The sequence below is a fragment of the Miniopterus natalensis genome, chromosome 2 (genome assembly GCF_054644295.1).
Source record: "Miniopterus natalensis isolate mMinNat1 chromosome 2, mMinNat1.hap1, whole genome shotgun sequence".
Classification (NCBI taxonomy): Eukaryota; Metazoa; Chordata; class Mammalia; order Chiroptera; family Miniopteridae; genus Miniopterus; species Miniopterus natalensis.
In genome coordinates, this window is record NC_142082.1 from 152,162,483 (window position 1) to 152,416,893 (window position 254,411).

The window sequence follows — 254,411 nt, forward strand, 5'->3', positions numbered from 1 at the left end:
TGATTTTTATAGCTACTTTTTCTGAAAAAGAGTTCCCAGACCCAGTTCCAACATGGGGTGGGGTGGGAGTAGGGGCATAGAATCAGATTCTCTTCTATTCTGGAGATAGAAACAGATTCCACAGTTTAAGGTTCGGTCCTTCAAGACCGCTTCCCGCACCCCCACCACTCGCACACACTTCAGATGCCAGTTGTAAGTCCAGGTTGTTACCTGTGCTTCTGACCAACTGGTTACAAATTGGAGATTCCAAGGACCCCTTCCTTAATTTCCTAGAAGGACTCACAGAACTCAGGAAAACCTGTTTACTAAATTACCAACTTGTTACAAAGAATATTAAAGGATAAGAATCAACAGCCTGATGAAGAGATACATAGAGAGAGGTCACAAAGGAGCTTCTGTCCTCACCCAGCTGGGGGCCCCGAGCTGTGTTAGGTGGAAGCTTCCTGAAAGCTCTCCAGACCCCCTTGTGGGTTTTTATAGAGGCCTCAATATGTAGCAAAGCTCTCATTTAGAATCGAAGGACAGATAAAGGTCTTCCCAGGCAAGAAACAGGTAAAGGAGTTCATCTCCACCAAACCAGTATGACATGAAATGTTAATGTGTCTAGAAGAAGAAGAGGAAGGAGAGGAGGAGGAAGAGGAAGGAGGGGGAGGAGGAGGGAGGAGGAGGAGGAGGAAGAAGAAGGAGGAGGAGGAGGAAGAAGGAGGAGGAGGAGGAGGAAGAGGAAAAAGAAACCTATGGACAAGCCCTGGCTGCTGTGGCTCAGGTGGCTGGGTGCCGTCCCATGCACTGAAAGGTTGCCTCTTTGATTCCCAATCAGGGCACATGCCTGGGTTTCCGGCCTCATCCCCAGCAGGGGGCGTGCAGGAGGCAGCCAGCTGATGTTTTGCTCTCACATCAATGTTTCTCTCTCCCTCTTCCTTCCTCTCTCTCTCAAATCAATAAAAAGAAAACATTTTAAAAATTAAAAAGTATAGCCCAGCCGGGCGTGGCTCAGCAGTTGAGCATCGACCTAGCATCCAGGAGATTGGGGTTCAATTCCCGGTCAGGGCACATGCCTGGGTTGCGGGCTGCAGCCAATCAATGACTCTCTCATCATTGATGTTTCTAGCTCTCTCTCCCTCTCCCTTCCTCTCTCTGAAATCAATATATATTTTTTAAAAAATTAAAAAGTATATATGAACAACAATATGGCAATAAATACGTATCTATCAACAACTGAATCTAAAAAACAAAGTGAACAAGGAGAACTGAAACAGACTCATAGATACAGAGAACATTTTGATGGTTGTCAGATGGGAGGGGAATTGGGGGGACTGGGTGGAAAAGGTGAAGGGATTAAGAAGTACAAATTGGTAGTTACAGAACAGTCATGAGGATGTAAAGTACAGCTTGGGAATATAGTGAATAATATTCTGATAACTATGTATGGTGTTAGATGGGTGCAAGATTTATCCGGATAATCACTTGGTAAGTTATGTAACGTCTAATCACTGGGGGATACACCTGAAACTAATACAATAATGTATGTCAACTGTAATTGAAAAAAAATTTTTTTTAAAGAAAACCATCCAGATTTCCAACTTAGTAAGATAAAAAAAGAGCAAATATCTCAATAATTTTTTAGTATTGATGACTTGTTTAAATGATATCTTCGGTACCTGGGTTAAGTAAATTATATTAAAATTGTTTTTTAATATATCTTTATTGATTTCAGGGAGAGGAAAGGAGAGGGAGAGAGAGAGATAGAAACATCAATGATGAGAGAGTCATTGATTGAGCCCGCAACTCGGGCATGTGCCCTGACTGGGAATCGAACCCCAATCGCCTGGATCCCAGGTCGATGCTCAACCTCTGAGCCACGCCCAGCTGGGCAAAAATTTTTTAAAACAAGGAAGGTATGGTATATTAAATTTCTTATATGTGTTTAGAGGGTGGGTTTACATATTCAACTCTATTTTTTGTCCTTACAATTAATTACTTTATAAATGTGGTTTGTTTATAGTGTGGACATATATATTTTATATACATATACATATACATATACATATACATATACATATACATATACATATACATATTGCCACTACCAGGCTATATTTTATACTTAACTTGTAACACATACAATGGTGGAGTTTACAGCAGTTTTAAATTAGAGGATATGGAATACAGAACATATAATTAGTACAAAATTAGAAGACCCAAAGGTAAAAACTAGGTCTTCCTCCTACCCCAGCCCACCAGCTACCAGTTACCCTGTCAGAAGGCAGCCACTGTTACCAGTTTCTTATTTATCTTTCCAGAGATATTCTATGTATACTTCAAGCAAATATGTATTTTATACACATACATACATGTATGTATTGTGAAATGAACTCAAAAGGAGTCTGGAGGCTTTGATAGAAAAAAATAACAAATATTTATTCAAGGGTCTTAGAGTTTGCACACTGGAAACACAGCTAGGCAACAACCCAGAAGTATTCTGAAGAAGAAAAGTTAAGAGTTCTTACAGTAAAAGCCATGTCCTTGAGAATAATCAGTCCTGCATTCTTAGCCCTAGGATTGGTCCAGGACCGTTAACAGCCAGAAGTCAGAGGTCTGGATGCTGGATGCCAGGGAGTCTGGAGGATGGGCACCAGGAGGTCTGGGTACATTCTGAGTCCTTTAGGAGGTAGAGGGTTATCTGAAGGTAAATAAACATCTGGGCATTGACATAGGACTGGAAAGTTCAAAAGTTGAAGTTCCCAGGCTAGTTAAAACAAGAAAAGTAATCGTTTCCTTGTGCCTCAACCTTCATTATGTTAATAATTTAGCAGCTTGGTTAAAGTGACTCCATTTTGTACTTTCCCTATCTTCATTCTTGCCCTTAATATACATGTACATCTTTTTACATAGTGGTATATCATACATCTCTTCTTCACATTGTTTCCTGTTTATATCATAGTGAGTTTTTTATATATAGGATCCTGAAAACCTGGGATATGTAGTGGTGGCATAACCAATTCCTACTAACCTTAGTGAGCCACGAAGAGGCATCAGGTGTCAGTACAAAGTATGTAGGAAATTCCAAAATCTTTATTTTTATCCATGGTTGTCAATTAAGACCCTATTATGTACTAAGTACTGTATTCTATATTTTGTACTTTGATTGTTTAATTCAATAGTACATCATATAGTTGTCCTCAACTATAGAAACAGACTCAGCTACCATATCTAATTCTCTCCACAACTTATATTACATATTGCTACCACTGGGTATTGCCTTCTACAATTATATTCCTATAGCAGTAAAACTAGAAAAAAATTACAGGTAGAGATTTGTATATTTGGCATAATGGAGAACTAGTTACATGACAAAAGCTGACAAAACTTTAAACCTTCATATTTGGGAAACAAGATTTGCCATTTAACAGGAGTTGCATTCTTCAAACTAGTCTTTTAGGGTTAAACCCAAACATAGCTAGATCCATACTTGGAAGCATTTTGACAGCTCAAGGCTGGAAATCCCACACTGTGCTTGTTGTCAGTCCATTGTTTTCCTGCCTAGTAGGTTCTGGAAGAGAATATTCTACCACTTTGTGCAGTTGATGCTGAATGCTGTGGCCTCTGAACTGAGGTCGGCCAGGGTCACCAATCAGTACTTGAGTTCTGTGGGTCCAAAAGCAATCCTTCAGCCATCGATGAAGACTATCCGCAAGGTCTTCATCATAAAACATATCTCCAAGCACAACAAGGTCCCACTTATCTTGTTCCAAATCCAAAATATTTTTGGTTAAAATGGGAAAAGGACTCAGTTGGTTCAATTCACAATTTAGTGTGATAGCCATTCCTGCAACTTTAAAAAAAGCACATGATGAATTGGTATATATTAGGCTGTTTTAATTCCCTATTGATTAACTTAAGCAATTTAGAAAATTTCCTAACATTTCCCCCCTCTTTTTTTAAAAGAATATTTATATTGAATTTTTAGAGAGAGAGGAAGCGAAAAGGAGACAGACAGAGAGAAAAGCATCAATGTGAGAGTGAAACAATGATTGGCTGTCTCCTGCACACCCCCCACCAGGGATTGAGCCCAAAACCCAGGCATGTGCCCTGACTGGGAATCAAATAGGCAGCCTTTTGGTGCACAGGATGACACCCAACCAACTGAACCACACTGGCCAGGGCAAATTTTTTTCTGTTTTTTGTTTTTATTGACTTAAGAGAGAGGTAAGAAACATCTATCAGTTACCTTCTGCATGCGCCCGACTGGGGATCAAAGCTGCAACCTGGGTATGTGCCCTGACTAGGAATGGAACCTGCCACTCTTTGGTGTACGAGATGACACTCTAACCAACTGAGCCACATCAGCCAGGTTTCCCTTTTTGGTTGAAAGATGTTTTTTAGATAAGGAAGCCTGAAGTTTATGCCAATGTAAGCTATTACTGCGATTTTCAAATATATGAATGGGTATCCTGAATACAAAACGAACAATAAATACTCCTGGAAATGTCAGGGTTTTAAGGAACATTTGCTGATCTCAATAACCACAAGGTTTGGTTTGTTACAGGAGACAGGGAAAGAAGCCTTGCGCTTGAGCAAGGTGGTAAGTTAAAACTGAGCCCCCTGTATAAAATAAGGATCTTCAAGGACTAGATCCTCAGTGAAAGGGAAAAATAGAAGAAAAGCAAATAAAATTAAAATTTACCTGTCTCAGCTTAGATTCTGATGGAACAGACTCTCCCTCAAAGACACAGACCCATCCTCACTTGGGTTTAGGGTCAAATATACACACCTATATATTTCAATGAATTCCTAGCCCAGGAATTAACATTAAGTATTCTCAGGTTGGTATCACTTTGGGACATCTGACACACAAATACAAATCCTCTTGGGGAAAAAATGCACTGTCATCTCATGCCTCACAGAATTCCCATAGGTAATGTCCCACTGAACCTAAGTTCACAATATCATATTGTAAAATACACATGGGTATAAGCTATCATGTGGAGGTATCTGTAGATATTTATCCTGGACGGGGCAAAAAGGATGAGCTTTCCATATTTTTAAATATGAAAGCCTTACCAGGGTCTATGTCGTTGGCCAAGATCCTCGATGCCCCACTCATCTTAGCAGCGATAGCTGTAGCTCCACAGCCACTCCCAAGATCTAACACAGATTTTCCTCTGACAACGTCAGGATTATCCAAAAGATACCTAAGTTAGAAAAAAACGGGAAAACATGGGAGAAACTCAGTGAGAGCTGTCCAAAAAAATAATTTCTTTGTGTTCAATGCACAAAGAAATAGGAACTTAGCAGAAGAATTTGGTCCAACCTTGGCAAGTTTGGCCTGACTAGAGTGAGACAAAATGTCAATCTTAAGAGTTGGACAAAGGTGGCAGAGAGAGGACCTAGTCATTTGATTTCTCTTCAGCAGTTCCACACAACTGACTAATTGGGCTCTTCAAGTCAACTGTTTAAAAGTTGTGAGCTTACTGTGATCCAGAAACTACCAAGAACTAAGAACACAGACTGCCAAAATACTATTATAATCAGGACTCAGTACACTAGATCCCAAATCCACCATCTCCTTTGTTCATGAACGTGGTTTTTACCTACTGCTTGAATTGTCTTACAGTGATCTCTCTAGCAAGGTACCATCAAAGTCCAGTTCAACCAAAGAATTAGGACCAGGGGTAAGTAGTTACCAAACGAGTGAAGATGAGTGGGAGACACTGAAATAAGGAATTTCAGCTGACATTTGATCTTAGTATTGGAATAATAAAGAATGGCAGGGACTATGGCAAAGTAGGGGTGTACATGCCATGTCTAAAGGGACAGCTTCTACCCATCTCCAGCTAACACAGAAATCCCATGTTCTCAGAGATTATTCCTGTTTTTCAAATCAATGTATATTTTTACATGAATATTCTCAGGTTTTTAAATGTTAGCAACTGATTTTTTTAAAGTTTTCAACTGTATTGAGAAGCCAAAGCTGGTGTATTGAATTAAGAATATGCAGATTAGGGGCCAGGCGTGGTTCAGTGGTTGAGCATTGACCTAGGATCCAGGAGATTGGGGTTCGGTTCCTGCTTGGGGCACATGCCCGGGTCATGGGCTTGATCCCCAGCAGGGGGTATGCAGTTAGGCAGCCGATCAGTGACTCTCTCATCACTGATGTTTCTATCTTTCTCCTCTTCCTTCCTCTCTCTGAAATTAATAAAGATATATTAAAAATAATAATATGCAGATTAGGGCCTAGTGAATGAGGAGACACAAGCCACCCACTCGGGGCAGGTTGCTAGCTCTCTCAGCATGGGAGCTTCCACTTTGGGAAGGTGAAAACCACAGGGTCATTTTGATTGAAGGTGGTTTCGATACACCCACAAAGGAAACAGAATCACAAGATTTATTACTTCCAGATGCCAGAAGCAAGGATGTACAATGAGCTGAGGGAAGGGCAGTCTTCTGTCCCAAGTCACAGCTGGAGATAGGGAGCAGGGTATGTAAGGTGACTTGAGGAGGAGGTCACACTAACTTTTCGAGGGCTTAACTCTGAGTGGCTATTTTAAAAGGTGCCCTGGGAAAAGCAAAGCAGGAACTTTTAGCAGGCATCTAAACTCAGGTCCTTATAAAAATGCCCAGACTCAGTGTAAGCAGGGGTATCACACTGTAAAACACCTGGGCAGCAACTCGTCTCATCACAGTAAAAGCCAAACAAAATACATCTCTGGGGCGCGTTTGTAGTCTCTGATTCAGTATCTTAAGGATGTGATTGTAAGTACTTGGAGTTGATAAACAATAACTTTGATAAAAAAACAGCCACTTATAATGCCAGTACTTTTTTTTTTTTAATGCCAGTACTCTTTAAATATGATGTGAGCAGTAAAGCTTAGAAATTTGGCAACAATCAGAAAATTGAAATTGTTTGGTACCACCTGGACAGCTTTCTAGTCCTCAGTATTCTCCAGAAAGCTCTATGTTTGCCTTTATTTTTCATTTAAAACTATATATAGCATTAATTCTGTTTGGCCATACCATTCCTGTGAAAGAGAAGTCCTATCCTTTTTGTTTCACAGCTTCTTAACATCAAGGCATAAACAGATGAAATCATTTACCAATCCAAGAGCAAAGGCCAGATTGAAAAATGAAAGTTCTGGCCTTTGTTTCAGTAGCTGTTTTTTGTGTTTTTTTAAAAAATGTGTCTTTTGATTTCAGAGAGAGGAAGGGAAAGGGAGAGAGAAAGATAGAAACATCTATGATGAGAGTCATTGATCGGCTGCCTCCTGCACACCCCCTACTGGGGATCGAGCCCACAACCTGGGCATGTGCCCTGGCCAGGAATTGAACCTCAATCTACTGAATCATAGGTCGATGCTCAACCTCTAAGCCACACCAGCCAGGCTCAGCAGCTGTGTTTTAGTAAGAGCAGAGTGTGAATGTGTGAGAAAAGGTCCTAAAGACCTTGCAGCGTGGAGAGTTGGAAGGAGGGGCCTTAAAAATGCAGATACAAGTCGTGAGTTCACCTGAGGTGTCAATAAACGACTAGAGGGAGTCCTTGAGCAGCCCATTCACTCACATCTCCTGTTCTTTGGGACATTGAGAAGAGGCAATGATGGAGGGGATGGGGCTTAAGGAGCAACATTTACAGGATTAGGCTAGGAGACCTGAAGTGCTGGGGCTTTAGTTTCTGTCTGGGATCTCTGCACTAGTCATAAATTATGAACCATGAACCTGAGAATAGTGTGAAATCTGGATATTTATAGCTATCTTCAGTCTTGACAGCTGACTCTAGGGCTTCTCTTGGGGAAATACCTTGATAAGCTTGGAGTAGAAGGTAAAACTAACAAAGCAACCAAAAAATATGCTTAAACTGCTCGAAATTAAGAAAATAAGAAGATTATTGGGCTTTTCTCTGTGTTTTTTTTTGTTTTTGTTATTTGTGTGTGTGAGGGGCAGGGAGAATGCAGAATTGGAAGATCCTGGAAAAAGAAAGGATTGTAGCAAACTTAAAGGTTCCCGTTTCATTTAGGGCAGTACCTAGACAGGGCTTGGCCTCCTGGCCAATAGATTGCCCAGTAAGGATCACTGTGGGGCCACAGGTCAGCTCTTTCCCACCAGAACTTGCATCTGGGGGTCAAAAGCCGCAACCGGATCTCAGGGGTGAGGCTGCCACTGCTGGTGACTTCAGTGTTCTCCTCCAGGAAAGCTTTCATCTCAGGATCCAAAAAGCTTCCAGACCCTCTCCAGGGACAGTGGCCCCAGGGAAACAAGGAGAAACCACTGCTTCTCATGGCCTTCCAAAAGACACCACAGTGGTTCATTGGAAATGGTGCAAATGTCCTCCAACCTGGGCTCAGAGCCATCAGTCCTTTTCCAAACCACAGGTTCTGTCACTGCTGTTGATAAGAGCTGCTCCTCATGGGCAAAGTATAAGGATCTGGCTGCCAACTTGATTCCAACTGGAATCTCTAGATCTCTAAAAACAGAAGTAATAGTGAAAATTCCAAGGCTCACTGACACTTCCAAATCCTATTAAATAGTAAGAAAATACTACAAGGTAAGCTCTGTAGCAGATGATCCACAAGTACAAGTTCATTTTATTTTATTTTTTTAAAGCTATTGATTTTTAGAGACAGAGAGCAAGAAAAACATCAATTTGTTGTTCCACTTATTTATGCATTCATTGGTTTATTCTTGTATGTGCCCTGACTGAGGACTAAACCCACAACCTTAGCATATGGGGATGATGCTCTAACCAACTGAGCTACCTGGCCAGGGCAGTACAAGTTCATTTTATAATTTATTTATTTTTTAATCCTCACCCAAGGATATTTTCTCCATTGCTTCTCAGATAGAGTGGAGGGGGGAGAGAGACATCGATGTGAGAGAGACACATGGATTGGTTGCCTCCCACACGCACCCCGACTGGGCCGGGGATTGAGCCTGCAACCCAGGTACGTGCCCTTGACCTGAATCAAACCTGGGACCCTTCAGTCCCCGCGACACTCTAACCACTGAGCCAAACCGGCTAGGGCACAAGTTCATTTTAAGATAAAAGCATTAGTGCATCAATTTAGGAACATCCAATCTTTTAAAAGCATACCTCTTCACAACAGAATCCTTTTAATAATTTCAAACTACAAATATACAAGCATTTGATTTTGAGAGAAATCTTCAGGAACAATGCTTGTTACATAAAATAAGGTATACCTTTAAAGTTCTTTCAAACATTTAATCACTCACCTTTAAGCAGGCACTAGGCCTGGCCACTGTGAACAAAGTAAAAGTCTAGGAAGCTTAGATTCTAGTGGTGGGATAGCGCAATTAACAGGCTAACACAGCTCTTGCCTTTATGAAGTCTAGCCAAGAGCTGTGGAAACGAACCGTAATTTTCTGTAGGCAGACGTATACAAATTACACCAACCACACACTATTTCAATAATGATTGTCAGGGCATAAAACACGTATGTAAACAGGTTCAGATTTTTTCCATTATAAAAGAACACTTTATGGATTTCATCGTAAAAAAAGAATATCAACTCCCACATCTCTTTCTGTAAATATCTGTGATGATTCATTTTTGCCAAGCCTGGGTTGAAAAGACTTTGTTCCAAAAGGAAACCACCTTGAAAAGAAAAAATAGGAATGATGAACAGCAGTTTAAACGTAAATTATACACACAGTTGTTTGGGATCTCTGGTCTGTTCAGCATAAATGTTTTAAATAGTCTTATTTCCACCTAAGTCAGCGATTCTCAACCGGTGTGCCTCAAGAATTTTTAGAACATATGATACCTGACTAGTCATGGGCACTGACCTCTTTTCCCTTAGACTGTCAAATAAAAAATGACAACAGCCAACACAATAACTGTCCAGCGTGAATGAATCAAAATTATACCTATTTATTTTTGTCAGATCAGCAAAAAGTTGGGGGTGTTTTTGTGTTGTTTTTTTGGCGTGCTGCAGAATTTTAGTAATTAGTTTATGTGTGCCATGAGATGACAAAGGTTTGAAAGTCGCTGACCTAAGTATTTAGAGTAGGGCCCGCAACTCAGATGCCCACCAGGAGCCTGGCTGGTGATGAGCGATGCAGACCGACTGCAGGATCAGAGGGGCTGTGGCAAAGGGGAGCCCCACGGCTTCCAAACGCTGGCCGCACAGGGCAGCAAAGCGCTGCCAGGCTTCCAATTCCTCGGAATCATCCAGATGATCATGCATAAGCTCTCACTTTTAAACGTCGGCGATTAATTAAAATATCAAAGCTCCAATCAGGAGAAAATGCCCGTGGGGCCTCTGGTCTGCGAGCTCAGGACAGACGTCCGCGGGCTCGCTGTCCACGTGCGCGCCCTGGGAACGCCCCGCCCCGCCCCGCCCCGCGCCGCGTGACGCCCCCTCGGCGCCTTCTCCCAGGAAGCGTTGGGTCAGCCCTTCAACAGCACAGGCTGCGTAAGAGAGCAAATGAGAGGCGATTTTGGTTTTGGACACTCGCCCCTGCCACCCCAGCACCAACGGGTTATGAATTACGTGCTTATGTCCTGGACACGTAGTATAGGTATTAACTGATCGGGAAACAAGGCGGTTAACACGGGTACGTTTCACGCATTTCCAAGGGGACAGGAGTCGCCCTGAACGGGGCAGGCACAGTGCTTCCTTTCCGCCTTACCTGGCTTTGCTAACACCCCTGGGAAACTACGCGCAGGTGCGGCACGTCTGTCACTCGCCGACGCGCGTCTTTTCGGGCCTTTTTCACGAGCGGGCGTGGGTCCCGCTTCCCCGGCGGGGAGCTCGCGCCGCGCGGGCCCGGCCGCAGCGAAGCCCCGGCGGCAGGCCCCGCCCTCCTTCCCGGCGGCGCTTCCTCTCACGCTCCCAGCGCTGCTTAAAGGGACAGGAGGCGCGAAACCGGGGGCGCTCGGGCCTCGCTGGGTAAGTAAGGGAACGTCAAGTTCTGATTTCTAAAATATTCACTGTGAAACCATTTATGACACTTTGTGCCAATCACACTTCTAGGCACTGGACATAGAGTGGTTTGCAAAATAGAGTATGCACCTTTTACGATGCTGACACTGAACTGTGATTAAATCACAATATAAACCCTCCCTCTTACAATTAATGTTAATGTACAATCTAAATCTACTTGCAACTTAGTCAAGTTCTGGACCCAGATGTCCATCTTCCAACTGGACTCAAATATCCCACTGGCACCTCAACTCAACACATTCCAAAATTAACTCAAAATCTCACCTGACAATCGAAAACTTGCTTGGCGCCTGCGAAAAGAACCCAAGAGCGAGGCGAGCCGGGTTTCTGCTCCTTACTTGGAACTTTGAGAAATGAACTGGCAGCCGCCTGTTCAGAATCAGAGCCTGTGGCTTGGGTTCTCTGCTTCTGACTTCTTTAGGTGGGGTTTCTGCTTTCTCTGTAAACTGGAACCCCCCAAATGAGAATGAAACTGCTGTTCCCAGTAACAGGCCAAGATACATCCTTGTCACCTGCTTCTTAAATAAATATGGCATATTTGTTTCTGATAGGCTGCACACCTGATATTTCAGAGTATTCTCTCCATTTCCTCGATAATTACATGTATGGTGTTTTTATGACTGTGAGTAAAGCCGTATTCATTAATTTAGTAGCTGCTTTAAAAAAAATTAGCTGCTGATGTAAACCTTTGTTTTTCAACTATAACCCCTCATTTCAAGACATTCACCAATTCTCTCATGAGCAGTAAACTGTAATACATGTTCAGGATCAATTTGTCTAAGAATTGTTTTTAATCAGCTTGTGTTCTATCCCAGTGAATGGCAAGAACATCCCAATCATTGCCCAAGAGACCAGAGAGAGGAGGGAGGGTCTAACATGTCCACAAAAGAGGGTTTCCAGTAAAAATGTTGGTGCTCATTACTGAAGATGAATTTAATAATATGAAGACACCTTATCCAAAACTTGGAACTAGGCTAAAGAGATTGCTAGGTACCCTTTCCCCTCCTTTCTAATTTTAGAACTGATTCACTTTCCATGTCCCCCTGCCACTGCCCTATTTCTGCTTTATGAGAGCTTGCCTGAATGAATTCCTGTAACTGGTCCTCTAGCCCATTCTTTAGACTGCAGCTCAAATGTATTTTTTTTCCCCCTAAAGTTTACATTCTTGCAGTTCAAAAAAGGCCTTACATTCCTATAGTCCCAGATAAGCCATGAAAAACAGGCACCTGGGTTTCCTGTTGTTTGGTGTTGATGTACTGCTTGTATTTAATTGAAAGAAATTTCTAATTGCTTTTATCAAAAGTGACCTAAATGTAACCAACCAGACTAACCAACTAATAACAATTTGAGCCATCTTCTGACCTTGTGATTGGGGGGGTGGTTCAGAATGAATCACCCCAAGATGTGCGTCTGTGGTATGCAGATTGTATTGAGCTAAAGGCAACTTAAGGCACAGCTCAAGAGAAACTTCTTAATTACCTAGAATAATTTGAAATAGAGGCCTTGCCCATAAGAGATTATCAGAGATAACTTCTTTTAGCTGATCTATAGGGCAGTCAAGCTTCCATTTACTAAAGGTCTACTTTTTTATCACCCTGCAAAGACCCCTTACCTCATGCCTAGTTCGGGATGTCTTATATGCTCCTGTTTCCTTTCTATGTCTGAGCCTCTCATGCATGTGGATGGGGTCTCTGATTCTCTTATGTATTTGGGGTTCCCATTCTTAAGTATGTATTAAATTTGGGTTATTTTCTTTCCCTAAACTGTCTCACGTCTGTTTGATTATTAGATCAACCAGAAGAACCTTGAGGGTAGAGGAAAGTTTGTTCTTCCCCCACATGATGTTTGCCTTTATATATCAGCCTATATTTTTGTTCAGAGAGCCAGTTCTCAGATGACTGATCTCTCTTGCAAGTACAAGTAAAAAATATATACATATATTTCATACTCAAATTTGTCTTTAACGGTGGTTTTTTTTGGACAAGTTATTCAATTATACTTACTAGCTGTATAACCTCGGGTACATTATTAAACCTTCCTATTTTGTCATAAGAATTATTTTGAACTGAAGGCATCTGAATTTCTGAAATTCCTTATCTGCCTAAAGCAGGGCCTCCCAAGAGAATTCAACCGTCATAACCCTTCTGTCCGGGAGCAACCCTTATCTTGTTGACTTGAAAAGTAGATACCACACCCAAATGACATCTTCATAACATCATCTCCCATCTATTCTCCTAAAGGAGAATTTATCTTTTTCTCTGTTTCTTTCCAAAAAGTCACTCCCATAAGTGCCCTTTCTCTCCTTTTCCATTACCTACTAAGTCAGATATGTAAGCCCCAAATTCTAAGTACCCTTTGAGATACTCATTGCTAATTTCTCCTGCACGTGTGTGTGTTGCAGGCATAAATTCTGGTTTTTCCCTCATTCATCTGTCTGTTGTCAGTTTAATTCCCATGTCCTAGACACTAAACATAAGAGGGTAGAGGAAATTTTTCCCTCTCCCTCCACTAAAAATCGGTTTTCCCATCTGTAAAATAGTGATGATGATAATAATAATGTATTGGAGAATTTAATGAGACAAAAGTAAAGTGCTTAGCACAGTTCCTGGCATATAGTAAGTTGTTGATAAGTGCACTATTACTGTGATTATTATTATTATTGGAACTATGGAGATAGCCTTGGTTAAGGAGCAAGCCTAGAGGCTGAAGATCAGGTTTTCAGCCAAGAGAATCAGATTTGAGTTTTTAAAAAATGTTTTAAGCTGTAAGTGGCAAATAGTAGAGAGAGTTGCAGGACTGAAGACGGGGAGACCACCAATTTGAGGATATTGTGGTAATCCAAGCAAACAATAATGGGGATCAGAACTAAGCCATTTGCAGCAGGGATGGGAAGAAGTGGACACATCTGAAAATAATTCAAGAAAAGCTATTAGCAGGAATTGGAGACTAATTAAATAGGCTTGCTTAACCACAATGATAGACAACCTAATGATAGGCAAAATGTGAGTTTTTCTTTCTCAACATAACCTGCCTGTGCTCTTTTTTTTTTTTTTCCCAATCCTCACCTGAGGATATTTTTTCCATTGCTTTTCAGAAAGAGTGGAAGAGAGAGAGAGAGAGAGAGAGAGAGAGAGAGAGAGAGAGAGAGGGGAACATCACTGTGAGAGAGACACATCGATCGGTTGCCCCCCACACGCGTCCCAACCAGGGCCAGGGATGGAGCCTGCAACCAAGGTGTGTGTCCTTGGCTGGAATGGAAACTGGGACCCTTCACTCCATGGGCCAAGCTCTAACCATTGAGCAAACTGGCTACCTCCCTCTGCTCTTAATCGCCATGCTTCCTGATCATGTGCTCCCTTGTTTAAACTCCTCCCTGGCTCTCCAGGCCTTCAGTATCAGAGCCAAATTCCTGCTCACAGTTTCCCAGGCTCTTAGCGATCAATGCCTACTTATCTACGCTGCTTGTTTCAAAACCATCCTGTTCTCCCCTACAATCTGCCTTCCCTGCCCAGGACCTGTTCTCTTGCCCCAGGCCTTGCTTAAGACAGACAGCTGCCGCCACCACCACACATACACAGTCCCCCTCACTGTCCCTAAGCACCTCATCTTTCTGAACACAGCTCAGGCTTAAGGTCCTCTCAAAAGCCGTCTCCAACCCACACACGGATCCTGACATTTTCTTAGCTTCCCGTGGGTGTATTCAACAAGGATATCATGCAGAACTGTCATTGCCTGGCTCCTGGACTGGAGTTAGAGACAGGCCATCTCCTTTCTCTTTTATCTTCTGGCATAGTTGAACCTTCCATAAATTCTGTTAAATGAAAGAAAAAGCAAATAAATGGGTAAATTGACAAATACCACATGTCGCTGTCTCATTTTTAAATTTTAACAGCTTTATTGAGGGCATAATTGACATACAATAAACACAAATTTAAAGTGTACAATTTAATGTTTTGATATATGTGTACATTTATGAAACCATCACCAGTATCAAGGTAGGGAACATATTTAGCCTCCCATGTTATCCCTCCCTCCTGGGCTCGCCCATGTCCCCCGTCCACAAGCAGCCACTGATCTGCTTTCTGTCACTTTTTGCATTTTGTAGGTTTTTTATATAAATGCAGTCATACAATATGTACTCTTTTTTGTCTTTTCTTTCAACATGATTAGAGATTTATCCATGTAGTTTTGTGCATCAATAGTTCACTCCTTTTTATTGTTAAGTGGTATTCCATTATATGTATATATAAAACTGTTTATCCATTTACCTTTTGATGGGTATTTGGATTTTTCTGGGGTTTGTTGTTGTTACAAATAAAGCTAATATGGACATTTGTGTACAAGTCTTTGTATAGACCTCTGCTTTCTTTTCCATTGGGTAAATAATTAGGGATGGAATGGCAAGATTATGCAAACTTTTCCCAAAAATGGTTGTCATTTTACTTTCTACCATCAGTGTAATAGAATTCCAGCTCCTCCACATCCTCACCAGTATTTATTATTGTCTGTCTTTTTTTATTATAGCCACCTTAGTGTTACCGGATGGGGTCTGGGGCCAGGGCAGGTCTGCCTAGGGCTGGTCAGTAGTGTGTGGGTTCTTGACTTCATACAGGAAAGATTTAACAACACAGGTCCAAGTGATTTTGTGAGGATGCTTATTAAAGCCGAGGACAGTGAAACAAAGGAAGGGCTTCAGGAAGAAGCAGCAAAGGAGAGAAATTCAGAGGAGAGGGGCCTTGGAGACGGTTCGCGGGTAAGCCTGGGTCCAGCTGCTGCTGCCCACTGCTTCCCCCGTAGCAGTCTCGTGCGGTCCCTTAGAGTTTAGGAGAAAAACAGCAAAGATACAAGGCGTGGCATGCTCTCCCTACAACACTCAGTGGATCCTTTGTCTTGAGGCTTTTTTATGTTTCCTTGGCTGGCTGGAATCCTAGGGGACAGCTGAGGGGAGGGTCTTAACAGAATATTCATTAACTTCTCAGATGTGTCCTTCAGTATGTTGGTTTATCAAAACGTGTGTGTAAAGGGGCCAGGGTTATTTTCTGGTTAGTTTTATTTTTAAAGAACATTACTGAAGAGGGACCGGGACCAAGGCCGGTCTGCCCTGGGACAGTCTAGAATGTGTAAACCATTTGCTCCTAAGTGTCCTTAGTTAGGGAAGATAAAACACTGTGATTTATTAGTTGGCTGTAAATTGTTCAAATTGTTTGGTCTTGTCTAATTATTTTGTCTCAGTTCCCCTTATTTCACTTGTCAAAGAATTTCCTTAGCTTTTTACTATCCTGCCTCATTAGTAGGTATGAAACTATCTCAGGTATCTCATCATGGTTTTAATTTGCATTTCCCCCATGACGAACAACCTTTGAGCATTTTTCCATGGACTCTTTTGCCATCTGTCCATCTCTTATTCAAGTTGTGTCTCATTTTAAATCCAAATTGTTGCATTATTTTCCTAATCTTACATAATTCAGGTACATGAAAAATAAGGGCTTTGTTTTTCCTAAGTGCTGGGAAAACAATAAAAAAAACCCCACAACTAATGGAATTATCTGGAATGATGAAAAAAAAGTCTTTTTCCTTACTACTTTTGGAGAATATTATTTATAAGTATAACAGATAATTTATAAATGGTTATAAATATAAATTCTAAATAAGATTGTAAATATATTTCTGATAAAATATTGCCACTTTAGTTAGCTTTCAAGTCATCATTGAGAGGCAAACAACAGATAAATTGTATGCAAGCAAGTGTGACTTGCCCCTGCAACCCCAAAATGTGTTTGTCCTCAGACTTTTGAATCAAGTTTGAAGTTTTGAGTTTTCTAGAGCTTCAGCTTCCTTCTCACTTTTTCTCTCCACCAAACTGCCCTTGCAGTGAATCTGTAGCTCCGGGTCTGGGTGAATTTGTAGGTTTCCTCTTTTTGTTTTTTTATAGGCTATTTACAGTTGACGTTCCTTTAGTTAGTCACTAGGCAAACTTCTAAACACATGTCCCTAAGTCATACCTAAAAATCCTGATTTCTGGCCCTTTAAGACCAGTTTGCTATAAAAGCTATTGAGCTCCCACTGAGAATTCAAATCTTCAACAAACTAAAGCTATAGTGCCATCTAGTGATAATTTAGCTTAATATTGTCCAGGTGTGCCTGTGTAAAATGGTTAAAAAAAAACCTGAAGTAGACTTAGTTATATATAAAGTGTAAAGATTCTCACCCACAGTGTTACCATGCATTGGCATGCTTAGTGTTGTTTTTTTATTTATATATTTTTTAAAATTACCATTTACATTCAATATTATGTTGCATTAGCTTAAGGTGTACAGCCGTATGCTTGTTTTTAAGATATGGTGTAAATACTTATCACTGATAATAATTAAGGCCTAATGTTTAAGAAAGATTTGGTATCATTGATGACACATTCTCTGTCTCTGCCTATCTCTCTCTCTCTCTCTCACACACACACACACACACACACACTCACTCCACAACTGATCCACCAGCAAATCTCGTAGACTCGACCTCACCATCTGTCCAGCATCTGCCCCCCTCCCCCCTGCACTGCCCCCTCTGGTGCAAGCCTCCGCCCCCTGAGCCCGGCCACTGGAACAGCCTCCTAACTAACCCCTGGAGTTCCACGCCTGCTCCCTGGGGGCCGTTCCCAGCAGAAAAGCCAGAGGGGTCCTTTTAAAAGGAAGCCAGGCCATGTCGAGCCTCCACTGAAAAGCCTCCACCGGCCCCTCGCCGTGCCTTTCCACACCTCTCTGACTTCCACGCCTACTGCTCTCCCCGGACACAACTTCTCAAACACTCTGGCCCCGCCGTCTTGTTCCGCAAGCACATCTGGCTGTTTCCAGCTGCGGGTCCTTACACTTGGCTGTAAGCCAGCCGGGGTGGCCTCCCTCAGACGCCTGCACCACCAACCCTTCCTCCCCGATAACTTTGTCAGATGCTTTTTCTGCATCTCCCAGAAATAATTCCACTTGGTCATGATGTGTAACCCTCTTAATATGCTGCTGAGTTTGGTTTTCTAGTATTTCGTTGCAGACTTTCACCTCTCATCTCTTTTAAGTCTTTGTGCAAATGCTGCCATCTCAAAGAGGTCCGGCCACCTTATTTAAAGTTGCAACCCTTTCTTTCCCGGCCTTGCTGTTCTCCACAGACACTCATCACTTGTTTTGCTCATTAAATTCTCATGAGGATGGGGACTTGCCATGAGAGAGGGATTTGTTTCCTTCCCTCCCCCCCAACTGAGGTCTAATTCACATACACTGAAGTGCACAAATCTTAAGTGATTTGTCTGATGAGTTTTGATCGGTGTGCAAACACATGTAACCGACATTTACAGAGATATAGCACATCCCCATTGCCCCAGAAAGTTCCCCCTGCCCACTCTCCACCAATCTCACCCACCCCTAGGCAACCACTGTTTTGATTTCTATCCCCATAGGTTAGTTGTACTTGTTCTAGAGTTTCATATAAATGGAATTATACAGCATGTACTCTTTTGTAGCTGGCTTCTTTAGCTCAGCATGTTTTTGAAACTCAGCCCCGTTGTTGCTGACGCCGGCTCTCTTTTCGCTGTCCAGTAGTATTCCATTGCACGAACATGCTTCACTTCGCCTATTCTGTTTATTGACATTTGTGTTGTTTTCATGTAGGGCCCATTATAAATAAAGCTATAAAGATGCTATAAACATCCTTTTAGAGCTCAGATGGTTTCATATCTCTTGGCAAAATAGCAAGGAGTGCCTAGACTATATAGGTAGGTATATTTTTAACTTCATAAGAAATCGCCAGTTTTCCAAAATGTACCCACCAGCCCGGCCGGGCGTGGCTCAGCAGTTGACCGTGGATCTAGGATCCAGGCAATCGGGGTTCGATTCCCGGTCAGGGCACATGCCCAGGTTGTGGGCTGCAGCTGATCAATGACTCTCTCATCATTGATGTTTCTATCTCTGTCTCTCCCTCTCCTTCCCTCTCTCTCTGAAATCAATAAAGGTATATTTAACAAAAAAACAACAACAAAAAATGTACCCACCAGCTGTGTGTAAGGTACACACCATGGACTTTGGCCTCAGGCATTTCTTTTTTAGCTACTCTAGTGGGTGTGGGGTGGTATCTCGTTGAGGTTTTTTATTTGTCTTTCCCTATGACTTAATTTCCATACACTTATTGAAGGCTGGGGTTTTGTCCATTTTATTACTTTGTTTCCTACACATTAGAACAAAGTAATGCTCCTACTAGATCAATGAATATTTGTTGAATAAATTAATTATAATTTGCTCTAAGAAATAAACAAATTGGAGTGAATTCAAGGTTATTATTCCTTGATAATAACACACAGAACGCTCTCTCTGACTTGAATTTTGAAATCTTTCTTGAGTGGAAAAGAAAGGATATTCTAGTCTAGTTGATTAGGAATGATACTAAACTTAGTTCAGATTTTTCCATTCTGAACTGATATCACATTGATAGTAACTAGAACTTATCGGGGATGTAAAGTACAGCATAGGGAATATAGTTGATTCTGTTATAACTATGTATAGTGCCATGTGGGTACTAGACTTACAGAGAGGATCACTTTGTAAGTTATATCAAGGTCCAAGCACTATGCTGTACACCTAATAGACTATTAGACTATTAGACTAATAGACTATTGAATGTAATTGAAAAATTTAAAAAAATAATAAAAGAACTTTCCATAATATTTCCCTAAATATTTGTTTAATTTTCCAAAATTTTGTATGCCCTTAGGGTTCTGTGGTACATTCACACTTCATCAGTCTTTTATAGCTTGGGGAGAAAAAAAAGTGAGAATTTTTAATAAAATTTATGTAACTGATTGGAAATTATTCTTGGGTTTTTATTTTCTCCGTGACCACTTACTTAATACACTCAGAATTCTTAAAGTGTAATGACTGACAAGTGCATGAACTTCAACATAAACCGTTAACTTCTTTAATTAAAAAAATTAGTCGGGGCCCTAGCTGGTTTGGCTCAGTGATTGAGTGTCAGCCCACGGACTGAAGGGTCCTGGGTTCAATTCCAGCCACAGGCACGTACCTCGGTTGCAGGCTTGATCCCCGGCCCCGGGTTGGGGTGCTTGTGGGAGGCATCCAATCCATGTGTCTCTCTCACATCATTGTTTCTCTCTCTCCCGCTTTTACTTTCTCTGAAAAGCAATGGAAAAAATATCCTCTGGTGAGGGTAAAAAAAAAAAAAAATTAGCCTGGGAATAGACTTATTAACTACAAGGATCTCTGTGGTTAGAAATTCTGTCTGTGGTTGTGGGGAAATTTTTATGCTTCAGTGGAAAACTGTGCACTGTTTAACATTCACCTCCTGGGTCTTCTGGTTCTGATTCTCTGCGAACTATACAGTTTTGAAAACTGTAGCTAGCTAACAGCAATCCCGAGTAAATCCTGACTATTGACATGCAAATTATGCCCTGTCCGAAGGCCTTCTCTCCTGCTCTGTAGAAAACGAAGCTACTTTGGCTTCCACTTGAGGATTCATTTCAATAGTCCTGATCTATAAGTGAATCTGGTGGCATCTCCTTTGAACCGGTTGTACCAGCTTACCATTGTGAAAAGAAAATTCAGAGAGCTCTGCTGGACATGAATATTGTATTGATCAAGAAGCAAACTTCACAAACTGGGAGACTTCAAAACTAAAAGCAGTGAGGAGCTCAGCTCTCCAGTTACAGCTCGGTTCATAAAGCATGGCTGAGGAAGCACATTGTTTTCTATTGTGACCGGTCACCAGCCGCTCACATTCCTCTTAGAGCAGCAGCATCACACAAGTTCCTTGTTTGTGGCTGATTGGCTCGGAAGCTGCACAGTCACGCTGACTTGAAGAAAACTTAAGATTTTTTTGTTTGTTTTTGTTTTAATTTATCTTTATTGTTGAAAGTATTACAAACGTACCCCTTTCCCCCCCCATTGACCCCCTCTACCCTGTGCCTCCCCCCCAGGCCTTCACCAGAGTATTGTCTGGGTCCATGGGTTATGCATATATGTATGCATATAATTTCCTAGGTTAATACACCCCCCATCCCCGCCTTCCCTCTGAGATCCCTCAGTCTGTTCCAGGCTTCTGTATCTCTGGATCTATTTTGTTCATAGGTTTATTTTGTTCATTAGATTCCACATTAAGATTTTTTTGTTTTAAGGTCAGTGTGAGCATTTTGGGGAAATCAGGACAGTTGAAGTGCTGGTTATGTGGCTCTGGATGATTGGTGTAAGCGTATACTCAAACTGTGGGCTTCCTTTTGGTTTTTCTTTAACACCAATTTCCTCATTAATGAGTTTTTAACAGTCTTTAACACATGTTCATTTCATATCTATATGGGAGTACTGATTTTATCCTTTTGAGGAAAATTACCCTTTTATTAAATAATTGGTCAATCAATTAAAGAAGTAGCTAACCATACAAGAAGCCTTATTAATTAAGTTCTAAATGCGGGCATCTGGTACACCTAGGTGCATTATTAACAGAAAGAGGATCTTTAGTAACTGAGGTCTGGCTTAGCAGAGCCAGAATTTGCTTCATTGTCCCCCTCTGCCCCACAACATGCATACTTACCTATTGATCAAGCTGGTCCCATTTTGCGTAAGACAATTGAGGTGATATTTTGATATTTAATCAGAAACTTGGTCTTCAATAGGCATGGCTTCTTACGTCTTTTGAAAGCAAAATTTTTTAGAATAGACTAGCTCTAGAATATCTTTTTTATGCTTCAAAATATATTTTAAATATGGCTTGCGACAGATAGGAGTTATTCTTAGAAAAAGAAAAAATTTGTATTCAGCCCTGACCAGGTAGCTCAGTTGGCTAGAGCGTTGTCCCAATATGCCAAGGTTGTGGGTTCAATCCCCGGTCAGGACACAACCAATGAATGCATAAATAATGGAACAACAAATCCGTGTCTCTCTCTCTCAAATAAAAAAAATGTTATCTTTGCCCAGCTGGGCGTGGCTCAGCAGTTGAGCATCAACCTAGGATCCAGGAGATCGGGGTTCGATTCCCAGTCAGGGCACATGCCTGGGTTGTGGGCTCAATCCCAGCAGGGGGTGTGCAGGCAGCCGGTCAGTGACTCATCATTGATGTTTCTCTCTCTCTCCCTCTCTCTGAAATAAATAAAAACATTAAAAAAAAAAAAAATGTTATCTTTTACCAACAATTCACGTAGAGACTGATTACACAAACCAACAATAACCAGCATGTACGACAATAGAACTCTGAATCACCATTTTGCAACAACCAGTTCCAGAGGCCAAACCACAATGTCTGAAGCAATTAGCCCAAATCGCTCAGACTAGGTCAGTGACTGCCAGCTTCCCTAATATCTGTTCCACTTCCAACTCAGGACCAAGCAGAGAAAGCAAGATATGCTCCCTAAAGAGCCCCTTCAGACACCCTGCGTCTAGTTTGTACCCCCCGCCTGCCCACAGCAGACGCCTCCAGCCACAGCGCAGCCGCGGGCTCCTGGCGCCCGGCTGAGTCTCTGCCGAAAGCAGGTGATGCCGGCTGGCTCCCTCGCTGCGCAGCGCAGCCTGAATACAGAGCCGTCTGTTCTCATTAGGGTGCTCTTCATTTATTTTCACAGCATTGCACTTTTTTTTTCACTAGAGAATTATGACGCTCACTTGAAGAGTTTATTTTTGCCTCAGATAAACACTTGGAAAACTGCAGATTCCTTTGTTCTTCATGAAGATCACAAAGGAATTAGAAATTCCTCACCAAGATGACTGATTCGAAATTATACAAAAAATAAGTTTGAGGACAGCAAACAAGGGAGTTAAATTCTAAGCCCATTCATTTTGTTGTTGTAAATAAATGTAGTATTACAAAGGAAACATTAAAAGTGAACTTGTTTTTAATTTTCAGTACCAAAAAAAAAAAATGTCCCTTGTTCTCAAGTTTCCCCATCTTAAAGTTGAAAGGGACTTGTCTTAGCCAAAGTCCTCATTGTTTAGAGATCAAGATTAGGATCTAGGGAGATAGCCCGGCCGACATGGCTCAGTGGTTGAGCGTCGACCTAGGATCCAGTAGATCACAGTTCGATTCCTGATCAGGACACATGCCCAGGCTGCAGGTTCGATCCCCAGTAGGGAGGGTGCAGGAGGCAGCCAATCAATGACTCATCATTGATGTTTCTATCTCTCTCCCCCCCCCTCCCTTCCTCTCTCTGAAATTAATAAAGACATGTTTAAAAAAAAAAAAAAGATCTAGGGAGATAAAGTGGCCTAAGAGCCATTGAGACTCCAAGGAGAGCCTGAGTGTCTTCGACTGTGAGCTCCTCTAGCAACTTCAAATAAACATACACCCTAAGGAGAAACAATGCAAATACAATGTTAAGACATGTCCCCCACATTTCTTCTAGCCATATAGTAGCCCCTAAACTCTGCCCCCCAAACCTTGCTTAGTCCCACTTCAGTTTTCTTCCCAAAGCAGCACTTGACCTTTGCCTATTTTCAATTTTCTCATCAGCAAAAACCTGTTGTTCAAATGCAATGTTACCCAGGGGGCATCACCACGGGTGCCTGTGCCGCCCCCCTAAAGGGACCCCGTGCTTGTCCTACTGTGGGAACCAGCTTTGAAACACCTGCACCTCTCAGTGCCCAGGACTGTGTTCCTCCACCCTTCACCTAGGAGTGTAGGTAGAAGTCAGATTCAGGTTCGGTCATGGTGGGGCCCGAGAGTCTGCATTTCTGACAAGCTCCCAGGGAAGGCAGTGTGGTCAGCGGGCACCATCTGAAGAGTTTCTGAATCACACAAGCACACGCCTCACTCCATGTTCAGGTGCAGAATCTTTAGAGTGGAAGCTGGGAGCTGTCCTTTTAAAAGTTCCGAGTGCCAGCTCTGTTTACAAACACAGTTCTAGGCCAACGTCTTCCAGATTCCCCTGATGAGAACCACCTGAGCCGCTTGGTTAAATTCCAATTCCCGGGCCCTCGCTGGCAGATGCTGATTTGGTAGTTTGGGGGTGGAACCCTGGAATCTATCTTACCAGGAAGACGTATGAGTAGCAGCCTGAAAGTTTGGCAGACAACGGCCCTTAAACCCAATTTGAAAGCCATTCCATCTTCACACCTGTCAGAATGGCTCCATCAACAAATCAACAAACAAGAAGCACTGGCGAGGGTGTGGGGACAGGGGAGCCCTGGTGCACTGCTGGTGGGAATGCAGATGGTGCAGCCACTATGGAAAACAGTGTGGAGGTTCCTCAAAAAATTAGAAATGGAGCTGCCTTTTGACCCAGTGATCCCACTCCTAGGAATGTTTCCTAAGAATCCTGAAACATTCATCAGAAAGGATATATGCAGCCCGATGTTCATAGCAGCCCAGTTTACAATAGCTAAGATCTGGAAACAGCCCAAGTGCCCATCAGTAGCTGAGTGGATAAAAAAGCTGCGGGACATTCACACCATGGAATACTACGCAGCTGTAAAGAAGAAGGTACTTGTACCCTTGGGGACAGTGTGGATGGACCTGGAGAAAATTATGCTGAGTGAAATAAGCCAGGCAGAGAAATACAAACATCACATGATCTTGCTTATACATGGAATCTAAAGAACTTAATAAACTGATGAACAGAATAGATTCAATGACATGGAAGCATAGATGAGACTGACGAATGTCACAGGGATGGAGGAGGGCGGGTGGGTGGAGGGGGAGAGAGTAACCAAAGAACTTATATGCATATATGCACAACCCAAGGACACGCACAATGGTGGGGAGAGGGACTGGGGAGGGGGATGGGACGGGGTGGAGCGGGTCATTGGGGAGAAAAAGGGACATCTGTAATATTTAAAAAAAAAAAAGAAAAAGAAAAAAGAAAAGAAAACAAAACAAAACAAAAGCCATTCTAGTCTGCATTCCAGCTCTAAGATGTCTTCATTCTTGCATTCATTTTATCTGTGTTAACTTTTGAACAGTCTCCTCCAGGATTTGATAAACTGCGGTTTCTTTATCTTCATCTTAATCAGACTTTCAGATGGTGATTCTGAAAGGACCCCCCAGGCAACTGCAGCTGAAGTTAAGTACCTCTGGTCTTTCACAAGTTATCCTTTATTCTTTCCATTTTCTCTGAGCACTGTGGACACTTAGGGCAGCTAAGGTTATGGGTTAAGGCTTGTGACAGAGCCTTAGAGAGTTCCTTAATTACTATGGGAAACAGAGAACGAAGTTTCTTTGCTGCTGTCAGAGCAGTTGTTTTACAAGAGAAGGCATCTAGCCCGGCCGGGCGGGGCTCAGCCATTGAGCATTGACCTGGGATCCAGGCGATCGGGGTTCGGTTCCCGGTCAGGGCACATGCCCGGGTTGTGGGCTGCAGCCGATCAATGACTCTCTCATCACTGATGTTTCTATCTCTCTCTCTCTCTCTCTCTCCCTCTCCCTTCCTCTCTCTGAAATCAATAAAGATATATTTAAAAAAACAAACAAAAAAGACACATAAGAGAAGGCGTCAACCCAGCCAAAAAAAGAAAGAAAGAGTAGTAAGAATATATTAACCCCACGAGGAAGAAACCAAATTAAATCCATTTGCAGAGGCTTTAAAAGGACATGAAGATTTTGCCTCATATCAATGTTTTATCTTTACGGTTTTCCCAGGACTGTGGTTCAGACAGAGGGATCATATTGCAGAGATATCCTCTGAACTCTGAAGGAAGATTGTTCACAAAGGCTTGTTAAAGACTTTGATATAATAAAAAATATTTACTTGGTCTTTGTCCCCAGTTCAGGTCTTGCCTTCACCTCATCTGGCAAAAATAGGTGCAAACAGCGACGTGCGTGGCCATGAGGCAGGATAGTAAGAAGCTAGGAAGATTCCTGGACAAGTCAAATGGGGAAACTGAGACAAGAAAATTAAACAGGTGATTTTGACCTTGTGGAAACATCATAGAGTGCACGTACACAAACCTAGATGGTCTAGCCTACTACACACTTTGGCAATATGGTATAGCCTACTGCTCCTAGGCTACAAACCCATGCAGCATGTTACTGTATTGAAAATACTGTAGGAAATTGTAACTACAATAAGTATTTGTTACCTAAACATAGAAAATATGGTGTAAAAGATATAAAATGCTACACCTGTATAGAGTACTTACCATGAATGGAGCTTGCAGGACTAGAAGTTGTCCGGATGAGTCAGTGAGTGAGTGGTGAGTGAAGGTGAAGGCCTAGGACATCACTGTACGCTCTGTAGACTTTAGAAGCACTGTACACTTAGGCTACACTAAATTTATAAAAAAAAAATTTCTCCAATAATAGGTTAACTTTAGCTTACTGTAACTTTTTTCTTGAAAACTTTCGATATTCTTTTTAACTTTTCAATTCTTTTATAACAACGCTTAGCTTAAAACACACGTACAGCTGTCCAAAAATATTTCTTTTTAAATTCTTATTATGTATTAATAGCGGTGAGTAATGCTGTTGCCCTTATGTCATCATGACGGCTATGATGTCACTAGGTGACAGAAAATTTTCAGGTCCATTATAATTTTATGGCACCATTGTTGTGTATGTGGTCACTGCTGACCCAAACATCATTTGTGGCACATGACTGCACTACATCGCATGTCCTTTATGTTAAGTACTTCATTTCACCTGCACAGCGAGTGACCTCAGTTCCACCTCAGCTCTAGAATGGGATTTTCTCTACCACATCTGAAGATCGCTAGACTCTTGCCTGTTGAATCAAATCTGCTTCTGAGAGGGGGACAGGCAGCAATTCTCAAAGTCTGTCCCCAGTCCTCAGCCCACAGTGACCCCCGGGAGCTAAAAGAACATCAGAAAAAAATATCACTAATGTCTTAAAAATACTAAGTGCTGCTTATATTTGCAGAGGCAAAGAGCTTTATCCCTATGAAAATGTCATCCAGGAAAGCTTGGTTTATTTTCCCCTCTGTACTCAGCCCATTTCTACCAAATTATTTTTTCATATGCCAGAAGTACAAGAAGGGAATTCAGGGGGAAATCAAACACTGTTTATCGAGTGTGACTGTATGGCAGGCGCTCCATTCACATTATCTCATTTACTTCTCGTAACAACTTGTGAGGTATGTTATTAGTCCCAGTTTCAGTGCAGTATATGGAAACTGAGGCCAAACGGCTTGAGTAACTAGCTTGCCTGAATGCCAGGGGCCTGGCCGTAGCAGAGCCTGGGTTACGATGCAGGCCCGTCCGGGCCAAGGCTTCCATCTGTATGTCCCTTGCACTTTCTTCTCTCTCCTTCTTTCCCAGTAGTAGCCCGTAGTTGTATAGAGATTGCCCTCCTTCAACAGCCTGCTTGGACAGTTGCTCGCTGCAACCAGTGCTGCCTGGAACATGGCCAGGGAGGAGCATCCAGGAGTCTCCCTCAAACCTGCCCCCAGCCCACCCGGCAGCAAAAGACTCCAAGGAAAGGGAAGCCCGAGAACACTGCCCCACCCTTCTGGGCTGAGCTACGCCGTGCGTGTCCCTGGCCCCACTATATTTTGCAGTGATCAGCAGGTAGAACCCAAGGCTTTAATTTTTATTATTTTTTTAAATCCTCACCCAAGGATATTTTTTCCATTGCTTTTTCAGAGAGCGTGAGAGTGGAAGGGAGGGCGAGACACATGGAGAGAAACATCAACGTGAGACAGACACATGGGCTGATTGCCTCCTGCCTGCAGCGGAGCCTGCAACCGAGGTGCGTGCCCTTGGCCTGGACCCTTCAGTCCACAGACCAACGCTCTAACCACTGAGCAAACCAGCTAGGGCAGCACCCAAGGCTTTAGAACAGGAGGCTGCTGGTTGAATGGGTGGCATCGGAACAAAGAAGGCGCCTCAGGTATAAGGTGCCCCTCGACCCAGCCAAGTTGGGCAACAAGCTGCATGGACGGCCTCCCTCCCAGCCAGCCCTCGGGGGGGGGGGGGGACGCATGCCCCCAGCCCATGCTCCCAGCCACCCTTCAGCTCCTTTAATTACCTCAGCATTTATGGTGCTGATACTTTTCGCATTTGCTGGGAACGTCCTTCCAGGGCATACTGGGAACATGGAAAGCTTGTGTATGATGGACAGTAATAACCGTGAGAGAGGGGTACCCCTAATTAGCTCAGCTGTCGATGACTCTACTGAGAATCTGCAAGGGGCAGATACCGTGGGGGACACAAAAATGACTAAGACTTGGTGCCTACCTTCAAGGAGCTTTAACATAATCTCGGCAGTTGACTGAGATGTCAAAGCATGCTTACGTTACAAAACAAACTGTGTAAACAAACTGTGTAAAAGAGCAGAACACTGTGGTTCCAAAGTAAATCTGTTCCCCCACTTAATAGCTCTAGAGGCTTAAGTCACATGACCCCTGCGCTTCAGTGTCCCTGTCGCAAAATGAGGCGAGAGGCAGTGTGTACAAGCCCCTTACAGCAGGCCCTGGAACATAGAAAACATTCAATAAACGTTTATTATAACAATTATTACAATTTAAACGATCAAAAAATATTATGTGCCTGTATGAGTCCAATCAGTTAGAGTTTTTATGAACTTAGCACAGGAAGTCCTCATCTGTTCGTTATTTCAAAAGGTGGAATATATCTTTTTTTCAAGGCTGGTTTTTCCTTCTTTTGGGGGCTGGGGGTGGGGCTATATCTTTACACAGAAACATTGTAATAGATGATGCTGGGTTCCCAGGCCAGCAAACAAACGGCTCTTTAAGCTGTGCTATCACTTAGGGCTTGCATGTTTGCAGTTTAAAAACAACTTTAAGGCCATCCTGTTGTAATACGGAAAATAACTGGAATAGCGATTAAAAATATAATCAGTAGATTTTTACTTATCTTGAAACTGACACTTGAAGAAAAACAGGGTAGATTTTTAAATGGATGAAAAGGAATATGGAAATTTGTGATAAGATAAAATGAAGCATCTGGGTTCTTGAAAGGTTTTAGAAGCTGACGTTAGTATTTTTGAAAGTGTTATTTCGTTCAGGATTTACATGACCGTTTTCTTTTCCCCAGCTAGTCTTAGAAGTGGTTTTGCACTTATACGTGGAATTAAAATACGGAGGCAGAAGGGGGCAAAAGGAAGATATATTTTCCTTAAAGTGATGTGTATACGTGTGGGAAAGAAAACTGGCTGGAGTGGAATTATCTCAGCTTTAAGAAATAAGGGCAGGATAGAGTTTCGGGAAAGAAAAAGGGTATTTTATAACAGCCTTTGGCTTTCCTATTTTCAACCACTGCACATCTCAAACCTGCACTTTTACATGGGAAACATTGGTACCCAGCAAATGCTGGAGCTGGGCCCTTGTAGGGAGGCTCCTGCCAACCAGCAGCACAGTATGCCATCTTTCTTTGCTTCTGTTTGCCCATGTGATTTAATACCTTGTTCTGTTTTCCCTTGTTTTCTTTAGAAAATAATAGGAAAAATTTAAATAAAGATAATATGTAAACCACATTAATAGAATACAATTGAGACAGTGATGATGCTCAGAGGGAAGCATCCTGCCCAGGTGGGGTGGCTCAGCGGTTGAGCTTCGACCTGTGAGCCAGGAGGTCACCATCGGGTTCCCGGTCAGGGCACAGGCCGGGGCTGCGGGCTCCATCCCCAGTAGGGGGCGTGCAGGAGGCAGCCGACCATCACTGATGTTTCTGTCTCTCTCTCCCTTCCTCTCTCTAAAATTAATAAAAACTTTTTTTTTTAATAATTTCTTTTCAAGGGAAGCATCCTAAGTCTCAGTCAAATGTCCGCTGGTCTAACCGTGAAGGGAAAGGAAAAGGGGAGAATGTGTGCCAACTTTTAGAAATATGTATTTGAAGAGTGTGAAATAAATTATTTTGGTTCTCTAGAAATGAAAACTCCCATAACATGTAAATCCATACAGAGTACACAAATACAAATTGTTAACTTCTGATTTGAGGAAATGCTGTGACAGGTACGAGTCAAGACCCAGGCAGTACAAGGCCGGGAACCATGTGGTTCCTTCCCCGTGTCGGCCACCAGGGGGCACCAGCAGCTCATAACTGCGGGCCCACGGAGCTGAACGGGGGGAGGGCTGCTCTCAGTGCTGCTGAAGGAGGAACACGCAACCGGCTGTTTAATACATCCATTCAGCATCCATTCAGCTGGGACATTTGCAAATTAGTATTTTGTAACCTAGAGGCTGTCAGAGATTCAGGACGTAATTAGATTTTTGCTGTGTCACTACTGTACCTTGTGCACAAGCTTTTAAACGCAGTCTTGAGGTAATGACTCACTTCTCCATTTCTCTCAAGAGAATTATTCCGGCTCTGGCAAGGCCCCGGTAGCTTTATCCGCTGGAGTAATTATCTTCTCTCTCTGGATTCTGAAACAAAATCTAAGAATCTGACCGTAGATTTTTAGAGGTCCTTAAATTAAACAGCCACACTTACATTTTTCTGTGCAAGTGCTGTTATGTCAAGACAGGAGTCACGTTGTAGACTAAACCAAACTCTCCCTCAAGAAAACGGCAGCCATCCAGCCTCCCTCAGGGCCCCCCACCCATGCTGCTCCTGGGGAGACAGGTAGTGTAGCTGCGCAAAGCTGTAGGGCCCCCTTCAGTAGTTTGCTTTTCCCTTTCAGCTGTTTCCTCTTGCTAACAATCTGCTTTTTTAAAGGTCTAAGTTACTTAATCCAGGGGTGGGGAACATCCGGCCCAAATCATTTGGTCTGGCCCTGCCAAGGCAACCGCAGGCGGGACTTGAAATTCAGTAAACCTAGGAACTTTTTTCATAGCTAATTTTTAAGTTGATAATTTTGTGTGGCCCGCAAATGATGTTATAAATATCCAAATGGCCCTTGGCAGAAAACGGTTCCCCACCCCTGCTTTAAACCATACAAAAGACAGCTGGGCTGCATGAGGAATTTCGGCTGGTCAGCTTACCTGGCTGCAAACGAAGGTCTTCCTAGGAAGCAGAAGGCTAGTGGGGACCTCACAATCCGGTGTCTCATCCTTTGTATCACAGCCCAAAAACCAATCTTAGCTGAGCATGATGGTTGAGAATATACCACCATATTCCCAAGAGATTGATACAAAGAAAAACAAATTGCAATTTATTAAGTCCTAATGAACAAATAGGGCATCAGCGTAATGATGGAGGCACATGGTTTAATGGAAAGAGCTCTTGGGTTATTGAGGTTATTTCAACAGATGGCAGCCTACTCTATTAAATGTGGGTTTTATTGGTCGCTTTCTCAGTGGGTACATTATTTCCAAGTGTGAGGGATAGTTTCCTACAATGTCTTGTATATACTACAATATGAATATGCCATTATTTTATAGTCACTTATCACATTGTATATCCCACATGGTGTTCCTCCTCAGGTTCATATGATCCTCTACTCCAAAAACAGAGTAAGGAAGTAACAGCATGCCATTAGGACAGGCTATGCTGAGTAACAAATAAACCCTGAACTCTCAGTGGCTTAACACTATGAAGATTTGTTTCTCATTCATACTGATGGTCCTGGTCACAGGGTTCACCAGAGCAACTGCTCTCTAAGCAGCAAATTCATGTGGCTTCAGCATCTTGGGACCTTCACTTCCCACTATGCAGATGGAGAGAGAGCCAGCCTGAAAGACAGGGGTGTTTTATGCAACGGAGCACTGGGAAGTGTAGTCTTCCTCTGAGCTGCAAAGGGAAATGAAATGGCTTGTTGAACACATATAATCGGCTGTGCCACAATCATGAATTGTGATTTATTTCTCTAAATATCAATTTCATCTTTCTTTTTCAATCCCACTTTCTTGTATTCTGTAAAATTTCTAATAACAAGGAGAAATTAAAATGTTTGCATCCTTGTGACATTATCAAATATGTTTTAACCTGCATATGTATTTTAATCTATATCAGATTTCACCTAACCTAGAAGAATATTCCGATTATAAACTGCTCTCCGTAGAGGGAAGAACACGGACCCAACTCCCCCTCACCCCATGATTCACCCCTTTAGACTTCAGGCCATGTTACAGTTAGAACCTAAAACCACTTGTAGGGTCTTGTTTCTCCACAGTTGCAAAGATTTAACTGTCCCATACACAGTGAAGAACATTAAACTAGAGTAATGTTCCCAAATTCCAGACGTAATCTTTGGGACTCAGGAATGAGAAATCAGAATTGCCAAGGATTCCAGAAACAGTAAGTTCCTCTTAAAATACGGCCAACATTCTTTCTATTCTTTACTCAGTTATGGATCTCTGAAACAGATTTGTTTAATGATTAATAAGTATTAAGTCTGGGAGCATTACAAAGAACTGTAGCCTATAGCAAATATTCAAACACTGAAGAATCATGAATGAACATTCCTCAGCAGAATTTGGATAGTGTAACATTCAGACATACCAGCAAGGTTAGCAGCACCACCAGAAATCACGTAGGGAAATTGCCAATGTGGGCATTTATCTCGCTTCCCAAATGTGTTATCTCTTGGAACACCAACCAGAGGATTTGTACAAGGTAGACGGCATATGTAAACATATTGATATTTATTTTATTTTCAAGAAAGACAGGGCCATGAATACACCCCTATAAAACAGATTCAGCTGCAGTCAACACCGAGTGGTTAGATGGGGACAGCTTCTCTCCAAGTGTGATGTTAGCCGTCAGCTCCACGTGTCAGCAAAACCTGGGAAGGGATTCCCGCACAGACACGGTGAGTCGGCGCGTGCGGTGACTCTTGCTGGGACCGGCGCAGTAACCTGTTTGCAGCCCACTCTCGTTGATGACCAGGCCCCTGCCTGCTGGGACGGCCCTTTGAGGAGCCCTTTGCCTTTTAGCATCTTCCTAACATTAACTGGTTTCTCCTCACTCTGAGGCCTCCCGAACTCTGAATGCTGCTTCCCTGTCCTGATCGCTAGCTGCTTCTCCTCACCCCCCCACTCGCATTGCCCTGCCTTTCACACTGCTGGCCCCCTGCTCGACTCCCAGGCCCGAGGACTGCTGACTCCCATTACTAGGGGTGCCCTGGTGACACGTTGATGTCGATAAGCTCATCTTACCTATGTGGGCCTTAAAGGGAAATACACATATAAAAATTAAAATATTTTTAAATCACCCTAGCCAGTTGGGCTCAGTGGTTAAAGCGTCGGCCCGCGGACTGAAAGGTCCCGGGTTCGATTCCAGCCAAGGGCATGCGTACCTCGTTTGCAGGCTCAGTCCCCAGCCCTGATTGGGGTGCGTGCAGAGGCAACCAATTGGTGTGTTTCTCTCACATCGATGTTTCTCTCTCTCTCTTGCTCTCTCCCTTCCACTCTCTCTGAAAAGCAATGGAAAAAAATATCCTCCGGTGAGGGTTAAAGAAAAAAATCTTAAATCTATACATTGAGATAAAATACTTCACATATCATCTCAGTCTCATGACATCTCTGAGAGGCTAAGAAGATGGCAGACGTTATTTTCTCCATCTTAAAATGAGAAAAACTGATGCATACGGAAAATTCAATAAATGTAAATGCACCAACATTTAATAGGGCTGGACTGGGACCAGTGTTTCCATCTTATTCTTTGAATAGATATGTGAATGCCCACTGGGTGCCAGGCCCCTAATGCAGTGTTAAGTCACTGCTCCATATTTCCTGGGGGGGGGGGTGCACTTACATTAGCAGAGAGGAGCAATCTCCCAGGAGGATATTGCAAACAGATATTCATAGCAAGAGGTTACTGAGGAAGAGTCTTCATTGGCTGTATGTTATTTAGAAAGCATTTATTATGTCTGGGCACTTTCATTAATTGTTTCTTAATAATTGATGCTAAGAGCTAATTCACCCACCTTCCCAGCCCAGAGAGAAATGCATGGGGCACCAGTCACAGATGCCGGCTCGAAGTGCTCCGCAGCCTGCAGAGTGCTTTCGCTTTCATGTCCTCCAATATCATCCTCAGAAGGACCAGGATTACCCTCATTATGACACCAAGATGGGGGCGCACGGTGAAATCCAAGAACGAATCTCCCCTTTCACTCTTGATAACTTGAGACAGAACGTGGAGAACTCATTTGGGGGTCAGGAATGTGGCAAGAAAGTGATTGTGATGGAAAATTCCTCGATTGAATTTTAGCCAAATGACAAACTAAGTTAAATAAACCTCGCGGCGTCACCGAGGCACTCACCCCGTGTCTGACAGCGCGTGTGGGCTGAGACCCATCTGACTGCATCCTAACCTCCAGCCAGCAGCGCCTCTGCCTGCGGGAGGGTCTCCTCCCGCAGGGAAGCTCCGCAGCAGCCCCGGCCCCGCGCCCCAGGTGCCGTCTCAGGAGCCTCCACTGAACATCCGCATAGAACATGCACGGAGCCCACTCAACTCCCGTGGTTAACAAGCCAAAAAGCAGCTGGGCGGTACTGAATTTGCCAGTGGGAGGCGGTACAATACAGTGGTTGAGAATTTGGGGCACAGAATACAGCTTGAGTTCAAAATATGCCTCTGTTAGTTACCAGCGGTGCAACTTCAGCAATTTAGTTACCTCCCCTGTGGTGCCAGCTCTTTGTCGTAAATGGATAAATTAAGGGCACCAGCCTCAGAAGTTGTTGTGAAGATGTGGGTAGCAGAAGACATCACCCCAAAATAGGCCACTTTGGCATAAGGATTATTTTGAGCTAATGGCATTTAAAAACAGCAGGGGCAAGAAGGGTGCTCCGGGTCTCCTTTGTTCCTAAAAAGCAGGAGATAAAACTTCCATATACCACGATGAAAGCACATGCTTATCATCTAGGGCGGGGAGCTGGAGGCGAGGAGATTTTGTACAAACAGACCTTGAAAAACGACCTTATCTGCCTCTAGCCTTTGCCACAATTGCCTCTCCTCATTCATCCTAGTGTCAAAGCATTTAGGGTTCGCCACGTCCTTGGGGCTTCATTTCTTTCTTTTCTTTTTGTTTTTGTTTTGTTTGTTTGTTAATCCCCATTGAAGACATTTTTTTCATTGATTTTGAGAGAGAGTGGAAGGGAGGGAGAGAGGGAAGGAAAGGGAAGGAAGGGAGAGAGAGAGAGAGAAACACGGACGTGAGAGGGACATCGCTTGGTTGCCTTCCTCACGTGCCCCACACCCTGACTGGGCCTGGGATCAAACCTGCATCCCGGCCCTGCCCGGCCCGGCGTGGCTCAGAGGTTGAGCATTGACCTAGGATCCAGGAGATCTTGATTTGATTCCCGGTCAGGGCACATGCCCCGGTTGCGGCTCGATCCCCAGCAGGGGGCGTGCAGGAGGCAGCCGATCAATGACTCTCATCATTGATTTCTCTCTCTCTCTCTCCCTCTCCCTTCCTCTCTCTGAAATCAATAAAGATATATTAAAAAAAAAACCAAAACAACAACAACAACCTGCAACACAGGTATGTGCCCTTGCAGGAATCGAACCTGTGACCCTTAGGTGCGCAGGCTGACGCTCCAACCACTGCGCCTGGCCAGTGTGCCTCAGTTGGCTGAGCGTTGTCCCGTCACCAAAAGGTGGGAGGTTCAATTCCCAGTCAGGGCAAATGCCCAGGTTACAGTATGGGGTGTGCAGGAAGCAGCCGATCAATGTTTCTGTCTTCCTCTCCCTTCCTCTCTCTAAAATCAATAAAAACACTTTAAAAAAACATAATATCTTCTTAACTATTTTTAAAAAATGTACCTGAAACACATCAATACAGAAAAATGTTTACTATTACCTACTAAATATAGGGTGCCCAAAAAATGTATACACCCACTTTGAATAATTATAAAAGCAGTGTTTATTAAAATACATTTCATTTTCAAAACTGAGTTATCAGTTGGTAAGTGTGTAAATATTTTGGAGGGACACCCTGTATGTGTATACATATGAATGTAAATGCAAAAAAAAAAAAAAAAAAAATCTGGAAGAAGCACACAAAACTGGTAATAGTGGTTATTCTAGGGAAGTGAGATTTTAGGGGGGGTTGGGAATGATGGGTGACTTTCCCATTTACTGTCTACTTTTTTTTTTTAATGCTCACCCGAGCATACTTTTTCCATTGCTTTTCAGAGAGAGTGGAAGGGAGAGACAGAGAGAGAGAAACATCGATGTGTGTCTTGGTTGCCGCCCTCATGAGTGCCGGCCGACCGGGCCAGGGATCCAGCCTGCAACTGAGCTATGTGCCCTTGGCGGGAGTGGAACCAGGACCCTTCAGTTCGCAGTCCAACGCTAACCTGAAAGTATCTAGAAAAAATACAAATCTGATTTAAAAAATCATATTGATTTTGCCACGGGAAATTGTTGCTGTAGGAAATGACTACATCAGTGCCACAGAAACATGTTAACGTGCTCCAATCACATGGTTCTAGAAATCTCATGTGGTGTAATTAAAACAGACGTTAAGTACACGGCAATGCTATCCATTTGCATTACCACGCTGCTGTGTAGACTGGTCATTGTCTTTAGCCTGGGGCACTCATCCCATGTATATTTGAGTCTCCACATCATAAACTTACATTCAGGTGACACACAAAAATTCCAGATGTGTGCTGTTGTTAATATTTCATTGGGGCCACAGCCATAAGTTGTTATGTAGGACATGGTGTCTATAGATAATAAAGGAAAGTTACAACTAAAATACTCTTTTAAATTTAGAGCCCATGCTCGGCCCACTACTAGCGAATGTTTTCTGACTTTTTGTAGTCAGCATTTGGTAATATGAATAAGAATTGATCATTTAGCTGTTTGAGCAGTTTTATCCTTTGTGTCAAGGGAAAAGAGCTAGACTACAGATGCTTCTGGAGCTTTCGTTCCCACACAGAACCTAGCTTTTCCAGCAGGTCCCACTGAGCCCTCTGCTGCGTTTCCAGGTGTGCCGAGGAACCACACGGGCACCTCAAGCTGGGGACTGAGGTGGCCCGGCTGGTGAAACTGCGTTGAAGATAACTCAGCTCTCTTCAGTATGGTAAACCATTTACAGGACTCCAAAGGAAATAAAGCCTTTTCCAGGGAAAAGTGGGAGGTGGGGAGGAGGAGGGGGAGGGCGGGGTTCAGAAGAGGGAAGGAGTCTTAAGCCCAAAGGGGCTACCAACCCCAGGGACTGGTCTCGCCAGAAGCAGCCCAGGAAGAAGCTCCTGCTATTACAAGGTGTAACCACCAGGAGGCGCACAAGAAAGCATCAAATTGAAGTGGGAGCTGCAGGCTGGTGTTTGCTCAGGTGTCCCCCGCGGGGTCAAATCCAGCCAGTGCGACTGCAAACCCTCTGAACCGCGCGGCATCTAGACAGAGGAAACTAGAGGGGGCTTATAATAGGAGTTGGGTTTCTGTTAGATGATTTTGAAAAGGTCTGGCAGAGTGAGGATTGCTCTGAACTGGGTGTTGTCAGAAAGGGGGGGTCATTTGGAGACTGAGTATCTTAATTTTTATTGAGGAGCTGGCTGGAAAGGGATCCAGCTAACACTCCCGCTGATAAAGAAGCAGCAGCCAGCCGCTCACGTTAACCAGGAGAGGGGGATGTTTGGTCATTTCTGAGGTTCACACAGGATTCTTGTTTTTTTTTTTTTTTTGCTAAAGGCATGAATGCTAAGTGGTCTCTCTTCTGTGTCGGTGGCCTCACTGGACGCTGCTGCTCCGTGACATGGCTTGTGTGGGGTTGGTGTTAAACCAGTTCTCAGCTGTGAGGGCCAGGCCAGTTCCCAGCTGACAGGTGTCAGTGCTCTTTGTTTCTTTTTCACCTGCTTCCTAGCCACAGGCGGGAAGGAGCAACCACCAGAAGGAGCACGTCCAGGAAGACATCCCTCAGGAAAGCCGGGGTGTGGTGATTAAATTCCCAAGCCGTGGCCTTGGGTGGACCTGACTGCATCCCAGCTCTGCCACTCACTGGCTATGTGAACTCGAGTAAGTTACTTAACTTCTCTGTGTCGGTTTCCTGCTTCCTAAAATAGAGCTAAAAAGAGCACCTCTCTCTTAAGGAAACTGGGAAAATTAAATAACAGAGTGCCTGTCGCATAGTAAACATTTGACTTAGACTGTCTACCGCCTGTCAGAAGGCACCTTCTCTTGGAAAATCACAACACTGGAAAGCCAGCCAGGGGGCTGAAGAAATCAAACAATATTCGATTTTAGTAAAATTTGTATTGATAGAAGGAGCTCAGAAATGGAGCCGATGGGTTGTCTTTCCTTTCTGGTTTGTCAATTAAAAAAAAAAGTTTTTATTAATTTCAGAGAGAGAGAGACAGAGAGCGAGAGAGAGAAACATCAATGGTGAGAGAGAATCATCGATGGGCTGCCTCCAGCACGCCCCCTACTGGGGATGGCGCCGGCAACCCGGGCATGTTTCCTGACCTTTTTGTGCATAGGTAGACGCTCAACCACTGAGCCACACTGGCCGGCCTGGTTTGTCAATTTTATTTTTTTTAAAATAGATCTTCATTGATTTCAGAGAGAGGAAGGGAGAGGGGGAGAGAGAGACAGAAACATCAATGATGAGAGAGTCATTGATCGAGCCCACAACCCGGGCATGTGCCCTGACTGGGAATCGAACCCTGATCGCCTGGATCCTAGGTCGACGCTCAACCACTGAGCCACGCCCGGCTGGGCAGGTTTGTCAAATTTTTAAAAAATATTCCTGACTTAGTATGAAGAGACTTGCATTCAAAAGGATTATTGCAAGTGGGGGAGGGAAACTATTGCAATAGGGGCAAGCAGCGATCTAAAGGTCTGCAGGCATCTCAAGAGTTCGGCAAAAACAGGTTTTCTGTTGTAGGCAAGAGTGAACAAGGCCAGGGAGAATCAGACCTGGGGAAGTGGGATGAACGAGGGGTGTGATGGGATAGTGGATCAGAGAATGCTTAACCCTGAGGCCAGGCTCTTCTCAGAAGGGGCTGCTGCTGGTTCAGGCCGAGGGCAGGGTGGGTCAGCACTCAAGGGCCTGGAGGAAGAAGAGAAACTTCAAGTTTGTTTAACGGTATGGTGTTGGAACTGATCAGTGGGCAAGCAGTTCAGCTAATCATTTATGAAGCAAAGAAAGGGATTTGAGGGTCTGCTCTAGCCTTGCCCTAGGTAAACAAGGGTGCGTCTTATCTGAATCACCTGGGGAATGGTGGGTCTTTGCAGGAAGCCCTTTTCCAGGACACCTGGGGGTTGGAGGATTTCTTAATCCCTGTTACTGTTTTCCAGGCTCACTGGGCTCAGTTAAGAATCAACACTGTCAGGTTGCAAAGTACGTTTTCTGTTTCTCAAAGTGTTGTGCTTTGGGGATGAAATTTGGGCTTTAACAGGTTCTGGATTCTTGTACAGAGGTGCAGGTCCCTAAGGGAGGGGGGCTGGGGCTTGTTTACTTGTACCGCCCTTGGCAGACGGGGCTGTAGGGAACACACTCGCTTGTTGCGTAGCTCTAGCATTTGTTCTGACTTACAGGTGAACCACAGAGAAATAAAACTCGAAGCAACAGCACAAACGCTGAGACCACACTTCATTCAGTTCGACCACTATTGACACCCTCACTCTCTTTCTGGGGTGCCAGTGTTTGCCTTTATTTAGCTCAGCACTGAAACGCTGCTCACTGGCCTGCCCCCCCCCCCCCCCAGCTCCTGCTGCCTCCCATGCGTGGCTAAATGGTTTCCCATGTTGCTTACTTTGCTTCCCTTAAAAGAATTCAAACATTTTGCTTGCATGTCAGGGCTTTCTCAACCAGCTTGCACCTACAACACCTGCCCTCTCCTTTTTTCCTCCCTTTTTCACAGCCTTCTGTCCTATAATTCCTATGACTCGCTGTATGTCCTGGAAGCCAGCCTGGGTCTGAGTTTGACCTTGAGCAACGACCTCGACTGACATCTTTATCAAACGTTCCAGCCAGGCTCTGGAGCCATCGAGCTTTGACTTGCTTTCCTTTCACAGAGCCGAGGGAATACGACATGGAGTACAAGTTGATGGTTTGAACTGCTTCTGAGGATTTGTGGAAATGCTCAGGGCCTGGCTGGGCAGTGAGGAGCAGCAGCCCGACTGCGCGTGGGAAATGGGCACAGTGTGTCCTTCCTTCCGCTCTCACCCTCCCTCCCAGCCCCTTTCCTCCCTCCCAGCCCCTTTCCTCTCTCCTGAAGAGGCTCCTCTCTCCCCAGGCCAACGCCCTCACCCCTCCTTACAAACAAAACCAAAAACTGCCTGCTCGGAAAGAAAGGATGTGAACCATAGAGCCCTCTACCTGGAGGGGACAGGGCCAAGTTGTCTACTCCGACTCCCTCGTTTTGTAAAATATAGTCACGCTGCATTTGAAAACTCAGCTCTAGCCCTTTCCCTTTACTTCTTTGAAGATTCTAATTATGCATTTTCGCGGGAGAGGAAGAAAAGCAGTCACTTTTCATCTGTTGGCCTCCTTCCTTCCCCAGAGGCTGCAGCTTCTAGTAGAGAAGGGGGTTTCGTGGCACCTCCCAGCAGAAACAACAGAGCACTTAGAAATATCCTTGTATCCAGGGCAAAAACAGGAAAGCTGAGTGTGAATGGCGGGTATAGCAGTAATGCTCTCAGAGGGTTAGAGGGAGGCACTGATTAAATTGGGGCCGGGATGAGCAGAACGTTTGGTCACACAAGGTTGGGATTCCTCCTCTCAGGGACACCACACTGTCTGCAGGGAATTCCTGCCGAGGAGCTGGAGGAGGCAGGCGGTGTGATGTTTGCAGCTGCATCTCGGACAGAGCACTCCCACCTCCCCTCACCCTTTCTCAGTCCCTCTGTTCCCCAGGACACTGACTCGGCACCGGGAATGGACCGGGAATGGACTGTGAGGCCCAGCCTAAGCCGATCAGCACATTCTCCTCCCCTAGGGCCCTGTGACTGGTTCAGAAATGGGTGCGAGATCCAAGATGGCCCGGTCCTCGGACCCAGGACTTGCACGGCAGCTCCCTGAAGAGCCTTTCTCCCTCTCACTGGACTTGAACCTTACAGACGGACAGGCTGGAGCTTCTTCAACCAACTCCTCAGAGCCAGAGGACAGAGCCAGCATGCAGAGGAGGGCGGAGTCAGCCAAGAAACAGAGAAATCTTTCCCCTTCACATTGTCTGAGCCCTGAGTCAGGCCTGTCCTGAAACGAGCCCTCAGTTCCATTCACCTTAATCCAATTTAAGTTAGTTTCTATAACTGGCTACTTGGAGTCCCGCCTGAAAGAATCAGTATTATTAATACATAATAGGAGCACAAAAAGGTTTTGGAATCAATTTATGAATCAACTGAAGGGGTTCAGAACAGGCGTCCCCAAGATAAGCCACTTTGGCATGTGGATTATTTTGAGCCAAAGGCAATTGTGACCTTGTGGGTTCAAGAGAAACTGTTACCTCTCCCTTAAAGAATTTCATTTGGAACCTGCCCATAATAAGAGTTATCAGTAGAAGGAGGCATTTCTGACCTATCTAGAGGGCAGGGCAAACTTCTAGTCGCTGAACATCTGCTCTTCTTATCTCTGAAGCCTCAAGGTGCCTCACCTCATCCTTAGCTCAGGCTGTCCTATAGACCTCATCTTACCTTTGTGTCTCTGAACCCCTCGGGTATATGGGCTTCCAGTATGTACATGTGTAGTTAAATTTGGTTATTTTCTCTTGTTAATCTGCCACCTGTCAATTTGATGATTAGACCAGCTGGAAGAACCTAGAAAGGAAGAGGAAAATTTCTCCCTCCCCCACAAGCTTTTTTTTTTTTTTTTTTAATGTACCATGCAGGTATCCACACCCATTTCAGCCCTTCTTGGTTCTCTTCAGGAGAGTTCAAAGAGCTCCATGTGTTTAAATTCAAAGTAGGTGACTGGTAGATACGATTTTTGTTTGAAGATGAGCAGAGCTTAAAATTTGCGGGGAGCAAGAAGGACGAAGGAAGCAAACTAGAAATAATGATTAAAAAATTGGTGGAGCCTGGCGGGCGTGGCTCAGCGGTTGAGCGTCGACCTGGGATCCAGGTGATCGGGGTTCGATTCCCGGTCAGGGCACATACCCGAGTTGTGGGCTCGATCCCCAGCCAGGGGCATGCAGGAGGCAGCCGATCAATAACGACTCTCTCGTCATTGATGTTTCTCTCTCTCTCCCTCTCTTTTCCTCTCTCTGAAATCAATAAAGATATATTAAAAAAAAAAAAATTGGTGAACTTCCAAAGTGAGCAGTTACTTCGTCAGAAGAGAGGCAAAAATAAAAGTCCCTCCAAAGAGTTGGATGCTGTTGATCTCCCTTAAATGAAGAAACTTAGAAACAGTACAGAGGGAAAAATCCTTCTAAGGCTTGCACCTCAAAAAGCATAGAATTTTTAATGTACCGCAAATGGTATGAACTGGGTCAACCCTGGTAGAATTGCTTTTGCCAGCATTTTGGGGGAAAATTTAATTTTTGAACCATTTTTTGAATACCTATTACTAGGTAACTATCCCAAAACCTGGTGGCTTAATACAACAACTTATTTTGCATGCGGTTTTGTGGGTAAGGGATTTGGGAAGGGCTGCACTGGGCAGTTTGTCTGCCTGGCTTCATGTGGAGCCACAAGGTCTAGATGATATACTTCCAAGTGGCAACTCTGCTCATATGTCTGGTATCTCAGTGCTCCTGGGATTTTCTTGTTGTCTACCTGGGGCCTCAGACCTCAGTGCTTCTTCATGGGGCTGGGGTTTCTCATTGCACGGTGGTCTCAGGACAGTGGCACTTTCTAGAAGCAGGAAATAGATGCTACCAGGCCAATTAGGGGTTCAGCCTGAACCAGGTGCAGTGTGACTATTGCCATATATTGTTGGTCAAATCAGTCACAGAGCTCACTCAGGTCCAAGGGGGAGTGTAAAGGTCACATTGCAGAAGAGCAATGAGATTGGAGGAGATATTGCTGTGGTCACCTTTAGAACATACAATCTGCCACAACCCCGTAATCTTCTTAGGAATTTATTGCATGGAAATAATGCCAAAGAAGGTATACAAACAGAGAAGCTCATTGCAACTTTTGTAACACCACCAACAAAAAAAGTGGAAACAACCTACATGTCCACTAATAGGTAAATGACTAAGTAAATTACTGCATAATAACACACATGTTCCAACTAACAGAAATATGAAGCCACAATAATTAAGAAGATTATGAAACAACATGAACAAATGTTGCTATAAGAGGAGAAATGGTAACATTAAAAAGCACATGCACTCTGGTGATAATTATGTGGAAATCTGCCTGCATCTGGACAAAGTCTGGAAGGAGATGTATAGAAATGAAGATAATTGCATTAAGGTGGTAAGATTATGCATGCCTTCTGTCCTCACCTTTATTGTTATAGCTTCACAAAAAAAAAGAAAATTAGAAGAAAATAAGAGAATCGAAGCTTTGTCAGTGCTCAGAACTTGGCAGGGACACATACTGAAGAAGCTTAGGGAAGACAAAGGGAACCCATAGTTCCCCCTATAATTCACTCAGATTGGGACAGACTGCCAGGTCAGAGGACCCACAGATATTCTCATTTATAATTTACCATCTGCTTTAACCCCTCGTCTTTGGAATGCTGATTGTCATGGAAGTGATAACTTTTGTATTAGTCTTGCTCTGTGCCCAAGGCTGTTAATGATATAACACTGAAAAACCTTTAGAAGCTACTATGACACAAAAACATAAGGTGATATTTTAATCTTTTTCATAATGAATCCATCTTATCCATGGTGTCTAAAATTGCCATTGGCCATTTGGCCTGGAATTTATCCTAGAATGCTGTAGTGAGAACTAGATGAACTCCCGGCCTCCTGTTCACAGCCTCTGTTTGACTGGGGACTCCGTTTTGTGGGTGAAGAGGCTGTGGAGTCTGAAATAGTCTGTCCTAGTCAAACAGAAAGCAGAATTCCTGGACTAGCCCTGAATTTAACCTGGGTCCCAAAGACCAAGGGCCAGCCCTCCTGGGACTATGACACTCATCGCTATGGGTGACCTTTAGCCCTTTACAATCAAACTCAACCTTTGAACAGGCATTGCTTTCCAATATTTCTTTAACTTACTAGTTATTATTGTGTCTTTTTCTGGAGGGCTTTTAAAAAGAGTTATTAAGGAAGGTGAAAGAAAGCGCAATAAAGATCACAGTCTTAAGAAATTCTGATTAAATAATTTCAAAAACAAATTTTAAAGAAAGAACTATCTGGTTAGTTGGCATGACTACTGATTGTGTTTATATAGTTAATGATTGGAGAAAACCTGGATGGGGGAAGGGTTTAGATAATGTCCTGGTAAATTATTTTGATTTACTTCAATTGCCTTTTAGCAAGTTAAAAAAAAAAAGTCTATCCACTAGTTTATAAATGCAGCTACTGATGTTATTATAATTAACGTTTCTGTATTCTTTTTCCCCCTGGAATTGGTGTTTTATTTAACAAATGCTTATCTATCAGTCATGGTGTGGCACTATCCTGTACTTTACAGGTATTAACAAACTTAATTCTCAATAACCCATTTTGCAGGTACTGTTATCACCAATCTCATTTTACAGGTGAGGAGACAGAAGCACAGAAAGGTTAAGAAACTTGTGCAAGATCACCAGCTACTAAGCAGCCTAGTCAGCACTCGAACCCAAGCGGTCAGGCCCCAGAGTCCTGCACTTAACTATACTTTGATGCCTTGGTTAGAATTCCATTTTATCAAAAATAGCTACAATGAGTGTTTAATAAAACATTTCCATATCTAGGTGTACGTTTTTGATCAAGTTGCAGCAAAGAGTCTTATACTCAAAATAACTCACAAGCTTTCTTTTACTCTTGTTACTAGGAAAAGATGCCATAATTTGCAATACAGATGAAATTTTTAGATCTCCTCCTGTCCAGCTACCAGATAGTCTGGATAACAGCAGGTAGAATATACTGAGTCTTTGCATTGTGGGCTTGTCAATTTCATTGGTTACCCCCTGGCGACCCATCCCCATGAAACGCTCCTGTTGGTATTCATGCCCCATGTAGCCCCTTGAATCTGGGCTGGCCTTGTTGACCAACAGAATATGGTAGAAGTGATGCTGTGCCAGTTGCAGGCTTATGTTTTGAAAGGACAGTAGCTTCTACTTTTTGCTCTTGGAAGCCCTTTGCTGCTATGTAAGAAATCCAGCGACCTTGCTGTAGAGATCATGCAGAGGCCATGTAGGGAGGAAGAGGGAGGGCCAGCTGAGCCCAGACCCCCATCCATCTGCCAGCTGATTGCAGCTACACAAGTCACCACTTGCAAGGCCAATAGAAAAATCACTCAGTAGAGCCCAGCCCAAATAACCAGTTGTTTTAAATCACTAAGTTTTGGGATAGTTTGTTTTGCAACAATAGATAACTGGAGCACCAGGGGGCTTTGCCTTTTTTAAATGCACTCATTCCAAAATATTTATTGAATATCTACTGTGCACCTGTTCTAGGAACTGGATATATGCTGAAAATTAACAATTAAAAAAATAAGTAAACAATGCTTACTCCGAATAAAAAATAGCTAGATAAAGAGCCCTTGATGAGAGTGGCTATTTTAGATCAGGAGGTCAAGAAAGGCCTGTCTAAGGATGTTCCATTCCAGTTCAGATCTGAATGATCTCGAAGGAGCTGACTACCCACAGATTAGAAGGCAGCAGGTTCTGGACAGAGCGGACAAGTTAAAAGGCTCCGAGGTGGAAGGGCTTGGCATGTCTGAAAAGCAGAAGGCCAGGGGCGGACTATAGTGAGTGAGGGGCAGAGTGGTGAGGAAATGCAGCCACAGAGGTAGGCAGACAATAGGTCATGTTTGGGCCATGGTGGAGTTTGGATTTTCTTCTCTGTGTAATGGGAAACCATTGGAGTGTTTTACACAATGGAGTGATGTCTCTAATGTGAGCTCTTAAAAAGATGGTTCTGGAAGGTGTGGAATAAAAACTGCAGGGGCAGCAGGCCACTCTAGTGGAAATTTCCCACCCATCAGGGAAATTAGTTAGGCAACTCTTGCAATAGTCCTAGTGGCTCAGACTAGGGAAATGGTTCTCAGGGTGGTCTTGCCAGCTTGGTGGTTCCTCAAAGAGTTAAACATGGAGTTGTCATAGGGCCCAGCAGTTCTACTCTTAGGTACATGCCCAAGAGAATTGAAAAAATACATCCACACAACTTGTACACTCATGTTCATAGCAACCTTACTGTTAATAGCCCAAATGTGAAAACAACCCCAATGTCCACCAGCTGATGAATAAATATGATATATCCATATATTCATACAATGGAATATTATTCAGCCATAAAACAAATGAAGCACTGATACGTGCTACAACATGGATGAATTTTGAAAATGTTATGCTCAGTAAAAGAAACCAGACACAGTGGTGGGTGGGGAGAGATTAACCAAAGAATTCATATGCCTATATGCATAACCCACGGTCACAGACAATAGTGTGGTGAAGGCCTGGGGAGGGGTATAAGGGGTCAATGGGGGGGAAAAAAGGGACATCTGTAATACTTTCAACAATAAAGATAATTTTTTAAAAAAAGAAGCCAGACTGAAAAGACCACATATTGTACGATTTAATTTTTATGAAGTGTCCAGAATCAGCAAATCCATAAAATAAGAAAGTAGATTAGTGGTTATCAGGTGCTGGAATGAGGGGAATGGGTAATGACTGATAATGGGGTGAGGAAAATGTTCTGAAATTAGGTAATGGTGACTTTGCACAACTTTGTGAATATACTGAAAACCATGGAACAGTATATCTTAAAAAGATAAAGTTTTTGGTATGTAAATCATATCTCAATTTTTTTAATGTTAAAAATTGTGGCCCAAGCTGGTTTGGCTCAGTGGTTAGAGTGTCAGCCCCCGGACTGAAGGGTCCTGGGTTCAGTTCCAGCCAAGGGCATGTACCTCCGTGGCAGGCTGGATCCCCGGCCCAGTCAGGGGCACGTGTGGCAGGCAACCAGTCGATGTGCCTCTCTCACATTGATGTTTTTTTCTCTCTCTCTCCCTTCTACTCTCTCTGAAAAGCAATGGAAAAAATATCCTCAGGTGAGGATTAAAAAAAAAAATTGTGGCCCAGCTGGGTGTGGCTCAGCAGTTGAGCATCCACCCAGGATCCAGGAGATCATGGTTCGATTCCCGGTCAGGGCACAGGCCTGGGCTGCGGGCTTGATCCTCAGTCGGGGGCGTGCAGGAGGCAGCTGATCAGTGACTCTCTCATCATTGATGTTTCTCTCTCTCTCCCTCTCCCTGAAATCAATAAAAATATATTTTAAAAAAATAAAAAGATTAAACATGTTGCATAGTAAAAAAAATAAAAAGGGAAAAAAAATCATGGTACGGGGTCTCCTGGGAATTCCTGAGACATTCCAGTGCGTCTGCATGATCAAAACTATATACATAATGAACGATGACCTTATCTGCCTTTCCTATTCTCACTCTTTCACGAGTATACAGGAGCGTGGTCCAGAGGCTGCATGACTTGTGATATTGCAGCAGATTGAATGCAGAAGTGCATTCAACTTTGAAAATCCAACTTTTTTCTTTTTTAAGCCAGACATTAGATTGGCCAAAACAAAAAGAGAGAGAGGAAAAAAAAAAAAAAAGGAAAGAAAGCAATGCCACTCTTCTCACTAAGTTTTTTTTGGGGAAATATGGTTACTTTAAAATAGATATGTATTATTTATATTAATATGCTGTAGACATTATTTTTTAATGAGTAAATAGATATTTTAAATTTGTTTCAGCTGATTCCTAATACTAATGATAAATATTAATGTAACCCACATAAACCACGGTCTTTGGAGTCCACAATAGTTTCAAAGAGTGTAAAGGGATCCTGGGACCAGGAAGTTTGAGGGCTGCTAAACTAGACGGACAGCAAGGGAGGTGGTACAAAGTGGTTGGATTGAAGATATATTTGAAGGTTGACCCCCTTGCTGGAGGGGTAGATGTTAGTGGTAAGGGAAAGAAAAAAAATGAAGGACTTCTGGTTTGGGGCCTCAGCAAATGTGCATGGTGGTGTCATGAGCTGTTATGGGGAGAACTGTGTGAGGAAGAGAATTGATGGAAAAAATCAAGTTCTGTATCAGAAATTTAGATGTTGAAAGATGATCTCACTCAATCCTCCCACCAATTCAATGAGTTAGATATTATTTTTTTGAGTTGGATATTATTAATACCTCCACTTTACAGTTTGCCTAGAACACAGGCGATGGGTTCTGATCTGAACCAAGCCTGACTCTGAAGTCCATGTTCATCTCAGTAGCCCTAATGAAATTCACCTAAACTCCCCAAAAGGAGGAAATAGTGAAAGGACTTAGGTAAACATGTTACTTAAAATATTTAACAATCACTTTGGTACCCTGTGGAAGCCGCTGTTCCACAGTAGCCACAAGATTATCTGTGGGATGGCAGGCTGGCCAACCAGGGTGAGGGGACCAAATGCACACCAAGCATTGCCCACTACAGTGCCAGCAGAGTTACCCACCAGAGGCCAGGGCTCCTCTAGCCCAGGGCCAGAAAAGCCAGGGGTTGGTGTGGGGAGAAGGTGAGTGGAAACACCAATTCCCATCTTTTAAGAAGAATTTTAATATTTTAACACTGAGAGCAACAATAGCAGTGTACACAGCTGAAAGTTGGCATGGCATCAGGAATGGGGATCTCAAAATCATTCTCTTTCCATCCTGGATTCAGAGAAACTTTTTCTCTGAAAATTGAAAATTTGAAATTATTTTCAAAAGCAGAGAGATTGGATTTCAGTTTCGCTTTGTTTCTATCTTGCAAACAATCAACTCGCTTCATTTCTAGTCCGTCGATAAAATCAACCAACCAGCCAACCTATCAAATATGGGAATGTGATTTATAAGATATATTCATTTTAGCCCCGGCCAGCATGGCTCAGTTGGTTGGAATGTCATCCTATGTGCCGCAGGGTGGCGGGTTTGATTCCCGATCAGGGCACTTGCCCAGGTTGTTGGTTCGATCCCCAGTCGGGGCTCATACAGGAGGAAGCCAACCTATGTTTCTCTCTCTCCCCCCTCTCCTTTCCTTTCTCTCTAAAAATCAATAAAAAAGGGTGAGGATTTTAAAAATATATTCATTTTACCATAATTTCAACACAAAAAGGTACATGGAAACAGTTAAACTACAGTATTTTCTGGTGAAATAATATGTTATGATATCTGACAATTTATTTTAAATAATCTAGTATGGAGAGGGGTGGGGACAATAGAGTTACAAATGAAACAAGATTGGCCATCTGCTGAATCCAGGTAACAGATACTTGGGTACTCATTAATCTATTCTTTCTACTTTGTGTATGTTTGGAAATTTTCATAACAAAGGTTTAAGCAAAGGGTTCAATATTTATCCAGTGTTTGGAGACTACAGCTACTGTTCAAAAAAGAGTACACAGAATACAAGGCTGTAAGTTGTTTTCTATATTTCACTTGCTTTAGGGTTTGTTTTTTTAGAAGAATTTTGTGAAATTGTACATTTTAAGATGAATATAAAAAGTAGTGTGTATTTATCTATAACCTCCTTTATAGTAGCTTCTGTGTGCCTCACATACATTTTCAATTATAGCAATGAGAGTGAATAATTACCCCTGATTTGGTCTCAACACTCAACTGCTGTCACATTAATTACTACCTTTGTGTAGCTATTGCCTGCCTGTAGCCAGAGATAACATATGAAAATACATTTCTAGATATGACGGACATTTTAGTGTCAAATTCAGATGTTAACTTAGCTAGCTTTTCATTTTTAGTAATTTATTTTGGGGGTGGGGGTGGTAAAACTTTAATTCTTTTATTGACGTAGTTCTTCATTGTAATCTGGCTGTATTTTGCCTTAGAGGAGTCTCCAGAGCTCACTTTTACACAACAATGCTGAAAAGGTGACTCCACAATATTTAACATTTCTAACTATAAATTATAGGGGGGGGTGTGTGTGTTAACATTTTTTTCATTGCTTCCTTCCCTGTCCCCCATGTAAGAACATAAGAAGGTAGCTGTCTGCAAACCAGTAAGAGAGCGCTCACCAGACACCCAATGTTCTGGCCCCTTGATCTTGGACTTTCCAGCCTTTGGAACTGTGAGAAATAAATTTCTATTGTTTAAGCCACCCAGTCTATGGTCTGTAGCTACAGCAGCCTGAACTAAGACAAGAAGTTTGGTGTTTTATAAGTGTAGATAGTCAACAATTTTGTGAAGTAATAAGGAGTTAAACTTAACTAAATTTAAGGACAGAACAGGTAAATACAGAGAGTTGGAGTTATTTTATTTATCTGAAACCTTAAAGAATGGAACTATAAATTTAAAATGGTTGTTTCATGCTCCTCAGTACTAGATAACGTTCTTTCCTACACTTAGTCAATAACATGCATATCTAAAATTAAGCCTCTTGTGTTGCCTTGGATTCTGGTACTTTAAATAGGCACTCACCAGATTATAAATTTTACTTGTTTGAAGATTGTTGGAGTCTGATATTAATTTTTTTTCCTGCCAAAAACATTACAATGGGCAAGCTGGAAATCAGAAACAATTACTTAGGATAGTACAATTAAATTGGCTTTTCTCCCGGCATATATATATATAATTGTTACCTTTAATTGTTGAGCTCTGAAGTTCAAGGAAATAGTCACAGGAGAAGAATTCTCTAAACAAAAAAGAGAGAGAGTCCATAGTTTTCCTAAAACATAATAGGTACTTTCCACAGTGTATTCCAAAAACTACTATGTAAGCTAAAATTGCTCCCCAAAAAGGAGGCGTATGGAGGGGGCTATAAGCTTGAGAGCGAGCTGCTTAGAAGCAAGCTAAGATGAATAAATATCCTAAAATTTCTTTCTAAGACTTCAAGCCTAATTTAATAATGGGATTACATCTAAATGGCTAAACTTAAAATAATGGCTTCATGAATGGTAATATTGATTATGACTGAAAAGCACAGAGGAGCTGTGTTTTATTTTTAGTTTAAATGAAAGCTCTTTGTTGAGGAAGCTGAGGAATTTATTTAGTCAATCAATTTTCTGAAAAAATAAGCCAAGTGATGTGTGAATGTAAAGAAAGAGGAAAAGAGTTCCTGACCTCCAGAAGCTCTCAGCTGCACAAGCTGGAAGGAAGAGATTTATGTACCTGAATTAACATTGCAATACTAAATTGTGTACGACTAATGAAAAGTGCCTCTGAATTCAGAGTGGGAGAAAATAGATGAGTGAGACTTCACTGATTTAAAAGAGGTGTTAGAAATTGTATGTAAAGTCTAAAAGTGAGAACTCGGGTTCAAGTTCTGCCATGTGGTTAGGATTCAAAGATGCTGCATACAGCCCTGGTCGGTGTGGCTCAGTGGGTAGAGTGTTGTCCCATGCACTGAAGGGCCACGGGTTTGATTCCCAATTAGGGCACATACCCAGGTTTCTGGTTTGATCCAAGGTCAAGGTGTCTATAGGATACAACCAATCAATGTTTCTCTCTCTCTCTCCCTTTTCCTTCCTTTCTTTCTTGGAAATCAATAAGAATAATTAAAAACAAAACAAAAAAAGGACATCTGTAATACTTTCAACAATAGATATATTTTTTTAAATTTCAAATATTTATAGTAATATCCAAACGCTGGTTTTCTAATCCCATTATTTCTGCTAAAAGTCAAATAATGAGATATTGTATATTAAACTATTTAGTTCAATGCCTGGCTCATAGAAACAATACCTTACATGTATTCTATGCTTTCTGTATGCCAGGAACTATGCTAAGTACTCTATATATTGTCTCCTTTGAACTTCACAATGGCCCTATTTTGATCCCCACTGTACAAATAAGGAACTTAAGGCTCAGTAACATTAAGCAGATTGTCATATAGGTAAGAAATGAGATTTGAACCAGGCACTGTGACCATGGGAGCTGCCCTCTTCATCAGCAGACCAAACTGCCTCGAAACATGTCAGCTGAAAAAATATTGAACAAGATTTTGTAAGAATTTGAATCAGTTCTGTCAATCAACCAAAATGAATAGAATTTTATGAACTGTAAAGTTTTGAACCAAAGGATACCATTAAAAATTGACATAATTTGCCCGGCCGGGCGTGGCTCAGTGGTTGAGCTTCGACCTAGGATCCAGGCGATCAGGGTTTGATTCCCGGTCAGGGCCCATGCCCGGGTTGTGGGCTCGATCCCCAGCAGGGGGCCTGCAGGAGGCAGCCAATCAATGACTCTCATCATTGGTGTTTCTATCTCTCTCTCCCCCTCTCCTTTCCTCTCTCTGAAATCAATAAAGATATTAAAAAAAAAATTGACATAATTTTAAAAATAGATTTCATTGAGGTATAATTTACATACATTAAAATGCAGCCATTCTAAGAGCACAACTCACTGGGTTTTGACAAATGTAGGTATCAGTGATATCACCACCACAATCAAGACATCAAATTTTTTCATACTCCAGAAAGTTCACTTGTGCACTTTCGTAGTCAGTTTCCTACCTCTTGACCCTCACTGCAGCCCCAGGCTACCACTTATTGCTTCCTGCCTATTCTAGAACTTCGCATGAATGGAGTAATACACTATGGACTCTTGCATCTGGCCGCATTTTCTTCAGCATATTTTTTGACAGTCATCACCTGACTGCATGTATCAGAAGTTCATTTCTCTTTACTGCTGAGGAATATACCAATTTATTTATCCATTTACTTGGGGATGGACATCTAGGTTATATATCAGGAGACAGACACCATCCATTTGAACAGGAAAATTTAATATAATTGATAACTAGTAAAAAGTGGTTAATGACTGAAAGGGGTAAAAGAGAATGTAGAAGTAGCAAGCAGGATGAGGGAGAGTGAACTCTGAAGGAACCAAGGACTTAGGGGAGGATGCCCTGCCCCTCACAGGCTTTGGTTCAGACCTGTTTGAAAAGAGTGTGGCTACCACGGGAATACACAGCTGCTTGTCGGTAATGGAGAAACTTTCCAAAGGACACAGGCTGGAGGTTGCGCATAGCTGGCCCACAGTTTCCAGATAATACAGGCAGCTTGGAGCTGGTCTCTAGTAGCAGCCTGAGGGTGGGAAGAACAAGGCATGAGACCATGGCTGGAAGTGGCCAGTGACGCTATCTATAGAGGGGAGTGCTACCAGGTGTTAGTACCTGTGCTGAATAAAAATATGGGAGCACCAGAACCCAGAAGGGAAATGCCTTCCTGCTGACACCACTTTGTAGAGTTCCCGCAGTGCCTTCAATCTGACAAAGCCTGACGGGCCAGCAGGCAGACGAGAAGTGCTTACAGGCTCCAGGTCCAGTATCACACAGCAGGGCAAAGAAACGTGGGTTTGAATCTGAGAGACAATAAATTGAGAACTAGCATAGATGACTTCTAGTTTGGGATTATTATGAACAAAACTGCTGTGAACATTTGCGGGAACAAGTCTTTTTGTGGTTGTATGTTTCAATATCTCTTGGGAAAAATATACAAGTGGATTTTTGCCTAGGCATATGGTATGTGTACGTTGAACTTTATAAGAAACTACTAAATTGTTTTCTAAGTTGTATCATTTTGCATTCCAACCAGCAATACATACATCTTCCCCAACACTTGGTACTGTCAGTCTGTTAAATGTTAGCCGTTCTAGAACACAGGTAGTGGCATCTTTTAGTGATTTAGTCATCCTTGATGTGATTTAGTCATCCCTGATCTTTATCTGTTGAAACAATGATGTTGGGCATTGTTTCCTGTGCTTCTTGGCCATTCATATATTTTCATTTGTAAAGCGTTTGTTCAAATATTTTGCCCATTTAAAAATGGAGTTGTCTTATTGAGTTGTAAGAGTTCTTTAAATATTCCGTATAAAAGTTTTTTTGTCAGATATATGTATTGCAAACATTGTAACATTAAAATTTTTGAACACAAAATACCATCTACCAACAGGAGAAAAAAAGTTTTTTAAGGCAAATTTTAAAAATTGTCTGTAAAAATGTTGACAAATGTTATGCCTTATTTACCTTCAAATACTTTAAAAAAAATAGATGAAACAAAAATGGCAAAATGTTAATATTAAAATTAGGTGATGGGTATGTAGCTGTTCATTATTTTAGTCTTTATGTCTATTTGAATTTTTTTCATTATAAAAAGAAAAAATAGTCAAATTCCAAAGCGGATCTCTGAAGTTATCAGCAGCATATAAGGGCAAGATTAGTCCAGCCAAGTAAAGAGATTTCATAGGTTTACAGACATTAGAGTTGAAAGGCCCTTTACGATGTCCTATTATCAGCTGGCTGGGTGTGGCTCAGTAGTTGAGCATTGACCTAGGATCCAGGATATCTTGGTTCAATGCCCTGCTTCCTGTTGTGTGCTCCATCCTCAGTCAGGGACAGAAACATCAATCTCATCGTTGATGTTTCTATCCCTCTCTCCCTTCCTCTCTCTGAAGTCAATAAAAATACACTTAAAAAAAAAAGTCCTATTATCCAGTCTTTTATGCTTTGCTCCTAGTTCATTGACAATGTGTGTGTCACCAAAGTTCTGTGAGACTTAGATACTTATTTGTAAAATGAAGGGGCTGGCTTAGCTGATCTCAAATATTTTGTGCTAAATTCACTTAAAGCTAGCTAAGACTAGCTTTCCAGGTATTAGTAAGGTAGATATAAAAGTATAAGAAAGTGAGTCAACCCTACTTGCCTGGCATTCAGGGCTCTTCATGATCTGGCTCTAACTGAGCTACTCTTCTTTACATACTATTTACACCCCAGTTATTTCTTCTGTGCCTGGAGTGTCTTCCTTTCCATATCTACCTGATAAAATCTTACTCCTCTTGTAAGGCCCATCTCAAATATTAGCACTTTCATAATATTTAACTGGATTTCTTAACAAGATTCGACATCTCTGCTCACTAAATTCCATATCACTTTCTGAACTTGTCATGTAGCATATATCATATTTTATTTGTATCATCTCTTTGTGGTATTTTAATTATTTTTGAAAAATTTTCCTTCCTACTAAACTATAAACTCCTTAAGAAGAGGGATCATGTCTTATTAGTTTCAGGTGCTCAAAGTAGAGCACAATGACTTACATACAGGAGATTTTGGGGGGATAATGTCGGACTTACTGTATAACGTAGAAACAGATTTATGTGAAATTGTGAGTCATCTGTTTTATACCAAAGTCTTATTGGCATAAACTGACCCTTTTTCTGAAACTATGATAAGGAAATATGATTAATGATTTTCCAAATAACTTTTTTGTTGTGATAAGATTTTCCCAGAAAGCTAAAACCCTGGCAGAAGAAAATGTCACTCAAAATTTTCTTCAGTTGGAGCTGTGATTACTTGGTGTGTTTTGTGATATTTAGTGGTTAAAGTTGGGATTATTGCCTCCAGTGTAATAAATTCTCAATTCAATTCAAGCAGCAAACGCACAAGGAACAACAGCAGAATGGAAAACAATGCTCCAAGCATCTGAGCTACCTTTTATCCCCCTTAAATATGTTTTTGTTAGTTTCAGAGAGAGGAAGGGAGAGGGAGAGAGAGATAGAAACATCAATGATAAGAGAATAATTGATTGGCTGCCTCTCACATGCCCCCTACTGGGAATTGAGCCCAAAACCCGGACGTGTGCCCTGACCAGGAATCGAACCGTGACCTCCTGGTTCATAGGTTGACACTCAACCACCGATCCACCCTGGCAGGGCTGACCTGCTGCCTTGGAAGAACTCTAGTAAAACCTCAAATGGAGGGCATGACTTACACTTGGAGCAGCTGAGCTCTGCCAGCACCTGCTGCCTATGGAAAACAGAAGAGTAGAAATTGATAGCACAGCTAACCTGGTGGCATACAGTGACTGACTACAAGGGAAGTGTGGTCCCATGAATTTCCGGGGCTCTGAATAGTTACTTTAGTAACCCCCTTTCTCGTTTGTGTGCATGTGTGGATGGCATGGGGGAGGTGAAGTCTGGTGTAGACAGGGGTTGTCTTAGCATGGGAACAGGATATGATCTCTCTCCTCAACACAATTTAAATATCTTGGAAGATTTATTTCAAGTCATTTGTGTTCACTAAACGAATTTATTTCTGTCATTATTTTGCAGAAAAACATGTATGTAATGATGTATAGTTAATTCTTGATAATCCTTTCAACTGTTTATTGCAGCTTACCCCAGAATATACCTACACAGTCATTCTGAAGTGATAATTAGAAACGTACACAGATATTTTCAAATTAGTGTGAAATCCTGCAATGTGTGACTATCTTCTTGTAATCTTTAGAAAATATTTTGTCTATTTTGATGAGATTGATATGTTACAATGCAATACATTCTGTTTGTTTGGGCTTTGTTCTATTTCATCACCTTAAAAACATTAATGTAGGGCTTTCAAGCTCATAAATCAGTTACCTTTCAAATGAACAAAAGGTGACATGTCTCTTGGCTAGTGCAAACAGTAAATTAGTTTTCTATTGTTCTTTGTTTGATTGCTCTAGAATCTAACAAACATTCTGTAAGAAGCTACCAACAAAAATAGGATAAACACATATACCTCGTCACTTCCCTTCTTTTTGTAAAATTTTTAAAAATTTAGCCCGGACGGGCGTGACTCAGCAGTTGAGCATCGACCTAGGACCCAGGAGATGGAAGTTCTATTCCCAGTCAGGGCACATGCCTGGGTTGCAGGCTCTGTTCCCAGTAGGGGGCGTTCAGGAGGCAGCAGATCAATGACTCTCTCATCACTGATGTTTCTATCTCTCTCTCCGTCTTCCTTCCTCTCTCTGAAATCAATAAAGATTTTTTTTTAATTAAAAAAAAATTTTTAAATTTATTTGTTGATTTTACAGAGAGAGGAAGGAAGAGAGAAACATTGGTTTGTTGTTCCACTTAGTTATGCATTCACTCGTTGATTCTTGTATGTGCCCTGACCACGGATTGAACCTGCAACCTTGGAGTATCAGGACCATGTCCTAACCAACTGAGTTACCTGGCCAGGGCACTCCCTCCCCTTCTTATTAGTGAATTTGTTTTACATATTTTAGTACCCTCTAGATGAGAAAAAGCAATAACTGTATAAAAACAAATTAACATGTGTTCATAAATATGTTGCAGATATTAAAGTTTGTGTATTTTCCTACTAGCATGTTATTACCTAGATAACCACCCTTCTAGCATTCATTTAATAAATATAAGTTGAGGGGATATGTAGGATAAGGGTTCTGCTAGATTTTACAATCTGTCTAAGAAGACAGACACAGAAAAAGTCCTTACAAGTGTTTTGAAGGGAAAGGGCAAAGTGCAATAGAAGCTAAAGGTCAATTATCCAGGCCGTGGCTCACCCTGATATCTTGATTTTTCTTACATTTAAAATGGAAGACAGAGAGCACAGTGAAGATAGAAACTACCGTAAATGACGGTATGCATGCATATATATCTTCCAGGAAGAACATTATTCGGTCAAATAATTGAGGCTCCTTCTCTCAGGACACTTCCCTGGAAGGTTTGCTTGTCTGCGTCTACAGTGGTGGTGGTGATGCCCCTCACCCCACCTCACCCCACCCCACCCCCAAATCCCGAAAGAGGAGAGGACAGTGTGGAGATGGAATCCATTCAGCTCTTCACCTTTTGAAGGAGTGAGAACTGGCTGGCGAGCTCCTTCTGAAGACTGGGTCATCAGAGGAGAGCAGGGTTAAGAAAGCCACGGGCTGCGAGGAGCAGAGTTCAGGGTCGAGTTCCGCGGCCTTCTCAGTCTGCGACTGTCCCCGCGGGGAGCTGGGACGAGACGAGCGCGAGCAGGGAAACTGGAGCGCCGCGGCTATTTTACACTGACCTGGAAAATGTCAGGACAGACGAGGGAACGGCGGGGCGGGAGAAGTTCACAACGGGCGCCAGCTCTCCCACTGAGGTCTCGCCGGTGCACACTGAGTGGTTCGACCCCACCCCAAGCCCCGCCGGGGGAAGGATTCCGGACCAGGGTCTTGAAAGGAGATGGGCATCTGCCCACGTCACAGTTTAAAAGATGTGGCTGGACCAGCCCCCTGTGGGAAATGACCTCAGAGTGGCTAACCTTGCCCAAAGCTGCATTAAAAATAAAAATTAGTCTAGCATCCCTTTAGAAGCCGCAACCCCGCTCTTCGCCTAACCCTCCAGTTGGCCGGCGGAGCGCGGGAGGCAGCAGCGTGTGCGCGGCCGCCCCCCGCGCCGCAACCCCGGCTGGCGGGCACGCACCCCGCCCGCGCCCGGCGCTGTCGCGGAGCCCGCTGGGCGCGTGCGCGCACGGCCTCGACGCGTGCTCTCCGCGCGCGCCCTCCCCGGCGTCTCCCTTCCTCAGCCCCACGCGGCGGTCCCGGGCGCCCGCCCTCCCCGCGCTGCCACAGCGGGGGCGCCGCTCAGCTGACCGACGGGCGCCAGACGCCGGGGCCCGCGGCTCGCGAGCGCGGCGGCGGCGGCGGCGGCGGCGGCGACGCGGGCCTCTCGCGCCGACACTCCCCCTGCGCGCCCCTCCCCCACCCGGGCCCCGGGTCGGGGCTGACTGGGCGCGAGCCCGCGGCTGCTTCTCGGGCGCCGCGTGAGGAGCGAGGCTGCGGTGACGAGCGGCGGCTGCGCGGTCATGGGCGCGCCGGTATCGCCCTAGGGCGGGCGCGCGGAGACCGCAGCCGGAGCGGCAGCAGCGGCAGCGAGCTTTCCCGAGCGGCGGCGGCAGGAAGAGCGGGGCCGCGATGAGCGGGAGCGGCGCGGCGCCCGGCCCGGGCTCGGGGTCCTCCCCCACCGCCTGCCGCTTCGCCCACTACTTCGTACTGTGCGGGATCGACGCGGACAGCGGGCTGGAGCCCGACGAGCTGGCGGGTAAGGCCGGGCTGCGGCGGCGCGGAGGTCCCCTCAGGGACGCGGGGGACGCGCGGGAGGCGGGGTGCGGGCTCCAGACAAAGTCAGCTGCCGGCGGCGCCCGCATCCTGGCCAGACGATTTAATGACATTGTTATTTATTTCGCGTGCTGGGTCCGCGCTGCGCAGGGCGCTCGCTGAGGGCTCGTCTCCCGGACGCGGGGTTATTAATAACGGGAGCGGGGGCAGGGGCGGAGGTGGCCCCGACGGCGCGGCCCTCAGCCGCTCGCCCGCCCCTCTCCTGCAGCTGCAAGCGGAGGCGGCCAGTGAGTCACCCGGCGCGTTAACTCCCGGCCTTGCTGCGATCCCGCGTATCCCCCTCCCGCCCTCTGTGCGGGAGCCGCGAAGTTTCAGCCCCGGCACATGACGGGGCGCTCAGGCCCCCCTCGGGGGAGGGGGCGTCGGAGGTCGCCGGGCTGGCGGGCGGGCGCGGGGCGAGAGGCTGCTTGGACTTCATCGCAGACGGCTCCCGGGTTCTGCGATGACGGCCGCGTCACCTTTTGGAACCCTGTCGATTTGGCAGCGTCCCGGAGCTGGCGGGGACCTTTGAACGCTCGGGACGGGCACGGCGCTTTGTTGACACTGCGTATCCTGTTTCCGAGTTTTAGTAGTTGGATCTTTTCTCCGCGTGCGACTGCCTGGGTTTTCCTGGAAGGGCTCCGTCTGTCCTCTTGACACGTTTGATGGCGCAGTGCAGGGCTGAGCTGGGAAACCGACGCTGGGAAAAGGGGGCGTTAAATGATGATGGGGGGTGGGGGGCCGGTGCGAAGTGTGTAGAGGAGGCCTGGGAGAAACGACTGATTTCGTTCTGCGCTCCCGTTTCTTTCTGCATGCCTTCTTGGATCTGAAGCTTGATTTTATTTTATTTTTTTTTAATGAATGAGACAAGTGACATCTACCGCCTGAACTTTGTATCAGTGTTGAGCACTTAGGTCATAGCCTTTCCAGAACAGCTTCCTTTGGGTATAGCATTCCAGTGTGTATTTTGTCTCTTTTCCTTTTGCGTAGGTGGGTAGGAGCCGGGAATAATGTACTAAATAATAAACAATAGTAAACAAAATTATTCAACCTTAAGATACAGTACCCATCAACCCACGTCTTAGCTTAAGTGTCTTGTAAAGTCAGTTTCACAGAAAACGTTTTAAACAAAAAGTCTTAAGTCTAGTTTTAGCTAAATTTTTTTTGAAACAGAGGATGAGTACCAGGTTTTCTGTATGTATAATTATGTAATCATGTTTCTTCAACTAAGGTTTCATGTACATACTAAGAATGTTTTTGTTAAGGGATGGGATACAAAATTAGAAAAAAATGTCTGCAGAGGTATTTGAAAAGATTACTCTTGAGGGATTGGTGAAAGGATTATTTTATTTTCTAGAATCCCTTCTTCCATAAACATCCTAAACATTTGTGGCACCAGGTCATTTGGAGGCCTTCTGTCAGTGGTGACTGATGAAAGGAAAAAGCCGGTAATTTTTTCCCCTCCATCTCAAGTCTGTATGCCTACTAAAGCTAAAACAGCACCTGTAGGTGTGGCTTGGGACTCTTTAGGCATAATGCTAAGGCTTTAACAAAACTAAACAGTAAAAAATTAATTTTAACTCATTTTTTAGACACAAATTGGCTTTTCCTTTTGCAACACTATGTGTGAGTGTAGGTGATTGAGATTTCTGTTCCTCATAATACTTGGTGTTTTGAATGAACTGTTTTGCCTGATAATATTTCAGTATCAACACATAGTTTAATGAAAGGTTTTTGAAAGCCTGTAGGTGTAGGTTTTTTCCTAGCTGTGTTCTAGGTGCTGTGGACAGCTGTGAACAAAGCAGTAAAAAAATCCCTGCCATTATAGTGCTTACATTCTAGTGTAAACAAATAATGAAAATATATAGTTTGCCAGATGTTAATGCTCACTATGAGGAAAAATAAAGCAGGGAAATGAGACTAGGCTAGTGCCAGCAGAATGGTGGGGTTTCAATTTTAAATAAAATGGAAGGGAAGGCCTTACAGATAAGTTGGCATTTGAAAAGAGCCCTGAAGGATTCAAGGAAGCAAGCTGCATGGATTGTCTTGGGGAACACATTACAGGCAGAGGAAACAGCACCTTCGAAGACCTGAGGTGGAATAGTGCCTAGTTTGTGCAGGCAAGAGCAAGGAGGCCAGTGTGTGTGGTTGGAGCTGTGAGGGGGTGGTCGTAGATATTACCATAGCGAAAGAGCAGGGGAAATTGTGTAGGGCCTCATGCATGGACCGTTGTTAGGAAAACCACTGGAAGGTTTTGAGTAGTGTAATGAGGAGATCTGATATGTCCTCTAAAAGGATCCCTGTGGCTACTAGGCTGGTTCTACTATATCAGGGGCAAGGATAGAGACAGACCAGTTAAAAGGAGGCTCTTTTTCACTATTTGAAATGAGAGGTGTTGGTGGCTTGAAACAAGACAGTAGTGGTGAAATGCTGTTAAGCTGGATATATTTTGAAGGTAGAGTCAGCAGGACTTGCTGATGAACTGGATATTGTATTCATATTAAAATAAAGTAATTAAAAATGACTCTTAAGAGTTTCAGCCTAAACAATTATAAACATCTTTATTTACTGAAATAGGAAAACTGATGGAGAAGCAGGCTGGAGAAGATTAGTTCAGTTTCTGACATGTTAAGTTTGAGGTGTCCATTAGACAATCAAATGGAGATATCAAGTAGGCAAAGACATCTTTCAGGGAGTCTTAATTTATATTTAGATATAAATTGAAAGCCACAATCTTGGGTAATATCAACCATGGATTGTAGACAGAAAAGAGGCTGGAGACACTCTAGCATTCAGAGGCTGGCAGGATGAAGAGGACACCTTGCTAGGAGAGCAGGAAGTGTGGCCAGTGAGATGAGAGGAAGACAGGAGAATGTAGTATCATGTTCCCAGTTAACAAATTTTCTTGACTATTTCCACAGAGCTACTTTTGGGGATGAGGAAACAGGGCCAGTGAGTTAGGCAAATTAGCCTGAAGGTTGTTTCTGTTTCACTGCTTTAATTTCATAGTTAATGACAGTTAAGTTTCTATTTTTCTTTTTTGGACCTGATCTATTTTTATCATACTGTTTCTTAGCAAGTTGTTACCCTGCCTGCAGAAGGTCTTAATTGACTACTATTAAACATAAATTCTACCAATTGCTTCATGGACTTTTTATTTTATTATTTTTTATTTTAAAAAATATGTACCTTTATTGATTTCAGAGGGAGGAAGGGAGAGAGACAGAAACATCAGTGATGATAGAGTCATCATTGATCGGCTACTCCTGCACGCCCCCAATTGGGGATTGAGCCCGCAACCTGGGCATGTGCCCTGACTGGGAATCGAACCATGAACTCCTGGATTCTAGGTGGATGCTCAACTGCTCAGCCATGCCCAGCTGGGCTATGGACTTTTTCTTAATGTATTCATGTTCCCAGAATTTATATTCCACAGGTGGTGGGACATTGAAATCAAATTAAGGACAGCCCTGGCCGGCATGGCTCAGTTGGGTGTTGTCCCGTGCACCAAAAGGCTGCTGGTTTGATTCCAGTCAAGGCACATGCCTGGGTTGTGGGCTTGAGCCCCGGTAGGAGCGTGCAGGAGGCAGCAATGTTTCGCTCTCACATGATGTTTCTCTCTCTCTTTCCCCCTCTCCATTCCCCCTCTCTAAAAATCAGTAAAGTATTTTTAAAAAATTAAGGATGCAAACCAGACGGTGAAGTTATAGTTAAATAGACTGAGACTTTATGATAAAGTTATCAGGACTTTAAATTGTTTTTTAGACATTCCTCCCAGTAAAGCCCAGCTTTACCAACAATGAAAAGATTTCTTTCATCTCAAATAGGTCTTTTAACAACAGAAAATAATTTGAGTATGTAAATAAAATATTTTTTAATTGAGGACCTAGAACTTTTACTGGGAGTCACATACAGTATACATACATATGTATGTTTGCATGTATATACATATATGGATATACTGGTATTATCCATTGTTTTTTCTCTGGCACATCTTAGCTGTTGTGCTTCTTTTACTCACTGTATATATATATTTTTAATATATGTTTATTGATCTCAGAGAGAGGAAGGAGAGGGAGAGAGAGAAACATCAATGAGAGAGTCGTCATTGATTGGCTTCCTCCTGCACACCTCCAACTGGGGATCAAGCCCTCAACCAGGGCATGAGCCCTGAACGGGAATCGAACTTCGATCTCCTGGATCCTAGGTTGATGCTCAACTGCTGAGCCACACGCAGCTGGGCTCACTGTATATTTTCAGGATACGAACAAAAAATGTTAAAGCAGCCCTGTCCGGGTGGCTCAGCTGGTTGTAGCATCGTCTGGTACATCTGAAGGTTGCCAGTTTGATTGAGGGAGACAACCAATTGATGTTTGTCTTTCACATCTCTCTCTTTGTCTCTCTGTCTCTCTCTCCTCTCCTCTCTCTATCCCTTCCTCTCCCTAAAAATCAATGAACATATCCTTGGGTGAGGGTTAATTTAAAAATTAAAAAAAAAAAATTAAAATGTTAAAGCAGGAAGGTTTAAATTGCCTTTAAATGTTAAAGATACAAAAAATGTTTCAAACTGATTCTTTATTGCCTAAAGAAGAAAGGGGTAAATAGAAATACTTGTTGGAATTAGTTGATAAGGAAGGCAGATGTCATTCTGAAATTTTCTCTTATGGCTCATTTCCTCTAAGACCTCTAACTATAGGAATTTACCTGTCTTGATTTACAGCAACAAGTCTTTTAGGCAATGGAAAAACGAAGGGCATAATTAGACCTTTGTTTAGGTAACATAAGTATGCAAGTCCCCAAGAGGGAAGGGTCTTTGCCTCTCACTTTCATAGTGCCTTATTCGTAGTACATAGTGTTTAATAAGTGAATGAATATAAAGTTTGCATATGAGTCAACAATTTGTGTGATGACAAGAATATTCTTAAAGCATTCCTATGGTAGCCTGGATTCAGTCCTGCTGATAATAAAGTATGATGGGTAAGATTCCTGTCATAGGCCTTTGTTTAGCTCTCTTCCTTGGTGCCTCTGGCTATTTATTTTTAGCTTTGGTGTTCGTGGGCGTGGTTTCCAGAAGAGCTTAGAGGCTGTGGAGACTATGGTCTAAATTCAGATACAAAATTTAGTTCAGACTGACACAGGGTCATCATGCATTGAAGAAATCAAGGCTGTAAGAGTAAGGTTCCCTCTCAGAGATCACATGACCAGCAGCAGACAACAGACTAGAGCCTGCTTGTTCTACTACACTATGCTCCATAGTTATTTTATTTCGGCTCAGAAAAAAAGATGAATTTGACGTGAGTTCAGCGAGCATTTCAGGCTTACCGTTATTCCAGACTGAATGTCATAGTCAAGATTGTCTTTTAAAAATGAAGGCCAGGCCCAGCTGGCAGTTGAGCATTGACCTAGGTTCTAGGACATTGGGGTTCGATTCCTGGTCAGGGCACATGCCCAGGTTGTGGGCTTGATCTCTAGCCCGGAGCGTGCAGGAGGCAGCTGATCAATGATGACTCTGTCATCATTGATGTTTCAACTCTTTCCCCCTCTCCTTTCCTCTCTCTGAAATCAATAAAGACATATTTTAAATAAAAATAAATAAATAAATAAATTAATTAATTAAAAAAAATGAAAGCCAAATGTGCAGGCTTGGGTGGGGTAGGAATGTCCCTGATCCAACCACTATTGGTAGTGCCTCAGTTGTTAGCTTTATTGACATCCTTGGACCCAAATAGATTATGTTTGGTAGTTTGGAAGATCTGGCCTGGTAGCTAGGGTTTGGGGAAAGAATAATGCAAAGATCAGCTTCCATTCTAATGAGGCCAAAGAAAATTCAAGGGCTAGTTGCTGTGGTATAGTGATAACTTGGCTTTTAAAATCCACTCAGAATAAAACTCTTCATGGTGAAATTGGTCCAGTAGTGGGTGCAGCTAAGCTCCCTGTGATAACCCCAGGGCTCAGGCTTCTGCTCCAGTTGTTGATGCAGGACAGACCAGAGAAGATGTGATGGGAAGGGGAAGGGTGGTGGTGGTGGTGGTGGTGGTGGTGACACGCAGTGTCTTTGGAAGAGGAGAGAATAGAGAGGGAGAGAAAGGGGACAGGGAGAGAGAGGAGGCTGGACGAGATCAAGTAATTGCTGCTAAGGTGTGATGACAGACTGTTCTGAAATTTCTGAGTATATCCTGTGCTTGTATTTCACTGCTGGTCACAGACAGTCTTGGAGTAATAAAAACATGTCTAAAACACAGTGCATTGGTAGTCACAGTTTCCATGAAATTCCATTCAGAAGAAAACATTTTCCTCTTTTGTAATTTGCTGGAGGATAGAGATAGTTCCTACATAGGGTACTTAGGAAACAAGTGGTGTATGTTCAGATCCTTAACATTTTTCATAGATAATGACCTAAATTTTGTTTTCAGTAAAGCCAGAACTAGCCGTTACACTTTGCATTAATTACTCAATGTAAAATGCTTACAGTGTGGCAGGTTGTGGAATATATAGGTGAGTCACCGTTCCATAAGAATCTGCAATGAAATAGCAATAATTAAATAACATTTAATCAGTGCTTTCTACTTGCCAAGCACTGTGCTAAATGCTTCATAGTAATTGCCTCATTTGATACTGAAAACAACTGTAGGAGGTGGCACTATTTTCTTTGTTTTATAGATGAGGAAACTGAGGCTAGGGCGTTTTAAGTATTTCACCCAGGTTCATAAAATAACTGAGAAACCTGGACTGAAAAGTCTGTCTGACATGATTCATCCATGCCCATAACCGTTACATTTGCTGCCTCCATGAGAATGTACATTGTGTTACACAGATTGTAAAATCTACTGGTATAGGAACCCTACAAATCAAATGAGATTATCTTTTAACTCTATATAGGAGGGATAATTAAGAGGGAGACTATAACTTGACCTTGCTTGTCTTGTCTCTTCTTAAGACCAGCACTAATAATGTCTCTTGCATGCACTCCCATCATTTATTCATCAGAAAATTAGAAGAGTTATATTTGATGTTACTTTTGTTTTCATGAATATTTATAAAGGTAAGATATTACTGTATAAATATAAAGCATTGCCGAACCGGTGCTTTATAGTGGCTCAGTGCTTGAGTATCGACCTAGGATCCAGGAGATCGAGGTTTGATTCCCAGTCAGGGCACATGCCTGGGTTGTGGGCTCGATCCCCAGTGGGGGGCATACAGGAGGCAGCCGATTAATGACTCTCTCATCATTGATGTTTCTCTCTCTCTCTCCCCCCCTCCCTCCCTCTCTCTGAAATCAGTAAAGATACATATATTTTTAAAAAGGGCATTTATTACATAAATACAAATACCACTTTCAGTTTTTTTAACCTCTTTGCTCTTATTACTGGGTTTTATCATCTTAGTATAAATTGTTACTTGTCCTTAGATAAGTTTATAGTTTTCAGAGGGAATGTATGATTGCTTGTGAAACCATGGCTGGCAGGGCAGTGAGTACAGTAGTTGCAGCTGGACACACAGTCCTGGCTCAGCACTTAGCACAGCTGTGAGCCTCAGTGTTTTCATGTCTCAGAGGGGTTAAATGAGAGGACTGAATTCTAAACATACCACACCTCTCCTTCATTGGCCTGAAATTGTTTTTGAATAAAAGAATTAAATGTACCAGTTTAAAAAATTAATCCTGAATAACATAAAACATGGGAACTAATATATACCACATACACCACACGAGGACCGATGAAGTAATTGTAATTTCCACCACAAGGAAAGGGGAAAAATCAGTTTATGCAGTTCCCTCTATAGGAAAGATACCATTTTTAGCAAGCCTTTAAAAATGTTAATAACAGTTCATGGACTCAGTTATTACCTACATGGGTCCTTAGGGACCCAGGGACCCCGGGACCCCTGTTTGAAATTACCATATTAGATAATATCTAGAAGTCTGTATTCTAGGAGTATGGATGGTGGGATCTTAGAATAATTTTTTTCTACTTAAAATTCTTCTGTAGCTCCCTTTGTATTTAGATTAAGGTTCAAACTTTACCCTGTATCTTAGTTTGTTTGGGCTGCCTGCCACCCACAGACCAGGTGGCTTATAGATAACAGAAATTTATTTCTTAGTTCTGGAGGCTGGGAAGTTCAAGGTCAAGCTCCTCACAGACCCTGTGTCTGGGGAGGGCCCTCTTCTTGGTTCATAGGTGGACTTTCTATGTGGAAGGAGTGAGGGTGATCTCTGAGGCTTCTTTTTTAAGGGCACAAATCCCATTCGTGAGGGCTCCACCCTAAGCACCTCCCTAAGTCCCCACCTCTGAATGCTATCACTTTGGGGATTAAATTTCAACATATGAATTTGGGGTAGGGGGCAGGTGCACAGATATTTAGTCTATAACACCCTGGTTTACAAAGCTTTTCATCATCTGGTCTCTGCCCACCTTTCCAACCTTTTCAGTCTGGACCACTCTTTCCAACTACATTAGCTTCCTTACAGGTCTTTAAACACATCAAGCCAAGCTGCTACTTGTCTCATGGCCTATTCATCTTCTGTTCTCTCCCTGGAATCATCTTTTCCTAGACCAGCATCATCCATTAAATATAAAATATGAGACAAATTTGTAATTTAAATTGTTCTGGTAGCCACATTTAAAAAGGTAAAAAGAAACAGATTATATTAATTTTAATGATATATTTTATTTATGTATCTAGGATATTTCAACATATAACCAACATAAAAATTATTAATGAGATACTTGGATTTTTTTCTTACTAAATCTTCAAACTCCAGCATATCTCAGTTTGGACTAGCCGCATTTCAAGTGTTCAATAGCCACATGTGACCCTCTGTCTTTCCAAATTTTTCTTCTCCTTATTCAGGTCTCTGCATGTATGTTACCTCCTCAGAGTGGTCTCTCCAGACAATGCTGTATAAAATAGTGCCCTTCCTTTCCCTGCCTGCCCCATTCTTGCCAGTCACCTTGCTTAATTTTCCTCATAGCACTTATTGGTAACTGACAATATATTGTAAATGCATTTCTTTACTTTTGCTTTTTAATGTCAATCTTTCCCAGTAGATTACTGGATCCTAAAGGGCAGGACCTTTGTCTCTCATTTATTATTATACACCCGGTGACCAAAATAGTGACTCATAATAGTGTCCCATAATAGGGACTCAAATAGATTGTTATATTAAATGAATGAGATAATTTGAAATGGACAAAAGTATAACTTTTCCTTTTGTTACTGTCAATAAAAGCTAGTTACTGGCAATAAAAGTTAGTATGTTTATGTGTGGGTTTTAAAACCTCTAAAATGGAAGCTAGAGGTTTTTTTAAATGAGAAGTTTGAGCTTGATGAAAAAGTGAGAGTGGGGATGAACGATTACTTTTTTAAAAAGGTAAATATCAGCTTTGTGGTAAGCTACTAAGATTTATTCTGTCCATAATATTTATTAGCCTGTTCCTTCCCTCTTGAAATAAGCTGTGATAAATAAAATTAGTAACCTTTTTTTTCTTTACCAGCTTTATGCCAAGCAAGCATGTAGGTAACAGGAAAGCTTTGATTTTTTTTTTAAAACAAATAATATGTCTTATTTATTTATAAACTAGTGCCAAGAGATGAGCACATAAATGGTGGGTAGTGTTTATGGAATTTCAGGAAGTGGTTGTGTTAAAGAGCACTTGTAGCTGTATTTGTGGTTTTAGAGGAATATTTTAGGAAATTGCATTCACAGTTTCTTCCTTCATGGGCATCCACATCAATATGGGGCATGGTCAGCCAGGATAGTTCTCTTTGTTTCTATAAAGTTTAATTCTTTATATATGTTTTTCTATTTATATTTTGTCTTTATTGTGTCTTGTATAATGTTCTGTTCTGCCTGAGGCTTGGCTTTTTAAGATGACACCATCTAATGACCTTTTACCCAGAGGTTCCAAAAATTTTCAGTTCGGGACTATCATTTCCACATTACTTTTCAAACCGAATGCAAAGGTGGTTGGCTGAGTTTGCAAGGAGGCAGGAATTGTGAATTCTAGGAATAAAAGTGGAAGTGTTTTATGTGCTGCTGGGACAGCACATCCTGAGGTTAGAAGAACATGAAACAGTTGCTTTCTCAGACATCTCTGCATCTTCCCCAAGAACCCATGACATTTATTAACTTTATTCTAAATGTTGTAACTATTTTAATTAACATGGGCTTCTTGAATTAATACCTTTTATTTTTCTTTTATAAACTTGTATACATCACTGGTACAGAAAGCTATTTTTGAAATAATGCTTTCTTTAAATGACTTTCATAGTTATGTTATTAGCACTATTGAGTTAGAGCTAGCTCCAGGAAATCACCTTTATATGATGTAGCTGTGAAAGTAGTGAACATTTGTTGAGTCATGATTGTGGTTGGTGATTTATAAGCATTATCTTTTTTTTTTTTTTTAATATATCTTTATTGATTTCAGAGAGAGGAAAGGAGAGGGATAGAGAGAGATTGAAACATCAATGATGAGAGAGTCATTGATGGGCTGCCTCCTGCACGCCCCCAACTGGGGATCGAGCCCGCAACCCGGGCATGTGCCCTGGCCGGGAATCGAACCCCAATCGCCTGGATCCTAGGTCGACCCTCAACCACTGAGCCACACTCGGCTGGGCTATAAGCATTATCTTTAATCCTCAAAATAACTTGAAGGTATTATTTTCTTCATTTTACAGGTGAGGAGGCTGAGGTTCAGTGAGGTGTTACCCAAACTCACAGAGACAGTAAAGGCCAGGGTGGGACTGAATCCCAGGCTGACTCCAAAGTGGCCCTTACCCACTCTGTTCTTCTGCCCCTCTATGTACTCCAGACCAGTTGTCCTCAACTGCTAGGTAGTGTTGACACAGTAGTGGGCCTGCCATTTGTGAGTTGGGTCACAAGTAGTTATTAACAATAGTTGAATACTGAGGTGGTAAATGATATACATTTTCAAATAAGTAGAATGGATTCAAGATCTTCCCATTAATGATGTCATTCTTGCTCAGTTCCATCCCTGTGGGCTTTTATTGGCTAGAAGAGAAAGAGGTGGCATTATATGCACCACAGTAGTAATTGTGGATAGCCCATACATAATGGAAAATCTTATCTTGTTAAGGCTCCTGCTAAGCTACTGTTACTGATGCGCTATGAGTAGTTTTTGCATGTTCATATTCTGTTAGGAACACCACTGCAAAAGTAGTCTATGTGCTCCCCTACCCTGGATGTTTTAAAGAAAAATTTGTTCGTAATTTGAGAACATACATGGGGATATGTTTCAACACTAATGCTGATCTAGACTGTTCCTAGATATTTTTCCTCAGTTGTAAATGTGACGATGGAAAGAGCTTGTAAACTAGAGTGCAATAAAAATATGAGGTAGAATTTTAGAGTTGTAGAATTTTTAAGTTCAACCCTGCTGTGAGGATGAGCATGCTGAATCCCTAGATACAGTGTGGACCTCTAGGTTTTAAACTGTGAAACCCAGTTTAAATATTTTTAAAATAGATTTTATTTATTATTATTATTTTTTTTATCCTCTCACCAGGATGTGTTTCCTGATTTTAGAGAGAGGAAGGGAGGGGAGAGAGAGAGAATGAGAGAGAGAGAAACATTGATGTGAGAAAGAAACAGTTTCCTCTTGTGCACGTGTGCATGCCCCACCTGGGACCGAACCCACAACCTACATATGTGCCCTGACTGGGAATTGAACCTGAGACATTTCAGTGTCATGGACAGTGCTCCAACCAACTGAGCCACACCAGCCAGGGCAAAGATATTTTAAGTGTCTGTTTTCTGGATCTCAGAGGCTCGGTGGTGTAAATCCACTTGTTCTGCATAATTTTCTTCTGCCCACGCCTGGAGAATCCAGGTTTCTCCTTGGAAGACCATGTTTTCTTGCGCTGCCTGGCTTCCTCTTTTCTAGTACACAACACACTTCTCCTGTCACTTATGTAACATGGAAAATTATTCTATAGTTTGAAGAAACATTACTGTAGAAGTGATATGTTAAATTAAGTTTCTCATAGTCTTCATTCCTCAGTGCAGCTTGACATAAGTTTGCTCCGACCAGGCTTTTGTACTTTTTCTTTCTTATCTTTCTCTCATAGTCCTTTGAGAAAACAGGGACATTCTGCTAGATGAACAGTGTTCTTGCAATATATTAAATTTTGTCACTTGTTTTTTTTTTCTGTTGATCGTGACTAAAATAGCAAGGAGTGATTGTTTCCCTCCAGGCAGATGAGACATGAGCTGTTTAGAGAGGGAGTGCACATCTCGTACTGAATGTCCTCCCTGTCATAAGAATCAGCCCTAGCATATCAACTGGCATTCCATGAGGATGAGATACGGACTTTCATCAGAATAGCGTGAACAGTAGGAATTTAGGACTGCTTATAGGTTTAAAGCTTATGGATGGTCCACTTCCCGGACTACAGTCTTTTGTTTGAGTTTCTAGGTTAATTTCTCTTCAGTTTAAGGAAATTTCAATGGCTGGGGTAGAAAGATAACAGATTGTTTAAAAACGTTTCCCATCTACTGTCTCAAGTGTATTCTTTTTTAAAAAAATAAATAGACTTTTGTCTGGATTTCAAAATACTGTGGCTCAGCTCCAGGGAAATGAGCTCTCGTACTTGACTTCATTTGCTTTGTGCCATTGTTCACAAGAACAGTGACTGTGATTTCACAGGTTATTAAAACACAAGCGTTGGTGCCACAGAGGTGATTATGCCAAAATAGGTTATTTTGTTTAGTTGTTCTCACTCCCGTCTGGCAGTGCTTATTTTTCCATTGGCAGTCCTGGCTACGGTCTGATTTTAAATAAATATTGGAAAGCTGTGTGTGCTTGAGTGTAAAATCTTGTCTATTCCTCATAGTAAAGGCCAGACAGGTCTCATTTACTGTGAGCCATGTGTAAACCTCCCATCCCTGGTGGAAGAGGCTAGTTGGGAGAGCATTAAAGTGTGGGTGCATGGAGGGTGGAAGGTGGTGGAAACAAAACATGAAAATTGCACTTGTTATTCCAAAAATCTCTTTTCCTGATCTGTCAATCTCTCTCTCCCCCTCTCTTCTATTTGGAAAACAACTTTTTATGGTTTGACTGGGAGAAATGGTACAGAGATATCCAGACAAATGCCCTATACCCTAGAGGGCCCACAGATTTAACTACCCGCTAGAGGAGCCATTATAGAGTCCCCTGCACAATTGTTGTGCCTACTGGAAGTTTAACAAAATTGTGTTCACTCTTCCCTGGAATGAAATCTATAAGCAGGAGTAAAAATTTGGCTTTTTTTTTTAATGTGGCCATAAGGCCAAGCAGCAGACATAATTTGTTAAATCACTGGGGACAGAGGCCTTGAAGTGAGATGTGTGTTGACATGTATGCACATTTAGTATTTATTTCTGTGCCCCTTTGAACTCTGTTGAATAGATTAGTCTATTTTGTTGAAAGGCAGTCTTTGAGGGACAGCTGAAACATTGGTGTATAAGCGGGAGAGAGAGAGGTCTCTCTTTGGTTTGTTTTTTGTTTTTCAAATGTAGGGGAAAGAAAGTAACTTCTTAAATACTTCCTTTTAAAAATAATTTTTTTGGTAAAATTCAGATTTGCCTTGGGGCATAAAGGAGAGTGTAAATGGTTGTATTATTTTCGTAAACACAGTTGAATAGTTTTTGAATGTCTTCTGAAGTAATGAGATATAGTCTCCTCTCAAGTGTGGGAACTATTTTGCACCCTGTTCCCTGACCTTTACCTTTTGACCCTACTGCTTTGTGATGAGATTATGGGCCTTTGAGGTTTTTTTCCAGTTGGCCCAGGTTTCCTTACACAGCAACATAAAACTTTAAGCTTCCTTAAAAGATGTTTTTAGAATTGCGGAGAACATTCAGATTTAATTGTTGGTATGAATTTTGTAAACATTTTTCTTTAAATTTTTTCTTAATGCTGTCCAGTGTATCTATGTATTTTCTAATAGGAACTTTCAAGTTTTTATGTTTTTCCTTTGGAGTAAAACATCATAAAGTAATGTTGCTTATTTAGGGAGAGGCTAAAAATTAGAACTTTTCAGGATAAGAGAACTCAAGAGAGACCCACCTGTTTGTTCCTCATTGTTGCCTCTTTAGGTATGAGAAGTTAAAATTTGGATTCTGGGGTATAATGCAAGAGCAACAAATTGAATATTTGCAGAGAGAATCAACACTTTAACCTGCTTATCTTATAAAAAATTTTAGACACCTTTTCAGATGTCAAAAAGGGTAGGAAGAGAATCAGGGACATGAACTCATCAATAGGATATGAACTTGTTTACTTTTGCTATTAGTAGTTCATATAAGAGTGTTGGTTTTTTAGTTTGTTTTGGAGTTTTGGGTTTATTATTTATTTTGGAAAGGGTAATATTAGTGTCAGAATAAGGGTTTGGGCATTACCTTTGTTTTTTATTTTTTGTGTACTATCTTCAAGCTTATCTGGAAAACTAAGCATTGGCTCTGTTTCAGACATTTTAGTAGGACTTTCTGAAGAATGTCTTTTTTTTGTTTGTTTTATTTTAAACATATCTTTACTGATTTCAGGGAGAAGGAAGGGAGAGGGAGAGAGAGAGATAGAAACATCAATGATGAGAGAGTCATTGATCGGCCGCCTCCTGCATGTCCCTGACTGGGGATTGAGCCCACAACCTGGGCATGTGCCCTGACTGGGAATTGAACCCCGATTGCCTGGATCCTAGGTCGATGCTCCACCGCTGAGCCACGCCCGGCCAAGCAAAAATGTCTGTTTTATACACTGTCAGAAGGATTTATAATAATGAAGCTTTGGACTGGTTTACATGGCACTTTCTTGCTCCTGAATATTCCACCCTGAGGATAAAATTCAATAACTACTTTTTAAAAAAAAATTACTGTTTTTAAATTATAAGACTAATATGTGCTTATTTTAAAAACTGGACAATGTAGGATTGCATTAAAGAAAACAACAGTCGCCCGGCCTGTCGTGGCTCAGCGGTTGAGTGCTGACCTGGGATCCAGGCGATCAGGGTTTGATTCCCGGTCAGGGCACAGGCAGGCCCAATCCCCAATAGAGGATATGCAGGAGGCGACAGATCAATGACTCTCATCATTGATGTTTCTCTCTCCCTCTCCCTCTCCCTTCCTCTCTCTGAAATCAATAAAGATATATTTTTAAAAAGAAAATAAGAAAAAAGAAAGCAACAGTAACCTCTTATCCCAAAGGGGAGGAATTTAAAATAAAAACAAGTTCTGCCTTGGCCCATGTGGTTCAGTTGGTTGGGCCTCACCCTGTGCACCGAAAGGTTGCTGTTTCGATGATTCTTGGTCAGGGCACATGCCAGGGTTTGCAGGCAACCCCCCCCCCCCCAGGGGACATGCAGAAGGTAGACAATGTTTCTCTCTCTCTCCCCCCTCCCTCTCCTTTCCTTTCTAAAACTCAATTAAAAAATCTTAAAAAATTTTAAAAATAAAATAAAAGCAAGTTCCAATTTCTGGTCACTAATTAGAAGCCAAAGTGACTATTTATTTTACTGAGGTGTTATAGTTAATGGGCTGAACAACAACCCAAGAAACACTGCAATTTTTTTCTTGTCCAAGTCTTTGCTACTGATTTAGGTAGTATATGACATCTCTAAAGACTTCTGTAATTGTTGATTGAAAGAAAGAATGAATAAGTAAAATGGAGTTGTCTACCTAACATGTTTACTTTGAGGGATAAAAATTAAATCCTTAGTGCTTGCAACACTTTTTTTTTTTTTTTTTAAACAAAGTCCTCTATGCTATCAGTAAAGTAAAATGGGAAAAGAAAGAGTAGCTTCGAATCTCGGGAGTTTAAAGCTGAAATAACATATTAAAAAGTTATTTTCCTTTATGGAAAAAAAGGGGGGAAGCACTGGTGATAAATGAGATGGAAAGACAGAGGAAAGAAGCTAGTAAGCAAAAGAGGCAATTCAGTGTCAATAAGATAAACTCTTGATCTTCATGTTACTGGGATTCTGATTTATTTATCTTCAGCAGCAGAAGGGGAATATGTTTAGATGGCATAAGAAAGCTTTGATGGAAAAATCTGCTTGTCTCTCTTCAGATTGTTGGGAGAGTATAATATTTTAGGGAGGCTGAATCTTCTAGAAGCCAGAGCAGATCTGACACTCGTCCCTCAACTCTCCCTTCCTGTCTCCGTTATAAGGGCTGTGTAAACATTGCAGGATCCGTGTGGGCACTGGCTGAGGAGAATGCAGAGAGTGCCCGGAAGTTTCCCTTTTCCTGGAGCAGAATAGGAACAGGGACAGTCTTTTCATTGTCTTTCAATGTTCTGGCTGTTGGCACTTTTAGATCCCTCTGTAAATGACTTTTCTCCTAAAACACACTTATCGTGAGTTTCATGTTTAAACCAACCACCCAGCCAAAGACCTTAAGATGCCAAAGAAGGGGTATTTGTGATAGTAATTGAAAAAATATACAAGGACAGATGTCCTTTCCCATTTTCTTTAAACCTATCAGTTTACTAACATGAATGTGACCTTTGTTAGTAATGACAGTGCATTCTGAATGTTTCTTGAGTAAACAAAACTTTTTTCCATAAAGAAGAAAAAAGAGAGAATGAGAAGTTCTTATCTGGAAAGATATTATTTGCATTTTTGCTTCTATTTAGTTATTTTTTTGGGATGGGCTGAATTAAGATGAATTTTAGTTGCCATAAGTACTGTGAGTGGCATTGGTTCTATAAAAAGTTTTTTGGAGAGCCCCGGCCGGATAGCTTATTTGGTTAGAGCATCATTCCAATACAGCAAGGTTGTGGGTTCCATCCTTGCTCAGGTCACATACAAGAATCAGCCAATGAATTCACGAATAAGCGGAACAACAAATCCATCTCTCTCTCTCTCTCTCTCTCTCCCCCCCCCTCCCTCCCCCTCCCTCCTGCTCTCTCTAAAAAAATTAAAAATAAAATAAATAAATGTTTTGGAGGATGTAAGAGTCATGAAAGAAAATAGAGGGGCAAACCATGGGGCAGAGGGGGTTATTTATGCCTGATCTTTGCTTCCACTTTTGGTTTCTAGAACCAGATGTCTATGTTACACATTTACATCTGCTTTGAGCATTTCATGGAGTAGGAGATGAGTTGGGAAGTGAGATTGAATCTAGCTTTTGGAGGACTTTTCTGTCGGTGCTTGTTGTTATAGATCAAAGAGGACCTAAGAAATAAAGAAGCCCTTGTCGGTTTTGCTCAGTGGTTAGAGCATCAACCCGCAGACTGAAGGGTCCCGAGTTCGATTTCGGCCAACGGCATGTACCTCGGTTGCAGGCTCCATCCCCGGCCCTGGTCAGGGAGCGTGTGGGAAGCAATCAATCGGTGTGTCTCTCTTACATCGATGTCTCTCTCTCCCCCCCCCCCTCTGAAAAGCAATAGAAAAAATATCCTTGGGTGAGGAGGGAGGGAGGGAGGAAGGAAGAAAGGAAAGGAGGAAAGAAAGGAAGAAAAAGAGGAAGAAAGAAAGAAAGAAAGAGAGAGAGAGAGAGAGAGAGAAATTTCACTGGTTCACAGCAGGTTTTTGGGGGGTTGGGGTGGGGTGTTCAGGTATAATTTGAGCAGAGCTCTAGCTCCATTTCACTGCAGTTCTTCATGCTCTGTCTGTCCTCAGTGTGGTTGCTTCCTTCCTGATAATACAATGGTGGCAGTAGTTCAGGTGTCACATTTGCACATGACACCTTCCCTAGAAGAGATTTAACTTCCCTCATCCACTGTCCACTTGTGTCATGAAACAGAAATCTGGGTCATTGTTATGATTAGATCACTTCAGGGTCATACTTCCCTGGGGCCCATCCTTGAACCATTAGTGTGGCAAGGAAGATGGGATTGAAGTGACTGTTTAGAGAACAGTTTGCCATAAAAACTACAGGACTGATTAACAGTGGAAAAGGGAAGGAAGTGACTGCTGGGAAGCAGCTCACCTGAAGGCTAGACTCTGAAGAGGGCCCCTTGAAAGACAGAAAAGAGCCCTTCAGAGATTTTGAACAGAGGTGGCATGCTCACAGCTGTGCTTTCGGAACATCCTTCTGCATGATGGGTATAGAATGGGATCAAATTGGGAAGAGACTAGAAGTGGGGACACCAAACAGGATATTGTTCTGCGAAACAAACTAGGGGGGGAAGGGCCTGAATTAGGATAGTGGTAGTGTGAGGTTAAAGGGGAGATGAGACACATGACAGATTATGGGCCCAGGCAACAGGGATATGGTGGTCAGTCATACAAAGAAGAAACACAGAAGGAAATCAGTTTCAGAGGATGGATGCTGAGGTTAATTTTGAATTTGTAGTAGTGATGGTACTGATACGACTATTTTCCATTATAGCAAGGAGGATTAAAACCATTTTTTCCACATCTTGTCATAATAGTAGTGACTGACTATGTTAAAGGATGTGTGTGCAAGCAAGTAGTGGGGCTAGAACTTGAATTCAAGGCTTTAGATGCACAGTTCTATATTTTTCCATAATGTCACACTTACCTCTATTTATAGACATAACTCATGCATTCTTTCTGTTCCCTCCCTCTCTCCCTCTCTTCCTTTTTTAAGGGAACCAAGAACGTGTGCATGTCAGTTAATTTTTTTGTGCATGTTAATTTAAATTCGTGTTTTTAAACATGAAGTATAAAAATACCATAATTAAGAAAAATACAGAAACTTCCCAGGACACCAGCTGAGACTTATTTTTGAGTTAGGATAATCTGTTGCACATTACTTAGTAAATAAGTTACCTTTTTTCTGCAGTGCCTCAGTTTATAGTCAAAATGCACAGTTTTTGTGGTAGGCTTTAGTGTAGTGTATTTAGAATGCATCTGTGTTCTTCAGCTGTGAGGCAGTGAACCATATGCTCTTTAACATTTTGGACTTTGTACAGCAGACAAGTGTCTAACCAGATTGAATGTGTGCTGGTGCTTGCACTGGGTTCTAGGCATTCCCACCTAGAATGTTCAGGTCACTCTGGTACCACTTTACAACCATGTGTATCAACTGGTTGATAATGCACCATAGTGCTGATGTCATTGCTCAGTGAAACATCAGCTACATCCTTGTTAACACAGTTGTTTTGATTAAGCCCCAGGCACTTTGGTGACATTTAAACTGTTGCTGGAACTCTCCTTTAAATGTTCAAAGACAATCCCCTGGGGTTGTGTCCTTTTTTGACTGAAGGCTAATTTTATCCATTATTTTTTAAATAGATAACACATTCATGTGGTATCATTTTCAGAAGATACAAAAAGATTGTTTAAAATCTGTCTCATCCCCAGACAGAACTATAGTTATCACTTCTTGGTGCATACTTCCAGAGTATTCTCTATGTTCATGATGTGTTTCTTACTCCCCTTAAAGTATACTCTTACTTTTGAGCCTTCATATATATATTTCTTTTACCCATGTTATTGCCTTTCTACTTCACTTTATTTAGTAACATTAAAAATAAAGGCATTGTTCACATTATATTTTTTATTGTTTACAGTAGGTCAAATACAGTCCCTAGTTTGCAGTTGACCAGTCATTTTCAAAGATTTAAATGAATTGCCAGAGTTTGCATTGCTAGTGGCAGAATTAGAACCAGAAGGGAGGTTCTTCTGGGCCTAAATCCCGGCCCCTTTCACTACAGAGGAACTTAATTACTGTCATGTGCAAAACAGCCCACCTCTTTAATTTGATGGAAAGCAGGGCGCTTATACTTAAAAAAGAATAATAAACCCATAATATATTAACGTAAATCACATCCTGAATGAAAACAGGAGCAACTTTGGGCCTTTGTACACATTAGAATTCGATTTTGTTGGTTGCCCATCTGTTTTAGAAAAAATTATCTACAGGTAATTGACCAAAGGCACTCACATAAGCAAGACATCTAAAGGTCAAGAGGGCTCACCAAGGTAAATGTAAAAGGACTCAATAGATAACCTTTCTTTTAATAGTTGAAAATCATCCACAAGAACAACTGAATGTGTTGTGTTAATAAAAGTTTTACTTAAAAACACACACACTTTATTATCTAAAGAAATACAGAACACATGTTTTGGTTTAATTACCTTTTTCTTTGGTGGAAGGTACATTTCTATAAATTATGTGATAGCATCTTGACTTTATCTAGTCTTGCTATGCTAAGTGGAAGTTTTGATGGATTATGGCGGGAGAGTAGGAAATTAGCCAGTGTAGAGTATGTTTGTTTTGTCTGCTTAGAAGATTTTTAAAAAATCAAGCCTTTTTAATATGGAAAATTTTACACATATACAAAAGAAGAGAGAATAGTATATGAACCCCCATGTGCCCATCAACTAATTATCAACTCACCACCAATTTACCTTACTCCATTCTCACTCCTACCTACCGTACAGAATTATTTTGAAACTAATTCCAGATTTTGTGTCATTTCATTCATAACATTTTAGAATGTCTCTAAAAATAAGGACTCTTTTAATGTGCCATTTATAAAAATAAGTTTTGATTTTCTATTTAATTTTCAGATCCCTGTACTGATCAATGTATGTATTGAATAAACAATATGAAATGTTGTAGTCTTATTAACCAAATGCAATAATTAAATCAAGAAGTAAATCTTATGTGTGCTTTTTAAAAAATTCTTTTTTATTTTTATGGATTTTCTTTTTTAGAGAAAGGAAGGGGAGAGGAGAGAGAGAGAAACATCAGTTTGTTGTTCCACCCATCTATGCATCCATTGGTTGATTCTTGTGTGTGCCCTAATTGGGGATTGAACCTGCAACTTTGGCATATCGGGAGGAGACTCTAGCCAACTGAGCTACCTCGCCAGGGCCTTATGTGTGCTTCTAACATTTTAGAAGTTATATTGACATAGATTTTGAGAAAGTAAGTAATTATTAAAAGCATGAATGTTATTCCAGCTTGGAAATACAAAAATCTTAGAAGGCTCTTTTTTTTCTTTTTTAATAAAAACAATCCCACAGCATTTATTGTCATCTGGTAATGACATAAGGGTAATCAAAACAATATGAATAAATGTTTAAGAACTATACTTCCGACAAAGGACACCTAAAAAACACAAACTGTATTGCTTCTCAACAATTTCTCACTTCATTAATCATTTCTGGTTGGAGACACTTTGGAGCAGAGTAATATTATCTCTTTTTAGCACAATCCAACCTACTTGTTTTCTTGACTTTGTTTTAGAATGAATGTCTTCTGCATCATCTAATATTAGGTTCATATACTCATTAAAACCAATAATACAGCCCTCTATCCACATACTCACTTGCTTGTAAAGCCACACCTGAATCAGAGATCTATTCTGCAAGTATCTGAAGGTGAGGTTGATGGGCTGTACTTTTTGGTCCTGGCTACGGTGGCCATGGTGGAAGCTGACAAAGACCACACTAAGCCCCTAGCTAGCTCAGAAAGCTACTTCTGAGATCAGGCAGAAGTCTCTTTCTTTTAAAGCCATTGTTATAAATACACTTGTCAGTAGGGCTGCTTGACTGTATTAGTTTACTATTTCTGTGGAACAAATTATCTTAAAATTTATTGCTCAAAACAGCATTTATTATCTTGCATACTTTCTGAGGGTCAGGAATCCAGGAGCAGCTTAGCTGAGTGACCCTGGCTCAGTGTTTCTCTCATAAGGTTGCAGTCATTTCAGGGCCTGGCCCGACCATGGGTAAAGAATGGCTTCCAAACTCACTTGTGTTTGTTAGCAGCCTGTTCCTTAGCACTTGGGTGTCTACATAGACCACCTATGTGTCCTAATGATATGGCTGCTGGCTTCCCTCAGAGCAAGTGAAGAGGGTAGGGGTGTGGGTAGAGGAGGGGCCATGATGGAAACCGTATTTTTTTTTTTTATAACCTAATCTCAGAAATGGCACACCGTCATTTCTGCCCTATGCTGTTGGTCACATAGACCAACCCTGGTACACAGTGAGAAGGCACTCCACAAGGCTGTGAATACCAGGAGGTAGGGATCATTGAGAGCCTTCTCGGAGGCTAGCTACCACACTGATTTTGGCAATGTTAAAGCTTTTGTTTTTTATCTCCACCCAAGGATATGTTTATTGATTTGAGAGAGAGAGAGGAAGGGGGAGGGGATAGAGAGACAGAGAGAGAGAGAAACTCAAATCATTGCCTCCTGTATGCACTCCAACCAGGAACTGAACCCACAATGTTTTTGTTTTTTGCACGCAGGACGACGCTCCAACCAACTGAGCCACCTGGCTGGGGCACAATGTTAAAGCTTATAAACCTCTGATTTAGGACTTACAATCTTTAGCAATGATTTTAAATAGAGTATACTGAAATTCTAGTAGTGTGCAGGGTTTTGAAGCAGTCCTGTACTTGAATAAATAATACAGGTCTGTTTTAGAGAGGCAGTGTCACCGAGTGTGAGTGCAGGCTCTGAGACCAGATTGCTTTAGGCAAGTAACTTAAAGTCTCTTTACCTAATAATGGTAGCACTCTAACTCCTTTTGGGATTTGCTGGTCAAATGCCTAGAATATTGCCTGGCACATAGTAGGTTCTCAAGTGTTAATGGGATTATTATTTTCATTGCTAAAAGAACTTGAGAATACAGGTGAACTCAACTGCTTTGGTATCTGGAATATCAGGTAGGATGTTGGCAGATGAGTGGAGAGGTAGGTAGAGACCAGTGTGCTGTGGGGAGAGTGGGCCTTCAGAATCTGAGTTGATTTGTATTTATGCTGTTGTAACCCTTGGCAATTAGTGTTTATTTTAAACTACTTTGTTTTACAAAGTGTGGTTAGGCATTTGTAGCACTTCCTTTGCCCATTTTTGCTTCAGTATTAACACCTGGATTCATGTTTCAGACTCAGCAGTATGGGGAACACAGGTGTTCTTTAAAAAAAAATTTATACAAGTCCCACTTTGAAAGAGAAGTTATGGTGGTATTGCTCTTTAAAAAAGGAAAATGAATAAAAGAATGAAAAGGGTGGTAGTGGAAGGAACTGAAAAGTGCTTGATAAATTATGTAAGGAAGCATTTGGCTTTGGTCAGAAATTTAGTTGTTAGCCAGCTGCAAGCGAACCCATCTGGCACACTTTTTCATTATTCTTCTGAAATATTCATGGGCTCCAACAGTCCTTGCCTTGTTTCCATTAGATCCTCACATATTCTCATCTTCCAGGAGCCAATTTGGAGTTGCAGTGGATTGCCCTTGTTTTGTTTCCTTGTTTCTGTGGATGTAATCAATAAAGGATAGACAGACAAGGAAAAGTTTGTGTATACTCAAAAATTCTTTTGCAAACTAGGGCTGGGGCCAATCATTATAGGATTTGAGAACAAACAATGGCTAAAATAATCCACTACAGTTCATTATCCTTTAAAGTATCTATAATACTTTAAACATCTCTGAATTATGAATTTCTTCTGATCATTAAGCAGTACCCTTCATTTCCATTAAAGAAAATTTTATTTTTGATTTAGAGAGCATAAGATTAGTAAACTTAAAATTTTTTATTTCTAAAATTAAAAGGCATTTGCTAGTTTCTCATTAATGTCTCAGAGGTTTCTTGAAATCATTTAATATGTAGATAAAGGGATATCATTTTACATTTTAAAATTAACTTCTTGAGATCGTTGACTAGTACTAGGATTATTTACTTTTACATTTTAAAATTAACTTCTTGAGATCATTGACTAGTACTAGGATTATTATTTAGCATTCAGAACCAAGAGTTCTGAAAATTGGTCTTATAAATTTATGTCAAAGTTCATGAGACCACTTTTTTACTGGATAGTAATTTGAAATTCACCTAGTTATTCCCACTTTATTTTTAGGAAGAAACTTTGCATTATTAGGAAAGTCTTCAACGTTCAGATTTGATTTTCTTTCATTAGCTTCCTGTTTTACTTGGGAAGATAATTTTTTTTTTTTTTTAAAGGAGGCTGGCAGTTTATGTTCATACCAACTGCTGAGATTTTACCTAGTTGAGTGATAGATTAAGATTTTAAAAACAGAGTGGAGCCAGTCTTTTCATTTTTGTAGATTTATACTGTGACAGTAGTAGTGTTGAAGAATAGGGGCTGTTTGTGTCAGATTTTTATGATATGGATTTTAATGTTTAAGTCTAATCTTCCTTCGGCTTCTCTCCTTTTAGCTTTGGCTCTTTTGTCTGCTCTGGTTTTGCAAGATGAAGAAACATAATGGCTTTATTGGGGTCAGTGCTTCCCAGAAAACCTGGCTGACTTTATTGGTCAGTGGGACCCATTTGCCACCTTTTAAACAAAGGATTTGAAGGCCTTGCAGGCTGCCCATCTGTCTTAGGAAGCTTTGTGTGGCTAATGTGCAAAAAGAAGTTTTACTTAGACGCAGAAGGAAGCCTTTTCTACATAAGTATTCAGAATTTGTAAAAAAACACTTTCTAGGTAAACATTTAAAGTGGTATTTTAGCTTTGTGCTGTAGTACAAGTCACCTGACTGTCCCCATGTGTTAAGAAGAGATGAGTTGGACAGAATTAGAAGTCTTGTCACTGAAGTAATTAAATTAAGGTATTACAGAGCAGCTTTTTTAGAGTAGAAAGGAAAAAGCTGGGAATTGATCAGTTAGTTGCTTTTATCATTTTCATTTATTTTATTTTTCTTATAAAGTTGCTATCATTACCTAGATCATACACAACTACAAGCCATTTATTTATTTAAAATTAAATTTGTCCTTTAGGGAGTAATTCTGTAGTATAGAATGTATGCACTTTTTACCTCTGGGTACTTAATTTGCCATTTTTATTTATCAGGTAGACTTTTGGGCACTAAGTAGGTAGGGCTGGCCACCTGTATTAACATTATTTCTAAGCACCTCTTTCTGCCCTCTAGACTTGAAGTTACTTGAGGGAAACCATTTAGTACAGTAGTTAAGAGCATGGGTTCTGGAGTTCCTACAGTGCCACAGATTATATCTGCCACTTACTATTTTTGCCTTTTAAACTTTCTAAGCCTTGGTTTATCATCTCTGAAGGAGGGATGCATTTAACTCATGAAGTTGATCGGTTGATAAATGAGAGAATATGCAATGTTTGGGGTACATAGGAAACAATAAATACAACTAATTGTTCACCTTTCTAACCCTCAGCACGTGGTACAGTGCCATACACATAATAGATGCTCATGGTACATTGAGTGGGAAAACTTCCAGAATGGGTAGCCATTATCAACATAACTGGTAAATATATTGAAAAGAGAAAAAAAAAGCTTGTTTGTTTGGTATTTGTACCTCAGTTTGACTGCAGTCACTACCCTCTTGAGGTCTTATCAGCTTCTATCACAGGCCTGAAAGATGTGAGACACGCCATTACATGTTTGAATAAATTGCTGATTTTCATTCCTCTTTGAAATGGCAAGTTTTTCTCTTTGTCTCTTTATGTTTTCCTAAACAGATTAGAGTTTTAGGTATCCTTTTTGAAAACTGAAACTATAAATTTAGGAAGTCAGGTTTAGCTAATCAGATTTCAAAATGAGCTTTTTTTCTTCTTGTTAAAGCTGAGCATCAAATCTCAGGTAATCCTCTTTTGTTATAGACAAACTGGCACAGGTATATGGAGCAGAAATTATTATTTATTTGCATATACCTGGAACTGGGATATATTTCCTTGCTGTTTCTCTTTTGCCATGTGTGGGTAAGGAAATGCTTTTCTGTGCTTTAAATTGTTTTGTTTTGTTTTCCCCCTGAGGCTCTTAACGTTGGTGTGTAACAACTGTATATTTATTACTCAGATAAGGCCTCTGAATATAAATAATTTTTGGTAACTGATCTCTTTTCTCTACTGTTTGCACATAGAGTTCTCTTTTCAACATGACTGGGGTCTTGACAGAAGGTTTCAGCTAATCTCCTATTCCACTTTCTCATGGGAATATATTCCCTCTAGTTCTAGTACTTTCTTCCACAGTCTTTGCTATGTGAGATGGGTTCACCAAGGGTAAAAAAAAATTTTTTTTGTGGGGAAAGGGCTGTTTGCCATATTAAATAGGGGTGGTCAGAGAAAGTGATCTTGGAACAAAGGCTTACAGAAGGAAGTAAGGGAGTTAGCCAAGTAGATATTTGAGATAAGTGCTTTTCAGGCTAAGAGAACAGGCTGGATGGACAAAAGCCCTCAGTGGGGCCTCAGTTGGTTGTCTGATGACTTAACCCTAAGGAGCCTGGGGGAGTGAACTGGAAGAAGAATAACAGAAGGGGAGGGCAGAAGAGTCACAGGAGGCTCAATCATGAAAGGGCCTTGTAGCACTGAAAGGGCTTTGGTTTTAACTTCGAGGGAGCTGGGGAGCCATTTCAGGGTAATCCAGGTCAGAGATCGTGGCAACTCAGAATGGATAGTGAGATGTGATCCATTTCTGGATATATTTGGAAAATTGAAGCAATAGGGTTTTATTACCAAATATGGAATGTGAGGGAAAGGGCGGAGTCGAGCACGACTGCAAAGGTTTTGACTTGAGCAAGTTGAAAAACGTAGTTGTCAATTTCAGTGGGGAAGAATGCGGGTTGCATAGGTTGGAGGAGGGGTCTTGCAGAATTCATTTTTGGACAAGCTGAGTTTGAGATGCCTATTAGATATCGTAGTCAAGAAAGTGATTAGATGTATGCCTTTGGAGTTAGGAGAAAAGACAGAGCTGGAATTATATATTATGCATTTTTTAAGTTCTTAAGACTGGATAAGGTCACCGAGAGAGCATGTAGATGGAGAAGAGGAAAAGGGCCAAATATAGCTCATAATCCTCTTAACGTTAAGGCTGGTCAGTATAGACATTTAACACATTTTAGGGGGGACGTTTTGAGTATTTTGTAAAGAATAGAGTAGTAACGAAGGAGGGCAGCAGCACTCAGAGTATCTCTTTTTTCTTTCCCCCTTTTCTTCCCTTATATAAGTTTTAAAATTTTTCATTTGGTAGTAAGCTCAGGGTCAGAGTGAACACATAGCTCACACTTTTCCTGGTGGATTCACAGACATCTTTTGGTTTTGTTCCTTTTGCTGTTTCATTGAAGTTCTTTTTTTTATTATTAAAAATTTTTGTTTTAAATTTACTGACTTGAGAGAAACATCAGTTTTTGTTATTCCACTTATTTATGCATTCATTGTTTGATTTCTGTATGTGCCCTGACCTGAGATCAAACCCCCAACCTTGGCTTATTGGAACTATCCTCTACCAACTGAGCTATGCAGCCAGGGCTTGAAATTCTTAATTCCTTGATTAAACTTAAAGTATATATTTGCTAAACAAATTTTAATACATGCTATCAGTCTTACATTTCCATTTCCCTTTTGTTAAGTTGAACGTTGAAACAAAATATAGGCAGAAAATTGTCCTTACTGCTAACAACATATTAATATTATAAATTTTGAAAATGACTAACTGTTTGACCTACTAGAGTTTAAAATTTTTCACCTTGTCTGAGATAATTCAAAATATTTGTGTTTTAGCAACTTTATGTGCTTAAGCAGTATATCATAATGAATAATAGGAGGTAGCTTATCTAGCTAATGGAAAACCCTTGCTGGTACTTTCAATTAGATTAATGGAGCTGATTCTAAACTATAATGTGGCTTAGGAAACTGTGGCCTCCTTTCTCCTCTCTTCTTCCATGCTGTGTTCCCAATTCCTAGACTTGTCTTTGAATTTGATATGTGAAGGGAAAGTAACTTACGGAGAGTAGCTTGACTTGGCATCAGTTCATTTCTTCTACTAATGGAAAGATTTGACTAAAATAGGTTGGAGGCTTGATTTCCCCCCCTTCCTTTAGTAATAAGGATTACCAATACTGGGAAGGTAGAAAGTTTGTTTTTCATTTTTCTGTGAGTATTTTTCTGTGGTTAAGACTGTTGTTTCAAATGACGTGTTTACTATTGAATTAAGGTGCATTTGGCGATTGAATGACTGCTATTTGAAGGGACAGGTATACTTTTCTCCTCTCCATACAGATAATGCTTCAATAATTCTGAATAGATCGGCAGTCAGGAGAGTCTTAAATCACTCCTTAGGAGGGATGAAATTGTGTTAGTTGCATTTGTTAATAAAAAAATCAATATCAGACTATATTTATGAGGTTTCTAGTTTGAAGAACCACAGAGTTTTAAATACTAAAATAAACTTCCAATTGCTAATGGATGCAAAGTCATTAGGTTGATTTGTGTTTGGGTTTTACTGCTTTAATTAAGCCAGTTCTTTAGGGGCAGGGAGTTGATTTAGAGTACTGTGCAAAGTGTGTTTTTCTCCATCAGCGTGAGTATTTTTCTTGTTTTATTGATGGAGTAATGGGTTCAGAGAAGTTTTGAGGAAAGCCCCAATTTTATTTCTAAGGTCAGAGTAAACCTTGTAAATAAAAGTTGTGACACTTGAGTACAAACTATAAGACTAGGAATGTAAGTTATTTGGATCTTGCATCTAAATTTTAGAAGTTCCAGGGAAAACTTTCTTTGGACCCTAGAGGTCTAATAAGTCTCCATATATTAGAAAGCTGGGATTCAGCTTTCGTATTTTGCTGTTTTTCGGTTTCATTGCAGTAATCTTTGATGGGAACACTGAGAGTTCATGTTACTGTGCAGTGTCACCAGTGCAATTGCCTTTTGTTCCAAGTCCCCAAAAAAAGAAAAAGGAAAAAAAAGAGGCAGGGGAGCTCTGATTCGTATTGGTACATCACATGTAAGGAAATTTAGAACTGTCCTCTATGAGGAGTTACTGAAAAGAACATTAAAATGTTGTGGTCTGTGACATACTTCCACATTACTTTAAAATGGGCTCTGTGTCAATATGACTAGAGCTGTTATTGTGACAGTGAGCTCTCCTAGGTCTAGTCTATGTGGTTGGTTTTGTTTGGGGGTTGGTAGACTTAAGAGCAGCTTCCCCCTATACTGCTTTTAATGTGGCAAAGAGTCATGCTATCTCTCTGGTTTTAGTAGGTACAGATTGTTCCCACCTTTTCAGTTCTTTTTCTCATTTCTCCTTTTTCCTACTGTACAAAAAACCTGAAATATCTAAGCAGGTCGTAGGTTTTTTTCGCTATCATTGTTTTTCCCCCATAACTAAGCTTCCTTATTCATCGTAAGCCTTGAATTTGTACTTCTACTTTTGCTTTAAAAAAAGAATATAATTCTATTTTAAAACTGGTTGTAAATATATCATGATTTTATGGAAAATTCAAGCAGTACAGGAAAACATAAAAGAAGTAAAAATGAACAGCAACCTAACTGTTGGGACATAACTACTGATACATTTTATTTTATTTATTTTTTAAAATATGTTTTTATTGATTTCAGAGAGAAGAAAGGAGAGGGAGAGAGAGATAGAAACATCAATGATGAGAGAGTCATTGATCGGCTACCTCCTGCACACCCCCTACTGGGGATTGAGCCTGCAACTCGGCCGTGTGCCCTGACCGGGAATCAAACTGTGACCTCCTGGTTCATGGGGTTGACGCTCAACCACTGAGCGACGCCAGCCAGGCTACTGATATATTTTATGGACATCATCTCTCTCTATATACACATGAAGATACAACATATAATAGGTAACTTATTTAATATGTAATTAGTAACTTTAATATATGATTTAAATATTTTAATTTAATATAGCTTAATAATTATAATGTGATTTCACTATATACAGATACTATCTTAAACTTTTAAACTTCAGTATATTTTGGAGATGACTCCATTTTAGATCTATTACCTTTTTAATAGTAGAATACCATATATTTTATGATGCACCCTTATTTATTTACATATTGTCTTCCTATAGGATCTTAGGTTGTTTTGAAACTTTATTATAAACAGTATTGCACAGACCTTTCTAGTAGGAAAATCTTTGCACACATTTGAAATTTATTTCTTTAGATCACATTCCTAAGGGGGAATTACTGAGTCAAGCAGCCTGCCTATTTTATTTTATTTTATTATTTTATTTTATTTATTTTATTTTATTTTATTTTTTTATTACTTTTAATCCTCACCCAAGGATATGTTTTACTGATTTTAGAGAGAGGGAAAGGGAGGGGGAAGGGAGAGAAAGAGACAGACACGGACAGACAAACAAATATCAATGTACAGAAGAAACATTGACGGTTGCCTCCACAGGGGACAGAACTGGCAACCTTACAGTGCACCAGATAATGCTCCAACCAACCAGTCAGGGCCTGTTTTATTTTTTAATGCATATTGCCAAACTGCCCTGCATAAAGGCTGTGCTGGTTTGCTTTTCTACCAGTATTGAAGGATTATTACTGGTTTTGACATTTTTTAACCCTCCACTGTATATTTTGTTAAGAAAACACATTCCACTGAAAGATTCAGAATCTCTTTGTTCCATAAACAATAGGTTTCTTAATAGTGTTCTGCAAAGTTTCTGGAATTCCCAGGTGTCATAAAGTTCTCTTCTGAAAATTATGAGTGGCCCCTTATGGAAGCCTCTTAAGTGAATTTTAATAATCTTAGGTTTCACTTGCAGTTTTCCTTTAAAAAAATCATAATTTCTTTTTTAGAAATAAGAAAAAAATGCAGTGCCTTTTTAGTGTAACAAGAAGACTTGGTTATCAGTGCTGATGGGAGTGATGGTACATTTTAATTCATTTCTGAACTTTCTTACTGAAGCCACAATTAGAAAATGAGCTTGGCTTTCAGTACGGTGTTTATTGATCCTGTGCTAAAAGACCCAAGTTTTCAGCTGCACCCAACAATATATTCTCTGCATATGGAGTCTGTCGTACTGACCTTTGAAAAAATACTTAGCCATTAATTAATCAAATTGGTCCTCCTGAAGGTACTCTTGCTGAAAAGGTCTGTCCTTTTACCCAAAGAAAGAAGGGGTTTGTTTAATTTACAGGTCTACTACACCATATAATATAGTACTTGGAAAAATGTCAGGCTCTCATGAATTAAAAAAAGTTGTCATATGGGAAATTCACTTACTTGTTAATTGAATTAGTTTCCAGAAAGACATGAAAGTATAAGAGGGTCTTATGATGGGAATCAGGTTTGTTGAGAGGCAGTGTGTGATGTAAGGAAAAAGCCTGTTCTCAGAATCACATACTCTGGGTTTTACTGCTACTGGGAGAGCTGCTTGACCTCTCTAGGCCTCCGTTTTCTCAGCCATGCTTTGTACACTTGACTTACGGATCCTGTTAAAATGCAGAGTCTGGTTCAGTAGATCTGGGCTGGGCCTGAGATTCTGCATTTTTAACAGGCTCCTGGGTAATACCAGTGCTGCTGGCCCCGGTATCACAATCAGAATAGCAAGAAGTAGCCCTAGCCAGTTTGTCTTAGTGGTTAGAGCATTGGCCCACAGACTGAAGGGTCCTGGGTTCGATTCCAGCCAAGGGCATGTACCTCAGTTGCGGGCTTGATCCCTGACCCCAGTCCGTGCACATGCAGGAGGCAACCAATTGGTGTGGCTCTCTCACATCAGTGTTTCAGCAGCCTGTCCTGTGTGGCCCAGTAGTTGAGTGTTGACCCATGAATGCTGGAGGTCAAGGTTTGATTCCTGGTCAGGGCACATGTCCAGATTGTGGGCTCGATCCCGAGTAGGGGGCATGCAGAAGGCAACAGATAGATGATTTTCTTTCATCATTGATGTTTCTAACTTTCTCTCCCTCTCCCTTCCTCTCTCTGAAATCAATTAAAAAAAAAAAATTCCAGTACTCTGTCCCTTAAAAGTTGGAATAGTTAAAACAAGAATAACAAAATACCAATAATTGTTGAAGCAGAGTGATGGGTACATCATTATACTTTTCTCTTATTTTCTGTCCTTGGGTGTATATTTGAAAATCTATTTTTTAAGAAAAGAAATGTAAGACACAAACAAAAACAAATGTGAATCTGCCAGGGTCACAGACTGAGGCATTTACATATATGTATATTTATTCTCTCTCTCTCTCTGCTTCAGACACTGGTTTCTCAGTACTAACTTGTTTAATAGGAGGCAAGGTGGCAGTGACCTGAAAGAAACTCTTTGAAGGAAAAAAGCATAATGGCTAATGAAGCACATTTGCTGAAAAGAGAAACTCAGAGCTGCCATTCTCCATGTGCGAGACTTAGGCTGTTTGTTTCTGTTAAACATTGCAAATGTGTCTATGCCAACTAATCTTAAATGTGTTACATGTGTGATATTTTTGGAAATTCACTTGCAAACTGTAAACTCAAAATAGATTTTGGTTGCTGTTGTAGAATGTATCAATCAAATATTACCATTTGTAATAGGATGAAGATACTTAAAATAGGATATAGGAAGTGCATATACAACAAATGTTTCCCACTACTCCAGGGGTCTTTTAGATGTGGGGTTATAGTGTTTTAAATCCAGAGTGATGGTTTTACACTCTATGAAATAAAAATTTTATTCTAACTAAGTATATATTTTTCAGGGAGGAATTGAAAACAAATAGAATGGAGAAAGTATATATAGCTCAGAGAGCTTTGTTTTGGTAAGGATTTGGGGAAATGATCAGAAAATGGTTATAGAATGACATCCTGTTTAGGAAATAGCATTTTGATATGGGATAAACAAATATGCTCCAATATAAAGCTAACCTTTCTAGATTAATTATGTAGCTCATATGTATAGTTTATAATTTGAGAATAATATTTCAGAAGCACAAATTAATGCCTGGTTATTAAAGAAAACTAAAAATAAAGAAAAATAAAATATCTAGAAGCATAATCCTCAGCCACAACAAATTGTTAATATTTCACTATTTTTATTTCAATTTTTAATGTGGCTTTATATAGTTTTCCTCCTACTTTATATATTCTTTTATCCTGTGTTTGTGTTTTCACTGAACATTGTACTTTTCATTATTATACTTTTCATTATTATACGTTCTTTTATAACTATTCCTGAGCGAAATAATTCTCTGTCAGGTCTAGGTCAAGACCTTCATAGTCCCCACGTGGGTAGTCCAGAAGTATTTTTCCCTTTTTTGTTAATCCTCACCCAAGGATATTTTTTCCATTGATTTTCAGAGATAGTAAGTCAGTCCATTTCTCAAAAGCCTTGGTGTTATTCCTGATTCCTCTCTTTCTGTCACACTCCACACATTTAGTCTGTTAATAATTGTTGCTTCAACCTTTGAAATATATCCAGAATCCAACTACATCTCAATAATTCCACTTCTACTGTTACCAGTATTGGTTCTTGGGTTCCCCAAGATGGAAGGGGTTCTTGGGTTCCCCAAGATAGAAATCAAGAGGAAACCCCAGAGAAATTTCCAGACAGATTTTATTAAGTTTATACTCGAGCACAAGGGAGACAGCACAGAAGAAAGGAAAGTCCTCTGTACTGGCTCAGGGGCTGGCTCTACTTGGCTGCTTTTATAAGCTGGGGACAAAGTGGGCTTGCTTGAAAGGGCGGGCTTTTTGGAAAAGGCAAGATTGCGGAATTTTCCATTTCAGGTGGGGTAACTTCATTTTCCAGGTGCATTGCTTGGTAACTGTGTTGCACCTGAGCTGTGAGGGCACGATGGGACTGTTCATTATTGCCACTCTAGGAAGGTCCTATAAGCGGTCAAATCTTGATCAGCTGCATTTGTGGGTCAGTAGTTTAAGCAAGCAGATAAAAGGGCAATAAAATCAGCTACCTCTGTGTGTTTGAGTAGGGAGTAGAGGGGTGGTGACACCTTTGCATTCCTTCTACCCATCTGGTCTTTGTTTTTTTTTTAAAATATATCTTTTTTGATTTCAGAGAGAGGAAGGCAGAGGGGGAGAGAGAGAGAAACATCAATGATGAGAGAGTCATCATTGATCGGCTGCCTCCTGCATGCCCCCTATTGGGGATCAAGCCCACAACCCGGGCATGTGCCCTGACTGGGAATTGAACAGTGATCTCCTGGATCCTAGGTTGATGGTCAACTGCTGAGCCATGCCCCGCCAGGTGCATCTGATCTTAACTTGGCTTCCTGGGCTTTTGAAAAATATCAAATCTACAGAAAAGTTGAAAGAGTAGTATAATAAACAACCATAAACCCTTCCTGCTAGATTCATTTGTTAATAACATTTCAGTACATTAGAGAGTATACTTGAAAAAGGAAAACAGTAAAAAAACACACTTTGTTTTGAAATAACTTTAGATTTGCAGAAAAGTTCCGAAGACAGTATGGAGTTCTTATATACCCTTTACCTAGCTCTCCAGATGTTAACATGCCATGTAGCCATGGTACATTTATCAAAACTAAGAAATTAACATTGGAATAATACTGCTAACTAAACTGTACACTAATTTTCCCACTACTGTCCTTTTCCTGTTTCACTGGCCTCTCCAGGATATCACACTGCATTTGATTATGTCTCTTTAGTGTCCTCTAATCTGTGGAGACTGACTCCTAAAATATTATAAATCTTTCCTAGGAGTACTAACTTGTGTAAAACACTTGCAACTTGTGCATTGTTTGAGCAAGAGACTGTTTCTAAGGGAAAGAAACATAGTAAAACTCTGTAGCACTAGAATTATGTAGCCACAGGGCATGTGTTACTGGACTAAAGGAGTCCGTTTGACTGCATGCAGCAAAGCCCAATAAGACATGAACAGGAGCTTGCAGCAGAGAAAGTAACGGTTTACTTTCAGGAAGTAATCCATGCCTGGAGTCACAGGTGAGCTCAAAGACCTGGCTCCATGATGGCTTCCAAGGGATGGGTCATATAGGGGAAAAATCACTAATTATGGTGACTAAGGGAGTTAGGGCCATGGTCTCTACCGAGTGGTCAGTGCTAGGGTAGAGGGTAGCTGATCAGTGCACCTGGTCCTGATGTCAGCCATGGCGTCACTTTGTCTGGTTTCTCCGCTTCTTGGGGCCTGGAGCTGAAACACAACTGAGGCATAGATGTTATATCTAGTTTGACCAAAATTCTCTCTCTGTGGTCGATAGACCAGAGGCTTTGTTTTCTAAGATTATTTGATGACAACCAGAACTTCATTGTCCTTAGGGCTTAATGATGAAGGGAGTGGTTGTACAAGGGAAGAGGAGGCGGGTGAGTCCAGGTGCTGGATGAGGCCAGTTTGAATCAAAAGGAAAGAAAGGAGGAAAGGTCATATCCAAGAAATGAAGTTTCCGTGGGGCTACACACAGTTGAACTTTAGACAAGAAGATTATAGGATCTGACATATTTTCTGGGTTAGATGCAGAGTATGTCTAGTCCATTCTCTTCTGCCATCAGAACTTCCCACCCCATCCATATTATCATTTAAAGAGGTGAATTCTAGAATAACGCTTAACCATTTGCATCTTTTTCATAGGTAAATTTTACAAAATAAATTTTATTTCATTCATATTATCTGCCTACATCAGTCTTTGAGGGTAATTGATTCTGTGGTCCAGTAAAAATATATATTGAGTACCTATTGTGTGTAAGGCACTGTGCTAGGTAATGGGAACATGGATGCAAAGAAGAATAAGAAGCTTTTTCCCATTCAGTAGCATGGGTTCAAATATAGATAATATGTAACAGTCTAGTAACAACTGGTCTGACCGCATAGAGGACATGATTCATTTTGACTGGGGGAGGTGAGAAACGGGGGAGGATCACATTTGAATCTGCCCTTAAAGTACGTGCAGAACTTTTAAAAACAGCTTGAGATATAGTTTACATACCCTACACATAGCAAACATACCATTTAAAGTGAACGATTTCTGTGGCTTTTAGTATATTCAGAGTTGTGAAACCACCACAACTATCAACTTTAGAACATTTTCATCATCCCCAAAACGAAACCCTGTAACTGTGTTGACTCCCTATTCTCTCCTTCCTTCAGTCCCTGGCAACTACAAGGACTAACTTTTCTATCTCTGTAGATTTGCCTACTCTTGACATTTCATATAAATGGGATCATGCAGTATGTGCCCGACTTCTTTCACTTAGCATAATATTTTTAAAGTTCATGCATGTTGTAGTACATGCCATTCTTCATTCCTTTTTATTGCCAGATATGATCCCACTGTATGAAAATACTACATTTTGGTTTTTCCATTCATTAGTTGAAGGACATATGGCTGTTTCCAGTTTTTGGCTATTAGGAATAATGCTGCTGTGAATATTCATGCACAGGTTTTTGTGTGGGTATATATATTTTCAGTACTCTTGGGTATTGAAATTGGGAGTGGAGTTGCATTGAGGAATTGTGAAACTGTTTTCCAGGGCAGCTATACCATTTGACAGTGTATGAAGGTTCCATACATTAGTTACTGGTGTTTGTTTTTTTCTTCTTTTTTCATTTTAAGTTAATCCTTGTGAGTGTGAAGTGGCATCTCATTGTGTGTGTGGGTTTTTTGTTGTTTTTAATTTTTAAATTTATTTCTTGATTTTGAGAGAGAGAGACATGAATTTTTGTTGTTCTGCTTATTTATGCATTCATTGGCTGATTCTTGTATGTGCTGATGGGGGATTGAACCCACAACCTTGGCGTATTTGGACCATGCTCTATACCCAATTGAGCTCCCTGGCCAGGGCTTCATTGTGGTTTTGTTTTGCATTTCCCTGATGACTAATGATTTTGAGCATCTTTTCATATGCTTATTAGCTATTTGTATATATTCTTCTGAGGCATAGAATTTTAATATATGAAGAAAGGAAAAGGGAAGGGAGTACTTCAGCCTAAGAGAACTGGGGGTGGGCCTGAGAAATGGTGAGACAATCAGTAAAATTAGAGAGTGGGGTCCCCAGAGGAAGGGAATGAGAAAGGACGCTGGAAAACTGTGTAGGCCTCTAAGTTTATTTTTTGATGGGTCAACTCACACTGTCCTTTGCTTATCTTAAGCTTACATTGCTCAAATTTCAAAGATATTCCATCTTTTGTAAATGTCAGAGAGTGTTGTGGCTAGCTCATTGGATAGATTCATCCAAAGTTAAATAAGAATTACTGAGGGCTTACTTCATTCCAGGCATTCTAGGCCCCATTAAGTGAGAGGAGTGGACCAGTGAGCAGAAACAGACAAGCTCCTTGTTTTTCGTGCAGCTTATTTATTGGTAGGAATGATTTTGTACCAATAAGAAAGTCTTGTTAAAAGCTGTTTTTATCCCAGCATTTCAGGATTCAGTAAACAGAAACAGGTCTACTTCATTCATGCTGTTGCTAATTTTTTTGGCTTGGGTCACACCCCCTTTTGGCCTTCACCTTTTCCGACTTAAATTTTAATCCTCGCCGTAGCTGGTTTGGCTCAGTGGTTAGAGTGTTGGCCCATGGGCTGAAGGGTTCCAGGTTCGATTCCGGCCAAGGGCACGCACCTCGGTTGCAGGTTCAGCCCCAAGCCCCTGTCGGGGTGCATGTGGGAGGCAACCAGTCGATATATTTCTCTCACATTGATGTTTCTCTCTCTCCTTCTCCCTCCCACTCTCTCTGAGAAGCAACGGAAAAAATATCCTCAGGTGAGGATTAAAAAAATATAATAAATTTTAATCCTTAATTGCCCCTTAACACAGCAGCAGCCTGAAATCCCTCTTGGCATCTGTGGTTCTCTTTTTGGGACTGTTGTAGGTGAAGTCCTTTTTTTCCAATGTAGTTGGTACCAATTAATCTGATAAAAGTCTGGTAAACTATAAAGAAAAGTTGCATGCATATTTTAAACATTTTCTCTTAAAACATAGTACATTTCTGTGTTTCATAAATCTTTTGTTTTAGGAACAAGGCTTTTCCTTTGAATAAGGATCTGCTGACTATAATATTTAATGGTGTTTCTTATGTAAACCCCGCTTGTAATGCAATCATCTATGATTTTTAGTTTCCATTTCTTTAGTGGAGTGAGAATTTAAAGCAAATTTCAAAGAAATCTGAGTGTAAAATCCTTTTAGAATTTTATGATTTTCTACCCTAATTTTTACTCTTTCTGTATCTAATTGGACGGCTGTTTTGTTTTTTATTTTTTATTTTTTAGCAACTTGCCTAAACACATATTTAGCTTCATTTTCATAGAAATTACAACTCTTCACAATCATATTTCATAGGTTTATTTAATAATTAGATTATGAATTCAGTGTCACATACAACTGCATAAACAGGTTGGGAATGGTCTATAGCAAGCAAATTCAGGTAGCAGAAGCAGAAGTGCTACTGACCGTGACCATTTCTGGCCAATGGTGGACACCAGCCATTGCGCTTTTTTGTTTTTTAATTGATTTCAGAGAGAGGAAGGGAAAGGGAGAGAGAGAGAAACGTCAATAATGAGAGAGTCATTGATCGGCTGCTTTCTGCACACACCCCTACTGGGGATCGAGCCTGCAACAAGGGCATGTGCCCTGACCAGGAATTGGACCATGACCTCCTGATTCATAGGCTGACGCTCAACCACGGAGCCATGCCAGCCGGGCCATTGTGTTTTACTGGAGAGACAGGAAACATTAGTTCAGCCCAGGTTATTAGTTAAAGAGATGCTTAGGAAAGCTTCTACTATATATTCCAAATTTAAGTAGTCTGTGTTCTCCATGCACTGTGTAGATACCTCTTTTATGACAGTTACCTCACTGCTATGTAATTGTCTACTTGTTGGTCTCCCTTTTGGAGTTTCATGGTCTTTGAGGTCAGGGGTATATTCTGTTGTTGTTATATACATAGTTCCTAGTATGTACTTGGCCTATAATTATATATTCCCTATAAAAAAGGAATTGACTGCAAGCTCAGTATAACTCAGTAATATCACCAGGTTGTCCAAAAAAATGTTTAGTGTGACTCCTAGGTTGCATTAGTTACATGCAGTGTTCAGAATGATTCTGCTCTGTTCATAGTGTGCTGAACTGGGGTGATAGGTTTTAAGATATACATTGATTAACTAGACCACATCCCCTAAGTGTTAGTTCTGTGAGTCAGAGACCACATGTGTTTTATTTGCTGCTGTGTCTCTAGTACCTATGATACAGAATACTAATACCTGGCAGGCAGTAGGTGCTCACTGCATTTTTAAAAATTACTGAATCCAGGGAATATAGAACAGGATGGTGAAGGTTCTTTATTGTTTCTTGAGAAATGGTAAAATGAACAGAGTATGATACTTCCTTAGAAGAGGAAATCAGTGAATTGAATATATCAGCCAGTTCTGAAAATTTGAGGTCTGGTCAAGTAGATGAGAATGTGGACCTCATAGCTATAGAGAGTCAAACTGGGAGTTGAGAATATGTTATAGGAAAGCAGATTGCATCTTTACAATTTTTTTAAATTATTAAGATCATTAAAAAAATAGAGTGTGTTATTTCATGAGTCACTGGAACAGAAGTTTAATGACTTATTTTAGGGATGTAAAAATACAAATTTTTGTCTGAGATGTGAGATCAGTCTGTCTAGACAAACTCTAAAATTCATTCTAATCTAGGTCCTATGAATAGTAACCTTTTATTTCAGTCTTCCATAGCATTAATATTCTTTATCAGTTGTCATATAAGTTCTATAGGTACTATGGCCTTAAAGAGAAATAAAATTTCTTACCTCATTTAATTTTTAAGTTTGGTAGAAAGCAAATATTGTATTGTATTGCAGTAAAAAAAAAATTTTTAATGGTATTCTCATAGTCCAGAATTTTTGATGAGTTGGTGTTTGATAACTTGATAGATTTGAAAAGTTCTAATTGCCTGCTTCATTCATTAGTGGGTACAGATGGTTGTGTGAATTAATCTGGCATCAGATTGCTGATAGTACATAATGTTTGTTGAATTTGCTGAGTGCATTAGTCATTACACTTCTGCATATGATATGTAATGAATATGCATATTATAATAAGTTCTGTGAAATGTAACTATGAGATAGTACTATACAGGCATGGATCTTTGGGTCTTTGCTGCCTCATATCTCTTATAGCTCGTAGCAGAATATCTTATTCATATAACCTTTACAATAAATATTTGTTAAAAGGCTGGAAAATCTCTTGAGTCCTTAAAAAACCAAGCACCCTTTTGAGGAATTATTTTTTGTTTTACAAAAAGTTCATAAACGAAAAATGTTTTGGTTCAGATACCAAGGTTATTAAACTACCTTGTTAATTTATTCTTGCTATGTCAACAGGGCTTAATTAATGATGCTCTATTTATTTATCCCAAGCTTATGATACATAGCTATAAAAATAATTTTCCTCTTTGCCAAATTTCAAAAAAACTTAGTTGCTCATGTACTTCCTCTGCTTTCTTCAGGTGGACTTCCTCCAGTTTTGCCATGGTAATGTCTGTGAAGCATTTCTTTTTGAACAGTGCCCATTCCCTTGATGTCTACAATATCACCTTTCTTATCTATTCACACATATGTGCCCAAAGGAACAATTCTGTATTTTCTAAAAGGCCTAGAGAACATATAGCAGGTACCTCCCTGTTTCCCTCTGTGTTGGTCATTTTGACAAATTTCTGGGAGATGGTGGTTCCAGCTGAAAGAACCATAGATTTGTTCTTGAACTTCATATAGAACCTTTTGTTTGGCTTCTTTCACTCAGTAAAGTATGACTAAGGTTCATTCATGTTGTTTTGTGCATCAACACAACAAAAGTTGGTTGTTTTTTTATTACTCAGTTGTGTTCCATTGAATGAATGTACCACAATTTGTGTATCCTTTTGCTTTTTGGTGGGCATTTGAGTTTACAGTTTTTTGCTATTATGAATAAAGCTGACGTTCTTGTACAAAGCATCTTGTGAATATATGCTTTCTAAGGAGAATTGTAGATGTTAGGAGTTAGATATATGTTTAATTTTATAAGAAACTGCCTGACAGTTTCCTTATTTGGTTTTACCATTTCACACTCCCAACAACAATGTATAAGAATTTCAGTAGGCCCATGTCCTCACCAACACTTGTTATTGGTATTGTAAGTCTTTTTAATTTTGATCAGCCTAGTGGATGTGAGGTGGTGTCTCATGTAGTTTTAATTTGTATCTGATCTGATGACTAATGATGTTAAGTACCGTTTCATTTGCTTATTGGCTATTTGTATATGTCATATTTATTCTCTTGTTCAGATCTTTTCTCCATTAAAAAATGGGTTGTTTGTGTTTTTTTGTTATTGATTTATAGGAATTCTTCATTATGGTGACAAATCCTTTGTCAGATACAAGGATTTTTGGTTTTGAAAATTAAAAAAGTACTGTTTCAGTTGAGAGGTTTCAAGATTCGTTGGGGATAAAAGTGATTGGTCATTTTATTATTGGCAGAAATTTAATTCCAGTTCTAAATCTAGGATTCTAGAAGAAAATCAGTTAAGGGCCACGTGGGATTTATCAGTTACTTCTTGCTGTGTAAAAAACTACTCCACAGCAGCTTAATTCCCCAGTGGTTTATTATTTCTTACAGCTCCCTGGGTCAGCTAGGCAGTCACTCCGCTTCATGTGGTGTTCACTAGGGTCACAAATGTGGCTAGATGTCCAGGATGGTTTCTCCCCCTTGACTTGGGAGGCCTTGCTGACTAGGAGCCAGGCAGGCTTCTCCCTGCTTCTCCATGTTGTCTCATTATTAATAGTTTAGCCAAAGCTTCTTTAAATGGTAGCTGGGTTCTAAGAAAAAACAGGAGCTGCCCGGACTCTTAAGGACCAGGTCCAGAATTGGCACAGCGACACTGCTGTCACACGCAACTGGATAAAGCACATCTCTGGACCAGCTCAGAGACAAGGGGAGGGAAATAAGCCCTCCTGTTGGCGGAGGAAGCAGTGTGCACATACGGGAAAGGCAAGAATTTTTGGTGGCTATTTTTGGTAACATTTTACCACAGGGGAGTAGATGCTTAGAATTTCCCAATAAAAGGTAACTTCATTAAAAACACATAATTTAAAAGTTAGTCCTGTGTTTATTGCTAAGCATCTTTCCAGCTCTTTTTTATTCCATGCACTCGTTTATTCCTTACCACATACATTCTGCCACCAGTGTTTCTGACACGATACAAAATTGGAGATTAAAAAAAGGCTGAGCAGTTTTCACTTAAAAGACAACATGGAGGCTTACTGAGCTATTACAGATGTTAATTAGGATTCATTTCCTTTAATATGCTGGAAAGAATGTTATGATGCCACTTTACTGATGAACAAAATGAGCTTAATCACATCCTAGGAGCTAAGTATTCTGACGTTATAATCTCTTCTCTCGGAGCCCATCACAGCAGCCTTAGGATTCAGGATCTATTCCTGGGCAAACTTGTAGGACCAGGTGAGTCATGTGCACACAGCGAAGGAAAATATAATGGCCTTGGTGACCCTGCAGTATTTTTCTCATCATACACTTTATTTTTAAAAATTGAGGCAAAAATTCACATAAACATAAAGTTAACCATAGACCATTTTACAGTGTAAATTTAGTGGCATTTAGTACATTCATAATTTATACAACTTCTCATATACTTTTTTTTAAATCCTCACCCGAGGATATGTTTTTATTGATTTTAGAGAGAGAAAGGAAGAGAGAGAGAGAACATCAGTCAGTTGCCTCCCATACGCACCCCGACGGTGGATTGAACCAGCAACCTAGGTATGTGCCCTGACTGGGAATCGAACCCGCTACCTTTTGATGTACGGGATGCTGCTCCAACCAACTGAGCCACCTTGCCAGACCTCCTCATATGCTTTTTAAAGGAAGAGTTTATTTTCATGGGAATGAAGAACAATACAGTTATTGCAAAACAGACTGATAAGATGTCCAAACATTAAATAACTCAGAAACAATGTGTCTTTGTTGGAATGGTACGCTGGGGCCGCTGCATTCCCACCTAAGTGCCTGTGTCTGGTCAGCAGCAGGATGGTCTAACAACCTCCTTCTTGCCTCTTGCCAGCCCCCTAAGTCCTTCAAAATTGCAAGAATAGTTCACTTGTATCTTAACCTTTCCTCTTGTAGGGATGGTAAGCATCCTCAGGGAATCTACCCAATTGGTCCCTTGTACCCCAAGGCTTGGGACTTTCACAGATTCCTTGCAGACCTGAGAACAGCCATTTCCCTGGCAGTAGAGACTGTGGCCATCCGTTAGCCTCTGCTGTTGCTTTTCCACACCTGCAGAATGACTGATACACATGTTGTTCTAAGGGCTGAGCTCACCCTCAGTAAACTGGACGTTGCAGGCTGCATGCAATCCCTGCTCCCTCCTCCTCAAAATAGAGAAGCATTCAGATATTTTTGTCATGGGTGCTTTACTGGGATCACCTAAGAACTGAACAGATATAGTAGTTATTAGAGACTTAAAGATGTTTTAAAAATTTTTGCTCCACTCTCCCTCAAACACCTACAACAGTCTCAAGAAATAACTACCACCTCCCTTAACCTAAAAAGGGGTGGGGGGATGGGAGAGGGAGGAAACATCTGTGAGGAAAAAGAAACACTGACCAGAAGAATTGATCATTCCAGCATTTATCTTAATGGGATAGAACAGAAGCAAGAAGATAAAAGAGGAAAATACCTTAGATATAGTACCCCAATGATTATTCTGGGGGGAGGAGTTGGAAAGGAGTTCCTGCTGATTATGGAATACACTAACACTAAGAATAATGTTAGCAACCTTAGTAATTAAAATTTCATACCAGTCATAACTTCTTTGAATTTCCCTTACCTATGAAATGGAGATCTGCCCAATTCCCAGAGGAAGGTGCATTTAGGACTGCAGAGTACAGCAAATTTTAGTTCCCAATATGGCCATGCTTTTGTAAGAAATTTCCAAAGGTAATTGGATTCTGATTTTAGCCTGACCTGATCATGTTAGAACCAAACCCTCAGAAAATTGGACTCTGCTGCACAATGTGATAGATGCTGTAAAAGGGAGTTTAGAGGAGTGCATCTAACTTTCCCTGGCAGGAAATGTGGGAAGTTTCACAGAGAATGTAACACCGAAGATATAGGAGCAGATGTTTGTTAAATTGGCAAGGATTGAGGGGAGAATGTCTTAAACTGTGGGAAAACACTTGTAAACGCAGAAAGGGGTAAGAATATGACAGTAATTTACTACAGCCAACATGGGAGAGAAGAGAAAAAGTAGGAAGTAGAACTGGAGAGGTAGTCAAGGGCCAAATATAAGTTTTATATTATTAACTAATGAATTTGAATGCCGTAAGGATAGGAACCGTTGAAGGATCTCATGCAGGGAATTGTAATGATCAAACTAGCTTATTAGCATATTAAGAAGGTGACTTTGGCTGCAGTATAGAGGCTGGATTGACGGAGACTGGTTAGGAGTCACTGGAATAATTTGGGCAAGAGATGATGAGTATCTAAACTAAGGCAATTCCTTATGATGAATTGAAAAAGAAACTTCAGTAATCTGAAGCTGTATTGCTCAGTATTGGAGCCACTTAGCCCCCCAGTACTTGGCACTTGAAACTTGACTGTTCCAAAATGAGTTGTGCTGTAGGTGTAAAATACCAGATTTAGAGACTTAGTATCTCAGTACAATTTTTGTATATTGATACAAGTTGAAGCAATATTTTGGATACATTGGGTTAAATACAATATATCATTACAATTAAATTTCCAGTTTCTTTTTACTATTTTTAAAATGTGGCTACTAGAAAATTTTAAATTACACACATAGCTCACATTATATTTTTCATTGCAGACTAAATTCATTTCACTGCAATTACCTGCCTTACTTTTGTGCTACCTGTTTGACTAAAAAGTGTTTCATTTTCATTTGTAATAGATGTCTGCAATAATGCAAAATTGAAACTGCAGTAATGCCAAATTGTTTTCATATCTTTGGGAAACCAGGTTGAAAAGTTTGATAGGACCTTATAGCTAATTTTATTAATAAGAGCCTCAAAACAGAATATTTGCAAGAAACTGGCTTTTGCAGATGAGGTCACAGTGTGTTTTGAAATCCGTAAGTTGATAATGTTTATTCACTCTTCTGCAAATAAATTATTTTTGCAGTGAAACTTTCCAAGCTCCTGCATGGATAAGATTGAACTAGAGAAAAAGTTTGTTTGAAAAACATTTTTTGAGACTTTGAGGTGTTGTCTGAATGCTCCAAAAATTTTTTTTGCCATGTTCCAGTTGACCAAGGTCAAGAAATGCCAGTACAGGTAACAAACACTCCTAGAGAATAGAGACGGCTGCTGTATCAAATAATCTGTCTAATGGGTACAGGGTTTCCTTTGGGGGTGATGAAATGTTTTAAAATTGGGTAGTGATGATGGTTGTACTACTCTGTAAATATACTAAAAACCACCAAATTGTGTACTTTAAAGGGTGAATGTCAAGGTATGTAAAATATACCTTAATAAAGCTATTATTAAAAACTCACCCTCTACATGCACATTTGTTACAGTTACTGACTTGCTAATCATTTAATGAGAGTTATATGAGCACACTCACAAAAAGCAACCATATATTCAAGAATTTTTGAAATCAGGCCGGGCTGGAGTGGCTCAGCGGTTGAACATCAGCCCCAGATCCAGGAGATTGTGGTTCAATTCCCAGTCAGGGCATATGCCTGGGCTTCGGGCTCGATCCCCAGCAGGGGGTGTGTAGGAAGCAGTTGATCAGTGACTCTCTGTCATCATTGATGTTTCTGTCTGTCTGTCTCTCTCTCTCTCTCTCTCTCTCTCCCCCCTCCCTTCCTCTCTCTGAAATCAATAAAGACACATTTTTTTAAAAAAAGAATTATTGTGGTCAGACCACATGGACAGTCCTTTTTTGGCTTCTGTACGAGCCCTACAGATCTGACAGTATTTAGGGAAGCCTAGGGGCCTTCTTTGGCAGGTACTTTTAAAGTTATTAAACAGTGTTTGTCTAGCTAACAGGATTGAAAGATTGAGTATAACTTCATTCTCATTCAAGTTCTATGCAAAGTGAATGTGAGACACTGAAAGATGTAGACTGAATCCAGCAGGTGACTAAAAAAGAAAAACCAAAAACCTCTCAATATTTGATCATTTGATGTTGAGGAATTTATTCTTTAACAAAGTTTTTAGACAAAGTTAGAGTTGTTTGTATCGACTCTGGATCTTGTTTGGCATGTCTTCTGTTTCTTGTACCTCAGGTTCGTCCTGTAGAAAATCATATAACTCCATAGATCCCAAAGGAAAGCCACAGTGTTTTCAGCTACAGTGAGTGGCAAAGGATGCACTTCTTTCTTTCCCATTTTGCTACCATCTAAGTAACGTTCTCTGGCTAGCCACCAAGCACCCATCATCTCAGAAACAAATTTGGTGCATATCTTTTCTCCCAGTCCTCTTTCCAAGTCATTTTCAGAGAAGTGCCAAGGCACAGAAAAGAAGCTGGGCCCCAGCTTGTCATGAGCAAAATGCTGAGGTTTGTACACAGCTGCTGCGCTCGGCCTAATCCCTCTCCTGAACAGCCTTGTTCCCCGGCCTTGCTCTGTGCCTGCTCTCAGCAACCTTTCTGACACAGGTTTAATGCTGATTAATCCCAAAACAATTCTAGGGCAGGACTCCCTGCCAGGATAAAGAGTGAACAAAATTGGTTTGCACACAGGCCAGCTGCAGTGGCTGCAGCTAGAGCCTGTCAGATGCGGACCATTTTCTTGTTTACCAAGACGAGGTTAAATTAGCACAGCATGAAGCAAAATGGATTAAAAAAATAGAAAACGAGCTATGCCAGTTGAGTGCGATGCAGTGAGAGTGGAATTCAGGCGATTTTAAGTTTGTTTGAGAAGGGAAGGTAGTATATTGTACTAAAAGCCTGATTAAAACTTGAAAGATTTGCTTGCTGTGAATGGAGGAGGGTGGCTGGACTGCATAATCTTTTAAAGATTATTTAAGTCTAGCATGTTATGAATTATTCATTTATGCAGTGTCATTTTCTGAAACATTTGCATTGGGTTTTATGCGTTTATAGAGTGATTTCTGGTAGAGGTACCTCGAGTCTAGGAGAGGAGGTAAGATGAACTATGTAATGAGAGAACCTGAACCTAGGAGGTCTGACTCTCCAAGCTTCAGTTACCAGGCTCCTTTTCCCTGCCTCTCTTCTCAGTACTGCTCCCACCACAGAGCCTGCCCTCACACCCTCTCCTGTGAACCCTGGCTTTTCACCCCAACAGCACAAACAAGGCTGGATTGAGGGAAGGAGCTCCACCCCCACTCCCCACTCCACCAGCCTGCAGGGGCAAAGTAAATAGCTGAGGGTAAGGAGAGGTAGGAAAGGAAAAGGGGAAAGAAAAGCAAATACAGAGAGGACAGCATGAGATGGAAAGGCACAGTGAAGGATGAGTTCCACAAGAGGCAAAGGAAAGAACTGAAATAATATACAGACCAGTAGCCAGCTCTTGAGTAGGCAAATGGTGGTGGTAATCACTTATTTTATCGGGCTCCCGAAGAACACAAATGGTGTATTTTTCTCCAACCAAAGAACTGAAAAGTGGCTAAGATCACCTGCAATGAAAGATCAAATTAACAAAGAAGTGCACAAAATAAAAAAGGCCAAAGTTGCTTCATGGCTTGAGCCCAACACCTTTTAGGCGTGAGATACACTAACAGAAATTATGTTGTACATCATTACAGGAAATGAATAGAAATAGGTGATACATTTTAGTCACTGCCATCAAAAGATGCAAGGTCAGGAATACTGCACAAGAAATAAGGCTAACCTTGCACCTAGTTTTCACACATGCTTCTACATGAAAAATAAGCATAATCCTTATTTTTCTGAGTGTGGCTTTAATGCATATATTTAAATTATATAAAAATATACTGCGTAAGCCTCTCTTTTGTGATATAATTGTCTCTCTGCCAGCTTGAATTATTGCCTTCCCAAGAATATGCTTGGTTAAGCTCCTAGCAAGAACTGAATGTATTTGTTGGTTGACAATACAGAATTTTGAAAGTCTCTTCACCACCAGTAATATTGTGTTCTGGTGAATAAATAAGTTTAATCTTGGGGCAAAAAGTGTTTCTGTGTAACAGTTTCCTAAATCATAGTTTACCGATTATTTTTATATAATTGAACAAAGTCTGAAATTGTTGGATTTTTGTTCATTTATACAAAATGGAAAGGCCTTTAAAACTCATCCTAGAAGCACCTCAAACCCATTAACTAGGATGGCTACTATGGAAAGAATAGAAAACAGCAGATGTTGGTGGAGATGTGGAAAAACTGGAACCCTTGCTCAGTGTTGGTGGGAATATAAAATGGTACAGTTGCGGTGGAAAAAAACAGCATGGTGGTTCCTCAAAAAATTAAAAATAGAATTACCATGTGACCCAGCAGTTCCACTTCTGGGTACATACCCAGAAGAACTGAAAGCGGAGTCTTGAAGAGAGATTTGTATAGTAGTGTTCACAGCAGCCTCATTCACGGTGTTCATAACGTGGGAGCAGCCCAGGTGTTCACCGGTACAGGAATGGATAAGCACAATGTGGTTTAGACATGCAATGGAATATTTATTCAGCTTGAAAAAGGAAGAAAAATTTTCAGTATGCTACAACATGGATACACTTTGAGAACATTATGCTAAGTGAAATAAGCCAGTCACAAAAGGATACGGTATGATTCTCCTTCTATGAGGTACTCAGAATCAGAAAGGCAGTAAAATGGTGGTTGCCAGAGGGTGGGTGGTGGGGGGAAAAGGGAGCTAGTGTTTGGTGGGTATATGGGTTTCAGTTTTACAAGGTGAAAAGAGTTATGGAGATGGGTGGTGGTGATGGTTGCATATTATGAATGTATTTAATACCACTGAATTGTACACTTAAAGTGGTTAAGATGGTAAATTTTATGTTATGTGTATTTTACCACAACAAAAAAATTGAAAAAACGTATCCTAAAAGAATTTGACTTCCTATATTCTCTCACAGAAGTACAATTTAACAAACATTTGTGGCAGTAAAATGTATCCACCATGTCAGTATATCTGCAAAATTATAACTAACTGGAATGGTCTTGCAGGAGACCAAAACCCATAATGCATCTTTTCTTTTTTATTTCTCAGCATATTGTAAAAGAAACAAATATTTTTACAGCAATAGTAATATTAATTTTGATTTAGAATTTCTCTATAATTGCAATCTTAAATGCTATTAAATGACCTTTATACCACTATAGAACTATTCTAGAATTTATACACACAAGATAAAAAATCTTTACACAGTCTAGTAATCCCTTGTTCTTTCAACTAGCCCGTGTTTACACTTACTCGTTTACTTAGTAAAATGGTCCTTGCATTCATATTTACTAGGCTCCGTGTAGGCTCTGGGGTTCAGTAGTAAACAAGGTACCACTCTTAGCCTCATAGAGCAGCAGGCTTTTCCAGAAGAAATAACTATAAACTTAGATCTGAAATGTGGCCGAGAATTTGCAGGTGGGATGGGGGATGGTGCTGCAATGCTAGAAGAAATACTTATGGCAGAAGGAACAGCATATGTAAAAGTCAGCTAATTTGAGAGAGCATAGTACATATGGTGAACAGCTAGTGATTTCTGCATGGCTGAATACAGAATACAAAGGATATGGAAAATTCCACGGGAAGGGCTAAAGCATAAGCAGTTAGATTGTGCAACACTCTAGAGCTCTGTTAAGGAATTTGAGATTTATCCTTAGGATAGTGAAGCACTATGGAAGGTCTTTGAAGGAGAATAACATCAGATTTGTATTTAGAAAGATTTCTTGGCTGCTCTATGGAGCAGAATTGGCAGGAGTAAGCCTGGAGGCAATTAAGAAGGTGATGACCTTTGTAATAATTCATATGAGAGATGACATTGGATTGGACAAGTGCAGTGGCAGTGGGAATGGAGAGAGTTGGATAGGTTTAAGAAAAATAGGGGATTAAATCAATAGAATGAATGATTGATTAGATGTGGGAGTAAGAGGGCAAGAGGAGTCAAGGTGACTCTAGCTATCTGACTGGAGCCACTGGGTGAATGGTTGTACTATTCCTTGAACTAGAGAAATTAGCAGGTGGCGTGTTGAAAGTGATTCCTTCTTTGGTCTCTAAAAACTCTTCCTATTGTGAATCCAAGAATTTGTGATTCTTAATTAAGAAAACTCATTCTGTATCCTTAACATTAGACCATTTTTACCGCAACATAGGTAAATATATAAATAGGTCATTCCTGAGATGTCCATATCCCTGGTTACTCACAGACTTCAAAATAATAGTTAAGATTCATTGTTAGAGCTCATTGGCTTATTTGTTAAAATAGAGAGAATATTATTTTCGGTAGGAATGTATAATTTTGTCTAGTTACATACATAACTTTTACGTATAACCCTTTATAGTCAATACAGTCATGTGTTAGATGACTCAAAAAGTAGCTGTAAAGACGACAGCCACTGTTGTCAAGGCTGACAACATAAATATAATATCTAAATAAGTTAATAAATGTTAGAAGTAAACATTTAAGGACTTTCATTCATTGCCAGTGGGAAAGCAAAATGGTACAGCCACTTTGGAAGACAGTGTGACAGTTTCTTACAAAACTAAACATACTTCACCATACGTTCCGTCAGTCATACTGCTTGGTACTTATCCAGAGGAGTTGAAAACTTATTTCCACACAAATACCTACAACAGAGATGTTTCTAGGAGCTTTATTCATAATTGCCAAAATTTGGAAGCAACCAAGGTAACTAACCTTCAGAGGTGAATGGATAAGTAAACTGATACAACTAGACAATGGAATATTATTTTTCAGTGGTAAAGAGAAATGAGCTATCGTCCACGAAAAGGCATGGAGGAATCTTAAATGCATATTACCGAAAATACTTTATACTATATTATTCCAACTATATGACTTTCAGGGAAATGTAAACCTTTGGAGACAGTAAAAAGATAAGTGGTTACCAGAGGTTAGAGGGGGAAAAGGGATGAATAGGGAGAGCTCAGAGGATTTTTAGGGCAGTGCAACTATTCTGTACCATACTACACTATCCTGTACCATACCAAAAAATGATAGGGCACTTCTTCCAGCTACAAGTCAGTACCTAATAATAGATTCATATTACTGAGTAGTTTGGTTGGGGGGTTGTTTTCAATGCAAAATTGATGCAAGCAAATGGAGAGCTAACTCTGTAAGTCAGGAATGCTGTTAAACGTGCGCTGTCGGGTTCACTTTTCCTAGCATTTGGAGGAGGATTTTGAAAAAACTTTGTACTATTTATGACACATTTTTATGACATAACTTTACTCATCTGCCATTTTCCTGCTGGAAAACACAGAAAGACTAAGTAGTTTACCCAAGGTCACATATGGCTTAGTCATTCTATACTTACGCTGCAGAAACAGAAAAGCTAAGGTTCATTCTCCACGTTATGAGAATAATGAACCCTCCTTATTACAGAAAGCACTTTGCATGCTAGAAGGGGTTTCTTTCATGCCATCTTATTTTCCTCAGCCTTTTTCAAGAGAAGGGAGAGTGAATTCCAGGTTGTGACTCAAGTGGATCTTGATATTACTAATTGACACAAGGAACAGAGGAAGAAGAGGTAGCTTCGGGGACATAATAAGGAGTTCAGTTTAGGATACTTTGACTGTTAACCACTTGTGGTAAAGATTTCCAGTAAGCACTTGGAAATGTTGATCTGGAGAGATGAGTGATCAGGCTGGAGTATATTTTTGGAAGTCATTCATGTACGTGGGTAGTGTAAGCTGTAGGAGAGTGTAGAGTAAGAAAAAATGAGCAGACAGAGCCCAGTGGAACAAATATATAGGGAGCAGTAGAAAAAGAGAAACCCATGGAGGTAACAGCAAGCTCCCTTAATAACTGCTCTGTCCATAAGAAGTAGTAGAAAAGAGAAAATACCAACTTGGATACGAGCAGCTGAACTTTCCATCCCCAAATCTTGTTACCACTTGAGGATCTCACCAACTGTTGCTGCTACCATTATGCTGTGCTGGCCTCTCATTTCTTTTCTTTTTTTCCTTTTTTTTTTTAAATATATCTTTATTGATTTCAGAGAAAGGAAAGGAGAGGGAAAGAGAGAGATAGAAACATCAATGATGAGAGTCATTGATCGGCTGCAGCCCGAAACCCGGGGATGTGCCCTGACCGGGAATCGAACTCTGATCACCTAGATCCCAGGTCAACGCTCAGCCGCTGAGCCACGCCCGGCCGGGCTGGCCTCTCATTTCTTACAGCTGAGAGTGTAAGACTTCACAGAATTCTTACAGATGAAAGAAGGAAATCATAAATGGAAAGTTACATAACCAGTTCAGGAAAATATGTGTGTGGCTGCTTTCGTTGCTCATAGACTCTGTTGGTCTTTTAGGGCCCTTTACAGAGTAGAGGACTGCCTCCTCACTGAAACCAGGGTCTGCCTCCACATGGCACAGGTTCTTTCCCTCTTACAAGTGAGGAGAGTCGTTAAACATATCTGGACTGCTAGTCGTCTAGGTTTAAGGTAATAAGGTCTAGAGAGAGGAAAGAGTCCTTTATATTGGTCTAAGTTCCATCTTTCATATTTTCTTCTCATGTCATGAGATGTATTTTCTCAAGGTGATTAACAACGGGATGTCCACCTCCTTCAAGAGAGACAGACCAGTACCCTTTACACACCAGGGTATGACCTTAGTCTGTGGACCCACATGGGTAACCATCTCAGAATACATTTGTCCAACAAAGCAATGAGATAAACACAGCCCTAGCCAGTTTGGCTTAGTGGTTAGAGCACCCGCCCTTGGACTAAAGGGTCCCAGGGTCGATTCTGGCCAAGGGCACATTCCTGGGTTGCAGGCTCAATCTCCTGCCCTGGTCAGTGTGCAAGCAGGAGGCAACCAATTGATGTGTCTATCTGGGTCTTACATCCATGTTTCTCTTTCTCTCCCTTCTTCCCTCTTTCTCTCTCTCTCTCTCCCCCACAAAAGCAATAGAAAAAAATATTCTTGGGTGAGAATTAAAAAAAAAAAAGATAAAAGATAAACACATACTGCAGCAGAGAGACTTTTGCAGTGATCATTGATATAAAACAACTTGAAGAGATTGGTGTCACAGAACACAAGGGAACAAGGAGATTGAAGGGTCAAGTGCTATAGAAAGGTTGAGTGAGTAAAACTAGAAGCAGCTCTTCTACTTTTTTTATATATGTCGATTCTGAGCTTTATGCCTTCAAGTTATTTTTACTTTGAATTATACCCTCCACTGCTCAGTGCTGGTGCTCCTGGAGAGGTTAATTTAGTTCTGTGAGTGGATGTGGAGGGGCCTGGGAGTTTGACCTCACTCCTGCAGGGACACGGGTTCTAGTCAGCTTTATAATTCGGAGAGATCCCCTATGGCAGCTGTGCTGTGTCCTGTGGGCAGCAATCCAGGAGTGAGGAGATGGGGCTTTGAAGCAACTGGTCCTGGTTTCTTCACATTTCTGTTGTTTCCCAGTGGTGTAACTTTGGGAGAATTCCTCAGCCTGTCTTGAATTTTAGCCTCTCAATCTGAACATTGAAGGTGTTGACCCCCAACTTGGTCGGGTTGTGTGTGTGTGTGTGTATGTGGACTGCAATCCTCCTGAGTTCCCCTTGAGTGATAAGTCTTAAAGTCTATATTGGTCTTTAGATTTTTAAATTAAAATTGAAAGCCATACTGATGCAGAGAGACTTAGAGGCTGTTTTTGCTTAGCAAAAATAAGATCAGTAGAGCATTTTGGTACGAACAACTTCAAGTAATTGCTGGAAGAATGTTTCTGCTTGATTTGTATAGGAAGGTTCTCTTCCCCAGTGAATCTTGTTACTAACATTGTTTTGCCCTATTTTGCTCATGTTAGAATAATTGCATAGACCATGAGGCAGGAACCTTAGTAAAATAGATGTACCCTCTTCCCCACCTTGTAATTTATATCTTTCTTTTAGAGAATTTTGTTGATTTCTAATGTAGGATTTTTTTTTTTTAAGAGAGTAAGGGGAAACACACATAAGAAAGTGGTTTTCTTGGGTACATTAATTGGTACCCCTATGTGAACTAACCTGAGTAGTGTTTCTGACTCCCTATATAAATTTTGTGTGTGTGTGTGTGTGTGTGTGTGTGTGTGTGTGAGTATTGTCAGCAAAATTAATGAATGGAAATGGAGGGAAAGGTGTATTTTAATTCTGTGCAAACAACTGCTTCTTTGAGTCATGCAGCAGAAATTTTCAGTTTGAATCATCATAGAACTCTGGCTCTGTAGTATTACTTGTCAGATATAAATATTTTATTGGTAGGTGACTTTCTTTTGTTCCTGAAGGCAACAGGTGGCTCTCTGGGAGTCTCTGTAGCAGAGAATAAGTTCTTTAGCAATAGGGGAAGATTTGTTTTTCGTGTGATAAAATGCAACATGAATAATAGCATTAATATACTTTCCCACAAATAATTGGATAAGCAAATCTCAGAAGATAGATATCTAATAATATTAATAATGCGTTGTGATTAATGTAATAAAATAATTCACATTTTATATATGAGGGAACCTTTGCTTACAGAAATTGTAATTTGCCCTAGGCTGCTAGACCCTAGATATTCAACCAGAGCTAACCAAAGCTAAAACCTTGTTTTCTTGGCTATAATTTTTTGAAAATCACTTATATATTTTCCAGAGTAATAAAAATCATTTACTAAGCACTGATGAACACGTGGTATTTATTTTATTATTAACCAAAAAAATTATGGAACATTTCCTCTTAGAGAATTTTGTGAAACCAGTTAAACACTTCAGTGACTTTTAAAGTTTGTTTCTTGTTTCATATTTTATTACAAAAGGGATAGTATTATTTCCAGTGGAAGTGGGTTTCTTTTAGAGTCACAAGGAAAACGTTCCGGAGACCCAGGTATGGGAGAATGTGAAGCAGTGACAAGGGTTATTGAAGTTGAAGTAAACACAAAGTGCTGTCGTGGATTTAGCTCCATCTGCTCTGGAACAGTTAATTCTTGTCTTCATCAGGCCCAGAAATAGGGCCAGTGTCCAGACATTTTGTGCCATTAGTTTAGTCCAGTCTAGTCCCTGTCCTTGTCCAGCTAGCTTAGCTTCAGTTCCTTGCTGCCCTGCAGCTGGCGCGCTGTGCCCAGGCCCACGCTTGGAGTCCTGGTGGCTGCTGGGACCACATGGTAGCTATGAAGAGAAAATGGTGAGTGCACGTTACCGGAGAAAGAAGAGAGAAGCTTTGTTAAGCTTCACAGGCTTGAGAAAGACCAAATGTCATTTCAGACTAAGCAATCGGCTTCCCAATCTTGCCCACACTGGCGCTGGGTCCTAATCAACTCATTTCCTAGATCTTGGGCACAGTGGGTGGCTCTGTGTCCCTTATCCAATCCAATTGTTTTCCCAGGCAAGACTGACAGGCCTCTGTGGTCACTGTCTTAGTTCCTACTGCACATGCCTCATAGTCAAAACACCTCCCTCATGCCATCTTGGCTCCTACTGCGCATGAGCCCAGTGGAAAAATCTCTCCTGCTGTTTTTATTCCTCCCCCATAATGATCCTTCCTGCTCACTAAGGGAGATTAGGTCCCCAGGGTGGAGTGTGCCCTGGGGAGTGTGTGAAGCTGTTACTTCTAGTAAAGCAAGCACCACTCATTGGTGGATTCAGCTCCCCCGTTTATTGTGCGTAATGTCTGATGCCCTTTGTTCCTTCCTTTATTAATATCCAGCTACCTAGCTAACAGTATGGCAAGCATAGATTCAGAGGAAAACACTTGCTTTGTTTCTTGTTATCAGAGGACTGTAGATCTGGATTCACTGTTAGGTTATTTTTGTAAGTAAATACTCCACTGTTGTATTCTGCACTCGGTGGTAGGATGCACAGAGCCTAATTAGACTTTGGTCTTTGTCCTGAGTTCCTGGCACATTGTAGGCACACTGGAAATTTACTTGAATGAGTTAATATCTCCTATCTTAAAAAAAAACCACCAAAACATTTCCCTTGATCCCATATTTTCCTCCAGCATTATCCATTTCTCATCTTGCCAGCAAAACTCAGTTATTTGTACTTTCTGCCTCTGTTTCCTCTCTTGTGTTCTGTCTTGGATAGCACCACTCCACAGAAACAAACTTCTTTGTTAAGGTCACAGTGTCTTCCATGTTATAGCTCCCTCCTTGTTAAAACATTTTCTCCCATGATGACCATGCTTCTGTTTTGTTTTGTTTTCTCTTACTGGCTGCTTTTTCTCATTTACCTTTTTGCCAGTTCCTCATCTCCCCAACCTCTTACTGTTATGTGAGTCCCCTAGGGCTCTGATCCTGGCCTCCCTGTCTTCACCTACATTTATTTCCTAGATGGTCTTATCTAACCCTGTGGTGGTGAATACCATCTATTTAATATTCATCCCTGAATTTCTGACTTTCCCTGAATTTTAAATTCATATATCTAAATGCTTACTCAAAAATTTCACTTGGATATCAAATAGGCACCTCAGACGTAACATATTCAAAACTGAATTCCTATTCCAGCCCCCTAACCCCCCCACCTCCACCTCCACCCCTAAACCCTCTCCTTCTCCATTGTTCCTCTTCAGTAACTAGCCATACCATTCAACCAGGTGCTCAGACCCAAAACTGTAGTATCATGATATCCTTGACAACTCCTTTCTCTTACATCTAATCTGTTGGCAAATCATACCTTTTATGCCTTCAGAATTATTTAGAATCTTATTACTTCTCACCACCCTAACACTACTTCCCTAATCCATGCTGCCGTCATCTCTTGCCTAGATTATTGCAGAAGCCGCCTAATAGGTCTCCGATTTCACTCTCACCCACTATAGCCTGTTCTCTCCGATGCCAGGGTGATCCCTCTAAAACAAATTCACTTCTCTGTTTAAAAAAGGGACATCTGTAATATTTTAAACAAATAAAATTTAAAAAAACAAAAAAAAACCACTGCAGTTACTTCCCACGATAACTTAGCATAAAATCGAAAGTTCTCACCATTGTGTGCAAGGTGCCCTGTTTTATCTGGCTCCTAGTTACCGCCCTGACCTTGTCTTCTGTGTTTGCCTCCTTGCTACATCTCAGCCGTGACAAGCTCATATCTCCTGAGGGATTCTGCACTTGCTCCTTCCCCTGCCTGAAATATCTTTTCCTGAGGTGACTTCATACGTAGAATTAAGAGCACAAACTCTGGAGCCAGACTGCTTCGGTTTGAATTTTCTAGTTGTCTTACGTTGGACAAGTTAGTTAACCTTATTGTGCCTCAATTTCTATATCTGAGAACAATAGTAGTACCCACTTCATTGAGTAATTATGGTGATGGTACGAGTTGATACATGCAGAGCACTTAGACTAATCCTGCCATATAGTAAACTCTGTGGTAGCCATGATGATTATTACTTCATGATGATTATTACTTCATCAGGTCTCTACTTACATGCTACCTGTGCAGAGATGATTTAAATAGTGGTAGAAGCATCAGAATAAATGATAAATATGCCTCCTGGGGGGATCTGCTTGGAAGAGGACAGCTCACTGTGATATAATGACAGCTCATGTGTGCAGGTGGATGTCACAGTTGTGCCCGTTCATTTAGTTACCAGCCTGTAACTTCCCACATACCCCCCACCCATTTCTCTTTCCCTAGTCAATCAGTTTTGTAGGACTCACTGCTGATCAGTATTCCCAACTCAGATCGTGCTAATTCCTATGTGGATGGACATACGAAGCAGAAGTTACCTCACCACCCCTTTGCCCCCTCAGCATGGATTCCATGGGCAGCATCCAGAGCTCTCTATTTCCTCCCCTCACCTTTAGCAAAGTACTGGGGGAAATTTTGTTATCCTGAATATTCTGACCATTTATTACATGTGTGTGCGTGTGTGTGGTGTGATGTGTTTTAACTTTAGAGAAAAGAGGAACAAAATGAAAAAGGGACAGGGCACAGCAAATTAATTAACTTTTTAAACTTACCGTCTGTGTTCATTTTTTCTATCAGCAAACTTTCTTTAAAATATCTAGGATTCCGTAGTATCCTTCAGGGACAGGCGGATAGGGAAATATCGTGAGATTGGGCCTTGTTTTGTAAAGAAACACCCTGGTCAGAAGTAGTCTGTTGTGGAAATGGTTAACGAGGGAAGGAACTCACTGGGGCCCTAGGAGTGAGAAGGTTCAGAGAGGAGGTAAGTGAAGAAATATGTAACAGGGCTGCCCAGGCTGAGAAACAGCTTCAAGGTTCACAGGTCTCACCATGCACAGGCTGTAGAAATCCTCTGCAGTGGCTTGGAGCTCGGGGTAGGGGCCCTGCTCCCAATGCCAGTTGAGAGGAAGCTTGGAGCCTCTGAAAGGCTGGATCTCATGCTCCCAGCCACAGTGAGAGGAGTGTTCTTGGTTCTCTAACATCATTGCTTATGTATAATTCTCTGTATAACTGGCCAGTAAATTGACCTGGAATGACTTTGATATTTTTCTTTTCTTTTCTCTGATGAAATCAGAAACAAGGGCCCTTTGAAGTAATTGGAACTATTGGTAAATACTCCTAGTGATACCCTGAATGCAGCGAAGAGTCTTCACCTTAGTCAGGGCAAAGTAGGCTTTAGATAAGAGCCTATTGTTAGACCAGTTAATGAATTAGTTTCCCCACTCTGTGTTTCATTTTTGTGAGAGATGCTTAGCATCAGTTGTAAAGTTCATGCTTCCTTTTCCAAATGGGGAGATTTTGTGTCATGTTCTAATACTACTCCACTCAGCTACTACACTAATGAGTAGTCGTTACTCCTGCAACTAGAAAGAGGGAATACATGTACTGTGTATTTAATGAGTGCAGTCTGCTTCTTGAATTCTTTCATGCTAGTACCGTGACAATTGTTTGCCTCCCAGAAGTATGCAGTGTCCCGGAGGAGCACCCTGACTTGTGTGCCCATAGGGCACCCTCAGCCAGGCTCGTCACACCTAGATGTGTGTGGGGGCTGTTCAGAGGTCTGTCTGCTTTGGTCTCTGCCCAGATGATGAATGTCAGTTCACAGTCCTGACTGTCCCTAAAGATCAAAGTAACTTCCTTGGTGGTTTTAGGGCACTTTTAGTCATTTATGATGACTCAGTTTCTTTATTCCATCAGTTCAGGAATTCCATAGGCAGCTTTCCCTGGCTCTTAGGACCCTGCATTATCATTATTTGACTCTTTAATGGAGACTCTGACATCTCATTAAAGATGCTTGAAAGTTGTAGACATTTAGGTATCCCATAAAAACATCCAGAAGTTTTAACACTTTTCAGCGCTGCTCAGTTACAGAGCTCTAGTGTGAATTTTTTCATAGCCTGTGTCCTCACTGTCGTAAACTTCCCTCCAAAAGTTGACACTTCTGAGTTATTAGTGCTTAAAAGGATAGTTTGATTAAGTGGAATCTTGGTAAAGAGCAAACTTCAGCTTATGCTTGCATAGTGACTTACAAAAGGTAGACTACTTATAATATTGGGTATAACTATATGCTTTTGTCCTTACCTTAACTATTGGATTTTAATTTTTAAAACAGATGTGGTTTTTAGAGCAGTTTTAGATTTACAGAAAAATGAAGAAGGTAATACAGAGTCTTCATACCCCCATCCCCTATCCACACATGTAGTTTTCTCTATCATTAACATCTTCTAGTAGTATAATACATGTGTTCCAATTAATGAATCAATTTTGATACATTATTGTTAACTAAAGTCCACTCTATTCAGATTTCCTTAGTGTTTATTTAATGTGCTTTTTCTGTTAGAGGATCCTATCTAATATATCACATTATAGTCAGTTGTCATGTCTCCTTATGCTCCTCTTGGCTATGACAGTTTCCCAAACTTCCCTTGTTATTGATGATCATGACAGTTTTGACAAGTACTCCTGAGGTATATTGTAGATTCCTCCTCTTGGAGTTTGTCTGATGTTTTTCTCCAGATTACACTGGGGCTATAGGATCATATGATGATACTATGTTTAGCCTTGTAAGAAATGGCCAAACTGTCTTCCAAAGTGGCTGTACCACTTTGTATTTCCACCAGCAATTTATGAGAGTTCTGTCACTTGCATACCTGTCAGCGAGTCAGTTTTTTGGACTTCAGCCATTCTGATAGGTGTGCAGAGGTTGGGTTATATTTTTTAATTTAGTCTTAGTACCATATTTCGTTATATCTGACTATGGAAACAGCTTCCTCCTGGTATTTCTCTTCAGATTAGCATTAAGGAAAGTATGTGTGCCTTTCTCCATTTGAATAACTGTTACAGATGTTTAAATAGCACTTCACTTATTATAATAAAATACAATTACCTATTCTCTTTGCTTTCTTATTACTAATAGCTTATAACCTGCATACTGTGTTAAGTTGCATTCCATTGATGTTAATGTCTTATGTTTAATTGCTTTTGTTTAATTTTTTTATTCTCATTTTCCATTCTTCAAAGTCAGTTTTTTTGCTTTTTTGTTTGTTTGTTTGTTTGTTCATAAAGCTTTTTTGTTTCTGTTACATTATGTAGTTTTGTACCAATGGCTAGAAGCAGATCGTCATGGCAAGAGCCAAGATGCTGCAAATACGACCTCAGGTAAAAATAAAAAGTCGAGGTGTTAGAAATCATTATTTTAATTCACCCAAGCCCATCGTAATTGTTTCTTTTTTTAGTTTTTCTTGGGCAAAAAATAGGTATTGTTTTGTATTTCTGTTCTCTCATCTGCATCCTAATTTTCTTAAAGACCAAATTTGCTTCAAGCCTTGAAAAAATTATTCATGATCCTTTAAGCTCTCTTGGCAGATATGTCCTATTATTTTTAGGAGGAAAGACCTCATTGCAACTTAGGTTTAGTGGGAGATTACTTGACTATTACTTGAAACTAAGTTTATATATAATTGTAGTGGGGAAAACTATATTAATATTTGCACAAATTTATCCTTGTTCATTTCAGGATGATATCTGAAAGTGGATTTTAAGTAAAGGATGCTTATATATAATTTCCAATTCCTGGGAATCCAAATCCTTAAACTGATTCATTTCTCCTGCTAAGTCCCAGTAATAGATTCTAAGTTAGAGATTTATTAAAACATGAGCTCAATGTGAGAAGTTAAGGTTGTTCCCCCATCTCACATCTCCAAAAGGCATCTCCAGATTTTCTTCTCTGGGTGGTACTAGTAGAAATAGCTGCATCCACTCATTTAGAAATCCTTAACAGTGCTACCAAAATTTCTACATAGTTTATTCCCCTGATGTCCTTCAAAATAATATTTGCCAAGACAGCTGTATATGTAGCAATGATCTTTCCCATTGCCCCCCCTCCCCTGGCAGTCTAATGAGAGGTGGCGGTGGTGGTTCTGTTTTTCTTTTGTTAGATTTGTGTTTCTGTTTCATGGGGTTTTTTCGGTTTTTGTTTCTGTGAAATTTTTTCTTTCTGGAGGTGGTTTTCCTTCTCTCTTTTCTGGTGATTAATTGGGCCTCAAAGGGTGTGGTGTTCCTTAGTTAACAGAACAATTATATTGAAAATGGCACTTTTGTGACTTTTCTGATTTATCTTCTGTCCCATTAATATCGATATATGAATGAGGATAATGTTACTATTTTAGCTGAACTCAGGCAGGAATCATTTAAAGGTAAGTGTTTCAAGGAGTTGTATCCTGCATATGTGCCGTTTCTTCTGCCCCACAGCGTTTCCTATTTTATTTACATTCATGGATAATAAAAACAAGCACTTGGGTATTTGAGGGTGGGCGAAGGAGAGTGTTGCTTGATGGCTATATATTTTCTGAGGATATCCTCCTGTTGCTGTGTCAATAGCACAGTCAGCAGATAGACCTTTAGAACCAGGAGGAAGTTTCTGTTTTATTTTTTCTCTGACTTGAGATGAAGTAAAAAGTGACCTTTTTTTAAAATGAAGTGACTAATCTAAAAATCTTAGTGTTTGCATGAGAATACAGTATTAGCTTAAAGATGTCATTCACCCTTCCTGAAATCAGCCATTCTGAACCCTCTTTTCTTCAGACACATAGGCTCATGGACCATTTCACCCTTTCCCATTGTCTTTTTGATGTTTACACACTCTAGAAGCATGGTGCAAAAACTGATAAACTTTACTTAGGGATGCCTTTGACATTTGTCTTCTAGAAGTGAAAGCTCACTACTCCACCTCTTAGAAGATGGAAATATGGGGTAGAAAGATACAGAAATGACTTGCTTGCCTAAATAAGTAAGAGGTATGAGCCCAACAAAAAATGATCATTAGCCAAGGACTTAAATTAGAAACAGGAGGTTACTTGCAACGAATCTATTTAAATTATGTGCCTTTATTCAAAAAAGCTCCTGGGTATTTTATATTGCAGTCTCCAGCAAGATTTTAGAGTGTGCCTTTACCCTCCTGTGATCTGTTAAGTTTTGCACTAAAAGGTGTTTTAATATTCACCTTTTTGTATTTTTACCAAAAATGGAAACAGTTTGACTACATGTCCAAGCATGACTTACAAATTGCCTTATGATATTTTTACTTGTATAAATACTGGTAAGTGGCATTTGTCTTTTGCTATAGCAGTTTGTGTTTTACGCTTAAAAAAGTAAACTTAAAAAGTACAAAAAACACAGGAGACAGAATAAGGTCTTTTCATCCCTCATTCTCAATTTTTTGACATTGAGAATTTAAGATCTATCTACATTAAAATAGTTTATGAAACTAAGGCATTTGTAGATAACAGGTCTCATGGGAGTTAATTTGGTGAAGGAGATAAAGAATTTAGCTGACAGCTATTATTAAATTTTCTTATATATAACAATCAAAGTATAGCCTACTTTTCTTCCCAGATTTTTGACAGGTGATGAATTTGGCTTAGAATAAATTTTTTAAAATATATTTTTTATTTATTTTAGGGAGAGAGGAAGGGAGAGGGGAAGAGAGAAACATCGATGTGACAGAGAAAATAGACTGGCTGCCTCTTGCACGCCCTCCACTTGGAATTGAGTTCACAACCTGGGCATGTGCCCTGACAAGGAATCAAACCAGCGACATTTCTGTACACGGGAGGATGCTCTGCCAATTGAACCACACTGGCTAGGGTGGAATAGACTATTTTCAGAGTTTAGTGTGTTTAATGTGCTTTGCCTCCTAAAGTAGACAACTTAGTATTGATGTTTATAATTCTGTTAATTCTATGACTTGTAAAAACCTAGAGATGCAGTCACATTTATCAGAGAATTTTGTGGAAATGTAAGCCCATCGCCTCCTTTGAGCACTGTAGCATTGGATCAGTCTATGTACAAAATTTCGGGATCCTAAGTATGATCAGCTTGATTCAGGATGTTTCTTTAATGAATTAAATGTTACCAAATAGATATTTTTATCATCACATACTACAGGGAGGATTATTTTATCCTATCTGATTTTTAGTATCAGTTGTCTAGCCAGGACTTTAAAATTCAAATTCTAAAGTCTTAAATGCAGACCTCTTATTAAACAGTTTTTGAGGTTTATTTTCTTTTCGGTTTTCCATTGAGAATTTTACAATGCAGACTATTAGAGGTAGAAATTGAATTAGATGTCAACATTATCAGTCAGTATAGCTACAAAATAAAAATAAAACTATGACATGCTTTTGAAAAAATTCTAGATGTTAGCTAATTGTTAATTATTTGTTATAGGTGAAAATTTTGACCAGAGTCCTTTGAGAAGAACATTCAAATCTAAGGTTCTGGCCCATTATCCTCAGAATATAGAGTGGAACCCCTTTGATCAAGATGCAGTGAACATGGTATGTGTTTTTCTTTTCCTCTTTAGCCTTTTTATTTTATTGAGATGACAATAGTGACTATTTTGAATGTTCTACATTATTTAATTCTTTAAATATACAGTTTAGTATAATAATATACTTATTCACAGATGTAAAAAAATGAAACTTGGAGTTCCGGTAACTTGCCTGGGGTCCCCATAGCAAATCACTGTACAATGGGACCCTCCAAGCCTGTTTTCTTTCCTACTATTAAGCTTTGTTGTGAGTTTGTATTAATTGATCCATAGGTGGCTTTGATAAACAGTGATATTACTTTGTTTTCCTGGTAGGAATCCTGATGGAAGGAGTATGATTACAGTTTTCATATTTCAAGGAATGTTGTATGATGGCCTATAAATTATCATATTCACAAAGCAAAGAGGGAAGGGAAATTCAGTGCATCATTTAGACAGTAGGAATTTGTTTGTAAGGAATTTGACCTAATAAATGAATTACCAGTGGTGATTATAAGTCCCTTTAGAGATTGTTGGGCATAAGTAGGTCATAGTTTTCAGATCATTCAGGGAGGGTTCTGCTTAGAAGTTTGGATAGTATTTTAGACATTTGTGAGTTCTGTGATTATGAAAATCAGGGGGCCCCAAAGTAAGCAAATCAGAGATCAGGCCTGATAGGTACAGAAATGACTAAAGGTGGACTGAGACACTAGTGATTGCTATAGTTTTGGGATTTTTTAGGGTTTTTTCTATTTTAAAGGTAAAGCCAAAAGACCCTGTTATGATGTGATACTTTAAGGGAAGGATATGTTTAGTAGATGCTTGCCAGATACTTCATGTGTGTTACCTTCACATACATGCTTACATGTACCCAGTGAGGACTCTAACTCATATTTTACAGAGGTTAAGTTACTTGTCCAAAGTTATGTAGGCGTCTCAGAGGTTAAATACAGATTATTTTTTTCACCAGCTTTTTTCCCTCACCAGCATGCTGTCCAAAGAAAAACTATGTAACTTAGTTTTGACCTGCCCAAAATGATATGGGTCACATTGGACCTTTGTGGTATTTCTATATCACAGTAAACCCATTCCAGTCTGGGCTTGCACCAGGAGGAAGTAGCATGATAATTTTTCTAAGGACAAATGCCTAAGCCACTTGGTACTTTGATTCATTACAGAGTGCAGTGTATTTATTTCTCCGAACTGTCACCCAATACCAAAATAATGAGATGCCATTTTGTTGCATCTTTGGTGCAGACGAAACCATAGATACTAAGTAGGACACAACTGTTATATTTATGAGACTTGGAGAAGCACAGACAAGTTTCTGACTAAAATCATCAACAAATGGCAGTGACAAAAAATTATTTATCAGCTGCTTATTGCCAGCAAGTTAATGGAAAAATATTAAAGAAAAGAGTGTGAAAATGAAGCACTGGAAAAATCGATAAGAATGTAAATAGATTATAACACTTAATCCTCTTAAACTAGTGAGATATTTCAAAGTATAAATTATTCTGTGAGAAATCAGAATGGTGTCCAAAACTAGGGTCTTCACTACAGTGTAAACCCACAGTCATTTGGAACCCAATACCACACTTAATGTGTTTTCTTTCTTTTAATCATTTGAATGGATTAAAAGTGAGATACTTGTGATAGCTTTTGCCTGTGTCTGCAGAACAGTGATTTTTAAAGTACTTTTCCATTTCCTTGCTCTGTCTTTGCTATTTTCTTTTCCCCTTGCCTCTGAGGTTATTTTATATAAGCAGCCAAAGTTTCCCTCTGAAGAATAAACACATAGGTGTGTGTTTTGATGGTTAAGCACCACACAGCATTTTGTTTATTGCTGCAGATCTAAAAGGATTTGCTGGTGCTCCTTGAAAATCTCTGAAAAGCATCCCATTAAACTAGTCTGCATTTGGGTCATAGATTTACTGCCCTTAATTTCCTCTTTGATTTATTAGTAAGTGCATTTGTATGAAGCTATAATTTATTCCCACCTAAAGATATAGAGCTTTGTTCTTGTGGTTAGCAAAATCCCACTCCAACGAGCCACCGCCTTCTGTAACATCAGTCATTGCTCTAACAAGCAACAGTGGTGCTTCAAAATAAGGGTAATTCATTTCACACAGAAATTAAGTACCCCAAAGCAATGAAATTTTTTAAATAAAAAAAATTCTACATGTATGAGTGCAATGCAAATATAATAGAAAATATATATAAGTGACAAGTGAAATTGTTTCTGAATTCATTGCTTTTTATATCTCTTTTGGTTGCTAATTCAGAGATTTTTATGGGGAAAGATGGAAGTATCATAAAACAGAGAACAATACAGCATACAGTCTTATACCCACCACCCGGAACTAAGACACGTCAACACTGACACATTGCTTCAGATCCATACCTTTCTTCAGTGAGGCAAAACATTGCAGATAGAGCTGATGTTCCCCTGACATTCCCCCATTTCAGATCTCTTTGAGGCACTCTATATCAGCATCCATGGCTATTTATGCAATGTTCTAGTAGATGGATCTTATCCTTAAGAATGTAGTAAACCTGGGAATTGTTAGGAAGAAAATATGGTTAGTATCTTTTAAGTGAGTTATATGAAATAAAAAGATTCTGTTCTGTTTATCTGTCCTAAATGGAACATTTGATATGTGATATTTCCAGCAATTAAAAGGGTAATAACTATTATAAAGCTCTTTACAATCTATAAAGCTCTAAGTTTACAATTTATGTATTATTTACTTTGATAACGAAGATGAGTGGAATGGAATGTTGAGCAGAGAGGAAAGGAGAAAGGGTTGGCTGGGAAAAACCTATTCAGATGCCCATCTTGCAAGATTCAAAGGAAAAAGGGTGTTATATGTGCTTCACAGACTCAGCAAGAATTTGAAATGGATAACCCTTAGTTACATTAATAGGTTTAACATTAGAATGAAATTGAGCACTCATTTTGACCCAAGTTTAAGTTTGTGTCTCACAGTAAACTCATAGGAATGGGATTCTAATTCAGTCATTACTGGGGGAGCCCACTTCTTTTCTTAACATCACAGTTAAAATATTACACTGGCATCTCAAACTCAGCATGCCCAAACTGAATTCACAATCTTCCCTCTAACCTTGGTCAGTATAACCATCTCCATCTCCCTAGTTACCCAAGTCAAAAATCTAGTATCATCCTTGAAAGTTCTCACTTTCTTACCCTCCCCCCTATGGAGTCAGTTATCTGCCTACTTCTCTCTGTTTCTACACACCCACCATAGTCCAAACTACAGTACCAAGCTGTCCTCCCTGGACTCCTGCAGTAATTGTCCAATTGGCCTCCTGCTCCGTCCTTTCCGTTCCCCACACTGTGGCTTCTGCGTGTGCTGTCGCTTCTCTTGGAAGGCTCTCCACATAGTGAGTTCTTATTGACCCTTCAGGTTTCATTTTAACCTGAAGTCATTCTTGACCACCACCTTTCAACATTCAGTCAGGTCCCCTTAGGTTCTCTTAGCACCTTGCACCTTTTGTAGCACTTACCCCAATTGCACTAAATTAATTATGTAGTTTGCTGTCAAGTCTGTGTCTCCTACTATAGTGCAAGCACCGCTAGGGCAGAAACACCTACATTCATTGCTATATCCCTAGGTTTGCACAGAGTAGAGGCTCAGATCATTGAATAAATGAAAGAATGTTTACTTGCTTACAGTACTTCCCTTCCCTATCCTTGTCTATTCAGGTGTTACCGCTACTGCAAAACCATCCCTTAAGCAGGAGTAGCTAGGTTTTCTCTCCTCTCTCTTTCTATAACATCCTGAACACACTCCATGGCAGCACTGATCACAGCATTTTGTAACTGTTGGTTTATACAGGGTGGGACAAAAGTAGATTTACAGTTGTGAATACGCAAAACACAAAGCTTATTCTCGTAGTATTAATTGCATTATTTTTCATATCAACAGCTGTAAACCTACTTTTGCCCCACCCTGTATGTCTGTCTTTCTTATTAGACCGTGAGCTTCCTGAAGTAGGGATTATTTTCATACTTTTCTTTGAGTTATCAAGATCTAACGCAATACAGTGGTCCTTCAGATTTCGAATGTCATTCATTCTGGAAGGTCCGTTCAAGTTCTGAAATGTTCGAAAACCGAGGGATCAACAGCCGACAGCTGGGCCTCAGGATCTTGCCTTCAGTGGAAGCCATGTGGCATGTTTGACTTTCAAGGCGAGTTCGAAAACTGAAGCATTTACTTCCAGGTTTACGGCATTCGTAAACTGAAGTGCTCACCAACAGAGACGTTCCAAAACCGAGGTACCACTGTACATGGTATAAAACAAATGTTATTAAAGGAGGGGAGGGAGAGAAGAAAGGAAGGCAAACTGACCAACTCTTTGGGAGCTTTCTGAGTAATTTCTCTTTTATTTGTGTAATAAGGGAGAGGGTATAGGAATTACAGAACAATAGAAAATAGAAAAAGGAATTATTAAAATTCTAGACAGAACTTTCTGAAAGAGTCCAGAGGGACAGTAAGGACATTTGGTCACTCAAACCAGGAGATGTACACAGCATTGTGAGCCCACTTTGGCTAAAGTTATCTGATTACCAGTGGCAATCTGGTCAACAATGAACAACTCTTAATTTTTAGTTGTTATATTGTGAGAGAGAGGTATCAAGAAGGGGGTATTGTTAGTAAATAGCAATATTAGAGGATAACAAGAGATTGTTGAATGCTATAGTGAGTATCTTGATTTATATCTCTGGTTTTCTGATAAATAAACCTGACACCCTGGCTGGGTAGCTCAGTTGGTTAGAGCATCGTCCTGATACACCAAGATTGTGGGTTTGATCCCTGGTCAGGGCACATATAAGAATCAACCAATGAATGCATAAATAAGTGGAACAACAAATCGATGTCTCTCTCTCCATATATACATATAATCAATCAATCAATATTTTTTTAAAAAGGAAAAAGAAACCTGACAATTCATATAACTATTCTTTTAAAAATGAAAAAGCAATAGCATTTTCCAGTTCATGGTTCTCAGATTAGAAATATAATTCTTACTTCTTTTTATATGTAGGAAGAGAATTTAAGAATTCTTGCATCTGTTATCTGTAGTGCAGAAAGCCATTCTTTACTTTGAGCACAACTTTTGGCAAGCTTTCCCTGTAAATGTTTGAATGTGTGCTCAGGAAAGCTACAAACCCTTAAGGGAATATTTGGCAGCTGTTCAAGAACAGTTTAAGCTGTAATTTTGTGGTTTATGGTGTCAGGAAAGCTGCCTATCAATTAAATTAAACCTTTATGTTGACTTTAGAGGTCACTGTTTCTTTATTGCCTACTTGAGGCAAAAAGAGAACTACAGACTGAATCAAGAGATGAATTAAGTCTGATTCTGTGCTCCCCAGCTCTTGTTTTTGTTTTCTTGTTCATTCATTCATTCATTCATTCATGTTTGTTTTCTTGTTCATTCATTCATTCAAGTTTGTTTTCTTGTTTATTCATTCATTTATTCAACAAATGTGCCATGCACTGTGCTAAACAAGTTTGAGTTTAGTCTGGAGCAAGAGTGATTCAATTCATTCTTCCTACAATCTTTTTTTTTTTTTTTTTTTTAATATGTCTTTATTGATTTCAGAGAGGGGAAGGGAGAGGGAGAGAGAAAGAGAAAGAAGAGAAAGAGAGAAACATCAATGATGAGAGAGTCATTGATCAGCTGTGTCCTGCATGCCCCTTCCTGGGGATCAAGCCAGAACCCCGGGCATGTGCCCTGACTGGGAATCAAACTTCGATCTCCTGATCACAGATCGATGCTCAACCGCTGAGCCACTCTAGCGGGGCATTTTTCCTACCATCTTTATTGACAATAGTAAATGTATCACATGAGTTTTCATTCATAATATCAGCAGAGGATCTCATTGACTTGTTATGATGAAAGCAACCTTACCTTAATGTGACAGCATAATTATGAAAAGATCCTGCCATGGCCTTTCCTTATAGAATTTTCTCCAAGATTAGGAATAATCAATTTTCCACCCCAGCAAATCCAGGTATTCATGTGTTTTACCTAAGTCTATTTTATTCTACTCAGATTAGACAGCAATTTAATTCTTGTCAACATATATAAAAATAATTAAGTGAAGCTACTTTAGTTCTTTGCAGGTCTCATATTCAGTGATCTGAAATATAAAGTCATTTTCGCTGGCGCACTGATGCTGCGCTGGACAGCTTTTCTTTTTATCCTTATCATTCATCATCTATTATGGCCCCAAATAGTGTATTTTCCCATGTGTGGTATTCTTGAATGTTTCAGGCTATCATCAGTCCTTCAGTAGTTCGCAATCTAGAAATCAAACAAAATTAGAGAAACTAGTAATATGTGTCAGTATACAATCTACATATGTATACAGTGGTGCAATATTTTAATTGCTTCATTCACTAAAGACTTTTTAGGGAAGTGATTTTTTAATGGCATTTATAGGGTAAAAGTACTATTTTTAAGTAACGTTTATGTGGAGACTTGAAGTAAGGGAGTGTTTCTGCTATTTGTTGCTGAATAACAAACCATCCCAATAACTACTGAAGTGGCTTAATAGGTTTTTCCCACAAAGGGCCAGATAGTAAATATTGAGGCTGTGTGGGCCATGCAGTTTCTGTCCCAGTTCCTCAGCTCTGCTGGCATAGTGCAGAAGCAGCCACAGAGAGTGGATCAGTATGATGGTGTTCCAATAACATTTCATTTACAGACCAAAAGGTTGCAGTTTGTTGACTCTTGATTTAAAACAAGACCATTATTTTGCTTACAAATCTGCAATATGGATGGAGGTTGGCAGGATTGCCCTCTCAAAGTCATGCCCATTCCTTTATCTTGTCAATATCTGCTTTCACAGTACAATGGTAGAGTTGAGTAGTTGTAACAAAGACTATGGCCTGAAGACCGTAAAGTATTTATCTGGCTCTTTACAGAACAAGGCGTTGGGTCCCTGGTTTGGGGTCGCTCTGCAGCCCAACTAGACTCGTGATGGGAGAGTGTCATGGTTCTGGAAGAACATGTAGAACTATAAAAAATGTTGGAGCCATTTTTAGAAAATACAATCTGCTACAGGGAATGAACCATGTGGATACCAAGGGGAAGATAGTTCCAGCCAGAGGGACTAGCAGATTTTGGCAAGAGCTAGCTGGGTGTGTCACAGAACAGCAATCTGGCTACTATTCTTAGAGCAGAGGAGGTGAGCTAAAGAGTAGTGGGGGGTGAAGGCAGAGAAGTTGCTGGGGCCAAGTCATGTGGGGCCTTATAGGAGACTTGCAGTATAAGGATTTCAGCTTTTAGTGAGATGAGCGGCTACTGGAAGGTTTTGAGAAGAGTGACAAGATCTAACATTTTTTAAGGATCACTTTGGCATCATGTGGGGACTAGATTATGGGGAACAAAGGCAAAAGCAGGAGATTGGTTGGCAGGATGTTAAATAGTCACCAGGTAAGAGGAGACGTGACTTAAAGTAATAAGAGTGACGATAGAATGAACTGTTTCGTTCGTGAATATGTTTTGAAAGGTAGAACTGATGGCCTTCGTTGATAGATTAGGTAATGGGATGAGAGAGAAAGAGAGAAGTCAAAGATGACCCCAAAGCCCTGAGTCATTCTTGCTGCCTTCTTCAGACCCCTTCAAAAACCACTGCCCTTCAGTGCAGGAAGGTTGAGGAGCTAAGGGGCACATCTAATTCTGTCCCCTTCCTGCGAAAAATCCTTAAGAAGCTTTCATTGTCCTCCCCAGACTTCTAATGTGACTCACCAAAGCCCTTCATGATCAAGCCCCTAATTATTTCTGTGTTCTCTCTCACCTGCCTCCACCTTGCTTCCCATTCCCCGCCCACAATGAGTTTCGGTTCCTCAGACCCTCATACTCTGTCTTCTGGGCTTTTGCACCTGTTGTCCTCTCTGCCTCTCTTCATCTCACTAACACCTATACTTTTGCTCAGGTTTCTACTTGGATTTTCTTCATTTTTTTTCCTGGTAGCTCCCTCTTTTCTCATTTATGTCCTCCTGCCATGTTGTGTTTGTTTGTTTTTCATAACAGTCTGCATCTACCCTATTATAGTACTTTCCATACTTTATCATTTCTGGTTTTTGGTTTTTTTTACAAATTTTGTTTTTAAATATATCTTTATTGATTTCAGAGAGAGGAAAGGAGAGGGAGAGAGAGAGAGATAGAAACATCAATGATGAGAGAGTCATTGATCGGCTGCCTCCTGCATGCCCCCGACTGGGGATTGAGCCCACAACCCGGGCATGTGCCCTTACTCGGAATCGAACTCTGATCACCTGGATCCTAGGTCGACGCTCAGCCGCTGAGCCACGCCCGGCTGGGCTCGTTTCTGATTTTTTAAACATCTGTCATTCTTACTGGACTGGAAGCTCCAAAGGAGCAGGGACCATGTCTGTATCTCTCACCATTGTATCACCATCAGGGCCTAGCTCATAAAGGCAATTAGTAAGTGCTTGTTGACAGTTTGACTAAAATGCATGTAACTTTTAAGGTAAATTGTGTTTTCTTGGTAATGTGGTGATGGATGTGGGAGAACTTCTCAATTTTACATCAGATCAATGATCAAGCCTGGGAAAAAGAAAATAAAAATGTAATGTGATAATGTATGGTAAAATTATTTCTATGCAAAAAGCATATTGTAATATAAAAGTAAAAAGGAATATATAAAAATTAATAATGATCATGCTAGAGTAGTTGAATTATAAGTTCTGTTTTCCTTAGTATATTTCAAATTTTCTGTAATTTGTTTTATTTCTTTTATTTAAAATAGTTTTAGAAGAATTTTAAAGAATCAATTCTAATTTCTTGTGTATTTTAAGTATCTTAAATATAATATTTTAACTCCTCAGGTAATTTTATTCCCAAATTTGACTGCATCCTGGGTAGTTCCAAGAACTAGAGCATAATCTCTATTGGAAATAATCTAAAATGTCTGGCTTCTACCCTTCTGCTTCAGTAAATTAAAAATCACTCCACTTTCAAAGTTTACTTTTCGATGATGAAATATAATATTGTTCAAAATAGAGAAAGTAATTATTATGTGTTTACCTTTTTTCTGTTTATCAAATGAGCCTTCACCTATTTCTCTGTTCCTTTGACACATCATCACTACTCCAAAAATAGTACTTAAATATTAAATATTTGTAAAGTGTCCTTGCGTATTTTGTCTTCAAGTCACTGATGTAGGAAATGTTGCAGATAAACTGTGGCTCGGACATTACATGATGAGCTGAATGAAGGTCATGAGCTTGGATAGAGGTTCTCGAGCATTTTTTTCTGGTTTGAAGTTACTCATGTACTGTATTCTGATGCTTTGCCCCTTCCTCCACAGCTGTGCATGCCAAAAGGGCTGTCTTTCAGAACACAGACTGACAACAGAGACCCTCAGTTCCATTCATTTATAATTACTCGGGAAGATGGTTCTCGCACCTACGGTTTTGTTCTCACTTTTTATGAAGAAGTTACAAGTAAGCAAATCTGCACAGCTATGCAGACACTGTACCAGATGCACAACGCGGAGCATTACAGCAGCGTCTACGCTTCCTCCTCCTGCAGCATGGACTCGCTGGCCAGCAGCATTGACGAGGGAGATACAACTTCCCTTTTGAAACTACAGCGATACAACTCCTATGACATCAGCAGAGACACCCTGTATGTTTCCAAAAGTATATGTTTGATAACACCACTGCCTTTCATGCAGGCCTGCAAGAAATTCCTCATCCAGCTTCACAAGGCAGTTACCTCACAGCAGCCACCACCCTTGCCGCTGGAGAGCTACATCCACAATATTCTCTATGAGGTACCCCTTCCACCTCCAGGGAGATCTCTGAAATTTTATGGTGTTTATGAACCTGTCATATGCCAGAGGCCTGGGCCCAATGAACTCCCCCTCTCTGATTACCCTCTTCGAGAAGCCTTCGAGCTCCTGGGATTGGAGAACCTGGTGCAGCTGTTCACCTGTGTTCTTTTAGAGATGCAGATCCTTCTCTACTCACAAGGTAGGTCTTCCCTAGACTTTCAGTCTCCCACAAACAAGTACTTATGCTCGCAACTGCTGTATTTCCATGGGGTATATTATTAGAACCAAATAATTCATGGTCAGAAGTCTTTACTGTTTTGTGGGACCAGAGGCTGAGACATTCTGTCTCTTTAGGGTAGCAGTGGCTGTAGAGAAAAACAGGAAGAATATAAAAACAGTAACTTGGCTGATTTAGTCTATTTATTTTTTCATGGAAAACCCCTCTTTTTCCTAATAATACGTACTTATCCTAAAAGAAAAATTTCTTTTCATAATGAAAGTAAGAGAATCCTGTTACTACCAGGAGCATGTAGACTTCTCATTTATTACAGATCAGTGAAGGTTCATGTCAATTCAGCTGGCATTGGAAAGGGAGAAACGAAATTGTTAAGACTCTGCAGCTTCCTAAGGCAATGATTTTCAACCTTTTTCATCTCATGGCACACATAAACTAATCACTAAAATTCTGCAGCACACCAAAAAAAATTATTTTTTTTTTTCTGATCTGACAAAAAAATAGGTATAATTTTGATTCATTCACATGTGATGGCTATTGTTGTGTTGGCTGTTGTCATTTTTTATTTGACAATTTAAGGGAAAAGAGGTCAGTGCCGCAGATTAAATAGTCAGGTATGGCATGTTTTAAAAATTCTTGTGACACCCCAGTAGAAGGTCGCTGTCCTAAGATAATCAACTTTGGGTCTTTGCCTGTGGGCAATTTCATGTGGTGAGAGAAGGGGTACAGCGTGAAACAGACATGCCTTGCCTGGATCTAACAATTCCACCAGAGTTATGTGGGGCTTGGTTTTGTTTTTAATCCCAGAAGGAAGTTACCTTGGTGATATTTTTCATTCAAAGCTCTCCCAACACATAAGAAACTAACAAAACTTGGGTTTTATTTTACCAGTATGAATATGGATTTGCAGAGGAAATAGAGCTGCTGTGTCTTAATGGATAATGAATTGAAGGAACATATAAAATGGTACTTGTGCATTGATGAGCCCTCTAAGGAATGTGGCACACATATTTGGGTTAGCATTTTGCTAACTTGTATTTAGGCAGAATCGTGGTGCAATCTCCTGACTGCTGCTGTCAGATTTACTTTACCACATTCCGTTTTTTCTTTTCTATTTTAGATTATAAGTGAGGCTGAGCCAAGTAGGCTATATTTGTCCTTCCCCATCTTGTGTGTGTGTTGACACTATTTGTGTGTTGACAGCACTTCATGGGGTTGTATTTTCTTCTGTTTATCCTACATAATGTTCTTTGATAATGTGTCCCAGTGTCTCAATGCTTGTAGTCAGGAAGTTCTTCTCTAATGACCAGTCTGAATTCTTTCCTTTCCTCCTGCTCTCACTTTCCTAGTTCCCGCCATTACCTGCAGATCACCCCTTTGTATCTTAAAGACTTAATCTGAAGTAATTCTCCCTTCCTTTCTATTTCTTCCTTTTTTGCTTTATTCCCTGAAGAGGAGGTAAGGGTTGGAGAGTTGCTGAAAGGGGCAGGAGCTTGGTGCTTAATACTCTCAGGTGTATTAACCCATTAGAAAAGAGAATTTTAGATCCTAGATATACAAGTCATTTTCAGGGTCATTTTGTTCAGTATCCTAATGTTCTGCATGGAAAGAATATTAATTTTGTTGTTGTTTTGTTTTGTTTTGTTTTGTTTTTGTTAATCCCCACCCAGGATATTTTTCCCATTGATTTTTAGAGAGAGTGGAAGGCGGGGGGGTGGGGGCACCAGTGTGAGAGACACACATTGATTGGTTGCCTCCCACATGCACCTGGACCAGGGCTGAGGATGAAACCCAGGTACTTGCCCTTGACTGGGAATTGAATCTGCAACCCATCGGTGCATGGGCTGACACTCTAACTGCTAAGCAACACCAGCCGGGGCAGAGTATTGGTTTTTGAAGTCTTAACACTTCTGGGTTCAAATCTCTGCCCTGTCACTTACTGACTGTAACCATGGACAAGTTACATAATCTTCCTTAGTGTTAGTCAATTCATTTTTATAAGGATAACTGTGTTTTTTTCTTCTCCTCACTGATCTTTTGTGAAGGTTAAATAAGATAACCTGTGTAAAATACTTTGAGCATAATTGGCTGACTACATGATAGCCAATGTGGTTGTAATTATTAGTTTATTAGTCCTATATAATTCTCTCTAAATTATGCATATCTTAAATTGTGATGGTCTAATATATTACTGCATTTAAAGTAACTTTGTTAAATTAAATAGTTGCCCGGCCGGGCATGGCTCAGCGGTTGAGCGTTGACCTAGGATCCAGGCGATCGGGGTTCGATTCCTGGTCAGGGCACATGCCCGGGTTGAGGCTGCAACCAATCAGTGACTCTCATCATTGATGTTTCTGTCTCTCTCTCCGTCTCCTTTCCTCTCTGAAATCAATAAAGATATATTTAAAAAAAAAAAAAATTAAATAGTTAAGGCCTTTATTTCAGGGTTGAGAACCTAATAAATGTTCTCTTATACTGAATGTCATGCTTTTTTTGTTTTCAAGGAAAAAACCTTCCATTATCACACTTCCTGTTTTAAATAGCATTGTATGTCTCATTGCTTGTGGTCTGTCCTGAGTTCTCATCTTTCTGCTCTGCTTGATTACCTTATCGCATCTGGTTTATAAGAGTCTGTTGAAAAGTCATAGTTGATTAATATCTCTTTATTTCAATTTCAAATGAAGAAAGATTATTTATGAGCATGTTTTTATACTCAAATGAATATTTTTTGTTAACTTGGTCTTATGTCAAGAACAAGAGTGACTCCTGAGATTATAGAAATAAAGAGTGTCGTACAAAAAAAGTCTCATAAAATAATTTTAGAGTCATTCACTGCAAATCACTCTATGGTAGGAATTGTACTATAAAGATGCCTTGTACATTTTGTTCTTTCCCCCACCTTGAATTCTCTCAGCAGTGTATTAGAACTGATATCTGTGTTTTATCAAGGAGGAAATTGAGGCTCAGGGAAGGTGAGTAACGTGTTCAAGACCACACATAATGTGGTGGAGCTAAAAATGAGGCTCGGACCAGTCTTTCTGCAGAGTACTTAACCATCATGTTAACTTATTGGGCATGCCACTTAACCTTTCCTATCTGTCTCAATATTTATTTTTAAGTTATAAACTCATTCTGCAGGTCTATTGTATAGGTAGCATGCTAAGTAATTACAGAGTATAAAATGAAAGCTCTGTGTAAATGCAGATTTTAATACTGACAGTGTCTCTCCCATTAGAGAAAGACATTTCATTTAAATGAATGAAATAAAAGAGTCATTATGTTGATTTGTACTCTGGTGCCCTCCTTCATTCTTCCTGCCTGTGTTAAGGGGGTTTTAATAACATCTGATACTTCATTTCTTGTTCACTGATAAAGCTATGCTATAAAATTTTAAAATATTACAGGTGCTGAAAAATTACCATGAAACTGCGAAGTGAATCAAAGTAGATGGATTTCAGTGATGAAATTATCTTTCTAGACAGATTTGAAATTCTGGTCATAGTCCATTTAAACAGGTTCAGTCTGTTATTTAGAGAGCGTGTACACCACAGTCATTTTGCTGTGGTAACTAGCTGGGGATTTTAGGCAGAGAATGCACGCACCCAGGCGATAAAAGCTGTTTTCTGGGATCCCAGATCAGAAAAGAGCACTTTCTTCTGCATCCTGGAAATACCTGGAACAAGACAGGGAAGATTGGAGTATGATCCTCTTTTCAAAGAAATAGTGGGGGAATAAGATAGGGGAATTTAAACACCAGTGTCTATCTTTTGGTACCAATAATTAAAGTCTCAGGAATATCTTTGGGCCTCGCTTACACTGCTTTGACTCTTCACAATGGAAATAAGCAGTTACCCACAGCCCACACTGCACTGCCTGGCTGTGTGCCTGCACAGCACTCCTCTCCCCTCCTCTCCCTCCTGTAAGTTGTGCATGAATTAACTGTGTCAGAAAGTAGAAGCTACTTGAGGTTTTCTCCAAAAAGTTGTGAGTTTTCTAATCCCAGGTTACTGATCATGCTCAACTGAACTTCATAACTTATTGGTTATGGAGTTTATAAATCATAAAAGCAAAATTGATATTTTGATGGCAGAAGGTGGGTTCCTATGATCTGTGTCTTAAAAGCAGCAGAATATGATCAGCTTTGGCCAATATTTTTATACTATTAGCCTTATTTTGTGATAATGGAATCTTAATATTGATATTTTTCTTAATGGTTTTATTTTTTGTTTTATATTCAAGAAACAAAGCCTTTGTCAATTTATTGTAACATATTTTTTTCCAATTTGTTTCTCTTAATTTTCCTTTAGGGGTTATTTAATGAATTAAGATACTCTTAATATTCATGAATTCCAATTTATCAATTTTTAAAACTCATGACTTTGTTTAAGAAGTCCTCTATTCTGAGGTGAATCATAAAAATACTCTACATTTTTTTAAAAATGTTTTAAAGTTAGATTTAGGCCCAGCTGGTGTGGCTCAGTGGTTGAGCACCGACCCATGGACCTGGAGGTCACGGTTCCATTCCCGGTCAGGGCATATGCCCGGGTTGCCAGGTCAATCCCCAGTAGGGATGTGCAGGAGGCAGCTAATGGATGATTCTCTCTCATCATTGATGTTTCTGTCTCTTTCTCCCTCTCCCTCTCTCTGAAAGCAATAAAAACATTTTTTTTAAAGTTACATTTAGCATTTAAGGCCTTAATCTGTATATAAGAAATTGATTTTTGTTTATGTTGTGAGGAAGAGATCAACTTTAATATTTTAGAAATATCTGTAAGTAGTTATGAAAGTGCTGGTTATTGAGTAGACATTCTTTCTACCTCCGATCTGCAGTGCTACTTTGGTCATATGTGTAAGTTCCTGGACATGGGGGCTTATTTCTAGGCTTTCAGTTTATTCTGCCAGTCTTCCTATCTCAGTGCTAAATCACACTGTTGTAATTACTGTAGTTTTACAGTAAGTCTTGGTATCTGATAGGACTATTCTCTTCACCACATCTTTTTATTTATTGAATGTATTGAATTCAGTTTTGGGACAATTAACATTTAAAATATTGAGTCTGGGCGCGCTCTCTCCTGGGAGCAGGCCTGAACCTTTCCCTTTCCCTTCCCTTCCCTTCCTCCTCCCCTCTCCCCTTTCCCCAGGCGTATTACCATTAGCTTCCTCACTCCCAAGCTCCAAGGGCCCTTCCTTTGCTTCTATAACTTGTTTCCTAATCCAGTTTCTTCTAGGAACTACTTTTTCTACCTCTGTGATTTTACAAATAAATGTTCTCTTCCAAAAAAAAATATTGAGTCTCCCCTTTATGTCTGTCAGTAAAGTTTTATAATAGTAAAGTAAATAATAATGTGCAAATAATGACAGTTTTGTTGCTTCTATTCCAATCTTTGACACATTTATTTCTTTTTCGTGCCTTAAACACTAACTAGGCTCTCCAGTGCAATGTTGGATGGAATTGATAGTTACAGGCATTCTTGTCTTTTTCCTGATTTTAAAAAGAATGGTTTCAATGTTTCACTATGAAGTATAACATTTGCTGTAGTGTTTTTGGTAAATAACCTCATACCAGGTTAAAGAAGTTCCTTTTACTTCTAGTTTCTTTAGAGTTTTTAAAAATCATGACTATGTGTTGTATTTTATTGAATGCTCTTTGCATAACAAGATGACCATGTTTTTGACTCTCTCTAACCATTTAGTAAGGTGAAAATCTACATTCCATCCTTATATTTCTGTGATAAACCTTTGTCATTATGTATTATTAACTTTTTAATATATGCTTGATTTCGTTTTCTAATATTTTTATTAGAATTTTTGCATCTGTGTTTTTTTAATGATTTAGCTTATAATTTTCATTGCTTGTCTTGTCTAGTTTTTGGTATTAAGATCATTCTAGCTTCATAGAAAGAGTTGAAAAGTGTTCCATTTTTCTCTGGAAGAGAAAGTGGAGAAGAGTTTACATAAGGTTGGAATTATTTGTTCTGTGACTACTTGAGAGAATTTGTTTATAAGCTGGTCTTGTTGAGAAGATGTTAAGTACCAGTTCAGTGTCTTTAATGGTTTATTTAAGTTTTCTGTTTCTCCTCCTTCTACCCCTCCTCCCTCTCCTTTTCCATCATCATCATCAACTGGGGACAAAGACCAAATATTTTTAACTTTTTACTTTTTTTTTATTGATTTCAGAAAGAGGAAGGGGGGGGAGAGAGAGAGAGAAACATCAGTCGCTTCCTGTATGCACCTCTACTGGGGATTGAACCCACAACTTGGATGTGTGTCCTGACGGGGAATAGAACCCACTTCCTTTTGGTGTATGGGATGATGCTCCAACAAATTGAGCCACACTGGCCAGGGCCAAATTTTTTTAATTATACCACAGGCTACCCTCTGGTCTTTGACTAGGGATCCCTTGAAGCAAAAGAATCCTACTAGTCTCATTCAGTCATTAACAATTAGTTCATTCCATCATCCCGTTGTATGAGAATGTCTTCTAGGGCAAGGCCACTGAGGTCTGCAGGTTTTCTTTTGATCTTGTCAGGTTCTAGAAGCAGGAGTGGTGGTCTCAGCAAATACATGGCTTCACCCTTTCAAGGCACCTGGTATAACTGAGCTAAGAGACAATGTCATTTCTTGCTCTGAGCCTCTGACTAGGTGTTAATGTAATATGGGTTTACCTTATTACGTAACTTATTTTTTCATTCCTTTAACCTCAGCTACTATCCCTCCTTCTTTCCATTTATACCCAAACAAAGGTTTTCACCTTTGAAAGGGTCGTTAGGTTTGGCCACAGTTGGTTTAGATTGGAAGCAGCAGTATTAGTCTAGCAAGTACCACCCCCTCAGTTCACTACCATGCATACAGGGTAAGGTTAAGAACTATTGGGCTGTTTTTACCACTAGGCAAGACAGCTGCATTCACTGCTAACTCCAGTTTTGCCAGATGGGGTGATGGCAGGACCTCTCAGGCACTTAGGAATTCTAACATAAAGGTTTGAAAGTAGAATTACAGTTTCTTGCTTTGGAATCATCTCTGCTTCTGGAACTTGTAGTCCTGGGCCTGCACCAGGTAGGAAAAAAGAAAGTTGAGGTGATATGGGGAGGAAAACAAAAATTGTAATCATACCAGCATCCATCTATCCCCTTTCCCCAGATGCACCAGAACAGAGGAATCTGTTTAGTGAGGACCCACCCTGAAATTCCCTCATGCCTTTATCTCCACCCATTTTAGACAGCAGATGTTTTAGCTGGCTGTTCCAGTTCTGTATTGAACTGTTACTTTGAGCATGGTGAGCAACACGATATGTCCATTTGATGTGACATCTCTGCCTATTGTTGAATACTATGCACTGTGAAATGCAAAGTGCATCCCCTGCTCTGAAGAAGTGTAACTCTACAGCCTAAATTGTAGAGTATCTTCTTTTTCAGTCCTCTCATAGTATTTTGAGCATTTGCATCTACTGCTGAGTATGCAAAGCTAAATTCAGAGTGTCTATTCCTGTTAGGACTCATTTATAGCCCCCCCCCCCAGGCTACCGGCATCAATCCAATAATACACTTGCCAGCTCTGTGCGGGGGGGCGGGGGGGGAGGCTCCCCCCCTGGGGAATCTTCCTCGTAGCCATCTGCAGCCTCTGTCTCTCTCATTGGCAGACAAAACCGTTCTTGTTGGCATTTTGTTCCTCAGAGGGTGTAAGAGGAATGTGTCCAGATTCAACTCAACTCTGCATTATTGGAGCCCCCCGTGTCAATTCATTTCATGGACCCAGGTGACGATTTCAGAAAATTCACTTGGCAGTTCCAAATACCTCCAGAACCTGGAAGGGGGTTCTTGTAATGGACATCACCATGCCTGACTTTAGCCCCATAAATTCCCAAAGTGATTTCCATAGGTCTGTGCTTTTTAAGGCATACTTTTAGTAGTCCAGTTTTCCATTGCCCCTGAGCTAGTAAAAAAACAAAAACCCAAACATATGTACTTTTACCACTGTTCAGTTCTTCCATCACTGCTAGGAAAACAGCATGCAAATCAGCCCACGAAGCTGATTTGTTTTTACCTTCCTCCATCACAGTGGTGGCCTTCCAACCAGGATGTCCATTCACCTTGAACTGTCACTCATAAACCAAACAACTCTCTGTTGGTCTTTTGAGAGGTGTTTATAGGGCACTGTCCAAGTGATGATGGAATTTAACAGCTTGTCACTCAGTTCAGAATCAGTCCTGTGGGAAAAGAGGCTCCTGGCTGTATCTCCTCCTTACATTTTCCTTGTAACAGGATTCCAGTATAAACCATTTCCACTTTATTATGGAACTCTTCTGAGCATTGACTTCCCTCATTAGAGTGTTTTTCCAACATCACCCAAGACACCATGGTTAGTTCAGGTTTCAAGATTATTTTATGTCTTTTAGTCGTAGGGATAGTTTAGATTAATGTTCAATAATTATTTGAAGCTAGTAATTGCCTCACAAATAGCAAATCTCTAGTCCAGCATCCCAAAAGTTGTCACTGAGAGACACAGGCTTTTGCCATAAGCCCCAGCCTGTGCTCCACATAGGGCCACAGAACAACATTCATTTGCACTAATACTCCAGCTTCTTTTCTATACTGTGTGGGCTCAGGTTGTCTTATTTCCGTTTAGCATGTCCTACTAATGTTGCTTGAAGGGTGATTTACATGACTCTGTTTTACTTCTGGGGGAAGTGTTCCCTTTTAGACATAATATCCATTCCCATAAAACATTCCCATAAAGTCTGTTTAAACATTCCAATTTTCACCCAGACTTCTACCTTATTTCTGTCAACCTTAACATTTTTATATTCTGGCAGTCTAATTATAGCTTACATTAAGACTTCACCAAAGGATTTTGGTACCAAAGTGCATGAGGCTCCTTTATAAAGGGGTCCCAGAAGCATCTCTATCCCCTGACTGTTTTATCCACTTTTGTGCATTTGGTTTTGGGTCCCCAGCGGGGGTTTGAGCCAAGAGACCCTGACCTTTTTGTCAATCATTGTCTTAGTTACTCTGTCTGGTTATTGCCCCAGGCCATTCCAGGTCTGGTTTCTCATTAGACTCTTTGCCTTCCCCATGTTTTAAATTTCTCCAAACTGAGGTAAATAGGCTAAATTTGCTTTGGGGCCTTTTTTTTTTTTTTTTTTTTTTTAGATATATATAAATATGTCTTTATTGAGAGGGAGAGAGAAACATCAATGATCAGAGTCATTGATCAGCTGCCTCCTGCACGCCCCCAACTGGGAATTGAGGCCAGAACCCGGGCATGTGCCCTGACTGGGAATCAAACGGAGATCTCCTGGATTGATGCTCAACTGCTGAACCATGAAGGCTCGGCGCTTTGGGACCTTTAGGGGGATCAGCAGGGGCCCCTTTGGTCTACCCAATCTTATATAGTAGTGCTGTATTAAGACCTTTGTTTCAACCACATCAGTGTTCGTTTTATTCATCCCATTTCTTTTCTTTTTTTTTAATCCTCACCTGAGGATATGTTTATTGATTTTAGAGAGAGAGGAAGAGGGGGAAGGGAAGAGAGAGAAACATTGATGTGAGAAAGAAACACTGATCGGTTGCCTCCCGTACGCGCCCCGACTGGAATCGAACCTACAACCTTTTTGGTGTACAAGCTGATGCTGCAACCAACTGAGCCACCCAGGCAGGGCTTATCCCATTTCTTAATCATCTGAAGATTTCTACCCTGTTGGGATGAGTTTCTTGACACTTCCATTTCTTTTTCCTCTTTGTTTTGCTCCTGTCAATGTTTGCTTTATTCACCTGATTTCTTAGCTACTGTTAAACATTTCCACCTTTCTGGGGATGAGTCCCTTAGCTCTCCCTTCTGCCTCTTCTCATTTTCTTGTTAATTAATCTAGTGTTTTTATTAGTATCTGTAAGACTCATGAGGGGAAGCCGAGACAGCAAATCTGACTGATTTTGTGGCAATGAAGTTACACAGGCGCTGTTGCAGCATTTATCATGACCTGGGTTACAGGCATACTCAGTGGGTGAATATCCCAGTTATCATAAAGCAGTTCCACATGGATTGTGTTTGAATAATATCAACTGCTTCCTCTGGAGTGCTCCACTTGGCATTTGTAGAGGGATTCGGACAGTACCCTTTCTCAGGGTAAGCAGACTTTACAGTAGCTTTCACACAGTCCACCAGACTGGCTTCTCCCTCAGGAATAACCTGTTGTGTCTCTGGATCAGAGATGGCCTTCTGTGATTGTTCCATAGTTAGTAATGGGTTCTGCATCAACTCAGACATGCTCTTCCATTCTGAAGCATTTAAAAACAAAGACACTGCTTCTAAATTACTTTTTCGGTCCATTTCAGTAAAGGTTCTTCAGGAGGCAGGTGATATCAGTCTACAAAATGGACAGTGCCTTCACACCATGACCTCTGGTTTCAGTAGTTTCTTGGTTTTGTCCTCCCCCCACCACATGGACTTTGGTGACTTAGAGGGCTTAGAGGTGCTCTTTGTTGGCCCTGAATAACTTTTCCCTTTGGGGACAGCTTTAAAGCTAGTTGACTGAAGCTCAGATTGACCAAAATCTGATCTTGATTTAGCATCAGAGTCTGACCCAACACTTTAATTTTAGCTATTATAGATAATAATAACTGAGGGATTATATATTTCACATTTTTCTTACTGGTTTGCATTTCTTTATGCACCCAGTGAAAAACTCCCTGAGGGTTGGATCCATCTGTAAATTCCATTGGCAGCATTAACCTTCAGTAGTTGATCTCACCATAACTGTTGCTCCATACCACAGTTGATCCTGTGGCTACCCAAGAATCAAAGGTTTCTCATCCTCTGCCCTTTCATCCTTTCTCTTCCCAAACCACATGCTTCTGCGGGCTGGGCCATTTAGCGAATCCCACATTTTCTGACACCAAATGAGAGCTGCTTTTCTCCCTGGCATCAGTGAGTTCTGACACCAATAATTCATTTCATTTCCAACACTAACTACCTGAAGTTAACATCAGATTTCACAAGTTTAAGGGTTTGGTCATACAAGACTGCTCTCACTTCAGACGCCAGCCACAAATAGGGCCTAGACTACTTATATTTTTGCCCAACCAACTACAAATTCAGGAGTTCCCATGTCCCCTTACTTACAGGTTTCATACTTTGCTAGAATGACTCCCAGAACCCAGGAAAGTCTTTTACTTACTGTTACTGGCTTATTATAAAGGCTACAACTCAGGAATAACTAGTCAGATGGAAGAGATGCATAGAAGGTATGTGGGGAAGGTCACAGAGCTTCCATGCCCCCGCCAGGCTCTCCACCCTCCCACACCTCAATATGTTCACCAACCCAGAAGCTTCTCTATTTTTTCTTGAATCAATGTATGTTCATTTCTATTTTCTCTAGGAATAATTTTCTTTTTTTCCTTTTTATTTATTTGTTTATATTTTATTGAGGTATAATTGACATATAACATTATATCTCAGGTATACAACATAATGACTTATATGTGTAGACTCTGCAAATTGATCACCACAATAAGTCTAGTTTCCCGTCTCACCATATATAGTAATAATTTTCTTAAGCTTTCAGTTTCATGATGTAAAGTCTTAATAAGATTTATCTTTTTTTTTTAAGATTTATCTTTTTTTAAAATATATTTTTATTGATTTCAGGGAGAGGAAGGGAGAGTGAGAGAGACGATCAAGACATGAAGAAAACTCTAAAGGGTACCCTAGGAAGAACAAAGTTGGAAGGGGAGGCCCCACTTCCCAAGACGGAGGTTCATTCCTCATTAAAGAAAGTGTGGGTGCAGTGTCATTAGATGGTGGAGGTCAGTGGGCCTGAAATGATCCTCAGTCACTGAGCAAGCAGAAAACAAACCTCCTAGGCACAAGTGAGCTGTGGGTGGTGAACAGGCAGCATACCAAAGTTGTCAGAGCGCCACTGTGGGCGTAAGATCTGAGTGTACACTATCTGTGTTAGGAGAGTCATGTGAAGGGGACCATGCATCTGCACTACTGATCAACCATGCAACAGGAGCAAGAACAAAGAAAACACTACACACTGCACACTGCACGGAGAGGCCCCATCATCCTGCATTGTCTCTCCAGTGCCCTCTATTGTTAAAGCTTAACACTGTACTCACTGTAAAAGAAATGCTTACAGGTCCATTGTCATAGACCATGTCCTGAGTGAATTTGGAGCTGAGAAGTAATACATAGATCACTGGCACAGGAGCTGACTATGTTAAACCCAGAGCTGTGTCTGATGTGTAATCGAGAAAGAAATAAAAAAGCAGCCCCTGACATCCAAGAACTGACCTAGCTCTCATAGCTAGGCCTCACTGTTATTACAAACTGATCTCATGCTTACAACTAAGCCATGTTGTTCTCCTGCAGAACATAAACAGTCCCACAAGAACATCCGCTTCAAGCAAGCTCACTGTGCAACCCACAGAATACCAAACCTCCTCCTCTCTCGCCAAATTAGTAACAGGTACTTCATTTCCTTACCAGTCACAGCTTTATCCCCACGTCGGTCTGCCCATCCTATAGATCAGATTTACTGAGATACCCAGTGATAGAATCCACATCCAAGCAATTTTCTACTTACTTAGACCCTGGCCAAAATTATCCAACAAAACCCAAATCCTATAATAGGTTCTTCCTAACCCTCTTACTAAGACATCCCACAGCTCGCCAGAATGTGCATTCTTCCTCTCTACAATGAGTAATAAACCCAACTATTCAAATACAGGTGTGTTCTTGGGGTTTTTGACTGAGGAGCATTGACAGAATAAATGATTACTAAATATATATCTTTTTTTTCCCCAATTACAGTTGACATACTATGTTATATTCATTTCAGGTGTACACCACAGTGATAAGACATAATGTTATGTAACTTACTAAATGATCATCCTGATAAATCTCGTAACCATCTGACACCATACATAGTTATTGCAATATTATTGACTGTATTCCCTATGCTGTACCTTACATTATTATTATTATTTTTTTATGTCTTTATTGATTTCAGAGAGAGTAAGGGAGAGGGAGAGAGAGAAATAGAAACATCGATGATGAGAGAGTCATTGATCGGCTGCCTTCTGCATGCCCTCAACTGGGGATCAAGCCCGCAACCCGAGCATGTTCCCTGACCAGGAATCGAACGGTGATCTCCTGGATCCTAGGTCGATGCTCAACCACTGAGCCACACCCCGCAGGGCAACATAACCATTTTGTAACTACCAATTTGTACATCTTAATGCCTTCACCTTTTTAGCCCATTCCCCTAACCCCTATCCCATCTGGCAGCCATCAGTGTTCTCTATCTGTGAGTCTGTTTCTGTTCTGCTTGTTTATTTTGTTTTCCATATTTGTCGGTAGTAGGTACATATTTATTGCCATTTTATTGTTCATATTTTTTATCTTTTCTTCTTTTTCTTAAAGAAGACCCTTTAACATTTCATAATGGCTTGGTGGTGATGAACTCCTTTAGCTTTTTCTTGTCTGGGGAGCTGCTTATCTGACCTTCGATTCTAAATGAGAGCTTTGCTGGGTAGAGTAGTCTTAGTTGTAGGTCATTACTTTTCATCACTTTGAATATTTCTTGCCACTCCCTTCTGGCCTGAAAAGTTTCTGTTAAGAAATCAGCTGAGCCCGGCCGGGCGTGGCTCAGTGGTTGAGCGTCGGCCTAGGATCCAGGCGATCGGGGTTCAATTCCTGGTCAGGGCACATGCCTGGGTTGCGGGCTCGATCCCCAGTTGGGGGACGTGCAGGAGGCGGCTGATCAGTGACTCTCTCGTTATTGATGTTTCTATCTCTCTCTCTCTCTCCCTGTCCTTTCCTCTCTCTCTAATCGATAAAGATATATTAAAAAAAAAAATCAGCTGACAGTCTTATGGGAGCTCCCTTTTCGGTAACTAATTGCTTTTCTCTTGCTGCTTTTAAGATTCTCTCGTTGTCTTTAACCTTTGGCATTTTAACTATGATGTGTCTTGATGTGGGCCTCTTTGGATTCATCTTGTTTGGGACTCTCTGTTTCCTGGACTTGTATGTCTGTTTCCTTCACCAGGTTAGGAAAGTTTTCTGTCATTATTTTTTCAAGTAGGTTTTCAATTTCTTGCTCTCTCTCTTCTTCTTCCAGCGTCCCCATGATGCAAATTTTGTATGCTTGAAGTTGTCCCAGAGGCTTCTTACACTGTCCTCATATTTTTGTATTCTTTTTCCTTTTTGCTGTTCTGATTGGGAGTTTTTTGCTTCCTCGTGTTCCAAATCACTGATTTGATTCTCAGCTTTATCTACTGTACTGTCGATTCCATGTAAATTATTCTTCATTTAAGTTAGTGTATCCTTGATTTCTGACTGATTCTTTGTTATGGTTTCCATGTCGTTTTGTATGCTTTTGAAGTTCTCACTAAATTTCTTGATCATCCTTATAACCATTGTTTTGAACTCTGTATCTGTTAGTTTGCTTGCCTCCATTTCATTTAGTTCTTTCACTTGGGACCTGTTTCTTTGTCTCCTCATTTGGACAGCCTCCATGTGTTTGTTTCTATGTATTAGGTAGAGCTGCTATGTCTCCCAAGCTTGGTAGAGTGGCCTAATATATCAGGAGTCCTGTAGGGTCCAGTGGCACAGCCTCCCCATTCACCTGAGTTAGGCACTCCAGGTGCCTCCTACTCCCCCTCCTGTGTGGGCTGTGTACACCTTCCTATTGTAGTTGAGGCTTGATTTCTGTTGGCATGTTAATGGGAGTGATTTACCCCCAGGCCGATCAGCTATGAGACTGGCTGCGACCACTTCTGGAGGATTGGCTGTGCAGGGGCCCACCCCACAGAGCAGGATTTACTTCATCAGGGCTCTTGGTACCCACTGAGTCTGCCCCTTGAGTGTGTTGCTTATGGAGGTGGTTGAGTGGTGATTTGACACGATCTGAAGCTGTCCACCAGGTGTGCTGTCTCTGGGGCCTCCCAGGCAGTGCAAGCCAAGGTCAGCTGCTGCTTCTGTTCTGCCCAGGCCTCCTAGCATGAGCTACAAATCGATCTTCAGATGGCTGCTACTTGTGCTAGGCTTGGAGGTGCCTAGGAGAGGCCAAGATGCCAACCCAGACCAGCTGCTGTTAATGCTAGGCCTGGGGCCAGTTAACGAGAGGGCAGATGTGGCACACGGAGGCCAGATGCTGCTTGTTTAAGGGATTTTAGGAAAGCCTGAAGCAAGAGCCAAGATAGGCCATTCATATGGAAAAACCAGTGGAAACAGCTTGGGTGGACCCAAAAGTTGGGTGGGCTTGGCTCTCAGGGGAATTACCAGGGCAGAGCTAAGGGCCTTATCCAGGTTGGTGGAGACTCAGATATGGTGCCTGCCAGCTGGCTTTGTGGTGTAAGGGCTCATAAATAGAACAATGCCCTCTGCTAGCAGTTCTGTCTAGGAGAAAGCTGCCCCTCCAGCTCTTGCCCTGATTCCAGACCATTTAGTTCCTCCCCATTTGTCCCTGGTGTCATTTGAGCTGCTGTCCCAGCACTGAAGCTCAGAAAGAGCAAGTTCATGAGGAAGTCTTTGCGTAGGCCCTTTAAGAGGAATGCCTGGGACTCCAGCATCCCTCTGTTTCACTTAGCCACAAGCCCTGTTGGTTTTTACAGCCAGAAGATATGGGGACTTCTCTTCCTGGCCCTGGTGCCAGGTCTGGGGAGCCCAGTGTGGGGCTTGGACCGTTGATCTTCAGGGGTGACCTCTGCAGCAGAGATATCCCTCCTCATTTTTATCCACCACACGTGACTATAGGACCTGCCTGTTCTCTGCCCCTCCTAACAGTCCGGATATGACTTCCTCTTTATATCCTTAGTTGTAAGATTTCAGTTCAGCTACATTTCAGGCATTTTTGAATAATGGTTGTTCTGTAGGTTAGTTGTAATTTTGATGTGGTTGTGGGAGGATGTGAGTACTGCATTTACTTATGCTACCATCTTGACTGGAAAACTAAGTATATCTTAAACAAATGAATATTCTCATTCCTTTTCCTTAAAAAAAAAAAGTAAGGTATTCAGTAGTTTGAGATGGGTAAGGTGGAGTAAGAATATCCCCCTTCTTTAAATTGTTTAAAGAACTATTAAGTAGTTTGTTTCTCCCATTTATTGTTGTAAAAAAAATGTAATTCTTTTTTAAAGCCTAGATTTTAGGGTGTTGTGTTTTTTTTAAAGAAGCTAGCTAAGTCACAAACATTGACCTTTTATTAAGGAAGTAAGTGATTGTCTTCGAGTACTAATCTTTAATTAACAGTACCCACCAAAAAGTCCTGATAACAGTTTGTTTCTGTGACTATTTTTATGACAAGAAAACTCCATAGAAACCCAGAGTAAAACTAATAATTTTTAAAAGTTGGCAAGTGTAGATAAGAATGATCCAGTTATTTTTGTAATAGCCCTTCTGCATAGGACATACTGTGCATTTTGAATACAGTCAAACCATAAAATACTGAAATGAAGTGAATGTAAAGTTATATTTTTCTTTCTCTTACTTTCCAGTGAGCTCTGTTCTCCTCAAACTTCAGGAGTGGCACGTGAAATGCATCTTTCTGATGGGGACACATTGCATTTTCATCCGTTAGTCACTTCCAAAAAGCTGTGGAAGCTTCCTGAGAGTCCTTTCCCACTCTGAAGGGCCTTGGGAAGCGTGCATTACATTCCACCTTTAATATCTCTACGTTTTTAATGTATAGGAGGAAAAATGTTATAATGTGGTGTTTCTAAGTAGTTCTGATCCCTATAAAGTACACTTATACTGTAATTAGAATGAGTCACTTGGTAACAATTTTCTGTATAATGAACAATATACATGGCTTTGTAAGTGAATATTTGAATTTTCTTTATACTGCGCCTAGGCATGCACATAATTAACTGAGTATGTGAATATCCAGTAAACATGGGTTTTAGTGGTTTCTTGTCTGAGAAGTTACCATTTTCTCCTACTGAAAAATTAGTGGAGTTCTTTAATCTCATGTGGACAAAATCTAATCATATTTAAATTATGGATATCCAGCAAAATTATATAGTGTTAAATTCATTTATTCAAAAGTATTTTTGAGCATCTGTTATATGCCAGATACCGTGCTACATGCTATGGTTACAAAAATAAAAAAGACTTCAATCCTTGATTGAAATGGATATCCACAGAAGAAAATCTTAAGGACATTTCCCCAGATTTGGTCTTTTTATAGTTACTTACCTGTATACCTTTCTACTCCTTTGTGTGTATTTTGTTAGGACTCTCTTTGCAGTAAGAGAAGAAAAACATAACATTCAGTAGCGTCAGTAAATTTTGGTCAGCACTGGCTGTTCTTCATGGGCAAAATGAAATTAAAAGATATCATTCTGCAAAATGAAAATTAAAACCACAATCAGATATCGCCTCATACCTGTCAGATGGCTATCATAAAAAATTAAAAAAATCAACAAATAAGTGTTGTTGAGGATGTGGAGAAAAGGGAACCTCCTGCACTGTTGGTAAGAATGTACATTGGTGCAACCACTATCAAAAACAATATGGAGGTTCCTTGAAAAATTAAAAATAAGACTGTCATATGACCCAGCAATCCCACTCCAATATTTATCTGAAGAAATCCAAAACACTAATTTGAAAGTATACATGTATCCCTATGTTAATTGCAGTGTTATTTACAATAGCCAAGATATGGAAGCAACCCCAATGTCCATCGATAGATGATTAAAGAAGTGGTACATATACAATGGAATATTAGCCATAAAAAAGAATGAAATCTTAGCATTTGTTACAGCATGGACGGACCTAGAGGGAATTATGCTAAGTGAAATAAGTCAGCCATAGTAAGACAGATACCATATGGTTTCACTTATATGTGGAATCTAAACAAACAAAACAGAAACAGACTCATAGATGCAGAGAACAAACTGATGGTTGCCAGATGGGAGGGGGTTGGGGAGGCTGGGTGAAAAAGTGGAAGTGATTAAGAAGTACAAATTGACAGTTACAAAATAGTCATGAGGATATAAAGTACAGTATAGTGAATATAGTCAGTAATCTTGTAATAACTATGTCGTCAGGTGGATACTAGACTTATTGAGGGTATCACTTCGTAAGTTAAATAAATATCTAACCACTGTGCTGTACGCCTGAAACTAATATAATATTGAATGTCAACTGTAATAGAAAAATAATTTTTAAAAATTTCTTTAAAAGATTCTGCTGTGCCCATAGTGAGCCCACAGTGGAGGAGAGAGCTCCAAGGGCAAGCGTCATGATGGAGTCCTGTCACAGTGCAGAGCTGCAGTTAGTTCTGACTGTATCACAGTTTCTAAACCTAAAGCGTTCAACAGATTTCAGGGGTTTCAGATCAGCTCCCCAATCCTAACTCCAGCCCTATGATATAAGGCCCTTATCTCCTACAGCTCAGACATCTGCTTGATTACTAGCAGAGTGATAGGTAGCTAATTGTCTGATCTCCTTTGACCACCCTCCCAACACCCCGACTTCACACAGTACCAGCCATAGCAGCCCAGGTTCTCTGAGCCTCAGCTGACCTAATGTGTCTGTCTCCCGTGTTCCTTTGTCACCACCTCAGGCAATTGGGTCAGCTCTGTGGTTTATGTGACTGACCCTCAGGTAGTATTTGATTTTTAGAAGTATTCCTGTACACAAATTTTCATCTAAAATTTAAGTATTAATAATGAATCAGATAAGGAAAATGGTACACTTGGGCCATGGATAGCTGGCGGTTCATTACCAAAATCCTAGTATAGACTATTTAAGGTAGTCATTTACAAATTATAAAACAACATAAGAAAAATTTTAAAATGGAAAATACTCTGTTTATGCTTGGTAAAGTATTCTTTGAGTTGATGTGAACCAAGTAGCATCTTATCTTTTTCCTTACCTTTTTAAGAAGACTCTCCAAAGTGTTACTCCTGCAGATTTTACTGTATTAGTGTACGGTGAATTCTGTGAGAGATTACTAGAATTCTACAATATCTCATCTCTTCAATTCTCAAATTCAAAAAAAAATCTGAAAACTAAACATTCTTTTTATAACTTATTTATTGGCAAAACCACACTAAACTTATTTAATCTTTGGCTATCTACCTTCCTGGGACATTCTCATGGTTTGTTGCAGAAATACTGTATTAATGTGTTTGATTGCAGGGTGCTCCCTAGGTATTTCATGTATATGGTGTATGTACAATATTACCTTTCTAAATTAAACAAAAAAACAAAAAAAGTTCTGAATTCTGCAACACATCTGGATCCAAGGCATTATAGATGTGTTTGTATAAACATCCATGGCAGAGTGGTTTAAGAGGATAGTTTATCTGTAATTATGTGAGGTGATAGATATTAACTAAACTTATTGTGGTAATCGTTTTGCAATATATACATGTATCAAATCATCATGTACAGGTAAAAACTAATATAGTGTTATATGTCAACTATATCTCAAAACGAGGGTGGCGCTTTAATATTGTAAACAGTTTTTAGTTTTGATAAATTTGTTCGTGTAAAAAAAAAACCCAACCTTTAATTTTCTGGTAACTTTCACTTTGCCCCCATATTTGATAGTTCTGTAGTTGGGGGTTAAATATATAAAGTGTGACTATGAATGCATATATCTGTTGATTTCGTGTACCCACAAAATGAAGGCTAACAAAAATATAATCAGGATAATTATATATACAAGGAAAAAAGGTCTCTGAATTTGGGGATTGTATAAATATACATGTATACAAAAAGTGACCAGTAGCAATATTCTGGTCCATTTTTAATGGGAGAAGTGCCAAGAGCAGTTTTCTTAGTTCTTGTTTCCTCCGCATTTTAAAGGAAAGCAAATTCACATACCAGTGATTTCAGGAGCAAAGAGTATGATGTTCTTTCCCACCTACCCATACTTTCTCAAAACCGTTCAAATGGAACCATTTAACTATTTAATTATGGTGGGATAGAAATGTGACCGATCATCTGTATGGTCATAAAGAAAGATTTTATATATTAGCACAAGAATTTTTCTAGAAATTGATATTTCAAGCTCAATGCAGTGATTATGTTTTTACTTGGAATCTTCCCCTCCGTTTTTCCTTGTTCTGTGCAGATTATCAACGCCTGATGACTGTGGCGGAAGGCATCACCACACTTTTGTTCCCATTTCAGTGGCAGCATGTATATGTGCCCATCCTCCCTGCTTCTCTGCTACATTTTCTTGATGCTCCTGTCCCTTATCTGATGGGCCTTCAGTCAAAAGAAGGAACTGACCGTTCTAAACTAGAACTTCCTCAAGAGGTAAAAGTTAATATGAATGATGAAGCATTTGCTGTTTGTTGATTTAGGTCAGGGATACTTTCCTTAGATAGCGTTGTCTTTATCTAAACTGTGTCTCTGTTCTGAGTCTCCCAAGTAAGTCTAGGGCAGAGCCCCAGCCATAGGACGCAGATCCTGACTCCTGATGGTGACTGTGACAGTCATTAATTAAACATGGTGCAAAGCAGGACAAGAGCAGATTTCCACAGCTATAAATTTGTGAAGATGGAACAGTAGTATATTAATGTTATCTAGTTGCTTTATTATTCTAATGACATTTTATTTCCTTTTCTCCATTCACATTATAAGTTTTATTTCTTAAACAAGGCAGCCCAGTTTTAACATCCTCTAAAATCATTGTATTCATTGAAGTGAATTTGATTCTTCACCTCCATCAAATGAAAAGTAAAGTCTTTCCACAAGCTAGGGATAATGGAAACATCAAATACTTTAGTATTCTTTGTTTTCAGACCTAAGGCTAGTTATCACCTTTCTCTAAATGTCAACTTTGGCTAGATGGTAGAGATAAAAATTCTAACCCCTAGCATTTAGGCCACCTTAAGGTTACTATGCTTTCTGTGTGTTGTATTTTCAAATGTTAAGAAGAAAATAAATGAATATTTTGAAAGCATTTTGAATCTGGTTTTTAGCTATTGTTTACAGTCCTTGGAATTACAATGTTAAGCCTTTGAAATGAAATACTGATAAGAGTGCCATGGCCTATTAAAAAACATAAAATGGTTAATCACATAATATTGTTAGCTATGTAATTAGCCCCTTTCTTAATAAAATCTTTTGTGTTGTGCTTCACTTTTATTTTTTCTTATTTCCCATAGAAAATCTCATTTTAATAAATGAATTCAAAATAACACACTGCTGCAGTCATTATACCCAGTAATGATCCTGTAATCATCCATTGCTTACTTTATTCTTTTTTAAATATATATATTTTTATTGATTTCAGAGAGAGGAAAGGAAAGGGAGAGAAAGAAACATCATTGATGAGAATCATTTATCTGTTGCCTCCTGCACTCCCCCTACTGGGGATTAAGCCTGTACTGGGGCATGTGCCCTGACTGGGAATTGAACTGTGACCTCCTGGTTAGTGCTCAACCACTGAGACATACTGGCTAGGCCATTGCTTACTTTATTCTAATAAACATTTTCCCTACCAAAATTAGCATTTTTGTTCGGGGGGAAAGTGGCTTGATTCAGATAATATAGAATACATATAATACAAATGGTCTTGGTCTTTTTGAGTTCATGCATGTTCTCTGCTTTTGCCTCCCTGTTATACCTCTTTTTCTCTGTTACCTGAACGCTCTTGTGTTATCTTTTCTTAAATTAATCTCAGCATCTTGATGGTTTAAAGACATAAATCCTTTAAATTTTCAAGGAAAAAAGAAATAGACTAGCCAAATGTATTTCTTAAACAGTGACAAGTTGAGTTCCTTGAGTTTAGTTTCTGGTCTATTTGTATGTTAATCAGATGATATTTTATAAGATCCTTTGTTTAGATATATAAATATTATCTTTCCATTTTTGCATGAGTAATAATTTTTGAGGATTTTAAAGTACCACCTTGATGTAGTCAGGAAATCTTTCTGTCTCTGTTTCTGTGTGCATCCTCTGACTCTAAAGATAAACTTTAAAATTCTGTAAGTTCTTACAGTAATGTCTGTGATTTTCTAATTTTTTATTCATTAAATCACTGTTTGATAAATATACATACCCATCTATTCATAGAGTAGAATAATATGAAATTTCTTGAATCAGCTGTGAAAATAGCAGTGCTTCTATATAGATAGTATAAATTAGTACATGAATTTAGAAAAAAAGGTATATCACTTTGCTCTGGTATTGTTTTACAATGAGACAAAATAATCTACTTCACATAATTTTGGGAGGAAGTAGGTATAAAAATAGTCATTTAAAAACGTGACTTCAATACACTAATAATACTCACCCTCCCCCCTTTCTGAAAACTATAAAATAAAATAATAGCTAAAAATAGTAATAGAGTTTCTTAGAATAGTTGTGAAAATGTTTGCATAATTGTTATTTTAAGAAAATATGATTTTGGTTCTTAGCTGACTGATGTAACTACATAGACTTATAATTAACCACCCACTCACTTTCCCCATGATTCCAAAATGATAGGCACAGGGAGCCATTTATTGTATTGTGTGTGTTTTCGGGAGTGGGGGTGGGTGATGGTGGAAGGATATAGCCCTGAGGAATAACTGCATAGAATGGCACCTCACTTTCTACCATTCTTACTAATCTTTAGAGTAAATGGTGGACCAAAAAATCAAGAGAAAGTTGAAGTGGAATTGCTTTTTCCATATCTTGCCCCGAGATTCTATGGGAGTGTTTTAAATGTTCTCCTCTGGCTTAACTTCCACCACTGAGTAACTGGATCCCTTACTCAGCATGGAGAAAACTGCCCTCGCCTCACATTCCTGGGTACTTCCCCCTCCTGCCTGCATTTTTGGGGTTTCACAAGATGACATCTCCTTGAGCCTTGTTTACTCATTCCGCAAATGTTGCCTCATACACTCCTAGTGCAGGATACATTGGGAGACATCAAGATCAATAAGAGGCGATTTCTGCTTTCCAAAATATTCATTTACCAATATCAATAATACAGGCTAAAAATAAATGTCAGTAAGAGGAATGAATGAACTAAGAATATATACAGGGAAATAAAAATGCCTTTGGGTTAGGAACATAGGAAGGTCTTCATGGCAGAAGAGATAATTAAGCTTCAAGTTTTTGTTCCCTTTTGAGGGAATGTTTGTTGCTTTTCATTGGCAGTAATTACATTGTTGATCAGTAAAAACGTAGAAATATTTAGTCTTAAAACAACCTAAGATTGAGATGCCGAGTCCATTTTTCATTGTGTCATATTCTTGAGCTCTTCTCATATAATTTTTTTTAATTTAATGGTATTAAAAGTGAGAACGTGACTTATCAGAATACTCTATTGCATAGAGTTCTTATTTGTTTTAGAAAACAGCTTTTTGGCTTTTCTTCAATAAATTTTTATAACACAAGTTCCCATTTCCCATTTCTACTTTGTCATAACCAAAGCCCCAAACTTGGGTTCTTCTATGCAGACACAGGAGGGTGTGAGAGTCTCATAGGCATTTGAAGACAGGCCAGGAGCTGTGGTGCTGAACACCCACCTTGCCATACACTTTCTGCTCAGCAGTGATTACATGAGCATAACAAGCTTTAAAATTTCCCAAAATGCATCACTTTTTCTTTTCATAGAAGGCACAGGATAGAAAAGGATAGCTGGAAGGCATTAATAAAGGAGATGGTACAAAATATAACTGGTGAGAGGTTGCTGGTTAACATTTATATTAGCAAGTTAATGGATCTTTTTCCTTCCATTTTTAAAAATATTGAATCATCCATTTGAATTATGTGACCTACTTTCTCCCTATAAGCTTTTCAATATACTATCCTTCTTTCTGGACTGTAGAAACACATGTAAAGATGCAGATTTAAAGGAAGCTGTAGGGTCTTCAGCAAGATGTGACTTCAACTCTTACTTTATTTAGAGAAAACTATTGACATTGGAAAAGAGGAAAGATGCAGGGGGAAAAGTCCCGTAAGCCACCAGGCTCTTTGAGGATGCTTATCTGAGACAGGTGTCAGGAAGTCACCTATCTTCTTGGGCCTCAACTTCTTCATCTGCAGACTTGAAGAAATCTTCATTGGTTCTCTGGATGGGGGATATCTTGAGTTTTTATTGAGCTTGATTTGGAACTTTGCTATACTCCTTGCTCATCAGTATCTAACATGAAGAGAAAAACAGAGATCCAACTGTTTGCTCTCCTCTTTTCACTTTTCCTTGGCACTCAGATGAGATGACAGTGTGAATTCTCCCCTTGCTGACCTGGGAGGTGGGGACAGGGCAGGGTGGGGTGAGGGGATGAGGAAACACCAGGAAGCTTCCTATTCTGTTTGTTGACTTCCACCCCATGCCCTGCGTTCAGTCCCTAATGCCGTCAGGATCACTTTTATGCGATGGGCTTCACCTTTGCCCCCTTCCTCTCCAGTCTAGGAGCACTGTCTTCCTTTATACTGACAACCTTGTTCAGATTAAGAAGGTCTGAACAGTAAAAGTAAAATACTGTTTTGGAGTCTACTATAATCAGGTACCTTGGGGATCATCAGAATTTTATGCAGGTACTTGGCTCCTTGAATTTTTCATATCTATTTGAAAAATGTTTAAAAGCCTTTTATTTAAAACCTAGAGCATAAGCAAACTCAAAAAACCATTTCCTCTGATTTCTATCTCCTCTTTTCCTCAACTCAGAAATATCTCCTGAGTCACCTCTTAATTATCCAAGGGTTAATCATTTATAGTTCTCTAAGCACGGCCTCTACCACCTCTCTCTGCCTCCTGCTCTTGGTCTAATGACTTCTGAAATGGTTTTGTTTTCCAAGAGGCTGAAGCTAATTTGGGATAAAGTAAAAATTTGTGGATTTTCTATGAATTTGGATTGCTCTTTGCCAGCTTTATCCCATCTAGGGGCAGGGTACTGTAGCTGCTAAATTTTAGCAATTGTTTTTTCTAAATTATGAATGGTGTTAGAGCAGTGGAATGGCATAGAAAGTTCAAGCTCCTTCAGTGAGCATACCCAGTGTTCTTGGATTTGTAAGGTACTATCAGTCTGTGCATCTTTAGTCATTTAGGGATGCCATCTATTACAGAACCATATCTTGATTATAATAAATTGATGAGATCCAGATAAAATTATTCATTTATATTAAATATGGTATAAAAATACTCACATAGGGAAAACTGCTGGCAACAGAGATTTATTTTTAAGGAATAAAAAATTCTTGCCCGGCTGGCATGGCTCAGCAGTTGAGCATCAACCTATGATCCAGGAGACTGAATTTCAATTCCTGGTCAGGGAACTTATCCGGGTTTCGGGCTCAGTCCCCAGCAGCAGGCAGCCAGTCAATGACTCTCCCATCATTGATGTTTCTATCTCTCTCTCCCTCTCCCTTCCTCTCTCTCTGAAATCAATTAAAAAAAAAAGAATAAAAAATTCTTAACCTTGAAAAGGTTAACATAAAATCTGCGTAATTTGTGATTTTGTTTATAGTAGTTGGCAAAAATATTTTAGAACTTAACATTTCTTTACTGTAAAACCTTTATATTTCTTTTTTCTTTTTCAGGCTAATTTGTGTTTTGTGGATATTGACAACCATTTTATCGAGTTGCCTGAAGAATTTCCACAGTTCCCCAACAAAGTGGATTTTATACAGGAACTCTCTGAAGTTCTTCTTCACTTTGGGATCCCTCCTGAGGGCAGCCTACATTGCAGTGAGAGTGCCACCAAGCTGAAGAATCTGGTTCTGAAAGACTTGGTCAATGACAAGAAGAATGGCAACATCTCCACTAATAACATCAGCATGTATGAGTTACTAAAAGGCAACGAAACCATAGCCCGCCTCCAAGCTCTGGCTAAGCGGACCGGTGTGACCGTGGAAAAAATGGACCTCTCTGCCTCTCTGGGTGAAAAAGAAAAGGATTTGAAACTGCAGTGTGAAGAGGCAGAGCTAAGGGACTACCAGCTCAACGTACAGCTCCGAGAGGTGTTTGCTAACCGCTTTACACAGATGTTTGCAGACTACGAAGCGTTTGTGATTCAGAGTGCCCAGGACTTGGAGTCCTGGCTCACCAACCGGGAACAGATGCAGAACTTTGACAAAGTAAAAAGAACCATAGTTTCCCTTTTTATGGTTCTTAGTGGGCTATATTATTTGGTTTTGTTAACTTTTTTTTAAACACAGATTTTTCCTCTCTCCAATTAATAAATTACCAGTATTTTACACTAGATAAAACAATTTCACAGGAAAGCAAATCAACTAGCTCATTAAGCCCACCATCAAATTATGTATTACATTGCCTTTCATCTCATTTTTAAAAATTCTATACTTTGAAAATTTTTAAATTATAGAAACTCAGATTTCACAGGTATTTCAAATCTGTTAACACTATCTGATCTTGTAAGAATGTCACTTATTCAAGGATCAAGGCTAGTTAAATAAGGCCTATTTCTTTTCTAATAAATCCCATTTTTATATTTTGTCTTCAATATAATGAAGTCACTATTTGTCCCTGTAAAGGTAACAAAACAGTTTAGTTTCAGAAGCCAAATTTTTATCTCATTCTAGGATGAAAAGAGAGAAAGATGAATGAATTAGGTTTTATTACTATAAGCCTAAGGTTCTGTTCCAGTTTTGGGGAAAGGAAGACAGAAAATAGCACCAGCTTTTGATTGTCCTGTTGACATTGAAGCTTCTTGCTAAGGTTTACTGTAGAGTATTCATCTACCAGATTTTCTTGACATATCCATCAAAAAATTTTTTTCCAGACAAAAGCACTTAAGGGAAGGGCATTAACTCTTTCAGGTCACCAGGGTGTAGTTCAGCCTCCTGCTTCTGTGGTAGCTGAGGCATGATATTGCTATTAGAATGAGTTATGGCTTTTTGCTAAATGGCATCTTTGTGCTGTGAAAGTCTCCTTAAAGGGGCCAATCCATCCTAAGAGCCTAATGTACAATCTTGGAGCATCTGACAAATAAATATTAATTTTAAAATGTTATAAAAGTAGGTAGTATAAAAGATTATTTTCTGATTTCATCAGATATTTTTTCAGGCAGAAGATCTAAACTGTATTGAACAGTTAAGTTCTGGTGCACTTTATGTTTGAGAAAACTTCCTTAATAAATTAAGAAGCCTTTCCTTCCCCAAATGTATTTGTGCTCTTAGATTCCTTTCTCATTAAGTTTAACCATTTTCCCACATTTTTTCCTATTCAGCTTGGAACTACTGTGTACACTCAGGATTTATCCTTGGGGCAATTCAAATTCTTATCTAAATCGAGCACTGGTACTTGCTTCCTCCTTAATCTTTATGTAGCTTCAAACTATAAATGGAATTCTTTTTATATAACCCCTAGAGAAATGAAAGTTTCATGTCGGATTCCAGAAGGCTTGCAATCATCTAATTTTTCACTAGGAAAATTTACAGGACTGTCACATACTACTGGTGCAAACCGAGTCTTTGCTGACCTTACATGTCGTAGTCCATGAGGGTCTGAATATCAAAGCCAGACATTTGACCCTTTTAGGAAAAAAAATAAAAAGGCTTTTTGCTCTATAAAAAGTACATTTGATGTTTATCTGTAAAATACCTTTTAAAGAGGTGAGCTGATTTCTAGAGACTATTGTGAGCCTTTTTCTGGCTATTTGGATTTATGTAAATACATCTGAACTATGGAAGCACTTAAATTGAATAACTGGGTTTCTGTAAGGAACTTTTTAAAAGGCTTCCTAAATTTCAGAATGAGAAACATGCTAGGAAGAAGCTGATGAGTATTAAGGAGAGTAATCTTACATCAGAACTTACCTTCCCATCAGCTGCATCTACTCTAAAGAATGGGAAGTGAAACCAACCCAGCAGCTGAAATAGTAATTCATCTCCAAATTTCAGCGGGTACCAGGCTGCAACTAGTTTCTAGACACACAGACCTGAAGAACCACAGAAAAAAAATGAACACTTCTGAGTTGAAACCTGATTACAATTTACTGAACCATTCTGTGCAGCAGACGAACTGGTTGGTAACAGGAATGTGTTGTACATGCTAAAGGCTTATAACTTGCTTCAGATGGTTTTTTAGGCCATTCTTTTTTTAGTTAAGTCTCAGCACAGGTCTGGAAGGAGTTTGATCTTGAATTAACACTCACCCATGAATCTCTGACAGTTGGGGCCTAGAAAAACATCCACTTGAAGAAAAACAAAAAGATTTCACCTGTAAAGACAAACTCCATGTTGGTGTTTTTTTTTAAACATACTTTTATTGATCTCAGAGAGAGGAAAGGAGGGGGAGAGAGAGAGATAGAAACATCAATGATGAGAGAGTCATTGATTGGCTGCCTAGCCCGCAACCCGGGCGTGTGCCCTGACCGGGAATCGAACCCTGATCTCCTGGATTCTAGGTCGATGCTCAACCACTTAGCCACACCCGGCCGAGTCATGTTGTTTTTATTTAAAATTATTATGTATATGGCATTATTGTATCAGTTAATCACCTCACTGCCTTATGACTTGAAGGTATATTGCATAGGCTAGATATAGCAGAAGAAATTACAGCTCACTGGGGAAAGGGGTCAAGTTTATTGGTAAGTGAAGAGGATGATTGGCAATCCTGTGGCAATTGATCCACCATCTTTCATTAATGATGCTCTGTTTTCTATAAAACGGCCATGAGGATCAGAATGTAAATCAGGTTTGAAAGATAAGATCAGTGATAAAGACCTAAGTGACCGAAATTTTTTGAATTTAGAAGAAAGGCAGGCAACGTGAATTTTTAAAGATTTTTGAACTTTTAAGCATCAGTTTTGTATGTTATACGATTTAAAAAGAATGACCTTAGCAACAGATAATTTTCAGAATCATGTAGTATTGCGATGGGTCTCTGCGCTCATAATTTTTTCATTTTTCTCATTACAGGCTTCCTTTCTGTGTGACCAGCCTGAGCCATACCTGCCATTCCTTTCACGCTTCATTGAAACACAGATGTTTGCCACCTTTATTGATAATAAAATTATGTCTCAGTGGGAGGAGAAAGATCCCTTGCTTCGGGTCTTTGACTCTCGGATTGAGAAGATAAGACTGTATAATGTAAGGGCACCCACCTTGAGGACATCTATATATCAGAAATGCAGCACTTTAAAAGAAGCAGGTAAATGACATTAAAAAAATAATAAACAAACATAAATAAATAAAGCAGGTACATTTGCCATGCCTTTTTAAATTAACTTAAAACCCATGATTGTTTTGTATACATTGTTGGCCATATAAAACGAAAAATTAATTATCAGTTTTAGACTTTATGGTACTATATATATCAAGAGGTACTTTCTTTAGTTTTGTTTCCTTCTGTTTCTGTGAGTTCATGTCCATCCCATTCCTACTTGACATTCCTTTTCTCTTAGAAGAGGAAAAGCAGTAACAAATTGAATGGAGTAGAATTACAGGGTTGCTATGATGTTTTTGTCTTGTTCTTTTTATTGCCTTTATGGAAAAAAATGTTAATTTCTATCTTGCTGCTTATGTTGCCTTTTTACTTATGGCCTCTTTTCTCTTTGGCCAGGAAAAGATAAGTATTAATTTAAAATAGTAAATCAGAGATGTTGCTTAATTAACGTAATTGTGACAGTATATTTAGTCTAATGGTGCCATTAATTATAATAGCTTTATTTATTGAAATTACATCTCTGGATTCTTGTATTCAAATTAGAGGTTTCCCAACCCTGACACCAGTTTTTCCCTCCAAGAATTATGAGTTTGGCCAGTCTTGTCTGACAGTGTAATATAATAGTCCACTAAATAGCCATATTAACAGTCAGTGTTTACTGAGTATTTACTGTGTGCTGAACATTGTACCAGGTGTTTTACATGCCCTTTTGCATTTGATCTTAATGATGAAGGGGGGTATAGGCACATTTACTTTTGTTTTATGACTACCTTCATTTTATAGTTGAGAAAACTGAGCAGTCAAACCACCTGCTTATGATTGCATAGCTAGTGATTGGTGGAGTTGTGATCTGAACCCAGGTGTGACTGATTCTAGCCCCTGAGGCCTTACTACGATGTTAGCTGCGCATTCAATAAAGAAACATGTAAAATGTACCAGTCCACACAATTTTATGCATTCATACCTGGTTCCTCTTTGTTTGCTAAATAAACTGATATTTTATCACCTGAGTGCCCCTTCCTTTGATATATTTTTCTTCAAATGTAGGAGCTATTGGAAAACAATCTTGCCTCTGGAGAAAAAGGAGGTAGCCAACGTGGAGTGTCTGCTCTGCTTCTGTTACTAGCCTTTCTCACTTTATGTAACTAAATCAGAGTCACCTGAGTTGTGATGCCGTAGTTTTAGCATATTTAAGGAAAGGAGTATATGAACAATATTTTTTATGTAGCTATAGAGGTCTCTTGGGTAACTTGCTGGAACTTCATCCTGTTGTGTGTTCTGAGGGTCAATCCTTGGAGGCTTTCAGGAAGTGGCAGTTACTGTGTCTCTGGAAATTGAGGGGTAGAATGAGTTAAATTGTCTCTGCCTGTTCAGATTATAGTCTGACTTTCAGTGCTTTAGTGGCCGTATGAAGAGTATAATGCCTTGTTGAGCCAACTTCATTCCTCCCTTTCTGACAGATTTAAAAAAAATTAAAAAAAAAATGTCTTTATTGATTTCAAAGAGAGGAAGGGAGAGGGAAAGAGAGAGATAGAAACATCAATGATGAGAGAGAGTCACTGATTGGCTGCCTTCTGCCCACCCCTGACTGGGGATCGAGCCCGAAACCCGGGCATATGCCCTGACCAGGAATGGAACTGCAATCTCCCAGGCCAATGCTCAACCGCTGAGCCACGCCCCGGCTAGGCCAGATTTTTATGTTTATTTTTTAAATATATCTTTATTGATTTCATAGAGAGGAAAGGAGAGGGAGAGAGAGATAGAAACATCAATGATGTGAGAGTCATTGATCGGCTGCCTCCTGCACACCCCTGACTGGGGATCGAGCCTGCAACCCAGGCATGTGCCCTGACCGGGAATTGAACCCTGATTGCCTAGATCCTGGGTCAATGCTCAACCGCTGAGCCACGCCCGGCCGGGCCAGATTATTTTTTAATGGAGCTCAGCACTGATTCCTTTGTGTGCTTCCAGAAATCTTTTCAATTAAAATAGATTTTCTTTCAGCCTCTTAAAGAATTTGATACTCCCTCTATCATGACAGAAATTATATAATACTCTTGAAAATGTACCATTATAGATTTAACATACATGAAAATGAGATTCAGCTAAAGCAGTAAGTAGTCTCCCAGGAACTTAATTTATCAAACACTCTTTTAAAAAGTAAAAGGAGGCAGCTGGCTGTGACTGTCCATTACTCAAAGAATGTGCAGTTATTTCTTTTATCAGATAAAATTGTCTTCCACCCTCCTCCAACAAAAGCTACAGAGGTTGGGATTTTGTTGTCAGCATTGGATTTTTTGTTGTGTATTATTTTTGTCTCCTGTTGTTTAGCTTTTGTTTTTCTTCTGCCTCTAACTAAAAAGGATTTTGATTTGCAGGTGAACTCTTTAGGCAGAGGTCATCTGCTGTTGACATTGTGGCTCCAGAACCTCATGATTTCTGTGCAGAAAGGCAACCAGCTGATCGTAATGCAGAGTTCCCCCCCCCCCCCAATCACAGAAACTGAATATTGGCACAAACCCTTGAAAGTATAACAACAGGGCCCTGACCCCTCAAAGCAGGCATTTAATAACCTCTGAATGTTCAGTATTCACTGGTGGCATAATCACTGAAAAGTTAACACTGCATTGTGCTCCCTATGGTCGTCTTACATGTAAACCCAAGAGTGATTCATTGTGAATTATGATTTTTGTTTTTTAAAAAGATTCCTAACAAAAGGAGAATAACTCAGCATCAGATGGATTTCTGTCATTTCAAATCCAATGGAAAAAACTGAAGCTAATTTTCCTTTTTTCTTTTCATGAGATGGAATTGGCAGAGATGGAATTTTGTAGTATTTCATGGAACATAAAATTGGCAGGAACTTCAGAAAATTCCATGCCATGAATCTAAGCATTATTTTGCCTAAACCATCTGTTAATTGTGCTTTATAAATATTAGGAAACATTGAGAGCATAAATAGGGCTGTGGAGAGCCAAGGGGCATTGTTGAAAATTAAATATCATTCTACAGTAAAACAGGGCATCCTTTTTGCCCAGCATAGAACATATGGACTATGTTTCAAGATAAGTTACAAGCTACACATTAAAAATAAAATTAAGTTCAAGAAAGTTTTGGATAAATTCCTGTGAAGGAAAATTAGGGAAGTTTAACATTTTGACGTTTAAGTCACAGAGGGTAATAGTAACTTCCTCAAAGCTTCCCCTTGTACTATTTTTGTCAGACACGAACCACTGGTTTGGGTGAAGCACTGATCTCACGGAAGAGAGTATTAAGCATGTTCTTTTGACAAAAGTAGAGTGTCATGGACAGACCCCTCCCCACCCAAGAAAGAATTTTTTTAGACTGTGTTTGGGCAATAACAAGCAGTATTCAATCTGCTGGTATTGAAAGGAGCAAAATAAACTGATTCTGTGAAATATTTATAAAAATACCTTTTTATTTCTCCTAAATCCCAAGATTAGCAGTTCCCCAGTGTGCTCTCTTTATCACACAACCACAGTCACTGCCTGTTCTCCTGTTTTAGTTGTTTCTAGGCAGAGGACTGGAGACATAGTCTTGATTTTCAAATGTTACATTTCCTCTTGAAAATTCAGTTAATGAAAACATTGAAGATCAGATTGATTTATTTATATATTTTTTTTACCAGAGACATAATTCACTCTTTCTTGGGTCTTTGAGACATCCCCTAACTTTCAGTGGTTTAAAAATAGAAATATTGAGTAATTCCTGTCTTCTGACTTTGTCCCATTATATTCTTTAAAAGGTCAGTTTTTTAATCCTCTGGGCATTTTCTAAATGCCTGCTTATTTTGTTTTTCTCTGCCTTACCCCTCTTGATCTAATAAACACTCCTAAAAGACTCCTACTAATGAGAATGTGACTGTTACTAAAAGTAATAAACTTCACACAGTTCTTGTTGTCACAAAAAGAACCACGAGTATTTAATGGGTTTTTGTACAAAGAAAGTTAATACAAGGCTTCTGTACTTACTTTTCCCTTCTCTTTACCTGTCCTTCAGCTCAAGGGAAATATTTGCCATTATTTTCATTAATACTGTACTTAGAACCATATTTCCATTAAGAATGTTGAATTTCCCACTTATGGGAATTGTTTTAATGCTAACTTAAGAGATTTTTCAACCCCACTGCCCTGCCTTTGACAAAGGCAGAAATACTGTAAAAATTAATTACCCAGTATTTACTTAAAATTAACCTTTTTGTACTTACATTATACTGATTTCTGAAGAGCTTTAGTAAAAATCTGTTTCAGAGTGTGAGAAAGATTGGGTTCCTTTGTTGGTGCATGAGTAGAGGAAGCATTATTTTTTAAGGCTTAGCCAATGAAATGTCTCTAATTTGTTACAAATTTAATTTATAGCTCAGTCAATTGAGCAGCGGCTGATGAAAATGGACCACACTGCAATCCACCCACATCTGCTTGATATGAAAATTGGTCAAGGAAAATATGAACAAGGGTTCTTTCCAAAGTTACAGTCCGATGTCTTGGCAACAGGACCAACTAATAACAAGTAAGCACCTTCTTTACTTGAGTAGTTGAGGAATGAATGAAAGGTGCGATGCTCTGCAACTCTAATGGAGTAACGCTCAGCCGTCACACATGTTATCGATCTGATTACTTTTTTTGAAGAACAAATTAATTCATTTGAGATAGGATTAACTTTTAATTCGATCATGTCAAAAAATCCAAAGACTAGAGACTTTTCTTTTTTGGGTAATGTGCACTTGGGAATAGCTTTACTTTAACTGACTGTGTTTAACTATAATGCTAATACTCTAATGGCATTAGATAAATTGTACTTCCGTTATCTGTGTTATCTCACTATCTGTATTAGTTTCCTAGGACTGCCGTAACAAAGCACTACAGACTTAGTGAGTAGAAATTTATCCTTTCACAATTCTGGAAGCTAGAAATCCAAAATCAAGGTTTTTGCAAGGCCATGTCCATCTGAGGCTTCTAGGGGAGGATCCTTCCTTGCCTCTTCCAATGTCTGGTAGCCCCAGGCATTTCGTGGCTTCTAGTAGCAAAACTCTAGCCTCTGTCTTCCTGTTTACATGCCTGTTCTCTCTCTGTGTATGTGTCCAGTTTCTCCTCTTCTTATAAGGACACCAGTCTTGTTGGTTTAGGGCTTCCTCTGATGACCTTATTTTAACTTGATTTCATCTGTAAAGACCCTATTTTTAAATCAGATCACATTTGCTCAGCTGGGCATGGCTCAGCAGTTGAGCATCAGCCTAGGATCCAAGAGATCACAGTTCAATTCCTGGTCAGGGCACATACTCGAGTTGTGGGCTCAATCCCCAGTCGGGGGCCTGCAGGAGGCAGCCAATCAATGACAACTCTTATCATTGATGTTTCTATCTCTCTCTCTCTCTCCCTCTCCCTTCCTCTCTCTGAAATCAATGAAGATATATATTTAAAAATAAATAAATAAATAAGGTCACGTTCACAGGTATTGGGGTTAAAACTTCAACATATCTGTTTGGGGGACACAGTTCAACTGATAACACCATCTTTGTATTTTTTAAGCATTGAATGCAAAAACTGCAAAACACCCAAAAAGAAAGATAAACCCTGTCATTCTTCATGAAAGATAATTCCATTCATAAAATATCTGAATATGGTTAGAAATGAAAAGTTACTTGGAGAGTCCTTGATTTTAGGCGCACTTTATTAACAAGTGCGTAGTAAAGAAGGGTTTCACAAGAAAGATGCAAAGAAGGTTATTAATGGGGAAGATAGTAAGTTCAAAAGAGCTTTGAATGGGAAATCAGCAACTCTGAAACTTGGTTCATTCTTAACCACTAAGCAGCTTAGGAATTTTGGACAAGTTGGAATCACTTTCCTCTCTTCTCATCTGAAGATACTATTCTACATCTGTGATCTTATTAAAGAGAGTCAGAGAAGGGGGGGGGGAGCTAGGCTGTGGTAAAGAAATGGGCTAGAAGACTGAAGTAAAGACTAAGTACACAACATAAATGGCATTGAGCCACGTGCATTTTCAGAAGGCAAGTGTAGAATCAGTGAGAGCAATAAAAAAAGAGGTGGTTTATGTCTTTTGACCAAAGTGGCCCAAAACTAAATTAGTAATGTGAAGGTTCTTGAAAGATGGGCTAGGAGTATTGTTACCAGTGGGGTGCCCTCTGTGTCAACACCTGTTGCTGGTGGAAGTAGAATTCTTGTGATGTCACAAAGAAAGGAATTTCCTGAGACTCATACGGGAGCCTGAGTGATTGTGGCAAGCTTTATTAGTGATGTAAAATTAAGGGGGTTCCCTTCCAAGGTCCCATCTTCCTCTATCTCGCTATGGAAAAAGCCTAGCCTTGTCTTCAGCAGAACAAGAATTAAGGCCACTGCCCAGAGTTGTCACTCAATATTAAAGTCCATTCCAGTCCAGCATCTGGCTAACTTAGCTTATGTTCCCAGCTGCAGTCCATTGCATGTGGGGTCCACATAGCCATGGTCCATGCAGCTGCTTAAGACCACATGGCAGGCAAGTGTGAGTCATGAAGCAAGAGAGTACAGGGGAGCAGAAATAAAGTCAGAGCAGAACAAGAGAGACGGGGCTGTCTAGGGATTGTGTGTTCCCAGATTTTCATGAGCTTATATTGGTGTCTACCCCCCCCCAGCCAATGATCTTTTTCCCAGGTTAGACTGATAGGCAAGCATCTTCCCTACATCACCCCTACTTTACTCTGCATGTGTCCATTTTCCCCTTTGTTAGACCTTTTCCCCCAGTGATTGCAGGGAATGGACCAGGGGTGTAGTGTAGCTTCCTGGGGAAGCTGCCCAGGTGACCATGCTTGTAATGTCTGTCCTCCCTTTGCTCTTTTTCTATTATTAATATTGATAAACCAGCTAATTATGATGATAGCAAGATAATGTTTCTACCTTTCAGATGATCTGCTGAACTATACGTTGCAAAATTTTTGGCACTTAAATCTTTATTTTTCAAGATGCTGTTAATAAAGCCGTGATGAAAATTTCCAAATTTTGTGACAGATCTGTAAGGGCTGGAGATTTATAATGATAAATGCTAGATTCTTAAAGGAAAACCACGTATACAGTTAATTGGCAGGGTTTTACCCTGCATTGAAGAGCTGTCCCTACTTTGATAAACACTGAACTTAAAAATGTGCTCAGAGATACTGAGTGTTGGGGGTTCAAACTTTCCAGGTCATGGTACTAGATACAATGTCCTATATTTCAGAAATGGATGAGAATTTTCCATCAGAACAGATTAGTCATCAGTTTATTCTTTTTTTCCTTACATTTGTAGAATATCCTGTTTGAATCACTTTTTTGATACAGGTCAAGTATTAACTTTAATAGTTTTTATTTCCTTTTGATACCATTAGATTGCTCATTCATTCATTTGGCAAATATTTATGGATCCCCTCCTGAATATAAGGCACTGTCTTGTTCACTGAAAGCCTAGCAATGAACAAAACAACCAAAATCCCTGCTTTCAGTAGGAGGAAAAAAACAAAGAAACTTAATATGTAAAATAAATAACCTGTCAGATAGTAATAAGATTTGTGATGAAAAATAAAGCAGGGAAGGAGTGCTCAGGAGGGAAGGTTTCAATTTTTAGATCTTACTGCCATATTTTCTTTTAATCTTATATATAATCTCAAGGTTTCCCATTTCCACACAGAGCCCAAGCATTATATTTTCAGGTACATTGTAGTCTGAAAGAAAAAATATCTCAGAACTAATTTTAGGGTTTAAGGGATTTATAACCATGCCCATGTAAATGGTTGATCAACTGTTAGAGAGAATTTAATGTGCTGCTTACAAGGCAAAAGCAAATAAGCGATCTTTAATGATTCAGCAAATATGATTATCTTTGGTAAAATTATGCTTAGTAAATAAGGTTCAGTAATGCAAAAAATAAGTTAGTTACTTAACCAGGCCAGGAATGTGTGGACTTCATAATAATTTTCTTAAGCAGATGCTCATTTACCTGTTTTGAAACTAAAATTAAATAGGCCTTTTGGCCCACAGAGTGTATAGTAAGATGCTAGTTATAATATGTAAGTTAATAATTATCCTTTTCTTTACCTATGGTCTTTTCCACTTTTCTTGCCAAGGGAGATGTTCTGCCCTTTATATTCTACCCAGTAGCTTTAATTTTTTAAAACCCTGAACAAATTTTACTATATTACACTGACCCTTTTTCCTCCCCTTTTTCTACAAGGCTATTTTCAAGGCCTGCCGGTCAAAAATCTATACCCAGGCCTTTATACATTTTTTTGGTTAATTATATTTTACTCTTCCCCTTTATTTATTATATAAGTTTGCCAGCTGATATTTATATTCTGCTTCAGAGTTGTTGAAGAAAAAAATATTCATGACACTTGTTGAAGATGGTAAGACAGACTTTATTCAAGGGAGGCTGTTGTGATAGGTGTTGGGACCACCGCAATGGGATTTTGCAACGGGGAAGAGAGATTGGCCTCAACTCCAAACACATGATGGGCAAGGAGGAATTTATAGCCAAGGAGTAGAGTGGAAGTCAGTGGATGGAAAATTACTAAGAGTAAATATTAGGGCCCAGGGGAGATTCTGACTAAACTGACCAAACAGGATTCTTGCTGAAGGCAGGCCAGGGTGATTGGGCTTCATGTGGGGGATGGGGAACGATGAGGACCCAGATCAGATAAGAGAGCTCATGGACCCTCAGGATGGGGGGCTCCTTCTAAACTGACTTAGTGGGGCTCTTACTAAAACTGGATTTTACAAGAAAGTGAACAGATGGTCTGGGAGAAAGTTCAGGTGCCTGATGGTAGTTTGGTCAAGCATGAAATCTTTGTCAGTGTCTTACTATGTCTTTTTCTGGATCTTTTCAGTTTCCTCAATTTTCTTAGTATTCTTTTTATAGTCTTCCATTGATCCATTTCCAATGATTCCACTTCAGAGCTCTATCATTAAATCTTCGTGCATTTTTTCCCTGATGTAAACCCATCTATATCCTTTAAAAAAAATTTTAAGAGAAGCTACCTTTTTTGCTACCATTTTTTATTATAATTGTTTAGTGTTCCTCTGGCAGACTGAAATGAGATGATTTAGAAGCTTGAAACCAAAAGCATACATAAATTATTTAAAAAGAAACAGCTTTCTCATTTTAACTTTTTTTGTAAATTGGATACTTTGTTAATGAAATAATTAAAAGTAATAAATTGTCAGAAATGCAGTATGACTTTTTCTTACTGGCAAAAATATATATTCATTTTATTTTATTTTTTTGTATGTTTTTTTTGATTTCAGAGGAAGGGAGAAGGAGAGAGAGAGAAAGAGAGAGAGAAACATCAGTGATGAGATTCATTGATCGGCTGCCTCCTGCACACCCCTTACTGGGATTGAGCCTGCAACCCAGGCGTGTGCCCTGACTGGGAATTAAACTGTGACCTCCTGTTTCATAGGTTGACACTCAACCACTTAGCCACACTGGCCAGGCTATAAATTTACTTTAAATTGTGTGTATCTCTGTTGTCAAGGTTATACTCAAGAGTAAATATTCTTAGAATGGTACAATGAATACATAGTCAAGAATACACATTCGATCAAAATTTTAAAATATTGGAAAGTGATAGGGTAAATTTTAAAGCCACCCGTAATGCCATCATCATGAGATGTTAACATTTGGTGTTTTTTTCCATTGTATGGATCCTGGTGTGTGTGCACACACATGTGCATGTTCACACTTTTTTCTTGCTTACGAAATTAAAACCTTGTTTATACAGTGTTGTATCTTGCTTTTTCATTCATTATTGTATCAGGAGCACTCATATTATTAATATTCCTAGAAACTTGATTTTTTAAATGAGTATATGATATTTCATTGTATAATACCCCCTACTGTTGAACAGTTAGGTTGTTTTGAGCACATTTAATTAATTCTAACTGTTGGGTGTAAGATCTGCTATTAACTCAAAAGCTTTTTGGAAAAATTATGCATTTAACATGCTTTTGGAGTGAAATATATATCCTAATTTCAGAAACATTTAAAAGCAAAAATGTGTCTTCAAATAAAAGAAACACAGAATTTGTTACTGCATACATGCTGTGATGAACATCTGTAAACCTAAATGTTAGATTGCATCTGCGATTATTTATTTAAGGTGTATTTATAGAAGGGGCAGGTGACAGAGCAGATTCTGCCAATAAAGAGGCTGACAGACATGATACGAGCCCTTCAAGAGTTTATAGTAGAGAGGATTTTATAGAAAATAGAGATAAGTGCCCTGGCTGATTTGGCTCAGTGGTTAGAGTGTCAACCTGCAGACTGAAGGGCTCCGGGTTTGATTCCAGCCAAGCCATATCTCCATCCCTCAACCCGGTTGGGATACATGCGGGAGGCAACAAATCAGTGTTGATCTCTCTCTCTCTCTTCCACTCTCTCTGAAAGGCAATGGAAAAAATATCCTCTGGTGAAGATTAAAAAAAAAGGAAAGGAAATAGAGCTAAGTAAGAATAACATGCTCTGATACGTACTACAATTGGAGTAAAAGAGGGGTAGCTAATTTAGATTTAGAAGAATCAGAGAACACTTTCTGTGTGCCATCTAAGCTATCCGAAAGATGAGTAGAAGTTGGGAGAACACTTTATGGACAGAGGCTCAAATGTGAGAGAGCTTATCCCATTGGAAATACTGAGGCAGTTGAAAATAGCTGGAGTTTTAAGGTAGAAGGAGTGATCAGCAGCACTAAATGTAGCAGAGTTTGAATAAGCTAAGAATTGAATGAATAAAGCCATTGCATATGGCAAATGGGGGCACCAGTGGCTTCATCAAGAGCATTTTCATGGGAAGAAGCTGATTTGAGATTAAAGATCCAAAGGTAAATAAGTAGAGGCCTCATGTCTACACTTTTCTCTTTAAGAACTTTTACATGAGAAGAGTGAAGAAAGAGATTTAAACGTAACCATAGAAGGTCAAGAGAGATACCAGCATGCTTGTAAGCTGAAAGGACAGATTCAATTGGGAGAGAGAAATTGGAGAGACAGCAAAGGAGGTTACTAATAGAGCAGATCAAAGAAGGCAAGAGAATTGGTCACGAATACAGGTGGAAGAAATAGTTTTGAGCCGTGGCCAGTATATTTTATACTTTGAGATTAGTAGAAAAATCAGGTGTCTGTGTGCATCATTAAATAGAGGGTGAGAGGAAGGAGGCACGTAAGTCATCAGTTGAGTGGAGGCCACACTTGAGAGTAAAGTGAAAGATACAGAATAGTCTCTGAGGGGATTTGGGGAGACTTGATAAAGGTCAGGTGAAGTGATTCATGGATACTCATGAGTTTTGAAATCAAAAGCTAACCTACATGGGTATGAGAATAAGGAAGTGAGAGGGTAGCATTATTCACCCAGGATTTGGAGTTCTGTTGGACAGGCAAGATGCAAAGGAGACAGACGATCCTTACAGAGGCGATAACTGTGCATTTTTTTAACCTCAGTTTAAAAAAAATACTGATTGTGGTGATGATTACATATCTCTGAATATACTAAACACCATCGAATTACATGCTTTAAATGGGGTGATGGTGTGGTATTTAAATTATATCTCATTAAAGCCGTTACATATTTTAAAAAGAAAAATAAGTATTATCAGTCTTTTGAACAGTTCTTTCTATTTTAAAGGTAAGTGACTACATTGCTTTGGTTTGTTTGTTTTCACCTACGGATTCTATTTTTTCAGTCGCTGGGTAAGTCGGAGCGCCACCACGCAGCGCAGAAAAGACCGCCTTCGCCAGCCTTCCGAGCATGTTGGGCTGGACAACGACTTGAGGGAGGTATGTGGGATGTGGGCTGCCATCTGGGGATGCCTGATGCAGGAGCCACCAGCTAGGCTCTCTCAGCCCAGCAGGTGTCGTGTAGGGTCTTTCCCATTCTTTTTTTTTTTTTTTTGTATGTCTTTACTGATTTTAGAGAGAGGAAGGGAGAGGGAGAGACAGATAGAAACATCAATGATGAGAGAGTCATTGACTGGCTGCCTCCTGCACACCCCCAACTGGAGATGGAACCTACAACCCAGGCATGTGCCCTGACCGGGAATCGAACCTCGATTTCCTTGATGCTCCTTGATGCTGAGCCACAACCGCCGGGCTTTTCCATTTTTGTAATTTCAGTACATCTAAAAAAGGCTCTAAAACAAGTCTCCCTCTGTATCACAATTACAAGGCCAAGTTTAAGTTAAATTTTTGGTCAGTATGTCTCTTGTAGGGAAAAAAATTACAAGAAGCATAGAGGTTATTTCAAGTATAATTTAAACTTAGTAAGTAGAAATGTATTTGCCTGTTTTTTTTCTTGCTGACACCATTTTAAAAGTTTTTTTAAGTTATTTTAATATTAAGATCTTATGCTTTATTTGTACTATTTGAAAATAAAACCATAATTATATATTTGAACAATTTTAAATAAGTTATTTTTTGTGATCAAAAGAAAAATGCAATCAGAAGATCTGTTAACTATTTTCTAAACTCAAATGTGTAGAAATAAAGCAGAAAACATTATTCCAAATATATATTGCTTTTTATTGGTGTGTCCATACCTATATGATTTTAAACATTTTCTTAAGAACTGAAGCAACTTGTCTAGTGCTTTTCTTTGTGCTACTGTATTTTCTCTCTCCTTTTTCGTTTGCTGTGACTTTTTATCTTATGCATGCTTGTTTTGCTTGTCTCTTTCTCCCATGTCCCTTCTTTTTTTTTTTTTTTGCTTTTCTGTCTTTGGCATCTCCGGCCTCTTAGCCTTCCGGGGAACTTTTGGTCTGTCAGAACTCCATGGCATTCTGGGAGTGGGATCAGGGCCCACCTCCTCCTGCACGACTTCCCAAAAAATCCTTCTCTGAGTGCTGCCTGGTATGTTTCTTAGCCTGAAAGTGCTTTGCAGATGTCCCCGAATCTAGTATTTGGTGTTCCTTGAATTACCCACATGCGTGAGTGCACAGAGCTCTAGCATGCCTCACATCACTCATGACGTGAACACACAGCCTCTCTGTTCTACTCTTCACTGCCTCTTGTGTTTGGTACCTTTTCATGGTGGTGTATGCTAACATGAATAATTCTGTACTGTTGACAGGTAAAACTGATTATTCAAATCCCTAATCAGTGGGATTGGGAGGGAGGTTGGAGAACAGATTTAGCAAATTATTTTTCTTCAAAGGGAAATATATTAAACATTCAGACTCCCTTTTATTTAAGCGTTTTGTAGAAGTGATTTATTTTCAGTCAGCGTTTTGGTTAGGTTTTATCTTCACAGCATTTTATTTTACCCTTTCTAGTCTGTATTTTATGTATTCAGAAAATCAGGTCGCCAATTTAGAATCATAGTACTAAGAGGAACCTTTGAGCTCATCTTGTCTAACTTGACACGATTTAACTGGAGTCCAAGAGACTTGTCCAAAGTCAGGACTCCTGACTTTCAGGCTGGTCCTTTTCCAGTAACTCTGCATACCAGGTGGCACTAAACAGCTGCTCCTGAGGGCTAGAGGGCTCCTGGTTGTGTTTTGTTCCCAACATGACATCAGCATAAATTTACTTAACTTCACAGTGGTCTTCTCTTCATAAGCTCACTGCCAGTTAGAAAAACAGGAAATTCAGGAAGAGCCTATACTAAAGAACAATTAGTTCGGATAATTATTAGGATATATTTTTGTAGGTAGTTCCTAGTGGTTTGTTGCTCTTGGCTTTGGCAGAAATGAAGAGAGCATTTTAGAAATCTCAGAAGAAATCTAAGGCAACTTCCACTGCAGTGAAATGGGCTTTATTATAAAAAACATTCCTTGTGAAATGTTTCTCTTTCTCCTCTATTTTCATCTTAAAATACACCTTTTCCTCCAGCTGACCCAAAGAAATCACACTGTTCCTTGTCACTTGATTTCGCACTATGCAGAGTCTACCTCACTTCTGGCTGTGAGAAAGGACCTGTGCAACCTTCTGTCTCCTTTCTGTGCATGTCCATGATGCTCATTCTGTGGCTCCGGCAGAGATGCTCATAGCCCTGTGGGGTTCGCTGTTAGCTAATAACTGTCCCCACCACGGGTACAGTGCTGGGTGCTCGGAGTCTATGGCCACTCAAAGGACAGCCCCATTCTAACTTTTCATTTATATAATAGAACATAAACTTTAACCAGGGCTTAATTTTTGATCCAATTATTGACTTTTCCTTCCTATCCCCTTGCCTGACTGTGCGCCTCACTGTTTCCTCCTAAGCCAAGTTTGATACTTAATGCATCTGGAGAATTGAGTCTTAATAGTGATTCTCTCTGCATTTTCACGAGTCCCAGAGACGGAGGGATTGAGGATGGGGAGAAGCAGAACCTTCTTAACATTCACCAGTTAACGTTTGTTTTTTACCAACCTTTAATCTCTGATTTGTAATATTCCAAATAACACTAGTACAACCTGAAATCGTAGGAACTGCAGATATAATTCTCACATAAGATTCCTGCCCCTCGCTCAGGTTAGTTTTTCTGACACTTTATTTCCTGCTTTTATTTATTTGAAAACTGACCTTCAGGTCCTTTCAATAATACCTGTTACCTTTAGTTTCCTAGTGGTGATAGTTGTCTCTCATTCTCAAGTTTCCCTCTTTGTTTGAGCCTCTAAAAAAGATTTGAAGCAGAAAGAGGTATACATAAGTGTATGGGAACTTAATGCTTGTGGAGTTCATTTGATTTTCAAATCTGTTCTTAAAATGATTGCACTGGAAAAGAAACAGATTATTTTGTTAATGCAACATATTTATGTCAGGAGGGTCAGGAAATAGCAGATAAACTAATCAGTTGAATCCCTAATCAGTGGGATTTTTTTTTTAATTGGACCAGATTGTTTTTCTTAGAGATGGGGAATATATTAAATGTACGAACTCACTTTTATTTAAAGAATGCAAAGGATTTTACACATCTTCACTTACAATTTCAAATTCTCCCCTTAAGATAGTAAGATAGATTCCACATATGTGTCTGTAGGAGGATGTGCTGGCTAGCAATCTCTCCCACAGACTGCTAGTTTTACTATATAATTTGGAGTAGTTATTCTGTAAATATGGTCCTAAGACACTTGGATTTAGGGGGATTCTGTCCTGTAGTCCTGATACAAACATAAAGTACCTGAATGAGCTTCTGCAGGTGGCATAGAAAAAGACAGCAGGTGTCCCATGCAAATCACATATAGTGATTTTTTATTTTCCTGAAAATTCGCTAACCAAAGCTCAAGCAACAGTGCACTGGATTTCTCTGCTACTCTCTTACCCATCACAAGTGATATGGTGTTTCCACTTTCTCTTGATTGTGGAAAAAGGCAAAGGAGGGACGTAGCAAACATGTCACAAAAACAGGAGGCCTCCGGCATGTGGGGCACATGATACTTTCCAGAGTGTTCTCATAGCCTTTCTTGTGGAGTAGGTGGGCCTGTTTTATGCCCATTTTATGAATAAGCAGATACACCTGAGGTCATAAAACTAGTTGCCCCCGGGTTCTAAAGCTCCTGATTTTACTGTTGTGACTTGATTCGAGGAAAGGGTTGGGTTGGGAGCAGTGCCCAAAAGGCTAGTATGTTGAGTCTCTTGATCTGTGGGGAGAGGGGTGGAGGAAACCAGTGATGTGAGAATCACTGGGTTCCTACAGAGCTTTGGATTTGTAACCCAGACACCAAACTTTTTCATTCCAACCATGCTCCTGACTAATCACAACCTTGGATGTTCTCAATAAAAAGACTAAACTAGATGAAATTCCATCTCATTTTGAATGAATTTCAACATAATGGGATTTCTGTCACCGTGGTTTTCACAGGGGCTAACAGTTGGGGGAAGTATGTGTGTCCTCTGCCTTTGGGCACACAAAAGCTTGAATTGCTGTTGCACGTGTACACTTATGTTGTTCCTGCACTTGCTTATTTAAGGTTAAATAGGTCAGAAGAATATCTGATGTTTATGCATTAAAAATACTCTTTCATTTTTAGAAATATATGCAGGAGGCACGAAGTTTAGGAAAAAACCTGAGGCAGCCCAAATTGTCAGACCTCTCTCCTGCAGTGATTGCACAAACCAACTGGAAGTTTGTAGAAGGCTTGTTAAAGGAATGTAGAATGAAGGTACGTATTACTCATGGGTGGGAGGACACACTGTCGTTCGTGTTCACTCCATGTGTGGAGCTAAAATGAGCAGAGGTGACCCCCATTTGAGCCTGTAGCTTCCCTAGATGAAAACTTGTACTGGGCCCTCAGCCTCATGTGCTTTCTATTGAGGTCATGAGCCATGGGCCCTCCATGCCCACAGAATCAGTGACACGGGAGCCCTGCACAGTTCTTGTCATCTTTTCAGCCATTGCTGTCTTCCGCTCCAATATGAACAGATCTTAATCCAGTCAGAAGTTAAGTCAGGGATGTTGTCACCTTATGCAAAAGGCAGCACATTTTTGTGAGTGTGTCTGTATGTGCATCTGTGTGGAACCTTATGCATGCCCATACATGCGTGAGTATACCCACAAGAAAGAAGGTCTTAGATGTGTTATAGGTTTGTGTGTTACACACTAGTCTCCTCTCTGATATCCGTGTTAACCAGAGGTAGCAATACAGATTGGCAAACCTCAGAACATCATTTTAGCCAATAATTTTATTCATTTATTTTTCAGTCATTTCTCGAGGACCTTCTCTGTGTATTCAGTAAATTCCCTATTTTTAGCTTCTGCAGACAGTACTGAATCAGATAGACAAGGTCCCTGCCTGAAGGAACTAGGTTCTTTCTCACTTTACATTTTATAAGAGCTGCTAAGACTGCTGTAAATTAACTTACCTGAAACTAATTCCCATTTCCTTTCCATTTTTTTGGTGCATACTCATAAACAGACAAAAAATAAAAGAGGAAAAGAATTTAAAAAAAGAGTCATGGTGTACTCACAGTTAGAGAGTTCTGAGAGAAAAAAAACTAAAGCTGCTGGTTTGTAACATAGTTTCTACCTCAGTGCCATCAAAACTAAGTGAAAATACCTTTAGTATGCAGATGCAGGGTAGTGGGCTAACTGTGGAGGCAAGATGGGGTTTTAGACTCTGACAGTACATTTTCTTTTTTTTTTAATCCTCACACAAGGATTTTTTTTTCTTTGCTTTTCAGCGAGGGGCAGGGAGAGAGAAAGAAAGAAACATCGATGTGAGAAAGACACATCGATTGGTTGCCTCCCACACTCCCTGACTGGGGCCAACTGAGGTATGTGCCCTTGATCGGAATTGAACCTGGGACCCTTCAGTCCAAGGACAGACACTCTAACCACTGAGTGAAACCAGCCAGAGCCTGACAGTATATTTTCTAGGTCTGGTGTAATTACTCAATATTACTCAAGTTGGTAACCTGAAAATTGTCATATATAAACATTCACATGGGGATACTTAAAAATAGTATCATAATATCTCTTTAGTGACCCTCTATTTCTCTGACAAAATAGTAAAAATATATGTAATATTATTCCAGTTAGTTGACCACAGAGATTAAGGCTTTTTGTCCAAGGTGACTAAAAATATGCAATTAGAAATATGATGCAGAGAACCTGGGTCTCCTGATCCACTAATGGACTTGTTGGGCTTTGGCTTCACTGCTGGCATAACACTTGTGACCACACGTAATGTTTTCAGACCAAACGTATGTTGGTGGAGAAGATGGGCCACGAAGCGGTGGAACTGGGCCATGGAGAAGCAAACATCACGGGCTTGGAAGAGAACACCTTGATCGCCAGCCTCTGCGACCTCCTGGAGAGGATATGGAGCCATGGCTTGCAGGTCAAGCAGGTAACAGTCTCAGGAGGCCCTGGTGATATGGCCCTTAGGAGCCCTATTAGGAAATACAACAAGGAGAAAGGGACATCATAAAAATTAAAGGGTATGTTTCCTTGTCACAGGATGACTAGAAATGCACACAGGCATTTTAATTCCAGAAAAAGAAAACATGACCCGTGATTAGGAGGCAGTTCGGGGCTCCTTCCTGGTAAACAGGAAAGGATGAGGCAGCACCTTCACTGCTGGCTGCATCCCCGTAGAGCCCAGTAAGGGTCCGCTTTCATCACTGTCCAGCAAAGAAGTCTGTTAGCTGGAACTAGCAGTTCTTTATCATTTTCAGTTACCTACCTATTCAGGATGGAAAGATTCAAATGCTTTCTTTGCTTTTGTCTCTCTAGTCTCCCTTTCTGTTTATTTTCTGTTGTGTGCATATTTCTTTCTTCCATCTATTTTCTCTTCTCTTTTCTCAATTTTCTTCCCTTGTTGCCATTCCATGTAGTCAAACATATTTTGCATATGGATGTACACAAAACATCCTTTGCTGCTAGAGCCTTTTAATTCCATGGTCATTGTGTGGCTAGTATGGGCAGCCTTAAGTACATACAACTGAGTAACAACCAGGCTCAAGTCAGAAATCTGCGTGCCCCCTCTTCTGGCCTCTTGCTTAGTAGCTGCCATTCCTCAGGCTGTCGCCAGTGCCTCAGTGAGGCAACAAATGACGTTCGTTCACATAGAGTGACATGCTCAGAATGTCACACAGCCAGGAATGGGTGAGCTTGGTTCTCAAGCTTCAAAATGGCCATTTCAGCATGAATGGTTTTGATGAGAAATTATTTTCTGATGAGTTATTTCTTATAAAATGAAAATTTTTGTATACCTTGTACTTTCAGGGGAAGTCGGCTTTGTGGTCACATTTAATTCAGTTTCAAGACAGAGAAGAGAAACAAGAGCACCTTGCAGAATCGCCAGGTGAGAGTTCATTGGTTTGATTGTTTCTACAGGTTTGGCAGCGTTGGACCATGTGAAGAACCAGTACCGTATAGCTTTGTCTCCTCCTCTCTCCCTTCAGCTGAAGCTTACCCTGTCTTGCCAGTAGTGGGGTAAAGTGGAAGGAGCATATTGTTTACTAGCTGTGAGACCTTTCTGATCTTCACCTTCCTCATTAACAATATAAGAAAAGTAATTGTAGTCAGGAGAACACTGTGATGTTGATCAAGTAAGATAACACGTAAATTGTGAAGGATGGTACAAGTACAGCAGGTTCTCAAATAATGCCATTCTGTTCAACATTGTTTCATTATAACGTTAATGAAGAAAAAAATCAATTCCTGGCCATGGCCACTGTCTGTTCTGAGTTTTCTCTACGGACTACGGTTTCCTCTTTACATCCTGAAGATGTGCTTGTGAGGTGAATTGGTGTGTCTGATTGTCCCAGTGAGAGAGGGTGTGGGTGTGAGTGCACCCTTCCGATGGAGAGACATCCTGTCCAGGGTGGGTTCCCACCTTACCCCCCTTCTGCCAGGATAGGCTAGAATAAGCGGATTGGAAAGTCATCTTGTTTTTATTAATCTTCCTGAAATACTCACATTTATTTCACTGTTTAATATTAGAACTGTTTTGGGTCTTTATTTAGAAGTTTGGTGATATTTTTGTGACCAGAAATATGCTATAGATACGTAACTCTTTATAGCCTATGGGAAAATGGGTTTTGTCATACATCATTTTGCTTAAAGTTGCAGTTTCTAAGAACTTAATCAATATTAAGTGAGGATTTACTGTATACCTTACTCTCACCAGTATTAGAGTGAAGTGTATATTGATTTTTTCCTAAAAGAAAAGTATTACAGCCTGGCTGGTATGGCTCAGTGGTTGAGCATCGACCAATGAACCAGGAGGTCTCAGCTCGATCCCCCAGTTAGGGGATGTGCAGGAGATGGCCAATTGGCGACTCTCTCATCATTGATGTTTCTCTCTCCCTCTCCCTTCCATTCTCTGAAATCAATTAAAAAGAAAGTTCTGGGAGGGAGGGGAGGGGAGGGGAGGGGAGGGGGGAGAGGGAGGGGGGAGAGGGGAGGAGAGGGGAGGGGAGGAGAGGGGAGGGGAGGAGAGGAGAGGAGAGGGGAGAGGAGAGGGGAGGGGAGGGGAGGGGAGGGGAGGGGAGAGGAGAGGAGAGGAGAGGAGAGGAAAAAGGAAAGGAAAGGGAGAAAGAAAGTTTTAAAACCATCATTAATCTTTCAGGGGGGAAAAAACATAAATATATGTCTCAAATCTTCAAGAGTGAGATTTCTTCAGTTTATAACAGGACATCGCAGGTTAGGGGTGTCATACTTCTGTAGGTAAAGTGTCATACTTTTTAAGGTAAGTAGAGTTATGTAGTGTTCCTAGATGTTCTACCTACTGGGTATTTTTCACAAGGAGCTTGCTTTTCTTTATGTAAAATAGCCATCTGTTTTACAAAAAGTAGAAGTAACAGTGGGAAGCCTAGTAGAGATAAAATGTTTTATGCTGAATTTGGAAAACTTTTCTAAAATTATGGATTTTTTTAGGCATTCAGAAATGTAAAAAAAAAAAAAATTTAAATGCGTAAGCCAACAACCAGATTAAGAAATAAAGCACTGCAAATATGATTGAAGCACTCTTATTTCCATTCCCATCACTGCTGCTAGAGCACAATATTACCCTAAATGTGCTTATTGTTGGAAACCTAGTTTTTAAATGTATCCAGTGAAACAGCTAGGAATATGAATTTGATACTACATTGCCCTGGAGCCCCTCTAAGCAGGATGTTATGGTTCTAATGTCCTGAAATGTAACTATATTCGTAAAGACTGGGATCAAGTTTAAAAGCATTCTCTAGTGTCCATCTCCTTTGCCCCTTTTTCTGTTGAAAAAGTAAAAATGCACTGACATGTGCTGTGAAACTGTAACGCTTACCTGGGTTAATAGAAACTGTAGCTTTTCAGCCCATAAGACCATAATCAAAGTAGCTCACCCTAATTAGAAAAATAAATTCCTAGGAAAAGGTGATTTTTAGGATGAACTGTTGGAAAACCAAGCTGTTAAGGCAGGGAGGTAGAAGTCTTTGCCTCTTGTGCTGAGCAAGGGATATGAGACTGTCCACCTGTTAGAGAAGCAGCTGCTGGGCAACACCAACAGCTTTGTGGCTTTGGCTGGTCAAGAGTTGCGTGGTTGAACTGGAGACCAGAGACCCAGCTGTTTTTAGGGCCTTCAATGAGTCAGTAGTGGGACCAGCAAAACTTTGAAGTCAAGGCTAAGAAATAGCAAATGTGTCAAAGCCCCGAGCAGTCACTGTGCTGCATTGTGAGGGGTTGAAGGGCTAATGGAACACAAATGAACATAAGTTAAATATTTTACTGACCCTTAGGAGATAAATAAAAGCCATACAGCTTTTGAAATCAAATTATTGTCTGTTTGGAGGGATGGATTTTATAAATATTGTTCTAACACTTTTGATGAATCAGCCCATGAAGTTAGGATTTAAAAATATGAGTGTGAAATATATATAAAAATGTCAGTTTAAAAATAAAATATTTCATTATTGGGAAACAATGTGTCCTAATTATACAGAAATGAACAGCTCATTGACTTTTCTGCTTTTAAATCTGAGTAGTTTGTTTTGTTTGGTTTTGTTTTTCAAAAAGTACTTTTAGTTTGCCAGCTGTTAAGCTTCCTAATTAATGGCAGTAAACAGACTGCTTTTTCACATTAAGGGAAGTTCCTCCAAGTCCTTAGAGAGTCATAGTGTGTTTGAACACTGCTTTTTTTTTTTAATTCTCTACAGGTTTGGTGTTTAAAAAACCTTATTTATTGATTGATTTTGGAGAGAGAGGAAAGGGAGAGAGAGAAAGAAACATTGCCTTGTTGTCCCACTTATTTATGCATTCATTGGTTGATTCTTGTATGTATCCCGACTGGGGGTCAAACCCACAATCTTGGTGTATTGGGATGATGCTCTAATGAACCGAGCTCCCTGGCCAGGGCGCATACAAGCCAGGATGAGTCTAGATGGTAGATCATTACTGTTCCTTCAGAAGCAGCATTAAACAGGAGTCAGAGACATATTAAGGACTGCAGAAGAATGGAAAAGGTCTGTCTTAGTAAGAAGGCCATAGCGGGGTAGACTATCTTAATCTTTTTAATAGACTTTATATTTTAGAGCAGCTTTTAGTTCACAGCAATAATGAGCAGATGGTAGAGATTTTCCATGTACCCTCTGCCCCCTAATAAATAGTCTCCCCCGTTATCAGCATCTCCCACCAAAGTGGCCCATTTCTACAATTGATGAAGCTAGATTGGTACATCATCACCCAAAGCCCGTAGTTTACATTAGGTTTCACTGTCCGTGTTGAACTCTGAGTTTAGACAAATGTATAGTGACATGTAGCCACCATTATAGTATCATTCAGAGTAGCTTCACTGCCCTAAATATCCTCTCTGCTCTGCCTATTCCTCTTTCCCTCTCCCTCAACCCCTGGCAACCACTGACCTTTTTACTGTCTCCATAGTTTTGCCTTTTCCAGAATATCATTTAGTATGTAGCCTTTTCAGATTGGCTTCTTGCACTAAGTGGACCCATGCAGTTCAAACCCATGTTTGTTCACTGTATTTGCTAAGTGTGGTGTTGCAATTTTGTTTTCACTTACAGAGGGGAACATAGAAATAAAGGAAAAGTAGAAAACTCCACAGCATCTCACTGAAAGTGAGATTGAGCACTCCAGCTCCAATATATTAGCAGTCGATTGTTTTAGCCATTGCTATATAATAGAATAATGTTTCCTTCTTTCATAAATGTTATCTATTCAGGTTTCATAAGAAACTCATGGACAGTTTGCTTCTAAATGTTCATTTAGATTTTGCATGATATACATACTGTAGTTTGGATCCTGAATTTGGAAGTGGAAACTTACCAACCTAGGGAGCCCAAACTCTTAAGATTTTACTTTTATTTTTTTATTTTTAAATACATTTTTATTGATTTCAGAGAGAGGACGGGAGAGGGAGAGAGAGACATCAATGATGAAAGAGAGTCATTGATCAGCTGCCCCCTGCATGCCCCCTACTGGGGATGGAGCCCAAAACCTGGGTATGTGCCCTGATCCGGATTCGAACCGTGACCTACTGGTTCATAGGTTGACGCTCAACCACTGAGCCGCGCTGGCTGGACAGTATTTTACTTTTAAACACTCTTTCACAGTACAGTAGGTCCTCGCTTAATGTCATTGTTTGGTTCTGCATCTTGAAGCAAAACGACTTATAGCGAAATCCGTTTTACCACAAGCTAATTGATATAAACAAGAGTGAGGTTCCTCTGGCATCTCATCAGTGTTATCAAGAAACAACACAATTTGAAGTCCTGCTATGTAGGGAAATTGTGTGATTGCAATTCATGAGCCCAGAGATGATTCACATGCTCAGTAGTTTAATTTATAGACATTGTTTTCATGTAATTATCTAGTTCAGTTAGAATGAATAACTTTAGAAGATGACTTGCCCTTATGGCCAGAATTTGCACACGTTGCATTATTTGCCAAGTGGGCTTTTATGATTCATGTTAAATTTACAAATGCAGCCCCAGATAAACCAGAAAGAAAATAGCCGGTTTACTGTATTAATAAAGGAGCAACATTGGGGGGAAAGAATTTGGGCATTTCTTTTGTCTTCAAATTTTGTTCTTTCAAACTAATTTTAAAGTATTTATTTATAGAATGTGAACCAGATCGATTTTTTTTTACTGTTATTTTTCTAATACTTTGCCGATATTCTTCTACATAGTTGCCCTGGGACCAGAAAGAAGAAAATCTGACTCCGGAGTTATGTTGCCAACACTCAGGGTCTCCCTTATCCAAGACATGAGGTACGTGTTGTATGTGCTAGCTAGCATGTGGTAATAACTTTGAAATATTATGGCTTTCACTTAAATTGCTCAAATGATTTTGGTTATGTGTATTTTTTGCTTATGTATTCTCAAAAAAAAATTTTTTTATAACCTTGTTTATTTTACTTTCATACTATTATATTTTTTCCTGACATTAAATCCAAAGGGAAAATGCAGCTGAGAAGAGTTTTAAAGCATCCCTAAATTATTTTACAATTTCTTTTGTTCAGTGTTTTAAAACCTCCTTAAATACCTGCTACCCACAGATACAGTTCAAAAAAAAAAAATCTGCAAATAATGACAGGTTACTTGGTAGAAAAACTGCGGTCAAGTAGATTTAATTTGAAGCAAATGCAGATCTGAGGATTACCACCTGCAATGACTGGTCTTAGAAATCATTTGAAGGCATCAGGATATCTAAAAAGATGTGTCAAATGAGGAAGGCAGGGGCTTTTTTTCTTGTAAGCATTTTAGGTACAATACTTAGTCAACTCTTAAAATATGAGTTTAAAGTGAATGTTATAACATTTATAACACTTATAACTTATGGTTTATGGCTTTATGACTATTAACAGGTTGTTTATTTGATTTGTCAGATACTTGCAACTGAAAAACATAACTTTTATGAGTGGCTGCATAGTGTAGTGGTAACACATCCTGGCTTCACCACTTACTGGCTGTGTGACCTCAGGCAATTTTTGTAATTTCTTTGTGCCTCAATTTCCCATTTCTCAAGTAGAGATTAAAAACAGTTATTTATTTTATAGGATTGTAATGAAATTAAATGAATTAGAATTAGTCTAATACTGTAAAAGGTTTTAAGAACTACTTGGCTCATAGTAAGAGTTCAGTAAATGTTGGTTTTTGTTACCTGAATCAGTTTATATGTTTATATCTTAAATGTCATTGTTCCTTGGTAGTTGAAATGTAGTTATCCTCATGTGATTCCTTTGTTTGTTTTGGTTAATCCTCACCTGAGGATACTTTTTCCATTGCTTTTCAGAGTGGCAGGAAGGGGGGCAGAGGGGCAGAGCGAGAGCACCAAACATTGATGTGAGAGAAACACATATGATTCCTTTTGATGGTTAGCGTAAGAGGAATGGATGTAGCTATGAGGGGGAAATAATGTTTATGTTTTTAAACAAAAACATAAAAAACAGTTTTGTTACATCCTTGGATGGGTGGCTCAGTTGCTTGGAGCACCATCCCATACACCAAAGGGTAGCGGGTTCAATTCTCGGTCAGGACACATACCCAGGTTGGGGTTCCATTCATTGTATGTGTGTACCTCATTTTGTTATCCATTTATCATGGATAAATCAGTGATGTTTGCACCTTTTGGCTGTTGTGAATAATGCTGCTATGAACATGTGTATTCGAGTCCCTGAGTTCAGTTCTTTTCTGTGTATACCCAGAAGTGGAATTTCTTGATCATACAGTAATTCAGTGTTTAATTTTTCGAGGAACCATCATACTGTTTTCCACAGTGACTGCCCCATTTTACATTCCCACAAGCAATGCACAAGTGTTACGTTTCTCCACATCCTCACAAACACTTGTTATTTTCTGTTTTGTTTGCTTGCTTGCTTGCTTGCTTGACAATAGCCGTCCTAATGGGTATGACTTCCCAGTTTCTTATGCCGTACATAGCTGCAGGTCTTTGTAGACCTATGAAGCTAGAGTCTTCAGCTTTATAAGCTCAGAAACTGAATCATTAGTAAACCAAAATGAAATTAGACCCTATGGTACTGACTCTTACTAACCCAAGAGACTAACTTTAGACACCTAAGAGAGATGGGAACATAATGGGCTGAATCTGTCTACTCTTGTCTGGGTGTCTAGGACCAAGTAAGGGTGGGGTGAAACCAATTTATATTTGCTTAACCAGATAACTTTATATTCTTTCACTGATATGGGTAGACTCTGCCTGGAAGTTCAGTTAAAACCAGAAGGCTTCTTGTGCTCAGAAGCCTGACCCTCTAGCTCACAACTGGTGATCCTAGTGCTCGTGGGACTGATACCATCTCAGAAAAGCCCTGCAGATACACTGCCCGTGGTTGTCTCTCTCTTTTCTCTGCTCCGTTCTGCCTTTTTAATATGACTTTTTATTTATTGTTGTTTTTATTCCTGATATGTTTACTTTAGAATTTAACTCTCAGTAGACAAGCTTATTTCCCTGTTTCCAAATTCTGGCTAGTACTTCATTGTAATCCCTAATTGCTACCTAAATAGTTGATGTTATAGATGTTTTCCTTAAAGAAAACCACTCAAGTAATATTCTAAACTCTGATTTCTTTAAATCTGGACAATTAAAGAAAACACTTATTTTCTAAAGATTGGGTAGTAGACCTGTCTGAGTCCATATTCTTGTTGGGCACATGCCTCTGTCATTACCTCACAGCTTCTCAAGTTTATCTCTTAAGGCAAATACATGGGCAGTTTCAGGACTTTTGAGTTCTCACAGTTGTCAAGTCTTGGCACTGAATTGCTTAGCAGCTCTAATGAATCTAGGACAGACATGTCTGAAGGCTATGCCCTTTGTTTTAGTATCTCAGACCACTTCCCAAGACCTTCATAGTTGCTAAGTATCACCAAACTGCCAGTTATAGAATGACTTTTTGTTCTAAAGAGAAAAGCTGGAGAATAAATAACTGGACTGATTATTTACATATAGAAGAGGAGTATTATCATGGTGTTACTGTTATTACCAGTTTCTTTCCAAAGTAGCTATGCACTTAGCATCTAGCTGTTGGGACTCGTAATTTTTAAATCCTCACCCGAGGACATGCTGAGGAGGGTAGGAGGAGAGAGACATTGATTTGCTGCCTTCTGTACACTCCCCTACCAGGGACCAAACCAGCAACCCAGGTATGTGCCCTGACTCGCAACCTTTTGGTGCACAGGACCACGCTCAACCCACTGAGCTACTCAAGCCAAGTGAGACTTTTATTTTTAATGACAAAAGCAGAACATTATAGGATCTAGGAGATTGTGAGCACCATAATCCAAGTATAGATATCCTGAATCTGTAAACATATTCTGAACAGGATATGAGTAAATCCTAGAAATACCCTATTTACATATAAAGATAGAATAAGTTACTTGAGGGTAAATTAGCAGGTCACTTTATCTTTTTATAAATAATGTGTACATGTGTGCTAACGAGTATCTGGTTTTACTCTAAAATTGAGTGGTCGTGATTGATCTTGTTCCTCCTGGGAGGGACTCTTTTGAGGAATTTTTATGACTGTACAGGATATGAACTTATCCTAAAATTGGCTAATTCTTTTATTTCTCTAGTAACTATTACTGGGTTTCACTGGTGACACAGTAAAATAAGCACCAGGTTTGGATTCAGGAAATATAGATTTAAATTTATTTAGGTGCTGCCAGACTTAAAATCATTCAGTTTGGGGAAACAGAAGCTCATTCAGACAGGCTTCAGCAAAAAATGGGGGGTTTTTGGAGATATGTGAGGGATCTTCCAGAATCCAAGAACAAGAATTGCGGCTGGAATGGAAACAGTCCTGTCACAGGTCACTCTCTGTCTCACAGGAAGCCAATCGTCTCTTTTTCTCCCCTCTGTTCCCTTCCTTTCCCTTCCTCCTTTATTGGGCACATGCTTACCCAAGCTCTGGCTCTAGCATCCTTAAGTGTTCAATGAAAACTAACTTGGTGTTTCAGTGTACTGATTCGCAGTTTCTGAGAGAAGTTCTGATTGGCTCCACTTAGGTCAGGCACGTGCCTGTTATCAGTTGTAGCTGAGGGGTTAGGAGCGTGGGGCCATGGGTCATGGTGGTAACCCAGACTGGTGTCTCCTGGGCCTGTGGAAGGGGCGCTCTTTAAGAATGTGAGTGTCAAGAAGACGTGATTGGTAGAAAATGGGTAGCACCTCTAGAATAATACTTATTCTCTCTGTGACTTTGGGTGGGTCACCTAGTCTAAGAAGTCTCCATTTTCTCCTTTACAGTGAAATAATGATGATCTCCCTCTCCCTAAGTATTGTTAGGATCAGATAAGACAAAGTACATAAAAAATTAGAAAGGTTTGTATCAGGATTAAAAACTAAATGAGGTAGATAAGTTATTTAAACCACAATATGTATGCTTTTCTGTGAATTAACAGGCTCTATTTTAGAAGTAATACTTGTGATAGTATGCTGAATGCCATTATAATTACCTATAATAAGTTATCCCATTGAAAACAGATTAAAATGGTACAACTACACGCCCTGGCCAGTGTGGCTCAGTTGGTTGGAGCATCGTCCCATATACCAAAGGTTGCGGGTTCAGTCCCTGATCAGGGTACATACAGGAGGCAAAAGATCTATATGTTTCTCCCTCTCTTCCCCCCCCCCACTAAAATAAATTAAAAAACAAAAACATCCTCAGGTGATATTTTTTTTAAAAAATGGCATAACTGCACAGAAAAATGTTTAATAGATTTGGATTAAATTTTAATAACACAATACATATAAATTGATTTAAAGCATAACATTAGATAGTGATGTACAAAGCAACAGAGTCTTTTGAGCTCCTAATGTGTGCTAGGCCTTACAGGATGCAAGGCCACTCAGAAGTATTGAGCCCTTTGTCCTCCGGGAACTTGGCAAGCTGAGAAAAATGTGCACCAAGAGAAAATGATAGCAGTAGTAGGCAGTGCATGATAAATGTAACTTAGACTAGAGAACTTCATACATTGGAGAGGTTATTGAAGGCTGTCATGGTCAAGGAAAGCTTTCCAGAAGAAGGTGGAATTCAGGCATAAGTAGAAGCACATTGGGAGGCTGGAGGAGAATAAGTGCTGGGATGCAGAGTCTCCGAAGCCAGCTGCCTGGAACGGAACTTGTTCAATAGGAAGAATTGTTGAGGCCAAGGAGTAGCGAGCAGCTCAGCCATATCCTGTGAGTTTTAGAAGGTTCTGGAACAAAGGAATTACATTAAGGAGGCAATGTTTTAGGCAAAGTAACTTCTCTGGTGCCAGTAAACAAGATGGACTTGAGAAGAGTGTGGTGGCTCCATCTCCCAAATAAATCCCTTGCCTCCTACCAAAAAAACTATCACAGATGCTTTTATGACGGGAATGCTAATTGCCACCTAAATAAAATAGGTTTCATTTATGTACTCAAATTCGTCCCGTTTTCCTTAAACATAGATTATTTTTCAAATTATAATTATTTTCAACTTTGTCATTCTTTACCCATCATGTCTCCAGATACCTGTTTAAGGCCAGCATAAAACTAATTTTAGTAGGTTCTACTATTTTAAAGTAGAAAGGATACATAAGGAAACATTAACTGCTTACTAACCCTCATATAGATTCATTTTCAATTAATTCACTTTGAATCAACTTGGTATTCCTGGATCATATGAGCTGGGACTTGGACGGCACTCACGGAGTGCCGTGTAAATACTGTAGAGCTTTAACTGGTAAATGCCTGAGCATTTCCCCCTTGTTGCTTTTAAGTCAGCTATGTTATCCTTTGGGGAATGTCAGTAGGGTTGAGGGGCAGCCAGTGCTGTTTCATGGGCTCACACCTGGGTTGTCAAGTGCCTCAGCACTGCTGCCACCACCAATAAGAACTAGGGTCTAAAGGGGGCTCGCTTGGCCAGCCGGTGTAGCTCAGTGCTTGAGCATCGACCTATGATCCAGGAGATCGAGATTCAGTTCCGAGTCAGGGCGCATGCCCGGGTTGTGGGCTTGATCCCCAGTGGGGGGGCGTGCAGGAGGCAGCTGATCAATGATTCTCATCATTGATGTTTCTATCTCTCTCCCCACTCCCTTCCTCTCTCTGAAATCAATAAAGATATATTTTATATAGGGGCTTGCTTGTCACCAGCTTTCTCCGTTCATGACCATATGTAATGGTGTTAGCCCTTTAAACATAAAATAAGCCTGTCATAAATCTTATTTTGACTTGTTTGCACACCACCTCTTTACTGTGTCTGTGTGATGTGATATAATACTTTACATCTTGTTTATCGAGAGTGTTTGATTATAAATCAGCACCAAGGACTGAGGGTTTAAATGTTCAGGTCCAAGAATTGAGAAGGAGGGAGGGAGGGAAGGAGGAAAAAAGAGGGAAGTGTATGTGTGTGTGTTGCAGAATAAGGCTATTATTCTGAATGCTTAGAGTCATCAGTCGGAAGGTTTTATTGCAATATTTATTACAGCTAGAAAGAGTCATTCTATAGATGAAAAGAATCAAAGGCGGGAATGGTGGGTCAGAATTACAGAGACTGCAGTGACTCACCTGGTGGTTTTACAGCTACCCCTTCGGTAGGCTTGTCCTTCCTCCCCAGTCCTTCCTGCCCGTAGGCAGGGAATCATTTAGGAAGATAAACTCAGTCCCTCTGGGGATGGCATTGACTTCTACACAGAATACTAATTTCTGCATATATGTAACATTCAGTTGGGGTGTGACCACACAGGTTTTTTTGTTAGCCACACAGTTTTCCAAGTCTTTCAAATTTTTAAAATGTTGAATTTATCAATGCAGTACAGCTTGTCTTCTAATGATAGAAAGTAAGGTTTCATCTTTCCCATGTGTTGTTTAGGGCTGCTTGCAAGTAATTCAGTGGATTAAATTTGTGGCAGATACTTAGTTAAACTACAGAACAATTACTTTGAAGAAAAACTTGAGTATTCACCCTGTTTATTTTATTTTCCTGAGTCTGGAATAACCAAGTGCCAGTTTACAGGTATTTATGAGGCTGAAACAAGCACATAATGAAACCTGAAAGGATAAATGGGTGTTAAATGCTTTATCTTAGGGTGTTGCCTGTGCTTGCGTTATAATGGTTAATTCTAATGTGGGACTAAATTCATGACTCAGACGGAACCTTTGAAAGTTTAATCAGCCTAAATTGTGTATTACCCGTTGCTTCCTGTAAGTATAGAATTCTGCTGTGCAGAGTGCTGTAACCCCCGAGTTCTTTTCCAGTTCAAGGTTATTCTTAGGATTTAAGTCTTTTCTGTTGCTCCTGTTCTTTAGGCATATTCAGAACATGAGCGAGATCAAGACTGATGTTGGACGAGCCAGGGCATGGATAAGGCTGTCTCTAGAAAAGAAACTCTTGTCCCAGCATCTCAAGCAGTTGCTGTCTAACCAGCCACTCACCAGGTGAGAGATCACACCCTGAGCATTTCTGTTTCTATGACCTGTGTGCTTACAAAGCACTTTTCGTAAGTTGACAAACTGTAGTTTTATTTTTCTCACATAATGAGAAGACTCGAGGTAGACAGTACACATTTTCATCGTGGACGTGGGCTCTTTGTGCCTCTCCTGGACACTCCTCAGTATGTGCTAATCACCTCATGGTCACAGGATGACTTCTCTTGTAAAATTAATGATTCAAAGGTTTTGACTGGTTTAAAATAAGGATTACCAACAAATTGCTTTCCTGACAATTTCAGTCCCACTGTCTATCTAAATAGCTAGCTATTCATTGCCCCCGCCCTCCACGCTTATCAGCAGTGGTCAGCACTTTCTGATCTCTGTGAGTTTCATACAAAATGGATTCATGGGTTTTTTCGCTTTGATTACTGACTAGCTTAAAAATGTATCATTAACTGTCTATGTGTTTGTTTTTATGAATTGTCTGTTCTTTCCAGGTTAGAGTTTCTACCCCATTTGTCTAAGCGGTGTTTACTTGTAATGGAAGACATAATGAAAAATACACTGTCTTTTTGTTTTGTGCTCGTCTCTTTCCTAGGAAGCTTTACAAGCGTTACGCTTTCCTCCGCTGTGAGGAAGAAAGGGAGCAGTTCCTTTACCACCTTCTTTCCCTCAACGCCGTGGACTACTTCTGCTTCACCAGCGTCTTCACCACCATCAGTAAGTCTGCAGGATTGGCTGTTAATGAATCGTTGGTCAGGTGACTGGTGGAATAAGAGTTCATATTTTTGAAAGTGAGACATGCCATAGTTCAGTGAGGGGGACACTGTGATTTCCCCCCCCACGCCCATCTCCCTTTAGGAATGCAGCTGTACCCAGCCACTGGAGGAGAGCCCCGCGCTCTCAGCCCTGGGGGAGGGAGAGAGTGCCTCACCCCAGGAAACTACCTCACCCCAGTGAGCCCTCCCGCCAGGGCCAGCAGCCTCTGTGACTGGTCAGGCCTGTTACACAGCCTCACGGCTCAGCTTCTCCCTCAGCCAGGCCAGCTTTCTCCCTCTCAGGATCATCCCGGAAACAACAGTCTACCTGTTGATTTCTGATTGATCTGCTTCCCAGGAAACCCATTCTACAGAAGGAAGTGGGGTGGGTGTGAAAAGGAATGTTTTACTAAATGAATATTCCTATATCTTATCCAAAACACATAGTAAACGTCTATAAGTGAACATCGTTATACTGTGGTGATTCAGAAAGATGAAAGGTGATTCAGGATGTCAGTGGATAGTGTGCAGGTCTGTGGAGGGAGGAAGTGCTGATTGGAGGTGGGATTTGGATGAGCTGAATTAAAGCATTTACTCTCCTCAACATTCCTCATTCCTGTTAGCACTGGGTCCCCTTCCCTGGTTTAGAGACTTTTTACTTGTATCTGTTTGGAGTTGTGTTCAGCTGCAGGTTTCAGAAACTTGCAAAACAGTGGTTTGAACAAATTAGTAGTCTTATTTTTCTTACATAATGAGAAGTCGAGGCAGGTGGTCCCCAGTGCCATGGAGGACACATGCTCTTCGTCCCTCTTCTAGACAAGCCTCCGCATGTGCCCATCACCTCTTGGTCACAGGATGGCTATTCTCAGTCCACCCTCCAGCAGAAAAAAAGGAAGGAATGCCAAGGAAAAGGGTCAGAATCTGTGCTAGAAAAACATCATTTTCCAAGACATCTCAATGAACATCACTAACATTTCATGTAGGTTTTGTTTTTTCTAGTCTCTGGTAGAGGCAGACAAGGAAAACTGGAGTTGAAATGGTTATTGAGCCAACCTATGGTATCTGTCAAGCTACTTAGTTTATTAGGCTGTTGTAGGTATGAGAAGCTAAAATGTTATATACAGTTTTGAAAGAGAAGAAATAGAACTCCCAAGATCCTCCTTATATCTGCAGATTTCTCTTCATCTAAGAAACTCTCAATGTGAGGAATTGAGATACTTCATCAAAGAAATGTTCTGAGTTTAAATAATACTACTTTGTATACTTGGTGAAATCTGTTGTGCATCTGCGGACCCTTTTCTGCAGCTTTTCTAATCCTGTCAGTGAAAGAAAGTAGAGTTCCTGTGGCACCTAAAATAGTCTTGCACTAACCTCTTCTGCTTTCAGTTTCAAAACCGTTGGATTCTTGTGATTACTAAACCATGAAAGTATAGCCTTCCCTCAGACATTTCCTTTCCTTCAGCCAAAATAAAAAGACAGAAAGGGGGGTTATTCACTCAACATAAAGACAACGGTCTGTGAAAAATTAGGGAAGTGAACCATTTACCCTGTTCATTTTCCTCATCTAAGAATGCACTGAATCGTGAGCCCATATTGTGGGGCGGTGACCGGGCACTTGTCCAGTAAATGCTTTTCATCTTACCTGTAGTTCTTTCAAGGAGGGCTTTTAATACGCCCTCTTGTAACTGAGTGAGCAGAAATCCCAGGAATGCCAACAAAAAATATTGATTCTACCCTGCTTTTGGGGAAAAGAATGTATAGTTCTGAAGGATAAAAATGTGCTACTGTATTTGAGCCATCCTCATTTCTTAAAGGGAAATGGAGGGTTGTTGTAATGTGTAATTTTATTGTGTTTCCGCACTTGAGCGAAACACAGTGGTAGGAGCGTGACATCTAGTGGTTGGCCTGGGAAAAGCCTTCAAAAGAGGAGGTTTCACACAGCTCTCTTTCCACATCATTCTTTTCCTGGAGCCCACCCGTGAGTCACCTTTATTGTTTTCCAAGTTGTGGTTTATAGACCTCATGTTGTGTCCAGAATGGAGGTGCCATTGTTTATTTTTCTTGGCTTTGCATATTGAACTGTAAAATTGGGGTGGGAACATTCAGAAGTGCGGTGCTTTAAAGCGTTGCCCGAGACCGTCAGCAACAAGGGATAACATCCAGGAAGTCATGCACTCCCCTTTTCCTGTGAAACCATCACCATCAAGGAAACATGCTTATTTACTCTATTTTGAAACAAAAGTTATAAAACCGTTAAAGCAATTAAAATACTATATAGCACCATTACTGTTGTATGCTCAGGTATTCTGGTGCTACTGCCTAAGATTGTTTGTAAATGTAGTGGTGATGTATATCACCATGGAGATACACATACCATGCACACTTGGTGGTGTATATGCTGGGGAAACTACAAGTATCGGGACTTAGAACTTATAAACTAGACATCATTTTTCTAGACTGGGAGAGATTATGATCTCATCTTTTTGTCTAAGTATATCTTGATCATAAAAAGTGAATTATCTGCAAAAGCCAACAGAGTTCTTAATACATATTTTTTTGTTATCAGGAGAATTTTATTGTAATCTTTAGTTAAGTTCAGCATTTTCCTTCCAGTGATTCCTTATAGGTCAGTGATCATCCCCATCAAGAAGCTGAGCAATGCAATCATCACATCCAACCCCTGGATCTGTGTGTCAGGAGAGCTGGGAGACACGGGAGTGATGCAGATCCCAAAAAACCTCCTCGAGATGACTTTTGAGGTAGGTTTAGCTAACACTTATCTCAGTAAAAAGTACCCTATAATTCTATACAGGGCCTTAAGAACTCATAGCTCTGATCTTTGCAGCCATACATAGGCAGTTGGAGTCTGTGATCTTTTATCAGAATTTGGAAGTCAGAATTTAATTGACATTTATTTTTACTGTTCCTATTATCATTGCATTCTTTTGTACTTGTCCACAAAGGGCCAGGAACGATGTTGATAAGATTTTTTGTGGGTTTTTTTACAATAGCTTCAAAGACTTCTAGTAGATGAGGTTTGAGGTCCGTTCTGCCTGGGTATTTTATTTGAAACAGAAAAATAGCTGTGTTCGTGATTTACTTTTTTATATCTATGGTGGTTTTTCCAACCCCGATAACTGAATCTGATTAGCACTCTTTTTCCGCTTCTTGAAATTTCTCTCATCCTGTAAGGCACAACTCTGTCTGTGTGATGTTTCTGGGTTCCCCAGCTGGAAGTAATTGTTCCTTCCTCAGCGTTCAGCTACCATTGTTGACACCTCGAGTCTAACACCTTGTGCAGTCCCCTCATTAGGTTATTTACATCTGCTTGTCTCCTGTCTCATCAGATGGAATACAGTAGATGTGACTATGTTTCTCTAGTGCAGAGCAGAGCACTCCTCATGCAGAATGAGTCCTCTGCAGTCCAGTAAAAGGGAACCACAGTACCACAGCTAAAGCCCAGAGGTAGTGGGATGGGATCCGGTGCTGAATAACCTATGGTCCTGTCCCTGCAGTGCCAGAACTTGGGGAAGCTGACCACTGTTCAGATCGGTCACGATAACTCAGGACTGTTAGCCAAGTGGCTAGTGGATTGTGTCATGGTCAGAAATGAAATCACAGGACATACATACAGGTGAGTAAATGTCCTTAGGAATTCAGAATTCTTATTGTGAGATTCTTTGGACAAGAAGAGGTTTAAGAATTGGTTTTTCTTTTCTAAAACTCTCCCACTGCCTTCTGTATCTTAGTTTAGTTTTTTGAGTTCTTTTGTTTCCATTTGGTTTATGTGATACAAAATTGCCCAAAAAATATTTTACAAAAACAGACTGTGTTCACTGCTAATGCTTAGTTCACAAGTGTTGCATATTGTGTTGAAAAAGATTGCTGTAACTCTGATAAAAAGAAAGAAAAAAAGAAGCTTAAATTAATTTCAGTAAGAGGAAAAGATCTTTTGGACTCTGCTAGTTACAGCCAGCACCTCTTTCTGGGAACATTCTCCTGTTTTCTTCTGTAACTTAACCTGATGTTAATTTATAGTTTGAGAATATTCTTTCTAGAAGTAATCACAAAATTTTAATATAAATTAGGTATGAGAACATATTAAAAAATTGTTTTAATTTGGTTGGATGAGATAATCTATAGCTATGTAAAAGAAAATGCTTTATTATTTAGAGATTTATTTTGAAGTGTTTTTAGGGGTGAAATGTCCTAGTGTATGTAATTTATTTTAAAATGCTTCAACAAAAAATGAAGCATATAGCAAAATGTTAAGTATAGGTGATAAGAATACGGGTGTCTATTATACCATTCTCTCGACTTTTCTGTGTTTGAAATTTTTCACAATTAAAAAAACAACACATAGGCACTAAAATGATGGACTCTACTCATGGTGCTATTTTAGAAATTCTGATTAAAACTAGTAAAGTATTTGTGATTCAGAAGGTGGTTTTTTGTTTGTTTGTATGTTTGTTTTGTCCTGCTAGGTTCCCATGTGGGCGGTGGCTGGGGAAAGGCATTGATGATGGGAGCCTGGAGAGAATTCTCATTGGAGAGCTGATGGCGTCTGCGGCAGATGAGGACCTGGTAAGGCAGTGTCGGACTCCCCCACAGCAGAAGTCGCCCACTACGGCCAGGAGGCTGAGCATCACTTCACTAACAGGAAAAGCCACCAGTAAGTTGATTTTTCTTCTTAATGTATTTTTATTGATTTCAGAGAGAGGAAGGGAGAGGGAGAGAGAGAGATAGAGACAACAGTGATGAGTCATTGATTGGCTGCCTCCTGCACGCCCCCTACTGGGGATTGAGCCTGAAATGCCAGCATGGGCTCTGACCTGACCTGGAATCGAACCTCGATCTCCTGGATCCTAGGTTGATGCTCAACCGCTGAGCCATGCCAGCCGGGCAGTAAGATGATTTTTTATTTCTCAGTGTGTCTCAGATGATGCAGGCGTCACATGGCCATTTCACAGAAGACTTTACATTAATGAATTGTGGTACAGAAATTAAAAAGAAGAAAGCTGAAGAAAATTAATTTGGGAGAAGGGTCTTTAGAAAACGAGAGGAAAGAAAAGGAGAAAAAAATAAGGCAAGACGTTATGAATAATTAAAAGCCTGAAGAATTTAGATGTTAAAATTCAATAAAGATGCATGCTCTGTTTCAGTTAAGCTATGGAAAGATGAATAAATAATACTTTGCCTGAAACCTAAGAGAGGAATAAGGACAGTTTCCTATTACAGTACTCCCAGGTAGCCACAGTTAGCTATCTAGAGTCACCCTAAGAGAGATTCTAAAAATCCCTGTCCCCACCCCCAGCTTCATACAGAAGTGATGAAATAAAATACTACAAAGGAGTGAGTTCTGTGGGTAGAATACTGTGTCCACCTGCCATTTTTACTAGTACAATAAGCTCCTAATTTATACTATTGTGGGCTTTAGTAGGTTGAGTAATGTCTCCCCGATATCAGATCGTAATCCCTAGAATCTATAAATGTTACTTTATTTGGGAAAAGATATAATTAAGGATTTTGAGATGGAGAGATTATCCTGGATTATCCAGGTGAGCCTTAAATGTCATTGCATGTATTCTTATAAGCGGGAGGCAGGGAGATATCAGACACACAGAAGACAGTGTACAGACAGAAACAGAAGTGGGAGTGATGCAGCCATGAGCCACAGAATGCTGGCAGCCACCAGAAGTTTGAAGGGCAAAGAGCATATTCTTCCATAGAGCCTCTGAAGGGAACATGGCCCTGCGGACACTTTGACGCCTGCTCTGTGCCATGGAGTTCTGACTTCTGGCCTCCAGAACTGTGCGAAAATTAATTGCTATTGTTTTAAGCCACCAAGGTTGTGATAATCCTATCACCGGAGCCACAGAAAACTAATGCAGAGGCATTAGTGAAAAATTACAAAAGTTTATCAGTGAAAGTGGTGTTTTTTTAGTTATAGACAACAACCGTAAGGTAGAAGAGCAAAAGTACCTAACAGATCCTTAGTTTACTAACAAAGCAGTTTCCTTAGATAGTATTTGTCCCAATCCAGTTGTTAACACATGGTGATATAGTCACTATTAGAACGATATTATCTAAAAATCCCCCTTATTCTTTCTTAAATTACTCTCCTGATTTATAAGTCCTTTTTGTAGACAGAAGTAAAGTCTACATCACTCGCCCACCAAAATTGATAAAATTTAAAAGACTGGTAATAGCAAATATTGCCAAGGATAGAGAGCTGTCACTGCTGGTGGGAATGTAAAAGGAAAAACAGTTTGCCAGTTTCTTACAAAGATATACATACACTGACCACATATTTGCCCCCAAAATCCCCTCCTAGATATTTACCCAAGAGAAATGAATACATATATCTACACTAAGACTTGTACTCAGATGTTCACAGCAGCTTTATTAATAGTAGCCAAAATGGAAACAACTCCAGTATCCACAGTTGGTTAATGGATAAGCAAATTGTGATATATCTATTCAAGTGGATACTTTTCAGCAATATATAAAAGTGAACAAACTATTGATATGTCTAACAGCATGGATGAATCTCAAACATTCTGCTGAGTGAAAGAAACCAGACACAGAGGACTGGGTACAATATGATTCCATTTATATTAAATTCTAGAAAAGGTAACATAATAATGACAGAAGGCAGACCGGCAGTTCCCAGGGATTGAGAGCTGGGGAACAGGATTGACTGAGTGAGGGCACAGGGGAACTTTTCAGATTGATGGAAATTTTCTATATTATGATTGTGGTCATGGTTACATGACTCTGTATCTATCAATACTCGTCAAATCGCACACTTAAAATTGCTAAACTTACTGTATGCAATACCTTAATTATGCTGATTTAAAATTTAAAAATAGATTTCACCTCAGTTCATCCAAATTATTACAACCTCTGAGTCAGTCCAGTTTCATGGGGTAGTACTGTTTTGAGAGCCCTTAGCCCCCACTTTTGGTTATATTTTCTTTTCTTACTCAATAAGCATAAAATTTTAAACAGCTGATACCCAGAGATGAGCAGCTTAGTATTTTCTCACTGTGTGCAAACTGATGTTTAGAGAACTCAGAGTTTTAAGTCAGTTTCAATGCACTGCTTGTCAGTGCAGGACTCTTTTGGATGAATAAAGGCTTTCAAAGTAGATCTTCATGTCTAAAAGAAAATCATTCAGAGAATGGTAAAAGTAAAAAAGGTACTGGGAGCCGAAGATGCCACAGTGTCAGGGCTTCAGTCATAAGAAGTTTCCATTTTAACCATTTTTATGCATTGGTGTCAGAAAAATTTACTTGCATTTTACCTAAGAAATGAATTGAGAGATTCTTGAAAACTAGAATTTATAGTTTGTCCTTTATAGTGTGACAGTAAATTAGATATAGTAGTTAATCATGATAAGAAAATATCAAATACATCATTTTTTTGTGATTACTGACATCTGTCCCTGGATGAAACCTGTTTACCACTTTTCTTTTTTCCATTCTTGGGATTTGAGAGGCAAAGTCAGTTTAGATCCCATTCAGACAGCCCACTGTCTCTCCCTCAGGGTCCTACAAGAGCAGGTGCTGGCTGGGGAATGAAGCAGTGCCCAGACAGAGTGACCAGCAAGGAAGGGAAGGAGTTCTGGGCTTCAGGCAGGGTGCCCAGTATACCTGTCATCTTCCCTTTACTGTAAACACAACAGCAAAACACAAATTCGAGGTTAGCCACACAGAGCCTCAGAAGCCTCGTTCTATGCCCACTAAAGAATGTGGAGGTAGGTGGGGTATGGGGGTGCAGTTCCTGAGGAATGAAGCTGTGGGCCTTCCCTGCCCCACTCCTCAGACCTGGGGACTTGCTAGCACTTTTGACAGGCACCATGCCGGGTGATTTACACCTAATAGTTCATTCAATTTTCCCAGTAACCCATGTAGGAGATGTGCATTTTATGTATTTTCCCTTTTAGATTGAGGGAACTCAAACTCAGACATTTGACCAAGGTTAGCCATTGGACCAAGGTTATTACATGTGGTAAGGCTGGGATTTGACTCTAGGGGTCTCGGATTCTTTTTTATTTTATTTTTAATTTTTAATCTGTTTTATTTACTGTTTTATCCCAAGTACCTAGAACAGTACCTGGTACATAGTTGGTACAAGTTTTTTTTTAAATTTTATTTATTTTTTTAATTTGTCTTTATTGTTGAAAGCACTACAGGTGTCCCATTTTTTTCTCCCCAATTGACCCCCTCCACCTCCCTCCCACCCCCTCCCCAGGCCTTCACCCATCATTGTCCATGTCCATGGGTTATGCACATATACGTATAACTTCTTTGGTTAATTTCTTCCCACCCTCCACCCCCCTTCCCTCTTCCCTCTGAAATATGATTGTCTGTTGCATGCGTCAATGTCTCTGGATCCACTTAGTTTGTCGGATTCTTTTATTCATTAGCTTTTTCTTAAAGAAGACCCTTCAACATTTCACATAGTACTGGTCTGGTGGTGATGAACTCCTTTAGCTTTTCCTTGTCTGAGAAGCTCTTTATATGACCTTCAGTTCTAAATGATAGCTTTGCTGGGTACAGTCATCTTGGTTGTAGTTCCATGTTTTTCATCACTTCGAATATTTCTTGCCACTCTCTTCTAGCCTGCAACGTTTCTGTTGAGAAATCAGCTGACAGTTGTATGGGTGCTCCCTTGTAGGTGACTAATTGCTTTTCTCTTGCTGCTTTTAAGATTCTCTCTTTGTCTTTAACCTTTGGCATTTTAATTATGATGTGTCTTGCTGTGGGCCTCTTTGGGTTCCTGTTGTTTGGGACTCTCTGTGCTTCCTGGACTTGTAAATCTATTTCTTTCCCCAGGTAGAGGAAGTTTTCTGTCATTATTTTTTCAAGTAGGTTTTCAATTTCTTGCTCTCTTCTTCTGTCAGCCAATAATATGAATGTTGGGCCACTTGAAGTTGTCCCAGAGACTCCTTACACTATCTTCATATTTCTGGATTCTTTTTTCTTTTTGCCCTTCTGGTTGGGTGCTTTTTGTTTCCTCATGTTCCAGATTGCTGATTTGATTCTCAGCATCCTCTACTCTCCTGTTGATTCCCTGTAAATTATTCTTCGTTTCAGTTTGTGTAGCCTTCATTTCTGATAGGTATTTTATTAGTTCATCTATGGTCTCACTTGTTTTCATAATAGTCTTACTAATATGGTTGAGCATTCTTATAACCAAAATTCTGAACTCTGTATCTGTTAGCTTGCTTGGATCTATTTCATTTAGTTCCTTTTCTAGAGATTTCTTCTGTTCTTTCCTTTGGGACATGTTTCTTTGCCCCCACATTTTGGCTGCTTCCAAGTGATTGTTTCTGTGTATTAGGCAGAGCTGCTATGTCTCCTGGAATTTGTAGAGTGGCTTTGTGTAGTAGGTATCCTGTAGGGTCCAGTGGCTCAGCCTCCCCAGTCACCTGAGCTGGGCCTTCTAGGTGCTCCCCTGTGTGGGCTGTGTGCACTGTCCTGTTCTAGTTGATCCTTGGTTGCTGTTGGCGTCACTGGGAGGAATTGACTCCCAGACCAATCAGCTGTGAGGACCAGCTGCAGCTACAGCCAAAGAGCTGCTGTGCTGGAGACACCCCAATGGATCAGGATTTACTTCAGTGGGGCTTTGGTGTTCACCAAGTGCACCCCTTGAGTGTGTCACTTGTGGATGTGGTAGGGTTGTAATCCATCGTGGTCAAGTCTGACCACCAGGTGCACTGTCTCGGGGGCCTCCAGGGAGGGGCAAAGTCAGCCTGTGCCAGTGCCTTGCCCAGGGCCACCCAGCATGAGCTACACAGCAAACCGTAGTTGGCTGCTGCTTGTGCTGGGCTTGGAGGTGTCCAGGAGAGGCCAAGCTATGAGCCAGTGTAGACTGCCGCTAGTGCCAGGCCTGGGGCCACTTATCAAGCCATATGGGGCAGCTGCTGCTTGTTTGAGAGATTTTAGGAAAGTCCTAAGCATGAGGCTCAAGAAGCCACTTGCACAGAAAAGCCCCTGGAAATGGCCTGGATGAGCCTGCAGGTGGGGAGGGGCGGGGCCCCCGGGAATCACGGGGCGGGGCCAAAGGTGTGGGTCAGGTGCTGGTGATTCAAATATGGCACCTGCCTGCCAGTTCTGTTCGGGGTTAGACTGGCCAAAGGAGCAGTGGCCTCTGCCAGCTCTTCTGCCTAGGAGGAAGCCGCCCCTCCACCTCTTGCCTGGATTTCAGGCAGGTTAGTTCGTTCCCAAATGTCCCAGGTCCTTTCAAGCTGCTGCCCGGCGCTGGGCTCAGAGGGAGCGTCTGAGTGAGTCTGTGCGCCGGCCCTTAAGAGGAGCTGCGGGGGCTCCCGCAGCCTCCGTGACCCTCAGCGACAGTCCCCGCTGGTTTCACAGCCCGAAGTTGTGGGAACTTCTCTTCCTGGCCCTGGATCCCTGGGCTGAGGGCCTAATGTGAGACTGGGACCCCTCACTCCTCCTGGAAACATCCACCGTCGAGATTCCCTCTTGGGTTTAAACCGTGGCACCAGGTGCACATCCCTGCCCCTCCTACCGGTCTCATTGCTCCTTCAGTTCCCTCCTTGTAGGGCTTCTGTTCAGCTGGATTTCAGGAGGCTCTGCGTGATGGTGGTTCTGTATTTTAGTTGTAATTTTGATGTGGTTGCGGGAGGCGGCGGGTGCAGCTGCTACCTACGCCACCACCTTGTTTCTCCCTCGGATTCTTTTCCATTGTGCCAAGGTGCCTCTTACTTGGCCAGACTGGCCCAAGGCAAGTTTCACGGAGCCCCCAGCAAAGCCGGCCTGCGCTGGTGAAGTGTTTCCTGCCTAGGTGGACACAGTTGATGTCTCACAGGACTTTGGTGTATTTCCCTCACATGAGAATTCAGCCCCTCTGTATTATATTTCAGAACCCAATGCTGGGCAGATCCAGGAAGGAATTGGAGAAGCTGTGAACAACATTGTGAAGCATTTTCACAAACCTGAAAAAGAGGTATGATGAGCTATGAAATGTAATATAATAGGATTTAAAAGCCGCTTTTAGCCCTAGCCGGTTTGCCTCAGTGGTTAGAGCGTCGGCCCGCTGACTGAAGGGTCCCTCCCAGGTTCAGTTCCAACCAAGGGCATGTACCTCAGTTGCAGGCTTTATCCCTGGCCCCAGTTGGGGTACGTGCGGGAGGCAGCCAATCGATGTGTCTCACATCGATGTTTCTCTACCCTTTCCACTCTCTCTGAAAAGCAGTGGGGGAAAAATATCCTCAAGTAAGGATTAAAAAATAATAATAAAAGCCGCTTTTATACATGATACATAAGGCAATACAGGGTGCTGTAATTTTCACTTAGCTTTCTAATAGCTGCAAAAACATGCTTCGTAGCTACCCGCAACACTTGTCTCTCTGGTGTGTTTCTTAAACATAGACACAGCAGGTCATTCTTTGGCCCTGTGTGTTGTGTTCCACAGAGAGGAAGCCTCACGGTGTTGCTGTGCGGAGAGAACGGCCTGGTTGCAGCCCTTGAACAGGTTTTCCACCATGGATTCAAATCTGCCCGCATCTTTCACAAGAACGTCTTCATCTGGGACTTCATAGGTAAATTAGAGCAGGTGGATGTTATAAGGTCATTGAAATGCATCTTAGAAAACTCAAAGATCTGGGAATTGGGAAAAGAAGGGTTAGTGATAAGGGGAGTATGTTTTTAAATATATATATATATATATCAAATAAGTACTGTCCTTGCTTTTCACTCAGTCAACAAATATTTATAGTACCCACCATATTCCAAGCACTATTCTAGATGCTTAAAATATACATCAAAATATAACTAACAAAACACAAAATTTCTGTGGTTGATAAACTTCTGGTGGGGGCAGGGAAACAAGTAATACACAAAAACATAACAGGTATGCAATTCATCTAGTATGTTAGAAGATAATCATTGATCTGGAAGAAGTAGAACAAGGTAAGAGGAAATGGGGTGGTTATAGGCTTTGTTGACAAGGTGACATTTGAACAAAGACTTTGAGGAAGTGAGGAAGTGAGCCCTGTGAATGTCTGGGAGGAGGGTGCTCAGGCTGAGAGAAGGGCCAGGGCCTTTCCATGGGAGATCAGTGGGGCTGAGCAGAGTGAGGGGGAGAGAAAGGATATAGAGGGAGAGGGGTATTTACTGCAAAAGACTGGTTGTGAAGGGCCTTCCACGCCATTGGAAGGACTTTGGTCTTTATTCGGAATGAAATCAGAAGTTATTTGGAAGGTTTGGACATAAGGAGTGACCTGTTTTAAAAGGATGACTCTAGCTCTGTGCTGTCCATTATGGTAGCCACTAGCCACAGGTGGCCATTTAAATTTAAATGGGCTTCATTTAAATTTAAAATTCACTTCCTTAATGGCCCAGCACGGCTGTAGCTACCACTTGGACCTTACAGATAGAGGACATTCTCATCATCAGAAAGCTCCCTAGGCATGTGCTGCCCTGGCTCGCTGAACTTTGTCAGCTTCATTTTGGTATGCAGTCCTTCTAGAATTCCCAGTTTATTTAAAGGGGTGATCAATCATTTGTGTTTTGTAAATAAGGCCTAGATGAAGTAGTTGATTTCATCTAATTGAGAATTTTTGGACAAAGAAAGGAAGGTTGACAGATGAGGCCCCCAGGAGTGATATTTTTTCCTTCTAGAATGCCTAGAATATTGCTCCTGCTTCTGATATGTGTACATATACCTCCTTCTCAGATTTACTGATGCAGTTACATTTCAGAATTGTGTTGCAGAGTATTAGCCTGCCATTCTGTAGCTGGGACAGGGGCTACCATCCTGGTGGCTACCATGTCTTTGCTGCTTACTCCTAGAAGGTTGCAGTCTTAACAGAGGAGTCTATTTTTATTTTTCTTCTTTTTGCCAATTTCCATTTTGTAAAGCTACTGCAAGAGTAAACTTTCCAGCCTTCTAGAATGTAGTCTAGATTAGGCAGTGAACTCCCGGGAGCATATTATTCCACCATGAAACGTGGGCCCCTGGAATTGTGAAACCACTGGTGAAGCAATGATTTTGGTTTCTGACTGGCTGTACTGCAGAGCATCCTTAGTGTTTCCAGAAGAAACCTAGGGATCAGTCTTTCTGTTATGAAGTGCTGATGTGTATTACAATGTGATTCTGACTTCCTTCCCCAGAGAGAGCGGTTACTTATTTTGAAACCACTGACAATGAAGATGATGTTCTTATTCAGAAATCATCCTGCAAAACCTTCTGCCACTATGTCAATGCTATTAATACTGCACCCAGGAACATTGGGAAGGATGGCAAATTCCAGATTTTAGTCTGCCTTGGAACACGGTATGAACTTGACTTTCCAGTTCTTGACTTTTCCTGTCTTTGTTACATGTTGAACAAAAGTCTACAAAGGGTTAAACCAGATCGTGCCCCTTCCAAAGCTCTCCTGTATGTTTCCTTCATTCTAAGTTTCATTATGAGACTACTGTTTATTGGGTACTTGCTATGTGTTGAATAAAGCACTATGCTAAGTATACTTTACATATGTTATCTCATCAAATCTTTCTATTGTTCACCACCACCTTGGGGTACTTGAAGTAGCAACCAGTATCCCCATTGAATAGATTAGAAACTAGAAAACAGATGAAGCACAGATGAGTTAAGAAATTTTCCCAAGGTCACACAGCTAGAAAGAGGCAAAGTCAAGTTTCACACCCAGTCTCACTCTAGAGCCCAGGCTCTCAACCATTACACTCTACTGGTTCCAAAGATAGGGAAATAGGTAACAGGTAGATTAGTAGATAATTAGACACACTGATGCATACACCCATTTATATCTACTATGGAGAGCTTGTATAGTGTATCTACACCACCATATTAAATTTAATAACATTGCGGATTCTTACTATATAGTCTTCTCCTTAAGACAATTTCCTACCCCTTTATTTCTTGAAAATGACACATAGGAGCTGTATAGTTTAATTTTAAAACAGCTCTCAGAATTGTAAGAAATGAAACACACAGGCCTTCAGAAGTTTTTTGTGTGCAATGTTTGTTTTCTTCTAAACCCTTAAAGGCCCAAGGAGAGGTGCAAGATGGTTTCCTGCAGCTGTCCTTGTCATGAAAGGCATATTGGGAGATGCTCAGTTAAGATGTCTTAGGGTACTTAGTGACAGATGATTAATGTTGAGTTTAATTAGGAAACACAGAAGCCTGAGATTTCGTACTCCTGAAATAACTGGTTTATAGAACCAAGTTCTGAATTTCTTCTTAATAAAGGGGCCCAATTTCAGCTGAGCTTTTAAAGTTCCTTTTAAACATGATCCTTATCTCCTTTAATCTCTTTACCGTTCCGATTTATTAGGCTAGTGCAACCTCTCGTTTTGTTTATAAAATCTACTTAATGTTCTGCTTTGATTTTGTTCCTTACCTTCTTATGTGTATAAATTAAAAAACAAAAAAACAGTCCCTACTATTTAATGTAGTCTTTCTTCCCAGAAGGTCAGTATACTTTGGCATGCCTTTCCACAGGTGTCTAAGTAACACATCTGTAAAAGAGAAACACAAAATTACATTCTGCCTCTTTTTTAAAAGGTGGTAAAATCAGAAGAGAGAATTTCCTTAATGTGTGGAAATCCTCATGGCCAACTTGTCCTGGCCTGCTTTAAGAATCTGATGGGTTTTCCCGTCCGCTTACAGTGTTTCGTTACTGTAGCTTTTTAACCAGTAAATATCCAGCTTCTTGACTTTGGTTTCCTCTCTGCTGACCTCGGAGCTTGGCTAGATTTTGTACCATCCAGCCACACACTTCCCCGTCGAAAGCTCCAGTGTGTGCCTTGTTCTACAGCGAGATGAGCCAAGCTCAGTGCTTGTTTCTGTTTGGGCCTGTAGGGATCGCCTGCTCCCACAGTGGATTCCACTGTTAGCCGAGTGTCCTGCCATTACCCGAATGTATGAAGAGAGCGCCCTCCTGCGGGACCGCATGACCGTCAACTCCCTCATCCGCATTCTGCAGACCATCCAGGACTTCACCATCGTCTTAGAAGGCTCTCTCATCAAAGGAGTGGATGTGTAACCCAATCAGCTAGAAATTCTCAGTCCAGACCCCTTGCTCCCGAACCTTCCTTGTCCACGGGACCGATGTGGACTTGTCTGACGAGGTAGTGAGTCACTGCAGGGGCAATGCACCTTATGCCCTGATTTGAACAATCCTCATGCTGCAGACAAGGCAAAATGCTGTATTGTAGTTCATTTGAACCAGGAATTTAGTATAAAATAGAGTATTTTCATGTGTTAGATGTGTGTAAATACGCTATCTTCTTTAAAAAATTATATTACTCTAATAAGATACTTTTCTTAGATTGAATATTCCTGTGATTTAAAATAAGTAGCTTAAAAGCACTGGGAATTGGGGGAGGAGTGGTGCTAGTCAGGAAGAAGCCAGTACACATGTAAATACCGTACAACCCAGTTGAGCTTTTTCCCCTCCAGGTATCACACAGGAGCCCAGAGGCATTGTTGTGTCATGGCCCATCCTTCCTGGTGTCTGACCCTCTGTGTTGTGAATGCGAACAGCTCTGCCTACTGTACAGGGCAGCCTGTACTTGTCTCTTTTAAGTTGCAAATGGTTTCATACATATGAATTGAGTCACTTTTCCATTCTTTTGGGAAGTTTTTTCTCTCTGCACAAGATGAAGATATAATTCAAATACTTTAAACACCGAACCCCAGGAGCTTGGCTTAACTGGGAAGAGAGCACACAAAGCCCCAAGAAGTGTGTTAAATGGTGGGATTATAGCCTCTTTACTCTTTGGAAAGATTAGCCTAGACTAACTTCATTCTTGGCATTTTTATTCTTGTTATTTGAGGTACTCTGGGCAGATGTCACAGTCATAACAACTGCAAACAGCAGTTTGATCCTGTGCTTTTTATTTGGCCATCTGAACCCTGCAGTGGTCTCTTACCTCTGAGGGATCACCGAAAGCCGGCTTTGTTTGGTTCCCATCGCCCCCTCCCCTCCCCGTGCCCAGCCCCCTCTCAGGAAATGGAAGGAATGTCTGAGAAGGAGGAGAGCTTGGTGTAGCTTGGAATGTTTTTGTGAAAGTATTTGTTGACCAAGATAATGCAAATAACAGAAAGAGGGAGAAAGAATGAACCCTTTCTGGGTGTTTCAGAGTAAGCTTTCTGTTCCTTTGTAAGAATGGAGTGATAACGTGAAACAACTGGCCCAGAGACGGTAAAAGCCAGCGCAGCACAGACGCAAAATGCAAGCAAAACAAGAGGCAGCAGTTTTGAAAGACCAAATGTTGTGACTCTCCAGTTCAGTATTTTATAAGGAAGTTAAATAAACGTGGTGTTAGCTAGTCACCTGAAGTCTTCACCATAGAGTAGGCCCTGTAGCTCTAATTAGGCATTTGCACATTGTTAGTGAAACTGCTCGGCAGAGCTCCAGTTTTATTCCCAGTTGTGGCTGAGACGCAGAGCCATGGCCTCTCAGGACCCTTGTGCGATTTGAGGGTCCTGGGCTGCAGCCAACAGTGTCATCCCCTTATCTCCTGGAGGAAGACTAACGCCTTCAGATGAAACAAGCGCCCCACTCCCTTTATCAGACACTGTCTTCAGCCAGGCAGCCCAGGCACACCCCCTTTGATATGTGACTTAGTTCTTAAGGAGGGAAGGGGGGTTGAAGAATTTAGAAACCCATGGGAAGGGGTTAATAAGGTGGTTCTGGGTGACCTGGGGACTAGAGATTTGTTTGCTGAGGCTAAAGTGTGTCTGTGGTGTGGCTTTTCAGGGTCATGGACATTCTTCAGTGGGAGATGTCCTCCACCTGCTTGACACCACGCTCTTACTGTGTTTCAGTGATCAGAAACCACAGACTGACGCAGTCCAGGGGCTGGTTCTCAGTACCTTCTCCATGAGGCCCTGCCTCTGACGCACTCTGGGCAGCCAGGGAGACGGCTTAGCTTAGATTGAGTCATCTTGTCCAGCTTCTCATCTCATAGATGGAACACTCAAGGATTAAAGAGATTACATACTCCCACAGCTGGTCAGCGACATCCCAGGGTCTAGAATTCACGTTTTTTTATTCCACCAGGCTGCATGACACTGACCTCCAGGGCACTCATCTTAAGTCTTTCCACCCTTGGATCTTTATGCATTCATCTATACAGATAGGAAATAAGGACTAATATTCATGTCTAAGAATCATTTATGAGGATTAGTATTCATTTTAACAAATTGTTCACAAGTTGTAAAAATGGAGAAAATTGGGTCTGGGGTCTGTGACTAAAACCATTATTTCAAAGGGCAATGCCCAAAAGGAGTTGTACCTTAAGTTTTATCCCACTTCATGCAGTGTGACTGCCACCGTGAAATGACCAATTTCAAAAGAGAGATACACACCCTCTACAATACTAGGCCCTTTAAAGCAGTCACCTCGGGAGCCCATTTATCTTAGTCTAGTGGTACAGCCAGCACTCCAAACACGTGGGGGCCTCTATGAGCAGCTCGAAAGGCCGACAGCCCATAGGATCCAGGTTGATGAATAAAAAGGGGGCTCGAGCAGAGTTTGAGTCCCGTAAGAAACATAATTCTAAAGAAACAAGATTTAGTTCTTATGTGGCTTGTAACAGTCTCTGATCCAGTACCAAATTGTTTTGAGCAGGACAATAGCAGAATCCTCAGAATAAATGTACATAGCCTCCAAAGCTGACTTTTGCAAGGACCATATCTATTTAGAGAGGTACCTTTTCTGTTACATTTATTTTTTAAATTGGCATATTGCTTTATAATCACACCTCAAAGTTAAAATAAATAAAAATTATTTTGTAATTGATTTTTTTTTCTTCCTTAAATTAAAATTCATGTCTGGAACCATAATTAGTATTTTTTCATAACAGTGGCTTAAAAAGAAATTGTTGTAAAATTAAATTTCGAAAAATATTGTCTCTTGAAACATTGTTTTCAAGTGTTTTTTTAAGTGTCCCGAAACTCCTAATCCCAACCTTTGTGATCCAGTAGCATTACACCAATGTTGGTATTATATGTGAGACCCTACAGCTGTGCCCTGTCGGGGCTCATTAGCACCTTAAAATGACTGAGGCACAGTATCCAGAGGTATAAAGTGGGTTCTCGGTCGTTGGAAACAGGCCACCAAGAAAAACAATAAGGCCTCCCGGCCCTTCCCATCCTCTTTCCACTGGGGGCAAGAATTTGATAGAAGTAACCTAGAACTTGCAAAAGTTTGCAGTTTCCCTCAAAAATTTATTTTAAATGCTTCAGAGACTTTTGTACCTTTTGTAACCCTGCGGTATTTACTTTAACATGGCTTTTAAAGAAATCATTTTAATGGACTTCTGTCACACTGTATGAATGATAGAGGAGTAATACTGAATTGCTGTTTCCTTTTTTGGCAATAAATCACTGTTGTATGTAGATGTAAGTGAAAGGGGTAGAAACTATACGTAACAGTTTGTGTGTAGTATATGTTGACACCTCTAGATATTGTGAAACATGAGGCAACAGACAAGGACCTCAGATCCCCAGGGAAATATTTATTTGACAGCACTGAGAGTGTAGCTCTTAATAATGAAATCTCTTTCTGCTAAGAATTGTGATTTTTCAGAAGATTTTTATGTTGAGAACTGTGAGTATTTTCTCTGTGAGGTTTACAGAAATTAGTCGATCTTTTCACCATGCTGAAAGGACAATCTGAACCTTCGCTATTTATATTTCAGTATTAACACACCTTCATTGATTGCAAATGGAGTCTTCAGCTCCTCTCTGCTTTTATAAAGTGAATCCTGTTTCCAAGTCATCCATGTCTTTTGAAGTCCCTATTTTTATGTAAGTATTTATTATATTACCATTTAGCTTAAAAGGAGACAGAAACAAATAATAAGCTGTTAGACCCCTTATTCCTATTAAAATACACTTATAAATCTTTTGAATGAAACTGATTTCCAAGCTTTTTGAAGAGGACATTGATGGAGTGTGATCAAAAGAAACTAAGGAGAACCTCACCCTTTCAAATCTTTAGAACTGGTCGTTCTCTCAAGGACAAAATAAAAATTGGCTCCAGAAAGGTATCACATTGAGCAATTAATACCAGAGTGGAAAATATTATCAAAGGATGTCTCCTCCTTTGCAAACTAAACTCTCATTTGAAGGAATCCAGGGTATCCTTGGGTTATATGGGAGGGAATGATGCTTGATTCAATTACCTGAATGTATTGTGTGTGGCTAGTCTTTATTCCAAACACCAAATCTTGACAGAGAAGCATTGGTAAGGAGTTCCTGTTGTCAATCAACTGAAGGTGTTCAACATATAGAAAAAATCCTCCATGTTACACTTGAACCATGTATAAATGTACCCTGTGTGTGTTTTTAACAAATGAGCATTTCTGCATTTAAATTATATTGTTTTTCTTTGTATTGTTAAAATGCATCAGAACTGGATTTTTTTTTCTCATCTGAACATAATATAAAATTTGAAGAGTATTGTGATATCAAGCACTTTAGCATACATATCAGAGAAACTGACGTGGGTTTTTCAGGTTTTGGAGTACATTTAAATATGACTTTTCATGCTTTGTTCTTTACAAATAAAACTGTGGGGTTGATACTTTGTTTTTGCTTCATTATTATAGAATCTTAATACTGACTATTTAACAAAGCAAGTGAATTCAGAAGGTAGAGAGATAAAACCAAGACCATTCTGTAGTGAAAACACAGCCTGCCAGGCAACTGGTTATCCAGAAGGGGTAAATATATATGGGGGGGGGGGGGGGAGGCTTACCTCACATCATACAGAAAAAAATCAATTCTTAGTGGTTTAACCTAATTTAAAAGGCAAAATAAAACTTTTATCAGTAAGTATAGAATGTATTTATAAACTTGGGAAAATGAAGGATTTCTTAAAACACTCAAAAGTAATTAGCATTATAGTCCATAGTAAAAATAGAAGGCAAAGGTTCATTGATTATCTACTACATGTTAAGCATTGCTTTAGATTATGGGCATACAGCAGTTTAAACATGCAAATACACCAAATACCTGCTCTCATGGAATATATATTCTAATGGAGGAGTTACACAATAAGCATGACAAGTAATACATATAATGGACAATGAAGAGGGATTGAAGGTATGGTTGGAGCTGCTTAGAGCTGGACTGCAATTATAAGTGTTAGATAGGGAAAGTCTCACTAAAAATGAAATTGCCTTTAACTGAGATTGGAAAAAAGTGTAGGAGAAATAAGTTTGCAGGAGGGACATCAAGACCTTTTGACATAAGTTTGGGATGCCTGTTAGTTCCAGAAACAAATGCTGAGTAGGCAGTTGCACATACGGATTTGGGAGTTCAGGGGAGACTAATGGTGTACTTCTCAGGGTCCAATCAAGAGACAGAAACCAAAGCATTCTGAACAAGAGTACTCTAATGGAAAGAACTGTATATTAGAGTTCTCCAGAGAAACAGAACCAATAGGATATGTTATAAATATAGAGATCTATTTTTTAAGGAATTGGCTCAAGCGATTGTGGAGGCTTAGTAATCCAAAATCTAAATGGTAGGCAGGCCAGAGACCCAGGGAAGAGATGCAGTTCAAGTCCAAAGGGAATCTGCTGGCAGAATTTCTTCTTGCTCAAAGGACCTCAGTATTTGTTTTATTAAAGACTTCAACTGATTGGGTGAGGCCCACCCACATTATGGAGGGTAATCTGCTTTACCCAAAGTCCCCCAATATAAATGTTAATCTCATTAAAAGAAAAAAAAACCCTTTACAGAAGCATCCAGAATAATGTTTGACCAAATATCTGAGCGCCATGGCCCAGCCAAGTTGACACATAGTCATCACAAACTATAACAATAGATTGGAATAATGGAGGATTTGCTAATAAGTGATAAAAACACTAAAGAATACAACAACAGCATATATGGGGAGCAGCTGCTAACCCTAGGGCTGAGGCAAGACAAACAGAAGAGTTCCCTCCCCCTCAGGCTGAGAACCAGCTTTATTAAAGCAGTGACAACCATGGCCCACTGGATGGCAAAGCAGTTAAGAGATGCTGCGCTGGGCACTTGTTTGGAATCTGCCCTCAGGTGCTAGAGAAGCATCCAAGGGGAGGTGCCATACTTGCCAGGAAGCCACTGGAAGGGTGCTAGGGAAGAAATCCATAGAGACGCTATACCAGTAAAATCCACTGCAGAGCCACCCACGGGGGTGCAGCATGAGGTTAGCTGCTGAGTAGCACAAGAGCTAGGCACTGCACACTGCTGCAGCCTGCAGAGGGGAGCCGAGCTGGGCCAGGAAAAGAAAACCCCTCCAGTGTCTCTCCAGTGCATCCTACTGACAGTTGTGCCAGCTGGCAAAGGAGAAATGTCTACAAGAGGATCTTGCTCTGTGTTGCAGAGCAGGCAAATGGGTAGATTGGGAGCTGGGAGGCAATCAATTTAATAATTGCCCAACAGTTGAGTTCCTTATATTTTCGTGGAGGAGGAAAAGGAGGAGGGGAGTGGGGAAATGCAGGCGGGAAAGATGATAACATAGAGCAAATGTGTCCAAGCTTTGAGGCAGTGGTTTAGAGCAGGCTGCCATGTTCATTTGGTGTATACAGTTTTCATCACTTCCTTTTAAAATACTGACTTTAATTGAAAATCTTGATTCACTGCAGTTAAGGTTAGGAGGCTTTTGCAGTCTCAGGGAAAGAAGACCACAGTGGTAGCAATAAAGGTGGCGAAAGGTGGGTTCTGGGTACAGTTGAAGTGAAAGCCAGAGATTTCCTGATGGATTGAAGGCGAGGGACGAGTGAAAGGGGATCAGGAATGACTCCAAGGGTTTGGGCCTGAGCAACTGGAAGGCTGAAGCTAGAGTTTCCATTCATGGTGATGAGTAAGGATGCGGGGCGAACAGGCTTTGAAGACAGGTCAGGAGTTCAGTTTTGGATGTTAAATTTCAGATATTGATTAGATATCCAAGTGGAAATAGTGAACAGGGAATTGAAATGTCTGAATCGGGATTTTGTGAGCAATTGTACTTCAGATATAAACCTGGGAGTTGCCAGCATTTAGAGATGAAATTTATTGTCTTAAAACTAGATGCGGACACAAGGGAGTGAGTCATCAAATAATCTCGCCAAACAATTTTAATTCCACAATATGGATGTGGCATGATTTACTCTTTGACATTTAGATATTTTCACTGTTCTGAACAATGCTATGATGAGAAAACATCTAGATAGCTCCTGATGTTTCACTACTCTGAACAATACTGTAATGAACAAACATCCTTGCTTTGTCAGAAATTAGCATTTTTGTGAGTCAAAGGCTAATGTCAACAGTTCCATATGATTCAGCGTAATATATTTGATAATTCTTTTGATTCTTTATCCCGACTGCGCTATACTTTGATTAAAATAGATGCCATAACCTAGATGGGGCAATTAATCTCTGGGCTGCAGTGCCCAAAAATAAATCTCTCTAGTTAGAGCTAGCATGTGGGCCAGATGTTCCCTATACTCCGATACAACATAACCCCGAGGTCTGTTATTTACCTATTCATCACTTGTGTAACTTGGGCTCTTAAATGCCCTAAAGCATTCCCTAGATTTCTCACATGCTATTCAAAAATAGCAGCGCTTCAAACTACATGAAACAAAAATCGATGGAATCAATGAGAAATAGATTCTCAGTTACAATAGGATATTTCAGCACCGCTTTCTCAATAATTGATAGACAGGAAATCAGTAGATAGAGGACCTGAACAACCCAATCAATCAACTTGACCTAGTTGATCCTGAAATACTCTGTCCAACAACAGCAGAGCACAATTCTTTCCAAGCACGCGAAGAACATAAATATAAAAATTCTTAACAATATGTTATCAATTCAAATTCTGTGATACAAATGATATGACTAATTGGGGTTTATCAAGCAATGCAAAATTTATTGGTTTAACATTAAAAAACCAACCAATATAATTACCACATTTGCAGACAAAAAATGAAAGTAAATTAGATGCTCATCTCAATTGATGCAAATTTTTTTTGACAAATTCTAACATTTAATCATGTCTTAGGAAAAAGACTCAGCAAATTGCTTTATGTCAGGTATACAGTGTTCATGGATCAGTGATGAAATGCCTAGTATAAACAAACAGTTGGGGAGAAAAATTTTTTCTTCTCTTCTAGGTTCTTTGGTCTAATAATCAAATTCATGTACAACAGATTAACAGGAGAAAAACAAATTAATGATATACACACAGGGGCCCCATAAGAATATGAGACCCATAGTCAATCAGTGTGACAAAAAAAAGCTTATATGCCATTCTGAGCTAAGAAGGGGGTAGGTGTCTAGGGCTTCAAAGGGAAGGAAGACAATTCACAGGGAGATGGGAAGAGCAAACGTTTGATAAACACATTTGCCATGCCACGAAGGGAGAACAGTGGGACACAAATGGGGGACAGAAAGAAGACTTTGATCTCCAGGTCCTGCCTAGTTCCCCCCGGGCCCACCCACCATTCCTAACCCCTCCTCTTTGTAGTTACCTCTGGTAATAGTTTCCTTCCTGGGCTAGGCTAGCTATCTAAATTCTTTTCGGTAGTTAAAGGGGAGGTAATAAGCTCTTCCTCAGTCTTTTGGGGCTTTGGTTATCTTTTTAGCTCAAAATAGTCCACATGCCAAAGTGTCATTTTCTGGGGAGACTTGTTCTGAACCCCTTCAAAACACTCAACTGCAGCCACAGTTATACACTCCTTCCAAGAAAGCCAACTTGCATTTTACTTCCTAGATTTCCACGTGGCATGCTATTAGGACTCTTTAACAACTCCTCTTAAAATCCTTTTCTGGCTGTGTCCATTAATCCTAAACTTACATTATGATCCTGCCCAATCCTCACCCAACCCCCCTTCCCCATTGAAAAACCTGCCTTACACCTGTCTTCAAAACCTCAGTAAGTACCCACACTTGGCCCTTTGCACTCTGATAAGCTGCTAAAGCTCCATCAAGGTAATGACCCTTCTTAATGTGCAAGCAATAAACAGATTGCTCTGATGATAACTCAGAAAGCCAGTATCAACATTAGTGATCACTCATATTCTCTCTTCTGAATTATTTTAGTAATCGTTGCCCAGTTCTTATCTTTGATGTGCATCTTTTGATTTGAAGTTTGAAAACATTCTTTAAGCTATTTGTCTGCTCTATCCAATGTAAATATTTCTCACTTTCAATTTTTGGTGTTTTTTTGTTCCACAGAAATGTTCGGTTTTCAATTGTTTAAAGTCATTATCCATTCCTTTAAACAAAAGAAAAAAACAGCATGGCTCAGTGGTTGAGCATTGACCTATGACCCAGGAGATTGAGGTTTGATTCCCAGTTGAGGCACATGCCCTGGTTTCGGGCTTGATCCCCAGTCCGGGGTGTGCAGGAGGCAGCCGATCAATGACTCTCTCATCATTGATGTTTCTATCTCTCTCTCCCTCTCCCTTCCTCTCTCTGAAATCAATAAAAATATAATTAAAAATAAATAAATTTTTAAAAGAAAAACAGCTTCTGGTGCTATATAGTGCCGGGTTCAAATCTCTCCTGCCTACTAGCTGAGGACCCTTCTTCATCACTTAACTCTCTGTGAACCCGGCTGCCCATCTGTCTCCCCAAGAAAGGAGGAATATTTTATTTTGTTAACTGCTGTATCCCCAGCTCTGGAAACAGTGCTTGGAACATAGTAATATGTATCAATACATATTTACTAAATGAATGAATCTACAAAGCCAGAATAATAATCTTACTTACCTCGTAGGGTTGTTATAAGAATTAACTAATCCTCAGACATTTTAGTCTAGGACAAGCCTGACACACAGTAAGAGCACAAGAAATGTTAGCTCTCCCCCTTCACACCCCACGCCCCCAAAGGCCTGCCTCTTTGTGAAGTCTTCCCTGCAAGTCTTCGCTCCCACCCCCACCTCCCTGTAAGTTGAGTCATTTCTTCTTTCCCCTCCCTCTGCCCCTCCCACAGGATCTGCACCATTGTCTGCCCTTAGCAGCACTGGTCACTTGAAGTTCTGCACCTTTGGGCAGCTGTCAGCCCCTTTGAGAATCCAAGAAAAGCTACGAACGCTCTCCCCAGAAAAACGCACCTATGCACAAACACACCAACTCTAATGCCCAATGTCTGGGAGCTCACACAACCCTGCCACTAAACCGACTTTTTGGATTCCTGAATTAAATGGACATTAAATGTCAAAGACTCCTTATCGTTTCTGACCAACAAATCTCAACAGGTCACACAGGAAACTCCGTGAGCAGACCTTTACAGCAAGAGTCAGGGTCCAAACTGGGCTCTTCGGAGGTGCAAACTGCTCTCTCCCTCTTGGACCTACTGTCCCTTCCTGGCTGCATTTTCAGAACCTACCCGCACAGGGAAGGACCCCGCAGGGGGCGGGGGTAGGCCCGGGAGGAGGAGGAAGGGGTTTCTAAGTGGAAGCAGGGGGCTCCGGTAGATTCTGAGGCCATTTATAAACTCCCGCAACCATGCTAACCTGCCTGCTTGTGAGTTATTTATGTCAGTCTCCCAGCTGGTAACCAACAAACGCTTACTACCTTGAGAACCCGGGAGGCTTCTGCAGCAGGAGAGGGGGAAAATGTGACTGTCCCTCAGCCCTTTCAGGGAAAGAAGATGGCTGGGCCCGGCGACTGGCCGTGTGACTTCCTATAACCTCTGTGGCCTCCTGAGGCCTCCGCTTTGCATTAAGAATGGAAACAGCAGGATGGACCTCATACTTTTGTTGTGAGTACCTGTTAATTGCTTACACAATGTTTTGCACCTAGAAGCACCCAATATTCATTAGCTGTTCTTTATTAATATTAAATAACAACTCACAGGAAGGAGGTTGCCTGCTTCGCAGAGCCAGCTGCGGGCCTGGAGTCTGCGAAGGGGACGGAAAAAGAGACCAGGGAGCTGGCCTGGGACCAAGCCTGCGGGACTTGCTGACCCCCCCAAGACACGCAGGCCTGTCAGTCTCCAGATACTTTACCCCTCCTATCCGGATGGTCCCTCGCCTTTTTCCTGTCCTGGAACCCCCAGGACAGGAATGCACAGGTCTCGAGGGGCTCGGCCTCCCCCTCCCTGGAGCCGCGGGTTATGACCCCGGCGGCGTCTAAGGATGGTCCTGTCACCCGGCCAAAAATTATTGGGCTCAGAGAACCAGAAAGGTTGGTCCAGCCCCTCCTCTCATTATTCTGATTAGAAACAGTCTCAGAGGTGACGTGATTTGCCCAAAGTCCTGCAACTTCCTGGAACTAGAAACCAATCGGAAGATTTCCATGTTGCTGCTCTTTCCGCTGTTATCAGGTTACCTCGCAGCCTTGGGCTCTGCTTTCGGAAAGGAAAGAAGAGGTCGCCCTCGGAGGGCCCGTGAAGGGGAATTTACTCAGATTTGGTTACTGTTTGTGGCAGGGGATGAGAGGATGGGGGTGACAGTGTGTAACCTGCTTCCCCCAAAAAACACCATGTGAACAGTTTTTAAATTGCTTCACAAGGTCATGAAATTTAGTGTGTGCCTCTTCCAGGGGGGCTGGGAACTTACCTGTTTTGTTTTCCTGGCCAAGTGCCTAATGCAGAGTAGGTGCTTAATGAATCTGTGCCACCTGGAGGCCTGCACGGCTGGCTGCACCCGTTTTGTCCTAGAGCTGCAGGACTGGGGAGCCGAGCCCCCGGGACGCATGTGAAGTCCCTTCTAGTTTTCCTCAATTATGGCTTTGCAATGAATATCCTTCCTTCAGAAATCCTTGACTGCATCTCTTGATTATTTCCTTAGGGTATTTTCCTAGCCGTGGGATTGCTGGATTGAAAGCTGCACACGCATTTAAGGCTCTTCAATCAGAACCCCTCCAGCAGTTCAAAAACGAACCAGCGTTCCCAGCACACTGGCCCCAACTGGGTATTATCAGGCTTTTTTTTTATTTTGTCTTTTGCCGTTTTGACAGAATAAAAATGATATCTTATTTGCCTCTCTTTGCAGTAGATGGAGATTGAACTAATTGTGAAGAAACACCCTGTGGAACCCAGAGAGCTCCTGTGGGGAGCAGGAGACCAGTGAAACTCGGCCCCTTCTGCCCGGGTGGCGAAACCAAAGAGCACCTGTGTTTGGGGTGATTTCACCCGAAGAGGTAAACACCTGAGCCTTGCCAGAGAGGCTTCCCCTGAGCCAGGGAAGAGAGCTGGGGCTCACTTGCTTTCCTATGTTCGTTTTCCTTCTCTGGTGACAACTAAATGTTCTTTAAGGACAGCAAGAAAAGGCAGAAATGGGATAACGATTTCAGCTTAGAGTCCTGGGAAAGCAGGAGGGCTGAGTGTGAGCTTTGAAGGATATTTCCAGAAGATGAGAGGTAAGTCAGTCCCGGGGGATCTGCTGCCCGCGTGGACGGTGAGGGGGGCCCTGGGGACTGTGTACTGGACAGGCCGCTGTTCCGTGCGCAGCTCACAAGGCCAGGGGTCCCCGCGGATGTGGAAGGGCCTTTCCATGGGCTTTCGAGGATCAAAGTGAAACTGACGGGGACAAAGGAAAGGGGTGAGGAAGCGGAGGCAGCGGTGCCGGTGCCGCTCAGGCTGCGAGCCAGGGGCGAGGAGGTGGACTTGGCGTTTGCCCAGAGGCGAGGTGCGATGCAGGCCTTTTCCTGGCTGGGAAAGAAAGAGGACTTCTCACCCAGGCAGGGCCAGGGACGGCGCCCGCTCTTCAGATGTCCACTGGGCTCTTTCACAGACCTCACCCAGGAGGATAACCGACTTACAAATGTTTACAGACAACTTTATTTACGGATCTAGCTCTCATTTACGCTCACCTAAATGTATGGTCCTAATTACAGTCATCAGCAGTTTCTCGATAATAAACACACGGGATGTGTTTTATAGTTGTTGTTTTTAAACTTTGTGGGGGAGTTTATTTTCTTGATCGCTGTAAATTTCCTACTAAAGCCTGAAATTGAACAATCAGCTTCTCACAGCAACCTGTGAATTTTCTGCCACTTTAATTCTTCTAAAAGGACTTAAGTCAAACTCGAAACAGTAGTTCTTAGAGATTTCAGTGAATGATTTCAAAACCTCATCACTCTTCAAAATCACTTGGTGACTTTTTAAGAAATTACAGTTTCCCTGCCTCCCTCTTGGGAGACTAATTTTTTTTAGGGCTCAGACATACCCGGAACTGGTATTTTGAAAAGCCTCCCAGATGATTCTTAAGTTGCTGCTACAAAAACGAACTTTGGGGAACTGATGTCTAAATGCTTATGTATTTTTGTTTGTTTTTAAACGAAGTTTGGAAATGGCAGTTGTCACTTCTAAAATATATTATACAGTGTTTTGCATTTCTGGAAGACATTCCTTTTTACCTCCTGGCGCACCCACCATGGGCTTCCCCTCACTGGGCTCCTCCGTCCTCACCTACCAGGTCATGCTGTTGCTCTCACTACCCAGTGTTCTGGTTTCCCATGACTCCTGGTTTTCCTCTCTGGCGGGATATTTCAGGCTTTCTTTTGTGAATGACAATTGGCCTTTCTTCTTTTACTGTCTTTCAAAGCACTGCTGCTGTTCAGGGAACCTGACCCTGGGCGTATGATCCACTTCCCCAGTTGGCATCTGGGTGCTTCACTACTTCTCTGGGAAGCTCTCCAGATCCCCACATTTACTGTTGGATGTCCCACAAAGCATCTCAAACTCAGTATTTCTCAAATCTTACTGTTTATAGCTCTGGCCGGTGTGGCTCAGTTGGTTGTGCGTCTTCCTGTGCACGGGGCGGTTGCCAGTTCAGTTCCTGATCAGGGCACATGCCCAGGTTTCAGCTGATCCCCCGTGTGGGGCATGCAGGAGGCAGCCCATCTATGTTCCGCTCTCACACATCAGTGTTTCTTTCTCTATCTTTCTCTCTAAAAATCAATAAACTATTCTTTTTTAAAAAATCTTAAGTTTTTAGTGTGGGGGCTAAAAAAAAATAATACTTTCCTCCTACAAAGTTCTTCTGGCTGAGCTAACAATCAAATGAACAGAGATAGATTGACAGGAGAAAATCAGAGTTTAATACATGTGAATTCACGTAGGCATGAAAATTCCAAAGACAACATCGGGTATATAAGATGTTTTTTGGACAGAGGAGGAAGGGGAGTGGTTATTAGATTTCAGAAGTGAGAATGGGCGATTCACAGGTAGTTGAGGAAGAGCCGCAACACACATGGCAGGGAAATCCTTTCTAGGTAATTCAAAAACAATGGGGTGGGGATATCTAAGCCAACAGGCACCTGCCTGAGGCCCTCTTGTTTACCACACTTAAATTAGGCTGAGGCCACATCCTAAGATCTCCTTTCTGAAGCAGGTTTCTCTGTCTGAACCTCTTGAGCAGGAAAGGGGGGAGGGTTTAAGGCCCCCTCTGAGTCTTGTCTTACTAAACAGCTTAAAATCAATATCCCAAAAGGCAGCTTCAGAGCGGCAAACCTTGGTTCCCTTCTCTGGCCACATTGGTCCTCTGTGTATCGTATCTCAGAGAAATGGCTCTACTAAGTTTCTCAAGCCAGTAACCTGGGGGTAACCAATTCATTCTTTTAAAGCCGGTGTTCTAGGCACTGGGGGTCCCCAGGCTACCAACCAAAAACCTCTGCCCTCACTGAACTCATATTCTAGAGGGGGACGACAGACAGTAGGCAGTCAGTCCTTAAATCTCATGGATCCTAGCCTTTCATTTCTCTCGACTTAATGTTGCCTCTTTAGTCACTGCCCTAGTTCAACCCCCCCCCCCATGGCCTCCCTCCTTCTCTCTGACTCCCTCCAGTCCATTCTCCCCACAGCATTATATTTTTTCTCAATACAAATCTTAAATTTTGGCCTCCAGCTTTCTCCCTCCATCCCTCCCAGATAAAGTCCACCTTCCCAAATCTGGGCTACAAGGTTTTATACCTACTGGGCCCTGCTGGCCTCTCCCCACACATTACCTACTGAACCCCCCTGCTGGGTGTCACTGAATTGAAGCATCCCCACAGCCCCGGCCCTCCCCCTCCTCCCTCCCGCCCTCCTCCCAGGACTCCGGTTGACTCCTTGGCCTCCAAGGTAGTCAGCCTCCGGGAGGGCCCCAGGGATTGCTGCCTCCTAGTGTCCGTGCCCTTGCGTGTGGGCTGGGTTTCCTGATGCGGTTCCAAAGACCAGATTATCACAGAAGTGACGGGATGTCACCCTGACATTAGGCTCCATGAAGACCGTGGCTTCTTTCTCGGGGCTCCCTCCCTCGCTCGCCTGCTCGGTGGTCAGCCAGCTGCCACAGTGTGAACTGCCCCGTGACCCGGAGCAGAGGGAGGCCTGTGAGGACCTGAGCCCTGCCGGCGTCCCTGGGAGAAAGCTGGACTCGGGCTGAGCCAGCAGCTGGGACGGACGACCTTCAGCCGAGGAGGTGCGCTCCAGGCCAACACCTGGGGTCCTGAAGCAAAGGAGCAGATTATAAACATTTGTTGTTTTAAGCAGCTATGTTTTTGTTCATTTGTTACACAGAAATAGATAACAAGTACCACCTCTGGACCCCTGCCCGTCTCCCACCCCAGATTCAGTGCCCGTCTGAGTTCCCGAGCCAGTGGTCTCCCCTCTGCATCCCCAGAACTTTGCCCTCAGTTTGTAATTAGGGATTTGTCCATATCTCTGCGCCCAGATTGTAGGCTCTGTAGGGAAAGGAAGGAAGGGAGGAAAGAAAGTGACCATTTTCCTTCTCAAGACTAAATCCCGGCTCTGCTTCTGGCCTCACCTTTATCTACCCACAGTGTCCGCTGGGGATTGATCGCCCTAATGCAAAGCTGCAGCCCAGAAGAGGCTCAGGCCAGAGGGAGCCAAGTGCCCAGCCCCCACTTCCCCAGATACGCACACACCCTGGCACACAGGTGCACACGAGGCATGCACACACACTCACCCCTCGGGTCCACTGCCCTGTGCTCAGGTTAGGGCGGGTGCAGCCACTCCTGTCCCTTTCACACACCCTCAGGCTACACTTTTGTGGCTTTTCTGAATGAAAGAGGGAGGCAGAGCCACCCCAGTACTGAGCCTTCTGCCTGAGCCTTTAAACTGCCCAGTTCCTCCACCCTTTTTTCCAGCCAACGGAAGTGTTCAAGGGGAACGCTGTTGTGAGTTCCTGGAAAAAAAAAAGTGCTAGTGCTTCTTGCTGCTTTCATTTTCTGATGGCTCAACCTCTAGGCCACGCACTCTCTGACCTAACCCTGAGATCTGAACAAGGTGCCTGGAGTATCTAGGGGCCCCTCCCTCCGGACCGGCTCACAGCACTGTCCTTGGGCTCCAGTTCGCTCCCCTGGGCTTTGCTAGAGGGAGGGCAGCTGTGTCCTCCTGGTGGCCCTCCTGTCACCCTGTGCCGACTGTACACTGCAACGGTGGCAGCTTCCCCAGTCTCCACCCGGCCCACCCCCACCCCCTCGGCCACAATCTGCCAGCGTGTCTGTTGTGCCCAAGTAGGATGAATGAATGTTTGAGAGACGTGCCTGGGTATGAACACACCTCTGTTTAAGGGGAAAAAAAGCTTCCGAATCTCACTGCACCGTCCGGTGTGTGCTTCAGTCCTCGCCGCCCGGCTCCAGCGCTCGGCAGTTTCCCCTTCCTCCTGCAGCTGCTCACTGTTGCCCATCAACTGTGCTCTGGACAAGTAGCGAGGGCCGGAGATCTGCTTTCAGATTTGAGTTCTGCCATTTATGATTTTTGACTCTGGCTGCGTTACCTGGCTATCCTAGGCCTCATCTTGGGTTGGATCTGCAAATAAGCTGTTTCCCCAATTGTTCTGAGATTCAAATAAACAAACCACAAATATGAAAATGCACGGCATGTAGTAGTAGTAAGTGTTTCTTATTGTGTGTTTTTAAAGGGCCTGACCCTGTCTGGTGTGGCTCATTTGATCAGAGTGTTGTCCGGTGCACTGAAAGGTGAAGGGTTCGACTCTGGGTCAGGGCACACACCAAGGTTGAGGGGAGTGCCTATGGAGATATTTTCCCTCTCCCTTCCTCTCTTTCTAAAATCAATTTTTAAAAAAACATAAATAAAAGTTAAAACTTTTTTCTTAATAAAAAAATGGACCTTAACAATCCTTGTAATTTTTCCTTGGAAATGTATAAAACAAAAGGTGGTTTTGCTGTCTAAAATGTTGACAAAGTGCACATTAGTTTTGGGGGGTGGGGGAGGGGTGCAGGGGATGGAGTGGGAGATGGTTGGGGTGATGTTAGGGGGCCACTCCTTCATTGGTTTTTAATCGGACTCTCTTGCCTCGGCTGTTCCGGGGTAATGCTCTGGAAACCAGCTGCTCAAATGCCTGAGGAGTGGATGTGTCTGAACCTGCACTGACTCCCAGGTGGGAAGGTGTTTTTCCCATTTGTACTCAGGTCTCTGCCTCTGTTTCAGCCCCGTCACAGGTAAAAGGAAAGTGCCCACGTCGCTGAGAGCACGTGAAATTCAGTGGCTGACATACTGCACGCACTCTGCCGTGACCCACAGGGAGGCAGACTCTGACGACCCACACACACCATTCAGCTTCCAGATCAGCGACACTTGTCTTTAAAATTTAAGTGCATCCAACTGTCTTTTCACTGCCCCGAGTAGACAGTGGGTAGGAGAGGGAGTCATGGATTTCAGTGGCCTTTTCAAATCAGCCACGTTTATGGTCTGCAGTGTGTTAGTGCCTGACTTTAAGCATAATCAGGATAGGAGCCAAACATGTTATGTGGATACTTTTAGATATTGAAATTAATGATAGAAGTTGTTATGCCCACAAAAAATCCATTATCTCAGCATTTCAAGTTTTTCTCAACAGTGTAAAAAATTACCATAGTTCTGTAAGCCACAGTTTCATTAAGAGCACATCCAAATTTGGGTTCTGAAGTCTACAAACTCCCTCCCTCAGAGCATAAACAGGAGAAGTATAAAAAAACATTTTGACAGTGGGCGAGGTATTTGACATTTGTAAAACTAAAGTCAGCCCTTCAAATAATACTCCAAAGGGGCATCTATTGTGAGCTGGTCTCCATCATTGATGTCTGAACTTGCCCTCCACCAGAGCCACTTAGAATTGTTTGCCATTTAAACTGATAAATACCAGTCATCGTGTATAATAATTGGTAAGGCACTTAAAGAAAGCAAAACAAGATGTCAGGGGAGGAGGCTGACAGTGTTGAACTGGTTGCTCAAACAGGACCTGTGTTACTTTAGTTAGGTCATAAAGTCCAAGGTTCTTAGCTTTGAAGATCCCCAAACTCCCTATTTTGCTGTTTTGGAGGTGATCACTCAGGCTTACAGTGGGAGCTCATAGTAAACAAACTCCTAAGAGGCCTATGTGCAAGCCAGCTGCCAATTTGTAGTTTTACAGGAAGAAATACACTGCCAAGAAGACCAGATGGTCAGCACAGTCTCCCTTGTGCACTAGGTGTGGGGCAGTGGGAAGGCACTGGCTAAACTAGAGTAACAGAAGTCAGAGGCCAGCATTCAAGATCAGGATCTTAGAGGTCAGGAAACCAACTATTATTATTATTATTATTATTATATTATTATTATAAATATGCCTTTATTGATTTCAGAGAGAGGAAGGGAGAGGGAGAGAGAGAAACATCAATGATGAGTCATTGATCGGCTGCCTCCTGCACACCCCCCACTGGGGATCAAGCCCCGCAACCTGGGCATGTGCCCTGACCAGGAATTGAACCACAATCTCTTGGATCCTAGGTCAATGGTCAACCGCTGAGCCATGCCAGCCGGGCACCCTTTATTATTTTGGTTAGTGAAGATTCAGGTAACAGAACAATATACACAATGTAACCCCAAGTTTGTTTAAAGATAAAATAAACTTGGAAAACATAATAATGACAGCAGTTATAATCTGGAAAATGGCATCATGAGCAATTTTCATTTATTTTTTCTTATCTCCATATTATTATTATTATTATTATTATCATCTTATTTATGTGTGTGTGAGAGAGAGAGGTGGGGGGGTAGAGAGAGAGAAACATTGATTTGTTGTTCCACTTATTTATGCATTCATTGGTTGTTTCTTGTATGTGCCCTGATGGGGGGTCGAATCGAACCACAACCTTGGTGCATCAGGACAATGCTCTCTAACCAACTGAGATACCCGGCCAGGGCTCTTAGCTCCACTTTAAAATTTTTTCTCAAAATGATTATGAGTTCCTTTTGAGGAAAGAAGACAAAGGATAAATTAAATGTCCAACATTAGAGACTTTGTCAAATAAATCATGAAACTTTATATGAACTGCTATGCAGTCATTAAAAAAAATCATGTTGTAGAAAAGTTTCTAATGCTTAGGAAAGTAACAGTTAATATTTATGAGGTGCCTACAGTGGGTGAGGCACCGTTCTAAGGCTTTATTTGTCTGAACTCATTTGATCCTGTACCAAGACTACTGGGTAGATGAGAAATCTGAGGCAGAGAAATGTTAAGAGATTTGCCCAAGGTCACCCAGCTGACTCCAAGGTCAGTTTCCTTTTTTGTAAAATGAGTTCCCTTCCTGACATTAGCTCATCAGGTTGATATGCGAATTGAAGGAGATAATGAATGTAAAGAAAACAATCCAGTGTCCAGAACAGGGGTCAGCCAACTTCAACTCACAGTCCAAATTCACCCTTGCCACCTGGTTTAACTCATGACCCATGAGCTAAGAATTGTTTTCACAGTTTTAAATAGTTGAAAAAAATCAAAGGGGAATAATAGTTCACTACATGTGGAAATTATATGAAATTGAGCCCTGGCTGGTGTGACTCAGTTGAGCGTCCTATGCACTGAGAGGTTGCAGGTTCAATTCCAGGTCAGGGCACATGCCTGGGTTGCAGGCTTGATCCCCAGTAGGGGGCGTGCAAGAGGCAGCCAATCGATGTTTCCCTCTTCCTTCCTCTCTCTCTGAAATCAATTTAAATTAAAAAAAAATAAGATAAAAAGAAAATTAAATGAAATTGAAATGTAAGTGTCCAAACACAGAGTTTTATCGGGACCCTGCCATTCGTTTTATTGTCTGAGGATGCTTTTCCGCTTTTCTGGGATTAGTTGCAACAGTATATGAACTGCAAAGCTTAAAATATCATTCTCTGACCCTTTACAGAAAAAAGTTTGCCAGATCTCCAGGTGAGGTCCAGCACTTGATAAGTTATATGAGAAAAGGCTTTTATTAATCAATGACCATAGCAGTTTCCAGCTTGGGCCACACTTTAGAACCTTCTTTCGGTGCCTGGGTGCCCTCTTCATACTCTTTCCCTTTGCAACTGCGGCTTATCCTGCAGGAAAGTGTAGGTAGGAAGTTTACATTTTCAAATGCATACGGTGTCTCATATGTTTGCATTTATATGTAAATCTTATTTCATTATTACAACAATCCTATGACACTGGTATTATGATCCTAGTTTTACAAGTGAGGAAACTGGGGCCCATAAAACTGAGATAATGTTGAAATTACTCCTGTCCAGCTCAGGCAGTGGCAGGAGCACCGGCCTTCTGGGGCGGGTTCAGGGAGCACTCGGGCGCGCGGGCCCCCCCCCCCCCCCCCCCCCCCCCCCCCCCCCCCCGCTCCTGTCTGGCTTTGTTTACTCTGCTCGAGTGACCGTTGGCCGCTTCCTGTTGGGGTGGGCCCCCTGATCCCACGCAGAGATCAAACACCCATCTCACACCTACCGAGCTGGGTGGCTAATTCTCTGGTCAACTACAGTGTACTAACAGGTGAAAGCTAACCTCGGTTACTCCTTTTGCTCCTCGGCAACGATTTAATCTCAGTGTATTTTAACTCCATTCTTTAATCTCAGTATATTTCAACGACAGTTAACCTGCGTTGCTGTCTTTGGTGAGGGACTCTGTTGGTGGACATGCTCGGTGGGAAGAGAGCACAATGGCAGGTGGGTGGGATTTTCTACTTGGAAAGTTGTGACTCCATTAAAATCACAATATGCAGATGGTCACCTTTCCACAGGGCGCATCCGTAAACCCGTATGCAGATGTCTTTACAAAGTGAAAAATCTTTTTCCTTTGTACTTTTGCATTTGGGTGCCTCATGCTTGCTGGTAATGCCAACTTGTAGCAAATGAAGGACCCAGAGAGAATGTTAAATTCAGTGATACGGTGTTTATTTACACCAAGCATACAAGTCAACCTTGTTGTTTTATTTTTCTTCTTTCATGTCGAATCTGAACTTACTTTGTCTCTATTCTCACAGTCCTTTTTAGACTGTTACTCCAACTCAGCCTTTTCTCTTCTGGGCACATTTCATTTCCCCTCCCCATGTGGCCACTCAGTGGCCAGGGCAGGCCCAGAGGAAGAGTGTCGGCTTCATTTGCTAGCACTGGCTTTGAAGCAACGCTGTCCAGTGGCTACGCTTGCAGGAAGTATGCACAGTACCTCAGGGGACCCCGACCCAGGCAAGGGACTTAAAGACCCTGGTGACGGTGTCTTGCAAAGTTCCTCTTTTCCTGGAATGGCAAGTGTTCAATGGTAAATGATTGTAATGCAACTCATTAGGGAAGATGTATTCTACCTTCTTTTCTGTCATCTTTGTAATAGAGGCTTCAATCAAGTTTAATTTATTCAGCCAGGTGCCTGTGGAAGCAGCCTCGTTTGTTTGGCTTTGTTTTCACAAAATCCCTTGTCAACCGTGTTCCCAGTGTCAGTGAGCTAATCCTGCCCCTCTGTCAGATCCATGGTAGACAAAGGCCACTAACACAGAGTCTCCACAATGAGAACGGCAGAGGATCTATTAATGTGTCACTTGCCTGTGAGTTATGGCTGAGATATTTGCCCAACATATGGCACAAGGTTATCACATTGTAAAAGCAACTCATTTGAAGCCAAGCATCCATGCACGCACACAGAGACTCATAACTACTTAGTGGTATAAAAACATTTTGCCCAAGGACAAGTATTCTTGGGAATTTGAAGCAACCACTGAATTACAGTAGCACTAATCTTTTGGGAGTATTTTACTTTCTATAGGATAAAAATTAATTAGAGAGAAAATAAAATCAGAGCAGCTTTTAGAGATACAGTAGAAAGACAGCCACATTTAGTTCTAGTTCTCAGTTAGGCCTGAGGGTGGGGTCCATGGGCAGGAAAGAATGCTGTGACCCGAGTCCATTTTATCCATGAAGACATTTCAATGGAAAGGAACAATGTGATGTCATGGAGACAGGTGTCACCTGGCCGTCTGACAGCCTCTCCAGACAGGCCCAGGAGGTTTGTTTTTCACCTTTGCAGATTCAGAATCTTAAATTAATCAGCACCCCCCCCCCCCCATGCTTCAGTTAACAGGACTCAGGTAATAACTCACTAACAAAGCTCAAAGATAGGAACGTATAAAATAGAACGCCAAATTATTTATTGCCAGTGAGAAATACAACTGCCCAACTTAATAGGTATTGAGTCAGTGTAGTCCAAGAATTCTCTCCCTGTGAGTAAGAGAGGCCCGTGGCCGTGTGCTCTGTGCTAGCCAGAGCTCTCCCTGGGTTATGTGCCTTGGGGGACCATGGTTGCTGGGCAGAGGGGAAAGAAACGGGCACAGAGGAGCAGATTCAATGCTAATGGCATCGCTTTCGCTTTCCAGACTCACGGACTAGGTTCTGAACCCCCACAGAGAGGGAGCTTTAGTCAGAAGCTGGTAAGAAGATATAGGGAGGTTTCAAGAGAAACTAGATGTAGTTCTGAGCCCAGGAGACAAAGGGCCATTTAAAGTTGGAAAAGTGGCCCTGTGTTAGTTTCCTAGGGCTGCTGTAACAAAGTTTCACAAATTGGATGGCTTAAAACAACAGATTTTTTTTCTCTCACAGTTCAGGATGCTAGACTCTTGAAATCAAGGCATCATCTGATGCACTAAGAGGTCTCTGGTTTGATTCCCGGTCAGGGCACATGCCTGGGTTGCGGGGCTCGGTCCCCAGTAGGGGCATGCAGGCAACAGCCGATCGATGTTTCTTTCCCATCAATGTTTCTATCTCTCTCTCCCTCTTCCTTCCTCTCTCTAAAATCAATAAAAACTTTTTTTTTTTTAATGTCTCAGCAGGGTTAGTTTCCTATGAGAGCGCTGAGGGAGAATCGGTTCCGTGCCTCTCCCTGAGCTCCTGGTGACGGCTGGAAATCCTTGGCCTTCCTTGGCTTGTAGCCGCATCGTTGTGATCTCTGCCTCCTCCTTCACATCATGTTCTTCCTGATAAGCATTCTGTCCTTGATGTCAGGTCCCTGTGACCTCTGTTCTCAAACAAGGCCTTGGCTTTTGGAGATCCATGTTCTTTACATCACCCAGTTTTAGCCAAAATCCCCTGCCCTCAGTATCTGATTACCCTGAATACCTGATTGGGTTTGTCATCCCCTGCCACCCCTCAAATAATGTCTGGTCACCCTGGCCTGCCTTCAGCAAGAATCCTGTTAGGTGAGTTTACCAATAAATCCCTGCTCACCCTGCTGTTTCCTCTTAGGAATTTTCCATCCACTGATCACCACCCTGTTCTTTGGCTATAAATTCCCATTTTTCCTGGTTGTGTTCGAAGTCTAGCCCAATCTCTCTCTCCTATTGCAAAACCCCATTGCAGTGATCCCTAACCTATCTCAAAAGTGCCCCTGAAATAAATCCACCTTACCGCTGTTTTACATGTGTCACGAATATTTTCTTCTTATAATGACATCAGTTATATTAGATTAATGGTTCACCCTACTCCAGTGTGACCCCATCTTAACTAGTTATATCTGTAATGATCTTGGTACTGGGAGTTAGGATTTCAACGTGTCTTTTAGGGAGACACAATTCAGCCCATAACAGGCAGCCTCACTATTTTTTAAAAAATATGTCTTTATTGATTTCAGAGAGAGGAAAGGAGAGGCAGAGAGAGGGAGAGAGAGAAACATCAATGATGAGAGAGTCATTGATCGGCTGCCACCTGCACGCCCCCCATTGGGGACCGAGCCCGAAACCCTGGCATGGGCCCTGGCCGGGAATTGAACTGTGACCTCCTGGATCACGGGTCGATGCTCAATCCCTGAGCCATGCCGGCTGGGCGGCAGCCTCACTATTTCTGCATAAAACCAGGCTAGTGGGCATTCTAATGTTGCCTCACAACCTTTTTATCCCCCCTTAAGGTCGTGCGCCACCCTCCTCCTGTCCTGTGGGAGGTTATTTTAGTCATGTCTCAACACTTTGGTCAACGATGGACTCCATGCATATGCGGTGGTGGTTCTATAAGATGACAATGGCCAGGCCGGTGTGGCTCGGTTGGTTGAGCGTTGTCCCATGCACCAGGAGGGCGCCGGTTCAGTTTCTGGTCGGGGCACATGCCCGGGCTGCGGGCTCGATCCCCAGGAGGAGGAATACAGGAGGCAGCGGATTGATGTTCATGTTTCTCTCTCATTGACGTTCCTATCTCTCTCTCCCTCTCCCTTCCTCTCTCTCTAAAACCATAAAAATCAATAAAAACATTAAAAAAAGAGATTATAATGGAGCTTAAAAACTCCTGTCTCTTAGTGATGTCGCAGCCACCCTGACTTCAAAACACAACACGTGTCTCGCATGTTTGAGGCGATGCTGGTGTACACAAGCCTACTGCACTGCCGGTCGTACAAAAGAGTACACATGCAACTATGGTCGGTACCTAATGCTCGGCGATGACAGTCAGCGGCTGTGTTACTGGTGTGTGTGTTTATATACGATACTTTACATGGTGATTTTAAAGGATACTCTCTACCTATAGAAAGAACGTTTGCTATAAAATAGTATGGATGTGTAATGCCGCAGGCAGTGGCCTCATTCATACATTTCATACTTACCGCATCTCTTGCTTACGTAATTTATTTTGTGATTTACTCTCATGTTGTTTTGTGCAGTTACATATTGTACAGGCTTGTAGCCTAGGAGCAGCAGGCTACGCCATATAGCCTGGGTGTGTAGAAGGCTAGACCATCTAGGTTTGTGGAAGCACACTCTACGATGTTCACACAACAGCACAATCCCCTAATGTTGTGTTTCTTACTGCTGTTAAGTGGCACACGGCCGTATTCCCCACCACGCCAAACCTGGCACTCCACACCCCGGGCTACGCAGGACTGAACGCCACCTAAGCAGGGCACGCGGCCGGTCAACCAACACCCTTCCCTCGTATTTCTCTAAGTAGAGCTGGTAGGGGGAAAGCTCTTTGTCTTTGGGATGTGGAATTTGGGCGTGAAACCTTGGACCTGCTGCAGCTACATCCCCAACACATGGAAAGAACTTACCTGCAGTTAGAGAATATGAATCCTATGGCACAGGAGGAGAGCAGCTGAGATGAAGAGCGGAGAGTGAGAGCCAGAGAGCTTGGAGGTGCCTTCTTCTAGATCTTCTAGCAGGGCTCAGTGCTGGTCCTTCCAGGGTCACGAGAATGAATCCGGCCTCCTTTGTGCTCAAATTAGTTTGAGTTGGATTCTATCACAGGGAACAAAAAGAGTCCTAGGAGAAATGTGCAGCATAGTGAAGACGAAAGAGACAGAGCTTTGAGTGGATGCTGGAGGGCTTCACCATTTGGGAGGGATGACATCTGCCCAGAGGAGCAGAGGGACTGGGTGCAGAAGTGGACCGTGAGAAATACTTGGGGACGCTTTGGGGACTGAGGCATGAGACTCTTCAGAGGAGCCACTGAATTAGAAATTTGGGTGTTAGAGTTCAGCTGGACTTGATTATGCCCCTGTGGGACCTGAAGATATTTGAGTGAGAACTGAGAAGGCAAATTATCGAAACAGTAGTTGGTGAGCCTAGAATCCTAGCAGGGGGATCTACACAATCTACACATTTTTGTTGTTGTTAATCCTTACCCTGAGGATATTTTTTCCATTGCTTTTCTGAGAGAGTGGGAGGAAGGGAGGAAGGGAGGAGGGTGGGGAGAGAGAGAGAGAGAGGCACACAGGTGGACTGGTTGCTTCCTGCATGAGAGCCCGAGGGGGTGGGGGGGGACCACAACCCAGGAACTTGCCCTTGACTGGGAATCGAACTTGCGACCCTTTGTTGTGCAGGCCTATGCTCTAACCACTGAACCACACCAGCCAGGGCAACACTATCTACACTTAAATATTTACTGGCATTAGGCTCTGATGTCTGTTTCCACAGTAGAACATGCCTATCAGGAAGACATTAATTTATTCCTCATTCAACAAATATTTATAAGGGTCTATTATGTCTCAGGCACTTTAGTAAGGATGAGTATATAGTGTACACAAAAGACAGGTGATTTCTGCTTCCACAGAGCTTTTCAGTTTATGGTTATAAAAAAAAAGATAGTTAACAAATATACTGGTAAATCTATAATTACAAATTGTACTAAGTAGTACAAAGGAAAGGTTATGTGAATAATTATGGGGGATCTATTTTTATTAATTTATTATTTTTTTTACATTTTCAACATTTTTTCTCAATTACAGTTTACATTCAATATTATTTTGTATTAGTTTCAGGAGAAATGAGGGAACCTATTTTAGTGGAAGGGTAAGAAAGGCCTCTTTGAGGGGAGCATATTGAGACATGAAGGTGAGCAGAAGTCAGCCAGGCAACAAGAATGTGGGGGAGAGGAATGACAAGGCAGGCAAGGGAGGCAAGAGAATTCCATGCAAAGAAAGCAGTGTATGCAAAGGGCCTGCGGCCAGAAAGAGCTTGCCCAGGAATGAAAGAGAAGTGTAGCTGAAGTCTAATTAGGGAGGGAAGGGAATAGCTTGAAAAGAGCCTAGAGAGATAGGCAAAGGCCCTATGTAAGGATTCTAGAGTCTTTCCTAACTGCAATGGAGAGCCGCTGAAAATTTTTAATTAATGTTCCAAATTACCTTTTTAAAAGAATTAACTGAAGGACAAGAGAGATAAGGGAGACCAGTTAGGAGGCTGTGTGCAATAGTTGGGAGGAGAGAAGAAGACAGCTTGGACTCGGTGATAATGGAGAGTCTGGATGTGAGATACATGTTGCAGGTAGAACTGATGGTGTTCTCATCATACTTAGCTAGTTTATTAATATAATAATAGGGAGAGAGCAAAGGGAAGGCCAGACATTATAAGCATGGTCATCTGGGCAGCTTCACCAGGAAGCTACAGCTTCACACTCCCCAGGGAACCACTGGTCCATTCCCTGCAGATCACTGGGGGAAGGGATTGAACAAAGGGGAAGATAGGGGCATGCTCAGTGAAGTCGGGGCAATGTAGGGAAGGTGCTTACCTGTCAGTACAGCCTGGGGAACAGTGGATTGACAAGGAGGGTGGAACCACTGCAAGTGTGCAAAATCTTGGGAGATTAAATCCCCAGGCAAGGAGCTCCCTCCCTCTCATTCCCCTTATTGACCTACATTCACTGAGCACTCACCTGTTCTCTCTCCATAGCCATGTGGCCTTAAGCAGCCACGTGGCCCATGGCCATGAGGACCCCACCTGCAATGGACTGCAACTGGGAACACAAGCTAAGCTAGCCAGATGCTGGACTGGACTGGACTTTAATATGAAACAGAAATTCTGGGCAAGGGCCTTAATTCTGGCCCTGCTGAAGATGAGATTGGACTTCTTCTGTGGCAAGACAGGTGGAAATGGGACCTGAGAGGGCAACCCCCTTAATTTTATATCATTAATAAAACTTTCTACGAAATCCCATCCTCTCGTGGGGGCCTCAATAAATTCTTTTTCCTGCGGCACCCCAAGAACTCCACTTCCACCAATAACAATGGCACTAGGCCCGGTGTGGATCTGTTAGTGACAGAGTGGGAGGCATCAAGAATGGCTTTCAAGTTATTGGCTTGAGCTTCTGCTTGTTGGTGGTGTCATTAACTGAACTGAGAAATAATGAAGAAAGATGTTGCAAGGAGAAGGGCAAGGAAGATCAAAGAGTTATGTTTTTAACAGGTTAGGCCTTTAGGACTCCCCAGTGGAGATATGAAATACTAGGTGGACATGTGAGTCTCCTGTGATACATGAAAGATCTGGGCTGGTGGTGTAAATGTGTGAATCACTGGAAATAACGATAGAAATGGATGACACTGCCTAAGAAGAAGACCTAGGGACTGTGATCAGAGGAACTCCTTACACTTAGTTGTTGGCTACAAGCCAATGTGTTAATAAAGGAAACTGAGGAGGTGCCACCAGGCAGTGGCAGAGAAACCGCGAGCGTAGTGTCACAGATTCCAAAAAGAGAGTGTTATAGAGAGCCACGGGTCACGAGTCTCAGGAGCTGAGAAATCCAGTAGGATGAGAATTGAAAGTGTTTATTGGGTTTGGCAAACAGAAGGGCTTTGGATGGCGCCATCAAGAGTTTCCTCAGTGGAGCAGCGGGGGTGTAAACTGGACTGGAACGGGCGCACAGTGAAAGGGAGGTGGGCGATGGAGCCGGGAAATGTAGACAGTGCCTCAAAACCTCTCCTTATGCCCGGCCGGCGTGGCTCAGCGGCTGAGCCTCCACCTAGGATCCAGGAGATGGAGGTTCCATTCCCGGTCAGGGCACATGCCCGGGTTGCGGGCTTGGTCCCCAGCAGGGGGCGTGCGGGAGGCGGCCGATCAGTGACTCTCATCATTGATGTTTCTCTCTCTCTCCCTCTCCCTTCCTCTCTCTGAAATCAATAAAGATATACTTATTAAAAAAAAAAAAAAAAGACAAAACCTCTACTTAGGATAGGGGGCAGAGGAATGAGACATAACCCAAAAGAGATGCGAGGTGGAGAAGCAGCTCCAGCAATGGGAGACCCTAGAGCGTGCCTGCGTGCGGGCGAGTGGTTCCAGCCGGGAGGCGGGTGAGATGCAGGGGGCGCGGCAGGGCCCTCGGTGAGCCCAGGAGGACAGCTCTCCCGGGGCAGTGACCGGGGGCAGCGGCAGCCTAGCTTCACTCTGCTTTTGTTGCCAACCAACAGCCTTCCTTCCTCACCCCACTCTTCTGATCGACATGCGAAATGCTTCATTTACATCAGTATTTTCACTTTATTCATTTAAACTGTGAGCTAGAATCTTTAAAGGCCACAGCAGCCCTGGCCCATGTGGCTCAGTTGGTTGAGTGTCATTCTATGCACAGAAGGGTCACAGGTTCGACTTCAGGTCAGGGCACATGCCTGGGTTGCAGGTTCGATCCCGGTCAGGGAGCATACGGGAGGCAACCAGTCGATGTTTCTCTCTCCCTCTCCCTTCCTCTCTCTAAAAATCAATAAAGCCGGGCCGGGCGTGGCTCAGTGGTTGAGCATCGACCTAGGATCCAGGCAATCGGGGTTCGATTCCCGGTCAGGGCACATGCCCGGGTTGTGGGCTCCATCAATGATTTTCTCATCATTGATGTTTCTCTCTCTCTCTCTCCCTCTCCTTTCCTCCCTCTGAAATCAATGAAGATATATTAAAAAATAATAATAATAAAAATCAATAAACACACACACACACATATATATATATATTTAAAGGCGACACATATCTTTGTGCTCATTGCATTGCATTTTGATTTTGTAGTTTAGTCCTTTGGGAAGTATTGCCATCTTGCTTAGGTACTATATGAGAAATGTTGTGTCTCAGTGTAGCAACTCTATTCTGTAGGCAATTGCCCAAGTGGTGTGACTGGAACAACCTAGTAAAATTTATCCTTGCCCCAAAGTATCATTTAGTAAGAACTAATAATAATTAGCTTAAGTATAGGAGTTACCTTTAATAAGCATCTTAATTTCACAGATATTACCTCACTTAATCTTCATAAGAATTCTGTCAAGTGGGTTTTGTTATTATCTCCGTTTCAAAGTGCAGTAACTGTGACCAGGAGACGTTAAGTGATTTGCAAGGTTGCATAGCCAAGAAATGGCAGATCCTGGGTCGTCTAAACCCCAAATTTCAAGAAGAGCTCTAGCAGGATGTTTACACACGTAGCTTCATGGCCCTTGAGACTGATGCAGGGAATGAGATAATCACAGATATTGTGAGGAGGGATGGAAGCAGATTGTTTCCAAGCACAAATGTCAAGTTCATCTCCCAAACACACCAGTAAGTGCCTTGAATTCATCGTTTGGGAATCTCTCACAGATCAACCATCATTCCACAAATTTCAGCTCATGTTCTCACAAGTTAAAATGAGACAGAGAAACAATCTGGTTCCTGTGGACAATCTGACTGGAATTATGCATTTATTAATGGCAATTAACTGGGAGCAGGCTTATATTATTACTCTCCTGGTTCCAGCTCACAGCGTGAAGGGTAGAATAAAAGTTTCCCGCAACTTAATTTTCTGAGAATGCTGTTTGAAGTTGGAATGAGATAATGGATATAAAATCCCTTTGAAAGTAGTACAGTCATGTTGTTGTGTGATGCATTTTCGGTGGTGTTGGAAGGGAGCTGGAGGCTCATTGTATTATCCCAGAGCTCAGGACCTGTGAGTCAGTGAGCCCACCTCCTACCAGAGGTGATGTAGGCTGCTGTGGCCCCCTGCATCCTCCAACTGAATGGCCCATCCCTCTTTCATCACAGCAAAGAGATTAAAATAGAAGGTGAACAGTGTCCTTTGGAAGCTGTAAGGACAGTTCAGAAGCCCAAGTTGATCCCCCCTTGCTCGTAGGAAGAAAACAAACGTTTTGAGAAATGTCCACTGGGTAGGTAAGCTGTTGGGCTCCTCTGCACACACTTGGTGACAGACAACCTGAGAAGAGGCATCCCTTCTTTAGGAAATGATCCTGGGTAAACTAAGTAGGTAACACGATCATTTGTAATGCAGATTCATTAACGGTGCAATATTTGGATTCAAAAGGCCCAGGGCATAGTCTCATTCCCATCACCTCCTCGCTGCAGGACCTGACTTCATTTCTCCCAAGCTCCTTTGCTCCGTGATACAGTGGGTAAGATAATAACGCTTCGTGCACGGGGATGGCGGGAAGCACAGAGATAAAGCAGATGAAGTGCCTGGTGCTTTGTGTAATAGGGACCAATACCAACCATTCACTTCCTTCCCCCTCAACCTCTGCCTTAGCCATTGGTCTGCCGCCGAAATACAGGGCAGTGGGATCAGAGGCACTCTGAGGAGACTGTGAGGAATCAGTGAGGTTTTAAAAATGCTTTCTCCAGGGAGAACAAAGTGCTGATCTGGACAAGTGGGGAGCTGGGGGAGTCCCGGAGGCTTGGAGCCCTAGGGGCTATGCAAAGGGTGTGCTTGTTCAGGGATACGGGACCAGAGGCCATAAAGCGTGTGTCACCCGTCACTGCTGGCCCAGTAAACAACGTCGGTCATATTAGCTCCTAAGTTCAAGGTTTTAATTCACCTTGGAGGGGCCAAAAGCATTTTGCAGCTAGTTTCACTGCTTGACGGTCATCTTTCCTGAACTCATGTACTTTCATTTCTCAGAACCAGTTTATCAAGGGGAAAGACTAATGCTTGTGCCGTTGGCCTGTCTGGAGAAAACAAAGCCATTAATGATAGTTAACGTATTAATTGCAGAGAGTGCTTCTTTAAGTTTCTGTTGGCAACAGGTTACCAGTCTAACAGAGTAAGTGAAGTGCATCCAGGCTCAATTTAAAACCTGACCAGGCAGGGTTTTTAATCTTCAGGCTTCAGGTTTTCGTTATTACAGTTGCCAAAAAACACCAAGCTTATAATTTACGAGTAGTAAGCATGTGTCACTTAAAAAGAAACCCACACCTAAAAATAGAAATGAAACTCAGGAAAACACCAACCCAGAGAAAGGAATCTAATGTCTAGTGTAGAAAGCTTGTAAAGCTGTGCTCAAGGTTACACTAATTGCTTAAATTTCAACTGATTAAAGCAAGCGCATTAACCAGTCAGCATGTCACCACCCAGAGGAAAGGGACAATTCTCTCATGTTTTAGAAATTTTTCTCACGTCGTTTCTTGCTCTTTTTTCATCTCTTGCCTGGTGATTATTCAATTCTTAGGTAACAGACTGCTCTTTCTCTAAGAGCCAGGGTAATACTTCCAGTGGGATCACTTTTTCCTAAGCCTTGCACCTACAGGGCCAAGGTCATTGATTATCCCTGTGCAGACCTTTGTTACCTTGCGACGGGGTGCATCTGTAAACGCAATCGGTTGTTAGACACGTGTGCCGTTGTTAGTAGTAGGAAAAGGGTGAGATGGATGGCTACAAACCAACGCCTCCAATCCTAAAACCTTGGACCTCTGTTTCTCTTTTTCCCCATATTGCAGTTGTGGACAAAAAATGGGGAAAAAGAGAAATGAGGTTCTATGGAAAGTAACCTCACAGGGTGATCTGATCATAAATTCCTAATCTGGGAGGTCATGGTGGACAGTCATGCCCCAGGCATATAACTTTTTTAGTAAAAGGTTGACCTTTGCCTTAAGCAAGCCCTGTCCATTGCTTGTGCTCATCTAAATTAGCACACCTTTGAAGGACCTATTCTATGCATAAAGCATAACCCATGGACACAGACAATAGTGCCCTGAAGGCCTGGGGCTGGGGCTGGAGTAGGGAGAAGAGCGTCAATGGGGGGGGGATACATCTGTAATACTTTCAACAATAAAGATAAATTTAAAAAAGAGAGAGAGAGCACAGGATTTTGTTAGTTCTCCAGTAATCCAATCCCCACTGTTTTCTCCCACCCTTGTGTAATCTCCCTACGCTCCCTCCTTAATTTCAAATGCATAAAAGAAACGACAAAACTGTTTTTCTCTAAAGCAGAGATCTTGCTTCCCAGCAATTGTCCTCAGTTTGGTTCAAGTAAAATCTTATAAAAATTATTTACAGCCTGGCTGGGTGTGGCTCAGCGGTTGAGCATCGATCTAGGATCCCGGAGACTGAGGTTCGATTCCCGGTCAGGGCACATGCCCAGGTTGTGGGCTCCATCAATGATTTTCTCATCATTGATGTTTCTCTCTCTCCCGCTCCTTTCCTCTCTCTGAAATCAATAAAGATATATTTTTTAAATTATTTACAGGTTTTAATATTTTTACATCGACACAGTCAATCACCAAATCCTGACAATGTTTTCTTAAATTGTTCGACATCACCCATTTTTCCTCCCACTTGTGTGATGGTGAGTTTTACGTGTCAATTTGACTGTGCTATAGTACCCAGTTATTTACTAATCTAAGTGCGTGTTGTTGGGAAGGTATTTTGTAGAAGCGCTTAACATCTATAACAAATTGACTAAGTAAAGGAGACTATTTTTGATAACGTGGGTGGTCCTCATTCAATCAGTTGAAAGTGTAGAGGAGGAAAATCTTTTCTCTACCCTCCTACGTACATTGTGTGAATGAGAGCTGCAAATTAAACTGACAAAGACAGATTAACAGGAGGGAAAAAATAATCTATTTTTTTTTTAAAAAGTGTATTTACCCACACAGTGGGCATATAGCAGGAGAACTCAGTTGTGAATAACTCAGAGGAGTGGCTAGAATTTGGGGCTTATATACCATCTTTATAGGTTGGGGATATGGAGGAGAAAGGCATTTATGGAAAAACAAATGACCTTTTGGAAAGATAAATGGGTTTTTCAGGAGAATAAATAAGAGATAAGAATGTTTGCGATAATAGTCTATACAGATATGAGTAGTTTTCCCATCTCCCTCAGGGCCATAAAGAACCTCCCCTGTAGAATGGATCTGGGGTAGGTTCTATATTATTAATATATGCAAGATATACTCACATATGTAAAATCTCCTACTGGTTGTTTCTCTGGAGAACCCTGAAAGATACACATAGCCACTGTCCCCAGTCAAGGATATTATCTTCTAGTATTTGCATTACAGGAAACTTGGCTAGTCTTTCCATTTGAAGTGTTTCTCTGCTTCAGCATCTTATAAATCAACTTTAAGTTCACCTTCCTTTGGTTGCTTCACAAAGCCTGTAGGACACAGCCCTACTCATCGAGGAGGCATCCAGGCCCTCAGAACTTTGACTCTCCCTACCAATTCAGCCTGATTTTTCAGCGCTATCTTTTGTTCTAGCAACCCAGTCTCCCGGTTCCTCAGTATGCTGTGCATGTCATTGTCTTCCTATCTGCATTTTTTATCACTCCATTCCCTGTCCCCTCATATTTGCTTATACATATCCTACTGCTTTTCCAGGATCCAGCTTTTCTGACAAGATCTCCTTTCATTGCTTGTACTAGTTTTCTATTGCTGCTATAACAAATTACCACAAATGTAGTGGCTTAAAACAGCACAGATTTATTCTCTTACAGTTCTAGAGGTCAGAAGTCAAAAATCAGTTTCTAGTGGTCACCTATAGTCCTTAGTTTGTCTCCCGTTATCCACCTTCAAAGTGCATCCCTCCAGTCTCTGCTTCTGTTATCGTCAATGGCCTCTCCCTCCCTCTTAAAGGGCATTCGCGATGACATTTCGGGCCCACCCATATAACCCAGGATAACCTTCCCATCTCAGACTCCTTAATTTAGCCTCATCTACGAAGTCCCTTATGCCATGTAAAGTACCATTCGCGGGTTCTGTGGATTAGGATATCTTTAATGGTCATTTTTAGCCCACCACATTGCCCCATCTTTCATATTTCCTTAACTCCAACCATTATGGTTAATTGTTTAAACCACTCTCTCTCCAACTATTCCTGCCTCTTGGAAAGCCCTGCCCATGTCTGTTCACCTGTCAACCTCATATCCTTCCTGATCCGCTCAAGCCGTATTTTCCCTAAGATTTCTCTGAACAGCAGGCTACTAAATAATCTAGCTCCGTGCTCTCTTACTACCCTGTGCATACTTTATCATGTTATGCCAAAATTATCTATTTACCTGTCTGGTTTTCTTATAAGCTCCTTAAGGGCACAGACCATCTGAACTCATATAGCAATAGTGGTGAGTATATTTCTTTTAATACAGATCTCATATTACTTTAAGTATTTGAGTATTTACTTTTTTCATAACTATTGTGTCTCCCTCATGGAGCTGGAAGCCCATTAAGGGTAAGGAAGTATATTTATAACAGTGTGTATCCTTATCATTTAGCATATTATGTACATAAAGATATTTATTAATAATTATTATTGTAAACGCTACAAAAACTCGCTCAGGTATGTACTCTACAAACTATGGGTCAGCTCTATCATCTCTATGTGATAAAAGCGGCCCGTTTCAGGCCGAATCGAATTCCAACAAATTCCAACAAGATTTCTAAATTCTTATGCTGATAGTTAATATAAAAAATTGATTGAGAAAAGTGAGGCATCAGCTGATTATACACTTATATACACACACACACAGATTTTTGTTGTTGTTATTGTAAAAAGTATGAGGCTAACAGGCAGCGATATTAACAAAAATGGGCTCCCTTAAAAGGTACTTCCTCAGTCCAGTAAAAAAACACCTTATTTTATGGTGCATATGTCATCAGTCCTGTTCAACCACATTCCTGGTGTGGTCTCCTGAAGTCCCCTCCCCATTTTAGATCAATTCGCCCTTCTTCAAAGCATTGCCAGCATGGCCGAGTCATCTTTCACTGCCTTACAGATTCGAGGGAGCTTGGGGGAGCCAAGGAAACCCTTTCTTCTTCCACTGCAGCGTATACATTTTTATGCAAGTGGGGGCTGGCTAAAATAAGGGTGTGTTTCAAAGGCAAAGAAAGAGCAGAGCCATCATAAAAGATCAGCATATAGCTGGAGGGAATGACCCAATAAACCTGTTCTCTTCATTCCTTATAGCTGTTTCTAGGTTAGCATCTGAGGTGGGTGTGGTTGAGCACACCTTTGTGTCCCAGTTGTGTCACCTGCTACTCTAATAGTCCACTATCTCCTTGGGGCTTATGCTACCTGACCCTCAGAGTGTCCCTATCACCCAACCACTTGTATCTCTTTTCTGTAAAGGCCACTCTTATTCTATATTTAATGTACAAAAATCATTAATGATTGTGAATAATTTAACAAATATTTATTAGGCTTCTGCTTCTCACAAGGCACTATGAAAATTCAAAGATGAATCAGGTGTAGTTGAGCCTAGCCGTCCTTGACCCTTCGGGTGCATCAGAATGGCCTATGCAAGGTTTTAAGTATGCAGGTAACCAGGCAGCTACTGCAGAAATTCTTATACCATTGCTCTGTGGCATGGACATTTTTAAATTGAACCTTTTTTTTTAAAGTTCACGGGTATGTTGATACCAAAGTCAGGCAAAAACACTACAAGAAAAGAAAATTATAGACTAACATCCCTTATGAACATTGATGTAAAAATCCTCAAAGAAATTTTAGCAAACTACACTCAGGAGCATATTAAAAGTGTTATATACTGTGACCAGTGGGATTTTTTCCTGGAATGCAGTGATGGTTCAACATACCCTCCCCCTCAGAAAGACACATAATTAACCTCAATTGATGCAGAAAAAGCATTTGATAAAATGTAACACTTTTTTCTGATAATAATTTTTTTAAAACCCACTCAACAAATTAGGAATAGTAGGACACTGCCTCAATATGATAAAAGCCATATATGAAAAAACAGTGAACATCATACTCAATGGTGAAAGACTAAAAGCTTTTTCCCTAAGATCAGAGAGAAGGCAAAAATGCCCACTTTTGCCCCTCCCATTTCATGTAGCACTGGAAGTTCTAGCCAGAGCAAATAGGCAAGAAAAAGAAATAACAGGAATCCGAACTGGAGGGGTAGAAGTAAAATTATCTCTGTTCACAGATGAGGGGAGGAAAAGCTCTCCCTCCACCCTCTTACAGTCTCTGGCTGCATCTGAAAATTAAACTGGACAAAAGCAGATTAACAGGAGAAAAGCATACACATTGATTTAAGTTTTACCTGACATCAGAGCTTTCATAAGGAAATGAAGATCCAAAGAAACAGTGAAACCTGAGTATTTTTATGCCAGGTTTGATGAAGAGTGGACAGTTGTGAAGAAATATGATAGGTCAAAGAATGCGAGGTAAGTGTAGCAGACTGAGAGAAACTCAGCAAGGCCTGTTTGGATTCTTCTTGGCATCACTTTAACCTTATTTTGGACATAAGGCTGTTCCTTTCCTTTAGGCATAGGGAGGGCATCTCTCACGTGAGTGTTTTATGACCTGTTTCAGGGGAGAAGGGTGTGGAGGGGAATGAGAATGACCTTCTGGCTTCTGCCATTTTCTTAAACCTTTTAGCTTAAACTATTCAATATGCCATGGTGCCATATTTTGGGGTAGCATGTCTTGAACCACATCACAGATGTTATCCTCTAATATATAGAAAACCCTAAAGGTTCCACACAAAAAATGATTAGAACTAATGAATAAATTCGACAAAGTAGCAGGATAAAAATTCAAACCACAAAATCAGTTGCATTTCAACACACTAACAGTAAAGAGACAAAAAGAAATTATGAAAATAACTCCATGCACAATAGCATCAAAAAGAATAAATACTTAGCAAATAACCAGTGAATTGAAAGACTTGTACAATAAAAACTGCAAAACACTGCTGAAAGAAATTAAAGAAGATATAAATAAGTGGAAATACGTCCTATGTTCATGAATTGGATGACTTAATATTGTTAAGATGTCAAATGATCTACTAATTCAATGCAATCTACTTATTTATTTTAAAAATTGCTTTTTGGAAAGAGAAGGGGGGGGAGAGAAAAACATTGATTCATTGTTCCACCTATTTATGCATTCATTGGTTGATTCACTTATGTGCCCTGACTGGGGATCGAACCTGAAACCTTGGCTTATAGGGACAATGCTCTAACCAACTGAGCCACCCAACTAGTATCTTCAATGCAAAATATATCACAATCCCAGTGATGTTTTTTCTCTCTCAGAAATAGAAAAACTCATCCTAAAATTATATGGAATCATAGAGGACATTGAATAGCCAAAAGATGCTTGAAAAAGAACAAAGCTGGAGGACTTCCACTTCCTGATTTCAAAACTAACTACAAAGCTATAGTAATCAAAACAGTGTGGTATGGGTACAGAGACAGTCATATAGACCAATGAAATAGAATTGAAAGCCCAGAAGTAAATCCTCACATATGTGGTCAAATGATTTTTTAGAAGAATGCCAAGACCATTCAATGGGGAAAGGACAATCTTTGCAACAAATGGTGCTAGGAAAACTGGATATCCACATGCAAAAGAATGATGTTGGACCCGTGTCTAACACTATATACAAAAATTAACTCAAAATGGAACAAGTACTTAAATGAAAGACTTAAAACTATAAAACTCTTAGAAGAAAACATAGGACAAAGCCTCATGACAGCCCGGCCAGGCGTGGCTCAGCGGTTGAGCATCAACCTGTGACCCAGGAGATCGAGGTTCAATTCCCGGTCAGGGCACATGCCCGGGTTGTGGGCTCGATCCCCAGTCGGGGCGTGCAGGAGGCGGCCGATCAATGACTCTCTCATCACTGATGTTTCTCTCTCTCTCTCCCTCTCCCTTCCTCTCTCGGAAATCAATAAAGATGTATTTTTTAAAAAAAGAATAGAAAAAGGGTCTTATAGAGATATTTGTGCACCCATGTTCACAGCAGCATTATTCACAGTTGCAAAACCATGGGAGCAGCCTTCGTGTTCACCAATGGATGAATGAACAAGAAAATGTAACACACACACACACATGTGCACGTGCGTGTGCACACACATGCAATGGAATATTACTCAACCTTAAAAAGAAAGAAATTCTGATGTATGCTACAATGTAAATGAATCTTGAGGACATTGTGCTAAATAAACTAAGCCAGTCACAAAATGACCAACAGTGTATGATTCTAGTTATACGATGTGCTTGGAGTAGTCAAAATCACAGAAACAGCAAGTGGAAGGGTGGTTGCTGGGGGCAGGGGAGAAAGGCGTTATTGTTTAATGGGGATGGAGTTTCAGTCTTACAGCGTGAAGAGAGTTATAGAGAGGGATGGTGGTGATGAGTGCACAGCCTTCTGAACGTATTTAATACCACTGAATTGTACACTCAAGATGCTTAAGATAATAAACTTCAGGTGTTTTACCGCAATAAAAGAAAATTGGGGGAAAAAATTCACAGGTGCTTTTCATGCTCTCCAAAGATTGAACCTATTAGATTTAGGTCTCCTGATCATTTAGAGACACGGGGCTGTACATGAATAACTTAACTAAAAGCAGAAATTGATGTGCTACTTAAGCTGCACTGACAGTGTTAGTAGGCTGGAGAGGAGGAAAGTATTACTTCCAGTTGGAGAAAGCAGGGAGAAGCTCTTGGAGGAGTAAAGTGGAATGAATCTGGAATTCGGACTCAAGGGGCCTGCCTTCCTCTCTCACCTCCACCACTTACTGTGATACATAAGACACTGAATAAGCCTCAGAACTGCTAAGGCCCATTTTTTCATGTGTAAATGAGAAAGGCTCAGGTCTGTGTCACAGGATTATTGTGAAGATGTTAAACAACGAGAGAGAGAAAACATGTGGAAGCACATAGAGTAATGCTACCTAGAGCCAGAGCTGGCAATCAATAAACCACGATTATGTCTGAACCTAAGCTGGCATTTGAAGGGTGACTTGAGGGATGGGTAGGACTTAAATATTCAGAGATGAGGGGGAAGGGAATTACAGGCCCAAGAAAGAAGAGCTTTAATGGACTGCATGGTTTTATAGCTACTTATAGGCACCTACCATACAAAATATTTTGGAAGCTTCAAAGCCAATGGATCATGGGTTCAAGAAGCTAACTGTTACTTCAGAATTCATTTGTTAAACCAGTACAGGTACTTTTTCTTTTAGTAATGTCGCTTATATTCCTAATGTGCTTCGTGTGTTTTAATAGGTGTTTTTCTACCTTAGTGTGTGTATATATACATGTGTGTGTGTACATATATATATGTGTGTGTGTATATATATATATATATACACACACACATATATATATATAAAATTTATATTTTTTGAGCGAGAGAGAGGAAGGGGGAGAGGGAGAGAGGGGGAGAGAGAGAGAGAGAGAGAGAGAGAGAGAGAGAGAAATGTTGATTGGCTGCCTCCTTCCCGTGCCCCTACCGGGGATCAATCAAGCCCACAACCCAGGCTTGTGCCCTGACCAGGAATCAAACTGTCAACCTTTCCTGGACCGGGACAGCACTCAACCAACTAAGCTACACTGGCCAGAGTTACCTTAGTATGTTTTGTATTATAAAGGTAATTGATGTTCATAAAAGTTCAGAGAAAAAAATTATATAAAAATGACATAAAATAAAAATCACTGCTCCCAGTTTCTTTCTCACTCTTATCCTCAGAAGTAATTATGATTAACACTGGGATATGTTTTGCAATCACTTTTGATGCATGTACAAATGCATGAGATATGTATATATATATTCCATACATATAAATATATATATATCCCTTTTCCCCCTCAGATGAAATCATATTTTACCTACTGTTCTGAAAATTGCTTTTTTAGCCACTAATTAGAGCGTTAATATCCTCCTATGTTAGTATGCATAAAGCAACCTCATTTTTTAAAAACTGAATTTATTGGAGTGGCATTAGTTTGCATAACCATACAGGTTTCAAGTGTACAACTCACAGCCTCATTCTTTGTAATAGCAGTATAGAATTACATTTTATGGATGCTCTATCATTTATTTAACCAGTTCCCTATTGATGGGCATTTGGGTTATTTCCATTACAAATAATGCTGGAATGAATATCCTTGTGCACATACCTGTGTGCCCTGTGTGAATGTATCTTAGGGGAAATTCCCAGAAGTGGAACAAAACAAAAAGTTTTGCATTTCAATAGATAATGCTAAATTGGTGTCTTAATGGAATGAATAATTTTTACTCCCAAAAAAGAGTATGAGAGTTTCTCTTTTCCTACATGTTTATCAAACCTGGATATTATCAAATGAATTTCTTTATAATCAAATCTAGATAAAAAGTTGATTCTATTTAAATTAAAGTTATTAATAAAGTTATTCTAAAGTTTATAAATAAGCAACCTTAATTTAGCATATTTCTGTTTGCTTACTTCTACTTACATAATTTTGGGTGAATTAACTTTTCATGTTTTTACTCATACTAAGAAATTATCCCTTTATTTTGCAAGATTTTTTCAGTTTGACTTTTTTTCTTTGGCTATGTGGTATTTTTCCCTATATATAAATTTTAAAATTTTATATAGTTAAATTTATTAATCTTTTATAGATATATATTTTATTGATTTCAGAGAGGGAGAGAGAGATGGAAACATTGATGATGAGAGAGTCATCACTAACCGGCTGCCTCCTGCGCATCCCCACTGGGGATCGAGCCGCAACCTGGGCATGTGCCCCGACCGGGAATCGAACCCTGATCTCCTGGATCCTAGGTTGATGCTCAACCACTGATCCACGCCGGCTAGGCTAAATTTATTAATCTTTTAAGTCTTTTGAGTTTCTTCACTCCAGAATTTAAAAAGTATTTATATAAATTTTTAATGTCATCCTTTAATTACAACATTCTTTTAAAATAATATTCATGACATGCCAAAAATAGGAAAAAGTTTATAAATTTTCTTTTTTGACTATATTACTTACATCTAGTATCATAAATGTTAACAGGAATATGTTTGGTTTATTTCAGTTTTCCAACTCAAGAATTTGGGGAACATTACTTATTTAATATATGAAATTCATTCTAGCACAACTGGCAATTGTTCTGACTTGAAAAAACAATGGAAGGTAAAATTTTAAAGAGTGCATTTGTTTTTCAGAAATAATTTCAGAGGTCTTGGAGCCCTCTATTCTCTTCCACAAAATCTTATTTTGTAGATTATTAGTTTAAGTATAGATTATATTATTGGCATTACAGTAGTGTTTTAGTTGTCAACAAACTGAGTACTAACACCGTTCCCTAATTTCAACAAACCCGAGGATATGTTTCTTAATTCTATTCCTATAAAGAAATTTAAATTATGTTCATATACTAAACCTTGCCTATTAGGAAGATGGTATGCAAGATGTTAAACTCTCTGATGATACCATCTTCTCTAACCATTGCCACAAATGCAGTATGGCACACTGACTGCCTCTGTTGCACCTGCTTTACTTTGTATTACCATTTCTGGAACACGAAAGCACTGCTATATTAACAATATATCTAGATAAACTATTAATGGTTATATCATCTGAAACATTGAAATCAATAACTCTTATTTGCTGACCTGAGAATTCATTTTATTTTTAAAAATTCATGTAAAAAATTCAAATTCTTAAAAGTATATATTAAAAAGTTTTTTTAAATTAACTGTAAGCAAAATATTAAATTCTTCTAGATTCCTGGATATTTTATACCCAAAGTTCTTAGAAACGGCAGCCCAGGGTGTTTCTTTGACTGTCTGTTCACTTACTCCTGTGTTGATGAGACGGCGTGCTTGCCTCCCCTAATGAGCTGAACAATTAGAACAGGGCTTCTTCCTGGAAGTGGATCCTATGGCTGGGGATCGATTTCTTATTAACATTTAGAAAAAATAAGTTTTCGTAGAAGAAACACATATTGATTAAATTAATTGTGATCTAATCATGGGGTTTTGTGTCTGGAGTACTTTTGGTGAGCAACTCCTTCCAACTCAATGTAGGTACTTCCAAAACCACAGGGCTTAAATTCTATTTTATCTTGTTATCCAACACCTGACACCATTTTTTTGTTTTACCTCAGTCAGGATTCATGTATGACTTTTATTCAATTAAAAACCTTATTCTTCTCCTAGATATGTCTTTTCCCACCACCCCAAGTACTTGGCTGTCTCAAAGAACTAGTTACTGAAGATGCCACTGGTTCAATACTCTTTCTAATCTCCAAATCTCCATCTAACCAATCATTTGACTTCATTTCCTCAAAGATGCTTTTTCTTACCTCCAGATTAGATCAGATCCCTTTGCCACACATGGTTAGGCTCACAGTTTGTAATGATATTTATATGGTTATTTGGAATGCCTGCCTCCCACATTCAACGAAGATTGTTTCTGCATTGCTCATTATTTTATTATCAGAGCCTGGCAATTAGTAGATACTAAGTAAGTATTTGTTGAATGAATGAATGAATGAATGAATGAATGAATGAATTCATGTCCCAGCTCAAATCCCATCCTCTTTAAATGGACATTTCTAACCTCTCCAGCCACAGTGATAAATCCCTCTCCTGAATTTGAGGCATTTTTTTGTTGGTACCATCCATTTATCCATGGAATCGTAGATTCATAGAATTCAATAGGAGTTTAAAGGTAGCAAGCTTTATATTGTAAATGATGTAATTCATTGAAATACAATCCTTGGTTTTACTTTTGTGAATATCGTTAGTAATGGGAAGTTGCCTTCTGAAGTGTCCTGAACCATCCTTGGACTATTCGTAGTTTTAGACATTTTTTCTGATGTTTAGCAAGAATCTACATTCTTGTGATTTTCAAAACTAATTTTTTGTGCTAAGGCATTAAAAAAAACCCAAAAATCTATTCATTCATTTAATGATGGTCCCTCAGATAGTCAAAGACTGCTCTCCTGCTCAATCAAAACACAGCTCCTCCTCTAATTACTGCTTTTATGTTGTGGTTTCCAGCTTCTTTCATCATTCCAATTTATTCTCCTGTGAACTCATTCTAGTTTGTCAATGTCCTTCTTAAAATAAAATTACTTTTGTTATCAGTAATTTTATTTTTTCTTAGTATGCTATTCAAATGTCATAAGATTGTAGTAAGACTTAAATTTTCTAAAAAATTTAGAGGTTACTCTTTCTAAGAATAAATTTGTGACCATTCTTTAAGTCTTTAAATTCAGAAATTTGAAAAGATAATTTTGATTAAGCAACAGATACTGTTTTCTGACAGCTGTAATGGTTGTTGGAAGATTGCTTAGATCACATAACTGATTCTATACCTTACAGCTGAAAATTATCTCACTTGCTCTGACCACTTGCTAGGTGAACTCCAAAAGGATTTAAACAAATAGGTAACAAAATACTGTGCTTGTTTCGGTGTGATGAAAAGGTTTACTTTTATAGCTATTACCTGCTAAGGAACTAAACCCAATGTTTAATAATAATAATCAGCTCTTTCCTGGGCTCAACATAAATGTTTTGATGTGGTTGGTACCAGCCTCTGATGAGGGTATCAGCCTTCATTTGAAAAACAACCATTAGTTTGAGTTGTCATTACAAACATTTCTAAATTGCTGATAATAACACTCATTACCAAGCAAGAATCGTCCTTTTCAGTCCTTTATATATAACATATCCTCCATTTCAAAAACATTATAATATATTATAGAGTTGCTGACAATAGTTAAGTCTCAAAAGAGGGCAATAAATGCCACAGAAGAAAAAGTAGCAAATAAAATAAAATTATATAGAAATAAATTAGAAGAGGCAGGGGGGCTTGAGCCTCCCTACTTTTGAAAAGGTTTTAGTCTCTCGCACACAATTATGATCATCAAATGTTTGTTAAATGAATGAAAACATTCAGGCGTTAGGGATAATTCTACAGCACGGATGACATGTTATAAGCAAAGTAATTGGCTTAACCATAGTATCTGGCAACTTATTTTCAATTTCAATTTTTACTATATTTTCAATTTCAGTATTTTTGAGAACTCAGTATGAGTTAAACTATCGTCACTAACAATATTCATATGTTTTTCTAACATGGTGTAATTCAATCTCCTATAATCCAAATTTATATTGTAAGTTCCTCCCTCCCTCCCTTTCTTCCTTCCTTTCTGATGAAAAATTCACTTGGGCTATTGAGATAGTAGTATTTTAAAATAGCCTATAAATGAGCCATTGGCCCTGGATAGAGGCAGCCATAGCAATGTGTTCAAGCAACAAAATGAACATAAGAAACTTTGGAATGCACCTGGTTGTTAAAAAAATAGCAAGTGGCTTAAAAAAAAAAGAAAAAAAAAGAAAGAAAAAAAAGACTAAGGAATTCAAATTTCTCTTTAAGAATTTTGTTGCTATCTTTCCTACAAAAATTACCCAGATTACTTCTTGACCGCTAATTTGAGAGCAGAGGAAGTCTTGCTGTGTGATGTGTGTTAGCTCAGTAGCTCTGAAGCTTCCAGGTACTTTTTTTTTTTTTTTTTGGCACTTTCTTATCTGAACAGTATATCCCAAATATTGTGACCCCTGCATTGCTTGCACATGCTAACCTATTCCATCCCTGGATTACAATATATATTCTCATATGAACTTTCAAGAGAAGAGGCATTTGAGGTACATTTTAATATTTATATAAATAAATTTTATATTTATATAAAATATATAGTTATATCCTGTAAGCAATAATTGTAATTTAAAAAATTATGATACTTGTGGTTTTCATACTTTCAAAAACATATACTAATTTGAAATTACTTTTGGAGGATCTGTCATAAACCAAATAAATACTTGAGACAACCCAAGACAACTTTTAAAAATTCTCTTTAAAAAGAAGTTAGGAGTTTATGCTCAGGGTCCAGTTTGCCACCAACAAAAGCCCAGAAAGTTATTAAGCCTATTTTGTTTTATTTATTATGATAAAGGTAGGCATTATATCAATCCAGGTGATCACTATATCTTTCAAACTCATTTTAAGTTAAATACAAAAATTCTAAAGTTTTTTTGAACTGAGATAAATCTATAAATTTGAAAACATCCATTGAGTTATTATTTTACAAGCAATAATTCAGAGTTTATTAACTGATGTGCACTGTTAGGCACTGGAATACAAAAAATGAATATAATATAAAATTTTTGCCCTTCGGGAGCTGGCTTTTTAGTGAGAGGTGTCAGGTTTTTTTTTCCTTTGCAGGTATTTAATATGGAGTTTTCATACAGTTATAGGAATCGTATGTTACAGAACCTAAAGAAAAGAAACATAATTCGAAGACTTGGGAAGTGGGTTTTTCTTGTGTATACTAGGAATTGGCTGTTGAATTAAAGTAGCGTTTTCAGAAGTATCTATTTAAATCCATATTGTTGACAATACAGTGAAAGCGGTGAAACTTGTCAGCAGATGATTAAGTTTTATGGTTGATGTCCACACTTTTGTAGCTTGGGACCAATATCAAGTTTCTGGGAAAAAAATCCTTCCTCTCTCCCCACCCTCCGTCTATCATTAAATCAGCTTCTCAGCCTGTTGGTGTTAGGTGTGCTCTGGGAATAAAGGTATATCACAGTCATTCTATTTTTCATTTTTCACTTATCAATCTGAGAAGAGTTACTTCTGCTGTTCTTTTCCCCTTTCTTTTCTTCTTTTTCTTCTTTTTTTTTTACCTCCCAGGGCTAGAAGCATTTAGATTGTTGGTTTATTTATATATTCCATAAGGGAAAGCCTGCACTTCACCGGCTACTGTCTTCAATTCCCAAGGCCCCCAGTTAGTGGTATTATTTCTGCATGAGCGAAACCACCTTTCCAGGCAGCCGGGGGAGGCTTGCACAGCCCTGGATCACTGGCTTTCCACTGACTACTCTTTTCGGAAAGTGACACTGGTCCCACGGAAATTAACAACCCTTGAACTCGGACAGGCTTCAAATCTTAAGGCCGAACTGGAGATAAAAAATTGGATTCTTATGGGTTGGGTTACTGTTTGAGCGGGGCAGGAGGGAGTCAGTGAACGGATAGAATGTCAGATGGGGCTTTACGAAACGACTCATTAAAACGGCACGAAAAATAAACCTCTGCTGACTCCACAGAATGAAAAAAATAAAAAACAAAGCTTCAACAATCTAACTTAAAACAAAATTTAGGAAACGCAGGCGGCGTCTAAATTCGGTCTGGGTGCTTGCAAGACCACCTCCCCTGTCACCTCAGGCCAGAAGCTGGGCA

General features: G+C 40.6%; 2 protein-coding genes, 1 long non-coding RNA gene and 1 pseudogene across 6 annotated transcripts; 2 read left to right on the forward strand and 2 right to left on the reverse strand.

The window, feature by feature from the left end:
• Positions 1-2,395: 2,395 nt before the first annotated feature.
• ETFBKMT (electron transfer flavoprotein subunit beta lysine methyltransferase) lies at positions 2,396-9,872 on the reverse strand. The gene is made up of 4 exons (XM_016199087.2): positions 9,664-9,872; positions 8,020-8,458; positions 5,065-5,195; positions 2,396-3,835 (listed from the first exon to the last, which is right to left on the reverse strand). The coding sequence occupies exons 2-4, from the start codon at positions 8,343-8,345 to the stop codon at positions 3,492-3,494; spliced, it is 801 nt and encodes a 266-aa protein (XP_016054573.1). The 5' UTR covers positions 8,346-8,458; positions 9,664-9,872; the 3' UTR covers positions 2,396-3,491.
• Positions 9,873-58,467: 48,595 nt separating this feature from the next.
• DENND5B (DENN domain containing 5B) lies at positions 58,468-212,345 on the forward strand. Of its 4 annotated transcripts, XM_087814737.1 has the most exons (23): positions 58,468-58,594; positions 118,831-118,896; positions 121,966-122,075; positions 131,415-132,081; positions 152,204-152,391; positions 157,612-158,148; positions 160,954-161,185; positions 165,580-165,730; positions 172,917-173,010; positions 173,968-174,078; positions 177,181-177,312; positions 178,846-178,998; positions 179,877-179,955; positions 184,780-184,861; positions 191,877-192,005; positions 192,598-192,719; positions 195,371-195,516; positions 196,273-196,391; positions 197,242-197,429; positions 203,649-203,731; positions 204,200-204,326; positions 205,900-206,062; positions 207,611-212,345. In XM_087814737.1, exons 1-23 carry the CDS (start codon positions 58,468-58,470, stop codon positions 207,792-207,794), a joined length of 3,990 nt encoding a protein of 1,329 aa, XP_087670863.1. In that variant the 3' UTR covers positions 207,795-212,345. The 4 variants fall into 4 exon arrangements, with proteins under 4 accessions (XP_087670863.1, XP_087670860.1, XP_087670861.1 ...); XM_087814734.1 differs by lacking the exon at positions 173,968-174,078; XM_087814735.1 differs by lacking the exons at positions 118,831-118,896; positions 173,968-174,078.
• LOC148093884 (small nuclear ribonucleoprotein E pseudogene) lies at positions 79,725-106,807 on the reverse strand (annotated as a pseudogene).
• A 6,770-nt stretch (positions 212,346-219,115) lies between the features above and the next one.
• On the forward strand, positions 219,116-221,080 carry LOC107526611 (uncharacterized). Its single transcript, XR_001602203.2, has 3 exons — positions 219,116-219,886; positions 220,002-220,105; positions 220,197-221,080. It is a non-coding gene; the product is annotated as an uncharacterized LOC107526611 (long non-coding RNA).
• The last annotated feature ends 33,331 nt before the right edge of the window (positions 221,081-254,411 follow it).

Coding starts and splice junctions, on each gene's coding strand:
- ETFBKMT (XM_016199087.2), bottom strand. CDS start 8,345: ATGGCTCTGAGCCCAGGTTGGAGGACATTTGCACCATTTCCAATGAAC. Junction 5,196..8,019: donor GGAGGCCAAGCCCTGTCTAG/GTACTGCCCTAA, acceptor TTTCTAACTTAG/GTATCTTTTGGATAATCCTG. Junction 3,836..5,064: donor GGCCAACGACATAGACCCTG/GTAAGGCTTTCA, acceptor CTTTTTTTAAAG/TTGCAGGAATGGCTATCACA.
- DENND5B (XM_087814737.1), top strand. CDS start 58,468: ATGAGCGGGAGCGGCGCGGCGCCCGGCCCGGGCTCGGGGTCCTCCCCC. Junction 132,082..152,203: donor GATCCTTCTCTACTCACAAG/GTAGGTCTTCCC, acceptor TGTTCTGTGCAG/ATTATCAACGCCTGATGACT. Junction 192,720..195,370: donor CAGCGTCTTCACCACCATCA/GTAAGTCTGCAG, acceptor TTTTCCTTCCAG/TGATTCCTTATAGGTCAGTG.